The 288358-nt window shown below is 45.5% G+C and overlaps 4 protein-coding genes, 3 long non-coding RNA genes, 1 other non-coding gene and 3 pseudogenes across 23 annotated transcripts; 4 read left to right on the plus strand and 7 right to left on the minus strand.

The window, feature by feature from the left end:
• The first annotated feature begins 10647 nt into the window (after positions 1-10647).
• On the plus strand, positions 10648-10743 carry LOC129041783 (U6 spliceosomal RNA; annotated as a pseudogene).
• Positions 10744-14261: 3518 nt separating this feature from the next.
• LOC129040481 (uncharacterized) lies at positions 14262-28738 on the minus strand. 2 transcript variants are annotated; one of them, XR_010127064.1, is made up of 8 exons: positions 28357-28737; positions 26594-26681; positions 24518-24646; positions 23736-24231; positions 22279-22353; positions 16255-16721; positions 15671-15768; positions 14262-15143 (listed from the first exon to the last, which is right to left on the minus strand). It is a non-coding gene; the product is annotated as an uncharacterized LOC129040481 (long non-coding RNA). The 2 variants fall into 2 exon arrangements; XR_010127065.1 differs by lacking the exon at positions 15671-15768 and having other exon boundaries at positions 28357-28738.
• A 102-nt stretch (positions 28739-28840) lies between these two features.
• Positions 28841-36005, plus strand: LOC129040484 (uncharacterized). The gene is made up of 3 exons (XR_008503651.2): positions 28841-29155; positions 30188-30265; positions 35687-36005. It is a non-coding gene; the product is annotated as an uncharacterized LOC129040484 (long non-coding RNA).
• A 1793-nt stretch (positions 36006-37798) lies between these two features.
• On the minus strand, positions 37799-39039 carry LOC129041456 (S-phase kinase-associated protein 1-like; the record flags this gene model as incomplete). The annotated part of the gene is made up of 1 exon (XM_054497035.2): positions 37799-39039. A coding segment is annotated over one exon (540 nt), but the record flags the coding sequence as incomplete, so codon positions are not given.
• Positions 39040-70659: 31620 nt separating this feature from the next.
• LOC134739925 (uncharacterized) lies at positions 70660-71469 on the minus strand (annotated as a pseudogene).
• Positions 71470-78672: 7203 nt separating this feature from the next.
• Positions 78673-123354, minus strand: LOC129040483 (uncharacterized). Its single transcript, XR_010127066.1, has 13 exons — positions 122743-123354; positions 114437-115874; positions 113375-113433; positions 97529-98032; positions 95744-95818; positions 93511-93615; positions 92314-92417; positions 88216-88376; positions 85155-85219; positions 84588-84689; positions 80306-80403; positions 79397-79520; positions 78673-78901 (listed from the first exon to the last, which is right to left on the minus strand). It is a non-coding gene; the product is annotated as an uncharacterized LOC129040483 (long non-coding RNA).
• LOC129041769 (U6 spliceosomal RNA) lies at positions 87337-87440 on the minus strand. The gene has a single exon (XR_008503922.1). It is a non-coding gene; the product is annotated as a U6 spliceosomal RNA (small nuclear RNA).
• Positions 123355-126562: 3208 nt separating the features above from the next.
• On the plus strand, positions 126563-157448 carry LOC129040489 (general transcription factor II-I repeat domain-containing protein 1-like). 3 transcript variants are annotated; one of them, XM_054495094.2, is made up of 10 exons: positions 126563-126867; positions 131201-131266; positions 134940-134977; positions 135482-135562; positions 136677-136766; positions 142616-142681; positions 143905-143979; positions 151784-151833; positions 152005-152106; positions 156559-157448. In XM_054495094.2, exons 6-10 carry the CDS (start codon positions 142674-142676, stop codon positions 156567-156569), a joined length of 246 nt encoding a protein of 81 aa, XP_054351069.1. In that variant the 5' UTR covers positions 126563-126867; positions 131201-131266; positions 134940-134977; positions 135482-135562; positions 136677-136766; positions 142616-142673; the 3' UTR covers positions 156570-157448. The 3 variants fall into 3 exon arrangements, 2 of the variants coding, with proteins under 2 accessions (XP_054351069.1, XP_063524396.1); XR_010127067.1 differs by lacking the exons at positions 152005-152106; positions 156559-157448 and adding exons at positions 141426-142064; positions 153473-155532 and having other exon boundaries at positions 126603-126867; positions 143796-143979; XM_063668326.1 differs by lacking the exons at positions 151784-151833; positions 152005-152106; positions 156559-157448 and having other exon boundaries at positions 126603-126867; positions 143905-144568.
• Positions 156653-234138, minus strand: RABGEF1 (RAB guanine nucleotide exchange factor 1). 13 transcript variants are annotated; one of them, XM_054495078.2, is made up of 10 exons: positions 231453-234138; positions 203340-203534; positions 200309-200497; positions 196970-197136; positions 188534-188703; positions 172242-172323; positions 170324-170456; positions 168406-168497; positions 162739-162995; positions 156653-159224 (listed from the first exon to the last, which is right to left on the minus strand). In XM_054495078.2, the coding sequence occupies exons 3-10, from the start codon at positions 200485-200487 to the stop codon at positions 158826-158828; spliced, it is 1479 nt and encodes a 492-aa protein (XP_054351053.1). In that variant the 5' UTR covers positions 200488-200497; positions 203340-203534; positions 231453-234138; the 3' UTR covers positions 156653-158825. The 13 variants fall into 13 exon arrangements, with proteins under 13 accessions (XP_054351053.1, XP_063524390.1, XP_063524388.1 ...); XM_063668320.1 differs by lacking the exon at positions 203340-203534 and adding an exon at positions 227238-227352 and having other exon boundaries at positions 188534-188700; positions 200309-200494; XM_063668318.1 differs by lacking the exon at positions 203340-203534 and adding an exon at positions 227238-227352 and having other exon boundaries at positions 200309-200494.
• LOC129041861 (small nucleolar RNA U13) lies at positions 181951-182061 on the plus strand (annotated as a pseudogene).
• LOC134739926 (grpE protein homolog 1, mitochondrial-like) lies at positions 181962-184980 on the minus strand. The gene has a single exon (XM_063668325.1). The coding sequence runs from the start codon at positions 182583-182585 to the stop codon at positions 182085-182087; it is 501 nt and encodes a 166-aa protein (XP_063524395.1). The 5' UTR covers positions 182586-184980; the 3' UTR covers positions 181962-182084.
• Positions 234139-288358: the final 54220 nt, after the last annotated feature.

Raw genomic sequence — 288358 nt, forward strand, 5'->3', positions numbered from 1 at the left:
GCCACTTTTTTGTTGTTTTGAGACAGGGTCACTCTGTCACTCAGGCTGGAGTGCAGAGGCCTGATCATGACTCACTGCAGACTAAGCCTCCCTGGGCTCAAGTGATCCTCCCACCTCAGCCTCCCAAGTAGCTGGGACTACACGAACATGCCACCACACTAGGCTAATTCATGTATATTTCCGTAGGGATGGTGACTCCCTTGATTTCTGAGACCTGTCTCAAACTCTTGGCCTCGAGCCATCCTCCTGCTTCAACCTCCTAAAGTGTTGTGATTACCGGTGTGAGCCACCACACCTGGTCAGCTGCTACTTTTATATTATACCACTAAATTCAAAATTATTTGTCGTTAAAAATTATCATTTTCAAGGCTGTGGAACAATATGTGTCCTACACCATAACTGTAAAAACATATACGGTCGTCCCTCGGTATACAGAAAGGATTCGTTCCAGGCCCCCATCTCTGCATATACCAAAATCTATGCATACTCACGTTTCGCATTCAGCCCTTTGGAACCCATGTATAGGAAAAGTCCAGATATTAGTTGGGCATTGTGGCAAGCGCATACAGTCTCAGCCACCTGGGAGGCTGAGGTGGGAGGACTGCTTGAGCCTGAGAGGTCGATGATGCAGTCAGCTGTGATAGCACTACCGCACTCCAGCCTGGACAACAGAGCAAGACCCTGTCTCAGAAAAAAAAAAAAAAAAAAAAAGGTTAGAAATTGTAATGACATCTGTTGGGCAAAATTCCATATAAGCAAAGTATAAATTAATGGAGCAATTGGTGATAAATCACTACGATTGACTTTCTGGAGTTTCTGACAATAAAGGTAAGAAAAATGCAAAACAAAGAGACGGAGGGAAAAAAAACAAATTAGCGAAGGATTCTACGTGTTTAATAGGATGACACTGGCCATGTTCGTGCAGCAGCAGTATGTCACAATATGACATACCTTGGAGAGAAGTTAGCAGATGAGGAAGTTGACAAAAATGATGAGAGATGCAAAATACTGATGGCGATAGTCAAGTAAACCACGAAGAATTTCCATAACTGACATCAGCAAAGTGGGAATATTGTACAGTGTGTGTTGAAGTTCCTGTACAACATTGTTTATTTGCCTTCTGTTTGTAAGGAATGTAATTTACTAAAAGTTCTTCTTGCTGTCGAAAGAATATGTGTAAGTCATTAGAATTTATTCTTCTGTTTTTCTACTTTTATCTTCTGGCCATCGTCCCACAGCCTTAATTTGGAAATCTGTTTATTTTTAGAAAATCGAACAAGGGCTTGTTGTGGTGGCTCATACCCCTAGGATGGGAGGCAGGGGTGGAAGGGTCACTTGAGGCCAGGAGTTTGACACCAGCCTGGCCAACAAAGTGAGACCCCATGTCTACAAAACAATTTAAAGAATAGCCAGGTGTCATCATGTATAACTACAGTCCCAGCTACTCAGGAGGCTAAGGCAGGAGGAGCCTTAGCCTAGGAGTTCAAGGCTACGGTGAGCTGTGATTGAACCACTGTACTCCAGCCTGAGTTGCAGAGGAGACCCCATCTCCTAAAACAAAACAAAACAAAACAAAAAAAGAAGGAAAGAAAATAGGTAAAGTAGCAAGTTGTAAATGGCTAACTCTGAATATGTCTAAACTACATGTTCCCAATCTTTTTGGGTCTAGCATCCTTTTACATTTTTTAACTCTATTGAAGACGTCTCAAGCCTTTTTCTTTATATAAATAATTATATTAAAATTAGAAAATAAGACAAAAATTTTAAAATATTATTCGTTACATATTAATAGTAAAACCATTTCATGTTGATATAATACAGGACAAATTTTTAAAATATATATTCATTACACATGAATAATAAAACCATTACGAGTTGACGTAAGTAATACTTTTTTTGGGGGGGGGAACAAAGTCTGACTCACTCACTCACACTGGAGTGAAGTGGCACGATCTTGACTCACAGCAACCTCCGCCACCTGGGTTCAAGCAATTCTCCTGGCTCAGCTTCTCAAGTAGCTGGGATTACAGGCGCCCACCACCATGCCTGGCTAATTTGTATGTTTTTTCAGTAGAGATGTGGTTTAGCCATGCTGGCCAGGCTGGTCTCAAAATCCTGACCTCAGATGATCACCTCGGTCTCCCAAAGTGCTGGGATTACAGGCGTGAGCCATTGTGCCCACACTGATTAATATATATATTTATATGTAAATATACATTAATATATATTTACATATTTACATAGATTAATATATTTATATATTCACATATATATTAATGTTTACATACCAATATATATTTGCATATATATTTATATATTAATATACTTACATATATATTTTTATATATTAATATATATTTACATATATATTTGTGTATATATATGTTTTTTTCAGACAGAGTCTCGCTCTGTCCTCCAGGCTGGAGTGCAGTGGCACAATCTCGGCTCACTGCAAGCTCCATCTCCCAGGTTCATGCCATTCTCCTGCCTCAGCCTCCCCAGCAGCTGGGACTACAGGTGCCCACTGCCATGCCCGGCTAATTTTTTTGTATTTTTAGTACAGATAGGGTTTCACCGTGTTAGCCAGGATGGTCTAGATCTCCTGACCTCGTGATCCGCCCACCTCGGCCTCCCAACAGATTCATATATTTTTTAAAACACTGAGTAGTCAGGCAGCAATACTGGGCAGGGGTCTCCTCATTCCCAGCGATGCAAATCCCACTGCACGGCTCCGGGGTTGCAAGGGCTACAGAGCCTAAAGGCTCTAACTTATGATTTCATTACTTAATTTGTATTGTGACACAGGGTCCTGCTCTGTCGCCCAGGCTGGAGAGCACTTGTGCACTTATAGTTCACTGAAGCCTCGACCTTCTGAATTTAAGCCATCTTCCTGCCTCAGCTCCCCACTGGGTGGTACCACGGTTGAGTGCCACCATACCTGGCTATTTTTTAAATTTTTTTTGTAGAGTGAGGGGTCTTGCTATGTTGCCCAAGCTGGCCTCAAACACCTGACCTCAAGAGATCTGCCCACCTCAGCCTCCTGAGTAGCTGGGACTACAAGTACACGTCGCCATGCCTAGCTACATTTCATTTTACTAAATTTTGAAAAATATTTTTATTGAGAGGAAGTCTTGCTATGTTGCCCAGGCTGGTCTCGAACTACTGCCCTTAAAGGATACTCTCATCTCTGCCTCCCAAACAGCTGGTACTACAGGCATGAGCCACTGTACTGAGCCTGAAGAGATTTCTTTAATCTAGTATCCCATACTTAATAGGACTGGGAAAGGCAGTAGTGTTTTTAAAAATTACTTAATAATTCAGTTTGACCCCTGCCTTCTCTCACACCCCACATCCAGTCTGTCAGGAAATCCTGTTGACTGTCTTCAACGTGTACTGAAGATCCCCACCCAGCAACTCCCTGGCCTCCTCCCCTACTTCTCTCCTCTGACCATCTCTCAACACCACCAAGACCCTGGTCAGGACCACTATCATCTCTCGCCTGGATGTTGCCACAGCTTGGCCCCCATGCTTCTACCCAAATCTTCCCACAGCCTTTCTCAACTCAGCAGCCAGAGAATGCTTTTAAATCGGCAGACAGATCATGTCGCCTCCCTGCTCAGAACCCTCCTGAATTTCCTATCTAGCCCAGCAATAACCTCCCAGGGCTTACACGGTCTGTACTGATCCCTGCCCAGCAACTCCCTGGCCTCCTGCCCTAATTCTCTCCCTCTTTCCTTCTGCTCCACTGGCCTCCTTCCAGAGCCTCGGACACACCTCAGACAGTTTATTCCGTTGTTTCTGCCTACAATGCTCTTCCCTCAGCACCTTGGCCAACTCCTTCCCCTCCTTCAAGTCTTTGCTCGATTTTTACTTAGGAGGCCACCCCTGACTATTCTATTTAACATTGCCATCTGTCCCCATGCCGACCATGCTTATTTATTTATTTTGTGGAGACAAGATCTCACTCTGCCACCAAGGCTGGAGTGCAGTGGTGCAATCACAGCTCACTGCAACCTCCAAATTCCCGGCATCAAGCAATCCTCCCACCTCAGCTTCCCTAGTAGCTGGGACTTTAGGTGCATGTCATCATGCCTGGCTGATTTATTATTTTATTTTGTCTTATTTTAAGATGGAATTTCACTCTTCTCACCCAGGCTGGAGTGCAATGGTGTGATCCTGACTCACTATAACCTCCACTTCCCAGTTTCAAGGGTGTCTCCCGCCTCAGCCTTCCTAGTAGCTGGGATTACAGGTGCGTACCACCATACCCGGCTAACTTTTGTATTTTCAGTAGATATGGGGTTTTGCCATGTTGGCCAGGCTGTTCTCGAACTCCTGACCTCAGGTGATCTGCCTGCCTCAGCCTCCCAAAGTGCTGAAATTACAGGCGCAAGCCACTGCACGGAGCCATTTTTAAAATTTTTTGTAGAGACAGGGTCTCACTATGTTGCCCAGGCTAGTCTTGAACTCCTGGCCTCGAGTGATCCTCCTGCCTGGATTCCTAAAGTGCTGGGATTACCAGCATGAGCCACCATGCCTGGCTTCATGTTCATTTCTTCTTGTGGCTGCAACAAACTTTCCTACATTTAGTGGCTAAAAACATCACAAATCAACCATCTTCAAATTCTGGGGGCCAGAAGCCCAAACTAGGTCTATTAAAGCTAAAGTCAAGGTGTCAGCAGGGCTGCATTCCTTTGGAAGGCTCTAACATGTTCTCTTGGCTTTTCCAGCTTCTAGAAGCCACCCCCATTCCTTGGATCATGGCCCCTTACTCCATCTTCAAAGCCAGAAGTGAAGCATCTTCAAATCTCCCTCTCTGACCTCGGCTTCTATCACATCTCCTGCTCCAGTTCTGACTCTCCTACCCTCTTTCTTTTATAAAGATCATTGTGATTCACCTGAGCTCAAGAGTTTGAGACCAGCCTGACCAACAGGGAGAAACCCCATCTCTACTAAAAATACAAAAATTAGCCGGGTATAGTGGCGCATGCCTGTATTCCCAGCTACTCTGGAGGCTGAGGCAGGAGAATCGCTTGGACCCAGAAGGTGGAAGTTGTGGTAAGCCGAGATCGTGCCATTGCACTCCAGCCTGGGCAACAAGAGTGAAACTCCGTCTCAAAAAAAAAAATCCTTGTAATTGCTGGGCACGGTGGCTTCCACCCATAATCCCAACACTTTGGGAGGTCAAAGCAGGAGGAACACTTGAGGCCCAGAGTTTGAAACCAGCCAGGACAACATAGTGAGACCCCACCTCTACAAAAAAATAAAAATAAATATTAGCCAGACATGGTGGTATGTGCCTGTACTCCCAGCTACTTGAGAGGCTGAGGTGAGATGATCGCTTTAGCCCAGGAGTTTGAGATCAGCCTGGGCGACATAACTAAATTTCATCTCTACAAAAATGAGCTGGGCATGGGTAACATGCATGTGTAGTCCCAGCTACTTAAGAGGCTGAGGTGGGAGGATCACTTGAGCTCAGGAGGACAAAGCTATAGTGAGCTATGATCACATCACTGCACTCCAGCCTGGATGACATGGGGAGATTTTGTCTCAAAAAAAGAACATAAAAATATATTTGGTTTCTGTCCCTGGTTCCTGGCACAGAGCTTCTAAAGCTCTTATAAAGACCTCAGTGTTAGAGGTGATAGGAGCATCTTTTGTTTTAATATTTGGTCTTTGTCCCAGGTTTCTAACACAAGAGCCTTTAAGAACTTTGGGATCTCCAGCATGACAAGAATGCATTTGGGGATATTGTTGAGATGATGAGTGGCTGCAAGCTCCTAGATTTCTTTAGGAGGAGGGCTGATTGCCAGAAAAAGCAACCACATGATTAGAGGCTTGGAACTTTCAGCCTCACCCGCTTAACTACAGGAGGCAAGACGGGCTGGAGATTGACTTAATCACCAGTGGCCAAGGATTTTATCAATCGTGCTTGCATAATAAAGCCTCCATAAACACCCTGAACAACAGGGATTGCACAGCTTCTGGGTTGCTGAACATAGGAGATGCTGGGAGAGTAGCATGTTCAACAAAGTGCATGGGAGCTCTGTGCCCCTCCCCACTTACCTTGCCCTGGGCATCTTTTTTTTTTTTTTTTTTTTTTTTGAGAAAGTGTCTGGCTCTTTTATCCAGGATAGAGTGCAGTGGCACAATCTTACCTCACTGCAACCTAAGCCTCCCCAGTCCCCAGATCAAAACATCCTCCCACCTCAGCTTCCTTAGTAACTGGAACTACAGGTGCATGCCACCACACTCAGTTATTTATTTATCTATCTATCTATCTATTTATTTATTGAGACAGAGTCTAGTTATGTAGTAACTGGAACTACAGGTGCACACCACCGCACTCGGTTAATTTATTTATTGAGACAGAGTCTAGTTCTGTCGCCCAGGCTAAAGTGCAGTGGTGTGATCTCAGCTCACTGCAACCTCCACCTCCCAGGTTCAAGCGATTCTCCTGCCTCAGCCTCCTAAGTAGCTGGGATTATAGGTGCGCGCCACCACGCCTGGCTAATTTTTGCATTTTTAGTAGAGACGGGGTTTCACCATGTTGGTCAGACTGGTCTCGAACTCCTGACCTCGTGATTCGCCCACCTTGGCCTCCCAAAGTGCTGGGATTACAGGCTTGAGCCACTGTGCCCAGCTTTTTAAAAATTTTTTACAGAGACAGGGTTTCACCATGTTGCCCAGGCTGGTCTCAAACTCCTGAGTTTAAGCAATCCTCCTACCTCAGCCTCCCAAAGTGCTGGGATTACAGCGTGAGCCACTGCATCTGGCACGTACATCTCTTTCATTAGCTGTTTCTGCGATGTATCCTTTACAAGGAACCAGTAATAGGAAATGTGGTGGCTCACATCTGTAATCCCAGCACTTCAAAGAGGCTGCGGTGGGAGGATCGCTTGGGCCCAGGAATTTGTGGCCAACCTGTGCAACATAACAAGACCCATCTCTACAAAAAATAAATTAGCCAGAAATAGTGGTGCAAGCATGTAGTCTCAGCTACTAGGGAGGCTGAGGTGGTCAGGACCACTTGAGCCCAGGCAGTCGAGGATGCAGTGAGCTATGACTGCACCACTGCACACCAGCCTGAGCAACGAAATGAGACCCTGTCTCTCAGAAAAAAAGGAAACAAACTGTTTTTCTGAGCTCTGTAAGCTGCTCTAACAAATGATTAAACCCCAAGAGGGGGTCATGGGAACCCCTGATTTGTAACAGGTTGGTCAAAAGTGCAGGTGACAACCTAGGACTTGCCATTGCAATGTGAAGCAAGGGTGGTCTCGTGGGACTGAGCCCGTAACCTGTGGGGTCTACGCCAACTCCATGGAGTGTCAGAATAAAACTGTAGGATACCCAGTTAATATCCACAGCATTGGAGAACTTGGTGTAGAAATTCCACACATTCAGTCAGAAGTGTCTGAGTAGAGACAAACACGGGCTTTTCTTTCACCTGTCTACCTGCTTAACTGCATAGGAGAGGCAACACGTGGTGCTCACGAACAAAGCAAAGATTAAAGTCAGACCAGACCCGACATTTGACTCAGTCTTAATATCCAGGTGAGCTTGGGCAAATCACTCATTATTCCTAAGTCTTCATCACTTCATTCACAAAATGGGGATAAACTGTGGCACCTACCTGTGATTTTGTGAAAATTAATGAAATACTATGCTTGATGTTATTGTGATCATTATAACTATTCCAAACTATTTGACAAGGACAGTGATAGATGATAACATCAAAAGATTAGAAACTGTAATGAGGCCTCTCAGGCAAAATTCCATACAAGCAAATTACTATCTCTCCAAAGCATTCCTGCCACACTTAATTCACCATTCCCTGAATAAAACGTGCCGTCTTTATCGTCCAGGTCTTTACAGTGCTGGTCTCCCTGCTTGAGCAGCTCACGCCATCCCAGCCCATTCCCCATCCCTCCACCTCCCCCCTTCTCTGCCCACTCTCATACAATTCTTCCTCATCTTTCAGGACCCAGCTTCAATGTCACCTTAACTGGATGCTTCTCTCACCCTCCAGAAATGCTTCCCATTGCATTTGATGCATGAACTATTATTTGATCATTTTTGAGTCATAGTCCAAGTCTTTTTGTAACTGAATAACATGCTGCCCAGTCAGTCTCTCTTCCTGGACTCTGAAGTCTTTCATGGTAGATCCAGCTGGAAGTGACAAAAAGATATTCTTTAAAAAAAAAAAAAAGGATGACACAGACACAAGTTCTTAGACGTTTTAAATGGTATATGAAAAGCAAACAAAATTCAAAGGCTTATGGGGAACACTTAGGAAGCAAAGAATTACTGGGAACTTCATAAAGGGTTAATTTTTTTTTTTTTTTGAGACAGAGTCTTGCTCTGTTGCCCAGGCTGGAGTGCAGTTGCGCGATCTCGGCTCACTGCAAGCTCTGCCTCCCATGTTCACACCATTCTCCTGCCTTAGCCTCCCAAGTAGCTGGGACTACAGGCACCTGCCACCACACTTGGCTAATTTTTTGTACTTTTAGTACAGACGGGGTTTCACCATGTTAGCCAGGATGGTCTTGATCTCCTGACCTCGTGATCTGCCTGCCTCAGCTTCCCAAAGTGCTGGGATTACAGGCGTGAGCCACCATGCCCGGTCTAATTTTTATTTTATCTTATTTTTTGAGACTGAGTCTCATTCTGTTACCTACACTGGAATGCAGTGGTGCAATCAGGGCTCACTGCAGCCTCGATCTCCTGGGCTCAAGTAATCTCCCATAATTTTTATTTGGTTTAAGAAACTCAGTCTTGGTTGAGCGTGGTGGCTTACGCCTGTAATCTCAACACTTTGGGAGGCTGAGAGGGGTGGATGACTCGAGCCCAGCAGTTTGAGATCAGCCTGGGCAACATATTAAGACCCTGTCTCTACGCAAAAAACAGAGTGAATTTGTGAAAGGCAATTTTTTCCACACACTGGGGGTGGAGGGAATGACTTCAGGATGATTCAAGTGCGTTACATATATTGTGCACTTTATTTCTATTATTATTGCATTGTAATATACAATGAAATAATTCTACAACTCATGATAATGTACAATCAGTGGGATCTCTGAACTTATTTTCCTGCAACTAGACTGTCCATCTGGGCTGATGGGAGAAACAGGCATTAGATTCTCATAAGGAGCGCGCAACCTAGATCCCTTACATGCACACTTCACAACAGGGTTCGTACTCCTATGAGAATCCAATGCTGCCGCTGATCTGACAAGACATGGCACTCAGGTGGTCATGTGAGCGATGGAGAGGGGCTATAAATACAGATGAAGTTGCCCCTCACTCACCCACTGCTCATCTCCGGCTCTGTGGCCCTGTGGATGGAGACCCCTACTCCAGTGCATTCAAAAGTATCCATCCCATACCATTCTTCAGACTCATCTATACTACCGCAGTGGTCAAGTGTAGCACCCCTTAGCTTGAATGGCATATGCCTCAGCTGGCATTTCATCACAATCAACACTAAGTGGTAGCTTGAGTTATCGTGAGGTCACTTCCTAGAAATCACCAGCATCCCATGTCCCATTGGCAAGGAGCTCAGCTCTGCTCCTTGGATAACCAAACCTATGCCCAAATCCCATCTGTGTGGGTCTATCTCCTGGTACCCTTCCTAGCATCAATTCTGTATTTCTAGGAGTCCAATCAGGAGATATAAACCACTCAGAAGTTTAAACTAAAATGGGCATGGTGGCTCACACCTGTAATCCCAGCACTTTGGGAGGCCAAGGCAGGTGATCGCTTTGAGCTCAGGAGTTTGAGACCAGCCTGGGAAACATGGCAAAACACCATCTCTACAAAAAACACAAAAATTAGCCAGGCGTGGTGGCACGTATCTGTAATTCCAGCTACTCTGGAGGCTGAGGAAGGAGAACTGCTTGAGCCTGGGAAGTGGAGGTAGCCGTGAACAGAGATCGTGCCACTGCACTTTAGCCTAGGTGATCGAGTGAGACCAAGTACCAATAAAAAACAAAAAAAAGTAAAAAAATATATATATGTAAATTTAATATGAAAAGTATTAATTATAACAGAGGATTGGCGTAATGACTGACATACTAGCACAAATGAAAGACGACTCTAGAGAATACAGAACTAGCAGAGGCCAGGCATGGTGGCTCATGCCTGTAATCCCAGCAATTTGGGAAGCCCAGGCAGGAGGATCGCTTGAGGACAGGAGTTGGAGACCAGCCTGGACAACATAGTGAGACCCTGCTGTCTACCAAAAAATTTTAAAAAATTAGCCAGATGTGGTGGTGGTGCACACCTATAGTTCCGGCTACTTTGCAGTCTGGGGTGGGAAGATCCCTTGAACCTGAAAAGTCTAGGCTGCAGTGAGTATGGGTGGATTTTGGTATACACAGAAATGGGGGAGCTGGAACTAATCCCCCCCATATACCAAGGGACAAACTGTATCTGTTTTTACAATTATACTGTAGGATACATTATGTTCCATGACAATGGTAATTTTTAATGACAGTTTTTAGTTGAGTGGAATTACCATAAAAATAATAAAAGTAGCAGCTAATATTTACTGAGCCGTTACCAGGTGCCTATAAATACCATAAATTTTTAAATTCCCCATAACTCTTCCTTATTCCACTTAACCACTTTATCTCAAATCACTCATGTTTGCTTCAGTAGCACATATACTAAAGTTGGAACAATAGATTGGCATGGCCTCTGTGCAAGAACGACATGCAAATTTGTGAAGCATTCCATATCTTTTTTAAAAGGAGAAAAAAATTCACTGTGTGCATATGACCTTTTGTTTAGATTGAATTATATCCAAAGATGGTATTTCCCGAAGTGAGATTACTGTGAGTCACAGGGCATGAGCATTCTTATTACACTTGATGCAAATTGTCGAGTTTTCAGGCATGGTGGCTGGCTGCTTATAATTCCAGCACTTTGGGAGGCTGAGGCGGGAGGACTGCTTGAGCCCGGGAAGTTGTGGCTGCAGTGAGCCATAACTGCACCACTGCACTCCAGTCTGGGCAACAGAGTGAGATAGAAGGTTGACTTTTTAACAGAATTTTTCTGTTCACTTGAAGATATGGCCAGGACTATGCTATACGAAAATTTTCATAAAATAATTATCTCATCCAATTAATGTTGGAATTGGGAACAGAAAATGTTTTGGTGACTATTTCTTCCTTCATTTGCTGTTATAGAAACTATTGCCAGTGGGCACTTAACAACCAAGTGTCATCTCTGAGCTACTCACAATGAAACGTGATGTCTGGGGCCCAGTTGTGTTGAGGTCCCCATGTCTGGGCTATGGGTGCTGAGTGGGACTTACTTGTCCATCCATTTTCTGTATTCCAGCACTGGGAAACTTGGGTTTATCCATCTTGATAAGAGGTCATTTAAATTCCACCTGGCAAAAACCACAAATGGAAAAAAGGCCAAGAAACTACAGGCTAGCCCTTGTTCTCAAAAGAATATTTAGCTTAGGTGGTTCTGTAAAAGAGGAATCACATTGTTGAAAACTCATCGCAGGTCAGGTGAGGTGGCTCACACCTGTAATCCCAGCCCATTGGGAGACTAAGGCAGGAGGATATCCCGTGAGGCCAGAAGTTCAAGACCAGCCTGGGCAACACAGCGAAACCTCATCTCTACAAAAAATTAGAAAATGAGCTGGGTGTGGTTGCACATTCCTATAGTCCCAGTTACTTTTGAGGCTGAAGTGGGAGGATCAAAGTGGAAGCTGCAGAAGTAGAAGCTGCAGTGAGCTCTGATCTCACCACTGCACCCCAGCCTGGGTGACAAGAGTGAGACCCTGTCTCGACACACACACACACACACCCCCATCTCAACACACACACACACACCCCCCCATCTCAGTCTGCCCAGCCTTGACTAGCGAAAAGGGTCTTCTGGTTACAGAAGAGGTATGCTCTTTTTTTAGGACAGGGAGGGACCAGAAAGCTTGTTCACAGCCTTTCCCTCATTCTCTGCTTAGTTTTCCAAGAACCTTCAGGTGGAAAGGGAGTCCTTGGGGAAAAGACCTAACTCATCAGGTTACCAAAGGAGAAATATGCATCCTTTGTCAATTAATAAATGAACACCTGCCTTAAAAACCAGGGAGTTCTGCTAGGGTGAATCACTCCCTACGACCCTGACCTGTGTAGGGAACATAAAAACCTAGAGTTTGGGGACCTATAATATTGAAGGCCACATTGCAGATGTGGAGACCTTACCAAAGCACAGCCTTTCCACAAGGAACTACCAAACACCAGCTGGCTGTCTCCATGGGCCACCGCCGTATCTCTGGCTCTCGTTTCCCCCAGAGATGCTCTATTCCAGCCTTCTCTTATATTTTGTATCCCGCACAGTTCCTGGCATAAGGAGTTACAACATAGCAGGCTGCTATGTTAATGGTGATCTACTGCAGATCCAACCTGAAATTCCGGCAGGGTGCTTTGTGTTTGAGAAATTAAAGGGGAGAGAATGGACCCAGCCTGCTAGAATATAAAAAATTTAAAGAAGAAAAAAATATTAAAATAAAATTTTCTCCTAAAGAGCACTCAAAAGCACACTCCCACTAAGGCTGGATCTATTTATCTCTCTCTTGCTTTTTTCTTTCTGAGATAGGGTCTCACTCTGTCACTCAGAATGGAGTGCAGTGGCAAGATCACCGCTTACTGCAGCTTTCAACTCCTGGGCTCAAGCTATCCTCCCACTTCAGCCTCCCGAGTAGCTGCGATTGCAGGTGCATGCCACCAGGCCTGGCTAATTTTTAAATTTTTTGTAGAGACGGGGTCTCGCTATGTGGCCCAGACTGGTCTTGAACTCCTGGGTCAAACTAATCCTCCTGCCTTGGCCTCCCAAAGTGCTAGGATTATAGGCTTTAGCTACTGTGCCCAGTCTATTTATCTTTCTATAACTCATATATTAAATCTTCCTCCTTAAATCACCTCCTACCCACCCATCTGCAGGGATAGCAAACAAAGGTCTCAGAGGGTCAGGCAACCTACAGGAGGGAATGAGGCCAGAGTAATGTGGGAGACCTGGGGGAACTGTAGCAAATTGCAAGGTATTCACTTCGATAGTTCTTCAACGCTGTGATGGTCAAACCAAACACAGAAACAGGAAGCCCAGTTCAGTCGCCAGCAGCCAATGTGGGATATTTGATCCACGTGCTACGGAGCAAACTGCTTACGATGACCTGGTCTCCACCAACCTGCTCTTCAAGTCCAGCCGCTCCTGCCCAAGTCCCTACACTCTACTGACATGACCCACATTCACAGTACTCTCCTGAAACTTTGCTTGTTCACTCTTTTTTTTCTTTTCCCCACGAATTTTTTTTTTTCTTTTTTTTACTTTTTTTGAGACAGAGTCCCCTTCTGTCACACACGCTGAAGTACAGCAGGATGGTTGTGGCTCACTGCAGCTTCCATCACCTGGGCTCAAGTGATCCTCCAACCTTAACCTCCCAAGTAGCTGGGATTACAGCCATGTAACACCACACCCGGCTAAATTTATTATTTTTTCTTTTTATTTTGTTTTTCAGATGGAGTCTCGCTCTGTCGCCCAGACTGGAGTGCAGTGGCATGATCTCGGCTCACTGCAACCTCTGCCTCCTGGGTTCAAGCGATTCTCTTTCCTCAGCCTCCCGAGTAGCTGGGATTACAGGTGTGTGCCACTATGCCCAACTAATTTTTATATTTTTAGTAGAGACGGGGTTTCACCATGTTCGCCAGGCTGGTCTTGAACTCCTGACCTCAGATGATCTGCCCACCACGGCCTCCCAAAGTGCTGGGATTACAGATGTGAGCCACCGTGCCTGGCCAGTTTATTATTTTTTCTAGAGACAGGGTCTCACTATGTTGCCCAGACTGGCCTTGAACTCCTGGGCACAAGCAATCCTCTGGCTTCCACCTCCCAAAGAGCTGGGATTACAGGCTTCCACCAACACATCAGGCCCTAACAAACACTTCTTGAGCTCCTACTAAATACCAGGCACTATAATAGGTGCCCAGGAAACAGCAGTGAACAAGGTATAAGAGTTACTGCCCTTGGCCGGGCGTGGTGGCTCACGCCTGTAATCCCAGCACTTTGGGAAGCCGAGGCAGGTGAATCACCTGAAGTCAGGAGTTCGAGACCAGCCTGACAAACGGTGAAACCCTGTCTCTACTAAAAGTACAAAAATTAGTGGGGCATGGTTGTGCATGTCTGTAATCCCAGCTACAGCTACTCGGGAGGCTGAGGCAGGAGAATCGCTTCAACCCAGGAGGCGGAGGTTGCAATGAGCTGAGGTCGCGGCGCTGCACTCCAGCCTGGGCAACAAGAGTGAAACTCTGTATCAAAAAAAAAAAAAAAAAAAAAAAAAAAGTTTCTGCCCTCACAGAGCTTATAGGGTAGCAGGATCCCTCATGAATGGCTTGGTGCCCTCCCCAAGGTAATGAGTAAGTTCTCTCTCTACTAGTTCATGTGAGAGCTGATTGTTTAAAGAGCCTGGCACCTCCTCCCCTCTCCCTTGCTCTTCTCAACAAGTGACATGCCGGCTCCTCCTTCACCTTCCGCCATGAGAGGAAGCCTCCTGAGGTCCTCACCAGCAGATGCTGGTACTATGTGTTTTTTTTTTTTTTTTTCTGAGACAGGGTCTCACTCTGACACTCAGGCTAGAGAGCAGTGGTATAATTATGGCTCACTGCAACCCCGACATCCTCGGCTAAAGAGGTCTTTTTACCTTAGCCTCCCAAGTAGCTGAAACCACAGGCATGCATCAGTGCACCATCATACCTGGCTATTTTTTTTTTATTTTTAGCAGAGACAAGATCTCACCATGTTTCCCAGGCTGGTTTCAAACTTCTGGGCTCAAGCGATCCTCCTGCTTCAGCATCCCAAAGTGCCGAGATTACAGGTATGGGCCACTGCTCCCAGCCTGGCACCATGCTACTTGTATAGTCTGCAAGACCGTGAGCCAAATAATCTGTTTTTCTTTATAAACTACCCAGCCTGAGGTGTTTCCTTATGGCAATGCAAAATGGACTAATGTAGGAATCACAGGCCAACACTTACCAGACTGTGATGAGCACATGACAATAGTACAGAGTGGGACTGAAACGTTCCCCAGGGGCTTCTTGCATCATAGAGAGTAGGGTGAGACATCTTGGCTGAGGCTAAAGGTGAGCAAAGATGAGAGTGAGAGAGTGATGATGGAGGTAGGGAGAGGGTTTCCTAAAGGACCAATAAAGTTCCCCAAGGAAACTAACATTCCTTGTGGCTGGAAGGTAGGGATTTGGGGAGGGTGATGCAGGATAAAACTGGGAAGGTGAGCGGAGACCAGCTCTTACCAGGCCCTGTGGCCAAATTAGTTTGGACTTTGTCTTAAAGGCAATGGGCAGTCACCAGCAGGTTTTAATCAAGAACTATTTTGACCCAAATTTGCCTTTTAGGAGAATTCCTCTGGTTTCAGTGAACAGGCCGAAGTGAGCAAGCCTAATAGGAAGACAATTGGAGGCCCTCACAATAAACCGGTGTAAAAGAGAATAGGGCCACGCATGGTGGCTCCTGCCTGTAATCTCAAAACTTGAGAAGTCCAAGGTGGGTGGATGGCTTGAGCCCAGGAGTTTGAGACCAGCCAGAGCAATGTGATGAAACACATCTCTACAAAACACAAAAATTAGCTGGGCATGGTGGCTCGTACCTGTGGTCCCAGCTACACCAGAGGCTGAGGCGGAAGGATAGCTTGAGCCTGAGAGGTTGAGACTGCAGTGAGCCAAGATCAAACCACTGTGCTCCAGCCTGGGAAACACAGGGAGACTGTCTCAAAAAAAAAAAAGAAAACAAAAAGAAAAAGATCTCATTCTTCACTTATTAGTGCCCTAACATTATCATGAGAATCTTGGTGACACAGTGAATTCAACTGTCATGGTAATTCAGCAACCCACACGTTTAAGTTTGTGTTTGATTACCAATAATATCACCCCTGTGGATACAAGAAATAAGGAATTGTGTTTGGGCTATCATGGAAGCTCTCTGGATTTCAGACCATGACTTACGCTGAGAGGTAAAGACTTGAGCTTTTTGCTTTTCTCTCTGTAAGTGCTCAAGTGCAGCGGTCCCCAATCTTTGGGGGACCAGGGACCGGTTTTGTGGAAGACAGTTTTTCCATAGACTCGGGGCAGCAAAGGTCAGTTTTGGGCTATATCAAGCACATTACATTTATTGTGCACTTTATTTCTATTATTATCACATTGTAGCATATAAGAAAATAATTATATAACTCACCATAATGTAGAATGAGTGGGAGTCTTGACCTTCTTTTCCTGCAACTAGATGGTCCCATCTGGGGGTGATGGGAGACAGTGGCAGACCATCAGGCATTAGATTCTCCTAAGGACACAGCAAGACAGATCCCTTGCATGCACAGTTCACAACAGGGTTTGTGCTCACATGAGAATCTCATGCTGCCGCTGATCTCACAGGAGGCAGAGATCAGGTGGTAACGTGGGGAGCGGCTGTAAATACAGATGAAGCTTCGCTCGCACACCCTCTACTCACCTCCTGTTGTGTGGCCCAGTACAGGCCTGTGACCCAGGGATCGGGGCCCCTGCTGAAGTGCATCCAAAAGGATTCTTCCCACACCAGCCTTCATAGTGGTCAAGTGCAGCAGCCACTTACCTCCCAAAGCATGTGCCTCAGCTGGCATTTCATCACAATCAACAGTACATGGTAGCTTGAGTCATTGTGAGGTCCTGGAAATCAACAGCATTCCATGTCCCATTGGCAAGGAGCTCAGCACTGCCCCTTGGAAAACCAAACCTATGCCCAAATCCCAGTTGTCTGGGTCTATCTCCCGGGACCCTTCACAGCATCAATTCTGTATTTGTCAGAGTCCTAACAAGAGACATAAACCACTCAAAAGTTTAAAGTGTTCAATTTAAAATAAAAAATTATTAATTTAATTATAACAGGGCAACAGCATATAATGAGAGATTCGCTACCAAAAAGTAAAGAGAACGCTAGAGAATATAGGACTAGCAGAGGCCAGGCACGGTGGCACATGTTTATAATTTCAGCAATTTGGGAAGCCAAGGCAGGAAGATTCCTTGAGGCCAGGAGTTTGACACCAGCCTGGGAAACACAGTGAGACCCTGTCTCTACCCAAACAAACTAACTAACTAACAACAACAACAAAAAAAACCTGGGTGTGGTGGCACACACCTATAGTCCTAGGTACTTAGGAGACTGAGGTGGGAGGATTGCTCTAGCCCAGGCGGTCAAGGCTGCAGTGAACCATGATTTTGCCACTGCACTTTAGCTTGGGCAACAGAGGGAGACCCTGTCTCCAAAAAAACAAAGAGTATAGGACCAGCTGATATAACAAGCAGTAACTGTCCCTACTGTCCCAACGCTGAGATACTGCGATCAAGGAAAAGACTCCCCACTATGGGTGAGATCCAGCCCCCCCTTGGAGAGAGCACACTCATGGGTAATTCAATAGCAGAATTGCTGCATTACCACATGGTCGAACATGCTAGCAATTTGCCCTCTGGAATTTGCTGAAAATTCACCCTCTGCGGTGCTAGATTAAGCTATTAATGAACAGTTGTCTCACTACAAATCCACCCAGGCAGATGCAGAGAAACTGCTGGTCACTGGGTGCTGCTGAGCACCGTGCAGGGCAGGAGCCCGGTGATGGAGAAGCTCAGTGCCTGTGGAGATTCGCACACCACAACCAGAAAGAAAAGCCTCTTACAAAGTCCCTCTAGCACAATGTACTGACAACATTTAATCATGTACCAGCTGACAGAAGAAGCATTTAAGGAACCCACTTCTATGTCTGCAGATCAGGCAGTGAAGGGTGAATATGGAACTGATGGGCAGTCATTGGATGGACAGCTGGTACATGACATATTTCCCTCTACCAAGAAAGAAAGGGAAGAGAGAAAAGAGAGAGAGGACCAGGCATGGTGGTTCACACCTATAATCCCAGCAGTGTGGGAGGCCAAGGAAGGTGGATCACTTGGGTCCAGGAGTTAGAAACCAGCCTGGGCGACATAGTGAAATCCTGCCTCTACTAAAAATAAAAGAAATTAGCTGAGTGTGCTGGAGTTTGACTGTAGTCCCAACTTCTCAAGAGGCTGAAATAAAAGGATCACGAGTGTCTGGAGGTTCGAGACTGCACTGAGCCGTGTTCACACTCCTGCCTAAGTGACACAGCGAGATCATGTCTCAAAAAAAGAAATGTTGGTGAAAATGTGGAGAAACTGGAACCCACATACATTACTGGTGGGAACACAAAATGGTTTAACTACTTTGGGTGTTTCTTTTCTTGTCATTTTATTTATTTATTTATATTTTTACTTTTTTTGTGTGACAGAGTCTCACTCTTTTGCCCTGGCTGGAATGCAGTGGTGTGATCCTGGCTCACTGCAACCTCCACCTCCTGGGTTCAAAAAATTCTCCTTGCCTCAACCTCCCAAGTAGCTGGGATTACAGGCATCTGCCACCATACCCAGCCAGGCTGGTTTGAACTCCTGACCTCAAGTTATCCACCCGCCTCGGCCTTTCGAACGCTGGGATTACAGACATGAGCCACCGCACCTGTCTTCTTGTCATTTTAATTTGATTTTTCAAAAACCGAGACAGGGTCTTGCTATCTTGCCCAAGCTGGTCTCTCTTTACTCGTAGGCTCAAGTGATCCTCCCACCTCAGCCTCTCATGTAGCTGGGATTACATCAGTCACTGCACCTGACTGGTGTAACCACTTTGGAGAACAGTTTCTCAAAAGGCTAAATGTACAACATCATAGAATGCAACAATTTCTCTCCTAGGTATATATCCCAGAAAAATAAAAATGTACGTCCACCCAAAAACTTGTACATGAATCTTCATAGCAGCATTATTCATAACAGCCAATACATGCAAACAACCCAAATGTTCACCAACTGAAGAATAAACAAAATGTGGTGTGTCTCTACCATGGAATATTATTCAGCCATAGAAGGAACGAAATACTGACACATGCTATGACAGGAAGGAACTCTGAAAACACTGTGCTAAGAGGGAAAAAAAAGCCAGCCACAAACGATCACATACTGCACAATCCTATTTATATAGAAGGTCCAGATTAGGCAAATCTATGGTGACAAAAAATAGATCAGTGGTTGCCTATGGGGAACACAGAAGCGTGGGGGGAGTAAGCCACTAGCTTACTCCCCTCCATGTTCTTAGCCAGTGGCTAAGAACAGTGGATTTCTCTATAGGGTAATGAAAGCTTCTAAAATGGATTGTGGTGATAGATCACAGCTCCATGAATACTCTAAAAACCACTGAATTGCATACTTTGATAAATAAATTGCATGGTATGTGAACTACATTTCAATAAAGTTGTTATATAAAAAAAAGAAAATAGTGGGCTGGACACAGGTGGCCCATGGCTGCCTATAATCCCAGCACTTTGGGAGGCTGAGGCAGGAGGATCACTTGAGGACAGGAGTTTGAGATCATCCTGGGCAGCACAGCACGATCCCATCTCTACAACAAAAAAACAAAAAATTTAGCTTTGCATGGTGGTGTACGTCTGTAGTCCAAGCTACTTGGGGAGGCTGAGGTGGGAGTATTGCTTGAGCCCAGGAGTTTGAATCTACAGCGAGCCATGATCACACCACTGCATTGCAACCTGAGTCAGAGCAAGATCCTGTCTCCAAAAACGAAAGAAAAGAAATGCAAGTTTTTATCACTTTGTCAGAGTAACCAAGTTTGTAAAGAAACACATAAGAACAAGAGCACTGAATGGTGAGAGTGGGAGGCTGGTTAGGCTCATTGCTAGCTAAGGGACTTCTGGAAAATTCATTAGTAAAATCACAGCTCTGGGGGTCAGTCAGGCAGCCAAATGATGAATGTTAAATCCATTACAAATGCCCATCGTCTTTCTTTACATCCCTTCTAATGAAAAATTCCTAAGTGCCTAAATAGCAAGTGTTCTCAAATGATAGCAGCTGTTTATTAAAGAAATAACACCTCAAATTTTAAAAACCATGAGTCAAATATTATTCTCTTCCTCCCATTTTACATGTGTGCCACCTAAAGAACAGAGAATTTAAGTAATTTTTCTAAGTGGCAGAGCACAGATTTAAATCCTATCACTTTGGCCTCAGAGTTTGTGCTTTATTTTATTTTATTATTTTAAAATTCACCTTTTTTAAAACCAAGAGGCTTATGCAAAATTCTGCTAGGATTCAAAAAAAGCCTCTTGCTTTTCCTGACCGTGGGTCAAGACAGGGCTCGTGCTGCATTTTCTTTACTTATAATTGGATAGAGACATGATGACAGGAGCTCTCTTGGTCATTGTGCACCAGAAAGGAGAGTGAAGAGATGCACAGGGAAGCCAGTCTTACCATGTTTGAGCAACTGAACCAATGTCAGCCTCAGCCTACCTGCACAATTACTTTTATGTGAGAAAAACAGACATCTCCCTATTTTGATAATCACAGCTAGCTACAGTAGCAAACAATCCTAAAGTTATTCTTGGTAACATTATTCCTAGAGCCTCAATCCTTTTAACTCATTATATTAGCTGTTCATTTCTCTGTTTTTCCTGACATCTAATTGATAACCAAAAGCTTATGTTATTAAATAAGCTTTGGATTAACAGGATCAATGAATGAAGAGTTTCAAGATACCAAAAAAAAGTTCACAGAAGTACCTGCCAAATGTGCCAACTGACTACTATGAACTAATTTACTTTTGAGAAACAGGCTATTTCTTATATGCTACTGACAGTGCCTATAAAAATGGTGCACATTAACTGGCTGTTTTATTTTCTCCCCAATCTTAATATCTAATATCCACAGACTGAGATTAGGGCACCAGCGTATACAATGTAACTTCATACTAGACTTCGAAGGGGACACGAAGTGTAGAAATCATAATCTTCTCCATAAAGTTCCTGTCACCTTGGAATTAACCTCCCCTTTACATAGTCTCATTGTTCACCTTGTTCAAATCTTCATAGGTTCAGGCTCAGGTCTCTGTGCTCGCACAGTGTGTCTTTTTACCAAAAGGAACACCTCATGCACTTTTCCAAAAGGAGAAAAGTAAAGGTTTGAATGGATTTGTAGTTCTCGGCATTTTTGAACAGAAATAATCAGGTATTAAGTTGCTCAAAGATGCCCACAAGCTTTCATAAGAGAAACATCTAATTCATAACCAAGAGTTTCTGTTATTAAGTAAGCTTTCCTTTAACAGGATCAATGAATGAAGAGTTTAAATACTCGCTCTAATCCCCATTCAGTCATCTGGTATACTCTCTGTGAGGTATACTCTTAGTCATCTGGTATCCTCTCTCTGAGTATGCCAGCTGATTAAATCGAAATTATTGCACCACTAAACACCAGTACTGCAAACTCTTATTTAAAAAATCAACACCTAGGACATAAAAAAATGATCCTAGGCTGGGCACGGCAGCTCATGCCTGTAATCCTAGCACTTTGGGAGGCCGAGGCGGGCAGACTGCCTGAGCTTAGGAGTTTGAGACCAGCTTGGGCAACATGGTGAAACCCCATCTCTACTAAAATACAAAAAATTAGCCGGATGTGGCGGTGTGCGCCTGTAGTCCTAGCTACTCGGAAGGTTGAGGCAGGAGAATTGCTTGAACCTGGGAGGCTGAGGCTGCAGTGAGCAGAGATCATACCACTGCACTCCAGCCTGGATGACAGAGCGAGACTTTCATCTCCAAATAAAAAAAGAATGATCCTAACGCAGTTATTTCCTTTTGCATCTATGAGGAGATGGAAGAAATACCCATATTTGATGGTTGGTTGGGAACTGTCTTTGGTATTGTAGGAAGTATTTTAATACTGTGAACATGAAAAGATGAGAACCCTGCAGACCCCGTGGGCATGGAGAGAAGGAAGTACATTAGAGGGTGTCGTAGGAAATACTTTGATTCCAGGCACCGCTGTTTAAACCACCCCTTAACTTTCTTTCCTTAAAAGAATAAAAAAAACAAAGACAAAAGATGAAACATTCCATGTGACCCTCTGCACCCTTATTTGTTGTAATAAAGGAAAAGCATTTTAGGGATTTTCTTGAGTGCAGTTTATGATGTGATCCATGTTATTTACTTCCTGTTAATAATTTTCAAAATTTCAATTACAGACATTCAGAAATTTAGCTTTATCACAGGCAGCTGTTCACAGGTAAAACTAGTTTGGTTACCTTCATCTGTATAAACATGAAGCTAGTGAGCTGACATAACTATTAAACTGGAGAATCAAGAGAAACACGCCAAGGACTGGCCCTTACCTTCCACAGTGACCTCAATGTCAGGAAGCTTTTCATTACTCTCAGGGCTTCGTGGTCTTTTTAGAAACTGTGAAGCTGTAAAATAAAGCACAGAATTACTTTAGTATATTGTAGAAAAAAATACAGAAAGAGATGCTTTATAAGAGCAGAGTATTAAAATTCATTCAGTTTGGCTCTTTTCAAAGAAACCTGCAGAATTAAACTTGTAGTGTAATCCTCCACAGGCGGCTCAACAAAGCCATGGAAACATGAATGAAGTGGGATTGCAAATGTGACACTTCCAACAAAATTTCTTTTAAAGAAAAAGAGGCCCATTCAATAAAATACCTTAAAAAGCCAAGAAACTAACTGCAAGTCCCACAAAGACAGTGGCCAATGATTCTGTGTGATTTAAGAAATGCGGATAAAGAATGTCTTAATGCAGTGAAATATAATACGAAATACAGGTAATCTCTTACCTTTAGTGTTTATTTTATTAGCCACTCCAGGAGGCAAGTAGGAAATAACTAGTTCAGGTCTAGAAAGAAACTTACTTTTTACCAACAATGGTGGCCTCACAGCTAGTAAAACGGTTGTGATATGACCAGGGTTTTTTCCTAAAGCTGTTCACAGAGTCATCCTGTAATGTCACAATAATTCCTATCATTGTGGATGAAAACCCTGACTTTTCCTTCCTATGACTGGCAAGTAGTTATCTGAAGAGTAAATTACTTCTTTCATGAAAAAGAAAATTAACACTAGTGTGCTTTCTTCAGCCACTGAAGTTCTGCAGAAATGCAGATATAATAAGAAAAACTCAATCATCAGGCTGGGCACGGTGGCTCACACCTGAAGTCCCCATACTTTGGGAGGCTGAGGTGGGTGGGTCACCTGAGGTCAGGAGTTTGAGACCAGCCCGACCAACTTGGTGAAACATCATCTCTATGAAAAATACAAAAATTAGCCGGGCATGGTGGTGCATGCCTGTAATCCCAGCTACTTCGGAGGCTGAGGCAGGAGAATCACTTGAACCTGGGAGGCGGAGGTTGCAGTGAGTTGAGATCTCGCGCCATTGCACTGCAGCCTGGGCAACAAGAGTGAAACTCGGTCTCAGAAAAAGGAAAAGAAACTCAATCATCAATATTTACTTGCTAATAAGACTGACCCAGGAATAACAGAGCAGATAAAACCCAGCAGATTAAACTTCATTCAAGTACTAAGGCATAGTGCATGACACCACAGTGTGTCTGAACATCATGGAGGCAGTGGTCACTATTCTTGCACCGATGAAGATGACTGAGTACAGGATGGGGAATGGCAGGGGCAATGGAGAGTGCCAGGACTGCGGCTCAGAGCCAGGCTTTTCCATCAAGGACTTACAGCCACACCTGTCACCTCTAGCTAGAAAAACATTTTAGTAGAAATGTCATTTTATTGTTTTAATCCCAGAAATGACGACAGTGGCAAATAGAACTTACTTTTTATTGTTGTTGTTGTTGAGGCAGAGTCTCGCTCTGTCACCCAGGCTGGAGTGCAGTGTTGTGATCTTGGCTCACTGCAGCCTCTGCCTCCCAGGTTCAAGTGATTCTCCTGCTTCAGTCTCCCAAGTAGCTGGGATCACAGGTGCCCGCCACCATGCTTGGCTAATTCTTTGTATTTTTAGTGGATATGGGGTTTTCCCATGTCTGCCAGGCTGGTCTCGAACTCCGGACCTCAGGTGATCTGCCCGCCTCAGCCTCCCAAAGTGCTGGGATTACAAACATGAGCCACCACACCTGGCCTAAAACTTACTTTTTACCAACAAACTTGATTTTATTACTCCCACGGACGATCCTTTCAAGTCATGGAATTCCAAACCAGGAGGGCTTCAAAAGGGAATCCTGTCTGGCAAACCTTCTACACACACGAACTCGGGGTTTGATTCAAACACAGGATATGGTTCTTTTACTGCCTCAGTGAGTCCAAGAGCTTAAGCTGAAAGAGAACATAATTTGTGGAAAACAAAATTTGACAAAGACATTCTTTTACTTGTATCTGCATTCTCAAGTACATTATGGACAAATTCTCTACAATCAAGCAATATTCACTTCATATTGAAGGCATTTTGCTTAGGATATTGGGCAAATCTGAAGAACAAGCCTAAAAATTAAGTACTTTTGGGAGGAACATTTTAACCCTTTCCCTCAAAAGGAGAGTTATGTTAGTAGCCAAAATGACCTCTGTGTTCTAAGCAGAAATGACCGAAGGCCATTCCACATACCAGTGGCCCCTGGCAGCCTTTGCATTCCATCAAGAGTCAGGGTAGCTGTTCAAAGACAGGTGGTGTCTATGATGCAACTAAGCAGCACTCAGTAAGTTCATGTCATCAGACACACAGTAGACAGGATTCCTGATAAGAGACAGGAAACATCAGCATCAGGTATTGAGATAATGGACAGGAATGCCCCAGGAATGCTGTGAGTGCTCCCCAGTCCTTACTTCCTTCTCCATGACAGATACACCCAAAACTGAAACACACTTTCTTGCTGAGCCTGTTCAGAATCGTTCAAGACAGCACTCCAGGAAACCTCTGTCAACAAATCTAAGTATTTGCCGTACGTGTTAGCCAGATTTGAAGTACAGACAGTGGAATGACACTTATCCCAATGCCTCCCTTCCTCTCCCATCCTGACACATGAGAAAGCTGAATCCAAGAGAAATGAAGTCACCTGCTTGGTTTCAATAGCAAGTGTAGTAGTAGAAATAAACCAAAATCCAGTTTCTGGGACCTTCCTTTTTTAGGTCCTAAACTTCTATAATTCATTCAGACATAACCCTTCACTGATACGTTATTAAATTAAAGACCAACAATAGGGAAAGGACTATGAGTCCCTTCATGTTCATATAAAAGGGCAAGACTCGTCTCCAAAAAATAAAAAATAAAAAAATATTTCAATTAAAAAAAATAGTGTGATGGTCTTTGGCGATGTTTAAATAGAAAAGAAGAGTATCATTTTCAAATAAGCTGACAGTTTCTGAACATGTAATAACCAGGGTCACAGAATCAGAGGCCAGTGAGAAGATTCAAAAGTACCCCTGTGAGCCCCCGTGACACATACACCACCAGGAAAATTTCCTGTTCCTGTCCCTCCAACGAATCCACAGCAACATAATGTCGGCAAGTGACACGATCTGCCTCCCCTATCTCCAAGCAGCCACAGGGAAAGTGAAGAGCAAGGGGACCATTCCCTGTGTCACTGATAAGTGAGGCTCAATGGGAAACACGAAGCATGAGGGGCACCCAAAGTTAGCTGACAAGTTCAGTATCTCCCCTTTGTCTTCCTGCTTCAGGTATTATCTGCATCTTCTGCTCTTTTCATGATAAGGAAAGAAGCAGCAATAGCAATAGCGTGTCTAAATGTGGGACTACCCATCGAGCATCATGGAACTTAATATAGAAGTTTATACAACCCTCGGGGCTTTCAGAACCTGGTGTCCTAACACGTACATCCAAGTTTTCTAAAGCTCTTGACCAAGGTAGTAGACTGTGAGCCCCCAGGAGTTCACACAGGTTTTCTAGGATCTTCACACTGCTAACCACAGTCATGGCAACGCCTTCATTGCCTTTTTAAACAATTGTTTTCCCAATTGTCCCCTTAAAATTGGGCAGTATAGGCTGGGCACGGTGGCTCACGCCTGTAATCCCAGCACTTTGGGAGGCCAAGGTGGGCAGATCACATGAGGTAAGGAGTTTCAGCCTGGCCAGCATAGTAAAACCCTGTCTCTATTACGAAATACAAAAATTAGCTGAGCATGGTGATGGATGCCTGTAATCCCAGCTGCTCCGGAGGCTGATGTTTGAGGTATAAGAATCCCTCGAACCCAGAAGGCGGAGGTTACAGTGAGCCGAGATAGTACCAGTGCACTCCAGCCTGGGCAACAGGAGTGAAACTCCATTACAAAAAAAAAAAGGAAGCAAGCCCAAACCTTTTTTGTTTTTTGAGATGGAGTCTTGCTTTGTCGCCCAGGCTGGAGTGCAGTGGCGCGATCTCGGCTCACTGCAAGCTCTGCCTCCCGGGTTCACGCCATTTTCCTGCAACAGCCTCCAGAGTAGCTGGGACTACAGGCGCCCGCCACCACGCCCAGCTAATTTTTTGTATTTTTAGTAGAGACGGGGTTTCACCATGTTAGCCAGGATGGTCTCGATCTCCTGACCTCGTGATCCTCCCGCCTCAGCCTCCCAAAGTGCTGGGATTACAGGCATGAGCCATGGCACCCAGCCAGGCCCAAATCTTAAAGTAAAACTTTTAGCATAGAATATAAGAATTGGTGAGAATTCCATTCCCTGGTTACTTACCCCATAGGCTGAGGAGCTGCCTCTGCCTCTAAGGATCAGGGCATTCTGTTTTTGATAGCAGAACCTAAGTCAGAATGCAGCACAATCCCTGAAAAGTAGAACATCAGGGTGAGTTATCCTGACCTTGAGATTGCTTCTCTAGCTCTTTCATTAAAAAAAATATATATATATATATATATGTATATATATACATATATATATATACATATATATATATGTATATATATACATATATATATATGTGTATATATACATATATATACATGTATATATATACATGTATATATATACATATATATATGTATATATACACATACATATGTATATATATACATATATATATGTATATATATACATATATATATATGTATATATATATATATGTATGTATATATATGAACCAAGAAGCCGATCCCCTCTTGCCACCTCAGTTATTTGAACTCAGCTACTCAAAGTCTATTTTGTCGAGATCAAGGGCTCCCATGAGTGACGGTGAGGCAGATCTGATCACTCAGAGGGGGAAAGGTAACCTTATAAAACCTGAAGATGTGAAAGGAGAACGTAGCTGTTGCTCAGAAACTCCACTAGCCCATCTTGAAAAGAAATTATCTACAAACAGAGTAATTCCCAGTTTCCAATTCTAGGCCTTATAGTTTTGCCGAGTGTCCCTAAACTTTTCTTTTCCTTTTTTTTTTTTTTTTTTTTTTTGGAGACAGTCTTGCTCTATCCCCCAGGCTGGAGGGCAGTGGTGCAATCTCGGCTGACTGCAACCTCCGCCTACTGAGATCAAGCAGTTCTGATGCCTCAACCTCCCAAATAGTGGAGACTGCAGGTACATGCCACCATACCCGGCTGATTTTTGTATTTTCAGTAGAGATGGGGTTTCACCATGTTGGCCAGGCTGGTCTCGAACTCTTGAACTCAGGTGATCCGCCTGACTCAGAAGCCCAAAGTGCTGGGATAACAGACGTGAGCCACCACGCCTGGCCTTCTGCTCTCTCTTATTTTGCCCACCTAATGTAAGAAAACTAAGCTAAAATACATTTTTTAAGCAAACCAAAAGGAAGCTCTCTAGGTGGTATGGCTACTATACTCAGGAGACTTGAACTTTCCTTGACCCAAAAATGGCTGTCTGGAAGTCAGCATCCTCAGAGTACACTTCAGATGCAAACTAGAATACAACAGTGTAAACTAAGGAAGTCCACAGCCTTTGCTTGCGTAAAACTAGATGCAACAGGCCGGGGGCCGTGGCTCACGCCTGTAATCCCAGCACTTTGGGAGGCTGAGGCGGGCAGATCACGAGGTCAGAAAATCAAGACCATCCTGGCTACCACGGTGAAACTCCGACTCTACTAAAAATACAAAAAAATTATCCGGGCGTGGTGGCTGGCTCCTGTAGTCCCAGCTACTGGGGAGGCTGAGGCAGGAGAATCGCATGAACCCGGGAGGCGGAGCTTGCAATGAGCCGAGATCGCGCCACTGCACTCCAGCCTAGGCGAAAAAGCGAGACTCTGTCTCGGGTGGGGAAAAAAATACACCAAGCGTGCACCACGCCCGGTTAATTTTTGAAACTTTTCTACAGACGGGGTTGCGTCACGTTGCCCAGGCCAGTCTTGAACTCCTTAGACCAAGCCATCCTCCCCCTCGGCCTCCCAAAGTGCTGGGATTATAGGGTCCAGCCAGCCTCATGTTTTCTTTAAGCAGTCCCTCCCTGTTGCACACTTGGATAGTTTATTTATTTATTTTTTTTAAACAGTGTTTACCTCAGTCTCGCAGGATGGAGTGCTGTGATGGGATCATAGCTCATGGCAGCCTTGAACCCTGGGGTTCAAGGAGCTGGGAAGTTGAGGTGAAACTACTGAAATGGGGTCGCGCCCAGTTGCTCAGGCTGCTCTTTAACTCCTGGCCTGAAAGGATCCTTCCGCCTCGGCCGCATCCAGACATAGTTTTCTAGTTTTGACCCACATAAACACTGTGCTGGGTCGGAGTTTGTCAACTACCCATCTCCAGCCAGCAACACAAAGGACCTGGCAAGGAGGTCGCGGTTACCAGGCTCCACTCTAAGGAGAAAACAGCCTAGCTCCAGGCACTGTACCGTCACTGTAACGTCGCGGACCGCCCGGTGCTGTGACGTCACCGAAGACACGCGCCTGTGACGTCGACGAAGGCCCACCCCCGCGACGCCGCCAGAGGCCCGCCCCAATCGGAACTCGAGGCGGGGCTGCGAGGGGGTGGGCGGGGTCCTCCAGAAGCGCGCATGCGCAGGCGGGTGGCCACAAGCAGCTGGTAAGCTTCTGCAGGCTCAGACCCGGCGGCAGGCACCAATAAACTACAAGGGGAGCTTTACCACTGCCTGGATTACTACTACCTGCGCGACTTCCCGGCCTGCGCGTTGGGCGCAGCAAGGGCTTGAGGCTACTGGAGCACGCGCTGCGCACCAACCTGCTGGCGCCTGGCGGGCACAAGGACAAGGTGGCGCAGAAGCTCCTCAATGGACAGCACAAGCCCGCTAGAGCCAGCTGCAGCCCTTGCTACGCACTCGCCTCACCTGAGGCTGTGTAGGTGCGGCCCCCAACACCTAACCCAGCCAGGTACCGGGGACCACAGCAGCGTCCCCTGCCGCCCAGCGCCGCTCATACTCGGCAGGGTTGGCCCCCTCTGCGGCTGCCCCGCATTAGGGAGCTGCAACCCCTAGCTTGACCTCTGATGGCTGTTGCAGCAACATTAAAATCTTTGGAAATTTGTAGGGTGGTAGAAGGGGCTAGGAAACAAAGAAAACATCTCATTAAAAATAAAAGCGCTCGGGCCAGGTGTGGTGGTTCACGTCTGTAATCCCAGCACTTTGGGAGGCCAAGGGAGGTGGATCGCGAGGTCAGGAGTATAAGATCATCCTGGCCAGGATGGTGAAACCCCGTCTCTACTAAAAATGCAAAAATTAGCCAGGCGTGGTGGCGGGCACCGATAATCCAAGCTACTAGGGAGGCTGAGGCAGAGAATTGCTTGAACCCGGGAGACGGAGGTTGCAGTGAGCCGAGATCGCTCCACTGCACTCCAGCCTGGGCGACAGAGCGAGACTCCGTCTCAGAAAGAAAAAAAAGAATTGCTTGAACCCGGGAGGTTAAGGTTACGGTAAGCCGACATTACGCCACTGCACACCAGCCTGGGTGACAGGACAGAGTGAGATCATGTCTTTAAAAAAATATATATGCAAGTGAGAGCTTTCCTTCCAGTGCTCATGCTCAAACTGAGTAAAGTAATTGGGCCGGCCCGGTGGCTCAGGGGCCCTTAATTCCAGCACTTTGGGAGGCTGAGGTGGGCGGATCACTTGAGCTGAAGCGTTCCAGACTAGCTTGGGCAACATGGTGAAACCCTGTCTCTACAAAAATACAAAAAATTAGCTGGGCATGGTGGCGCAGGCTTGTAGTCCGCACTGCTTGCAGGGCTGAGGCAGTAGGATCGCTTGAGCCCGGGAGGTGGAGGCTGCAGTGAGCGGTGATCTCGCCACTGCACTCCAGCCTGGGCGACAGAGCGAGACACTGTGTCAAAAAAGAAAAAGAAACTAACTGATCTATGTTTTTGTCTGATTTCCTACAGGATACCAAAGGACCTGTTCAAAGTATTTTCTGTAACTCCAACTGTAACCTGGTTCTAGAAGGAGAGAATCCATGTTTGGTAAACAGAACTTTTCACCCTGACTTCAGTTTACTGCTTCGATATCTTTTCCTTACTAATTGATTGTTAATTAAGTCCTGCCTAGCAAGTATAAAAACCTCTGCCTCCTGGGTTCAAGCAATTCTTCAACCTCAGCCTCCCCAGTAGCTGGAATTACAGGTGCCCACTACCACGCCCAGCTAATTTCTGTGTGTGTGTTTTTTTGTTTTTTGTTTTTTTTTTTTTTGAGACGGAGTCTCGCTCTGTTGCCCAGGCTGGAACGCAGTGGCGCGATCTCGGCTCACTGCTAGCTCCGCCTCCCGGGTTCACGCCATTCTCCTGCCTCAGCCTCCGAAGTAGCTGGGACTACAGGCGCCTGCCACCACGCCCGGCTAATGTTTTGTATTTTTAGTAGAGACAGGGTTTCACCGTGTTAGCCAGGATGGTCTCGACCTCCTGACCTCGTGATCCCCCTGCCTCGGCCTCCCAGAGTGCTGGGATTACAAGAATGAGCCACCGTGCCCAGCCCACATTTTAGAAAATGAATTCTAAGGCACAGAGAGTTCAAGTACCTTTCCAAAGATGACACAGCTAATTAGACAGCAGACCAGGTGGCCTGACCCCAGGACTTTTGCCCTTGACCTCTACACTACCATGTCGAGCACAGCAGTAAATATTTCATACAGTTTCATCCAGATTTTTCCTGTTGGTTGTGGTAAACCACATATTGTTGTTTTGAGACAAGGTCTTGCTCTGTTCCCCAGGCTGCTAGTGTGAAGTGACACAAACATGGCTCACTGCAGCCTCAACCTCTGGGGCTCAGGCAATCCATTTCAGCTTCCCAAAGTGCTGGGATTACAGGAATGAGCCATCATGCCTGGCCTCACACTATATTTTAATGTTTTTTTTGAAAATGGAAACTTTTACCAATGACTCACTTCATTCAAACTAATGATAAGGAAATGATGTTACTCTCTTTTGTTTTGTTTTTGCATTTTTTTTTCTTTTTTGAGACAGGGTCTTGCTCTGTTGCCCAGGCTAGAGTAGGTAGTGCAATCATGGCAGCCTCGACCTCCCAGACTCAAGCAATCCTGCCCCTGCTTCCCAAGTAGCTGAGACTACAGGTGCATGCTACCACGTTTGGCTAATTTTTGTTGTAGAGACAGAGTTTCACCATGTTGCCCAGGCTGGTCTCAAACTCCTGGTCTCAGCTATCCTCCACCCTCAGCCTCCCAAAGTGTTAGGATTACAGGCATAAGCCACTGTACCTGGTTGATGCTGTTCTTTTTAAATGCATTTTTACTTTTTTTTTTTTTGAGACGGAGTCTCCCTCTTTCTCCCAGGCTAGAGTGCAGTGGTGCAGTCTCGGCTCCCTGCAGCCTGGTCTTGAACTCCTGACCTCAGAAGATCCACCCGCCTTGGCTGCACACAGTGATTTTGCTCATTTTAGATACTAGAACTTTTTAATTAAAAAAAAAAAAAATTCTTTTTTTGAGCTGCAGTGCAGTGGCATTATCTCGGCTCACTGCAACCTCTGCCTCTCAGGTTCAAGCGATTCTCCTGCCTCAGCCTCTTGAGTAGCTGGGACTACAGGCGCATGCCACCATGCCCAGCTAATTTTTGCATTTTTAGTAAAGACAGGGTTTCACCATGTTGGCCAGGATGGTCTCGAACTCTTGACCTCATGATCCACCTGCCTCAGCCTCCCAAAGTGCTGGATTACAAGCATGAGCCACTGCGCCTAGCCAAAACGAAACAAAAAAAATTTTGAGACAAAGTCTGTCATGCAGGCTGGAGTACAGTGGCAGAGTCACAGCTCACTGCAGCCTGAGTCCGGGAGCTGAGGCTGCCTTGAGCCATGATTTTGCCATTGCACTCCAGCCTGGGTGACAGAGAGGCCTTGTCTCAAAAAATCCATCCATCAATCAATCAATTGTTCCACTATAGGTAATCTGTCATTTGCTGTTTAACTACTTTCAAGGTTTTATCTTTAATTCTGAGAGGTTTGTGACATATCCTTGCATAATTCATCTAATTTATCCTGTTTGTGGTTCATTCTCCTTAAATCTGTAGCTTTCTGCCTTTGAAAATTTGGGGGAGATTTTCAGCTGCTATTTAATATTTTTTTAGCCATATGCATTTTTCCCCTCTCCTTCTAGGACTCCAGTGACAAGAATGACAGATTTTTTTTTTCTTTTACCGTCCCACAGGTCCCTAAGCCTACACTTTAAAGGTTCAGTTTTCTCTCTGTTGTTCACATTGGGAATTTCTATTGATCTATATCCCAGTTAATAGATCCATTCTTCAGTCACTGCAATTCTAATATGAATTCTTTTTTTTTTTTTTTTTTGAGATGGAGTCTCTCTTTGTCGCCTAAGCTGGAGTGCAGTGGCACCATTTTGGCTCATTGCAACCTCTGCTTCCCAGTTCAAGTAGTCATTCTTGTGCCTCAGCCTCCTGAGTAGCTGGGATTACAGGCATGCACCGCCATGCCCAGCTAATTTTTGTATTTTTAGTAGAGACGGGTTTCACCACATTGGCCAGGTTGGCCTCAAACTCCTGAGCTCAGGTGATCCACCCACCTCAGCCTCCCAAAGTGCTGAGATTACAGGTGTGAGCCACTGTGCCCGGCCCTCTAATATGAAATTTAAGAACTTCCAGTTATTATCCTTTGCAATTCTAAAATTTCCATTTGGTTCACGTCTCCAGTGGTTTTGCTGGGGCTTTTTCATTTGTTTGAAGCATGTTTCTCTTTACTCATTGGTGAATTTTTATGATGTTTTCTTTAAAATCTTTGTCAGATAATTCCAACATATGTGTCATTTGGTTCAGATATGATGTTTTTTGTTTTTTTTTTTGACACAGAATCTCGCTCTTGTCAGGCAGTCTGGAGTGCAGTGGTGCAATCTCGGCTCACTGCAACCTCCACCTCCTGGGTTCAACCTATTCTCCTGCCTCAGCCTCCTGAGTAGCTGGGATTACAGGCTCCCAACACCATGCCTACCTAACTTTTATACTTTTAGTAGAGATAGGGTTTCGCCATGCTGGCCAGGCTGGTCTCAAACTCCTGACCTCAGGTGATCTGCCCCCATCGGCCTCCCAACATGCTGGGATTACAGGCTTGAGCCACTGCACCCGGCCATTTTTTTTTTCTTTTTTCTTTTTTTTTTTTTTTTTTTGAGATAGAGTCTAGCTCTGTCTCGCAGTCTGGAGTGCAGGGCGCAATCCTGGCTCACTGCAACCTTCGCCTCCGGGGTTCAAGCAATTCTCCTGCCTCAGCCTCCCGAGTAGCTGGGATTACAGGCGCCCACCAACACGCCTGGCTAATTTTTATATTTTTAGTAGAGACCGGGTTTTGCCGTGTTGGCCAGGCTGGTCTCAAACTCCTGACCTCAGGTGATCTGCCTGCCTTGGCCTCCCAAGGTGCTGGGATTACAGGCAGGAGCCACTGCGCCCAGCTGGTGAGTGATTTTTTTATTGTGTCTTGAAAGTGTGGGGTGTTATATTAGGAGGCTCTCAGTCTGATTTAAATATTCTTTAGCCAACATCACAGTGGTGGGAAAAGGGAGTTGCGACCTCATTACCATGGGTAGAGGCAGAAATCCAGGCTCCCCTCTCAGCCCCCACCAATACCACAGAGAGGGTGGAGAGGACAGGAACAAACAATTCATTCTCACCTGGCAGGGCTGGAAGTTCAGTCTCCACCCAACCTTTACTGACACTGTGGAGAAAGGGAAGTGCCCTACACTTCCAAGAGCAGGGGGAGGAGTTTCAGTTTCCCCATTCAACCTTTTTTAACACAGAGAGGAACCTGGGGAAAAACTAAGTACAAATTTCTTTTTTCGCTGGGGTGGGGCATAGAGGCTCATGCCTGTAATCCCAGCACATTAGGAAGCCAAGGTGGGAGGACTGCTTGAGCCCAAGAGTTTAAAACAAGCCTGGACAGCTGGGCGCGGTGGCTCACGCCTGTAATCCCAACACTTTGGGAGGCTGAGGCGGGTGGATCACAAGGTCAGGAGATCGAGACCATCCTGGCTAACACGGTGAAACCCCGTCTCTACTAAAAATACAAAAACTTAGCCAGGTATGGTGGCACGCACCTGTAGTCCCAGCTACTTGGGAGGCTGAGGCAGGAAAATTGCTTGAACCCAGGAGGTGGAGGTTGCAGTGAGCTGAGATCACGCCACTGCACTCCAGCCTGGGCGACAGAGCAAGACTCCATCTAAAAAAAAAAAAAAAAAAAAATAGTGAGATGCTGTCTCTATAAAAAATTTTAAAATTACCTGGGTGCAGTGGCACACATGTGTAGTCTCAGCTACTCAGGTGGCTGAGAAGGGAGGCTAGCTTGAGCCCAGGAGGTCCAGGCTGCAATGAGTAATGTTTGCAACACTGCACTCCAGCCTGGGTGACAGAGCAAGACCTTATCTCATAAAGAAAAAGAAAAAAAAGAATTTCACGACGGCAGCTACAGAGCCCTAAAGTCCAAGCACAGGGCCCTATGCAGTCACACCTTTGTGCTTCTCACTCAATTTTCTGTTTTTCATAACGATCCTGAAAGCTCTTGTTCTCTATAGGTGATTTATATTTGTTTCTATTGTAAATTAATTATTTCTCCATAATATTTGCTAAGTAGTTAGTAATAATATATAGGAAAGTCATTTTGTACAGTTAGTTTTTATGGTTATTTTAGAATTTCATCTCTAAGATGGAGATGAAATTCTATAGTTTCAATATAAATTCCTTTGGGTTTTTTTTCCTTTTTTTTTTTTTTTTTTCCTGTGAAAAAGTCTCACTCAAGCCAGCATGCAGTGTTGAGATCACAGCTCACTGCAAGCTGAAATTCCTGGGCTTAGGTGATCTTCCCACCTTAGCCTCCCCAGTAGCTGGGACTACAGGTACACACTACCATGCCCAGCTAGTGTTTTATTTTTTGTAGAGATGGGGGTCTCGCTATGTTTCCGATGTTGCTCTCGAACTCCTGGCCTCAAGCAGTCCTGCTGCCTTGCCTCCAAAAGCGATTACAGGCGTGAGCCACAACACCCAGCCTTCTCTTGGGTTTTCTACATAAAATAACCATCTACAAATAATAGCTATTATTTGTTCTAAGTTCAGACAACAACCCCATGAAGCAGTAATATTATTAACTCCATTTCACAACTGAGGGATCTGAAACATGAGATTTGTTCAGGGCCAATGAGCTAATAAGTAGCAGAATAAAATTCAAAACCAAATCCAAGCCTTCCAGCTCCAGAGTTCATGTCCTCACCACCAGACAATAATAGCTCTATACTGATTACGTTAACTCCTTTTTTCTCTACTTTTATTTCTGTTAGAAGACTGAGTACCTTGGTAGAACTGCCAGAACAATGTTAATTGTGGTGACAGCAAATATTCTTGTCTTCTAATTTTAACTGACAAATGTCTCCAATGTTTCGTTTTTAGGAATGATGATGGCTGCAGCTTAACCAGAAAACCTCTGTAGCATGAGAGTATTAATAATAATGTATATTTTCCTAAGAAAGAATCAAATCAATTTTTGGAAGAGGGATGGATTGCAAAACTTTAGTAATAAAGACTTCTGTTCCAAAGGTTTATTCTAGTCACATTTACCCTACATAAAATACCAACACCTTCTTGTTGCAAACACAGAAACTCCAGCCGTTGTATTGACACTGACTTAAGAGAAACAGAAACCTCTATATAAGGCAAGAGTCCACACCAGAATAATTCGACCAATATGAGAAACCTCCAAAAAAATCAATTCAATGACCTACTTTAAAGATATGTGAGAGTCCCCAAAAAGTCAGTTTTTGTGGGAAGTTGGTATGCAGTTGATATGGTGCAATCTTGGCTCACTGCAACCTCAACCTCCCGTTTCAAGCGACTCTCCTGCCTCAGCCTCCTGAGGAGCTAGGATTACAGGCACCTGCTACAATGCTCAGCTAATTTTTGTACCTGTTTTGAGATCTTTTAGGCAATTTATCAGAAATGCTCCCTATACATCCTGGCTTCCGCACCCCCCCCTTTACTTCCCAGGGTCTTAGCACAGAAAACCAAGTCAATAAGCTGCACCACTCCAAATTGATTAGCTTCACAGTACATTTAGTCGAAAGCAAATAAGCAGAGTTTAGTAGGAAGAAAAAGGAAGAATTCAGGTCAGGAGTGGTGGCTCATGCCTGCAATTCCAGCTCTTAGGGAGGTCGAGGTTGGATGATTGCTTGAGCCCAGGAGTATGAGACGAGCCTGGGCAACATAGTGAGACACCATCTCTCAAAAAAAAAAAAAAAAAAAAAATTAGCCCAGTGTGATGGTGCATGCCTGTGGTACCAACTACACAGCAGGCTGAGGTAAGAGGATTGCTTGAGCCTGGGTGGTCAAGGCTGCAGTGAGCTACGATTGTACCACTGCATTCCAGCCTGGGTGACAGAGTGAGGCCCTGTAGCAAAAAAAGAAAAAAAAAAGTGGGGGAAGTATTCAGCCTTATTAACTTACAACTACTCAAAACACTGAGGCAGAAGGATGGCTTGAGCCCGAGGGATTGAGGCTGCAGTGAGCTACGATCACACCACAGCACTCCAGCCTGGGCAACAGAGCAAAATCCTGTAAAAAAAAAAAAAAAAAAAAAAAATCCAGCTACTAGAATCCAACACACTTAGGTCTACAGTGGCCAACTCTACAGCACGTGGATTTTCACCAGCTACAGAAATCACAACATTCACACCTGCTAATTGGCAGAGGGGATCAAGTAAGGGAATAAATTTAATCTCAAAATAACATTTTAATTCTCCCAGAGAAAAATTTCACTACCCACGACTACCACTAAGTCCAAGCAGTGGGCTCTCATGAATGCCCACCCTTTTCCGACAAGCCTGGGGGACAGCGAAGGGTGCTGAACCACGTGGTGACAGCATCGCTGGAGAGGCAGTGTGCCTCTATGGGTGCACATCTGCCAGCTACTTGGAACATCATAAAAGAGCCAAGGCAGCTTAATTTTACACCAAATTCTTGCCACTAGCAGGAATAAAACTTTCAGACTCTGGCCAGGCGGTGGGGTATACCAAAGGGTTCTTTCAGCTCTTAGATCATCCCTGAGGTCGGCTTCCTGGGGAACCCTCCTAGGCCCATCTGCCATGAAAGACAACGTGTGGGGGACAGACACATTGGGCAGTGCACAGGCCTTATCTTAACTTTTGAGTGCTTTTATTCCCTTACTTATGAGGCTACTGTGTGAATTATATAACTTTTGCTTATTTTATTGTTTGGTTCCTTTAATCTTTTAATTCTAGGTTATAATTACTGTTACTATGTCTTGATCTATTTCTTTTTCTTTTCTACTTATATGGGACTTATCACAAATAAGAATTGGGTAAGATTGGGTAAGATTTTTTTTTTTAAAACTTACTTTTTATTGAAAGTATCTTGCATTCATGATGGATGCTTTCTGGGTTTTACCACATATTTTAACGTAAAAAGTTAAATTATTTTTTACATGCAAGTAGTGTGAATAATTTTCTCCACATGGGAACACTGATTATAAAAAGATGACATCCCACATGGGTTAAGTGTCTTTTTAATTGAAAAGCTAACAAACTGTCCAGTTACATTTCTCCCAAAAAACCACAAACTGGGTAGTAACTGAGTCTCTAGGCAATATATTTAAAACTAAGAGGGTTAAAAATAAAATTAAAGAAAAAGAAAACAAGTCCTCAGATGCAATGAAGGGAGCCCTGCTACATACAGGCTAATCATTACTGTGGTACTCCTTGACTGCAGGAGGCTGGAAGACATCCTAGTAACTCCACTCAGAACATTTACTTCAAGAAGCCTTTTTCCAGTTTCCAACTCATGAATAAAGATAATATTTTGTTAATTCTATTCCAGAAAACTTTTTTGCAAGTTGTTTTATTTACAACGCCAACTTTTAAAAGGTCACTAAAGTTAACTGGACAATAAACTAGGCAGACATTACTTTACAAAAAAGAGGGAAAGCCCAAAATGCCACTTATAGAGAACCCACAGTTCAGTTTTATTCAGAGCAAAGAAAAAAGAAACTTTTGATCATACTAGAAGAAACTCAGCCATAGGTTTGGAATCTGTACTCAAACTGCACATGCAATGAGGACAATATTCTGCTAATACAATTGACTTGCCACTGCATTTGTCTACTGTTTGTCTAATATTAACAATTATAAACAGAGCAGTGCAACTAGTATTTGGAACAATCCTTACAGTGTTGCAGTGTCAGGCACAACATTTCACTTCTCTTCACACCACTGGTTCTCTTTGCGCACCTGGGCTTCCTCCTCTTCAGTAAAGTCATTTTTGGTATTGAAGGTCCTGCGAATCTCCTCAGGAGTTCTCCCCTTGATCATATTGGCAATAGTCTTGCATGTAACATCAAGCAAACCTTTGATGTCTAAGTAGTTTGCAGCCAGAATGAGTTCAAAAAGTGTTCCTTGGGCAACTTTCAGGAATTCTTGGTCCCAAACAGGGATATCGTCTGTTTGCTTTTCTTTGTTCTCATCATCTTCAGGGGGAGGAGGGTCATCCTTGTGGTGGGTGTACCACTGAATGACCTTTTTTACTACTGCTGCATTCACATTTGGTAGAGGAACTGGGTCATCTCCTTCATCATCCATTCCCAAATCTTCCAACATGGTCTTGATAGTCACAGATTGTTTGGCAATCTCCACATCAACTTCAAATATCTCTCCATCAGAACTCTGCAACTTAATTGAAGGCACAGTGTTTGGTGTTAAGGAGACGGCCAGCGGGAGGCTGATGAGAGCTGGGAGGCATCAGCGGAGGAAGAGAAAAGTGGAGGACAAAGCCACTACCGACTTATTTTTTTTTTTTTTGAGACACAGTTTTCTTCTTATTGCCCAGGCTAGAGTGCAGTGGTGCAATCTCGGCTCACTGCAACCTCCGCCTTCCAGTTTCAAGAGATTCTCCTGCCTCAGCCTCCCAAGTCGCTGGGATTACAGGTGCCCGCCACCATGCCCAGCTAATTTTTTTGTATTTTTAGTAGAGACAGGGTTTCACCATGTTGGTCAGGCTGGTCTCGAACTGCTAACCTCGTGATCCACACACCTCGGCCTCCCAAAGTGCTGGGATTACAGGTGTAAGCCACAGCGCTCGGCCCAAGATTGGGTAAGATTTTTAAAGCCATTTTTAATACCTTCATTTATCTTTGGACTTCTGCCTTTTATTGGTGATTTTTATTCTCTCTTTTAAAGTTTAAACCACTTTCTTGTTAATCTTTATTTTTCAATGTTCTTTCATCTGGCATCCTGTTCATCTTTACTGCTGACATTTTGAAAGCGAGTAAAAAGTGAATTATGTTTTATCTGGATGTGTGTGTGGCTGCTATTGCCATAAGGCACGGCTGGGGTGGAAAAAGGGAGAGAAAGGAAGGAAAAGGAGAATAAAGGAAGACAAACACCCCCAGGGATCTCTTCCACATGCTTCATCCTGCAGAGACCCCTTCCTAGCATCCTCTGGCCTGAAGGAAGTCTTCGTGGAACTCTTTGGATTCCCATCCTGGTGTGTGATTCCATGATTTGCACTGCTTCAAAGTCTCAACTAGGAGACATGCGAGGAGAAAGCAACACACAGGAAACTCACTGCTGTCTAATAATTTCCCTCCCCAGCCTGCCTGCTATGATTTACTTTTCAGAGCCCTGCATAATTGCTCTATGTCTTCTCCCAGGGCTCTGCCTTCTCATGAATAGGAAGCACAGAGCTGAGTGCGCGCTCCATCTCTGCTGGATCCAGGTGTCCAGGCTTATCTTTAATGGAGTTGTGAAAACAAAGGCTATACCTCCAGGTCATGGCTTCTCAACATGGACACTCCTGACATTTGGGGCTGAATAATTCTTTGTTGTAGGGAACCATCTTCTGCACTGTAGAATGTTTAGTAGCATCCTTGGCCGCTACCCACTAGATGTTAGTAGCACCCCCACAGCTGTGACATTTTAAAATGTCTCCAGGCCCGGCTCAGTGGCTCACACCTGTAATCCTAGTACTTTGGAAGGTAAAGGTGGGAAGACCAATTGAGTCTAGGAGGTTGAGAACAGTCAAGGCAACATGATGAAACTCTGTTTCTACAGAATGTAAACAACAATTAGCTAGGCATGGTGGCCTGTGGTCCCAGCTACTTGGGAGGTTGAGGCGGAAAGATCGCTTAAGCCCGTGAGGTCAAGGCTGCAGTGAGCCATGATCGTGCCACTGCACTCCAGCCTGGGTGACAGAGAGATCCTGTCTCAAAAATAAATAAATAAAAATGTCTCCAGATGTTGTCAAATGAACCCAGGACCACTAGTGCCTGGCTGAGAACCACTGGCCCCCATAGCCACACAAAAGTCATGCAGGCGGAGCCAAATAGGAAAGCGTGTCTGTCAACAGATGAATGGATAAAGAAAACGTGGCACACAGACACAGTGGAGTACTATTCAGCCATACCAAAGAATGGGATCCAGTCATTTGCAACAACATGGATGAAACAGGAGGATATTATGTTAAGTGAAGTAAGCCAGGCACAGAAAGACAACCATCGCATGTTCTCACTCACTGGTGAGAGCTAAAAAATTAAAACAACTGAAGGATGTTGTACCAGAAGGATGGTTACCAGAGGCTGGGAAAGGTAGTGGGGGGCATGGGGGATAGTGGGGATGGCCAAGGGGCACCAGAGAAGTTAGAAAGAATGAATAAGACCTAGTATTGCTAGCACAGAAGGGGAACTGTAGTCAAAAGTAATGTAATTGTATATTTAAGAGTAATTAAGAGAATATAACTGGATTGTCTGTAACATAAAAGCTAAATGCTTCAGAGGATGAACCCCTAAGGTGATTATGACTCACTACCTGCCTTGATCACAATAGCTCATGGAACTGATAAATATATACACCTGTTATGTACACACAAAAATTAAAAATTAAAAAAACAAAACAGAGAGAAAGGGAAATTTCCACCATCAGACACAGGCCCTGACACTCTCCTTGTCCTAAACTCTTGGAGCTAAGAGGAGCTGATGATGGACTCTCTGGTCCCCTTCCTGGGGTGACACACACTTCCTTTCAGAAGTCCTGAAGAGTGTTCGACCTCAGGGCAGAGGACTTGATGACTCTCAAAATTTTATGCAGTTCTCTTCAACAGACCTCGTATTTGTTACTTGTCAGCCCAGAACATGAGTTCTCAGCCCTAGAAGAATGTGACCCACACTGCGTAACTTGACAGGCAGCCTCTCCTATCGAGTCTCAATATTTTTGGAACACAGCTACACTTCCCTGATCTCTCGGGCCACCCACCTCTACTTTCACCACTGATGGGTCACACAAACACTTGCCACCAGTTGACGCCCCGATGAACCATGCCCTACCTGGGTGAAAGAAGCCAGGAAGGCCGGGACTTCCCTATTAGCAACAGGTCATAAAGGCTACGTCGGCTTGGACAAAACTCCCATGGAACACTCTAAATGTAAACCAGCTGATCTTGAACTTTCTAGTAAGAGTCAGGAAAAACACAAGTCCCAGGTCCATATTCAGGCTTTTAGAAGGCCTCCAGCTTCAACCTCTTTTTTTTTTTTTTTTCACCTTCAACCTCTTATGAGGTTCCCTGAGCAGAAGGTGTGGGGGGTGGAGTAGTCATGACCTATACCATAGCCTAGCACAAAAGCTTGCAAGAAAAAAACAAACACATAGTATTGACCTGGGCCACTTGGATTCTACCTCCAGAACTTGCACAGGAAATTACAGAAACCAGTAATTTACTTAACAACAGGAGTTGACACGGGAAGATACACAAAGAGAAGCAGAACCCGAGAAAGTGGAAGAATCACATCAGCAGAGAATGCCTGGAGCAGACCCTCTTGTGTGTAGAGGCAGTAAGATAGCCCACTCCCTGGAGGACCGTTGGGGCTAAGGTCCTGAAAGACTCCACCAGATTCTTTATAAACCTGATAATACCTTAAGCAAACCTCCATTTCTTCTGTAGCTTGAGTGAATCTCTGGTTCCTATAACAAAAGGAGCCTACCCGATGGCCAGCCTCCAACACTACTATTATCAGTTAACCCACTTCCTTTCCAGTAGAATTTCATTAACAATGTCTACATGAGCAAGCCTTTCCAAGGCCTCTTTCTAATAAAGGAGACACTGGCCAAAGATGAACATCTCTCCGTTAAGATTTTTTTTTTTTAATTGAAATGTTTGTGTTGCACTCTTGCTGGGTCATTCCCATGAATGAGAAACAAACCTTATTAGGAGGATGGACCTGTCTAGAACGGCAGCACCACATCAACCTGGGGAACTTCATTTATTTCCTGATTAAACCAGAAAAATAACTCACAGCACTTCTCTAACAACCAGTCAGAAGCATCATTTTATTATGTTACTCCAGCGTGGGGATTACCTTATCAGTTCCCTTCCTCTCTCCAAAATTATTTTGAATATATAAATGCAACTGAATCTTAAGAAATTTGTTCTATCATGGAAACAGTCAGCTGAATAAAAAAAAAAACATAAAAAAAGAACAAAAAAAATTACTCTATCTGTATTTGACCTTAGTTTAGATCAATGTCCAAGAAACGAGACCATAATCCCTGAAAATAAAGGGGGAAAAGAGTTAACCTGCTCTTCTGAATGCCATCAAATTCATAAAACTAACAATCTTACAAATCACTTTTACTACATTCCAATGTACCTTCAACAATCTGCATTTTACAAAGTTATAGACTAATATTACATTAAAATGTTAACTTTAAGGGGAAAACATTCCAATAAAAAGGCTCTTGGTTTCACTGACCTGTGATCGCCTTCACCACCGTATCAGACACTTCTGGGATGTCTTCATTAACAGGGACACACAGCATCTGAGGCGTAACCCAGTGCAGGGCTCTAAAGGGAGATAGACAGTAAACAAGAGCTCCAAGGACAAACCATGACCATTCGTCTTGTCACCTCCTTCAGTTTAGAGAAAGCCTGAGGCATCATTGACCACTCAGACAATCCCAGGCCCACACACATCACCCTTCCATGTACTAGGAGGTCAAATGACATGACAAAGCAGCTAGGATCCTAAAATGAGACTTCTCTTCTATACTTATCACAAGAATGGAAGGAGAAATACTTATCACAAGAATGGAAAATAGGTGGCTTAGTGGCTCTTCAAACAGGAGAAATCTGAGGCCATATCCAGGTCTCTGATATGAACTAGTGATGCCTTACAAATAAACATGGTGATATTTGTACCAGTTAATTACCTTTACTTTAGTACACTAATTTAGAAGTCTACTAAATTATTATAGAACAAGAACACATCACACTTCTGAGCAAAAGAAAAACATCAAATCCAAGTTGAGCAATTTTCTAAAACATATTATTATACAGCATATATGCTTAAGTACTACAGTATACACATTCTAAGTTAGTATAGCTATCCCATCAACATTTCAGGTGGGCTCAAGAATGAATACAAAACCTCAGTTTTTAGTTCTGATAAAAATGAAAGATGTATGTCACATGAACTCTGAATTTTTCCATATTAAGATATCTATCATGGTTCCTAACTTAAAGAAAAAAAATCAATAACAGCTCACTTGTTTTAACTCCAAATGTTTTACTCTAGAGAGAAAAAATATCGAGAGAAAGACAGCTACTTACTTACACAGTCTAACTACATTTCTGAAGGGCAAGAAAGCAGGCTTTTCTCCTTTACAAACTGAATTCAATATCTAAAAATTATTTCAACACAAGTCCACTGCTTATTAGACTAGTGATTGCTGACCCCAGCTAGAATATAGCTAAACAGTTAAACACCCTGCTGCTTTTCTACTTTCCTTTTTCTTTCTAAGACTTCCTTGCTGCATAGAAGGAACTTTTGGAGCTAATTCTGAGTTTAATGGTTATAGAATGTTACAACAGAATTAATCCCTATTTACAAAATGAATTCCTTTACACGGAGTCTCATGAATTATTACCACTGAAATTATGGATCAGAAATTATGCATAAAAGAAACAGGTGTGGAAGTCACAACTACTTGACATTGGCAAAATCTAGCTGTGTAACCTGGACAAGTCACTTATCCTCTTTGGCTCCCAACTTCCTCATCTATAAAATAAAGGGACTGAAACTCCACAGCTGCTAAATCCCTTTCATTGTCTAAATTCTATCTGTCCTTTCTCTAACTGAATGAAAAAATTCAAAACCAAATACAAAAAACAAAACAGAATTCAACAACAACCACCCTTAAAATTACTGCCACTGGACCTAACAATGGTTGCACAGAGTTAAAGGTCTACTATGGCAGTTTATACTATTTACAAGGTCACAAGTCAAAAAGGCCTGTTACTAAAGCACATAATTCAAGTGGCTCAAGGTCAGAATTTCCACACAAAGATGATCCAAACACCACTGAGTTGCAGTGGAAAAGTACTAGCCTAAGAGTTGGGTTTTAGCTTGATTCAGAGGCTTTTCTTAGGTAAATAATTTAACATCTCTTGGTCTGGATTTTCTCAGGTATAAAATGACAAGGTTGCACTATATTATCTCTAAGACCTTTCCTCAAATCAAAACTCTATGTTTCTATGTGATTATTCTCAACCTACCCCTTTGTAATGCATCCCTTCCAAAAACAGCTTGGTCTGTTTATAGATTTCTTGGCCTGTCTTGTGGAAGGTCTTGAGAAATTCTATGAACTCCTTAGACACTCTTAACCCATTTCAATGCTGGTTTGCCGGTTTATGGAAGGACTGGGAGCTTTTGCTTCCTGAATTTCTGCTGGGAAAATTAAACATAGTAAGTCTCATGACATAAAAGATCCATGCATGGAATTACTTTAAGTATCTTACCTAAGGTTATTTAAATTATGTTTCATCAAAGTTAAACTTGAATTTAAATCATTTTACGTTTGAATGGTTGGACAACTTTCCTTAAAGTAAACTAAATCTGCTTTACAAGTAGAAAGTATGGGTAGACAAAACTACATTATCTAAAAGATATTCCTACTGAAATAAAAGTTGTTCTATTAGTATTTTCTTTGCCAAAATCTATCATGCTTTGATCTATATATTCAATCATGAACACTGAAATGGCACCACTAGGCTTCTCAAAGACTGCTGGAGTTTATAAAACTAGTCAACAAATAGAATCACAATCAATAGAAGCACTGAAATGTTAGATGACTTATAAATGTTAGACAACCTTTCCAAATCCCATTTTACTTGACAAAAAGGCAAAGGTTAATGTGTTTATGTGGAGACTCACAGTTATTTACTCACCATTTCGTTGGTGAGTCATACTGATCAAAGTGAAAGAACGCATCCAAAGTATTAATAGCATGATGAACATGACAAAGCACACAATGAAGAGACAAGGGAAACATGCACTACACTATCCCACCGGCTGGGCAGACAATTCTTTCCCCTCTTCAAATAAACACACTGAAAGGAAAATGGGACATTTACACAAGAGAGATAAGGATGTTGTAACAGGCAGTAAGTGCTTTCAGAAAGTATGAACTACCACGTGGTCTTTGACCACATTCTAAGCCTCCTGATTTTGAACTATGCTCGCTAATCTTTATAAGGAATTTAAGTTCCCCATATCCCAATGATTTCCTAAAAATAATTTTTTAAAAAGGTATGTTTTATTTAATTTGATTTTTTTTTTTTTTGAGACAGAGTACTGCTCTGTCACTCAGGCCGGAGTGCAGTGGCAAGACCTCAGCTCACTGCAACCTCTCCCTCCTAGGTTCAAGCGATTCTCCTGGCTCAGTCTCCAACTAGCTGCAATTACATGCGAGTGTCACCACACCCAGCTAATTTTTGTTTTTTGTTTTTTTTTTTTTTTTGAGACGGAGTCTCGCTCTGTCGCCAGGCTAGAGTGCAGTGGTGTGATGTCGGCTCACTGCGACCTCCACCTCCTGGGTTCAAGCAATTCTCCTGCCTCAGCCTCCCAAGTAGCTGGGACTACAGGCGTGTGCCATCATGCCCAGCTCTTTTTTCTATTTTTAGTAGAGATGGGGTTTCGCCATGTTGGTCAGGCTAGTCTCGAACGCCTGACCTCAGGTGATCCGCCCGCCTCGGCCTCCCAAAATGCTGGGATTACAGGCGTGAGCCACCGTATCTGGCCAGAAACAGTATGTTTTAAAGATATTAGCCTACCTATTCTACAGTTTCTTAATTTTTTTTTTTTTGAGACGGAGTCTCACTCTGTCGCACACGCTGGAGCGCAGTGGATCTCAGCTCACTGCAACATCTGCCTCCCAGGTTCAAATGATTCTCCTGCCTCAGTCTCTCAAGTAGCTAGGATTACAGGCATGACCCCCCACGCCCAGCTAATTTTGTATTTTAGTAGAGACAGGGTTTCACCATGTTGACCAGGCTGGTCTCAAACTCCTAACCTCAGATGATCCTCCTATCTCAGCCTCCCAAAGTGCTGGAATTACAGGTACAAAACACTGCGTCTCGCTCTCAGAGTAATTCCTTATAATCTTTGATCTTCAGGACTTTCTTTTTTTTTCTTTTGAGACGGGGTTTCACTCTTGTTGCCTATGCTGGAGTGCAATGGCGCGATCTCGGTTAACAACCTCCACCTCCCGGGATCAAGCGATTCTCCTGCCTCAGCCTCCCGAGTAGGTGGGACTACAGGCATGTGCCACCACGCCTGGCTAATTGTGTATATTTAATAGAGAAGGGGTTTCTCCATGTTGGTCAGGCTGGTCTTGAACTCCCGACCTCCGGTGATCTGCCCGCCTTGGCCTCCTAAAGTGCTGGGATTACAGGTGTGAGTTACTGTGCTTGGCCTAACATTTCTATTTCTCCAAAATTTTCTATTAATAAAATCTTACATGTACCAAATGAAATATGTACATTTTAGCATTACTGGTAATAGCAAAAGACTGGAAATAACTGGCCATCACTGAGGGACTAAATAAATTATCCTTTAATCCATAAAATAAAATGCCATAGGGTTTTAAAATTAAAAAGTATGCTTCTTGTGTACTGATATGGAAAGAGCTCATAAATGTATTAGAAGCAAAAACATAAATTAGCAACATAGTGATATGCTCTCTCTACAAAAAGTAAAAACATTAGCCAGGCATGGTAGTGTGTACCTATAGTGCCAGCTATTTGGACGGGCTGAGGCAGAAGGATCCCTTGAGCCCAGGATTTTGACCGCACTCCAGCCTGGGTGACAGAGTGAGACCTGGTCTCAAAAAAAAAAAAAGTAAGGTATGTACACTGTGCTATGTTTTATATAAAACAGGGGGTAGTGGGGTAAGAACACACGTGTTTCTAAATTAGAACAAAAGCACAGAAAGAGGATACACAAGAAACTAATAACAAAAGTTCTGTGAAAGTAGGGGAACAACAGGCTGGGCGCAGTGGCTCACGCCTGTAATTCCAGCACTCTGGGAGGCCGAGGTGGGCGGACCACAAGGTCAGGAGATCAAGACCATCCTGGCTAACACGGTGAAACCCCGTCTCTACTAAACATACAAAAAATTAGCTGGGTGTGGTGGCGGGCGCCTGTGGTCCCAGCTGCTCGGGAGGCTGAGGCAGAAGAATGGCATGAACCCGGGAGGCGGAGCTTGCAGTGAGCCGAGATCGCGCCACTGCACTCCAGCCTGGGTGACAGAGACAGACTCCGTCTCGAAAAAAAAGAAAGTAGGGGAACAATAGCAGTGGTACTTAGGAACTAGAGGGGCGAGAGACAAAGTAAAAAGGAAACTTCTCACCATACCTGTTACGTTTGGGTCATTTGGATATACTACCTATTTTTTTAAGCACATAAATAAATCAGGTACAATCTAATTCAAAACAAAAAGGGCAACATCTTTTCTAAAATATTTTTTATGTAAATAAAAAACCAAAGACTGTGCTGACATCTGTATGATTAGGAAAAAAATCTTTATCAAAAATCCTTCTCTGTCTCATAATTCCGCTTCTAGTCATGACGGAATACTCTGATGGCATCAGGTTTACCCTACTATCTTAACAATTGCAACGTCAAATATATGAACGAAAGGTTTTCAGACACTGGACGGCAGGTAAACAGCAGATTAACTCCTGAAAGACGGGAAACAAACACAATCTGTCCTACAGTGTCCCAGCTCACTGCTGGGAGAGTTTTAAAGTCTTGGCACAAGGAGAGGCCACTCAAACAGAGCCTAGCTGACTTGCTGAATTGAGCAGATAGCATTTGGAGTTCAGGGAGGCCAATGTGACCAGAATTTGCACGGCAAAATATCATGCAAACGCTACGGAGGGGAGAGGGCTACACAGAAAAAGCTCCAGGTATCTGCAGAGGGTTCCCTTGAGTGTGGCTGAGTACTACACATGCGTATGAGGAAACTACCCAAGATGAGAGAAAGAACCACCAAGTAACATGTAGAACCACAGCACAAAGGACGGGAGGAAGAAATATAAGAATCCTGTTTTAAGATTCTTATATGTAAAGTCGTATAATACTATAGTTAAAAAAATATTTTTCTGTAAAGTGGTATAAATATTATTTGAAGGTAAGTAAGTTAAAGATGTATTCTGTAAAGCCCAGAACAACCAGTAAGAAAAACCAAACAAAACCAAACAAAACAAAACAGAACAAAGAGGGGTGGCTAACAAGCTGATAGTGGAGATAAAGGTGTGGTCATAAAGAAAGCAAGAAAAGAGGAGAAAAGGAACTAAGACGAGATGAGATAAACACAAAGGGCAAGATGACAGGGGTAAAACTTCCCTTATCAAAAATCACATTAAATGTAAGTGCTATAAACAGTCTGATTAAATGTCAGAGATTATCAGATTAGATTAAAAAACAAGACCTCGCTTCATGTTGTCCGTAAGAAATTTACTTTAAATATAAAGATACAAATATGTTAAAAACTAATGAAAGGAAGAGGATACTCTGAAACAATGAAATAGAGCTTAAGTGGTTATACCAATGTTAGACAAAGTAAACTTAAGAACATGGACCATATTATCAAGAACACAGAGAGGTATCTCATCATAAAAAAGGGGTTAATTCTTCAAGAAAACACAGCAATCCTAAATTTGTATATACTAATAACACTGTTTCCAAACACATAAAACAAAATTTGATAGAACTGAAAGGAGAAACAAATTCACAATGATATTTGGAGATTTCAATACTCCTCGCTTAGTAATTGACACAGAGGTATTTTTAAAAAGTCAGTAAAGACAGAAAACTTGAATGCTGTTCTCAACCAACCTGACCTACCTGACACTGATAGAACACTCAACCCAATAAAAACATAATACATATTCCATCTGACAAAATAATAATGGTAGTATAAACTTACATACAGGTAATGTCTATTATGTACTAGGTACTTTTACAATGCTATTTTGTATAATCCTCACAAGTCCATCAGGTAATACACTTATGATATTTACAAATGAGGAAGCTGAGGCTTGAATATGTTGAGTAACTTGAATAATGTTGCAGTCACTTATAAAGACTGGAATTTGAACCCAGGTCTGTGCGCTTAAATCCAAAGCCTGAGCTGTTGACTATGCTACAACTACCTCAGTAAGCCAAAGAGAGGACTGAAGACTCTTTAGAATAACACCAATCCCTCTTACTTTGGAGGTCTGTACACCAGTCAGAGACAGGAAAACCCTACTCATTTCCTTTAATGCTTTGCTTACAACATGCTTCCCTCCCACACATACTTTTCCAAAGAGACACTTTTGCTTAAAAAAGAAAAAAAAATCTCCTTTTAAAATGTAAATGAAGATTAATTCTATTAACTAGTTATGATCATACAAGTTACTAAAATCAACACTTTGCTGTTTTTCTCTAAGCTTCCTAAAAGTCAACCCCTACTAAGAGGCCAGAAGTTTGGATTAGAGAGGAGAAAGTGAGAGACAGTTGAGGTGTTCGGTACGCAGGGAGGAGGTGAGTTATGTCTGAACAGCCAATAGGGATTCAGTGTGTAAGGTGAAAGAAGTGAAGAAGAAGGAAATATGGAAAAGAACAACCTCACGCACATTACTGTTTATAGTTTTGGCTAGGGCTCAAATGGCAAGTGCTTGCTCTTCAACTTAGTCACCTTGCGTTGTTTTTTTCTTCTTCTTTTTTTTTTAATCAGGGTCTCGCTCTGTCATCCAGGCTGGAGTACAGTGGCACGATCACAGCTCACTGCAGCCTCAACCTCCCAGGCTCAAATGATCCTCCGACCTCAGCCTCCAGAGTAGATGTGGCTACAGGCACTAGCCCGGCTAATTATTATTATTATTTTTAAGAGATGGGATCTCACTATGTTACCCAGGCTGGTCTTGAACTCTTGGGATCAAGCAATCCTCCTGCCTCAGTCTCCAAAATGCTGGGATTACAAGCATGAGCCACTGGACCAAGCTGCACCTTATGTTTTTAATACAGAAACAAAGCTTGTATTTCAGGAATAGCAAGTAGACCATGATTATCAAGCCTTCCATTGCCCGATCTTTTTTTTTTTTTTTTTTTTTTTTGAGGCGTCTCACACTCTGCAGCCCAGGCAGGAGTACACTGGCGCATTCTCGGCTCACTGCAACCTCTGCCTTCCAGGTTCAAGTGATACTCCTGCCTCAGCCTCCCGAGTAGTTGGGATTACAGGCATGGGCCATCATGCTCGGCCAATTTTTGTATTTTCAATAGAGACAGGGTTTTGCCATGTTGGCCAGGCTGGTCTCCAACTCCTGGACTCAAGTGATCTGCCCGTCTCGGCCTCCCAAAGTGTTGGGATTACGGGCGTGAGCCTCTGCACCTGGCCTGTCTCCATGCTTCTTCCACAGCCTGCAGAACCGTGAGCCAAATGAACTTCTTTCCTTTATAAGTGACCCAGCCTCAGGTATTCTCCTGTAGCAATGCAAAGGGATTAAGCCATTGTTTTATGTACCTTACAGGATAGTTACCAAATTCAGGAAAATTTACATTGATACAATACTTTTACTCAATTGAAAATCCATATTCCAAGTTTCTCAATTGTTCACAATGAGCAGTTCACAATTTTCCCAGCCTTTGTTTCTCTCGGCATGACACTTCTGAAGAACACAGGCCAGGTATCTTGTTGAATGCCATTTAGATTGGGTGTCCTCATGACTGGATTCAGGTTGTTACAAATTTTCGGCTTAAATATTTCATAAATGATGTTGTGTTCTCAAAGTGTCATGTCTGGAAGCACACATGACATCTATCCTTGCCTCCTACATCCCCATTTTATAGTTACCATTTCTCCATTTATAATTAATAAATAATCTGGCTGGGCATGGTGGCTCACACCTGTAATCCCAGCACTTTGAGGCTGCAGTGGTGGGATCACTTGAGGCCAGGAGTTCAAGACCAGTCTGGGCAACATAGCGAGACCCACCTCCCGTCTCCACAAAAAAAGGAAAACAAGAAAAAGAAATAAATACATAAATAATTCATAGGCAGTGAATTTGAGATCATGCTCATAACTTGTTTCCTGGGAAACTCCCTCCCCCCTCATCCCAGATTTAGCACCCAGATAAACTTTACCTGAATCAATTTTTACTACTAACATGACTGTAACCTCTCATTTATGTATTTCTCTATTTTATTTTTTTATTTTTTTTTATTTTTGAGACGGAGTCTTGCTCATTACCCCGGCTGGAGTGCAATGGCATGATCTTGGCTCACCACAACCTCCGCCTCCCGGGTTGAAACGAGTCTCCTGCCTCAGACTCCCAGTAGCTGGGATTGCAGGCATCTGCCACCACGCCTGGCTAATTTTGTATTTTTTTTTAGTAGAGACAGGTTTCTCCATGTTGGTCAGGCTGGTCTCGAACTCCCAACCTAAGGTGATCCGGCCACCTCGGCCTCCCAAAGTACTGGGATTACAGCGTGAGCCCCTGTGCCAGCCGTATTTCTCTATTTTACTAGTTAAATTAACACACGGATTATGATTTTGTTCAGTTATACTTCATTTATCGTCCTTATTTATTGATTTATTCACTTTATTTTTTTTTTAAGACGGAGTCTCGCTTGTTGCCCAGGCTGGAGTGCAGTGGCACGATCTCAGCTCACTGCAATCTCCACCCCCTGGGTTCAAGCGATTCTCCCGACTCTGCTTCCCAAGTAGCTGGGATTACAGGCACATACCTCCACACCTAATTGGTATTTTTAGTAGAGATGGGGTTGCGCCATGTTGGCCGGGCTGGTCTCGAACTCCCGACCTTAGGTGATCTGCCCACCTCGGCTTCCCAAAGTGCTGGGATGACAGGTGTGAGCCACCATGCCCAGCCTTATTGTCCTTGTTTATTTTGACACTCAAATTATCCCAGACTTAGCCAGTGGAAACCCCTCCAAGCTGGCTTCTAGATCTTCTGAAATGTAACCAAAATATTGAAGGGGCCTTTTTTTCCCTGCCCCAGCCCCAGAATCAGTCATTTCTCTAAGAAGCCCTGGCTCACTTTAATGAATAATACTATTTAGAATCTAAGGTCTGGGAGGTATCGGCATTTTAACTCTAAAAAAGAAAAGATATGCTTTGGAGGATCACTGTCTTCAGATCCGTTTGTGAAAGAGGTACACAAGATTCTACGTGGGATGACAAGATTACAGGAGTTCTGAAAGAAAAGGGCACTTTGGAATGTATAAGCAAGTATCTCAGCTTGGCCAACCACTATGACTTCCTCTATACAGATCACTCACCCTGACTGTGGAGATTAAAACACTTTAACTGAGTCTTTACAGTCAAGACATTCCATCTACTTTCTCTGAAAGTGAATCCAACTCTAAAAAAATGTGAAAATATTCTTAAAATTCCTTAGAAGGTTATTTGTATTTTGTCTGCTACCAAGCTGCTATGTATGGCGTAAAAGCTTTCCTTTATGCTACTAACAGAAACAAGTAAAATACCAAGAGCAAGGGCATCACGGACTAAAGAAGATCAAGATTACAGAATCCAAAAAGTCTGTTTCTAGTCTAGACCCAATACATTAAAACTGCACTTAGGCTAACCTTATCCAAACACAATGGCCAAACAAGTAATCAGTGTGAAATGCAAAATTTACCTGGCTAAGTTATATTAAGTGATCTGTGAAACAAAGACATAATGGAATCTTCTCTTCTAACATGAATTTTCAAATACTTTAAGGTCTTTATCCCCAAAGCTTTCTACTGACAAAAAGCAACTAAAGAACAAAAAATAGAAAGTACAAATCTACCATTCAAAAAGATGGGGGGTGGGGGGAAACAAGAACAAAGGTAAAAACCATTCTGCATACATATTTTTAAAATAAAAGTCACTTCGATTGTTTCTTTTTTTAATTAATTAATTTTTTAGAGATGGTATCTCATTCTGCTGCCCAGGCTGGAATACAGCGGCACAATCACAGCTCACTGCAGCCACTAACTCCTGGGCTCATGTAATCCTCCTACCTTAGACTTCCAAGTAGTTGGGATTATAGGTAGGTACAAGCCACTGCACCCAACTCCAGAATTGTTTCTTTTTAAAGTACAGACTCTGCACTAAACCGTAAATTTTCTTTCCATAGTATCATGCACACTCTACAGAGGCTTTTTGGACGCAGGTTTTTAAAACCACCAAGGAGAGTCAGCAAATATAAATGACAATTATGTACTTAAGTAACAGAAACTTAATTATATATATATATATTTACTATTTATTATACACATTAAATAACCTGGGTTTCTGAAGTATACACATTGAATAAAGGAATATAATGGAAAAATATTGACCCAGGAGTTAGGAAACCTGAGTTCTCATGCACAAACTCATTGTGCAACCTTGGGTAAATTAGTTAACCTTTATGGACTTTCATATTGTCATCTGCAAAATGAGGCTATTAGAGCTGATAATTTGATAATTTTTTTTACTATTTCATCTGTTATCATAAATACTTACCATTTCACTACATATCATCAAGAAACAGACTTTAAGCTAAATAGGAATGAAGGATCTTAATAATAAATGGCCTTGAGCTCCCTGCAAGATTATTCTATCAGAAGAATAACTTGAATTTTAAAAAAGCTAACTCTTACTGGAGATCTACTGTGTGTGTCGGGCACTGTGCTAAGCTCTTTATATATGTCAACTAATTGAATACTCATCAAATTTCTCTGATAGATATTACTGTCCCTCAGTGTGGGCAAGACTTGGAGTGGTTAGTCCGCCCAGGGTCACAAAGCTGGTAAATGACAAAGCTAGGACTCAAATCAAGAGTGACTCCAAAGTCACCTTACTAACCACCTGAAAATTTCACCTCCTGGCAAAATCATGAGCTGAATACATTCTTATTTAATCTCTGGCAGGTGCTAATTTTTTCCCCCTTTTTAGTAGAGACAAAATAGCTAAAACTGGCAGCCAACCAAGAAACAGCTTCAAATTAATCACGTAATCATGCCACTGTGCCCGGATAATTTTTGTATTTTTTTGTAGACATGGGATTTCACCATGTTGCCCAGGCTGGTCTCAAACTCCCGAGCTCAGGTGATCCATCCATCCTGGCCTCCCAAAGTGCTGAGATTATAGGCATGAGCCACTGCACCTGGTATCCATGTCTTAAAGAGAACTGTGTTTTTGGTAAGCAATATTTCCTTTTATTTCCTTATAATAAAACAAAAGGAAACAGCAAAAGTCACAAAACCTAGAAGACTGGCAAGGGTCTTAAGGGGTAACACTGTCTTATTATTCATTCCCCTGCCTCCAGGGGAGACCTCATTACAATTACCCCAGGGTAGGAACTGGGGAGCAAGAGAGGGGGCTCCCAGAGAACAGGTCTTCTGACAGCATCAGTGTTGGTTCCCAGTCTCCCTCATTATTTCACATTAACTGTATAACTCTGAGTAACATCATAAATTTTCAGACACCGAGGCCTAACAACAGAGATTCTTTCTTTCTTTATGTTGGGCCATTTCAACTGGCTTGTCTCTCAATTGTAGAACAACTGTGACTTACGTGACAATCTTCTTGCTGGTCATATGGCATTTTAAGAAGCCGGATGAATATGATCACCTACATACAAATCCATGCACTGGAAAATAGCTACTATGGCTCACTTTCATCCCTCCGGGAGCCCAATGTGGGCCTTTTCCTATATGTTCTCAAGACACAAGCTGTCTCTCAAATAAGCTCTCGGGCAGAAAATCTCTCTCTCAGATGACTTTCAAGCTTAGAAATCACCATTTCTGACAAGCTATGAACAGTGAGGGTATTATACCACAGAACAAACCAGGATCCACAAAAAAAGGCACAAAAAACAAAACACCCCAAGAGACAGTCATTTGCATAGGGATGAATTTCATAAACAAAACTATCTATTTCAATTCTCTTTATTCCTCCTATAGAGTAAACAAATTTCTCTAAAACACAATGTCTTTCAACTAAAGAGAGTATTGGTTTCATATATTGTCTGACCCTCAAACCCAATTTCAGTCTCAAATCTGAGCTGATGTTCTCAAAAAGTTGACAGAAATTACAAAGCTGAGCCTATGAGCACTGGGGATCTACTCTGTGTCTCACTCAGGCAGAGAAGAAAAAAAAGAGTATCAGAACATTACCCTTCTTTGATCCGACCCTAGAAGACGCACTGAAGATTTCTTCACTTTGGTAACCTTGCGGGTCTTCTCGTTGGTTTTTCTTCAAACTTGGAGAATGTGAGGGATTGGGCCCCTTGGCTGCTCTGACTGCTGGCAAAGGCCTCTTCTTCTTCCCGCTGGAGTCTGTAATTCAAGAGAGGATCAGAATGATCTAGATATTCTCCAAGATTTCTCTGTATCTGAAGGTTATTACTCCATTAATTCAGGAGGATCTAAAGATTTTAGAACTAGAGACTAAATACGCCAAATCAGTCTGAGGTCTCACATAGCTACAGGATGGACGGCTCTTCATGCACTGCGGATTTCAAATGGCATCTTCTCATGCTCATTCAGCAACTGCTCTAGGGTTACATGAAAGAAATCAAGTCTAGTCCTTTTCCCCAACAAGCTCAGTGAAATAAATAAAGTCTAGTCCTTTTCCCTAACAAGCTCAAGGTTGGAACAAACAAAAAGCTAAGTAAACAACTGCTATATAATGGGACAGCTGCTACATCAGAGAGTAAAAATTGCGTGCTGTGAGAACACAGGAAAGAACAACGCAATCTGCTGGAGGAGTCTGATGAGGCTTTACAACGGTGATGTTTGGGGTGAGTCTTAAAGGACAAATAGGATCCTTTTTTTGTTTCTGTTTTTTTGTTTGTTTGTTTTTTGAGACAGAGTGTCACTCCATCACCCAGCCTGGAGTGTAATGGCACGATCGCAGCTCACTACAACCTCTGCCTCCCAAGTTCAAGCAATTCTCATCCCTCAGCCTCCCAAGTTATTGAGACTACAGGCACAAACCACCACGCCTGACCGATAAGGACGATTAGGATTCTAAGTGAAAGGATATTCCAGGAAGAAGGAACTACAAATGTGCAAGCCTGTGGTTTGCTTCACAACAAGCTGAATGTAGCCAGAGCACTGGGGGTGTGATGAACTGTGATGCTGGCTACACAGGAAGGCACCAGAGGGTAAGGAATCTTGATTGCTAAGCCCACTGCTAAGCCTATTCTGGATTTCATCATGTGGTGGGGAAGCAAGAAAGACTGCAAATCCAAGAAGTTATCGTTGTCAGATCTGTGCTTTAGAAAGATCATGCAGGTAGCTATGTGAACAACTTGAAGGATAGAGAAACTAGAGACACGGACAGGAATTACACGTATATTATAAAGGTTTAAGTAAAAGAAAATAAATACCTGGAAAAGAAGAGGAGCAAAGATAAAATGCAAAAGACTTTTCTGAGTTGCAACAAACAGAACTTGGTCAAATTGTAGGTGCCAAGGGAGGTTAAAGAGAAATCAAGAGTGAAACCAAGGCTTTTTAGCTAACTTGGTAAACAATGATGCCATTAATTGACTCAGGAGAAGGGTTAGGAGGAAAACGTTCAGAATGGGGAGAATAGTGAATAAAAGCAATAAATTTGGCTTTGGATTAGCTGCATGTGAACCATCTGTAATAAATCCCAAACACAGGCCGGGTGCGGTGGCTCACGCCTGTAATCCCAGCACACTGGGAGGCCAAGGCGGCCAAATCACTTGAACTCAGGACTTTGAGACCCGCCTGGGCAACACGGTGAAACCCTGTCTCTACATAAAATACAAAATTTAGCTGGGCGTGGTGGCATGCTCCTGTAGTCCTAGCTACTTGGGAGGCTGAAGCAGGAGGATCACTTGAGCCCAGGATGCAGAGGATGCAGTGAGTTGAGATTGCACCACTGTACTCCAGCCGGGGTGACAGAGCAAGACCCTGTCTCAAAACAAAACAAAAAACTCAAGCACTATCTATAAGACAGTGGTTCTCCAAGCGTGATTCCCCAGACAGCAGCAGCACCATCACCAGGCAACTTGTTACAAATGCAAATTCTCTAGTCTTACTCCCAAACTACTAAAATCAGAGACTCTGAGGGTAAGGTCCAGCAATCACTGCTTTTACAAGCTTTCCGAGAGATTTAGCAGGGTCACAATTAAAAGCAGTAAGAAATAGAAACAAAAATCACAGGTGGAGGTGCTAAGTCTGAGGATGGAATCGGGACACTTCTTTCTCTGGGACGGACAACAAGTTAATATAAAGGTATTAGTACATTTTTATGTGGCGAGGGGAGGAAGCTGAGACAGTTCGTGCCTAGCGGCCTCTACTCTGTTTTTGAAACAGGATCCGCTACTGACAACGTCAGGCATGCAGTGGAAACCCTGAGGAGATCATTCATGTTCTCGGCTAAAATTTTCTCTCTTTGATTGACCACAGTCGCTGAAAGCAATGTGTAATTTCTAATTCTCTGAGCTCACCACAGGTGCCAGCAAAGGAGTCACTCAACAAATATTGGCTGACTGGATGAAAAAATAAAAAACTAGCAAGAAGAGTTGGCAGAATTCCACTTGCCTTTCTTCTGTTGAAGCAGTTTTAGAATTTCTAAAATGCTCTGGCAAAGAATTAACATTATTCATGGCATTTTATTAGTTCCTATGCTCACTAGCCATCCCACCATTTAATTTTTTTTTTTTTTTTTTTTTTTTTTGAGACAGAGTCTCACCCTGTCTCCCAGGCTGGAGGGCAGTGGCACAATCTCAGCTCACTGCAATCTCCGATACCTGGGTTCAAGCAATTCTCCTGCCTCAGCCTCCCAAGTAGCTGAGATAACAAGTGCACACCACCACGCCTGGCTAACTTTTTAAATATTTTTAGTAGAGATGGGGTTTCACCATATTGCTCAGGCTGGTCTCAAACTCCTGACCTCAGATGATCCTCCCGCCTCAGCCTCCCAAAGTGCTAGGATTACAGGCGTGAGCCACTGTGCCTGGCCCATTATTTAATTTTTAACATCACTGTATTTCCAGATAATAAAAACTGCCTTTGACTAACCTAATTTTTAAGGAAAAGTTAAATTTCTATAATGCAAGGACTATGTATACAAGTCAACAGATTTCTACTACTGTGTTTTATCACTGAGCTAGACGCCACGCTGAATATATTAAAAGAATGAGGGAAATAATGCTTGATCAGCGCCATTTGCAAGCCCTGCACTAGGTACATCATATTTATTAGCTCATTTAATCTTCACCAGGAAATATGCCTATCTCCATTCTTCCACTCCAAGGAGCTTATTGTCTACATTTGAGAACTAAGACTAACACAACCCAAAGAATATAATCAGAAGTTAAGACATACACAAAATGAAGAAACAACTCAAAGCTGTTCATTAAAGGTTGACTGAGAAGAAGAGGGAAAAACATCCTTTTCCTTAATTTTAAACTGACTTGCTGATAGGTCAAAGCAGAAATTTTAAAAAATGTATTTGGATGGTGACAGAAGTATGTATCCAGTCACGTCACTGTTCAACCGCCCCTAATTAAGTCCTTCTACCGCTCCGCCAGCTCCCAGTCCTCCTGAATCTCCTTCTGCCTAGCTTTGTGGTACTCTTCCCCCCAGCACTTGGAGCAGAAACCCTGCCAGGCAGGGTTGCCGTAGTAACCACATCCTTTCTTGCACAGGAGGTCCGACTGATGCACATGAATTCCTCAGCGTTCAGACTTAAGACTCATCTTCTTCCTGCTAACCAATGAACAAACAACAAAGTGCTGTTGAAAAGGAATTATCATTCTACTAACTAAAATATTACCAATTATGAAGAAACAGGGAGTGATTCCATTATCTTCAAGCTGTAAGAGAGGGAAGAAGGGAATGAAGGAGGGAGGGAATGAGGGAGGGAAAGAGGGGAGGAAGGAATAAAGAAAAAGGAAAAGTTAACTATGGTAAATTCCTGAAACAGTCATATTAAAGACTTATTCCCTGCCAAAAATACACAGAACCCATGAAGAAAGGGCTAACATTGGATTAAATACCTAAATGTAAAGGCTGGAAACTAGAAAACTTAGGGGAAAAGCTTCCCGACACTGGATTTTGCAATGACTTCTAGGATATGACACCAAAAGCACAGGCAACAAAAGCAAAATCAGACAAATATATTAATTACAACAAAATTTAAAATGTCTGCACAACACAGGAACCAACTGACAGAGTAAAAACGAACAACACACAGAATGAGAGAACATATCTGCAAACCACATATATAATAAGGGGTTAATATCCAGAATATAAAGGAACTCCTACAAGCCAATAACAAAAAAAATAATAATAATAATCTGGTTAACAAATGGGAAAAGGACTTCAATAGACAATTCTCCAAAGCTATAGCAACAGCCAACAAACATGTGAAAAAATCCTCAACATCACTAATCATCACGGAAATGCAAATCAAAACCACAATGAGATATCACTTCATATCCAATAGGATGGCTACTGTAAAAGAAAACAAACCCAGGATGGGCACAGTGGCTCATGTCACTTTGGGAGGCCAAGGTGGGAGGATCACTTGAGGCTAGGAGTTCAGGACCAGCCTGGGCAACAGAGCAAGACCCCATCTTTACAAAAAAATACAAAAACTAGTGGGGTGTGATGGTGTGTGCCTGTAGTCCCAGCTACTCGGGAGGCTGAGACAGGAGGATCGCCTCTCCAGGAGATGGAGGCTGCAGTGAGCTATGGATCACATCACTGCACTCCAGCCTGGGTGACAGAGCGAGGCCTTGTCCAGAAAGAAGAGAAGAGAAAAAAATTGAAATAATATCATACTTTCCAAAGTCAGTTTTCTTTTCTACTGTATAATATTTAAACTCATTTGTTCATAGTCTCACAGCTGTATGGTAAATCGCTATGTAACAATTTCCTTTCAAACTAAAACCACATGGTCCTCATTCTTCTCCACAATAACAAACTGCCAAACAAGCACAGTAAAAAACCAGCACTCTACAGCATTCATTCAAGAGATTCGCATGTGCAGATAAAATTAGGCCCTATATCTTGGAGGTCTCATTAATTTAACTCAAACATTTACTAAGTGCCAACTGTGTGCAGAGAATTAAGCTAGATGGCACTGGTGATGCAATGGATAGAACACGTCCTTGCCCTCACGAAGCTCATAACCAAAAGTACAGGCAGACTGAAAAACGCGGAAAAAGAGAAAGTGTTAGGAAACTGTTGAGGAGTAACACACATACAAATTCTGACCTAGGGAGTATAGAGAGACCACTTGGGGATGCTGGTGATAGCCCTTAAAGAGCCTTGTGTTGAAAGGGTCTTGGAAACATGACAGAAAGGGGAAGGATATTCTGGACAGGAAGAATGCCTTTCACAAAAAGCTCAGAAGGAGGGAGGCAAATGTAAAATATGAATGATATAGTATAGACAGAAGGTAAACTAAAGAAGTTAGGTGGCAAGTCAAATCATGATGGCTTTTTAAAACTCTAAGCTACAGAGTCTGGATTGAAAGTCACCACTGAAAGCTCCTGAAAAGGGGAAAGCATGATAAGATCTGTATCTGAAGACACAAAACTTGAGATGTAGAGTTCTGTCTTCCAGAAAGACCAGGTGAGAAGGAAAATAAATCCTCTCCTACAAAAGCAACTGTAAAGATGGAAAAAACTTCCACTTTCTGCAATGCATCTATGTCCAGGCCAAGGAATTAACTCAAATTTCAAGCCCTCCCCTCTAACCTCACTCTTATTTTTACAAGGTTCTCCTGTGTCTCCTCTGTGTATGCACAGGCTCTGCTGATCAGAGTGGAAGCCTAACTAAAGACTGAGATGTCTGAGCACAATCTCAATCTTTGTCTGAACAAACAACAATCTTTGGCTGAACATTAAGGTGTGCAGACACACGGGTGACAGCTAGAAGGAAGTCAGGCATAAATGAAAACATGGAAGAAAAACTGAGCACAGCGACTGCAGTTGCTGAGGTGAGAGGCCTCACAGATTTCATCCAGCTATCAAACCTGGACAGTATGCACTGTGCACTATTTTTGAGGATTCTGAAAGGCAAAATGGAGAAGTGGGGAAGACCAGAATTGGAAGTTATCACCCAGCCGTCTAAGAGATTACCACTTTCTCCCATCCAATACCACCAGCCAATGGGCCCCACAGCACAGAGAAAGCTCCTCTAGTTTGGGCTCCAGGCATGTGAAAGGGAACTCCTAACAGCCAGAAAGAATATGGGGATCCCCCCACTTACCATCTCCCCCTTCTCTTGAGCCACAGTGTCCAGCAATCGTGTGCTCTCTCTGCAGCTATGGCTGAAATGAGAGTGCAGGAGCCAAACTCTGAGGCAGGAGAACTATCAATTTTTCCCAATCTCTATCCTTGGTCTCAAATGTGCAGGCAGTGGTGGAAAGACATGGCAGAGTGGGGTAACTAAATCCACAGTTTTCTGGACAAAAGAAAGAAAATATGAGCCCTTTGAGAACACAAAGTGTGGAAAAAATTGCTGAGGAGAACTCCAGAAAGCAATTTCTAGGCTTACCCCTAAGCTGCATATGCATGGATCTGACGCTATTCAGTACCAAAGGTTTCCAAATTGGAACTAACGGAGAGACCACTATGCAGGTCTCAGATCAGCACATACACGAGACAGATGGAAACAGCACTACGAAACTCTAAACAATATACTGACATTAAAGCCACAACCCACAGAACCTGTATACCAAACTTGGCAACACAACAAAACACTTTTGCTCTGGGAATAACTGTTTAGAAAATGAAAAGACAAGCTACGGAATGGGAGAAAATAATTGCAAATCACCTATTTGGCAAAGAACTTACATACCCAGAATATATAAAGAACTCTCAAAACTCAGTTGTCAGAAAACAAACCACCCAATTTAAAAATGAGCAAAAAGTCTCAACAGACACTTTACCAAAGAAGTTATACACACCGGTGTCCCACATTTCCGTGAGAAGCCTTTGCTACATACTGCCCAGTCAAAGATGTTTGCATATTGAACATCCTTACAAGAGAAAGATGATAGCTCCTTCCACAGCAGAAGACAATTTGTTAACTGTCCAGTACAGTAAATATAATGTCTCCCTTCATATCAAAGGTTTGAAACATCTGTTTGCCACCTCTTATGAGAGCTGAGTTCCCTGAGCTTGGATTTCCTACTCGTGTCATTGCCCACAGGGAACTTACAGGGCAAAGGGTACTCCACGTGGACATGAGGCTGGTTCTACTGATGTCCTGTGACCTGTGTCCTCCTCTTTTGCCTCTAACCCAGGAGTTTCATGTCTTGGGCCAATATCCATGAAACCGTGGAGACTAACTTGCTACGTTTAAGTAGGGAGAACTCAAAATTCAGGTCCCTTGCAGTTATTGACATGGTGGCAAATAAGCATATGAATAGTTGTTCAACATTGTTCAGTCATTAGAGAAATGCAAATTAAAACCACCATGAACTATCACTCAAATCTATTAGAATGGCTAAAATAGAAAATACTGACACAGCCTTGGCAACGTGGCAAAACCCTGTTTCTACCAAAAAAAAAATACAAAAAAAATTAGGGAGGGATGGTGGTGCATGGTTGTGGTCGCAGCTACTCAGTAGGCTGAGGTGGGAGCATCACTTGAGCCTGGGAGGTGGAAGTTGCAGCAAGCCAAGATCACACCACTGCCCTCCAGCCTGGGTGACAGAGTGAGACTCCACCTCAGAAAAAAAAATAAATACTGACAATACCAAGCGGTAGCAGGGATGCAGAGCAACTAAAACCCTCATACCTTCCTAGTGGAATGCAAAATAGTACAGACACTAGAGAAAACACTTTTATGGTTTCATAAAAATGTATACATACAATGACCATCCAACCATGCAATCCCTCTCCTGGGTATTTCCTCTAGAGAAATAAAAACTGCTATTTACTCAAAATTCTGTACATAAACAGTTATAGTAGCAATATTTGTGATGACAAAAAAATGACAACTAAAATATCCTTCAATGGATGAATGAATAAACAAACTATGGTGCATCCATACAACAGAATGCTACTCAGGAAAACAAGAACAACAACAGGTATTAGTACACCCAATAACTTCGATGAAATCTCAGAGGCTTTCTGCTGATAGAAGCCAGCATCTTAGTTCCTTCTGGCTGCAGTAACAAAATACCATAAACTGGGTAGGTTATAAAAAACAGAAATTTATTTCTCACAGTTCAGGAAGCTGGAAAGTTCAAGATCAAAAAGTCAACAGATGTTGGTGTCTGGTGGTTCACTGAAGGTACCTTCTCCCTGTGTCCTCACATGGCTAGGCTCTCTGCGGTCTCTTATAGGTGCACTAATCCCAATCATGAGGGCTCCACTTTCATGAACTAATCACCTCCCAAAGGCTCCGCCTCCTAGTACCATCGCCTTGTGGATTAGAATTTCAACATATGAATTTGGAGGACACACAAAGATTCAGACCATAGCAGTCATCTTAAAAGTTTACATTCTGTATGATTCCATTTAAGAACTAGGGGTAGGAAAGGATGTGACTATAAAGGATTAACACAAGAAAGTTTTTTGGGGTGATGAAACTGTTCTGTATTCTGATTGTGGAGGTGTTTACATAAATCTAATAAAATTTTAAAATTCACAGAACATTATACTCCTTCTGAATCAATTTGACTCTACGATAAAAAAAAAAACAAAAAAACAAAAAACAACAACCTCAGCCGGGCATAGTGGCTCACGCCTATAATCCCAGCACTTTGGGAGGCCGAGGTGGGTGGCTCACCTGAGCCTCGAGGTGCAGGAGTTCGAGACCAGCCTGGCCAACATGGCAAAACCCCGTCTCTGTTAAACATACAAAAATTAGCTGGGCATGGTGGCAGACATCTGTAATCTCAGCTACTCGGGACGCTGAGACACAAGAATCGCATGAACCTGGGAGATGGAGGTTGCAGTGAGCCAAGATCATGCCATTGCACTCCAGCCTGGGCAACGGAGGGAGACGCCGTCTCAAAGAAAAAACAAAAAAAACAAAAAAAAACTTGAGAGGCAATTTCTAGGTTGGATTAGGGAGAAGTACAGAACAGGAGACACAGATGCTGACCAAGAGACAACTACAATTAGAGGACTTGAGGTAACACAGTGGGTAGCCAGGCGTGGTGGCGCTTGCCTGTAATCCCAGGTACTCAAGAGACTGAGGCACGAGAATCACTTGGACCTGGGAGGCAGAGGCAGAGGCTGCGGTAAGCCGAGATCGCACCACTGCACTCCAGCCTGGGCAACAGAGTGAAATCCTGTCTCAAAAATAAATAAATAAATAAGAGGTAACACACTGGGAAGGGAAAGACGACGGATGGTAATCTACCTTAGAGGTCAGATCTATAAGAGTTATTTAATGAGACTTCGCAGGGAGAGGGAAATGTAATTAGAAAGAACTCTCAACTTTACTGTTTACTTCCTCTACAAGGTTAAAGCCTCCCAAAGTCAGGATTTCGATCTTCTAAGACACCAGCCATTTATAAATAGTAGATGAGGATTAGGTAGAAACAAAGAAAATAAGTAGAAAAAAAAGAAGAAGAAAAATAGTCCTAAGATGTTAACCTGCAGAAACTTTAAAGACCATCTACTACGTCCTATTGTAAGAGATGAAGATACTAACATTAAGAAATCATAACTTATTCCATCAAAAAGATATTAAGTGGCAGAGACATCACTAAGCTTCCTTTTCTTTTTTTTGGAACACAGGGTGTGCCATTCAAGCTGGAAAAGCTGGAGTGCAGTGGCGTGATCACAGCTCACTGCAGCCTTCACTTCCTGAACTCAAGCAATACTCCCACCACTCAGCCACCATGCCTGGCTAATTGTTGTATTTTTTTGTAGAGGCGGTGTTTTGCCATGTTATCCAGGCTGGTCTTGAACTCCTGGGCTCAAGTAAGCCTACACTTAGAATACCAAGTCCTGGGATTCAAATTATTTTGAAAGTCTAAGCTAATCTTCTCGCCATTATCATCCTGATGTCCCTTATCTTCCCTTCCAAGAGAAATGGGCAAAAGGAAATACCTATTTTTTCCATAGATCAATTAAGTTATTAAAATTTGTACTATAAGTATGATAATACTAGTTGATGTTACTAAAATGAACATAGTTTGGGGAGTCTGCCTAGCACATGTGCAAATACCTCCTGTGTATCAGGAAACTGTCCTCCGAATCCAAAAAGATAAGCTGGCAGAAGCTATGTTTGTATAATTTGAATGGTCCCCCAATTCAGGGTCACAGCTGATTGCCCCAAACTGTGTCAGAGTCTTTTGCTTCGAATTTTGGAAATGGGACTAAGTCGGGGCTGTTCTCTTAAATGATGGAGCTGTGTGACATGACCATCTTCCACCAAGTGGTCCAAGTATCAGGACAGTCTACAGAATGAAATAGACATACGCCAAGAAGCAGAGAAAGGTAGAAGGTCCTGTACGTCCTGAGTGATTTTAATCTCCCAGTTCCAATCCCTGACTAAGGTTTAGCTGCACGCCCACCCTCAGATTCTGAGTCATACCCCCAGTCCCCTAACTGCTTTTTTCTTTTTTTAATCAAGCTAGTTCCAGTACAGCCTATTATCTATGCCAAAAGACTGGTACAGATGCTCTTTAAGAGCTAGAAAAAAAATAAAGGAGTGCTCTGTGGATTACTTGGCACACATTAAAAGCTCAGCATGTATTAGACAGAAACAATAACAATAGCTTCGAGTCTAAGAAGACTGATTTGGTGTGGACCATAAAATCACAGAGATCAGTCAAATCTGCACTCAAACCCCAGCTCTGCCACATACTAGAAATGTGACTTTAGGCAAACTATGTAATATTTCTGAAACTCCCTTTCCTATCTCCCTCTCCAGCCTCTCTGCTCCTCTCATTCTCTATCTTTTCACCAAACTCAGCCTCATAGGACCTGTGCACCCATGACCTTCACTCTCTGGTGCTACAACTGTGATTATGTCACCTTACACTGCAAAAAAAGACTTGGCAGATATAATTAAGTTGACTGATAATGGAAATAAGGAGATTATCCTAGATTATCTAGATGGGCCCAACAAAAGCACATGAACCCTAAAATGCTGAAGAGAACAAGGACCCAGAATGGCCAAAACAGTCTTCAAAAAGAATGTAAGAAAACTGACATTTCCTGATTTGAAGTTACTACAAGGCCATAGGAATTACTACAGCGTGGTACTGGTACAAGGACAGTCACAGAAATCAATGGAATAGAACTGAGATTCCAGAAATAAACCCACACGTCTTCTGTCAACTGATTTTCCACAAAAGTACCAAGACCATTCAATGGAGAAAAAAGAGTCTTTTCAACAAATAGTGCTTGGAAAATTGGATAGCCACGTACAAAAGAACGATGTTAGATGTTAGATGCTTACTTCATACCGTGTACAAAAATTAACTCAGAATCAATCAAAGACCTAAATGTAGAAGCTCTCAGAAGAAAATATAGAGGTAAAATTTTCATACTGGATTTGACAAAGGATTCTTAGATATGACACCAAAAGCAGGAGCAACAAAAGACAGATAAATTGTACTCCAACAAGATTTTAATCTTTGTGCTTCAAAGGACCTTATCAAGTGAAAATAGAACCCACAGAATGAGGGAAAATATTTGCAAGTCATTTATGTAATAAAGAACTCATAACCAGAACATATAAAGAGTTCTTATAACTCAATAATAAAAAGTAAGTAACAATTGTTTCAGCGGGTAAAAGATCTGAATGGACATTTCTCCAGAAAGAAAGGCAAACAGTCATGAGTATGTGAAAAGATGTTTCACATCATCAGTCATCAAGGAAACGCAAAACGAAACCATAATGAGATGCCACTTCACATCCAGTAGGGTGACTAGAACCAAAAAGTCAGAAATAACAAGTGTTGGCAAGGATGTGGGGAAACTGGAACCCTCATACATTGCTTGTAGAAATGTAAAATGGTACAGCCATTGTGGAGAAGTCTGGTCATTTCTCAAATGATTAAACAATATTATCATAGAAACCAGCAATTTCACTCCTAGACTAAGAGAAATAAAAACATGTGTCCACAGAGAAACTTGTACATGAATGTTTGTATCAGCATTATCCGTAATAGTCCAAGAGCAGAAACAACACAAATGTACATCAGATGATGAATTAATAAACAAAATGTGGGATGAAGTACTGATATATGCTACAACATGGTGAACCCTGAAAATATGCCAAGTGAGAGATGCCAGTTATAAAAGACCACCCGTTATATGATTCCATTCATCTGAACATCCATACCACGGAAATCTAGAGAAAACAGAAAACAGACTGGTGGTCACTGAGCACTAAGAGGGGAGAGGATGGGAATAAAGGGGATAGAGAAAGGGCATGGGTTCCTTTTTGAGATAATGAAAATGTTCTAAAGTTGGCTGTGGTAATGGTTGTCACTTAATTGTGCACTTTTAAAACGGAGAATTGTATAGTATGTGAATTATACCTCAATAAAGCTGTCTTTTTAAAAAACAGAAGAGAAAGAATGTGAAGTTAGAGAGAGTCAAAGCACTATTGATGGTTTTGAAGCTGGAGGAGACTAAAAGCCAAGAAATTTGACTGGCTTCTAGAAGCTGAGAATGACTTCTGGCTGACAGCCAGCAAAGAAATGAGGACCTCAGACCTTCACCACATGAAAATGAATTCTGCCAACATGAGTGCGTCTGGAAGGAGACTCTCCCTATCACCTCCAAATAAAAACCCAGGCTGGCCGATGCTTAATTCTGACCTCCTGAGGTCCTCAGCAGAATACCCAGCGGAGCCTGCTTGGACCTCTAATCTACACAACTTAAGAGATAATAAATGAGTGCTATGGACTAGGGGCGATGGCTCACGCCTGTATTCCCAGTACTTAGGAAGGCTGAAGTAGGACGACTGATCGAGGCTGGGAATTTGAGGTTGCAGCGAGCTATGACTGCACCACTGAACTCCAGCATGGGCAACAGAGACCCTGTCTTTTAAAAAAATAAAAATAAAAAATAAATGAATGTTGTTTTAAACTGCTATCCTTTCCACTTCCCCCTTTGTTGGGAGAGGCTTTGCACATGCTGTTCCAATGTGAGGAATGCTATGCTCCTTGCTGTCCAGGTGGTGGTTTCTTTCTCATTGTTTAGATCTAAGCTTTCACGTCAAACTGTGAGAGGCCTTCCCTAGCCTCTGTGAAACACTACCTACCCCAACCTACCCAACCCTCTCCTCTGTCCTGGGCCAAATGCCACTTCTCCATGTCCAATTATTATTCTTTGGGAGGGGTAGAGACGGGTTCTTACCACGTAGCCCAGGCTGGCCTTGAACTTCTTACAGATGTGAGCCACCATGCCCAGCCTTCATGTCCTATTTCTTTTTTTTTCTTTCTTTTCTTTTCTTGAGACAGGGTCTCACACCCTGTCACCTAGACTAGAGTGCAGTGGTGCCATCATGGCTCACAACACTCGACCTCCCCAGGCTCAAGTGATCCTCTCACCTTAACCTCTTGAGTAGCTGGGACTATAGCATGTGGCGCCACACCTGGCTAAGTTTTATATTTTTTGTAGAGACAGGGTTTCGCCATATTGACCAGGCTGATCTCGAATTCCTGGCCTCAAGTGATCCACCCACCCTGGCCTCCCAAAGTGCTGGAATTATAGGCATGAGCCACTGCACCCAGCCTCCATGTCCTATTTCTAATAAATATTTTTTATTTACTTATTTACCTGTTGGTCTGTCTCCCTCACTGCCAGAATGCAATTTGCTGAGGACAGAGACCTTATTTTCCTTCTCCACTGTTACATTTCTAGTGACTCAAATAGAACCAGTGTGGTGTTATAATATATATTGACTTCTGTCCACGGTTCCTGGCTAGTAACTACCATAGTGCTCATACTAGATTTTTTTTTTTTTTTTTTGGAACAGGATCTCACTCTGTTGCCCAAGCTGGAGTACAATGGTAAGATCTCGGCTCTCTGCAACCTCTGCCTCCCGGGTTCAAGCGATTCTCCTGCCTCAGCCTCCCGAGCAGCTGGGAATACAGGCGCCCGCCATTAAGCCCGGCTAATTTTTTGTATTTTTAGTAGAGACGGGTTTTCACTATGTTGGCCAGGCTGGTCTCCAACTCCTGACCTCGTGATTCGCCCGCTTCCGCCTCCCAAAGTGCTGAGATTACAGGCATGAGCCACCGTGCCGGGCCCTCTCTCTTCTATTTAAAAGGACAGGCACAGCCTTTGGAACTGAATGTCTTTCCTCAGGCCTCACAATAGAAAATGAGGAAAGTTCATTCTAACAACTGGCTGCCTTAAGAAACAGAATTTGGGATTCTTTCCCTTCCAGCTCCTGTTGAATCAAAGGCAAAGGCAATAACCCAATAAATGTGGTGAGACAGTAAATGGAAACTGACATAAACACAGCAATAAAAGCCTACTTCCTTCTTGACAATCAATACATAATGGAACGGGTATGATTTTACACCATAAAAGATCAGAGAATAACAGAATTCGGGCTGAAGAAAGCTTAGAAAGAAGCCACAACATTTTCCATACCTTTTGATTTTCAAAACGATTCTTAAGATTTGTCGAGAGTATTTGTTTTCAATTGTTTCAGTGAGGCTCAGTTTGACCACATGTAACCAAAACAGAGAATTTCATGGAGGATGGTCACAGGATTGGCTTAGAAATGTAATCCTATGAGCTGCCCCGTTTTATAAAGGATAAGGTTCCGATGGCTGCAACAAATGTTCCTCCTTTCAATGAGGCTGGGGCGAGTTGGGCTCCCAGCGGCTAGGGCATTTTTAGTCCATCTTGGTCTCTCACCTCTGCCTCCTGCTTAGCTGTCAGAATGCCAGGCGGCTGTGCAGCCCAAAGCAGCCCATTCCGTTTTAAACTTGCTCAGTTTGCAATCAGGTAACCCGCTACTGACAACAGAACCCTCAAGGCCTGTTTATATGCGGTTCTCAGGTTTAGGTCTAGGGAAGTTTCCAGGAAGCTTAGTGTTCGGGGAGGAATTCGTTTTGCTTTTGCTAATCAAAGAGACACAAAAGCACAGCCGAGTCCCGAAGCTGGCACACGGGAAATCGAGTACCACTGTCCCCTCACCACAGCATGCAACAATCATTTGGGGAGCGGGGAAAATGTCCCCACCTTCCCCGAGCCAGGGGCACCCTTCATCCCACGGCCCCAGCTAGTAGTGGTCTCGACACCACGCTCGATGCAGGCTCACATGCCAAAGCTGGAAAGGGGAGGTCCAGCCCCAAGTAAAGCGACAGAGGAAGGACACAGTGGCGGCCAAGGGCTGTCCCCTAACCCCAGTTCCGAAAGACAGTGTGGAAGAGCGTCAGCGCGGCAGCCCTTGAAGCACTCTGCTGGTCCGGCCGCGGCCCCTCCCCTGTGCACCCCCACCTGCTGTGAAGCTCCCCAAGCTCCTTCTTGCCCAAATGCTTTGGAAACTGCCAAAGGACACTCAGAGGCCAGGGAATGTGACAGGCAAGCATAAACATGCAGAAGAGATGGCACCAACATAGCAGGCACGCAGGGCCGGCGCTCGCAGGGGTCGAGGATCTGGAGCCAGGCCCCCGCCGCGGCAGCTGCGCCAGTGGTGCCAAGACCAAGCAGGCGGCGTCGACGCACACCGGGCACCGAGTCTGCAAAAGGGGCCCTGAGCGGACTGCCGGACATCTCGCAGACTGCGGGCAGCGATCGTGGCGGCCGCCTCCCCGGGGCTCCACGGCCGACCTGCCGCCTGCCGCGGCCATCCCCGGCCTGCTCCTGTCAGGCCCCCCACCAGAGCCCCAGAGGCGCCCGCTCTGCGCGGCCGCGCAGCCCAGCTGCATGGAGCCCAGCGCAGTGCCCCGGCCGGCCAAGCCAGCCACGGCGCGGGAAACCGCCGCCCACCAAGGCAAGGGCAGGAAGGAGATGGCGGCGGCCTCAGCTCAATATTTTTTTCTCAAAGGCATATCATAGTTTTAGCTTTGCTGCAGCCATTTCATCCATAATCACTTCCTGTGGCTGGGTAAAGTGATACACACATACACACACATGCGCACACTGGTTTAGAGAAATACAAAACGCAATGCCTAGACCTGAAATGTATTTATTTAGATTTGTTAAGATGGTGCAATCAAGTAAATACTTGTATTATGCTTTAAGCTTTTAAGAAATCTCTTGTATCTAAAATATAAGACACCTATGTAAATGACATCCAACTGAGCCGGATCAGGCCAATGTACTGAAAAAGGGCCACCACATGTTGCTACAGGGCCTCACCCTGTTGGCCAGGCTGGTCTCCAACTCCTGGGCTCATGTGATCCACCCACCATGGCCTTCCAAATTGCTGGGATTACAGGTGTTAGCCACCACGCCCGGTCTAAATTCTCAACATAAATAATAAAAGCCAGAAGATAATTTGACAGTGCTGAAAGATTCTAAAGTATGATGGCTTTAAAAAAAAAAAAAAAAAAAAAGCTGAAAGAAAAAACCTGCCCACCTAGCATCCAGTGCTCAGTATCTGTTTCCTTTAAAAACTGATGGCAAAGGTCTGGTGCAGTGGCTCACGCCTGTAAGCCCATCACTTTGGGAGCCCCAGGTGAACAGATCACGAGGTCAGGAGATTGAGACCATCCTGGCTAACATGGTGAAATCCTGTGTCTACTAAAAATACAAAAAATTAGCCGGGCATGGTGGCGCGTGCATGTAATCCCAGCTACACGGGAGGCTGAGGCAGGAGAACCGCTTGAACCCAGGAGGCGGAGGTTGCAGTGAGCTGAGCTCCTTCCACTGCACTCCAGCCTGGGAAACAGAGTGAGACTCCATCTCAAAAAAAACAAAACAAAACAAAACAAAAAAACATAGCCCAGCGCAGTGGCTCATGCCTGCAATCCCAGCACTTTGGGAGGCAGAAGAGGGAGGAAATGAGGTCAGGAGTCCAAGACCAACCTGGCCAACATAGTAAAATCCCAACTCTACTAAAAAGACAAAAATTAGATGGGCATGGTGGCGCGCACCTGTAGTCTCAGCTACTCAGGAGGCTAAGGCAGGAGAATCACTTGAACCCAGGAGGTAGGGGTTGCAGCGAGCCAAGATTGCGCCACTGCATACCAGCCCAGGCGACAGCAGGTGACTCCATCTCAAAAAAAAAAAAAAAAGATGGCAAAATAGACATTTTCAGATGAGGAAAAAAACATTGTTATGGGAAGACATCCACTGGAAGAAATACCAGGGGGAGCTCTTCAAACTGAACGGAAAATTACCCTACCCCAACTGAAACACAGAGATGCAGAGGAAACCTGGCCCAAAATACAACTTTTATATCCACTGGGTAACACAAAAATTTGTGTGACTCACTTTATTGCAGTGATGTGGAACCAATCCCGTAATATCTCCAAAGTATGCCTGTAATATTTTACAGCAGCCCTAGGGAAAAAAAATATACCTTCCAATAAGAATTGTTAAAAACTCTACAAATAATTAGAAGAAATGAGTTTTCCACAAATTCACATCGAACTGTGGGTTCACAGCATCATTCATTCTTTACAAATAGGGCAATCATACACTCCAGTTAGCAAGCAACAGTCCTGGCCTAAAAGCACCCCCTTTGATTCTCAAAAGTGACCTCCTTTGGATAATAAATTGCATGCTCATTCTATGTATGAACCTACTTAGAATACCCTTCTGTCTGTTCACCTTCAAATCCTACTCTGTTCAAGGATCAAGTGACATCTGACTCCATCTTCCCCACTAACAGGATAATTTTCCCTCCAGTTCCTGTAGCTTTTCATAAATACAGCCATTATAATACTCATGTCCTATTACAATTACTTGCTTACATATCCACCCCATGCTCTCAGCCACTTAGCACAGTGCCAGGAACTGAGCAGTCAACAGTGCCTGGAGAGGCCGCCGGAAGGGGAAAGCTGGGCCTCAGGAGGCCGCCGCGAGGCACGAGATGAGCCTCTTTAAGAGGCCCTCAGCAGGCGGGAGCCGGGTCTGCCGGGGCTGCCGCGAGGCAGGCGCAAACGTGGCCTGGGGAGGCTGACGTGAGGCCACCGCTGGGCCGGGAGAGGCCGTTGTCAGCCAGGAGCCGGGTCTCTCCCAGCCGTCGGGAAGCCGAAGGTGGGCCTGGAAGGCCTGACGTAGGGAAGCCTGGGGCCTACAAAGGCTGCCAGGAGCTGGGCAGGAGCTGGGCCGAACGTGCTTGTCGTGAGGCAGAACTTGGGCCGGTGGACGCGGCCGGGAGGGAGAGCCGGGCCTGGAGAGGCCGACTGGAAACAGTTCTGGGCCTGCAGAGGATGCCGAGAGGCAAGAGCCGGGCCTGGAGAGAGGCTGCCCACGGGCAGGAGCTGGGCCTGAGGCGGCCAGGCCGAGGCATGAGCTGGGCCCGGAGGGACCAGTGTGGGGCAGAGGCCGTGCCCCTAGGGGCCTACGCCAGGCAGGAGCTGGGCCTGGCGAGGCCGACTTCGGGACGCCTCGGGTGGGCCCGCACGGGCCATCAGCAGGAGGCAGGAGCTGGGCCCAGAGGGGCCGACATTGAGGAAGGGAGCCTTGGGCCGGGAGACGCCATTGGGCTGGGCGGGAGCCAGGCCTGGAGAGGCCGCCGCGAGGCACGAGCTGGGCCTGGAGGGGCCCGCGTGAGGCAGGAGCTGGGCTTGTGGAGGCTGCCGGGAGGCCGGCATGAGCGTGGCCGGGGAAGGCCGCCGAGAGGCGAGAGCTGGGCCCGGAAAGGCCGCCGCGAGGCAAGAAGCGGGCCTGGAGAGCTGGACCGGAGGAGGCTTCGGGACTACGAAGGCCGCCGGGAGCTGGCCAGGAGCCGAGTCACAGAAGGCTGGCTGTTCGGAGGCAGGAGCTGAGCCTGCGGGCGCGGCCGCGAGCAAAGAGCTGGGCCTGGAGAGGAGGCCGGGAGGTGGCCACTGGGCCGGGGGAGGCCGACTTGAGGAAGTTCTGGGCCTGGAGAGGCCGCCGGAAGGGAAAAGCTGGGCCTAAGGAGGCCGCGGCGAGGCACGAGCCAGGCCTAAACAGGCCATGGGGATGCAGGAGCCGGGCCTGCAGAGGCTGCCGCAAAGCAGGAGCGGGGCCTGGGGAGGCCGTGGCGAGGCACGAGATCAGGCTAAGCTGGCCATCGGGAGGCACGAGCTGGGCCTGTCATGGCTGCCGTGACGCAAGCGGAAACGTGGCCCGGGGAGGCCGACACAAGGCAAGAGCTGGGCCCGGAGAGGTTGCTGTCAGGCAGTAGCTGTGCCTCTGCAGGCCGCTGGGGAGCCAAAGGCGGAGCCTGGAAGGCCTGACTTAGAGGAACCTGGGGCCTACAAAGGCTTCCAGGAGCTGGGCAGGATGTGCCGAACGTGGCTGTTGCGAAGCAGGAGCTGGGGTGGCAGGGACAGCCGGGAGGGAGAGCTTGGCCTGGAGAAGCCGACTGGAAACAGTTCTGGGCCTGGAGAGGATGGAGAGTGGGAACAGTTGGGCCCGTGGAGCCTGCCAACAGCCAGGGCAGGAGCTAGGCCTGAGGCGGCCACGCTGAGGCAAGCGCTGGGCCTGGTGGGGGTCCACTGTGAAGAGGCAGAGGCCGTGCCTCTAGGGTCCTACGACATGGAGGAGCTGGGCCTACCGAGTCCCACTTCAGGACAGTTCGGGCCCGCAGAGGCCATCAGTGGGGGGCAGTAGTTGGGCCCTGGAGGAGCCGACTTGAGAAAGCCTTGGACCGGGAGATGCCAACGGTGTGGGCGGGAGCTGGTTCTGGAGATGCCACCGTGAGGCGTGAGCTAGGCCTCGAGACCCCAGTGAGAGTCAAGGCACTGGGCTCGTTGATGCCGCCGCCAGGAGGCCGGCAGGAACACAGCCGCAGAAGGCCGCCGTGAGGTAAGAGCTGGGCCTGGGAAGGCCGCTGCAAGGCCAGAGGTGGGCCTGGAGAGCTGGCCTGGAGGAGGTTTCGCGCCTAAGAAGGCTGCCAGGAGCTGGGCACGAGACGAGTCAAAAGCGGCTGCCTGCATGCAGGGGCTGGGCCTGGAAAAGAGGCCGAGAGGCAGCCCCCAGGCCAGGGGAGGCTTGCAGACTTGGGCCTGGAGAGGCCGCCACGAGGGAAAAGCTGTGCCTTTGAAAAAGGCCATGGAGAGGGACGAGCTGCGCCTAAAGAGGCCATTGGGACGCAGGAGCCGGGCCTGTGGAGGCCGCCGAAAGGCAAGAGCCTGGCCTGGTGGAGGCCGCGGTGAGGCATGAGATGAGCCTAAAGAGGCCATCGGGAGGCAGGAGCCGGGCTTGTCGGGGCTGCCGTGAGGCAGGCGGAAACGTGGCCCGGGGAGGCCGACGCAAGGCAAGAGCTGGGCCCGGAGAGGCCACTGTCAGGCAGGAGCTGGGCCTCTCCAGGCCGCCGGGCAGCCGAAGGCGGGGCCTGGAAGGCCCGACTTAGAGGAGCCTGGGGCTTACAAAGGCTGCCAGGAGCTGGGCAGGAGCTGGGCCGAACGTGGCTGTTGCGAGGTAGGAGCTGGGCTGGCAGGTGCAGCTGGGAGGGAGAGCTGGGCCTGGAGAGGCCAGCTGGAAACAGTTCTGGACCTGGAGAGGATGGCGAGAGGCAAGAGCTGGGCCTGTGGAGGCTGCCAACAGGCAAGGCAGGAGCTTGGCCTGAGGTGGCCATGCTGAAGCAAGAGCTGGGCCCGGAGGGGTCCACTGTGAGGAGGCAGAGGCCGTGCCTCTAGGCCCCTACGACAGACAGGAGCTGGGCCTGGCGAGGCCGACTTCAGGACGCTTTGGGCCCGCACGGGCCATCGGCGGGAGGCAGGAACTTGGCCTGGAAGGGCCGACTTGAGAAAGCCTTGAGCCGGGAGATGCCGTCGGGGTGGGCGGGAGCTGGGCCTGGAGACGCCACTGTGACGCCTGAGCTGGGCCTAGAGAGGCCAGTGTGAGGCAGTAGCTGGGCTTGTTGAGGCTGCCGCGAGGCCGGCTAGAAAATGGCCGGGGAAGGCCACCGTGAGGCAAAAGCTGGGCCTGGGAAGGCCGCTGTGACGGGAGAGTGGGGATGGAGTGCTGGACTGGAAGAGATTTCAGGCCTACGAAGGCCTCCAGGAGCTGGGTAGGAGCAGAGTCAAAAGAGGCTCTTTGGAGGCAGGAGCTGGGCCTGTAGGCACAGCTGCAAGAGAGGGCTGGGACTGGAGAGGAGGCCGGGAGGCAGCAACCGCGGTGGGGGAGGCCGACTTGAGGAATTTCTCGGCCTGGAGAGGCCACCAAAAGGGAAAAGCTGGGCCTAAGGTGGCCGTTCTGAGAAATGAGCTGGGCCTGAAGAGGCCATCAGGATGATCAGGACGTAGAGCTCGGCCTCTGCTGCAGAGGCTGCTGAAACGCAGCAGCTTGGTTTGGCGAGGCCACGGTGAAGCATGAGATGAGCCTAAAGAGGTCACTGGAAGGCAGTAGCTGGACCTGTCAGGACATGGCGTTCAGGTGGTTATGCGAGCGATGGGGAGGGGCTATAAATACAAACGAATTTTCCCCTCACTTGTCTGCTGCTCACCACCAGCTCTGTGGCCCTGTGGTGGAGACCCCTGCTCAGGTGCATTTGAAAGGTTCCGTCCCATGCCATTCTTCAGAGTCATCTTTATTGCCACAGTGGTGAAGCATAGCATCCGTTAGCTTGCATGGCATATGCCTCGGCTAGCGTTTCATCACAATAAACAGTAAGTGGTAGCTTCACTCATTGTGAGGTCACTTCCTGGAAATCACCAGCATCCCATGTCCCATTGGCAAGACACTCAGCACTGCTCCTTGGATAACCAAACCAAGGCTGAAATCCCATGTATATGTGTCTATCTCCTGGTACGCTTCCTAGCATCAATTCTGTATTTCTAGGAGTCCCATCAAAACATATAAACCGCTCAAAAGTTTAAACTGGAATGTGCACGGTGGCTCACACCTGTAATCCCAGCATTTTGGGAGGCCAAGGCGGGTGGATTACTTTGAGCTCAGGAGTTGAGACCAGCCTGGGAAACACGGCAAAACCCTGTCTCTACAAAAAGCACCAAAAAAAGCACAAAAATTAGCCAGGCGTGCTGGCACATACCTGTAATCCCAGTTACTTGGGAGGCTGAGGATGGAGAATTGCTTGAGCCTTCGAAGTGGAGGTTGCAGTGAGCAGAGATCGCGCCTCTGCACTCCAGCCTTGGTGGCAGACTGAGACCCAATACCAAAAAAAAAAAAAAAAAAAAAAGTAACTTTAATATAAAAAATATTAATTATAACAGAGGATCAGCAAAATGAGTGACACACTAGCACAAACTACAGACAACTCTAGAGAATACAAAACTAGCAGAGGCCAGGCATGGTGGCTCATGCCTGTAATCCCAGCAATTTGGGAAGCCTAGGTAGGAGGACTGCTTGAGGCCAAAAGTTGGAGACCAGGCTGGGCAACTTAGTGAGACACTGTGTCTACCAAAAAAAAATAAAAAAATTAGCCAGGTATGGTGGTGGTGCACACCTGTAGTTCCACCTACTTGGGAGTCTCGGGTCGGAAGATCCCTTGAACCTGGGAAGTCTAGGCTGTAGTGAACCAAGATCATGCCAGTACACTCTAGCCTGGGCAGCAGAGTGAGACCCTGTCTTAGGGAAGGGGAGGGGAAGGGAGGAGAGGGGAGGGGAAGGGAAAGGAGGGGAGAGGAATGCTAATCCCCCTATAAGAATCTTCAATTCTCCTGCCCTCTCTGGAACCTCACTTGTCAGTTCTTCCTCCCACTTCCCTGTATGTTTAACCTGTCCCCTGCTTTTAGCTCCTTCCCACCAGCATTTAAATTACTCAAACTTCTTCTATTTTAAAAAACTCTCCCTAAACTCAGTGTGTTCCCTGCTTTAGGTCTCCAGCACACCCACTGAGCCATCTGCTCCCCCTGGTGCCTTCTCCACACAGCAGCCTGAGCCATGTCTCTAATACGTGAATCTCATCACGTTACTCCCCGGTTTACATCACTTCTCTTTGCCTTTGGGATTAAGTCCAAACTCCTTAACAGGCCCTGCTCTGCCCTGCCTTGCAAGGCAGCCTCCCTGCTTGCCCCTCTCCATTTTACCTGCTGTGGAGTCCAACTGAGCCTCATCTGCCCCTTGAATGCCCACTCTCTCTCTCCTCTGGGAGCCTGCGAAGTGGGTGATGCCCTCTGCTTAGAATACGCTTCCCCTTATCTACTCTCTTCCTGGCTAGCTTCAGCTCCTCTGTCACTTGTCCGCGTTAGCACCACCTCCTCCTGGAAGTCTTCCTTGACTCCCCAGATTCTCAGAAGCATGGGAAGCGAGGTGCTCCTCCCATAAATGAATGGAGATTAGGGAGTGTGTGTTATTCATGTTTAATTCACCAGTGCTTACCTCAGTACCTGGCGCAAAATAGTCACGGTGGTGGCCAAAGTATCATGGTGGTGGCCAAAGTAAGGACCCCCCACCAACTGCTCATGTCCTATGTTACACCGCACAATTACATAGGAAGGGGGAATTAAGAGTACAGATGGAATTAATGTTGCTAATCAGCTGACCTTAAAACAAGATTATCCTGCAGTATCTGGGTGAGCCTATGTAATTACAAGGGTTCCTTAAATGTGGAAGAGGGAGGCAGAAGGTTAAGAACCAGAGACATTGGGCATAATGGCTCATGCCTGCATTACCAGTACTTTGGGAGGCCAACACAGGAAAATCCCTTGAGTGCAGGAGTTCAAGGCCGGCCTTGGCAACATAGCAAGGCCCATCTCTACAAACAAACAAACAAACAAAAAGTCAAAATTCACCGAGTGTCATGGCACTAACCTGTAGTCCCAGCTACTGGGAAGGATGAGGTGGGAGGATCGCTTGAGCCTGGGAGTCTGAGGTTACCATGAGCTGTGATTGGACTACTGAACTCCATCCTGGGTGACAGAGCAAGGTCCTGCTTCTAAAGAAAAAAACAAAAGGACATTGGAATCAGGGTCCCCTCCATCCTAAGGTGCCTACAAGACATCTCTCTCCGCAAATGAGTGAACATCATCCTCCAGCTCCTCACAGAGTGGAGCAGCAGGAAAACTCCCTCACCTCATTTCTGTGCTGCTTGGGAGGCCTGGACAGCTCAATGACCAGCTCCTTGTGGAAGAACCAATTGGGAAATGGCTCGAGTTGAGCTAAGGAGAATTTGGTTCTTTCTTATGGTTCTCAATAGGCAAGGTAGGGGCCAGGCATGGTGACTCATACCTGTAATCCTTGCACTACGGGAGGCCAAAGTGAGAGGATTGCTTGAGGCCAGGAGCTCAAAACCAGCCTGGGCAACATAGCAAGACCCCGGTGGCATGCACTTGTGGTCCCCACTACTTGGTAGGATGAGGTGGGAGGACTGATCACTTGATCCCAGGAGTTTCAGTCTGCAGTGAGCCATGATGATACCACTGCACCCCAGCCTGGCTGACAGAGCCGGACCGTGTCTCAAAAAGTGAAAGAGACTATACGCAGGCAACCACACATCTGGCTAATTTTTAAATATTCTGTTGAGATGATGTCTTGCTAGGTTGGTCTAAAACTCCTGGCATCAGGCCAGACATAGTGGCTCATGCCTGTAATCCCAGCATTTTGGGCGGCTGAGGCGGGGGGATCACCTGAAGTCAGGAGTTTGAGACCAGCCTGACCAACATGGCAAAACTCCGTCTCTACTAAAAATACAAAAATTAGTCGGGCAGTAGTGGCATGTACCTGTAATCCCAGCTATTCAAGAGGCTGAGGCAGGAGAATCGCTTGAACCTGGGAGGTGAAGGCTGCAGGCAGCTGAGATCGCACCACTGCACTCCACCCTGGGCGAGAGTGAGATTCTGTTTCAAAACAAAACAAAACAAAACCTCCTGGCATGGAGAGAGCTTCCTGTCTCAGCATCCAAATGCCCTGGGATTATATTTTTTGTTTACCATAATTGAAAACACTTGTTCTTATACTGCTTTAAGGTATAAAGAAAAAAAAAATGGACAATAACAAATGTTGGTGAAGGCCAGGCATGATGGCTCAGCCTGTAATTCCAGAACTTTGGGAGGCTGAGGTGGGCAGATCACTTGAGGCCAGGAGTAAGAGACCAGCCTGGGCAACATGGTAAAACCCCATCACTACACAAAAATATAAAAATTAGCCAGGCATGATGGCGTGTACCTGTAATTCCCAGCTACTCAGGAGGCTGAGATGAGAAGATCATTTGTGCCTGGGAGGTCAAGGCTGCAGTGAACTGTGATGGCATCACTGTACTGCAGCCTGAGAGACAGAGCAAGCCCCTGTCTAGAAAAAAAAAATAATGTCAGTGAAGATGTGGAGGAACTGGAACCCACATACATCACTGGTGGGAATATAAAATGGTGTAACCACTTTGGGTATTTCTTTTCTTGTCATTTTAATTGGATTTTTTTAAGAAAAATCAAGACAGGGTCTCACTGTCTTGCCCAGGCTGGTCTTGAACTTGTGTGCTCAAACCATCCTCTCAAATGAGCCTCCCGAGTAGCAGGGATTACATGTGTGAGCCATTGCACCCAACCGGTGTAGCCACTTCAGAAAACTGTCTGGCAGTTTCTCAAAAGGTTAAATGTAAAATATAATGTAACAATTTCACTCCTAGGCATATATCCCAGAGAAATCAAAATATATGTCCACACAAAAACTTGTACTGCAATCTTCATAGCAGCATTATTCATAATAGCCAATACGTGGAAACAACCCAAATGTCCACCAACTGATAAATGGATCAACAAAATGCAGTGTGTCTCTACCATGGAATATCATTCAGCCATAGAAAAAATGAAACACTGATACACCCTACAACATAAAGGAACTTTGAAAACATTGTGCTAAGAGGGAAAAATGCCACAAAAGATCACCTATTGTACAATTCTATTTGTCCAGATTAGGTAGTGACAGAAAATGAATCCATGGTTGCCTGAGGCTGGGGGCAAAGGCAGGTTGGGAGAGTGGAGGTAATGGCTAAGGGTGCAGATTTCTCTACAGAGTAATGAATGGTTCTAAAAGTGACTGTGGTGATCGATGCACACCTCTGTGAATATTCTAAAACATTCTGAACTGCAGATTTCAATAAATTGAATGGTATGTGAATCACATTTTAATAAAGCTATTATTTAAAAACATAATAATAAGGGGCTGGGCACAGGTGCTCATGCCTGCCTGTAATCCCAGCACTTTGGAAGGCTGAGGCAGGAGGATCACTCGAGGTCAGGAGTCTGAGACCAGTCTGAGCAACCTAGCAAGATCCCATCTCTATGAAAAAATAAATAAATAAATAAATAAATAAATAAATAATTAGCTGGGCATGGCGGCACATGTCCGTAGTTTCAGCTACTCGGGAGACTGAGGTGGGAGGATGGCTTGAGCCCAGGAGTTTGAGGCTGTAGTGAACCATGATCATGTCACTGTACTGCAGCCTGGGCCACAGATCAAGATCTTGTCTCTAAAAAGGAAAGAAAAGAAATGCAACTTTTTATCACTTTGTGAGTGTAGCCAAGTTTGAGGAGAAATAGATAAGAATAAAAGAGCACTTGAATAATGAGGGTTAGCGGCTGGTTAGGCTCAGTTGCCAGCTAAGTGGCTTCTGAAAAATTCATTAGTGAAGTTACAGCTCTGGGGACAGTCACGCAGTCAAACAATGAAGCCAAATTCATTATAAATGCCCATGGTCTTCCTTTACATGCCTTCTAGTGAAAAATTCCTAAGTGCCTGAACAGCAAGTCTGCAATGATAGCAGCTGTTTATTAAAGACTACAAAAAAGAAATGGCATCTTCTTCAAGAATGACAAAGTGTTTCATGAGAAAGAAGCTCTAATTTTGCATTTGTTCAAGTACTGATTAGATTTAGCCAATATGAAACCAATCTTGGATAAAGTGCAAACAACACAATTTCATTTTCTCATTAATCAAAACTGATTAGGTAGTCTAATGTCAATTCTGATCTTATTAAAAACTGATCAGATAAAAAAAATTACGGAATGATGAAACCAATAAGATGTTACAACCTGTTGCAAGGAGAATTCCAAAACCCACACATACCTGAGACCATCAAGTATGAGGAAATATATCTGATTACTAAAATTAAACTGATTATATAGCCAACAACAATTAGGCAGGGGTCTCCTCATCCACAGCCACACAAACTCAATCATGCAGCTATGTGGTTGCAAGGCCTCCACAGCCTAGAAGGGACTGGTCTGACTTGAAATTTCATTTTATTTGTATTTGTATTTTGAGACAGGGTCCCGCTCTGTCACCCAGGCTGGAGTGCAGTGATATAATCATAGCTCACTGCAGCCTCGTCCAACTGGACTCAAGAGATTATCCTGCCTCAGCCTACCCCTAACTGGGAATACAAGCAAGTGCCACCATGTCAGGCTATTCTTTTTTTTAATTTTTGTAAAGAGAGGAGTCTTGCTGTTGCCCAAGCTGGCCTCAAACTCCTAGCCTCAAGAGATCTGCCCACCTCGGCCTCCTGAGTAACTGGGGCCATAGGTACACAGCACCATGCTCAGCTGTATTTAATTTACCGTATTAAATTTCTCTATTTCGTTTTTGTAGAGAGGATGTCTTGCTATGTTGCCCAGGCTGCTCTCCAACTCCTGGGCCTTAAAACATACTCCCGTCTCTGCCTCTCAAACTGTCAGAAGTATAGGTGTGAGCCACTGCACCTGGCCCGACTTGAGATTTCTTTCATCTAGCATCCTTTACTTGGTAGGACTGGGAAAGGCAGCAGTGGTTTTTAAAATTACTTAATAATTCAATTAGAATCAAGCTCAACCTTGACCCCTGCCTTATGTCACAGCCCACACCCAGTCTGTCAGGAAATCCTATTGGCTGATTTCAACATCTATCCAGGTTCTGACCATCTCTCACCACGGCCATGACCCGGGTCAGGACCACTACCATCTCCCACCCGGATGCTGCCACAGCTTGGCCCCCATGCTTCTACCCCAATCTTTCCACAGTCTTTCTCAACTCAGCAGCCAGGGGGTGCTTTTAAATCAGGCGACAGATCATGTCGCCTCTCTACTCAGAACCCTCCTGCGGTTCCCATTTCAGTCAGAATAAAAGTCAAAGCCTCAGCAATAACCTCCCAGGGCTTACACCATCTATACTGATCACCGCCCAGCAACTCCCTGGCCTGCTCCCTTACTTCTCTGCCTCTCTCTCTCTGCTCCACTGGCCTCCTTCCAGAGCCTCAGACTCACCAGGGAGTTTCCTAATGCCTTTATCCTGTTGATTCAGCCTACAACGCTCTTCCCTCAGCACCTTGGCCAGCTCCATCACCTGCTTCAAGCTTTTGCTCAATTTTCACTTGTGAGGCCAACCCTCACCACTCTATTTAACATTTCCATCTGTTGTCCGTCCTTCCTTTTTTCCTTCCTTCCTTCCTTTTCTTCCTTCCTCCCTCCCTCTCTTCCCTCCTTCCCTCCCTCTTTCTTTCTCTCTTTTCTCTTTCTCTCTCTCTTTCTTTTCTTTCTTGAAAGAGGGTATTGCTCTATTGCCCAGGCTGGAGTATAGTGGCTCAGTCACAGCTCACAACAACCTCAACCTCCCAGACTTAAACAATCCTCCCACCTCAGCCTCCCTAGGAGCTGAGACTACAAGTGCATGCCACAACATCTGGCTAATTTAACAAAAATTTTTTTCAATAAGAAGTCTCACCATGTTGCCCAGGCTTGTCTTACATTCCTGGGCTCAAGTGATGCTCCCATCTCAGCCACCCAAAGTGCTGAGATTACAGGTGTGAGCAACTGCCCCTGGCTCATGTTCATTTCTTCTTGCTGCTGCAACAAACTACCCTACATTTAGTGCCTTAAAACACCAAAGATCTGCCATATTACAGTTCTGGGAACCAGAAGCCCAAACTAGGCCTATTAAGGCTAAAGTCAAGGTGTAAGAGGGGCTGCATTCCTTCTGGAGGCTCTAGAGAGAATGTGCTTCCAGCTTCTAGAAGCCACCCCATTCCTTGACTCACCCTGAAGGTAGCCCCTGACTTCATCTTGAAGGCCAGAACTGCAACATCTTCAAATCTCCCTCTCTGACCTCTTCTTCCATCATCACATCATCTTCTCTAATTCTGAAAATTAATGAAATATTATGCTTGATGTTATTGTGATCATCATACCTATTCCAAACTATTTGACAAGGACAGTGATGGATGATAACACCAAAAGATTAGAAATTGTAATGAGGTCTCTTGGGCAAAATTCCATAAAAGCAAATTGCTGTCTCTCCAAAGCATTCCTGCCACTCTTACTTCACCATTCCCTGAACAAAATGTGCCATCTTCATTATCCAGGTCTTTACAGTGCTGGTTTCCCTGCCTGGACAGCTCACTCCATCCCACCCCAGCCCATTCCCCATCCCTCCACCTCCCCCTTCCCTCCTCACTCTCATACAACTCTTCCTCATCTTTCAGGACCCAGATTCAATGTCAACTTAACTGGAAGCTTCTCTCACCCTCCAGAAGTGCTTTCCATTGTTCTTGATGTATGCACTATTATTTGATCATTTTTTAGTTATAGTCCAAGTCTTTTTGTACCTGAATAACATGTTGCCCAGTCAGTCTCTCTTCCTGGACTCTGAAGTCTTTCATGGTAGATCCAGCTAGAAGCGACAAAAAGACATTCTTTAAAAAGAAAAAAAAAAAAAAGGAGGGATGGAACAGACAGACATCAGTACTTAAAAGTTTTAAATGGTATGTGAAAAGCAAACAAAATTCAAGGGCTTCTAGGAAAAACGTAGGACGGAAGGTGTTAGTGGGAAATATGATAAAGGGTTAATTTTTATTTTATTTTATTCTTTGAGAAAGGGTCTTGCTCTATTGCGTGGGCAGGACTGCAGTGGTATAATCACAGCTCACGGCAGCCTCTACCTCCGGGGGCTACAGCAATCTTCCCACCTGATTTTTATTTTATTTAAGAAACACAGTCTTACTCTCTTACCAAAGCTGGAGTGCAGTGGTGTGATCACAGCTTACTACAGCCTCAACCTCCTAGGCTCAAGTGATCCTCCAGTCTCAGCGTCCCATGTAGCTGGGACTACAGCTGTGCACTGCAATGTCCAGCTCATTTTTAAAAAATTTTTAATAGAAACAAAGTGTCACTATGTTGACCAGGCTGGTGATGATCTCCTACCCTCAAGCAGTTCTCCCACCTCAGCCTTCCAAAGTGCTGGGATTACAGGTTGAGCTGCCACATCTGGCTGAGGGGATTAATTTTTAATTATATAAAGAGCTCGAAGCAAATATTACAAGGAGCCTAAATGCCTACAGTGGCTGACTGGTAAATTGTGATACATCTATATAATAAAATATTACGCAACCATGAAAAGGATTAAGATAGATCAATAGGTATTGGCACAGATGTCCACAAAATATGAAAATGTGAAGTGATGTCCAATTAGCCTATATATATCTTGAAGAATATGGCCCATTTTTGCAAGAACAATTATTTCCTGAGATAAAATTGCGGGTCTAAAGAGTGAAGGAAAATTTTCACTTCTTTATTTAAAAGTATTTACTATTTTTATAATTTCATAAAAAATAGATAATCAAATTAGTAAAAGACACATTAACTCTATAAATAAAGGGAAAAGACACAGACAGCCCAGGCATGGTGGCTCACACTTATAATACCAGTACTTTGGGAGGGGGTGGTGGGAGGATCGCTTGAGGCCAGGAATTCCAGAACAGCCTGGGAAACATAGCAAGACCTCGTCTCTACTAAAAATCAAAAAAATTAGCCAGGTATGGTTCCATGTGCCTATAGTCTCAGCAACTGAGGTGGAAGGATCACCTGAGCCCAGGAGGTCAAGGCTGCAGTGAGTCAAGACTGTACCACTACACTCAAGCCTCGGCGACAAATATAAAAAAAATAAAATAAAAATAAAATAAAAAAATAAAAAAAGACAATGAAGAAATAAAGGTGATAAGCTAACACAAGGAAAGATATTAAAATATGACAAATAAAAACGAAGTAATACTAGGTCTTTTACTTATTAAAAATAGTCAAACAAAAAAATAACTTGTTAAATTATAATACCCTGTGCCGGCAAAGGTGCAATGAAATGTGCATTTTCTTTTTTTTTTTTTTTTTTGAGACAGAGTCTCACTCTATCGCCAGGCTGGAGTGCAGTGGCGTGCTCACTGCAACTTCCACCTCCTGTGTTCAAGTGATGCTCCTGCCTCAGCATCTCAAGTAGCTGAGATTACAGGCACAGGCCAGCACGCCCAGCCAATTTTTGTATTTTTAGTAGAGACGGGGTTTCACCATGTCGGCCAGGGAGGTCTCGATTTCTATCTCGTGACCCACCCACCTCAGCCTCCCAAAGTACAGGGATTACAGGCATGAGCCACTGCGCCTGGCCTGAAATGGGCAATTTTTTTACACTATTAGTGGTGTTTAAATTGTATATAAGCCTTCCAGGGTAAAGCTTGGCAGTCTTTTTAAAATAATACAGACAGTGACTCCCTATACTGCCTCCTCTAACTCCTGGCTTCAAGCAATCCTCCCTCCCACCTCAGCCTCCCAAAGTGCTGGAATTAAAGGCAGACAGCCACCATGCCTGAAAGCTCGACAATTTACATCAGGTGTAATAAGAATGCTCATGCCCTGTGACTCACAGTAATCTCACTTCTGGAAATATCATGTTTGGATATAATTCAAACAAAAGGTCACAGGTACCCAGTGAAAATCTGGGAGTAATTTTTTTCTCTTTTTTTAAAATATATGGAATGCTTCACAAATTTGCATGACATTCTTGCACAGAGGCCATGCCAATCTCTCTATTGTTCCAACTTTAGTATATGTGCTACCGAAGCAAGCATGAGTAATTTAAGATAGTGTGGTTAAGTGGAATAAGGAAGAGTTATGGGAAATTTAAAAATCTATCGTAGTTATAGGTACCTAGTAACAGCTCAGTAAATATTAGCTGCTACTTTTATTATTTTTATGGTAATTCCACTCAATTAAAAACTGTCATTAAAAATTACCATTGTCATGGAACATAATGTATCCTACAGTATAATTGTAGAAACAGACACAATTTGTCCCTTGGTATATGGGGGGATTGGTTCCAGCTCCTCCATTTCTATGTATACCAAAATCCACACATACTCAAGTTTTCGAGTCAGTCCTGTGGAATCCACATATAGGAAAAATGGGAAAATTAGTGAAGTGTAGTGACAAGCACCTGTAGTCCCAGCTACTTGTGAAGCTGAGACAGGAGGACTGCTTGAGCCCAGGAAGTTGTGGCTGCAGTGAGCCATAATTGCACCACTGCGCTCCAGTCTGGGCAACAGAGTGAGATAGAAGGTTGACTTTTTAATAGAATTTTTCTGTTCACTTGAACATATGGCCAGGACTGTGCCATATGAAAATTCTTCATAAAATAATTATCTCACCCAATTAATGTTGGAATTGGGAACAGAATATGTTTTGGTGACTATTTATTCCTTCACTTGCTGTTATAGAAACTATTGCCAGTGGGCACTTAACAACCAAAAGTGTCATGTCTGAGCTACCCACAATGAAAGGTGATGTCTGGGGCCCAGGTGTGTTGAGGTCCCCATGTGTGGGCTATGGGTGCTGAGTGGGACTTACTTGTCCATCCATTTTCTATATTCCAGCACTGGGAAACTTGGGTTTATCCATCTTGATAAGAGGTCATTTAAATTCCACTTGGCAAGAACCACAAATGGAAGAAAAGCCATGAAACCACAGGCTAGCTCTTGTTCTCAAAAGAATCTTTAGCTTAGGTGATTCTGTAAAAGAGGAATCACATTGTTGAAAACTCATCACAGGTCAGGTGAGGTGGCTCATACCTATAATCCCAGCCTATTGGGAGACTAAGGCAGGAGGATCCTGTAAGGCCAGAAGTTCAAGACCAGCCTGGGCAACACAGTGAAACCTCATCTCTACGAAAAATTAGAAAATGAGCTGGGTGTGGTGGCACAGTCCTATAGTCCCAGCTACTCTGCAGGCTGAAGTGGGAGGACGAAAGTGGAAGCTACAAAAGTGGAAGCTGCAGTGAGCTCTGATCTCACCACTGCACCCCAGCCTGGGTGACAGAGTGAGACCCTGTAGAGACACACACACACACACACACACACACACACACACACACACACACACACACACACACACACACACACACACACACACACACACACACACACACACACACACACACACACACACACACACACACACACACACACACACACACACACACACACACACACACACACACACACACACACACACACACACACACACACACTTTCATCTGAGTCTGCCCAGCCTTGACTAGTGAAAAGGGTTTTCTGGTTACAGAAGAGGTATGCTCTTTTTTAGGACAGGGAGGGACCAGCAAGCTTGTTCACAGCCTTTTCCTCATACTCTGCTTAGTTTTCCAAGAACCTTTATGTGGAAAGGGTGTCCCTGAAGAAAGCACCTAAATCATCAGGTTACTAAAGGAGAAATATGCCTCCTTTGTCAATTAATAAATGGAACGCCTGCCTTAAAAACCAGAGAGTTCTGCTAGGATGAATCACTCCCTACGACCCTGACCTATGCAGGGAATGTAAAAACCTGGAGTTTGGGGACCTACAATATTGAAGGCCACATTGCAGATGTGGAGACCTTACCAAAGTACAGCCGTTCCACAAAGCACTACCAAACACCAGCTGGCTGTCTCCATGGGGCACCGCTGTATCACTGGCTCTCATTTCCCCGGGAGATGCTCTATTCCAGCCTTCTCTTACATTTTGTATCCCGCACAGTTCCTGGCATAAGGACTCACAACATAGCAAGCTGCTGAGTTAATAGTGATCTACTGCAGATCCAACTTGAGATTCCAGCAGGGTGATTTGTGTTTGACAAATTAAAGGGACCCAGCCTGGCACTGGCCAGCTTAGCAGTCTGAAGACATAAGCTGCTCAAACTGACTACAGTGCCTCTGATTTTTCTGAGTCTGCCCTTGCTCCTAGGGCTCTTTGGACGAAATCAATTTCTCCTTGTTGAAGAAATGGCTTGCTAGAATATAAAAAATTTAAAGAAGAAAATAAAATTTTCTCCTAAAGAACACTCAAAAGCACACTCCCACTAATGCTGGATCTATTTATCTCTCTTGCTTTTTTTTTTTTTCCCTGAGATAGGGTCTCACTCTGTCACTCAGACTGGAGTGCAGTGGCGAGATCACCGCTTACTGCAGCTTTCAACTCCTGGGCTCGAGCTATCCTCCCACTTCAGCCTCCCGAGTAGCTGGGATTACAGGTGCATGCCACCATGCCTCGCTAATTTTTAAATTTTTTGTAGAGAGGGGGTCTCGCTATGTGGCTCAGACTGGTCTTGAACTCCTGGGTCAAACTAATCCTTCCGCCTTGGCCTCCCAAAGTGCTGGGATTACAGGCTTTAGCCACTGCGCCCAGTCTATTTATCTTTCTACAACTCATATATTAAATCTTCCTCCTTAAATCACCTCATACCCACCCATCTGCAGGAATAGCAAACACAGGTCTCAGAGGGTCAGGCAACCTACAGGAGGTAAGGAGGCCGGAGTAATGTGGGAGACCGGGGGAAACTGTAGCAAACTGCAAGGTATTCACTTCAACAGTTCTTCAACACTGTGATGGTCAAACCAAACACAGAAACAGGAAGCCCAGTTCAGTTGCCAGCAGCCAACGTGCGATATTTGATCTACATGCTACAGGGCAAACTGCTTAGGATAAATGACCTGGTCTCCACCAACCTGCTCTTCAAGTCCAGCCGCTCCTGCCCAAGTCCCTACGCTCTACTGACATGACCCACATTCACAGTACTCTCCTGAAACTTTGCTTGCTCACTCTTTTTTTCCCTAACGAATATTTCTCTTTTCTTTTTCTTTTTTTTACTTTTTTTGAGACAGAGTCCCCCTCAGTCACACAGGCTGAGGTACGGCGAGGTGATTATGGCTCACTACAGCTTCCATCAACTGGGCTCAAGTGATTCTCCCACCTCAGCCTCCCAAGTAGTTGGGATTACAGCCATGTAACACCACACCTGGCTACGTTTATTAGTTTTTTCTTTGTTTTTTTTTTTCAGACGGAGTCTTGCTCTGTCACCCAGGCTGAATGGAGTGCAGTGGCATGATCCTGGCTCACTGCAACCTCTGCCTCCTGAGTTCAAGCGATTCTCTTTCCTCAGCCTCCCGAGTAGCTTGAATTACAGGTGTGTGCCACCATGCCCGACTAATTTTTGTATTTTCAGTAGAGATGGGGTTTCACCATGTTGGCCAGGCTGGTCTTGAACTCCTGACCTCAGGTGATCTGCACACCTTGGCCTCCCAAAGTGCTGGGATTACAGGCGTGAGCCACCACGCCTGGCCAGCTTATTATTTTTTTCTAGAGACAGGGTCTCACTATGTTTCCCAGGCTGGCCTTGAATTCCCGGGCACAAGCAATCCTCTGGCCCCCATCTCCCAAAGCGATGGGATTACAGGCTTGAACCAACACATCAGACCCTAACAAATACATATTGAGCACCTACTATATACCAGGCACTATAATAGGTGCCCAGGAAACAGCAGTGAACAAGGTATAAGAGTTTCTGCCCTTGGCCAGGAGCAGTGGCTCACACCTGTAATCCCAGCACTTTGGAAAACCGAGGCAGGTGAATCACCTGAGGTCAGGAGTTTGTGACCAGCCTTACTAACAGAGTGAAACCCCGTCTCTACTAAAAGTACAGAAATTAGTGGGGCATGGTTGTGCATGCCTGTAATCCCAGTTACTTAGGAGGCTGAGTCAGGAGAATCGCTTGAACCTGAGAGGCGGAGGTTGCAGCGAGCTGAGGTCGCGGTACTGCACTCCAGCCTGGGCAACAAGAGTGAAACTCCGTCTCAAAAAAAAAAAGAAAAAAGAAAAGAAAAAGAGTTTCTGCCCTCATGTAGCTTATAGGGTGGCAGGAAATTGATACAGTTTGAATGTTTGTCTCCTCCAAATCTCATACTGAAATTGAATCCCTAATGTTGGAGGTGGTGCCTGGTGGGAGGTGTGTGGGTCATGGGGGCAGATCCCTCATGAATGGCTTGGTGCCCTCCCCAAGGTAATGAGTGAGTTCTCTCTCTACTAGTTCACATGAGAGCTGGTTGTTTAAAGAGCCTGGCACCTCCTCCTCTCTCCGTTGCTCCTTCTTCTCAACAAGTGACATGTCGGCTCCTCCTTCACCTTCCGCCATGGGTGGAAGCCTCCTGAGGTCCTCACCAGCAGATGCTGGTACTATGCTTTTGTTTTTCTGAGACAGGGTCTCACTCTGACACTCAGGCTAGAGAGCAGTGGTGTAATTATGGCTCACTGCAACCCTGACATCCTGGGATAAAGAGATCTTTTTACCTTAGCCTCCCAAGTAGCTGGGACCACAGGCATGCGTCAATGCACTACCACGCCTGGCTATTTTTTTTTATTTTTACTAGAGACAAGATCTCACCATGTTTCCCAGGCTGGTTTCAAACTTCTGGGCTCAAGCAATCCTCCTGCCTCAGCACCCCAAAGTACCAGGATTACAGGTGTGGACCACTGCGCCCAGCCTGGCACCATGCTACTTGTATAGTCGGCAGGACTGTGAGCCAAATAAACCTTTTTTCTTTATAAACTACCCAGTCTGAGGTATTTCCTTATAGCAATGCAAAATGGACTAATCTAGGAATCACAGGCCAACACTTACCAGACTGTGATGAGCACATGACAGAAGTATAGAGTGGGACTGAAATGCTCCCCAGGGGCTTCTTGTTGCATCACAGAGAGTGGGGTGAGACATCTCGGCTGAGGCTAAAGATGAGCAAAGATGAAAGTGAAAGAGTGATGATGGAGGTAGGGAGAGGGTTTCCTGAAGAAGGACCAGTAAAGTCCCCCAAGGAAACTGACATTCCGTGTGGCTGGAGGGGAGGGTGGTGCAGGATAAAACTGGGAAGGTGAGTGGAGGCCAGCTCTTACCAGGCCCTGTGGCCAAATTAGTTTGGACTTTGTCTTAAAGACAATGGGCAGTCACCATCAGGTTTTAATCGAGGACAATTCTGACCCAAATTTGCCTTTTAGGAGAATTCTTCTGGCTTCAGTGAACAGGCTGAAGTAAGCAAGCCTATACAAGTCAGGAAGACAATTGGAGGTCCTCACAATAAACTAGTGTAAAAGAGAACAGGGCCGGGCATGGTGGCTCCTGCCTATAATCTCAAAAATTGGGAAGTCCAAGGTGGGTGGATGGCTTGAGCCCAGGAGTTTGAGACCAGCCTGAGCAATGCGGTGAAACCACATCTCTAAAAAAAACACAAAAATTAGCCGGCCATGGTGGCTCATCCCTGTGGTCCCAGCTCCCCTGGAGGCTGAGGCAGAAGGATAGCTTGAGCCTGGGAGGTTGAGACTGCAGTGAGCTAAGATCACACCACTGTGCTCCAGCCTGGGCAACACAGGGAGACTGTCTCAAAAGAAAAAAAAAAAAAAGATCCCATTCTTCATTTATTAGTGCCCTAACATTCTCTTGAGAACCTTGGTGACACAGTGAATTCAACTGATTCAACTGTCATTGTAATTCGGCAACCCGCACATTTAAGTTTGTGTTTGACTTCCAATGATATCAGCCCCGTGGATACAAGAAATAAGAAATTCTGTTTGGGCTATCGTGGATCTTAGACCATGACTTATGCTGAGAGGTGAAGACTTCAGCTTTTTGTTTTTCTCTCTGTAAGTGCTCAAGTGCAGTGGTCCTCAGTTTTTGAGGCACGAGGGACTAGTTTTGTGTAAGACAGTTTTTCCATAGACTCGGGGCAGCAAAGGTCAGTTTTGGGATATATCAAGAACATTACATTTATTGTGCACTTTATTATTATTTCATTGTAGCATATAACAAAATAATTATATAACTCACCATAATGTAGAATGAGTGAGAGGCCTCAGCTTGTTTTTCGGCAACTAGATGGTCCCATCTGGGGGTGATGGGAGACAGTGGCAGACCATCAGGCATTAGATTCTCCTAAGGACACAGCAAGACAGATCCCTTGCATGCACAGTTCACAACAGGGTTTGTGCTCACATGAGAATCTGATGTTGCCGCTGATCTCACAGGAGGCAGAGATCAGGTGGTAACGTGGGGAGCGGCTGTAAATACAGATGAAGCTTCGCTCGCCCACCCTCTGCTCACCTCCTGCTGTGTGGCCCAGTACAGGCCTGTGACCCAGGGATTAGGGGCCCCTGCTCAAGTGAGCAGATCACACCACTGTGCTCCAGCCTGGGCAACACAGGCTGGAGAATCCAAAAGGATTCTTCCCACACCAGTCTTCGTAGTGGTCAAGTACAGCAGCCACTTAGCTCCCAAGGCATGTGCCTCAGCTGGCATTTCATCACAATCAACAGTAAGTGGTAGCTTGAGTCATTATGAGGCCACTTCCTGGAAATCACCAGCATCCCATTTCCCACTGGCAAGGAGCTCAGCGCTGCCCCTTGGATAACCAAATCTACGCCCAAATCCCAGTTGTGTGGGTCTATTTCCCAGGACCCTTCCTAGCATCAATTCTGTATTTGTCAGAATCCAAACAGGAGACATAAACCACTCAAATGTGTAAAGTGTCAAATTTAAAATAAAAAAAAATACTAATTATGACAGGGCAAAGGCATAATGACAAACTGGCTACCAAAAAAAGAACTCTAGACAATATAGGACTAGCAGAGGCCAGGCATGGTGGCACGTGTTTTACATAGTGTCACTGTTCACCTTGTTCAAATCTTTATAGGTTCAGGCTCAGGTCTCTGTGGTTGCGCAGTGTGTCTTTTTACCAAAAGGAACACCTCATGCACTTTACAAGGAGCTCCTTCAGGAAAGGATGGCACCTCGTGTAGAGGAGAGATCTCTGATCCTCTCATCTTTTTCAAAAGGAGAAAAGTACAGGTTTGAATGTATTTTTAATTCTTCGCAGTTCTGAACAGAAATAATCTGGTATTAAGTTGCTAAAAGATGCCTACAAGCTTTCATAGGAGAAACATCTAATTCATAACCAAGAGTTTATGTTATTAAGTAAACTTTCCCTTAACAGCATCAATGAATGAAGCATTTAAATACTCGCTCTCATCCCCATTTAGTCATCTGGTATACTCTTTGTGAGGTATACTCTTAGTCATCTGGTATCTTCTCTCTGAGTATGCCAGATGATTAAATGGAAATTACCGCACCACTAAACACCAGTACTGCAAACTCTTTATTTAAAAAACTGACACCTAGGACATAAAGAATGATCCTAGGCCAGGTGCGGTGGCTCATGCCTGTAATCATAGCACTTCGGGAGGCCGAGGCGGCAGATTGCCTGAGCTCAGGAGTTCGAGACCAGCTTGGGCAACATGGTGAATTCCCGTCTCTACTAAAATACAAAAAATTAGCTGGACGTGGCAGAGTGCACCTGTAGTCCCAGCTACTCAGGAGAAAGAGGTGGGAGAATTGCTTCAACCTGGGAGGCAGAGGCTGCAGCGAGCTGAGATCACGCCACTACACTCCAGCCTGGGGGACAGAGCGAGACCTCCATCTCCAAAAAAAAAAAAAAAAAGAATGATCCTAACACAGTTATTTCCTTTTGCATTTATGAGGAGATGGAAGAAATACACATATTTGAGGGTTGGTTGGGAACTGTCTTTGGTATTGTATGAGGTATTTCAATACTGTGAACATGAAAAGATGAGAACCCTGCAGACCCCGTGGGGCATGGAGAGAACGAAGTACGTTAGGGGGTGTCGTAGGAAACACTTTCATTTCAGGCACTGCTGTTTAAACTACCCCTCAACTTTCTTTCCTTAAAAGAAGAGAAAAAACAAAGAGGACAAAAGACGAAGAAACATTCCACATGACCTTCTGCACCCTTATTTGTTGTAATAGAGGAAAAGCATTTTAGGGATTTTCTTGAGTGCAGTTTATGATGTGATCCATTTTATTTATTTTTTGTTAATCATTTTCAAAATTTCAATTAAAAACATTCAGAAATTTAGCTTTATCAAAGGAAGCTGTTCATATGTACAACTAGTTTGGTTACCTTCATCTGTATAAACACATAGCTAGTGAACTGACATAACTATTACAATGGAGAATCAACAGAAACATGCCAAGGACTGGCCCTTACCTTCCACAGTGACCTCAATGTCAGGAAGCTTTTCATTACTCTCAGGGCTTCATGGTCTTTTTGGGCACTGCAAAGCTATAAAATAAGCACAGAATTACTTTAGTCTATTGTAGGAAAAAAATACAGAAGGAGATGCTTTATAAGGGCAGAGTGTTAAAATTCATTCAGTTTGGCTCTTTTCAAAGAAACCTGTGGCTGGGCGTGGTGGCTCATGACTGTAATCCCAGCACTTTGGGAGGCCGAGGCGGGTGGATCACAAGGTTAGGAGTTTTGAGACCAGCCTGGCGAAAATGGTGAAACCTCATCTCTACTAAAAAAAAAAAAAAAAAAAAAAAAATACAAAAAATTGACTGGGCATGGTGGCACACACCTGTAGCCCCCAGCTACTCGGGAGACTGATGCAGGAGAATTGCTTGAACCCGGGAGGCGGAGGCTGCGGTCAGCCAACATTGCGCCACTGCACTCCAGCCTGGTCGACAGAGCGAGACTCTTGTCTCAAGAAAAAAAAAAAAAAAAAGAAACCTGCAGAATTAAACTTGTAGTGTAATCCTCCACAGGGGGCTCAACAAAGCCATGGAAACATGAATGAAGTGGGATTGCAAATGTGACACTTCCAATAAAATGGTTTTTTAAAGAAAAAGAGGTCCATTAAATAAAACACCTTCAAAAGCCAAGAAACTAACTGCAAGTCCCACAAAGATAGTGGCCAATGATTCTGTGTGATTTAAGGAATGCTGATAAAGAATGTCTTAATGCAGTGAAATATAATACGAAGTACAGGTAATCTTCTACCTTTAGTGTTTATTTTATTAGCCATTCCAGGAGGCAAGTAGAAAATAACTAGTTCGGGTCTAGAAAACCAAGAAATGTTACAGTAGCCAGTACAATGGTGGTCTCACAGCAAGTAAAATGGTTGTGATATGACCAGGGTTTTTCCCTAAAGGTGTTCACAGAGTCATCCTGTAATGTCACAATAATTCCTATCATTGTGGATGAAAACCTTGACTTTTCCTTCCCATGACTGGCAAGTAATTGAATGAAGAGTAAATCACTTCTTTCATGAAAAAGAAAATTAACACTAGTGTACTTTCTTCAGCCACTAAAATTCTGCAGAAACACAGATATAATAAAAAAATCATCAGGCCGGGCACAGTGACTCACACCTGTAGTCCCAACACTTTGGGAGGCTGAGGCGGGTGGGTCGCCTGAGGTCAGAAGTTTGAGACCAGCCTGACCAACTTGGTAAAACCCCGTCTCTACAAAAAATACAAAAACTAGCAGGGCATGGTGGCGCATACCCGTAATCCCAGCTACTCGGGAGGCTGAGGCAGAAGAATCACTTGAACCTGGGAGGCGGAAGTTGCACTGAGTAAAGATCGCGCCATTGCACTCCAGCTAGGACAACAAGAGTGAAGCTTTGTCTCAAAAAAAAAAAAGGAAGGAAACTCAATCGTCAATATTTAGTCGCCAACAAGACTGACCCAGGAATGACAAAGCAAATAAAACCTAGCAGATTAAACGTCATTCAAGTACTTAGGCATAGTGCAAGCCACCACAGTCTGTCTGAACATCGTGGAGGCAGGGGTCACTATTCTTGTACTGATGAAGATGACTGAGTATGGGATGTGGGGTCAATGGAGAGTGCCAGGACTGCAGCTCAGAGCCAGACTTTTCATCAAGGACTCACAGCCACACTTGTCACCTCTAGCTAGAAAAACATTTTAGTAGAAATATCATTTTATTGTTTTAATTCCAGAAATGACTACAGTGGCAAATAGAAATTACTTTTTTATTGTTGTTGTTGTTGTTGTTGAGGCAGAGTCTCACTCTGTCACCCAGGCTGGAGTGCTGTGGTGTGATCTCGGCTCACTGCAGCCTCTGCCTCCCAGGTTCAAGTGATTCTCCTGCTTCAGCCTCCCAAGTAGCTGGGTTTCCAGGCACCTGCCACCACGCCCAGCTAATTCTTTGTATTTTTAATAGATATGGGGTTTCGCCATGTTTGCCAGGCTGGTCTCAAACTCCTGACTTCAGGTGATCTGCCCGCCTCAGCCTCCCAAAGTGCTGGGATTACAGATGTGAGCCACCATGTCCCGCCCAGAATTTACTTTTTAACAACAAACTTCATTTTATTACTCCCACAAAGGATCCTTTCAAGTCATGGAATTCCAAACCAGGTAGGGCTTCGGAAGGGAATCCTGTCTGGCAAGCCTTCTATATACAGGAAATTGGAGTTTGATTCAAACACAGGATATGGTACTTTTACTGCCTCGGCGAGTCCAACAGCTTGAGCTGAAAGTGCAAGAGAACATAATTTGTAGAAGATGAAATTTGACACTGACATTCTTTTACTTGTACCTGCATTCTCAAGTACATTATGGACAAGTTCCCTACAATCAAGCAATATCCACTTCATATTGAAGGCATTTTACTTAGGATATTGGGCAAATCTGAAGAACAAGCCTAAAAAATAAGTACTTTTAGGAGGAACATTTTAACACTTTCAATCAAAAGGAGAGTTATGTTATTAGTCAAAATGACCTCTGTGCTCTAAGCAGAAATGACCGAAGTCCATTCCATACAGCAGTGGTCCCTGGCAGCCTTTGCATTCTCATCAAGAGGCAGGGTAGCTGTTCAAAGACAGGTGGTGTCTATGATGCAACTAAGCAGCACTCAGTAAGTTCCAGTCATCAGACACAGAGTAGTCAGGATTCCCGATAAGGGACAGGAAACATCAGCACCAGGTATTGAGATAATAAACAGGAATGCCCCAGGAATGCTGCGAGCACTCCCCATTCATTACTTCCTTCTCCATGACAGATACGCCCAATCAACTCAAACACACTTTCTTGCTGAGCCTGCTCAGAATCGTTCAAGACACCACTCCAGGAAACCACTGTCAACAAATCTAAGTATTTGCCACACGTGTGTTAGCCAGATTTGAAGTACAGACAGCGGAATGACACTTATCCCAACGCCTCCCTTCCTCTCCCATCCTGACACATGAGAAAGCTGAATCCAAGAGAAATGAAGTCACCTGCTTGGTTTCAATAGCAAGTGTAGTAGTAGAAATAAACCAAAGCCCGGTTTCTGGGACCTTCCTTTTTTAGGTCCTAAACTTCTACAATTCATTCAGACATGACCCTTCATTGATATGTTATTAAATTAAAGACATACTGCAGGAGAAAGACGATGAGTCCCTTCATGTTCATATGAAAGAGCAAGACTATCTCCAAAAAATAAAAAATACCAAAATGTTTCAATTAAAAAAAAAAAAAGCGTGATGGTCTTTGGCGATGTTTAAATAGAAAATACAAGTATCACTTTCAAATAAGCTGACACTTTCTGAACATGTAATAACCAGGGTCACAGAATCAGAGGCCAGTGAGAAGATTCAAAAGTACCCCTGTGAGCCCCCGTGACACATACACCACCAGGAAAATTTCCTGTTCCTGTCCCTCCAACGAATCCACAGCAACACAATGTTGGCAAGTGACACGATCTGCCTCCCCTATCTCCAGGCAGCCACAGGGAAAGTGGACAGCAAAGGGATCATTCCCTGTGTCACTGATAAGTGAGGCTCAATGGGAAACACGCAGCATGAGGGACACCCAAAGGTAGGTGACAAGTTCAGTGTCTTCCCTTTGTCTTCCTGCTTCATGTATTATCTGCATCTTCTGCTCTTTTCATGATAAGGAAGGAAGCAGCAATAGCAATAGCGTGTCCAAATGTGGGACTACCCATCGGGCATCACGGAACTTAATATAGAAGTTTATACAACCCTGGGAGCTTTCAGACCTGGTCTCCTAACACATACATCTAAGTTTTCTAAGGTTCTTGACCAGGCAGTAAGACTGTGAGCCCCCAGGAGTTTACATAGGTTTTCTAGGGTCTTCACACAGCTAACCACAGTCGTGGCAACTCCTTCACTTCCTTTTTAAGCAAGTGTTTTCCCAACTGTTCCCTTAAAATTGGGCAGTTTAGGTTGCGTGCGGTGGCTCACGCCTGTAATCTCAGCATTTTGGGAGGCGGAGGTGGGCAGATTACTCGAGGTCATGAGTTTGAGACCAGACTGGCTAACATGGTAAAACCCCGTCTCTACTAAAAAATACAAAAATTAGCTGGGCGTGATGGTGGATGCCTGCAATCCCAGCTGCTCGGGAGGCTGAGGCACAAGAATCCCTTGAACCCAGAAGGCAGATGTTGCAGTGAGCCAAGATTGTGCCACTGTACTGTAGCCTGGGCGACAGAACAAGACTCCATCTTAAAAAAAAAAAAAAAAAAAAAAAAAAAATTGGGCAGTTTAGAGCCTCTGATATAGGAAGTGAGTGTGCACAATGATTAGTGGCGATGAGCTAATAAGCATCATTAACTAGGCTATGGTGGTTTTTTAAAATTGTGACTGGCCGGGCGAGGTGGCTCACGCCTGTAATCTTAGCACTTTGGGAGGCCAAGGCGGGCAGGTCACCTGAGGTCGGGAGTTTGAGAACAGCCTGACCAACATGGAGAAAGCCCATCTCTAGTAAAAATACAAAATTAGTCAGGTGTGGTGGTGCATGCCTGTAATTCCAGCTACTCGGAAGGCTGAGGCAGGAGAATCCTTTGAACCCAGGAGGTGGAGGTTGCAGTGAGCCAAGACTGCACCATTTCACCCCAGCCAGGGCAACAAGAGTGAAACTCCATCTCTAAAGAAAAAAAAAAATTGATACCCAGCAGATGGTGAGGCATCCATAATGTGACCAGGTGCCAAGGATATCCCTAAGGGTGGAACTACAGTGAAGTCTCCCGAATTTCCTACCTTGGGCCCCTTCCCTGGGCCCACCCCCTACCCATATAACCACATACTCATTCTTCTTTCCTAAACACAAACGGTTGAGGGACACTCAAAGCAAAAGCAAGCGCTGTACTCACTTCTTAACCGACCCAGCCCCTCCTCCAACCCCAACACATAGGAAGAACTTATGTTAGCCTTGAAAATAAGAAACACTTACAATCCCACAGTTACTTTTCCAGGCTGCCTTTTTAAACCACTCACATGGCAGAAACTGTTATTCTCCAGGCCAGCAGCTATTTGTAAAACTGGTCTGCCTCCCTATTTTCACACCAAAAACACTAATTATTTAGTAGAAAAGGGAGTATTCTAAATCAGACAATTAGCAAATCACCTAGAATTTCCAACCCCTCCACAGAGACACACAAACAAGGGAACCCAATTTGTTGTCTATAATAAACAGGATGTTCTACCCACCGCTGAGCCCCAGAGGTTGCTACTAGATGACTAATCCCTAGCAGTAATGGCTACAATGGCCCAGTTCCCTATTTTATTGCTGTGTGCAGAAATTTCAAAGGCACTCCTCTCCCACCTTCATCTTCCCTTACATACTTTTGCACATCAATCCATTAAGAATCTGAAGTGTAATTTATCTTATTCACTATTATCCTGTTAAATTGCTCTACGGCTGCCATGGGAGTAATTGCAGTGATCAGTGATTCAGATATCTTGAGCAAAGGGCCTTAAGTAGGTTTCACTATTAAAATTTCCAAAGGTTTTATTATTGAAATAAACCTGAGAGAGAGCAGTATGCCTCCATGGGGCAGTCATACTAATGACTCTTGAGTTATGAAAAGATGTCAGACTCATCATCAATGTTGTGCTTGTGAGTACGAGTAACTGGGAATTTATCAACCAATAAAACCAACTGGGATTCTAAGAATGAAGAATAATAATCTCATTTTAAGTAGCATATGCAGTGCTGTGCAACCCTTTAAAAAGCTGCCTTTGGCTGGGTGCGGTGGCTCACACCTATAATCCCAATAGTTTGGGAGACCAAGGCGGGCGGATCACCTGAGGTCAGGAGATCGAGACTATCTTGGCTAACACGGTGAAACCCCGTCTCTACTAAAAATACAAAAAATTATCCGGCTGTGATGGCACATGACTGTAATCCCAGCTACTCAGGAGGCCGAGGCAGAAGAATCACTTGAACCCAGGAGGCAGAGGTTGCGGTGAGCCGAGATCACGCCACTGCACTCCAGCCTGGGCAGCAAGAGCCAAACTTTCTCTCAAAAAAAAATAAAAATAAAAAAGCTGCCTTTGACCGGGCACAGTGGCTCAGGCCTGTAATCCCCAGCATTTTGGGAGGCCAAGGAGGGTGGATCACCTGAGGTCAGAAGTTCGAGACCATCCTGACCAACATGGCGAAACCTTATCTCTACTAAAAATACAAAAATTAGCTGGGCATGCTGGTGCACGTCTGTAATCCCAGCTACTCAGGAGGCTGAGGTGGGAGAATTGCTTGAACCCAGGAAGCAGAGGTTGCAGTGAGCCGAGATCGTGCCACTGTACTCCAGCATGGGCGACAGAGCAAGACTCCGTCTCAAAAAAACAAAGAGCTGCCTTTGCTTACTGAAGTATTGCTTGTAAGAGCAAACACTGGAAATGACTGAAGTGCACATGTATAAGGAACTGATTCAATAAAGTAGGAGGCAGCCATTCACACAATGGAATACTATGCAGCTCTGATTTAAGAATGAGAAAGCTTTCTCTGTACCAACAAGGAAAGATCCCCAGGACATACTGTTAAGGGCAAAACAGTACAGAACAGGTTACATGAGCTACCTTTCGTGTAAAAGAGTATGAGGGGGTAAGAACATACGTTCATATTGCTTTTATTTACATAAACACTGGACGGATACACAAGGAACTATTAAGAGTGACATATGATAAGGTGGAGGAGTTCTACACGGTGCACCAGACAGGGCTGGAAATAATATTAAACATCTCAACATATGCCTTTCAAAATAACTTCATATTTTTAATTTACCTTTACTACCTATTTGTTTGGGTCAGGGCTCCATTTCCTCCACTTTGGGACCAGGTAATCAGGCTTCAGACTACCTACCTCTGCCTGTCAGAAGTCACTAACCTCGTGAAAGGAATAATTTAGGTTAAAGGAGGAGCAAAGCTATTACTCAACTGTTTCCTTAGAACGGGAAAAACTGGCCCGGACATGGTGGTTCACACCTGTAATTCCAGAACTTTGGGAGGCCGAGGCAGGCAGATCACGAGGTCAGGAGATCGAGACCAGCCTGGGCAACATAACGAAACCACGTCTGTACTAGAAATACAAAATTAGGGCCAGGCATGGTGGCTAATGCCTGTAATCCCAGCACTTTGGGAGGCTCAGGGGGAGGGAACATGAGGTCAGAAGATCGAGACCATCCTAGCTAACACGCTGAAACTCTGTCTCTATTAAAAATACAAAAAAATTAGTCAGACATTGTGACAGGGACCTGTAGTCCCAGCTACTCAGGAGGCTGAGGCAGGAGAATGGCGTGAACCTAGGAGACGGAGCTTGCAGTGAGCCAAGGTAGTGCCACTGCACTCCAGCCTGAGTGACAGAGCGAGACTCCGTCTCAAAAAACAAAACAAAACAAAACAAAAACAAAAAACAAAGAAAAACTGATAAAACATGTGGGCCCCTAAAATTTGAACATTTAAATGCAAGACTGGATTAAAATATCTTTAAAACATATAAAAAATGTACAAAGAGCAGAGGTGTGAGTATATGCTAAAAAATATATAAGGGGAGTGAAAGAGCAAGATAGTGGTCCTCCTTCCCTGCTCTCTTTACAGTTTGATTTCATCCCTGGCTTTTCATAATGGAAAGAGGGTAGATATGCATCTAGGTCTAGGATTACAACTATAAGTGTTTGTTTGTTTCTTTGTTGAGATAGAGTCTCACTCTGTCACCCAGGCTGGAATGCAGTGGTACAGTCTCGGCTCACTGCAACCTCTGCCTCCCGGGCTTAAGTGATTCTCCTGCCACAGCCTCCCCAGTATTACAGGCACCTGCCACCACGCCTAGCTAATTTTTGTATTTTTTGTGGAGACAAGATTTCACCATGTTGGCCAGGCTAGTCACCCCTAACCTCAAGTGATCTGCCTGCCTCAGCCTCCCAAAGCACTGGGATTACAAGCATGAGCCACTGTGCCCGGCCTGGATTGCAACTATTTTAAGACCATATTCAGCACAAGTGCTTTTTTTTTTTTAATTTTTGAGATGGAGTCTCACTCTGTCACGCAGGCTGAGTGCAATGGCATGATCTCGGCTCAATGCAACCTCCACCTCCCGGTTCAAGCGATTCTCCTGCCTCAGCCTCCCAAGTAGTTGGAACTACAGGATCCGCCACAACGCCTGGCTAATCTTTTGTATTTTTAGTAGAGATGGGGTTTCACCATGTTGGCCAGGCTGGTCTCCAACTCCTGACCTCAGGTGATCCGCCCACCTCAGCCTCCCAAAGTGCTGGGATTATAGGTGCGAGCCACCGCACTTGGCCACAAGTGCTATTTCATTAAATACTTCTGTGGTCCCCCTTCCCCAGACAAAAAGAAAAAAGGAAAAAAGAAAGGGGAAGCCATTATTCAGGGCCGGTAAAGGGTTTATCTAGCTTTGTGGTGTAAAAGAACCTGTAATAATTAATTAATAATACTTAATATTTAATAAATTTAATAAATATATTAATATTTAACAATCTTTACTGGATTTAATAAATTTATTAATATTTAGCAATATTTAATAAAATTAATCCACTGTCTAGCCCTTACATCAAAACACCAAGGACAACTAGGCCCTCCTACCTCCTCGCAGCTTCAACTAGATAAATGCAAACATGTTGGCTCATGCCTGTAATCCCAGCACTTTGTTTTTTCTTTTTTTTTTTTGAGTCGGAGTCTCATTCTGTCACCCAGGCTGGAGTGCAGTGGTGTAATCCCAGTTCACTGCAACCTCCGCCTCCAGGTTCAAGCAATTCTCCTGCCTCAATCTCCTGAGTAGCTGGGACTGCAGGCACATGCCAACACACCCGGCTAATTTTTTGTATTTTTAGTAGAGATAGGGTTTCACCATGTTGCCCAGGCTGGTGTCGAACTCTGAGCTCAAGTGATCCACCTGCCTTGGCCTCCCAAAGTGCTGGGATTATAGGCATGAGCCACCGTATTTGGCAATCCCAGGCTTTACTTTGGAAAGCCAAGGTAAGAAGATCACTTGAGTCCGGGAGTTCGAGACCAGCCTGGACAACATGGGGGAGATGCTGTCTCTACAAAAAAAATAAAAAATTAGCTGGGCTTGGTGGCATATACTTGTGATCCCACACTTACTTGGGAGGCTGAGGTGGGAGGATCACTTGAGCCTAGAGGGTTGAGGCTGCAGTGAGCTACAATTCTGCCACTCGACTCCAGCCCAGAAAACAGGATGAGACCTTGTCTCTTAAAAAGATAGGCCAGGCATGGTGGCTCACGCCTGTAATCCCAGCACTTTGGGAGGCCGAGGCGGGCGGATCACGACCATCCTGGCTAACACAGTGAAACCCCATCTCTACTAAAAATACAAAAAATTAGCCGGGCGTGGTGGCGGGCACCTATAGTCCCAGCTACTCGGGAGGCTGAGGCAGGAGAATGGCATGAACCTGGGAGGTGGAGCTTGCGGTGAGCTGAGATCGCAACACTGCACTCCAGTCTGGGTGACAGAGCAAGACTCCATCTCAAAAAAAATAAATAAATAAAATAAAATAAAATAAAAAGATAAATGCAAATTTGAATCACCTACAGAGTTAAAAGGCCACAAATGTTCCAATGTTAGCAGGGAGTCTAGGAGGGAGGAAGCCTCCACGTCTGTCCCAGTCAACCTAACTAAGAGAAAGAGGTTGGCAGCCAGAGGAACAGGTAAGGCAAGCCTTCATTTGAGACCATCAGCTTCTGCAGAAAAAATATTCCATGGTCATGGGATGACCTGACTGAGATGCAAACTGTCCATACAGCTAGTTTATCTTTGCCTCCTCTCTAGAGCCAAAATGTATTGGAAGTGAATGCCATATGAGACCTATCCCTGCCCTCCTCATCATACACGCTTTTTAGGAGAGCCCACACTAGCTGATGACTCTGGAATTCTGGCTACCATGAGTCTGGATATGACGCCGCTGAGCTCTGTCTTTCCAACTACCTTTTAGACATCTCTGCCTGGATGTCCTGAGCATCGTGTGTCCAAAGGTGAATTCCTTCTCCCTGGCAATGTGTGTCCTCTGTATCTCCACTTTCCCTGTCTCAATAAATGGCACTGCCATGCACCAAGATACCTGAACCAGAAACCTGAAGGGCATCCTACAGTCCTCCTTCTGCCCTACTACTATTTCTATTCACCGTGTCAACAATAAGCTGTCCTGATATTTTATCTCCTAAATATCTCTCAAAACCTCACTTCCCTTTCATATTCACTGGCACCCCTTTTTCAGCATCTCATCACTCATTCAACAATATTTAATGAGTATAAAGCATTTATTCTGTTTCTAAACAGAACAAAAACAGTGTGATCTTTGTTTTCTGGTGGCTCAACAATTACTTATTTTTTTCTTTCTTTCTTTCTTTCTTTCTTTTTTCCCTGAGATGGAGTGTTGCTCTGTCGCCCAGGCTGGAGTACAGTGGCGCGATCTCAGCTCACTGCAACTTCCGCCTCCCAGATTCAAGCAATTCTCCTGCCTCAGCCTCCCAAGTAGCTGGGATTACAGCTACGCACCACCACACCTGGTTAATTTTTGTATTTTTAGTAAAGATGGGATTTCACCATGGTGGCCAGGCTGGTCTCGAACTGCTGACCTCGTGATCCACCCACCTCACCCTCCCAAAGTGTTAGGATTACAGGCGTGAGCCATGTCTCTTATCATTCATTCCCTGAACCATACCTCCTCAAAATTTAAATTAGATCATTTAATTCAGGGGTCAGTACACTTTTTCTATACAAACCAGATAGTAAATATTTTAGGCTTCTGGGCCATATGTGCTCTGTTGAAACTACTCAAGTCTGCTCTTGTAACATTAAAAACAGCCATGGACATTTGTCATATGTACATCCATGGGTGATACTGTGTTCCAATATGGTTTATTCATAAAAATAGGCACCAGGCCACACTTGACCCATGGGCTGCAGTTTGCCAACACCTGATTTAATCGCAATGCTTCTTACTCCATTGGAATTAATCCAGAATCGTTCCATGGCCTAGAAGGTGCTCCATCCTCATCTGAGTATTACTTGCTCCTCCAGGCTCCACTATGCTCCAGCCACCCTGACCATCTTTATGGTGCTTAAACACCGTGCCAAGTCCGTTCACATCTCAGGTCTCTGCACCTGATGTCCTACCCATCACAAACCACTCTTGCCCAGATCTTCTTTGAGCTGCCTCATCTCAAATGTCACCTCCTCAGAGAGGTCTTCACTGCCCACCCCAATAGGTCAGTGCCCATCCCAAAGCCCAAACATTCCAACTCCCATAGCTCTATTTATTTTCTTCAAATTACTTATCACCATCTGAAAAAATATCATTTGTGGCATGTATATAGTCTGCTTCCCCACCAGCACACCACCACTAGAACAGAAGCTCCCCGAGAACACAGACTGTCTTACTCATTCTCCCCTAAGTTCCCAGCACCTAGATCTGTGCCTGGCACTTAGCAGGGGCTCAAAAAATATCTGTTATCTAAACTGTTATTGCCTCTAGTCTCACTCCCTCCAACTCACTGGTATCCTCACTACCACTAGTGATCTTTCAAAAATACAAATGGGGCCAAATACGTTGGCTCATGCCTGTAATCACAGCACCTTGGGAGACTGAAGTGAGAGGATCACATGAACCCAGGAGGCTGCAGTGAGCCATGATCACGCCACTGCACCCCAGCCTGGGATACAGAGGGAGACCCTGTCTAAAAAAAAAAAAAAAAAAAATTGTACTGTATGGTGGTGCACACCTGTAGACCCTACTACTTGAGTGGCTGAGGCAAGAGGATCACTGAGCCCAGGAGTCTGAGGTTACAATGAGCTATGACTGCACCACTGCATTCAAGCCTGGGCAACAGAACAAGACTCTGTCTCAAAAACTAGAAAAAGTGGGCTAGTAACAGTGACTCATGCCTATAATCCCAACACTTTGGGAGGCCGAGGTGGATGGATCACCTGACATCAGGAGTTCAAGACCAGCCTGGTCAACGTGGTGAATCCTCATCTCTACCAAAAATACAAAAATTAGCTAGGTGTGGTGGTGCATGCCTGTAATCCCAGATACTCAGGAGGCTGAGACAGGAGAATCACTTGAACTCAGGAGGCAGAGTTTGCAGTAAGCTGAGATCCTGTCACTGCACTCCAGCCTGGAAGCCTGGGTGACACAGCGAGACTCCATCTCAAAAGAAAAAATAAAATACAAATGAATCATTGAATCATGTCACTCTCCTGCTTAAAGTATTTCCATGGCTCCCCACTGGCTTTAAGATACAAATGCAAATTATGTGGCAAGATCACTACAGCTCTTATCACACCTTCCCACACTCTCCCAGTAGTAGACTGTGAGCTCTAAGTGGCAAGGACCAACTCCTGTTTATCTTTTTATCTCAACCGGTCAGCACAGTACCAGGAACACTGTTGGTGTTCCATAAATGGAGAATGAAATCAATCAACATTAGTACAACAACTAGCACAATGCACAAATCTAATGCAGTAACTCAGTTAAGTACCCAATTTAAAAGCAATGAAGCAAGATTTTGCACAACTCTTTCCTTTTTTTTCCCCCACCGAGGCACAGTCTTGCTCTGTTGCCCAGGCTGGAGTACAGTGGCATGATTTCCACTCACTGAAACCTCCATCTCCTGGATTCAAGCAATTCTCCTGCCTCAGCCTCCCGAGTAGCTGGGATTACAGGGAAGCACCACCACACCTGGCTAATTTTTGTATTTTTAGTACAGATGGGGTTTCACCATGTTGGCAAGGCTGGTCTCGAACTCCCGACCTCGTGATCCGCCTGCCTCAGCCTCGCAAAGTGCTGGGATTACAGGTGTGAGCCACCACACCCGGCCTCTTTCTTTTCTTTGGAAGTTATTTGGGTGGGGGCTATGTTTATAACTCTGAATCTGACTTTGGATTTTGTCACCAAGATTTTACCTGGCACGCAGTCACTCACTACTTTCCATAAGAATGGAGGGGCCGGGCGCGGTGGCTCACGCCTGTAATCCCAGCACTTTGGGAGGCCCAGGCGGGTGGATCACGAGGTCAGGAGATCGAGACCATCCTGGCTAACACAGTGAAACACCGTCTCTACTAAAAATGTAAAAAATTAGCCGGGCGTGGTGGCAGGCGCCTGTAGTCCCAGCTACTGGGGAGGCTGAGCCAGAAGAATGGCGTGAACCCGGGAGTCAGGGGTTGCAGTGAGCCGAGACCGCGTCATGCACTCCAGCCTGGGCGACAGAGCGAGACTCCGTCTCAAAAAAAAAAAAAAAAAAAAAAAAAAAAAGAATGGAGGGAGGAGGCAGGGAGAGAAGTCACGCAAATCTATCATGCTGTTTCACACTGAGCGACTTGTAAAAGGGTTAGGAAAGGAGACCTAACATGCAGCCTAAAATGCAACTTAGGGATTCTCCATAGATTCCAAGTGTCTACATTCTCCTTGTCATCTATTAGCAAAGAGAACGCAATGCTGGCTGTTTTGCTGTATAAAATAATCTAAGAGATTCAGGAAATTTCTTCAGAATGGTCTCACCAATAGAATGGGAATTGTTACTTCTGGAAGAATTTCCATTAGCCCTTTGAAATCCTTCAACATTCATTAAGGCCAAAGAGTTCTCACCTAATTTAATCTGATGGGTATGTGAACAGAGTCTTTCTAGGGAATACAGACTCCCAAATTGTTCAGCTGGGAAGTAAGGAGGGAAGTTATTACTCAAAATCAAAGGGAAATGAAAAGAGGCCAACCTAGAATGTCATTATTCTTTCTTGGGTTGGGGAAATGGGTTCCAGAGTCACTCTGTGACCTTTATTACATGACCTCCTTATTAGCATCTAAAAGCTACCAGTGTTGAATGCAGCCAGCTAGGTTCTCTTCTAATGTAATAAAATCTGCTTCAGCAAAGCTTATGTGGAGCCATCTCCAGACTCCAGAAATAATAGGCTATAAATTACTGGATCTCCCGTTTGATACAATGAAGTATAAGCACAGTCCTGCATGACCCCTCTACATACTACTCTGAGTGGCTGGAAGTGAATTTGACACAAGAACTGCAGCGAGCGCAAAGCGGAGCTAGATCCAGGATTAATGCACTTGAGCCTACTCCTCACTACTCAACTATAAGTTCAGTTCCAGAACCCAAGAAGTGGGTGGGAAACAAGGCTCCTGGCTTTTTCCCTAGTGTCTGCATCTCTTTCACATTTCTTATCTCCTTGCAAAGAAACTAAACAGGTTCAACTAGAATAATTAAATGATTAAACCCTATACAGAGAATCTCCAGAGATTCACAAAACTTCACTCAAGATTGTTACACAGACAACCCTGACGATGACTTGATGCACCAGTGATCTACAATATTTGGGATCATTCCAAATTCCCACCAAGGATCCGCCTATATCAACATGGGAGCCAAGGACCAACCATTCAAATGGGCCCTGCTGCCAAGCCTTTTTTATAATGCCATCTCTTCATATTGTTCCATTTAACAAATCTGCTGCCCATCATCTATCCTTAAGTCCCTTTGTCAATGGTACACAGCCAGAGTATGCTACTCCCTAGCAGGAAATCAACAGGATGACCTGCTAAACAGCATTCAGAAAATGCTGAGACCCATGAATTGCAATAGGAAAGAAAAGACAGAGAATTAGTCAGCCAGGTACATGCTGTGCCAAAAATGCACTACAACCCCCACCCAATTCTGCCTAATCCTAGCTGGGATGATAGCAACCCGACGGACAGGCCTATAAGATCTCAAACTAAAACAGAAACTTCTGAACTGGGTTCTTTAGAACCCAGGAAGCAGCAGTAAATCATTAAAGAACAGATAAGATATTGATGAGGTGAGGGAGGGTTTCAGATAAATGGAATGCTGGTAGAACACAGGGCCCAAAGGAGCAAAAGTTAACTAAACCCAGGTAGAACCTTGTTTACTAAAGTATTAGGCAACTAATACTCTACAAGGTAACTTGTTTATTAGAGTATTAGAATAGGGGCAACTGTTCTAACCGGAGAAATTGGCTCCAGTGAGGGTGGGTTGGCAATCCAAGGTATGACATGCATAGGGCTGGCAAAATTCAGGGTGACTAGAGCAAAAGCTTCAGAACCAGAAAGACCACATCTGGGGTAGAGCAAAAAACTCTCAAGAGACGAGTCTTTGTAAGAGTGAGGCAGAACTACATGGCACTTTTAGGAGATCTGCTGATGCCCAGCAAGAGCATACCGGCTATAAGCAGGGATACAGGCGAGGAGGTTCACAAAAGTGATTCAGTCCAAGAGCCCAAACTGTGTTCTCTACTAAAAGGAATCAAGGCCCCCTAGAGAAATGGTTGACTCCACACATAGTGCAGTATATAGATCCTGGAACATCTTTTTTGTCAGAAAGCAAGGAAGCCATTAAAGTCCAACAGGATCATATCAAGAAGACATGAGAGTCAACTTGAAGAGATAATTATTAACCTAGATGAGACAATGTAAGCATCCAAAACAATTAATAAATAATGACTGCAATGGCCTGAAATACATCAAATGCAAACAATAATCTATGAGTTCATGACGATATTTAGAAAAAAAAAAAAACTATTGGTCACTGAAGTGTATAAGTTACTAGGTCACTGACTCATTATTCTGAAAAGTGACTTAAAATGGGAGGTGGGGTGGAGAATCATGTATTTATCCAGTTTTTCCTGTACAAACATAAATGTTTACGGAGACTGAAACAGATAAAACAAGTCTGGCAAAATGGAGACAACTGCTTAACCTGGGGGTTGGGTACATGGAGGTTCATTTATTTCTTTTGGGTATATGTGAACCCCCTCCAAAAAAGCACAAGACAATGTAAGCTAAGCAGCTTAGGGTTCAGGCAAGGTTTCTGCCTACAAGAGACACTAGGATATGAGGAAATCACACCTCAGCGTAACTCCTGGGCATCTGGCAGACCCTGAGAGGAGCTCCTGAAAAGGGGAATGGAGACTCTGCCTGGGACACATGAAGTCTGAGGAGGACTCAAACAGGTAGGCAAATACAAAGGTCTAGTATGAGGGGCATCTTCAGGGCCAGAAATGAGGGTCTCAATGACACAGACAATATAATATTTTTAAGAAGTGGGCAGGGTGGGATTGTCTGTAAAGAAGACACAGTAAGAAAAAACAAAGAGGGCTCAGGGTGAAGCTGCTGGCTGGCACTCCCCAGTGTAGAGAGGATACGGGCAGGGGACTCAAGAGACTGAAAATGAGACAGGGAGGAGCCAAGCAAGAGCCCACAAGGTTTGAAAATTTCCATAAAAATAGTTTTTAAAAGAGTATTGGGGAGCAGGTGACAACCACCTAGAATTCTGCTGAGAAGCAGAATAAAAGTGGGGCAGAGAGCGACTTTGGGAGGCAAAAGATGTTGTAGGAAAGATCAAAACTAAGTATTTGAGGTGTTGATGAAGTGTCTAAGGAGCAAGATAGAAAAGAGAGCTTCGCTGAGGCTTCATCTTCAAATGCTGCGGTGGCTGCTGTCAAAGCTCTCTCTGTTACCGCAGAGCGGCACCCAGGCACAAGTACAGCCCAATAAAAAGGATTCCCAACAGTGTCACTCCTCCTGCATAAAATCCTTGACTGTACAGAAAAATGTACTCAGTAAAAAGCATATGGGTTTCCATTACCTGACTCTCTCTCCTCTTACGTAGGATTAAAACTTTAATAATCTGTGCATATTAAAAATGGTAAGACGGCTGGGCATGGCAGCTCACGACTATAATCCCAGCACTTCGATGGGCCGAGGCAGGCGGATCACCTGAGATCACGAGTTCGAGACCAGCCTGACCAACATGGTGAAACCTCATCTCTACTAAAAATACAAAAATTAGGCAGGCCTGGTGGCAGCCGCCTGTAATCCCAGCTACTCGGGAGGCTGAGCCAGGGAGAATTGCTCGAACCCGGGAGGAGGAGGTTGCAGTGAGCTGAGATGATGCCAGTGCACTCCAGTGTGGGTGACAGAGCAAGACTCCATCTCAAAAAAAAACAGCTAGCAGGTACCATTGGCTATGGGGAGACTAGGGATACGATCTTGCGGCAATCCTTCCATTTTAGTAAATCTAAACAGTGTGATTCCATTCTGTTTTGTCCCCACTCCACTCCAGAGCCAAAACTAGTAAGAAAATCAATTCTATTTCTATTTCTTTCAAAACACATCTAACAATAAGAGATGATATGCACAGCTCCATACTGTAAAAGAAAAACTTCTTATGTCCTGGGTATCACAGACATTTGATGAATGCTTGTTCAGGTGACTGGTGTAGACTTCAATAATAACCCATTCAATGCATTATGCCAGATAAATCTTGCATCTCAAAAGTAGGACAAACATTGTTCTTTTAGTTCTGTCTACCCATAAATGCAATATTTACATGTATTTATAATGGGTTAATAAACATAAAATGAGTTTACTGTTCTAGAGAGTATTAGAATTTTGAAAACATGAATTCTCCTGTCCTAGCACATAATTAATAGTTACAGGCATATTATTTAATATGGAAGGTATCATTAAAAAATGTTAAGCATTAGGTAATTATTGCACATAATCTTCTAATCCGACTTAAGACTGAATGCCTACCTCCTGAAGCTGGTTTGTCAAGCTGTAAATCTTCATGTGTTGAGTTCATAAGTTCATGTCTGAAAGGTAAGAATAAACACTTAATATTCACTAGGCAATATTCAGCAAAGTAATATCCACTAGTATATATTTCACATTTAATCACCAAGGGTGGTTTTGAAAGACAAGGCAGGCTGGGCACGGTGGCTTACGCCTGTAATCCCAACACTTTGGAAGGCAGAGGCAGGCAGATCACGAGGTCAGCAGTTTGAGACAAGCCTGGCCAACATGGTGGCACCCCATCTCTACTAAAATTACAAAACTCAGCCGGGCATGGTGGCAGGTGCCTGTAATCCCAGTTACTCGGGAGGCTGAGGCAGGATAATTGCCTGAACCCAGGGGGTGGAAGCTGCAGTGAGTCGAAATCATGCCACTGCACTCCAGCCTGGGTAATAGAAAGAGACTCCATCTTGGAAAAAAAAAAAATTAAGAAAAGACAATCCAGATGATTGAGCACAACTAAATCTTCATCTGAGGTTTCTATAGAGTAACAAAACAAAATAATATTGTAAATTGTCTCATAAGCTGCTTCATGGAGCATGTGTCCTCACAAGTAAAGTGGTAACTTTGCAACCCACAGGTCTTTGAAGCATATTACAAAAATCTTAAATGGGATCCTTTAATATCACATTGCATTCAAGACTATCTTCCTCCACACAACTAGAAAAACAATCATATATTCCCACATATGCCACAAAAATCTCAGGCCTAAAAACAAGACACGGATACTATTTTCTTTAGCAAAAGTAGCAGAAAACTGTGAAAGAAAATGTCAGTTGCATGCTAGTCAGGTGCGGGCAGTGTTCATGTTTCAAAAGCTAACACTGGCATGACTGACTCAATGTTGGACCCAGATATATTAAAAAGTCGAAGATAAAAATACTTAAAATAGGCCAGGTGCAGTGGCTCACATCTGTAATCCCAGCACATTGGGAGGCTGAGGTAGGTGGATCACCTGAGGTCAGGAGTTTGAGACCTGACCAACATGGAGAAACCCTGTCTCTAGTAAAAATACAAAATTACCTGGGCTTGGTGGGACATGCCTGTAATCCCAGCTACTCAGGAGGCTGAGGCAGGAGAATCACTTGAACCTGGGAGGCAGAGGTTGCAGTGAGCCGAGATCACACCATTGCACTTTAGCCTGGGCAACCAGAGAGAAACTCCATCCAAAAAAAAAAAAAAAAAAAACCCATAATATAAGTCAAACTTCAGTAAATATAACCGTAGTGGTAAATATTTGTCAACAATAAAAAAGATGTATTACTCACAAGAGAGATAAGAGTCAAATAAGAATCCAGGAGTCTTACTTTTTAATCACAAAACAAATCCTTTCCATTGCAAGTAATATCCTCTCAAGGCCAGGAATTCTGTAAGTAGATAGCCTTCCTAAAAAAAATTTCTGGTGGGGCAAAGTGGCTCACATCTGTAATCCCAGCAATTTGGGAGGCCAAGGCGGGTGGATGATGAAGTCAGGATTACCAGACAAGCCTGGCCAACATAGTGAAACCCTGTCTTGGCCAGGCACGGTGGCTCACACCTGTAATCCCAGCACTTTGGGAGGCCGAGGCGGGTGGATCACGAGGTCAAGAGATCGAGACCATGCTGGCTAACACGGTGAAACCCCATGTCTACTAAACGTACAAAAAATTAGCCGGGCGTGGTGGCGGGCGCCTATTGTCCCAGCTACTTGGGAGGCTGAGGCAGGAGAATGGCATGAACCCGGGAAGCGGAGCTTGCAGTGAGCCGAGATCGTGCCACTGCACTCCAGCCTGGGCGACAGAGCGAGACTCCGTCTCAAAAAAAAAAAAAAAAAAGAAACCCCATCTTTACTAAAACTACAAAAAAATTAACCGGGCATGGTGACTTGCACCTGTAGTCCCAGCTACTCAGGAGACTGAGGCAAGTGAATCACTTGAACCCAAGAGGCGGAGGTTGCGGTGAGCCGAGATTGCTCCACTGCACTCCAGTCTGGGCACAGAGCAAGACTGTGTCTCAAAAACAAAAACAAAAACAACAACAACAACAACAATTCCTGGCCTGGCGTAGTGGTCCATGCCTGTAATCCCAGCACTCTGGGAGGCTGAGGCAGGAGGATCACCTGAGTTCAGCAGTTCCAGACCAGCCTGGCCAACATGGTGAAACCCCATCTCTATTAAAAATACAAAATTAGCCTGGTGTAGTGGCGGGCGCCTGTAATCCCAGGTACTCAGGAGACTGAGGCAGGAGAATCGCTTGAACCCAGGAGGCAGAGGCTGCAGTGAGCTGAGATCACAGCATTGTACTCCAGCCTAGATCATGCCACTGCACTCCAGCCTGGGCAACAAGAGTAAAAACTCCATCACAAAAAAAAAAAATAAATAAATAAATAAATAAAAAATTCCTGTGGGGAAGGCCTTCTACATAAAGATCTTCAGCTTGAGACTGGAAAAAACGGGTGGACCTTTGGCTTTTACAGCTTGAGCTATAAAGACCGAAAGAAAAAAGGGTATCATTTAAACACAACATGTAGAAAAGAATAATTATTGAATCTGTATTGCTCTTTAATTTTTATAACTTGATCTTTACTTCTGTTACTGTAACTGAGTCCAAAGAAAAATATTATGAGTAAAATAAAAACACCACCAAAAATGCTAATGTTCTGTTCATCAAAGTCTGCAGTGAAATATCCCATTACGGATAGGTGCAGTGACTCACACCTGTAATCCCAGCACTTTAGGAGGCCAAGAAAGGTGAATCAACTGAGGTCAGGAGTTCCAGACCAGCCTGGCAAACATGGTGAATCCACGTCTCTACTAAAAATAAAAATGTAGCCAGGCAAGGTGGCAGGCACCTGTAATCCCAGCTACTCGGGAGGCTGAGGCAGGAGAATCGCTTGAACCCAGGAGGCAGAGGCTGCAGTGAGCTGAGATCACAGCATTGTACTCCAGCCTAGGCAACAAAAGCAAAACTCTATCTCAAAAAAAAAAAAAAAAAACAGTAAGAGAATTGTGGAGCAGATGGAGCTGAGTCCTACTCATTGTATTTACTTTCCTAAAATAAAACAACATTATAAAAAACATATGACCGGGCGCAGTGGCTCACGCCTGTACTCCCAACACTTTGGGAGGCCAACGTGGGAGGCTCACCTGAGGTCAGGAGTTTGAGACCAGCCTGGCCAACATGGTGAAACCCCAACTCTACTACAAATGCAAAAATTAGGCAGACCTGGTGGCAGGTGCCTGTGATGCCAGCTACTTGGGAGGCTGAGCCAGGGAGAATTGCCTGAACCTGGGAGATGGATGTTGCAGTGAGCTGAGAGATCACGCCACTGCACTCCAGCGTGGGCGACAGAGCAAGACTCCATCTCAAAAAAAAAAAAAGAAAAGAAAAGAAAAGCTAGCAGGTGCCATTTGCTATGGGGAGACTAGGGATATGATCTTGCGGCAATCCTTCCATTTTAGTAAATCTTAACAGTGTGATTCCATTCTGTTTTGTCCCCACTTCACTCCAGGGGCAAAACAAGTAAGAAAACCAACTCTATTTCTATTTCTTTCAAAACACATCTAAACAATTAAGAGATGATATGCATGGCTCTATACTCTAAAAGGAAACATTCCTGTGTCCTGGGTATCACGGACATTTCATGAATGCTTGTTCAGGTGACTGATGTAGACTTCAGTAATAACCTGTTCAATGCACTATGCCAGATAAATCTTGCATCTCAAAAGTAGGCCAAATTTTGTTCTTTTAGTTCTGTCTACCCATAAGTGCAACATTTACATGTATTTATAATGGATTAAAAAAAGAAAATGAGTTCACTGTTTTAGAGAGTATTAGAATTTTGACAAATGAGGCCGGGCGGGGTAGCTCTGGCCTGTAATCCCAGCACTTGCGGAGGCCGACATGGGTGGATCATCTGAGGTTGGGAGTTTGAGACTAGCCTGACAAACATGGAGAAACCTTTCCACCTCTATTAAAAATACAAAATTATCCGGGTGTGGTAGCGCATGCCTGTAATCTCAGCTACTCAGTAAGCTGAGGCAGCAGAATTGCTTGAACCCAGGAGGCAGAGGTTGCGGTGAGCCTAGATTGTGCCATTGCACTCTAGCCTGGGCAACAAGAGCAAAACTCCGTCTCAAAGATTAAAAAAAAAAATTAAAAAAAAAATTTTTGACAACATCAATTCTCCTGTCCTGGAACATAATTAATAGTTACAAGCATATTATTTCATGTGGAAGGTACCATTTTAAAAAAAACAATGTCAAGCATTAAATAATTATTGCACATAATCTTTTTTTTTTTTTTTTTTGAGATGGAGTCTCACTCTGTCGCCCAGGCTGGAGTGCAGTGGCGGGATCTCGGCTCACTGTAAGCTCCGCCTCCCAGGCTCATGCCATTCTCCTGCCTTAGCCTCCCGAGTAGCTGGGACTACAGGCGCCCACCACCATGCCCGTCTAAGTTTTTGTACTTTTAGTAGAGATGGGGTTTCATCCAGTTAGTCAGGATTGTCTCGATCTCCTGACCTCATGATCCACCCACCTCGGCTTCCCAGAGTGCTGGGATTACAGGTGTGAGCCACCATGGCCGGCCTGCACATAATCTTCTAATCTGACTTAAGACTGAAGACCTACCTCCTGAAGCTGGTTTATCAAGCTGTAAATCTTCATGTCTTAAATTCATAAGTTCATGTCTGAAAGGTGAGACTACTTAATATTCACTAGGCAATATTCAGCAAAGTAACATCCACTAGTACATACTTAACATTGAATCACCAAGGGTGGTTTTGAAAAGACAAGACAGGCTGGGCACGATCGCTCACACCTGTAATCCCAGCACTTCGGGAGGCCGAGACTGGCAGATCACAAGGTCAGGAGTCCTAGACCAGCCTGGCCAACATGGTGAAACATTGTCTCTACTAAAACTACAAAAATTAGCCGTGCGTGGTGGCAGGTGCCTGTAATCCCAACTACTCAGGAGGCTGAAGCAAGAGAAGTGCTCGAACCCAGGAGGTGGAGGCTGCAGTGAGCCAAGGTCATGCATGCCACTGCACTCCAACCTGGGTGACAGAGCAAGACTCCATCTCAGGGGAAAAAAAAATTAAGAAAAGAAAAGACAATCTGGATGCTTGAGCACCACTAAACCTTCATTTGAGGTTTCTACAGAGTAACAAAACAAAATAATAATTGTAAACTGTCTCACAAGGTGCTTCATGGAGCATGTGTTCTCACAAGTGACCTACTTTACAACCTACAGGTCTTTGAAGCATATTACAAAAATCTTAAATGGGATCCTTTAATATCACATTGCATTCAACACTATCTTCCTCTACACATCTAGAAAAACAATCATATATTCCCATATATGCTATAAAAATCTCAGGTCTAAAAGCAAGACATGGATACTATTATTTTTAGCAATAAGTAGCAGAAAATTGTGAAAGAAAATGTCAGTTGCATGCCAGTCAGGTGCGGGCAGTGTTCATGTTTCAAAAGCTAACACTGGCATGACTGACTCAATGTTGGACCCAAACAAATTAAAAAATGGTAGATAAAAATACATACAATACGCCGGGCGCGGTGGCTCAAGTCTGTAATCCCAGCACTTTGGGAGGCTGAGGCGCGTGGATCACAAGCTCAGGAGGTCAAGACCAGCCTAGCCAATAATGGTAAAACCCCGTCTCTGCTAAAAATACAAAAATCAGCTGGGCATGTTGGTAGGCACCTGTACTCCCAGCTACTTGGGAGGTTGAGGCAGGAGAATTGCTTAAAGCTGGGAGGTGGAGGTTGCAGTGAGCCGAGATTGCGCCACTGCCCTCCAGCCTGGGCTACAGAGCAACACTCTGTCTCAAAACAACAACAAAAAAACATAAAATAACTCAAACAATTAAATATAACCCTAGTGGTGAATGAACATTTGTCAACAATAACAAAGATATATTACTAAGAACAGAGATAGAGTCCAACAAGAACCCAAGAGTCTTACTTTTTAATCACAAAATGAATCCTTTCCTTTGCAAGGAATTCCATAAGTAGATAGCCTTCTTAAAAAAGATTCCTGGCGGGGCGAGGTGGTTCATGCCTGTAATCTCAGCACTTTGGGACGCTGAAGAGGGAGGATCACCTGAGGTCAGGAGTTTGAGACCCGCCTGGCCAACATGGTGAAACCCCAACTCTACTAAAAATACAAAAATTAGGCGGGCGTGGTGGTGGGTGCCTCTAATCACAGCTACTCAGGAGGCTGAGGGAGGAGAATTGCTTGAACCTGGGAGGCAGATGTTCAGTAAGCCGAGATCATACCATTGCACTCCACCATGGGCAATAAGAGTGAAACTCTAGCTCAAAAAAGAAAGAAATATCCCATTGCTTTAAGGCAATGTAGACACAGCCAGACTTTCTACAAAAATCTGAACCACATTATAAAGCCAAAAAAAATCACCATCTAATTTTATTTAATACATACAGTACTAAATGGAAGAGGTAATATTTTCAAAACATAAACATTAGTGTAACCTTATTGGACTTTTACAAATAATTTTTTACATAACAGAAGCTGAAGATTCTTGTGAACTGCAACATTTCAGCAAGCATTTATTTACTCAAAATTAAAATAATAACAACAGCTATAAAAAGTCAAGAGCTGGCCAGGCGTGGTAGCTCACGCCTGTAACCCCAGCACTTTGTGAGGCTGAGGAAGGTCGATCACCTGAGGTCAGGAGTTCCAGACCAGCATGACCAACATGGTGAAACCCCGTATCTACTAAAAATACAAAAACTAGCAGGGCGAGGTGGCACTCGCCTGTATTTCCAGCTACTGGGGAGGCTGAGGCGAGAGGATTGCTTGAACCTGAGAGGTGGAGGTTGCAGTGAGCTGAGATGGTGCCACTGCACTCCAGCCTGGGTGACAGAGCAAGACTCTCTCTCAAAGAAAAAAAAAGTCAAGAGCATGGGAAGTATTAAAATCAAACATAATCAACGGTCTCCCATCAGAACAGCTCCATTTTTTGGCTATCATTGTGTTAATGTCTATTTGCTAAACATTGATATTTGTACTAACGTTTCAAGTGTACCATGTAACACATTAGTGCTGACTTAGGTTTAATATCCTTTGCTGTACACTAAACTTCAGTATTATATATCACAACAAAACTATCTTTCCCTAAGGTAATTACCACTAATATTGCATTAAAATTATGAAATGTGAAGTTTGTTTTTATAACTTCACAACAGCTGAACATTATTGTCTTTAAACAAAATAATCTAATCAATCACCATCACAATAAAAGCCCCACAACATAATCTGTTTCACCTTATAAAAAGCACTGACATTTATAAAATGGTCATAGTCAATTTATAAAACTGTAATAGCAAATTATTTTTACTCAGAATAGTACTAACTATAAGAAAAACATAGGCCAGGTGTGGTGGCTCACGCCTGTAATCCCAGCACTTTGGGAGGCAGGTGGATCACTTGAGGTCAGGAGTTCGAGACCAGCCTGGCCTACAAGACAAAAAACTCTGTCTCTACTAAAAATACAAAAATTAGCTGGGCGTGGTGGTGCACGCCTGTAATCCCAGCTACTTTGGAGGCTGAAGCAGCAAAATTTCTTGAACCTGGGAAGCAGAGGTTGCAGTGAGCCGAGATAGTACCACTGCACTCCAGCCTGGGTGACAGAGCGAGATTCTGTCTCAATCAATCAACCAATAAAAACATAAGAAGGAAACATTTACTATGTATTTATATGCCTGGTATTATGTGAAGCACTTTACTATCTTATCAAATCTTCGGGATGGATCTTCAGTTCTCATGAACACAAAAGAGGATATTAAGGCTCAGAAAGGAGAAGAGATGTGGCCAGGCTGTGTCCCCAGAGCCTAAGACGTTACCACTACGTTACGGTGCTTCCAAATAGCACATGTTATGAGGTTTTTGCTTTAAAATGAACCAATAAAAAACAAAGGCAAAAAAGGCGTACGCTATTAAAAAGTGGAAAAAACACTGAAAGAACCTTAAGCTCATAACTAAAAATATTATGGAAAAGTTATTTAATTCATTAGTAAATTTACTCTAATTCTAGACTTTCATTGAGGGGTAGGTTATATTACTCACGATGAAGAAAAAATGTTCAAGTATATTAACATAAACATCATCAATATGGTTTATCACGTTTAAATATTCACTTAAATCACTTCAGTTAAAATTCTGCATGTCATACAATTCTATAGCTTGCTAGTAGATTGCAAAATAAATAGTCATCCAAATAAAAACGGCAAAACACATGATGTTTTTCACTGGTTGTTGCTATTTTTAGGTGAGCATTTACTATATACCATCAGAGAGACGATAATAACAAATTGCTAATTTCTTTCATCATTATATAAAGGTGGCTTTAGGATAGAATAGGATAAGGGAAAAGAAGAATTTGAAATCTAACGTCAACTCAGCGATGCATCAAAACAAAGGCAGAAACAATAGGGGCATCTTGGTGAATACCGAATTTTTTCTTCAGACAGAATTTTGCTCTTGTTGCCCAGGCTAGAATGCAGTGGCACCATCTTGCCTCACTGCAACCTCCGCCTCCCAGGTTCAAGCAGTGCTCCCACCTCAGCCTCCCAAGAAGCTGGGACTAAAGGCATGTGCCACCACGCCCGGATAATTTCGCATTTTTAGTAGGTCAGGCTGGTCTCGAACTCCCACCTCAGGTGATCTGCCTGCCTCGGCCTCCCAGAGTGCTGGGATTACAGGTGTGAGCCACTGCGCCCGGCCGAATAACGAATTTAACATAGCAGATTGAGAGAAACAATTAGTTTAAAAAAATATTATTTGGCCGGGCACGGTGGCTCACGCCTATAATCCCAGCACTTTGGGAGGCCGAGGTGGGTGGATCACAATGTCTAGAGTTTAAGACCAGCCTGGCCAAGATCGTGAAACCTTGGCTCACCTAAAAATACAAAAATTAGTGGGGCATGGTGGCGGGCACCTGTAATCCCACCTGCTCGGTAGGCTGAGGCAGAGAATTGCTTGAACCTGGCAGACAGAGGTTGCAGTGAACTGAGATCATGCCACTGCACTTCAGCCGCAGTGACAGGGCGAGACTCCATCTCAAAAAAAAACATATATATATATATATATTTTTTTAATCAAATCCCTAAGATCCAGGGCTTTGCAATAAATATATAAAGAAATCCCAAATAGCCACACTGAAAGTATAAAAGAAATGCTAATTGATAATTAGAGAAATACAACTTTTCCTTAGCTTTCTAGTAATCTAGAAACAAAGAAAGTTTCTAATATTTAGACAGACACTACAAAGTGCCTTACATGGAAAGACGTGTAAGGATGGCATGACTCACCAGCAACCCTGGGCTTGTCCACAGTACCCCCATGATGAAACAGCAACTCCATTGTGTAAATGCTCATGAACAAACTATTACAGGACTTTTCCAGTTTAGACACACCATATTTTCTTTCAGACAATTCTTCAACCTGTTTACGTAGATCAGTGATACGACTATTCCATTTCTCTGAAAACTGACCAGAAGTTGATTCTCAATAATACATCCCTATATCACAGCAGCAATAACATATAATGACTTATTTCCTGTATTTTACATTCTAACAGACCATATCATTTTACTGCTTTCAAAAAAAATTTTCCCCCTTTTTGGTGGTTCTTAGAATTAGTTTAATGGGAGACTATAAGAGAAGTTTTAAAGTTTAGTACCTCTTTTTAGCCTTTTAATTTATGAAAAGCAGGAGGGCAGAAAAGATCAATCAAATTAAACATGACAACAGGGAGGCCACAATGAGGAGGTCTCCAGGGGTCTTTTAGCAAACTTCCTAAAACATGTCTCAGCTGTATGGAAATAAGATTTTACAGTGGCGGTGGTACAGGCCTATAATCCTAGCACTTCGGGAGCAGAGGCTGGGCAGATCGCTTTGAGCTAAGCGCAACATAGTGGAAAACCCCCTCCCCTCCCCCACCCCCCAGTCCCGCCCCCGTCTCTACCAAAAATACAAAACTTAGCCAGGCGTAGTGGCAGGCGCCCGTAGTCTCAGCTACTTGGGAGGCTGAGGCAGGAGAATTCCTTGAACCCAGGAGGCGGATGTTGCAGTGGGCTGAGACTGCACCACTGCCAGCCTGGATGACAGAACAAGACTCTGTCTCAAAAAAGAAAAAACAAAAACACAAGGTTAAGAGGAACCCCAGACCTTACAGATACAAGTTTCACAGGGACCCCAAAGCAAAAATCCCAACCCTTTTTCTCCCAATCATTGAAACACCAGGAGGGTGTAATAGTTTTGCAGCCTAGCTGTAGCAGGCTGATGCCCCCAAGATGCCCACATCATAATCCGATGAACATGACCTTATATGGCAAAAGGGGCTTTGCACGTATAATGAAGTTGAGAGTCTTTGGCCAGCTTGTCCCCACAGGGTTTATGTACTCACCTGGATCCTTATAAGAGCAGAGCAGGTGATGGAGAGTGGTGGGAGGTGTAGTGATGAAAGCAGGAAACTCGAGTCATTCGAGAAGGGCAGCACAAGCTGAGGAGTACAGGCCGCCTCCAGGGCCAGGAAACGGATTCTCCCGCAGAGCCTGGGAAGGCACTGAGCCTGCTCCCACCTTGACTCAGTGGGACTGACTTTAGAATTCTGGCCTTCAGAACTGGAAGGGAATATCTCTGTGCTGTTTTAAGCCACTAAGGGTGTGGTAATTTGTTGCAGCAGCAACGGGGAACTAGTATTGTAGTGAAGCCTCAAAACCCACCTGAAGGGGCCAGGCGCAGTGGCTTACGCCTGTCATCCCAGCACTTTGGGAAGCCGAGGTGGGCAGATCACTTCAGGTCAGGAGTTCCAGACCAGCCTGGCCAACATGGTGAAACCCCGTCTCTACAAAAAATACAAAAATTAGCCAGCTGTGGTGGCGCATGCCTGTAATCTCAGCTACTCAGGAGGCTGAGACATGGGAATTGCTTGAACCCGGTGGGGGCAGGCAAAGGTTGCAGTGAGCAGAGATTGCACCACTGCCCTCCAGCCTGGGTGACAGAGTGAGACTGCGTGTAAAAAAAAAAAATAACCCCCACCTGAAGGAGGTTTCCAGTTCTGCCAGCAGTCTCCCACCCAACCCCCAAAAAGCAGACATTCCTTTGCTGTGGGCCATGGAGAGGCAGAAGGAAGCGCCTCCTCATGGCAGAGGCCTACCCAGGAGAAACCCAGGGGAAGGCACTGCCGGGCCAGCCCCTCTGCCAAAGCCATTTTCTTTTTTCTTTTTTTTTTTTTTTGAGACACAGTTTCACTCTGTCTCCCAGGCTGGAGTACAGTAGCACGATCTTGGCTCACTTCAACCTCTACCTCTCCAGTTCAAACGATTCTCCTGCCTCAGCCTCCCAAATAGCAGGGATTATAGTGGCGTAGCACATCTAGCTAATTTTTTTATTTTTAGTAGAGATACGGTTTTGCCATGTTGCCCAGGCTGGACTCGAACTCCTGGCCTCAAGTGATCCACCTGTCTCAGCCTCCCAAAGTGCTGGGATTACAGGCATGAGCCACCGCACCTAGCACTCGTCAAGGCCTTTGATGGCAGGTTTTTCCAGGTGATCAGTCCTTGTCTGGTCTGGCTCTGTCACACTCTCCCTCTCACCAAGTCCAAACCCCTAGCTAGTTTTCAGAGGAGGAGAGTGTGTACCCACCAAGTTCGAACCCCTAGCTAGTTTTCAGAGGAGGAGAGTGTGTACCCCAATCCCAGCTTGGTATGGTTCAGATCTGTATTTAACTCATGAAGCCTGGCTGCTCCCCAGGCCCTGGAGAAAAAAAGGGTCTCGATGCAGGTATGATACAGGACGGGCCTGTCCCCAGGACCGTGTAAGAGGGAAGCCCAATGTGCCACCAGGTTGGCAGGACTGGGGAAGGGAAAGTGTTATGGTAGCCCCAAGTCTAAAAAGAGGCAGCAGAGGGAGCAGGACAGTGCTCCCATGGAACTCAAGCCGCTGCCTGAGTGAGGTGAGGGAAGAGTGCACCCACTGACATCAGGGGGCAGAGAGGCGCGGTTCCAGCGCGGCTTTTCCCGCTTCTTGCCATGTTACTCTGATCCCCTTCAGGTGAGCCCGCCCATTTTGGGCCCAGGGTTGCCGCTGGGGCCTGTAACCAAATGCAGCCCCCCATGGCCATGGCCCCAGGAGTGGGGCAGAGCAGGGAGGAGTCCTGGACTGAGGAGACCCAGGGGCAGGAAGGAATGGGCCTCAAACTCCAGGAGGGGGTCCTTCTCATGGGTCCTGCTTTCTGGCCTCTCCTCGCTTACCCCTGGGCTGATCACCCTGGGAAGAACTGAGCCAAGGTTTCTCACCCTCAAGTCCGAGGGGTTCAATTACCGGGCCCTTAGGGAGGTGTCAGCCCCCTGAAACGATGCAAGGTGCCTGGCCTAATTTTTATATTTTTAGTAGAGATGGGGTTGCACATGTTGGCCAGGCTGGTCTCGAGTTCCTGACTTCAAGTGATGGCCTGCCTAGGGCACCCAAAATGTTGGCATTACAGGCGTGAGCAAACGCGCTGGGCCAGCCCTATTTATTTCAGCCTATACATTTTGCACTTGTTAAAAGTATTTGAACATACAATTCTGTTTTCTTTAAGCAGTCCCTCCCTGTTGCACACTTGGATAGTTTTTTTACTTTTTTAGACAGGGTTTACCTCAGTCTCGCAGGCTGGAGTGCTGTGATGGGATCATAGGTCATTGCAGCCTTGAACTTTGGGGTTCAAGTATCTGGGAAGCTGAAGTGGGACTACAGAGACGGGGTCGCGCCATGTTGCCTAGGCTGCTCTTTAACTCCTGGCCTGAAAGGATCCTTCCACCTCAGCGCCCGGATATAGTTTTCTAGTTTTCACCCACAGAAACACCGTGCTGGGTCAGAGTTTGTCAACTACCCTTCTCCAGCCAGCAACACACACAACATGGAGGGGAAGTCGCGGTTACCAGGCACCACTCTGAAGACAGAACAGCCCAGCTCCAGGCACTGTAGCGTCACTGTGACGTCGCAGAAGGCCTGGCGCTATTACGCCGCCGAGGGCACGCGCCTGTGACGTCAGCGAAGGCGCGCCCCAGTGACGACACAGACACCCGCCCCTCATGTGGAACCAATCGGAACTCGAGGTGCGGCTGCCCGGGTGTCCAGAAGCGCGCATGCGCAGACGCGCGGCCACAACCGGCCGCTCAGTGTTCGCAGGCTCCGACCAGGCCGCCAACACCAGTAAGCTACAGGGGGGCGCTTTACCACTGCCTGTGCTACTACTACCGGCGCGACTTCCCAGCCTGCAACGTAGGGCGCAGCAAGGGCCTGACGCTGAGCGAGCAGGCGCTGCACACCAAGCGGTTGTCGCCGGGCGGGCACAAACAGATGGTCAGGCAAAAGCTCCTCAATGGCCACTGCAAGCCAGCTAGCTCCGGCTGCAGCCGTTGCCGCACACTCGCCTCACCTCAGCCTGGGTACGTGCGCCCCCCAACACCTCCTCCAGCCAGGTCCCGGGGAGCCCGCAGCGTCCCCCGCCGCCCGGCGCCGCTCATCCTGGGCAGGCTTGGCTCCCTCTGAGGCTGCCCTGCTTTAGGGAGCTGAACCCCCCCATCTTGACAGCTGATGGCCGTTGCAACAACATTAAAGCCTTTGGAACTTTGTAGCGGGGCTACAAGGGGCTAGGAAACGAAGAAAACATCTTTTTAAAAATATAAGCTACCGGGCCGAGCGCAGTGGTTCACGCCTGTTATCCCAGCACTTTGGGAGGCCGAGGCGGGTGGATCACGAGGTCAGGAATTCAAGACCGTCCTGGCTAGCATAGTGAAACCCCGTCTCCACCAAAAATACAAAAATTAGCCGGGCGTGGTAGCGGGCACCTGTAATACCAGCGACTCGGGAGGCTGAGGCAGAGGCAGAGAATTGCTTGAACCCGGGAGGCGGAGGTTGCAGTGAGGCGAGATCGCGCCACTGCACTCCAGCCTGGGCGACAGAGCGAGACTCCGTCTAAAAAAAAAAAAAAATTGGTATTCTGATGTATATTGCACAGTGTGTCAACCTCAAATAATAAACAGGGTCAGAATCTAAAGGGAGTTTATTCATGCACAGAGTTTAAGGAGGGCCACCTGGGAAGCACGGATACCCAAGAGTGGAAGACAGTGTTCCAAGGCTTAGAAGTTTGGGATCACTTGCATAGAGAAAGTTTAGGGAAGCTTAGCAGAATTTCAGCATCTCTCCGTTTAAGGCTTAATATGTAGTTAAAACAATCTGATTGGTCCAGGTGGTCTTTCTTTCACTCTGTCACCCAGGCTGGAGTGCAGTGGTGCAATCGTAACTCATTACAGCCTCAGCCTCCCTGGCTCAAGCGATCCTCCCACCTGGGCATCCCTAGTAGCTGGGACTACAGGCATGCACTAACACACCTGACTAATTTTTGTATTTTTTGTAGAGACAGGGTTTCACCACATTGCCCAGGCCAGTCTCAAATTCCTGGGCATAAGCAGTCCTTTCACCTCGGCCTCCCAAAGTACTGGGATTACAGGCATGAGCGACTGCACCCAGACGAGGTGGTCTTTTTTCCGGGAAAGTGTATTTTACCTTCTACACTGAAGATGTAAGTCATGGGGTCTTTTGTGCCATCTGGTGTGAGTTAGGTACAGAACAATAAAGGAGGCAGTTAATCTGTAACAAAGATAAGTGATTGTAAGGAGAGGAGGACTAGTCTCTGGTCTCTCATAGTCATTTGCAGAATGAAAATAATAAGGAAGGAATAAATTATAATTTAAGAAGCAGAAGTTATAAACATGCTATGTGACTCGGTCAGGGTGTAACTTCCCTCTTGGCATGATAAATTTATAGAGGGTCCTGATACTTTTTTTTTTCTTTTATACTTGCTAGATTCTCTGCACTGTTGATCCCACAACAATTCTTCCAGGTAGATGCTGCTATCCACTTTTTTGTTGTTTGTTTTTGAGACAGAGTCTTGCTCTGTCATCCAGGCTGGAGTGCAGTGGCGTGATCATGGCTCACTGCAACCTCTGCCTCCTGGGTTCAAGCAATTCTCCAACCTCAGCCTCCCCAGTAGCTGGGATTACAGGTGCCCACTACCACACCCAGCTAATTTTTGTGTTTTTAATAGAGACCAGGTTTCACTTTGTTGACCAGGCTGGTCTTGAATTCCTGACCTCAGATGATCCACCCGACTCGGCCTCCCAAAGTGCTGGGATTACAGGCATGAGCCACCGTGCCCCGCCCACATTTTAGAAAACGGATTCTAAGGCACAGAGAGTTCAAGTACCTTTCCAAAGATGACACAGCTCCTAAAGTGCTAGGATTACAGGCATGAGCCACTGCTCCCAGCCTTTTAAACTCAATTTAAATTATAAGTGTGATCACTATAGAAAATATGTGTGTTATTTATCTGCTGCTATGTAACAAATTACTCCAGACCTAGTGGCTTAAAATAAATACTTAGGGCCAGGCACAGTGGCTCATACCTATAATCCCAACACTTTGGGAGGCCGAGGTGGGCAGATCACTTGAGTCCAGCAGTTTAAGATCAGCCTGGGCGACATAGTGAGACTCCATCTCTACAGAAAATACAAACATTAGAGGATTTTGCATGTGTGTGTTTTTCTATTTACACATGTCTGATATGAAACAGTTAAATGATAGACAACTGTGTAACACATGGAGCAGGTGCAGTGGCTCATGTCTGTAATCCTAGCACTTTGGGAGGCCAATGTGGGAGGATCGCTTGAGCCCAGGAGTTCGAGACCAGCTTGGGCAACATGACGAAACCCTTTCTCTACAAAAAATTTTAAAAAGTAGCCAGCCGTGGTGGTGCACGCCTCTAGTTCCAGCTACTGAGGAGACTGAGGCAGGTGGATCGCTTGATCCCAGGAGTTTACAACCAGCCTGGGCAGCAAAGCAAGACCCCATCTCTACAAAAAATAAAACAATTAACTGGATGTGGTGGTACATACCTGTAGTCCCAGCTATTCGGGAGGCTGAGGTGGGAGAATCGCTTGAGCCCAAGAGGTTGAGGCTGCAGTGGGCTGCGATTGCACCACTGCACTCCAGCCTGGGCAGCAGAGCAAGACCCTGTCTCTTGAAACAAAACAAAAAACTATGTAACACGTGAAGGAAAAAGCTCCAATCACATCCTCCTAAGGCAACCACTAGTATTCCTAGTACCTACCCTTTGTATGTTTTTCTCTATGTGCTAACTCATGTGATGACTATTTTCAACAAATTGTCCTGTGTTCTCACCTGGATTTTTTTTTTTTTTTTTTTTTTTGAGACGGAATCTCACCCTGTTGCCCAGGCTGGACTGCAGTGGCTTGACCTCGCTCCCAGGTTCACGAGATTCTCCTGTTTCGGCCTCCCGAGTAGCTGGGATTACAGGCACTCACCACCATGCCTGGCCAATTTATATTTCTAATAGACACGGGGTTTCCCCATGTTGGCCAGGCTGGTCTCGAACTCCTGGCCTCAAGTGATCCACCCACCTCGGCCTCCCAAAGTGCTGGGATGACAAGCATGAGCCACCGTGCCTGGCCGAGGACTTTGTCTTGTTCCCATGTGTCCTCGGTGTCTACAACAGACTAGCTTGGGAGGTACATGCAAAATGATCTCAGCCTGCTTCTGTGTGAAGGCCAGGGTGGGCACCTGTATGGAATCAGGATCCCTGATCCCATTGGAGTGGGTGCCGTGCTTCAGAGTTGGGGTCCCCTAGCCCTCCATTCCCCAGCTATCTGGTCTGACGTCAGCAGTGCAAGGCTTAGGAGATGATGAACATGGCTTCCCGGCATCCTCTTTTCTCTTTTAGACAAAGGCTTGAGTGAGGACCCACGGCCTGAGGAGAGGCCCGTGGAGGGTGAGGCACTGTCTACCCCCAACGTTTTACGCCCACCGCCACCCCATGTCTCCTCCCCTGCCCTCCATCTACCCTTGGCCTCTGGGTCTCTTCCTTCTCTCCATCCCATCTTTCTCCAGCACCCTGGTTTGGGGGTGGGAGTCCTGTGGGCTGCCTGAGATGGGAGGAGATTTAAGGATATGTCTTCTAGAACCAGGAGGTACCTGGTCAGAGCTGCAAGCAGTTCCCACTGCTAAGGGAAATTACAAGACTTTGCTGCTTTCCACAAAGGTTTCAAGACTGGGAACTGAGCCTCCTCTATCTGAACAAGTAGAATAGAGGCCTGAAAGCACAAAATTGGCTTTGTGTCCAGCAGACACACCCATTTTCAGAAAGGTGAGAATTCCCTCCCTGCTGAGAATGGAAGTAGGACAGAGAGAGAGGGAGGCCAGCGTGAGGGTGGGTCTGTTTCACCTCTGGAGTATCCTGGAATGGAATGAGGGAGTGTCAGAGGAGAGAATTGTCACTTCCCCAAACCTAGCCTGGCAGGAGGAAGCATGAAGTCTTCCACTGCCACCTGGTGGCGGCGTGCTCAATTTGCAGGCTTAGTGTGTACCCGCTAGTTCTGTCACATACTATACTCAGTCACATACCTAGAAAGACCCATGGTCACTCCTAGTCCACAGAACCTTCCAAATCTTCATTCAGGCTGGTGGTGCCCTAGATTTGATTTCACAAACAGGAAAGTGAGCCCTGTCTGGCTCACAGGAATTGTGGATCTGTCTGCGTGTGCCATTTCTGAGGAAATAAGTTGCCCACCGCCACCGCCCCAGCCCCAGCCTTCCCCCATTCCAAGATCTCACCACAGGGCCAATCTTGGTACCAGCAGAGCAGGAACATCAGCCGAGAAGCTGCCACCAAAGAGCCTTAACAGACTGCCTTTTGCCTTCCAGACAGTCAAGGTGATGTGATCCGGCCCCTGTGGAAGCAGGTGGAGTTGCTCTTCAACACAAGATACGGTGAGCAAGAAGTGGGACAGGGTTGGGGGCATCCCAGCCCCCTCCAGTGGCCCTGTTTGCAGAAGGGCTTTGGACCCATCCCCTTGCCAGCTCCCATCCCAGCTGCTCTCTGGGCAGGGACAAGGGAGGGAGGGAAGGGAGGAGCTGGGACCCTCCTTTAAAAAAAGAGAATAAGATAAGATAACCTTAGTGGTGTGCCAGGCATGAGGCTAGGTGCTTCCCCATGTTTTTTTGTTTTGTTTTGTTTTGTTTTGTTTAGACAGAGTCTGACTCTGTGGCCCAGACTGGAGTGCAGTAGCACAATGTCGGTTCACTGCAACCTCCGCCTCCCAGGTTCAAGTGATTCTCCTGCCTCACCCTCCCGAGTAGCTGGGATTGCAGGCGCTTGCCACCACACCCAGCTAATTTTTGTATTTTTAATAGAGACAGGGCTTCACCATGTCGGCCAGGCTGGTCTTGAACTCCTGACCTTAAGCGATCCTCCCACCTCTGCCTCCCAAAGTGCAGGGATGACAGGCATGAGCCACTGTGCCCAGCCCCCCGTGTTCTTCTATCCCACCTCACAAAATCCCCATGTCCTAAGACCCACTTTACAGGTGAGGAGCACTGAGGCCTCGTAAAGGAGTGTGACTCATCCAAGGCCCCACACCACTCAGTGGCAGAGATCAGGCTCATTCCGAGGCGTGGGTGTTGGTGTTGTAGAGATGAGGTCTTGCTATATTGCCCAGGCTGGTCTTGAACTCCTGAGCTCAAGTGTTCCTCCTGCCTCAGCCTCCCAAAGTGCTGGGATTACAGGCAGGAGCCACCACTGCTCCCAGCCTAAAAAGGTTTTTAAGGCTCATGACACACTGTACTGAGTTGCTCTCTGGAAATGTTACAATTTTTGCTTCTCAGGGAGGTACATTTTTCTGTACGCTCATAGGCATGAAATGCAAAAATGCAATCCTAAATTTTTATCTTGGCCCCATGTGCTGGCTCACATCTATAATCCCAGCACTTTGGGAGGCCAAGGTGGGAGGATTGTTTGAGCTCAGGAGTTTGAGACCAGCCTGGGCAACATAGTGAGACCTGACTCCCAAAAACAACCCCAAAACTAAATTTTTCATTTTTGACAAATTTCAAATGACGTTTATTACTAATGAAGATGAATATTTGTCATCCCTTGTTGGCCCTTTGTATGTCTAAATGGTGAATTGTTCATTCATGTCCTTGGTGCATTATTTAATGTTTTAAATGTTTCTTCTTCTTTTTTTTTTTTCTGAGATGGAGTCATGCTCTGTCGCCCAGGCTATAGTGCAGTGGTGCCGTCTTGGCTCACCACAAGCTCTGCCTCCTGGGTTCACGCCATTCTCTTGCCTCAGTTTCCTGAGTAGCTGGGACTACAGGTGTCCGCCACCATGCCTGGCTAATTTTTTGTATTTTTAGTAGAGACAGGGTTTCACCGTGTTAGCCAGGACGGTCTTGATATCCCGCCCTCATGATCCGCTCACCTCGGCCTCCCAAAGTGCTGGGATTACAGGCATGAGCCTCCGCGCCCAGCCTAAATGTTTTTTTCTTTACTTATTTGAAGAAGTTCTTTAACCTTTTATCTGCCACATGGAGTTTGTCATTGGTCTTCTTGTTTTTGATTTAAAAAAACTATTCATTCCTAGATGGGCATTACCCTTATTAAACAAATAATAAAATGTGTGATATAATGATACATTTAAAACAAGACAACCAATATCTTGATGTACATAAAGATAAACTTCAGAAGACAAACATTAAATGTTTCAACACACATTTGAATGAACTTTACTTACAAATTGTTTAGTTGGAAAAGAAATTGGTGTTCAAAAAATGTTTTCACTGGTGGAAAAATAAATCTAACAAAAACAGTATATGAAAACACTGATTTACAAAGCCAAAATATATCTTAGTTTCATTTCCTGTGTGCCCTCAATGTGATTGTCTCTATTTTTTTTTTTTTTTTAACAGAGACCGAGGTCTCACTGTATTGTCCAGGTTGGTCTTGAACTCGTGGCCTCAAGTGATCCTCCTGCCTCGGCCTCCCAAAAGGCTGGGATAACAGGACTGAGCCACTGCGCCTGGCTGAGGTTCTCATTAAATGAAAATAAAGGCCAGGCACGGTGGCTTATACCTGTAATGCCAGCCCTTTGGGAGTTTGAGGTGGGTGGATCACCTGAGTTCAGGAGTTTGAGACCAGCCTGACCAACATGGTGAAACCCCATCTCTACTAAAAATATAAAAAATTAGCTGGGCATGGTGGCAGGCACCTGTAATCCCAGCTTCTCGGGTGGCTGAAGCAGGAGAATCGCTTGAACCCAAGAGGCAGAGGTTGCAGTGAGCTGAGATTGTGCCACTGCACTCCAGCCTGGGTGACAGAGCAAGACTCTGTCTCAAAATAAATACACGCCCACACCAGGCTGGGCTTGGTGGCTCATTCCTATAATCCCAGCACTTTGGGAGGCCAAGGTGGGTAGATCTCTTGACCCGTGGAGTTTGAGACCAGCCTAGGCAACACAGTGAGACCCTTGTCTCTACAAAACATAAAAAGTTAGCTGGGCGTGGTGGCTGCTACCTGTGATCCCAGCTACTTGGGAGGCTGAGGTGGGAGGATTGCTTGAGCCTGGGAGCTCAAGGCTACAGTGAGCTACGATCGCACTACTGCACTCCAGCCTGGACAACAGAGTGAGACCTTGTCTCAAAAATACAAACATGTGGCCGGGCACGATGGCTCACGCCTGTAATCCCAGCATTTTGGGAGGCTGAGGCAGGCAGATCACCTGAGGTCAGGAGTTCGAAACCAACCTAGCCAACATGACGAAACCCCGTCTCTACTAAAAATACAAAAATAATTAGCTGGGTATGATGGCGTATGCCTCTAGTCCCAGCCACTCGGGAGGTTGAGGCAGGAGAATCTCTTGATTCCCAGAAGCAGAGATTGCAGTGAGCCAAGATTGTGCCACTGCACTCCTGCCTGGGCAACAGAGCAAGACTCTGTCCCAAAAAAAAAAAAAAAATACATGGATGCATATATACATACATACATACATACCAACACCAGGTTCGATGCCTGACTTGAGTGCCCACCAGACCCCGCCCCCAGCAGTCAGCTTGGCTACCATCCACCAACACCCCCCAAGCAGATTCTGACCTCTTAAGGCAGAGGTGGGCTGTTCATCCCAGAATCCCCACATCATATCAGGCCTCTCCCTGCAGTTCTCTGGGAGGGAGGGAATTAACCAAATCATCCGTCTCAGGGTTCCTGCCACCTTCATTCCCCAGCCCCCTCTCCAGATTCTTAACACTTTCCAGGCCCTGCAGGTCTCAGTCCCCCACAAGCAGTGATCAAACCCCTACTGTGCCAAGCCTAGGAGCCCAGGGCTCCCAGATGGTGAGGAAGGGGGATACCCAGATGCTCACCCCAGGACAGTGAGCAGATGCCTGGCTTGGCCACCCCTGGAGATTGTGGTCCCTGGAGACAGGGCACGAGGAATCTCTCTCCCTGGTGGAGGTGGGGAGCACCATCCTGGAGGGCCAGGGGTGATGGGGGCAGGGATGCCTTCCGCAGTGGCAACCGCAGTGGGCCCCAACCGCCTGGAGGGGCAAGGCTGGGGCAGGGTGGCCATGGACTTGGCTGACAGATGTCATTTCCTGCTTCCCTTCACAGGTCAGACAAGGGCGGCATGTCTGAAGACTGTGGGCCAGGTGAGAAGTACCAGGGCCCACTGTGTGTGTCATGGGCTGGGAGGGCAACCACCAGCCCTACCCGCAGCTTTGGGGAGAAGCTCAACTCAGCCCATGAGCCTGGAGTGCTAACGAGCCTCCTCTGCCCACCTGCGTCTCCCAGGCCTCGCAGCGCCAAGGTGCAAGGCATACTGGGAGCTTACTGGGGTGGGGACGTGGAGAGCTAGGTGCTGGCATCACCACTGCCTCCTGTCAATGCCCAGACCCAGGCTGCAGGTTCTTGAACCAGCAGCCTCCCCTCTGGGGGGCCTCAGTTACCGGGTCTGTAAATTGGAGCCCCTAAGCCTGGCCTGAGGGGCCCCCAACCTCCAGTTCCGGTCTGGGCAGAAGCCAGGGGAGTGACATGACTTGTCCTAGGTAGGGCCTCACTAACAAGTTACAGACACCAGAATGTTCTGGAAAGACTCACTCTGCCTGGTCAGGCTCCTGCCAGACTTGACCAGATCCTTCTTTTCCTCCTTGCAGGAACCTCCGGGGAGCTGGGTTGGCTGAGGCCGATCAAAATTGAGCCAGAGGATCTGGACATCATTGCAGTCACTGTCCCAGGTAAGCGACGGGCATCTGACCACCCCCTGCAGAAATCAGGGCCGTACCATTAGCCTCCTGAGGGTCTGCCCTGGTGAAGAAGAGGCCTCCAGGCCACTCTTTCTCTCCATGGATTCTGAGAGCCACCTGGGTATTGTGAATTCTTTCTCTGGCCACATCTGCCCCCTGCATTGTGAACCAGTGTTCTTAGCTCTGACGTTCCAGAAGATCCCCTCAAACATCACCCCCCTGGCTTGGCTTCCCTGGGATTTGTGAGGCTGGAGAGAAGAAAAAGGCATGAGCCTGAGAGGCTCCAAGTTGGACCCTACCCCCTGCCAAGCCTCATTTTCCACATCTTCAGAGGAGAGGGTAGATTTGGGCACTGGAGCCTCAGTATGGGGTGACTGTCAGAAGCCAAGAGGATGCCGGATGCAGTGGCTCATGCTTATAATCCCGGCATTTTGGGTGGCTGACATGGGAGGATTGCTTGAGGCCAGGAGTTCAAGACCAGACTGGGCAACATAACAAGACCCCCCATCTCTACGAAAAATACAAAACATTAGCCAAATGTGGTGGTGTGTGACTGTCAGTGCAGCTTCTCAGGAGGCTGAGGCAGGAGGATCACTTGAGCCCAGGAGTTGGAGGCTGCAGTGAGCTGTGATCACACCACTGCACTCCAGCCTGGGCAACCAGAGCAAGAACCTGTCTCAAAAAAAAGAAATGGCCGGGTGCAGTGGCTCACGCCTATAATCCCAGCACTTTTGGAGGCCGAGGTGGGTGGATCACCTGAGGTCAAGAGTTCGAGACCAGCCTGGCCAACATGGTGAAACCCCATCTCTACTAAAAATACAAAAATTAGCCAGGTATGGTGGCTCACGCCTGTAATCCCAGCTACTCAGGAGGCTGAGGCAGGCGAATCGCTTGAACCCGGGAGGCGGAGGTTACAGTGAACCGAGATGGCGCCACTGCACTCCAGCCTGGGCGACAGAGCGAGACTTCATCTCGAACAAAAATAAAAAAAGAGAAAGAAAAGGACCCTTGTCTCTGGGGAGACTGGGCTGAGTGGTCTCTGAGGGAGTATGACAGGAGTATGACAGGCAGAAGACACCCGTGTCATTTGGAGTTTTGTCTTCAGACCCCTCACCAACATCTGGGGAAATGACAGACTCGATGCCTGGGCACCTGCCACCGGAGGATTCTGGTTATGGGATGGAGATGCTGACAGGTAAGAAATGGAGCTGGGCTGGTGGTTATTGGGACTCATCTCCCCGGGGAGCAAAGGGAAAGGGGTGGGCCAGGCAGACCCCAGGCTTTTCTTGGTATTGACCGCCTCTAGTAGAGGAAACCCAATATAGGCCTGACCCCAATCCAAGGCTGGGTTCCTTTTGGAAACCTCAAGTAGGCTCTATTTATTTATTTAGAGACCTTGGGCATTTCACTTCATCTTTGTGTGTTTCCCTATTTTTTTTTTTTTGGAGATGGAGTTTCACTCTTGTTGCCCAGGCTGGAGTGCAGTGGCACGATCTCGGCTTAACGCACCTTCCGCCTCCTGGGTTCAAGTGATTCTCCTGCCTCAGCCTCCTGAGTAGCTGGGATTACAGGCACATGCCACCACGCATGGCTAATTTTGTATTTTTAGCAGAGACGGGCTTTCGCCATGTCGGTCAGGCTGGTCTCGACCTCCTGACCTCAGGTGATCCACCTGCCTCAGCCTCCCAAAGTGCTGGGATTGCAGGCCCGAGCCACCACGCCCGACCATAGGCTCCATTTATAACAAGGCCCAGCATCCTTCCCAGGAGCCACCTATTGGGAATAATTTGTCCATTTATCCAACAACTAGTTATTGAGCATCTATTGTGTACCTGGTCCCATGTAAGGGGCTGGAGACAAAGCAGTGAAGCAAGCAGAAGTCCCCACCTCCTGGAGTTCACATCCTCATGGGAAGAGATAGATGGATAGTAAGCAAATAAGTAAAATAGGCAGGCTAAGGTGGCTCATGCTTGTAATCCCAACACTTTGAGAAGCCAAGGCGAGGGGATTACTTGAGGCCGGGAGTTCAAGATCAGCCTGGGCAACATAGAGAGACCCATCTCTTAAATTTTTTGACATGGATCCTCACTCTGTCGCCCAGGCTGGAGTGCAGTGGCGCGATCTCAGCTCACTGCAACCTCCGCCTCCTGGGTTCAAGCAGTTCTCCTGCCTCAACCTCCTGAGTAGCTAGGATTACAGGTGCCCGCCACCACGCCTGGCTAATTTTTTTGTATTTTTAGTAGACACGGGGTTTCACCATCATGACCAGGCAGGTCTCGAAATCCTGACCTCAAATGATCCTCCTGCCTCAGCCTCCCAAAGTGCTGGGATTACAGGCGTGAGCCACTGTGCCCTGCCTCAACAAATATTTATTGAGCACCTGCTGTGTACTAGGTCCTATGTAAGGGGCTGGGGAAAAAGCAGTAGACCAAACAGATGTCCCCACCTCCTGGGGTACACATCCTCGTGTGGAGAGATAAGCAGTAAACAAATAAGTAAAATAGGCAGGGCAAGGTGGCTCACACTTGTAATTCCAGCACTTTGGGAGGCCAAGGCGAGGGGACTGCTTGAGGCCAGGAGTTCAAGACCGGTCAGCAACATAGCAAGTCCCCATCTCTACTGAAGAATTTTTTTTAATTGACTGATGCAGTGGCTCGCACCTATAATCTCAACACTTTGGGAGGCCAAAGCAGGAGGATCACTTCAGCCCAGGAGCTTGAGGCTAGCCTGAGCAACATGGTGAAACCCCATCTCTACAAAAAGTACAAAAATTAATTGGGCATGATGGTGCATATCTGTAGTCCCAGCTACTTGGGAGGCTGAGGTGGGAGGATTGATTGAGCCCAGGAGGTTGAGGCTGTGGTGAGCTGTGATGGTGCCACTGAGCAAGACCCTGTCTTAAAATAAATAAATAAATAGGTCAGACGCATTGGCTCACACCTGGAATTCACCACTTTGGAAGGCTGAGGCAGGCAGATCGCTTGAGGTCAGGAGTTGAAAACCAGCCTGGCCAGCATGGTGAAACCCCGTCTCTACTAAAAATACAAAAATCAGCTGGGCGTGGTGGCACATGCCTGTAATCCCAGCTACTCAGGAGGCTGAGGCAGGAAAATCACTTGAACCCAGGAAGCAGAGGTTGTAGTGAGCCAAGATTTTGCCATTGCACTACAGCCTAGATGACAGAGTGAAACTCTGCCTCAAAATAAATAGATAGATAGATAATACTAGATACATAGATAGATAAAAATTAGACAGGCACGGTGGGACCTATGTTTAGTCCCATCTACTCGGGAGGCTGAGGCAGGAGGATCCATTGAGCCCAGGAGCTGGAGCCTGCAGTCAGCTATGATGGTGCCACTGCACTCCAGTCTGGGAGCCACAGCAAGACACCATCTCAAAAAAACAAAAATAGACTGGGCATGAAGACTGAAGACTGCGTAATTCCAGCACTTTGGGAAGCCAAGGCGGGCAGATCACCTGAGGCCAGGAGTTCAAGATCAGCCTGGCCAACCTAGTGGAACCCCATCTCTGCTAAAAAGACCAAAAACATTAGCTGGGCATGGTGGCAGACACCTGCAGTCCCAGCTACTTGGGACGCTGAGGCAGGAAAACCTCTTGAACCTTGGGAGGCAGAGTTTGCAGCTGAGATCGCGCCACTGCACTCCAGCCAGGTCAACAGAGTGAAACTCTATTTCAAAAACAAAGAAAGAAACAAAAATAGGCAACAAGGTAGGATGCTTAGGATGTAACACTAAGAAAAAGAAGAAAAATTGATTGTGCTTTGCTTACAACTGTGTTGCAAACATAATCACTGGGGAAAAATGAGGGTATACCAAAACAGTAGCAGTGTTAGGCAAAATGATTTGCGTTTTTTATTTTCTAAATCAGTTAGGATGCACTTCTAATACTTTGGTAATGAAGAAAAAACCATGCTTTGTCCAGCACAAACTGGGCATGACTAGACTTGACAGCAGTCTGTGGTGTAGCTATCCAGAGAGTTTGGTTGACGCCAGCCTCAGGCTGAGATGACAGCATGATGTGGTGGCTAAGGAATTGACATGGCACCCAGATGGGTTTCACAGTGGTGTTAGAAAACACCATGGAAGCCAGGCACGGTGGCTCACGCCTGTAATCCCAGCACTTTGGGAGGACGAGGCGGGCGGATCATGAGGTCAGGAAATCGAGACCATCTTGGCTAACACGGTGAAACCCTGTCTCTACTAAAAATACAAAAACTTTGCCGGCCATGGAGGCGGGTGCCTGTAGTCCCAGGTACTCGGGAGGCTGAGGCAGGAGAATGGCGTGAACCTAGGAGGAGGAGCTTGCAGTGAGCCGAGATCGCGCCACTGCACTTCAGCCTGGGCAACAGAGCGAGACTCCGTCTCAAAAAAAAAAAAAAAAAAGAAAGAAAAAGAAAACACCGTGAAAGCCTCCATGCAGCACTCACAGCCAGAGGCTGAGTGGCACTGCAGGAGCTGGGGGCCTTGGATGAGCATAGCACCACTGCTGTTTGTTTCACAGAGCAGAACACAGACTTAGCCAGGTTCGGGCTCAGCCACCTCCCCAAGGTCACACAGCCCTGGGCTGGAACACATGTTTCCCATGCAGGGCTCCTTCCCAGACACCCCAGTCAAACCTGATGAATTAAGAAAATTCTGGCTGGGCGTGGTAGCTCATGCCTATAATCCCAGCACTTTGGGAGGCCGACGCGGGTGGATTACCTGAGGTCAAGAGTTCGAGACCAGCCTTGCCATCATGGCAAAACCCCATCTCTACTAAAAATACAAAATTAACCGGGCATGGTGGTGCACACCTGTAATCCCAGCTGTTTAGGAGGCTGAGGCAGGAGAATCATTTGAACGCAGGAGGCGGAGGTTGCAGTGAGCCAAGATCGCACCATTGCACTCCAGCCTGGGTGACAAGAGTGAAACTCCATCTAGAAAAAAGAAAAAGAAAATTCTAATGGTGGTGCACGCCTGTAATCCCAAGTAATCGAGAAGCTGAGGCAGGAGAATCGCTTGAACCCAGGAGGCAGAGGGAGCAGTGAGATCAGACTGCACCAATGCACTCCAGCCTGGGTGACAGAGTGGGACTCTGTCTCAAAAAGAACAAAAAAACAAAAAGGAAAATTCTGAGATGTCCAGGACCACCGTGGACTAAAGATTTTGCATGTGTATGCTTTTTCTGTTTACACATGTATGATATGAAACAGTTAAATGATAGACAACTGTGTAACACATTGAGCAGGTGCAGTGGCTCATGTCTGTAATCCTAGCACTTTGGGAGACCAACATGGGATGATCTCTTGAGCCCAGGAGTTCGAGACCAGCTTGGGCAACATGGCAAAACCCTTTCTCTACAAAAAATTTTAAAAAGTAGCCAACCGTGGTAATGCATGCCTCTAGTTCCAGCTACTGAGGAGACTGAGGTGGGTGGATCGCTTGATCCCAGGAGTTTACAATCAGCCTGGGCAGCATAGCAAGACCCCATCTCTACAAAAAATAAAACAATTAACTGGATGTGGTGGTACGTACCTGTAGTCCCAGCTGTTCGGGAGGTTGAGATGGGAGAATCGCTTGAGCCCAAGAGGTTGCGGCTGCATGGGCTGTGATTGCACCACTGCACTCCAGCCTGGGCAGCAGAGCAAGACCCTGTCTCTTGAAACAAAACAAAACCAAAAACTATGTAACATATGGAGGAAAGCTCCAATCACATCCTCCTAAGGCAACCACTAGTATCCCTAGTACCTATCCTTTGTATGTTTTTTTCTATGTGCTAACTCATGTGATGACTATTTTAAACAAATTGTCCCGTGTTCTCAACTGTGTTTTTTTTTGTTGTTTTTTTTTTTCAGACGGAATCTCACCCTGTTGCCCAGGCTGGAGTGCAGTGGCATGACCTCACTGCAACCTCCACCTCCTGGGTTCTGGCGATTCTCTTGTCTCAGCTTCCCGAGTAGCTGGGATTACAGGCGCCTGCTACCACGCCTGGCTAATTTTTATATGTCTAATACAGACAGGGCTTCACCGTGTTGGCCAGGCTGGTCTTGAACTCCTGACCTTAAGCGATCCGCCCACCTCGGCCTCCCAAAGAACAGGGATTATAGGCATGAGCCACTGTGCCCAGCCCCCCATGTTCTTGTATCCCATGTCACAAAATCCCCATGTCCTAAGACCTACTTTACAGATGAGGAGTACTGAGGCCTGATAAAGGGGTGTGACTCATCCAAGGCCCCACACCACTCAGTGGCAGAGATCAGGCTCATTCCAGGGCATGAGTGTTGGTGTTGTATACATGAGGTACCTGGTCAGAGCTAGGAGCAGTTCCCACTGCTAAGGGAAATTACAAGGCTTTGTTTTTATTACACACCCTGCTGCTTTCCACAAAGGTTTTAAGACTGGGAACTGAGCCTCCTCTATCTGAACAAGTAGAATAGAGGCCTGAAAGCACAAAATTGGCTTTGTGTCCAGCAGACACACCCATTTTCAGAAAGGTGAGAATTCCCTCCCTGCTGAGAATGGAAGTAGGACAGAGAGAGAGGGAGGCCAGCGTGAGGGTGGGTCTGTTTCACCTCTGGAGTATCCTGAAATGGAATGAGTGAGTGTCAGAGGAGAGAATTGTCACTTCCCCAAACCCAGCCTGGCAGGAGGAAGCATGAAGTCTTAACACAGTTCCACTGCCACCTGGTGGCGGCGTGCTCAATTTGCAGGCTTAGAGTGTACCCAGTAGTTCTCAGTCACATACTATACTCAGTCACATACCTAGAAAGACCCATGGTCACTCCTAGTCCACAGAACCTTCCAAATCTTCATTCAGGCTGGTGGTGCCCTAGATTTGATTTCACAAACAAGGTTGTGAGCCCAGGAATTGTGGACCTGTCTGCATGTGCCATTTCTGAGGAAATAAGTTACACCACCGCCACCGCCCCAGCCTTCCTCCATTCCAAGATCCCACCACAGGGCCAGTCTTGGTACCAGCAGAGCAGGAACATCAGCTGAGAAGCTGCCACCAAAGAGCCTCAACAGACTGCCTTTTGCCTTCCAGACAGTCAAGATGACGTGATCTGGCCCCTGCGGAAGCAAGTGGAGCTGCTCTTCAACACATGATATGGTGAGCAAGAGGTGGGACAGGGTCTGGGGGCATCCCAGCCCCCTCCAGTGGCCCTGTTTGCAGAAGGGCTTTGGACCCATCCCCTTGCCAGCTCTCATCCCAGCTGCTCTCTGGGCAGGGACAAGGGAGGGAGGGAAGGGAGGAGCTGGGACCCTCCTTAAAAAAAAAAAAGAATAAGATAAGATAACCTCAGTGTGTGCTGCTGGGCATGAGGCTAGGTGCTTCCCCACTTTTTTTTTTTTTTTTTTTTTTTTTGACACCGAGTCTCACTCTTACCCAGGCTGGAGTGCAGTGGCGCAATGTCGGCTCACTACAACCTCTGCCTCCCAGGTTCAAGCAATTATCCTGCCTCACCCTCCCGAGTAGCTGGGATTACAGGTGCCCACCACCACACCTGGCTAATTTTTGTATTTTTAGTAGAGACAGGGCTTCACTGTGTTGGCCAGGCTGGTCTTGAACTCCTGACCTCAAGCGATCCACCCACCTCGGCCTCCCAGAGTGCAGGGATGACAGGCATGAGCCACCGTGTCCAGCCCCCGTGTTCTTGTATCCCATCTCACAAAATCCCCATGTCCTAAGACCCACTTTACAGCTGAGGAGAACTGAGGCCTGGTAAAGGGGTGTGACTCGTCCAAGGCCCCACACTACTCAGTGGCAGAGATTAGGCTCATTCCAAGGTTTGGTGTTGGGCCACACCAGCATGTGGGATTGCTTATGGTGGCAGGAGGGACACTCGGGGGGCCTTACTGGAAGGGTGAGGCTGAGTGGACTCGGGGGGAAGCAATGCCGAATCTCAGCAGCCATTAGTGGTGGCTTCTGTGCTGCCTGGGCATGAGGGCATGGACCCAGTGTGGGCCTTGGGGTAACCCTGGGTTGAGTTCTCATCCCCTGGCTCTGCCGTTCAGTGGCTCTGTGACCTCAGAGAAGTCATGTCCCCTCTGATCTCCAGGTTCCTTTCCTGCAGGCTGGGGAGCCACTCTTTCCACCTCCCAGGAAGGCTGGCAGGCCCTCAAAAGGGCTCTGGCAGCTTTGCCCCCTACACAGGCACGGGACACGGGTTGAGGCTCCTGGCCCCATGGCACCAGGTGGCGTTACAGCAGCCATGTCTCTGCAGCCAAGGCCATTGGCATCTCGGAGCCCGTCAAGGTGCTGTACTCCAAGTTTCTGATGCACCTGGAGGAGCTGTTTGTGGTGGGGTTGTCTGAAGGCATCTCCCTCCGCAGGCCCAGCTGCTTCGGGATCGCCAAGCTCTGGAAGATTCTGGAGGCCAGCAACAGCATCCAGTTTGTGATCAAGAGGTAAGGCCCGACCAGGTCCCTGGGAGACAGCACCAGGCCTGCTCAGCACCCGGGGCAGGAGCAGCACCAAATCACCATCAAGCGATTCTTGTGCCTCAGCCACCCGAGTAGCTGGGACCACAGGTGTGTGCCAGCATGCCCAGCTAATTTTTTTATTAATTGATTGATTGATTTTATTTTTTTAGAGATAGGGTCTGGCCACATTGCCCAGACTGTTCTCAAACTCCTGGACTCAAGCCATCTCCTGCCTGGGCCTCCCAAAGTGATTACAGGCATGAGCCACCGCGCCTGGCCACTATTTCTTGTTTCCTTTAGACAGAGTCTCACTCTGTCTCCCAGGCTGGAGTGCAGTGGTGCAATCTTGGCTCACTGCAACCACAGCCTCCTGGGTTCAAATGATTCTCCTGACTCAGCCTCTCGAGTAGCTGAGACTACAGGTGCCCGCCACCACGCCCGGCTAATTTTTGTATTTTTAGCTGAGATGGGGTTTCACCATGTTGGCCAGGCTGGTCTTGAACTACTGACCTCAAGTGATCCGACCACCTCAGCCTCCCAAATTGCTGGGATTATAGGCATGAGCCACCGCACCAGGCCTTTCTTTTCTCTCTCTTTTTTTTTTTCTTTCACAGCAAGGTGTTAGATGGGTTTGGCTGCAGTTGGCAGATATGAGGCTACCCAGGGCTGCCAGACCCAAAGCCACCGAGCTGACCCCTCTCGCAGTCTCAGGAGAGCAGTGTTCAGTTTGCCCAGATGCAGAATGGGAACGTCCCATCAGCTCACGGGTTCTCCAGGCTGGCGTGTTGGTGTCCTGGGCCAGGGGCTGGAGGCAATGCCCCATTGTCCCAGGATGAGAAAGTCCGGCAGTGGCTTCTCCAGGCTCTTTCTGTTTCCTTGAGCATGTCGTGTTTTTGCCACTGAGGTCCCGGGGCAGCACCCATGGATACACCCTGTGTGCCCAGCTAGGATAAAAAGTCCCTTTGGAGAAGGTGGTAGCAGTTATTGAGTAAAAATGTGGTCGGGGGATTTCAGGAACAGTGGTTCATGCCTGTAATCCCAGCGCTTTGGGAAGCTGAGGTGGGAGGATTGCTTGAGCCCAGGAGTTCAAGACCAGCCTGGGCAACATAGCAAGACTGTGTCACTACAAAAAAATTTTTTTAAGCTCTAGTGTAGCAGCACATGCCTGTAGTCTCAGCTACTCAGGAGGCTGAAGCAGAAGGATCACTTGAGGCCAGGAGTTCAAGACGAGCATGGGCAACATAACAAGACCCCATCTCTACAAAAAAATTTTAAATTAGCTGGGCATGGTGGTGCACACCTGTAATCTCAGCTACTCAGGAGGCTGAGGTGGGAGGATCACTTAAGCCCAGGAGGGGTTTGGAGGCTCCAGTCTATGATTGCACCACTGCACTCCAGCCTGGGTAACAGAGCAAGACCCCTACTCAAAAAAATAAAAAAACAAAACAGGGAATGGGAGAATCGTATTTCCATTTTGTGTTTGTTACTTCTGTGTTACTGTAATAGCATACATTTAGGCTTGGTTTATGGTGGGGCACGATGGCTCACGCCTGTAATCCCAGCACTTTGGGAGGCCAAGGCGGGCAGATCACTTGAGGTCAGGAGTTCGAGACCAGCCTGGCCAACATGGCAAGATCCCATCTCTACTAAAAATACACAAATTAGCCAGGCGTGGTGGCTCATGCCTGTAACCCCAGCTGTAATCTCCCTGTCATCAGGAGACTGAGGCAGAAGAATCACTTGAACCCGGGAGGCGGAGGTTGCATTGAGCTGAGATGGTGCCACAACACTCCAGCCTGGGCAACAGAGTGAGACTCTGTCTCAAAAAAAAAAAAAAAAAAAATAGGCTTGGTTTGGTTGAAAGCAGCAAGAAAGAAGAGACTCTTAAGGGTTTGTTCCTCCAGGGGAGTAGATGGTTCTCAAACTGGGAGACTCACAGTGTCATTTCTGCATAAAGTGGTGAGGAGATCTGCTGGGACAGGGAGCTCTTCTGCAGGGCCTGCTCTATGCCAGGAGGGAGGCTGCTGCTCCACGACACAAAAAGAGCAGAGAGCAAAAAGCTACACAAAAGGGCTGGAGAGCAAGAGTTGTGACCGTGCAGTAGAATCAAAGGCTTCAGCAGGCCAGGATGAAATGCAGCCACATGCCCAGTGTGTCTGGGCATATTAAAAGGAAGATTGAGCTGGGCACAGTGGCTCATGCCTGTAATCCCAGCACGTTGGGAGGCTGAGGTGGGCAGATCACTTGAGATCAGGACTACTAAAAATACAAAAATTAAGTCCAGGCACGGTGGCTCACACCTGTAATCCCAGCACTTTGAAAGGCTAAGGTGGGCGGGTCACCTGAGGTCAGGAGTTCGAGACCACCCTGACCAATATGGAGAAACCCCATCTCTACTAAAAAATACAAAATTAGCCGGGTGTGGTGGTGGGTGCCTGTAATCCCAGCTACTCGGGAAGCTGAGGCAGGAGAATTGCTTGAACCCAGGAGGCAGAAGTTGCAGTGAGCTCAGATCATGCCATTGCACTCCAGCCTGGGCAACAAGAGCAAAACTCCGTCTCCAGAAAAAAAAAAAAAAAATTAGCCAGGCTTGGTGGTGTGCACCTGAAGTCCCAGCTACTTGGGAGGCTGAGGTGGGAGGATTGCTTGAGCCAGGAGTTCGAGGCTGCAGTGAGCCATGATTGCATTACCACACTCCAGTCTGTGTGACAGAGTAAGGCCCCGTATGAAAAAAAAAAAATGTAAATACATTCTGGCCAGGCATGATGGCTCACGCCTGTAATCCCAACACCTTGGGAGGCCCAGAAAGGAGAATCGCTTGAGCCCAGGAATTTGAGACCAGCCTGGGCACTGTATCGAGACCCCATCTCTACAAAAAATTTTAAAAATTCGCACACCTGTAATCCCAGCACTTTGGGAGGACAAAATGGGAGGGTCGCTTGAGGCCAGGAGTTCGAGACCAGCCTGGTCAACATAGCGACCCCGTCTCTATTTGATTTTTAGAATTAAAAAATTAGCCAGGTGCAGTGGTATGTGCCAGTAGTCCCAGATACTTGGGAGGCTGAGGCGGAAGGCAGAAGAATTGCGTAAGCACAGAAGGTCCAGGCTGCAGTGAGCTATGATGGCATCACTGCGCTCCAGCCTGGGTGACAGAGCAAGACCTCGTCCCTTTAAAAATACAAAGAGGCCGGGCGTGGTGGCTCACGCCTGTAATCCCAGCACTTTGGGAGGCCGAGGCAGATGCATCACTTGAGGTCGAGAGTTTGAAACCAGCCTGGCCAACATGGTGAAACCCCATCTCTACTAAAAATACCAAAAATTAGCTGGGCGTGGTGGTGCTCACCTGTAGTCCCAGCTCCTCAGGAGGCTGAGGCTCAAGAATCACTTGAACCTGGGAGGTGGAGGTCACAGTGAGCTGAGATCGCATTACTGCACTCCAGCCTGGGCGACAGAGCGAGACTCCTTCTCAAAATAAATAAATAAATATATAAATAAATAAAACACAAAGAGACAAACTAAAAAACCATCCTGGGTGCCTGCCAGGTCCTGGGCTTGCAGCCCAGCGGTAAATGCCACCAAGTTGCCCTGGAGTTGCCTATGTAACCCAGACAAAATCACAATATTATTTCAGGTAGAGCTAACTGCTGTGACAGGATATAACTCAGGGGGAGAGAGGGACAGGAGGAACCTGGAAAAGGAGGTGACGTTGGAGCAGCGACCCAATGAAGTGAGAGGGCCAGCCAGGTGCATAAAGAGTGTGGGAGCAGGCCAGGTGCGGTGGCTCACGCCTGTAATCCCAGCACTTTGGGAGGCCGAGGCAGGCAGATCACAAGGTGAGGAGTTCGAGACCAGCCTGACCAACACGGTGAAACCCTGTCTCTACTAAAAATATAAAAATTAGCCAGATGTGGTGGCACGTGCCTGTAATCCCAGCTACTCAGGAGGCTGAGGCAGGAGAATCACTTGAACCCAGGAGGTGGAGGTTGCAGTGAGCCGAGATCATGCCATTACACTCCAGCCTGGATGACAAAGGGAGACTGTCTCAAAAAAAAAAAAAAAAAAAAGACTGTTGGGACAGAGAAAAAGTCATGCAAAGTCCCAGAGGCAAGAACGTGCTTCTGTGTTTGAAGGCTCGCAAGGTGCCCTTGTAGCTGGTGTAGGGTGAATGAGGGAAGGATGGTGAGGTTGAGGCCGAAGAGGTAGCAGGGTACCAGGCACAGTGGCCCACACCTGTAATCCTAGCACTTTGGAAGACTGAGGTGGGAGGATTTCTTGAGCTCAGGAGTTTGAGACCAGCCTAGGCAACATAGTTAGACCCTATCTCTATTAAAAAAAAGAAAAATAGGTCAGGAGCGGTGGCTCACGCCTGTAATCTCAGCACTTTGGGAGGTCGAGGAGGGTGGATCACCTGAGGTCGGAAGTCCAAGACCAGCCTGGCCAACATGGTGCAAACCCCTCTCTAAAAATACTGTCGTGGGGTGAGGGGAGTGGGGAGGGATAGCATTAGGAGATATACCTAATGTCAATGACGAGTTAATGGGTAAAGCACACCAACATGGCACATGTATACCTATGTAACAAATCTGCATGTTGTGCACATGTACCCTAGAACTTAAAATATAATTTTAAAAAAAAAAGAAACAGGAAAAAAAATACTAAAATTAGCCAGGTGTGGTGGTCGGGGTCAGGGGCCTGTAATCTGTAATCCCAGCCCCTCGGGAGACTGAGGCAGGAGAACTGCTTGAACCTGGGAGGCAGAGGTTGCAGAGAGCTGAGATAGTGCCACTGCACTCCAGCCTGGGCAACAAGAGCAAAACTCTGTCTCAAAATAAAAAAAGAAAAGGAAAAGGTAGCAGGGGCCAGATCACATGGGTTTGGGGCCAGCTTAAATAGTTTGAATTTTATTTTTAAAAAATTCTTAGAGACAGGGTCTCATTCTGGTTTGTTTTTGTTTTTGTTTTTGCTTTCAACGACACTCCCTCAAACCATAAGCCAGGGGCCCCCGGGCAGCTTGAGGTTAGGTGCCAATTCAACAGCAAGTCCTCATGAATGACATTTTTTATGGTTTTGTGCAGAGACACCTTGTGCTCATGAGCATTGGTTTTGTTTTGTTTTGTTTTGTTTTTTTGTTTGAGATGGAGTCTCGCTCTGTCGCCCAGGCTGGAGTACAGTGGCGCGATCTGGGCTCACTGCAAGCTCCGCCTCCCAGGTTCATGCCATTCTCCTGCCTCAGCCTCCCGAGTAGCTGGGACTACAGGCGCCCGCCACCACGCCCGGCTAATTTTTTTGTATTTTTAGTAGAGACGGGGTTTCACTGTGTTAGCCAGGATGGTCTCGATCTCCTGACCTCGTGACCCACCCGCCTCGGCCTCCCAAAGTGCTGGGATTATAGGCGTGAGCCACCGCGTCGGGCCGAGCATTGGTTTTTTGTTTTTTGTGGGTTTTTTCTTGTTGTTGTTGTTTTTTTTTTGTTCTATTTTTTGAGACAGTCTCACTCTGTTGCCCAGGCTGGAGTGCAGTGGTGCGATCTCGACTTACTACAACATCTGCCTCCCGGGTTCAAGCAATCCCCCTGCCTCAGCCTCCTGAGTAGCTGGAATAACAGGCACATGTCACTACGCCTGGCTAAATTTTGTATTTTTAGTAGAGACGGGGTTTCACCATGTTGGCCAGGCTGGCCTCAAGTGATCCGTTTGCCTTGGCCTCCCAAAGTGCTGAGATTAGAGGCGTGAGCCACCATGCCCGAACTTTTGCGGGTTTTTTTGAGACAGTGTCTCGCTCTGTCACCCAGGCTGGAGTACAGTGGTTCCATCTCAGCTCACTGCAGCCTCCACCTTCCAAGTTTAAGCAACTCTCCTGCCTAAGCCTCCTGAGTAGCTGGGATTACAAGCATGAGCCACCATGCCTGGCCATGAGCATTTGTTTCAAGAAACAGGTCTTTCTGTAGCCCAGCCTGGAGTTTAGTGGCACAATCATAACTCACTGCAGCCTTAAACTCCTAGGCTCACGCAATCCTGCCTCAGCCTCCTGAGCAGCTGGGACTGCAGGGGCACGCCACCACACCTGGCTAATTTTTACATTTTTTGTAGAGAAGGGGTCTCGCTATGTTGCCCAAGCTGGTCTCAAACTCCTGGGCTCAAAGCGATCCCCCTGCCTCAGCCTCCCAAAGTGCTGGGGTTACAGGTTGAGCCACTGCGCCCAGCCTTGAGCATTTTTTAAAGTCACGATGACTTTCTCCACCTGTCATTTGGAAAGGGAGGCAGATTAGCGCAGTGGCCAATGGGAGAGGCCATCTGGTGGGTTTGATGCCAGCTCCTCCTGTTACTCCCTGTGGCCTTGGCAGCCGGCTGTGCTATTTAAGGGGAAGCACTGTCGCTACTCCTGCCTGGGACTCAGGGGCTCTGCCCAGCTTCTGCCTCTCTAAGGTTACTGCTGCGAAGTCACTTCCCCTTTCAGAACCTGAGTTCTCCCATAAAGAGGAGGGGCCTAAATGCAGTCCAAAGCCTTTTCTAGCTCCTGAGACTGTGGTTCAAGGCAGGGCTATGCTTCCCCCTCCCAGCCCTGGCCCTGTGACTCCAGCTCTGTGCCTGGCACTGTACAGAAGCCTAAGAGATGACCACTGCCAGAGCGGGCACCAAATCCTCATCTACTGGGGACCCAGGGAGTACCCTCCCTGAGAGTTTGGCCTTTGGGCTCACTCCCGGGCAGAGACTCCTCGGTGCTGCTGCTTGATTACCCCTGTGACAGAGAGCTCATTACCTCTCCAGGCCCATTACCTCTCCAGAGAGCTAATTACCTCTCCACTCCATGGCCTACCCTGCCATCCCCCGACAGCCCCTCTCTGGCCAGCATGATTTTCCCAGTGTCCTCTGCCCACCACAAACCCCAGCCCCCCAACAGGCTTGCTCTAACAGGACAAGTTGTGCTGAAGATGGAGACTTTAGAAGCAGTGCGGTATGATAAAGAAGGTTGATTCATGTCTGGGAAGGGCTTTCTGGAGTCTGTGGAGCTAAAGACATTAGTATAATACAAAGCTGGGCTTGGTCACTGGCGTTTCCGACTGCAGTGACACAGCAGCTCTCAGACGTGAGCCGTAGATCTCAGACCTTTCCAGAAGCTTGGAGTTCTTGCTGTGTAGTGGGCCCCGACTGTTTCTACACTTTATTTATTTATTTAGAGATGGAGTCTTGCTCTGTCATCCAGGTTGGAGTGCAGTGGCGCTCTCAGCTCACTGCAACCTTCGCCTCCTGGGTTCAAGCGATTCCCCTCCCTCAGCCTCCCGAGTAGCTGGGATTATAGGAGCCTGCCACCACACCCAGCTAATTTTTGTATTTTTAGTAGAGATGGGTTTCACCATGTTGGCCAGGCTGGTCTCAGACTCCTGACCTCAAGTGATCCGCCCTCCTCGGCCTCCCAAAGTGCTGGGATTACAGGTGTGAGCTACTGCACGACACCTTGTTTCTACACTTTAAACCAGCTCCACGGGAGGCCCCCTGAGGCCGCCTGCTCCAATCCCAGGCAGTGACAATTGTGCAATGTCCCTGGAGCAGGAGTGAGATATCAGACAGACCTGTTCAGGACTGGGCGGGTCTCACTCCCAGCTGGATCCTTCAAGCCCAGTGCAGCCCCCCAGATTCCACATGTGGGGTGGCAGGGACTCCAGGCCTAACTGTGCGGAGCCAGGAGGGTCCATTGCAGGGATGTGCAGACTGAGGCCCAGAGGGGAGGGCTGTGCAGTCCCAGAGATGCTTGGAGGGACCTCTGTGATAGCCCCGCTTGTGTTTTCCAGGCCTGAGCTGCTCACTGAGGGAGTCAAAGAGCCCATCGCTGACAGTCAAGGTACCCAGCGTGGGGTCGCGGGCCATGGTGCGGGCGGGCAAGGGAGGGCCCCAGGGGCCTCTGTCACCAGCCCCTCCTCCTGCTGCCTCTGTCCTGCTCCCATCCTGGCCCTGGCATTCTCCCCACACCCCCGCATTGGGTTTCCCCTAATGATGCCATCTTGGGTCCCAGGAACTGCCTCCTCACTTGGCTTGTCTCCCCCTGCCCTGCCCCCAGAGAGGGATCCCAGGGACCCTCTGGTGGGCGAGAGCCTGAAGAGACAGGGCTTTCAAGGTAAGGTTGAGTTGAGGGGGGAGGTCTGTTGTCCCAGCACCAGGACCTTGACCTGGTTTGGGTTTGGAGGGCCAGGCTGGAAGTGGGGAAGAGCTGGCCCCCAACTTCAGGGCCTAAGGGACCAGGCCAGCCAGGTTGGCAGCCCAGTCCTGGCTGTACCCTGTCAGCTCTGTGTTAGAGATTCCAGGGAAGAGGGGTGCCTACAGGTGGACGGTGGGGGAAATTGGGGGTGGGAGGGTACAGGGCGCAGGAGCCTGCCTGCCTCCCTCCAGGAAGGTAGCTGACATGCCCACTCCTTATTCAGCAATCAGCTGTGGACTTAGTGCTTTGAAATCAGAATAGGAGCCAGGCGTGGCACCTCACGCCTGTAATCCCAGCATTTGGGGAGGTCAAGGAGGGAGGATGGCTTGAGGCCAGGAGTTCGAGACCAGCCTGGGCAACATAGAACCCATCTCTATGTCTATTTTTAAGGAAAGAAATCAGAGGCCAAGTGCAGTGTCTCACACCTGTAATCCCAGCACTTTGGGAGTCTGAGGCAGGTGGATCACTTGAGGCCAGGAGTTTAAATCCAGCCTGGCCAACATGGCGAAACCCCACATCTACCAGAAACATGCAAGAATTAGTCGGGTGAGGTGGCGTGCACCTGTGATCCCGGCTACTCGGGAGGCTGAGGCGGGAGAATTGCTTGAACCTGGGAGGCAGAGGTTGCAGTGAGCCAAGATCATGCCACCGCACTCCAGCCTGGGTGACAGAGCAAGACCCTGTCTCAAAAAAAAAAGAGAAGAGAGAGAGATGGTGGTCTGGGATGCCTTTGGCACATGCTAGCACTTGTCTTCTTTGTTTGTTTGTTTTGAGATGGAGTTTTATTCTTGTTGCCCAGGCTGGAATGCAATGGCGTGATCTCAGCCCACTGCAACCTCCACCTCCCGGGTTCAAGTGATTCTCCTGCCTCAGCCTCCTGAGTAGCTGAGTTACAGGCGCATGTAACTCTGGCTAATTTTTGTATTTTTTAGTAGAGATGGGGTTTCACCATGTTGACCAGGCTGGTCTCCAACTCCTGCCCTCAGGTGATCCTCCTGCCTCGGCCTCCCAAATTGCTGGGATTACAGGCATGAAAATTTTGAGGAGATTTTCAGTTGCTATTTAATATTTTTTAGCCATATGCATTTTTCTCCTCTCCTTCTGGGACTCCAATGACAATGATAGATCTATTTTTTTTTAACCATCCCACAGGTCCCTGAGCCTACATTTTAAAAGTTCAGTTTTTGCTGTTGTTCACATTGGGAATTTCTATTGACCTATATCCCCGTTAATAGATCCATTCTTCGATCACTGCAATTCTAATATGAAATTTTTTTTTTTTCAGATGGAGTGTCGCTTTGTCGCCTAGGCTGGAGTACAGTGGCATGATCTTGGCTCACTGCAACCTCCACTTCCCAGTTCAAGTAGTAATTCTCATGCCTCAGCCTCCTGAGTAGCTGGGATTACAGGCATGCACCGCCATGCCCGGCTAATTTTTGTGTTTTTAGTAGAGACAGGGTTTTACCATGTTGGCCAGGCTGGTCTCGAACTCCCAACCTCAGGTGATCCACTCACCTCAGCCTCCCAAAGTGCTGAGATTACAGGTGTGAGCCACCATGCCCAGCCCTCTAATATGAAATTTAAAAACTTTCAGTTATTGTCATTTTAAATTCAAAAATTTCCATTTGCTTCATGTCTTCAGTGGTTTTGCTGGGGTTTTTCATTTGTTTCAAGCATGTTTGTCTTTGGTTATTGAATTTTTATGATGCCTTCTTTAAAATCTTTGTCAGATAATTCCAACACATGTTTCATTTGGTTCAGATATGATAAGTGATTTTTTTTTTTTTTTTTTGAGACACAATCTCGCTCTTGTCGCCCAGGCTGGAGTGCAGTGTTATGATCTCGGTTCACTGCAACCTTCGCCTCCCGGGTTCAAGCTATTCTCTTGCCTCAGCTTCCTGAGTAGCTAGGACTACAGGCTCCCACCACCACACCTGGCTAAATTTTGTACTTTTAGTAAAGACGGGGTTTTGTCATGTTGGCCAGGCTGGTCTGGAACTCCTGACCTCAGGTGATCCACCCGCCTCAGCCTCCCAAAGTGCTAGGATTACAGGCGTGAGGTATTGTGCCCGGCCTTTTTTTCTTTTTTTTTGGCAGAGTCTCACTCTGTCTCCCAGACTGGAGTGCAGTGGCATGATCTCGACTCACTGCAACCTCCACCTCCCGGGTTCAAGTGATTCTCCTGCCTTAGCCTCCTGAGTAGCTGGGATTACAGGCATCCAACACCACGCCCAGCTAATTTTTGTATTTTTAGTAGAGATGAGGTTCAGCTATGTTGGTCACGATCTCCTGACCTCAGGTGATCCGCTTACCTTGGCCTCCCAAGGTGCTGGGATTACAGGCAGGAGCCACTGCCCACAGATGGTGAGTGATTTTTTTTATTGTGTCTTGAAGGTTTAGGGTGTTATGTTAGGAGGCTCTCAATCTAATTTAAATATTCTTTACCCAATGTCACAGTGGTGGGAAAAGGGAGTTGCGACCTCATTACCATGGGTGGAGGCAGAAATCCAGGCTCCCCTCTCAGCCCCCACCAATACCACAGAGAGGGTGGAGAGGACAGGAACAAACAATTCATTCTCACCTGGCAGGGCTGGAAGTTCAGTCTCCACCCAACCTCTACTGACACTGTGGAGAAAGGGAAGTGCCCTACACTTCCAAGAGCAGGGGGAGGAGTTTCAGTTTCCCCATTCAACCTTTTTTAACACAGAGAGGAACCTGGGGAAAAACTAAGTACAAATTTCTTTTTTCGCTGGGGTGGGGCATAGAGGCTCATGCCTGTAATCCCAGCACATTAGGAAGCCAAGGTGGGAGGACTGCTTGAGCCCAAGAGTTTAAAACAAGCCTGGACAGCTGGGCGCGGTGGCTCACGCCTGTAATCCCAACACTTTGGGAGGCTGAGGCGGGTGGATCACAAGGTCAGGAGATCGAGACCATCCTGGCTAACACGGTGAAACCCCGTCTCTACTAAAAATACAAAAAAATCAGCTGGGCATGGTGGCACGCACCTTTAGTCCCAGCTACTTGGGAGGCTGAGGCAGGAAAATCACTTGAACCCAGGAGGCGGAGGTTGCAGTGAGCCAAGATCACACCACTGCACTCCAGCCTGGGTGACAGAGCAAGACTCCATCTCAAAAAAAAAAAAAAAAGACCAGCCAGGACAACATAGTGAGATTCTGTCTCTATAAAAAATTTAAAACTTAGCTGGGTACAGTGGCACACACATGTAGTCCCAGCTACTCAGGTGGCTGAGACAGGAGGCTAGCTTGAGCCCAGGAGGTCCAGGCTGCAGTAACTCATGTTCCCACCACTGCACTCCACAGCCTGGGTTACGGAGCCAGACCCTATTCCCCTGCCCAAAAAGAAAACAAAAAAGAAGAATTTCATGATGGCAGCTACAGAGCCCTAAAGTCCAAGCACAGGGCCCTGTGCAGTCACACCTTTGTGTTTCTCACTCGATTTTCTGTTTTTCATATCGATCCTGAAAGCTCTTGTTCTCTGTAGGTGATTTATATTTGTTTCTATTGTAAATTGATTTTTTCTCCATAATGTTTGCTAAGTGGTTAGTAATGGTATATAGGAAAGTCATTTTGTACAGTTAGCTTTTATGGCTATTTTAGAATTTTCATCTCTCACTAATATAGAGATGAAATTCTATAGTTTCAATATAAATTCTCTTGGGTTTTCTTTTTTTACATTTCTTTTTTTCAAGACAGGGTCTCACTCAGGCTAGCGTGCAATGGTGAGATCACAGCTCACTGTCACCTCAAATTCCTGGGCTTAGGTGATCTTCCCACCTTAGCCTCCCCAGTAGCTGGGACTACAGGTACATACCACCATGCCCAGCTAGTGTTTTATTTTTTGTAGAGATGTGGGTCTCACTATGTTGCTGATGTTGCTCTCAAACTCCTGGCCTCAAGCAGTCCTCCTGCCTTGCCTCCAAAAGCGATCACAGGCGTGAGCCACAACACCCAGCCTTCTCTTGGGTTTTCTACATAAAATAATCATCTACAAATAATAGCTATCATTTGTTCTAAGTTCAGACAACAACCCCATGAAGCACTAATATTATTAACCCCATTTCACAGCTGAGGGATCTGAAACAAGAGATTTGTTTAGGGCCAATGAGCTAATAAGTAGCAGAATAAAATTCAAAACCAAATCCAAGGCTTCCAGCTCCAGAGTTCATGTCCTCACCACCAGATAATAATAGCTCTATATTGATTACGTTAACTCCTTTTTTCTCTACTTTTATGTCTGTTTGAAGACTGAGTACCTTGGTAGAACTGCTAGAACAAGGTTGATTGTGGTGACAGCAAATATTCTTGTCTTCTTAATTTTAACTGACAAATGTCTCTAATGTTTCATTTTTAGGTATAGCTTAACCAGAAAACCTCTGTAGCATGAGACTGTTAATAATAATGTATATTTTCCTAAGAAAGAACAAAATCAATTTTTGGAAGAGGGATGGATTGTGAAACTTTATTGATAAAGAATTCTGTTCCAAAGGTGTATTCCAGTCACATTTACCTTACATAAAATACCAACACCTTCTTATTGCAAAAACAGAAACTCCAGCCGTTGTATTGATGCTGACTTAAGAGAAATAGAAGCCTCTATATAAGGCAAGAGTCCACACCAGAAGAATAATTCGACCAATATGAGATACCTCCAAAAAAATCAATTCAATGACCTACTTTATATGTAAGAGACCCAAAAAAGTCAGCTTTTGTGGGAAGTTGATACGCAGTTTATTGAACAAACAGAGTGTACAGTAACTAAAAGAACTGTGTATTTCCAAAGGAATTAAGACTGCATATCTGGATTCACACCTAAAAGCACATAGAAAATTAAACCAAAGAAGGGCAAGTTCTCTACTAAAATCACTTGGGCCCAGGTTATTCTATAAGAAGATTCTCACTGGCATTTGATAGTAACTCATCACCTTCTGTGCGAGCTTGGGAACCAGCTGACTCAGTGAACTGCTTCCTGTCTTCAGTGCGTGATGACACAGATGTGTCAAGCTTGATAGATCTTATATGTAAATTTAAGAATAAGAAGTTTTATACCCACCCTGGTTTTATTCCAAAATTACTGCTCTGCAATTTTGAGCTCCATCCTTAGGAAGATACTGGAAAAGCAAGAGAACCTTTCTCAGCTGCCTGTGTGAAGTGACGTTGTTCTAGAACGGTGCCCTGGGGCCTCATGCACGATTTCACAAGTATAGCTGCATAATCTGTGGAAGTCACTGAATAGAAGAAGAATCATCAATGGTATATTTAGGTTATAGAAGATTCCACTGAGATAAGAAAAGGTTCTACAATGCAGGTAGCTGTCAAGCCTGCTAAATATTTTACTCATTTAGTTAACATCACACTGTGCATTGAGTGCAAGATTCTTTGGTTACACCATATTAACCACCAAGAGGATAACTCCTGGTTTGTAAAAGAGATTAGTGGTTCTTAACGGAGGGGTGATAGGGCCCCAGGAGACATCTGACTATGTCTGGAGAGAATTTTTCACAGCTCTGGGGGGTGCTACTGGCGCCTAATGGATATGGATGGCAGGAATGCTGCTGAACCTTCTACCATGCACAGGGTGGCCCCACAACAAACACCTCTCAGGCCACTAATGTGAACAGTCCCGAGGTTGAAATGTCCTGAAAGAGGTTCAGAAAACATGTCTGGATGGTTGTAAAGTCAAATGTATATTATGGAGGCTGCAAGGCGCCCCCTGCATCTGACAGCTAAGGGACCCCGTCACCTCTCACCATCAGAGGCCCGTTCATTCCCGCCTTCCATTCCAGGCCCAGTGCCTGCTCCTTCTCACTGAAGAACTCAATAGAGATTTGCTGAATGAATGAGGGAAAAATAAGCTAGAAGCATGGTTTAAAGTCTTCCATCAACTACATTAAACAGCAATTTTATGTGGCCTAAAATTTATTCTGAACCTTAGTGGTGTCATAGTCTCTGACTATATAGAACCTCAAAGTTAAGGCTAACACCTTCTTAAAGATGGAGTGCACATCTTAAGGGGAGTTTGTCTAAACACTTCTCGAGTCATTTTAGTGGGACAAACCAAATAAAATGGTGCTAAAGGCAAACATTCAATATACTTCATTTTAAACTAAAAACTTAACATATAAAATGCCATGCACAGCAGACACCATTCTTTTTTTTTTTTTTTACATATTTACAATTTTACATATTTACTTATCAATATAATTTCTATCTTTACAATTATAAAATTATTCCAAACTGTTGAAGAGTGGTACCATTTAATTTCCTTGAACATACACTTTGTAGCATTCATTTGTTTTATCCTTTAAAAGGCAATTATTTACCAAAACCACAGTGAATGCCAGAGGAAGCACATAGGAAAATCATGGAGGGAAAAAAGATTGAGACAAAATTTGCACACAAGCCTTAAATGAATCTGTTATCAGTAACTCAAATAAATAGTATTTTATTATTAACTAAGGTTCCCCTGCTAGGAAAAACAGACAATCCCCATATACTGTACCTTTAAAAATGCTCTGACATTTATAAGCAATTTAGTTACATTCTAGATCCCAATCAGTTGAGTGTAGTAAAGGCTACCTACAATTTAGGCTCAAATAAATACTCTCCACTAAATTGTGATCATCCTGCATAAACTTGAGGTTGCAGTGGTGGAGGAAGTTTATCATTTTCAATGTTTTCAGAGTCAATAGCTGCTAACGGTTGATTCGGAGGCTTAATTTCCAGTGGGTATTTCTCAACAATGTCTTGAACTTCTCTTGCAATTCCATCTGTCCAATCTATGAGGTCTTTTTCCAGTTTCTTGGCTTCATTCATGATCCTTTCTTGTCGTTCATTCAACTGAGACAGGAGATCCAAGTTCTTATACATTTGCTTGACACCTAAGCAAGCATCAGGAGACCAACTCTCAGCTTCTTGCTTCCTGGGAGAGGTCTGGCCAGACATGTAGCGATCAAAATCCTCCTGACTTAAATTCAAAGACTGGGCGTCTAGCTTCTCAATGAAAGCCACAGCACAGCACTACAACAAGAGGACGTTAATACAGTCATATTAGGAAAGCTATGCATACTCGAGTCAATTTGTAAAAATCTTTTGATCACAGAGAATTTAAAATAGAAGCTAAAGTAAACAAAACAAACTCATGAACTTCTGTGTATTTCAGCCTCAAAAATTACCTACTCCTATCCCTGGTCGTGCTTCCTATACACTCCCAGGAGCTCCAGGGCCAATGTCTGGGTGCAGCCTCCCCGGGTGCACCATGAAGCCATTCTGTCTGAGTCTTCCCAGACCTGCTATCCCCCCAGGATACAGTCCCCAAGTAGGTGTGGCACACAGACCTCTGATCCTCAAATGAATATTTTAACATCAAGTGGTTAAAAGAACAGCTCCAGACCGGGCCCAGTGGCTCAAGCCTGTAATCCCAGCACTTTGGGAGGCTGGGACATGTGGATCATGAGGTCAGGAGTTTGAGACCAGCCTGGCCAACATGGTGAAACCCCATCTCTACTAAAAATACAAAAATTAGCTGGGTGCAGTTGTGGGCGCCTGTAATCCCAGATACCTGGGAGGCTGAGGCAGGAGAATTGCTAGAACCTGGGAGGTGGAGGTTGCAGTGAGCCAAGATCACGCCACTGCACTCCAGCCTGGGTGACAAGAGCAAGACTCTGTCTCAGGGAAAAAAAAAAAAAAAAAAAGGAACAACTCTGAAGTGACAGAACCTGAATTCACTGTCACCTCTTTCACTTAACAACAGTGAGTGACCTTGGGAAAGTTACTTAAGCTCTATGAGGTTTCTGTACCTGTAAATGGGGGGAAATACCACCTAGATTTATTGTGAAAATTAAACAACATAACACCATAACACATGTCACGTGCTTCCGAGAGGCCTGCAGTGAGCAATGAATACACGGTAGCGATTATTAGTACAGAAATGCCACTGCAAATGCCCAATTCAATAGACATCTGAGCCAGGCGTGTTGGCTCGTGCTTGTAATCCTAGCACTTTGGGAGGCCGAGGTGGGAGGATCGCTTCAGACCAGGAGTTCAGACCAGCCTGGGAAACAGTCGGGGTAGAAACCTCATCTCTAGAAAAAAGGAATAAAGAAAAAGGAATAAAGAATAAAGGAATAAAGAAAAAAGGAATAAAGAAACGGAACACCATCTGGCTCATGGTGTGTGTGGAGTTGCTGTGGCCCCTCTGTGACCTGGAAAGAGGAGGTGATTCTAACCCCTCACTTAGGTGAATGGAGACATGGCATTGCCACTAAAAGGAATAGAGAATACTGGAAAAGCAACAAACATCTGAAGGGGAAGTAGCTCTGAACAAATTATATTTGAGGTGCAATACAAGTGTGAGGTCAAGACAGGTGACACAGAGCTGCAGGTCATCACTGCACAGTGAGTGACAGCTCTGTGACAGAGAAGATGGTGCAGGAAGAGAGACGCAGAGACAATGGAGTCCCATGGAATGACACGATTCAAGGTGGAAGCAGAAGACACAGACTTTACAAAGAGACAAGGAAGTAGTGGAATTGTGGAAGCCAAGGAACAACAGAAGTTGCAGAACAAAGGACTCATGGAGAGTGCTACGAGAAGCGAAGGAAGATGAAGACTGTGAGTGCCCGTGGGGTTCGTCAGCTGGAAACTTTTTACTTTTGCCAGAGCAGTTTCATTGAAGCAGTGGGTGTAGGAGACAGACTCTGAGTCAGGCAAGAAGAGGACGAAGAGAGAAGGCAAAAATGTACTTAAGGCTGCAGGCCAAGGGCACTAGAAGCTGCTGAGTGTGTGCGAGCCAGCCACCTCTACTGTCAGTGACCGTAGCTACGCTTGAACACGTCCTGGTCATCCTCCACTTCTCTCAATACCTGCCATGTCTCCACCTTTACACTTCTCAGGGACTTCCAGGTTGTCTGACCCGCTTTGGATAAAGAGCTGAATCGAAAAGGCTCTTCCCTCGTAGGCAAGTGTATGTTTCATTCATAAGAAATATGAGGCCAGGTGCGGTGGCTCATGCCTGTAATCCCAACACTGTGGGAAACTGAGGTGGGTGGATTGCTTGAGGCCAGGAGTTCGAGACCATCCTGGCCAACAAGGTGAAACCCCGTCTTCACTAAAAATATAAACATTAGCTGGGCGTGGTGACACACATCTGTAATCCCAGCTACTTGGGAGGCTGAGGCATGAGAATCACTTGAACCCAGGAGACGGAGGTTGCAGTGAGCTGAGATCACACCACTGCATTCCAGCCTGGGTGACAGAGGGAGACTCCATCTCAAAAAAAAAAAAGATATGTGAGTACTTCTAATCTCATTCTATATGGGCCACTTAAACTTTTTTCAGTACTACAGATTAAACCACCATGTGCCTGGGAGGACGGAAAACAGTGAGAATAAAGGTAAAAGCATCATTCTGATCAAGAGCATTCCCAAGTCCCTCCACCTGTAAATCACATTCCCGAGATGCTGGTGACTACAGTAACATGTAGCTGAACACAATGGTGGAGGGTGATGAGTGATGGGGGCAGGTCCAAGTTTGGAGGAACCTGAAGCTTATACAATTTTGGGAACCTACTTACAGGAAAAGGAAAAAAAGTGACAAATACAAAAGTAGGTATAAATGTGAATACATACTTAGAACCTAGAAATAAATCATGACATATTTTCAGTCTCAGAGATTCACGTACCTGTTTTGAGACTTTTTTGGCAATTTATCAGAAATACTCTCAATGCATCCTGGCTTCCCCTCCCCACCTCTTAGTTCCCAGGCTCTCAACACAGAAAACCAAGTCCATAAGCTGCCCCAAGGCTCCAAATTCATTAGCTTCACAGTACATTCTCTCTAAAGCAAATAAGCAGAGTTTAGTAGGAAGAAAAAGGAAGAATTCAGGTCAGGAGTGGTGGCTCATGCCTGCAGTTCCAACTCTTAGGGAGGTCGAGGTGGGAGGACTGCTTGAGTCCAGGAGTATGAGACCAGCCTGGGCAACATAGCAAGACCCCATCTCTCAAAAAAAAAAAAAAATTGGCCTGGTGTGATGGTGCATGCCTGTGGTACCAGCTTCACAGCAGGCTGAGGTGAGAGGATTGCTTGAGCCCAGGAGGTCAAGGCTGCAGTGAGCTACGATTGTACCACTGCACTCCAGCCTGGGTGACAGAGTGAGACCCTGTAGTAGAATGAATGAATGAATGAGTGAATGAGGGGGCAATATTCAGCCTTATTAACTTATATATAATTTGCGTTATTCATGGTTGAAAAAAAGCCCAGCCAAGTGAAGGACTCTTCTACCCAGGACCGTGGGGAGTGATGCCCAACACATGTCATCTGTTTCCGTAGGATGAACACAATCTCTGATCAAGTGCTGGGAGGCGGAGTGTCTGTATGGCCTGGTCCTTGTGCTCCCTGATGCAAAGTGAGCTTCCTCAGCCATGCTGCCTTCTGACACAGGAGCATTCACCTGTCATGGGCCTGAGTGACCCGTCACATCCCCAAAACCACCACCTTCCTAGTCCTCCACAACGCCAAGAACTCACTTACTCACCAGATTGGTGAAATAGTAGCCATCCTCTCCAGTCATCAGTCGGCTTGGATTGCAGAAGCGCGTGATATACTGGATATTAGACTGAAGGCGTGGGGGGTTGCCCTTCAAAACAATGTAGATGAGAGTCGGGAGGAAGTCATCCGCTGACGCCGGCTCATTCTTGGTGATCTTGATGGCATTGAAGATGTGCTTGCTGCACTTGGTGATACAGGCCAGCTTGTCTCGAGGCACACGCTTGGAATCCATTTCAATGATATCTACAAAGCAGGAAAGACAATATTTCCCAGGAGAAAAGAATCACAAAAAAGAAGCAATAGGAAAATCATGTTTTATCTCTAAAGTTATGAAGGAATCCTTATTAACCCCTTTTCCAGCAGTTAGTGTATAAATGACTTAGTAAATATGATCTCATACTCACAGAAAAGAGAACCAAGAGCCAGGTAATACACAGTGTGCCCTACAAGCACATTTCTCTAATCCTCAGATTATGCAATGGATACTCTTATTAATATTATCCATTTTAGGGATGAGGGGGCTGAAGTTCAGAGAGATTAAATGATTTGCCCAAGACCATACAGACAGTATGTAGCAGGGTGGGAATTTGAAACCATGTCTACCTGACTGTAAAGCCCACACTTCTTTTTTTTTTTTTTTTTTTTTTTTGAGACTGAGTTTCACTCTTTGTTACCCAGGCTGGAGTGCAGTGGTGTGATCTCTGCTCACTGCAACCTCCGCCTCCTGGGTTGAAGCAATTCTCCTGCCTCAGCCTTTAAAGTAGCTGAGATTACAGATGCCTGCCACCACACCCAGCTACTTTTTGTATTTTTAGAGATGGGGTTTCACCATGTTGGCCAGGCTGGTCTTGAACTCTTGACCTCAGGTGATCCGCCCACCTTGGCCTCCCAAAGTGCTGGGATTACAGGCGTGAGCCACCGTGTCTGGCCAAGCCCACACTTCTAATCACAATGTAAGCTGCCTCTGAGCTCCATGGAGAAGGAAGAAGTTGTCTGATGAAGAGTCTTTTTACTGCTTCTGTGCCTCTGTTACATTTTAGAATGTTTTAGACAGTCCCAATTTGCATACTGCTTTTTAGAAATGTGGCTACTACACAAAGCATCTTTGTATTGAATGTGAGAATACAAAAATTAGCCGGGTATGGTGGTGTGTGCCTATAGCCCCAACTACTGGAAAGGCTGAGGCAGAAGGATGGCTTGAGCCCAAGAGGTTGAGGCTGCAGTGAGCTACGATCATACCACAGCACTCCAGCCTGGGCAACAGAGCAAAATCTTGTTAAAAAAAAAAAATCCAGCTACTGGAATCCAACACACTTAGGTCTACAGTGGCCAAACTCTCCAGCATGTGGATCTCCACTAGCTACAGAAACCACAACATTCACACCTGCTGATTGGCAGAGGGGATCAAGCAAGGGAATAAATTTAATCTCAAAATAACATTTTACGTCTCCCAGGGAAAAATTTCACTACCCACGACTACCACTAAGTCCAAGCAGTGGGCTCTCATGAATGCCCACCCTTTTCCAACAAGCCTGGGGGACAGTGAAGGGTGCTGAACCACATGGGACAGCACCGCTGGAGAGGCAGCGTACCTCTGGGGTTGCACATCGGACGGCAACTTGGGACATCACAAAAGAAAAGAGCCAAGGCAGCTTAATTTTACACCAAATTCTTGCCACTAGCAGGAATAAACGTTTCAGACTCGGGCCAGGCGGTGGGGTATACCAAAGGGTTCTTTCAGCTTTTAGATCATCCCTGAGGTCAGCTTCCTGGGGAACCCTCCTAGGCCCATCTGCCATGAAAGACAATGGGTGGGGGACAGATGTGCTAGGCAGTGCACAGGCATTATTTTAACTTTTGAGTGCTTTTATTCCCTTACTTATGAGGCTACTGTGTGAATTACATAATTGTTGCTGTTTTGTTTGTTTCCTTGAATCCTTTAATTCTGGGTTATAATTATTGATACATTGATCTATTTATTTTTCTTTTTCTACTTATATGGAACTTATTCTAAATAAGAATTGGGTAAGATTGGGTAAGATTTTTTAAAGCCATTTTTAATACCTTCATTTATCTTTAGCCTTCTACCTTTTATTGGTGATTTTTTTTCTCTCTTTTATTTAAACTACTTTCTTGTTAATCTTTATTTTTCAATGTTCTTTCATTTTGCATCCTGTTCATCTTTACTGCTGACATTTTGAAAGCGAGTAAAAAGTGAATTATGTTTTATCTGGATGTGTGTGTGGCTGCTATTGCCATAAGGCACGGCTGGGGTGGAAAAAGGGAGAGAAAGGAAGGAAAAGGAGAATAAAGGAAGACAAACACCCCCAGGGATCTCTTCCACATGCTTCATCCTGCAGAGACCCCTTCCTAGCATCCTCTGGCCTGAAGGAAGTCTTCGTGGAACTCTTTGGATTCCCATCCTGGTGTGTGATTCCATGATTTGCACTGCTTCAAAGTCTCAACTAGGAGACATGCGAGGAGAAAGCAACACACAGGAAACTCACTGCTGTCTAATAATTTCCCTCCCCAGCCTGCCTGCTATGATTTACTTTTCAGAGCCCTGCATAATTGCTCTATGTCTTCTCCCAGGGCTCTGCCTTCTCATGAATAGGAAGCACAGAGCTGAGTGCGCGCTCCATCTCTGCTGGATCCAGGTGTCCAGGCTTATCTTTAATGGAGTTGTGAAAACAAAGGCTATACCTCCAGGTCATGGCTTCTCAACATGGACACTCCTGACATTTGGGGCTGAATAATTCTTTGTTTAGGGAACCATCTTCTGCACTGTAGAATGTTTAGTAGCATCCTTGGCCGCTACCCACTAGATGTTAGTAGCACCCCCACAGCTGTGACATTTTAAAATGTCTCCAGGCCCGGCTCAGTGGCTCACACCTGTAATCCTAGTAACTTAGGGAGGTGAGTCTAGGAGTTCAAGAACAGCCAAGGCAACATGATGAAACTCTGTCTCTTCAGAATGTGAACAAAAATTAGCTGGGTGTGGTGGCACGTGCCTGTGGTCTCAGCTACTCAGTAGGCTGAGGCGGAAAGATCGCTTGAGCCTGTGAGGTCAAGGCTGCAGTGAGCCATGATCGTGCCACTGCACTCCAGCCTGGGTGACAGAGAGATCCTGTCTCAAAAATAACTAACTAACTAACTAACTAAATAAATAAATAAGTCTCCAGATGTTGTCCAATGTCTCGGGGGGACCACTGGTGCCTGGCTAAGAAGAACCACTGCCCCCGTGGCCACACAGAAGTCATGCAGGTGGAGCCAAATGGGAAAGCGTGTCTGTCAACAGATGAATGGATAAAGAAAACGTGGCACACATACAGAGTGGAGTACTATTCAGCCATATCAAAGAATGGGATCCAGTCATTTGCAACAACATGGATGAAACAGGAGGATATTATGTTAAATGAAATAAGCCAGGTACAGAAAGATAACCATCACATGTTCTCACTCATTGGCGGGAGCTAAACACTTAAAACAATTGAAGGATGTTTTACCAGAAGGATGGTTACCAGAGGCTGGGAAGGGTAATGCAGGGCATGGGGGATAGTGGGGATGGCCAAGGGGTACCAGAAAAGTTAGAAAGAATGAATAAGACCTAGTATTTGCTAGCATGACAGGTGAACTATAGTCAAAAGTAATTTAATTGCACATTAAAAAGTAATTAAGAGAATATAACAGGATTGTCTGTAATACAAAAGCTAAATGCTTCAGAGGATGGACCCCATTTCCCCTAAGGTAATTACCACTCATTATCTGCCTGGATCAAAATAGCTCATGGAACTCATAAATATATACACCTATTATGTACACATAAAAATTAAAACAGAAAGAAAGGGAAATGTCCACCATCAGCCACAGGCCCTGACACTCTCCTTGTCCTAAACTCTTGGAGCTAAGAGGAGCTGATGATGGACTCTCTGGTCCCCTTCCTGGGGTGACACACTTCCTTTCAGAAGTTCTGAAGAGTGTTCGACCTCAGGGCAGAGGACTTGATGACTCTCAAAATTTTATGCAGTTCTCTTCAACAGACCTCGTATTTGTTACTTGTCAGCCCAGAACATGAGCCTCCTGCCCTAGAAGAACGTGACCCACACTGTAACTTAACCGGCAGCCTCTCCTATCGAGTCCCACTATTCGTGGAACACAGCTATGCTTCCCTGATCCCTTGGGCCACCCACCTCTACTTTCACCACTGATGGGTCACACAAACACTTGCCACCAGCTGATGCCCCGGTGAACCATGCCCTACCTGGGTGAAAGGCCAGGAAGGCCGGGGACTTCCCTATTAGCAACAGGTCGTAAAGGCTACGTTGGCTTGGACAAAACTCCCATGGAACACTCTAAATGTAAACCAGCTGATCTTGAACTTTCTAGTAAGAGTCAGGAAAAACACAAGTCCCAGGTCCATATTCAGGCTTTTAGAAGGCCTCCACCTTCAACCTCTTATGGGGTTCCCCGAGCAAAAGGTGCGGGGGGCAGAGTAGTCATGACCTATGCCATAGCCTAGCAGAAAAGCTTGCAAGAAAAAAAAACAATAGTATTGACCTGGGCCACTTGGATTCTACCTTCGGAACTTAGGAAATTACAGAAACCAGTAATTTACTTAACAACAGGAGTTGACACGGGAAGATACACAAAGAGAAGCAGAACCCGACAGTGGAAGAATCACATCAGCAGAGAATGCCTGGAGCAGACCCTCTTGTGCGTAGAGGCAGTAAGATAGCCCACTCCCTGAAGGACCGTTGGGGCTAAGGTCCTGAAAGACTCCACCAGATTCTTTATAAACCTGATAAAACCTTAAGCAAACCTCCATTTCTTCTGTAGCCTGAGTGAATCTCTGGTTCCTATAACAAAAGGAGCCTACTCGATGGCCAGCCTCCAACACTACTATTATCAGTTAACCTACTTCCTTTCCAGTAGAATTTCATTAACAATGTCTACATGAGCAAGCCTTTCCAAGGCCTCTTTCTAATAAAGGAGACACTGGCCAAAGTTGAATATCCCTTCGTTAAGATTTTTTTTTTAATTTAAACGTTTGTGTTGCACTCTTGCTGGGTCATTCCCATGAATGAGAAACAACCCTTATTAGGAGGCTGGACCTGTCTAGAACGGCAGTGCCACATCAATTTGGGGCACTTCATTTATTTCCTGATCAAACCAGAAAAATAACTCACAGCACTTCTCTAACAACCAGTCAGAGGCATCATTTTACTATGTTACTCCAGCGTGGGGATTACCTTGCCTTACCAGTTCCCTTCCTTTATCTAAAATTATTTTGAATATATAAATGCAACTGAAAAGAAATTTATTCTATCATGGGAACAGTCAGCTGAATAAAAACTATATAAAAAAAGAAGTACAGAAAAAAGAAAAAAAAATTATTCTATCTGCCTTTGACCTTAGTTTAGTTTAATGCCCATGAAACGAGACCATAATCCCTGAAAATAAAGGGGTAAAAGAGTTAACCCGCTCTTCTGACTGCCATCAAATTCATAAAACTAACAATCTTACAAATCACTTTTACTACGTTCCAATGTACCTTCGACAATCTGCATTTTACAAATGTATAGATTAATATTACAGCAAAATGTTAACCTTAAGGGGAAAACATCCCAATAAAAAAGCTCTTGGTTTCACTGACCTGTGATCGCCTTCACCACCATATCAGACACTTCTGGGATGTCTTCATTAACAGGGACACACAGCATCTGAGGCGTAACCCAGCGCAGGGCTCTAAAGAGAGAGAGACAGTAAACAAGAGCTCCAAGGATGAACTGTGGCCATTCGTCTTGTCACCTCCTTCAGTTTAGGGAAAGCCTGAGGCATCATTGACCACTCAATCCCAGGCCCACACACATCACCCCTGCAAGTACTAGGAGCTCTAATGACGTAATGAAGCAGCTAGGATCCTAAAATGAGACTTCTGCATTTATCAAAAGAATGGAAGGCCATCTTGCTGACTGAAATGACATTACGCAGTACCACCAAGACTGAAATGCACTCGGTATCTGAAAGTGACCATTTGAGAATTGGCTGCTGCCTGTCCTCACTGCCTACTGTGTTAATGTCCTTTTACACTCAGTCCTCAACTTCTTTCTTTTTTGAGATGGAGTCTCACTCTTGCCCAGGCTGGAGTGCCAATCCTGGCTCACTGCAGCCTCTGTATCCTGGGTTCAAGCAATTCTCCTGCCTCAGCCTCCCAAGCAGCCGGGACTAAAGGCGCCCACCTCCATGCCCAGCTAATTTCTGTACTTTTACGAGAGACAGGGTTTCACCCTGTTGTCCAGGCTGGTCTCAAACTCCTGACCTCAGGTGATCTGCCTGCCTTGGCCTCCCAAAGTGCTGGGATTACAGGCGTGAGCCACCACACCCGGCCTCAACCCTCAACTTCTGAGGCACACTGGAGCTTGTATAGGAGGCCACGGGCAGGACCACCATGCCTGAATCACTGTGTGTTTCCTGGTCCCACCCTAACTTCACTCCAAGTACCCTGCTGCAGGCCTCCCCTCTTGCTTGGTTACTGCTTCCGTTCTGCATCTTGGTCCAGGGCCCCTCTGGTTACTTCTGGCTCCTGACCTTGGGCTCCACGTCTTCAGCCTGCCCAGTATCAACGCCTCACTTCAGCTGTGAAACTTCCAATACAGATCTAGCAAGTACCAGCCCCTTGTCTGGAACCTGGGACTCCGAGTCCCCTCTCCCCTTAAAACACCTCATCAGCTCAGCCTTGGCCGTGTTCCCACACTTGGGTGGTCTTTTCCTCAATGTCCACCGCAACTGGAGTACAGAGCGCTGGGGCTCACCCCAGTGAGCCTGGAAGACTGGGTGCTATGGGAAATGTCATCAATCCAACGCTAGTGAAAGATGTGACTGGGGAATGGTGAAAAATGTGCACCCCTGAGAGGAATGAGGAAAGAGGACATCTACTGACTTGTTATTTTTTTGAGAAGGAGTCTTGCTCTGTTGCCCAGGCTGGAGTGTGGTGGCATGATCTCAGCTCACTGCAACCTCTGCCACCTGGATTCAAGCCATTCTCGTGCCTTAGCCTCCCAAGTAGCTAGGATCACAGGCGTGTGCCACCATGCCTGGCTAATTTTTGTATTTTTAGTAGAGACGGGGTTTTACCATGTTGCCCAGGCTGGTCTTGAACTCCTGGCCTCAAGTGATCCACCCACCTCAGCCTCCCAAAGTGCTGGGATTACAGGTATGAGCCACCGGGCCCAACCGACATCCCCTGCTTTGATACGGATATTCACAGCTTCCTGCTTGAGGAGATGGTAATGGACCAAGAACACAGTCCCCCTATTCCTTGGAGATTTCAGGGATTGAAAACAATCTCAAACACCAAACACAACTCTTACCAAAAGCTGCCTTGAGGGAGATGGATAGGTGAGGTCACCATGTTCGTCTTTCTGACACAACAGAGCTGCTTCCACTCTAAGGAAGCAGGAACATGAGCTATTGCTTTCCCTTAAGGTTTGAAACACAGGTGCATTATTTTCCCCCAGTGTGTTCTTCCATTAGAAGGTATAACTATGAAGCAAAACAAAGTAAGCAACTACCTGATTCTCTTTTGAATGGCAAGATCTTTCTTCTCATCATCAGTAGTTTCTGGACAGAACACATATTTATAGAGACGAGTCATGATGTACTTTTCAATCTGATCCATTATCTTCTCGACTCTTTCTGGAGGCACTGAAATAACCAGACAGAGAAAAGATCAAGATATATATTTTTTTTCTTTTTTTTTTTTTTTTCCCAGACAGAGTCTGGCTCTGTCACCCAGGCTGGAGTGCAACAGCATGACCCTGGCTCACTGAAACCTCCACCTCCTGGGCTCGAGCCATTCTCCTACCTCAGCCTCCCAAGTAGCTGGGACCACAGGCACACGCCACCATGCCTGAATAATTTTTGTAGGTTTTTTTTGTGGAGATGGGGTTTTACCATGTTGCCCAGGCTGGTCTCGAACTCCTGGGCTCAAGCAATCTACCTGCCTCAGCCTCCCAAAGTACTAGGTTTATAGGTGTGAGCCAGAATGCCTGGTCAAGAGTATATTTTCATAGCACTTTCTACACAGCAAAAAACTAATTTACTAGAAATAAATTAAACGCACTCAGAACAAAAGTATAAGAATGTTATATTTAAAAATATGCTTAAAAAAAAAACTTACCAGCTGGGCGCGGTGGCTCTACTCCTGTAATCCCAGCACTTTGGGAGGCTAAGGCAGGTGGATCACCTGAGGTCAGGAGTTCAAGACCAGCCTGGCCAACATGGTGAAATCTCCTCTCTACTAAAAACACAAAAATTAGCTGGGTGTGGTGGCACGCACCTGTAATCCCAGCCACTCGGGGGCTGAGACACGAGAATCACTTGAACCTGGGAAGCAGAGTTGCAGTGAGCCGAGGTCACACCACTGTACTCCAGCTTGGGCGACAGGGTGATATTCTGTCTTGACAAAAACAAACAAACAAACAAACAAACACAAAAAATCTCCTTCCAACTGTTGGGCTGCCTTCCACAGCAACCTCAGTTCTAACTGAAGTTGTCTGGCAGGACCTCACAGTGTACACCCTGCCAAATGGGGAGACTTCAGCAAGGTCACTCCCTGTCCTACATTACAAAGGCATTTGCAACTCCCAAGACTGATGAATGCTGATGAAACTTATCCTTTCATTTTTCTGAGGTTTACCATAACACCTTAGAGCTCTCTTAGGTATACAAATGGAGATTTCTCTGATACACACATGTGCTAAGTACATTCTAAAGTCTAGTATCAGTGGAGGTTGAATCCATAAAGAATCCCTAAAAACTTGAAGCTCTTTTTTTTTTTTTTGAAACTATTAATACAATAACTCACCAAAATGGTGATTCCAAGATGGCAAAGCCTTCCAAGAAGTTTTTTTCTTTCTCTCTCTCTCTCTCTCTTTCTTTTTTGGAGACAGAGTCTCGATTTGTCGCCCAGGCTGGAGTGCAGTGGCACAATCTCAGCTCACTGCAACCTCCGCCTTCCAGATTCAAGCAATTCTTGTGCCTCGGCCTCCTGAGTAGCTGGGATTAGAGGTGCACCACGACACCCGGCTACTTTTTGTATTTTTAATAGAGGCGGGGTTTCACCATGTTGGCCAGGCTGGTCTCGAACTCCTGGCCTAACGTGATCCGCCTGCTTTAGCCTCCCAAAGTGCTGGGATTACAGGCATGAGCTACTGAGCCAGGCCCTAAGATGTTTTCGTCTGCTCCACCCCTGCCCCTAATGGAGTTATTAAATGTTACTCAACAAATTATCCAATTGCTCCTGGAAAGATACACATGGTACAGTTCAAAGGCACTGCTAAGTATAAGACCAGTTCCCAGAATGTCCGTGAGGTTACAGGATGAAGTCTACATACCAGCCAGACCATCAGAGAAAGAAAGAAATTGCTAAGAGACTGAGCAGTCATCCCTGTGCAATACCGGCAATCTCTCAATGGCTAACAGTGTTACCTTTCCCACGAGTTTGCATCCTTTCGGCCACATTGTGGTAGAAATCCTGAGCACACTCTGACTGTTCTTCAATGCTTAGATCCTGAAACAGAGAGACAAAGAGGCTGCTTGTAGCTGGACAAAGTGCAGAAGCACAGCTCTACCTTCTAAGAACTTTCCAAAAGCCACTCCTTGTACTGGTAGTAAGCCTAAAAGTACTCACAGGTTATATTAATCCTGCAGGAGAGTAAAACCTATCCGTTAATATTATTTCCAATATCCATTTTTGCCGGACTTTTCCTTAGTTCAGCCAAAGATGGGATCCTTGTCCGTCTCATGGCCACAAAAATTTAGGCTGGCAAACGGTTTGAATGGTGAGTAAGACAGGGTTTTATTAGGTGAAAAGGAAGAAAAGGGGGAATCAGAGACTCTCACAAGGCCAGAGTCCCTGCTAGAGTGCTTCCTGCCAGCAGCTAGAATCCTGGGCTCCACACAGAAAGAAGAGGGGCCAGGCTCCTCCCTGCTACAAATGGTGCAAACTTCCCAAAGCTCCACCCCGGTGGGCAGGCCGGCTGGAGTTTTTCCGGGGACCCCTTCCCACCTAGCGGTCTAACCATGACCATCTCATTCTTTTTGCTATATCTACATATTCTTAAATAGATTTAATGCATGTTTTGATAATTTACATGTTTTATGGACATTTCTATTTATCTAATCCACTGAAACATTTTTGGTGGCTTTATGACATTGCATTCTGTTAACTGACTTATTTGACTCTCCTCTACCACTGTGCATTTGAGTTGTTCCCCCTCTTTCACTGTTGTGCACTGTAGCTATAATTTTGTAAGGACTATCTTCTTTTTGGTTCTCTGTGATACATTTCCAAAAGTGGCATTAACCACTTAATATGAATAAACAACATTATAGCGCAAAGTATCTATTGCTAGCCACACTCCTCAGAAACTCAGTGCACACTGTCATTAACCACGTGTATGCGCTTATTTCCCTATGGCCCTTACAACATAGGGCTTGATAATTTTTATTTGGTTTTACTGATTTTATAGGTGTAATATATGTATTTGTTTCTCACTTTCTGCCAAAGAATATTTAAAGTCTATTTAAAAGATAAATGCAGTTCAGCACAAGAGACTAGAAAATAAAAAGAATAACAACTGTAATCCCAGTGCTCTGGGAGGTTGAGGCTAGAGGATCGACTGAGCCTAGGAGTTTGAGGCCAGCCTGGGCAACATAGTGAGACCCCATCTCAAGAAAGAAAAGAGAAGAGAAGAGGAAAGAAAGAAACGGGAAAGAAAGGAGAGAAAGGAAAGAAAGAAATTTAAAAATTTTTTTAACAATAATAAGTAAAATAAATAAATAAATAAATAAACAAACAAACAAACATGGAGAGAGACCTAAAGCAGAGCCACAGATGACAAGACAGAAATGTTTTCCTGGAAGATGTCTAAATTAGTCAAGAGTCAGCCCATACATCTGTCTCTAACTAAACTTTTTAGCAACCATCACTAAGATGAAAACAGTTACATAATTCAGGGTTCAAAAGTTGAAAGCAAACCAATCCTTCAGGTGAAATTCTGACACCGAAATCAAAAATTTCTCCCAAGGGTTCTCACAAGGATGTCACAGTAGAAGAGCATGAATAAGGCCGAGAACAAACCCCCAGGACTGGCTGTCACAGACCTCATCTACACAGGCCAATGACATCACACGCCAAGGGCCGATACATCCTGTGGAAGCCCGCAGCAGTCTGACCGTCTGGCTTAACTCTAAAAGGATGGCATGACTCTCAGGGTCAGGAGCAGTCACCTCATTCCCTCAGTAAAAATGGCCAAGCACTCATGGCACTTTGTGATCACCTTGACTGCAGCCCTTGTTACTGTCAACTAGTTACCCATATACATGCAATTTGGTTGAATTAAAATTGATCCCTCATCTATAAAAGCCTAGGTACTACCTTTAGTAAAGTTCAGATATTTCACTATATTAAGCTTTTATATTCATGACTTCCCACTGTTTTATTTTTTATCGCACAGATTTTTAAAAAGTTAATACTATTAAGCCTTTTATCTGGTCATTAAAAACAATTCTTTTGGCCAGGCACAGTGGCTCATGCCTGTAATTCCAGCACTTTGGGAGGCCGAGGCGGGTGGATCACCTGAGGTCAGGAGTTCAAGACCAGCCTGGCCAAAATGGCAAAACCCCGTCTCTACTAATAATACAAAAATTACCTGGGCATGCTAGTGCACACCTGTAATCCCAGCTACTTGGGAGGCTGAGGCAGGGAATCGCTTGAACCCTGGAAGCAGAGGCTGCAGTGAGCCGAGATCACACCATTGCACTCCAGCCTGGGTGACAGAGTGAGTGAGACTCCTACTTCAAGACAAACAAATTCCTTTTTTTTTTTTTTTTTTTTTTTAGGTTTTAGATTTCATTTCTCTTTTTATTTAATTTGTTAAAATATATAGAGACAAGGTCTCACTGTGTTGCCCAGGCTGGTCTTAAACTCCTGGGTTCAAGTGATCCTTCTGCCTTGACCTCCCAAAGTGCTGGGATTACAGGTGTGAGCAACTGCACCTGGACAAAACAATTTTTTGATAGTTCAGTTTTAGCTCCCCTCTACAGCTGAAATATATATCCTCATCTACTTTCTATTTTTTTTTTTTTCCCTGAGATAAGAGTCTCGCTCTCTTGCCCAGGCTGGAGTGCAGTAGTGTGATCTCACTGCAACCTCTGCCTCCTGGGTTCAAGCGATTCTCCTGCCTCAGCCTCCCAAGTAGCTGGGATTACAGGCCTGCACCACCACACTCAGCTAATTTTTTTTTTTTTTTTTTTGAGGCCTTGGGGAAGAGGTTCCAGGTTCCTGGGATGACAGAGTCCCACCTGGTCTGGCCCCAGCCAGACGGTCTACTTTCCTTTCTGGAAGTGACGTGTGTGGCCCTGCCCTGCCCCACTGCCCGAAGTACAGGTGCTGAAATAATCCATTTGCCAAAACTGCTGGATAAAGAGCTTAAATCAGGCTGCTGGCCATTTTGCTGCAGTCTTTATGCAAAGAGCTACTTGGTTGTTTCTCTTTTCTTCACCTTTTTCTTTCTTTCCTTTTTTTTTTTTTTCTGAGACGGAGTCTCGCTCCGTCACCCAGGCTGGAGTGCAATGGCGGGATCTTGGCTCACTGCAATCCCCGCCTCCCAGTTCAAGCGATTCTCCTGCCTCAGCCTCCCGAGTAGCTAGGAGTACTGGCACTGGCCACCACGCCCGGCTAATTTTTGTATTTTCAGTAGAGACAGAGTTTCACCATGTTGGCCAGGCTGGTCTTGAACTCCCGGCCTCAAGTGATCCGGCTGCCTCGGCCTCCCAAAGTGCTGGTATTAAAGGCATGAGCCACCATACCAAGCTCATATTCTAATCTACTTTCTTCTCAATATTTTCATGTTTAGCTCTTTGATTTGGCTGAAATGTAAGGTGCGTGGTATGAAACACATAACTAAAATAAACTTTATACAAGCCTATCTGTCATCATCAGCAGTTAATAAAGCACGACCCTATTCCCTCTCACCCTCCCAGTTGTCATATAACTTGCTCCTGAGAAATGAAATCTATTTCTGAAATCTCTGGTTTATTTCACTGTTCTATATTTTCATTTTCTACCCAAATCTCATCTAGGTGTGAAGACTTTCATTTTAGAATATATTTAAAAGTCTGCTGGATTTAGAAGCCTCCCTGCTTCACAAATTCTTGCTTTTTACCCCCTCACAAAAATTCATATGGTATATGTGTTTTCTTGTTTTTCTAGAATAAATAATGAAACACTGTAATTTAAATGATATTTTAAGTGTTTATACTGACCTGCAAAGTTTGTTTGTTTGTTTTGAGACGGAGTCCCAATCTGTCGCCCAGGCTGGAGTGCAGTGGCACGATCTTGGCCCACTGAAACCTCTGCCTCCCAGGAGAATCAAGCGATTCTCCTGCCTCAGCCTCCTGAGTAGCTGGGAATACATGTGTGCGCCACCACACCGGGCTAATTTTTGTATTTTTAGTAGACACGGGGTTTCGCCATGTTGTCTAGGCTGGTCTCGAACTCCTGACCTCAAGTGATCCGCCCGCCTTGGCTTCCCAAAGTGCTGGGATCACAGGCATAAGCCACCACACCTGGCCACCATCAAACTGTCTTTTAATTCTTTGAATGAACTTCTAATTTGCCACATTAAATTCTCAATATTTAACATTCTTTATTGCTGTTGTCTTTAAAAATTACCTTTTTTTTTTTTTTTTGCGACGGAGTCTCACTCTGTCACCCGGGCTGGAGTGCAGTGGCACCATCTTGGTTCCCTGCAACCTCCACCTCCCAGGTTCAAGCAATTCTCCTGCCTCAGCTTCCCGAGTGGCTGGGATTACAGCTGCCCATCACTACGCCCAGCTAATTTTTTGTATTTTTCATAGTAGAGATGGGGTTTCACCATGTTGGACAGGCTGGTCTCGAACTCCTGACCTCGTGATTCGCCCGCCCTGGAGTCTCAAAGTGCTGGGATTACTGACGTAAGAGACAGCACCCGGCCTAAAATTAATATTTTTTTAAAAATGCTAGGCTGTTTAATTTTTTTATCACTAGTATGTACACTGTAAGTAAATTCTGTGGACTTATCTTGCCATGTTGCTATATCTGTACTTCTATTACTGTTCTGTTTTCCCTTGGATTTTCTTGATAAGATTTTTTCCTGAATTTCCTAAAAATTACATTTGCATTCATTCTAAAAGCACTCATTACTCATTACATGATTAGCAGAACTCAAGCCACTATACAAGTTCTATAAAAAGGTCAAGAACATGCTCAGATGGCTTTCTATTTAAATGGGAAGACTGAATGCAGTCATTATAATATTCTATAATTACAAACAAGAAAGACAAAGTACCGTGGGGCATACCGTCAGTCTCACTTTTTCTTACTGGAGCTGTCTCCTTCTCTAGATAGGTACGGTGGCAGCAGCAGTAAATGTGCTTATTTTATACTAACGCCTGTGGTGAGATGGTGGTGACCACATCTTTCTAGCAATGCTCGCCAGAAAGGTTATCATCTTCCTGTTCTGCGGTGTGAACCCAAGTAGATCCAGAATTACTCTATGAGAAAAATCCTAAAGCTACCCACCCTACTCATTCCCAGCTGACTGTGAAAGCAGGATGAGCCTCGATCTGAGCATGCTCTGTAGGTCAAATGCGTGGGTTTTCATTACCACCACCCCAAACCTCTATTTCCAGTTCTCCAAGGAGACTTCCATCTAGCCCTCATCTATGAATTGATGAAATATATTTACACTATACATTCTCCAAGTTATATCTCTGTACTAAATTAGATCACCAGACAAATACATCCATGGACTACACTTTAGGTCTGCTGGAGATATTTCTTCAGAGAACTAGTTTTAGTTTTAAGCCTGGACTTTTTGTTTTTTTAAATCTTTTTAGAGTCTTGCTGTCTTGCCCAGGCTGGTGTGCAGAGGTGCCATCTCGGCTCACTGCAACCTCTGCTTCCCAGGTTCAAGTGCCTCAGCCTCCCTTGTAGCTGGGATTACAAGCAAGCGCCATCGCACCAGCTAATTTTTGTAGAGACAGGGTTTTGTCATGTTGAACAGGCTGGTCTCAAACTCCTGGACTCAAGTGATCTGCCTGCCTCCCAAAGTGCTGGGATTATAGGCATGAGCCACTGCACCCAGCCTATGCCTGGACTTCTATGTAGGTAATCACAGTAGTAGCTACGTGAAGAACATGTCCATAAGAACATGTTTATAAACTCCAAGTACCATCAAATTATGACTCTGTTCTCTCACTCTTATTTTAAATTAATTTTGTAAACCTCAAATCCTTTTAATAAGCAGAATGGGTCTAGATAACAAAATGACTACCATTATGGAGTGTGAAATGAGATTTTTTTTTTCTGGAGATGGAGTTTCACTCTTGTCACCCAGGTGTGATCACCCATCTTGTCACCCATCAGGCAATGGCGCGATCTTGGTTCACCGCAATCCCTACCTCCTGGGTTCAAGCAATTCTCCTGCCTTGGCCTCCCAAGTAGCTGGGATTACAGGCACCCGCCACCATGCCCAGCTTATTTTTGTATTTTTGGTAGAGACGGGATTTCACCACGTTGGCCAGGCTGGTCTCGAACTCCTGACCTCAGGTGATCCGCCCGCCTCGGCCTCCCAAAGTGCTGAGACTATAAGCATGAGCCACCACGACTGGCCAAGATGAGTATTTTTTTTAACTATTAAACTCTCAAGTCTAACTTTATTATGGTTAACATTTTAACTGATATTTGAATTTTCCTTTATGGTGCTATAATTTAACTTGTTACTGTTTTATTTATTATTATTTTTTCAGAAATGGCATTTCACTACATTGCCCAGGATGGAGTGTAGTAGCTATTGACAGATGTAATTGTAGCTCACTGCAGCCTCACATTCCTGGGCTCAAGCAATCTTCCTGCCTCAGCCTCCTCCTGGGTAGGGGGGACAGCAGGTACACACTGCAGTGCCCAAATCTATCCTTCTAGTTCAAGTACTTTCTGCAAAAGCTTATCCACTCAGTCTTTTTAGGTAGTTTACACATGGTTTTACACCTTTCATTGGCACCAAATTTTAGCACTTAAGTTAGAAGAAACTATATTCATTCTTGTGATTATTATTACAGGTTTGAGCATTCCTAACCCAAAAATAAAAAATCTGAAATGCTCAAAAATCCCAAATTTGTCAATGTCGACATGACACCACAAGTGGGAAATTCCACACCTGGCCTCATGTGATGATGGGCTGGAGTCAAAAAGCAGCCAAAACTGTTACATGTCCAAAACTGCTTAAAATATGGTATAAAATTACCTTCAGGCTATGTATGTAACACATATATACAACAAATGAATTCTGTGTTTGGACTTGGGTCCCAGTCCCAAGTTATCTTATATATGTGTAAATATTCCAAAATCTGGGAAAACCCCAAAATCTGAAACACTTCTGGTCCCAAGGCTTTCGGATAAGGGATACTTAACCTGTAGTGCTCGCTTCCAACTAGAAACTCTCTGAGCTCCTTTTAGAGACCGGAGAGGCCTGTCTTATTGGTATCAAGGATCATGTTCTCCTCCCCCAGCTCCGCACAACCCCTGTAATTTTACAATACAATGCAGAAAACTCCTTTTCTATTTCTACTGCAGTTTATGCTCCAGTACAGTATTGCTTTCATAATGTAAAAGAACTCCCCTGCCACTCTGTCTCTCATCCTGCTTTCCATTCTTGTAGGACTTAACACTATGTAACAGATCTGCTTATTGTCCATTTCCCCAACTAAAATGTTAGCTCCACAAGGGCACTGTTCACCACCATATCCTCATGCCTAGAACAGGGCCAGGCACATGGTTAGTGCTCAGTATGGGTTGAATGAATAAATGTGGCCATTTATTACCATTCCTCCCTTTATAAGATGCTGAAGACAATTCTCCATAGATCTCTTTCTACCTATCTGTGAGCAGAGGCAATGACTGACTTTGTTTTGCAACATCTTTTCAAGGATTTCTGTATAGAAAACAGCTTTAGGAGACAGAGATAGTGCCTCCTTCAAGAGAAAAGGGTAGAATGCTTACTGTCTAATAAGGATCCCTAAGTCCAGGGTTCCTCTCCTCTAATACAACTCACTGCATGCACAGGCTTTCCCTGGTCTTGTGTGCCTTATCCCATAGGAACAGATACTCGGGGATAAGCACAAATGCAAATGCTCTGGCTACTACTACTGCTGAAAGAAACTGGCTTTTGTCTCTGACCCAGGAGACTCGTGTCTTTGGCCAGTATCTGTGAAACCATGGCAGGTTAATTTGTTAGCCTGCAAATAAGGTAACTCTCAGGCCCCTCACAGTGTTTGCCAAAGGGGCAAAATGAGAGCAGGTTTGTGTTGGTAAGTTCTTTTAGGCTCTACAAAACTCCAAAAGGTTTGTCATAGTTTTCCAAGAAAAAAAGATAGTAGAGCAGTGAGTAAATCCTTTTCCTCAAGTACTCTCTAATCATTGTATGGGATCATCTTTTCTATAATCTTTTTTTTTTTTGAGATGAAGTCTTGCTCTGTCGCCAGGCTGCAGCGCAGTGGCGTGATCTCAGTTCACTGCAACCTACACCTCCCAGGTTCAAGCAATTCTCCTGCCTCAGCCTCCCGAGTAGCTGGGACTACAGGCATGTGCCACCACGCCCAGCTAATTTTTTATTTCTAGTAGAGACAGGGTTTCACCATCTTGGCCAGGCTGGTCTTGACCTCCTGACCTCGTGATCCATCTTCTTCGGCCTCCTAAAGTGCTGGGATTACAGGCGTGAGCCACCGCGCCCGGCATCTTTTCTATAACATCTGAGTAAAGTTGTCATTTTATTTTTCTAAAATAAATTTTTACTCTGTGATTAAGACATTGACAAGTGGGTGTCTATCTTTGAATATTATGCTGAGAGGCACTCTATACACTTCTTAACAGTCTGGCTGAGATCTTTGTTTCCACTTCCAGTTCTGAAAACCTTTGACTATTTTCCTTGACTATGTTTTCTGTGTATTTCATCCAGAACTTCCATCATTTCAATGTGAATCGCCACAATCTATTTTCTGGGTTCATTAAGTTTTGTCTGTACTGATGTTTGCTTAATCTATTTAGGTTTTAGCCTTCATGTCCATATTTTTTTGTATTACCAATTTGTGCTGCCTTCAATAATTTTTTAAAGGAAAAGAACCATATGAGGGCTTTAATCCTCTTTAAAAATGAAACACACATTTAGTGTGCCAAGCATGCAGTCCTCATATTCTGAGAAAGTCCATCTCACCAGGGAGTATATCTTGAGGTCATTAGTAACTAGTAGAATACAGACTTAAACATTTCCACATTTAGATGAAGAAAACAGGGCAAAACTAACTGATTTTCTCAAATTCAATTACTGGCAAAATAAAGGTGGTGGGAACCGTTAAGGTACATATGCTCATTTTGCATCTCCAAAAACAAACAAAAAAGCCAGAAATCCGTCATTTTTAGCAGCTAGACAGTGTCTAAGGAACACACATGTTCTTCATAAAGGTCATCATAAAATTATTTTTAGCATAAGAAATGTTTCAACCCTTGCTTTCCCTTTATTGAATGAAATGTGTAGTGGGCTAAGAAATCCAGTAACTCCCATGTTACAAGCTGCACAAGAGACACACAGTGCAGACAGAAGTGTCCAGATTGCCAAAAAGCAGAATTCCCAAAGACATTTTGTTCATTTAAAAGACTTTGATGTCACTAGAGTCTGAGCAGATACAGCGTGATTCATGAACTCTAGAGGACCTGTAGTGTCCTATTGGCCTTTTTTACTAAGTAAGTGGAATTATTACACATGTGGTACTAAAAATCAGAGAACACACTCCTGAATAGGAGTTCATTAATGTAACTGCGAGATCAGCTTACTTTTCTGTTTACCTACTGGTTACTTCTGCTTTCCAACAGCCTTAGGGAAAGTCAAAAGTATTTAGATGACATGAACCAGCTTTTCATGAATTATGGCAAGTGATTTAAAGAAAAAAAAATCTTGTAAGAGGCAGCTAACCTTCCTTCACCACATCAACAAGGGTGGGGCTAAGGGGCTGCCCATGCTTGAACCTCACTTTTGTAACTAGAACCATTGGGGTCAGCTCTTTCCCCTAAACCAGCATGTGGAACAAGACCTCATGCTAGATCTTCCTGTGGTTCATAAGTGAGATGACTGGGTTTTCACGCTGGGTTTTCATGTGTGAGATATGCCTCCCTCAAACCTTGTTACAACACTGGCACATTGCCTGTCGGATGTGAAGAAAGACGAAAAAAAGACCTCACGTGCATAAGGGTGGAACTTGGCTCTGACAGGGTTCAGCTTGGCGGTGCTTGCTGAACACTTCCTGAATCTGGACTTCACTCATTGTGAGAGTCTCACAGAGGTTCTTCAGGTGAGGGTTATTGTCTTTAAGTCCTTCGTCTGGAACACACTGTGTTGCCTTCTCTAAAACATCTGCAACCTCTAACGAGTACTTGCAGAAGCCCTGAATGCTATACATATTTGCCTCCTCCACCAATTTTTGGCTGCTCTCCAGCAAGTCCTCAGTATCTGCCAATGCTTGCTTATCTTCTTCCACAGCCTCCTTCAGCTGCTCTTCTAACTTGACTTCTTCCATGAGTATCTTGTCCGTAAAGGGAGTATCTGTCCTCCATTTGGTTTGGATCCACGTCCTCTTCCAACTGGCAACTGTTCTTTCGTTTTGTAGCCGTGTGCAGAACTGAGAAGGCCGGGAAACAATGCCAACACCGGGAGACCGCATGGCACCAGCCTCAACCATGGAGCCACCACGGCTGCCCCAGGATGATGATTTAAGTTTCCCCTCACCTATCACTATGTGCTTTTATGAAACATTTTTAATTATTTTTATTCATTCAACATAATTATCAAATACTTTTTTTTTTTTTTTTTTGAGATGGAGTCTCGCTCTGATGCCCAGGCTGGAGTGCAGTGGCGCAATCTAGGCTCACTGCAAGCTCCGCCTCCCGGGTTCACGCCATTCTCCTGCCTCCCAAGCAGCTGGGACTACAGGTGCTTGCCACCACGCCTGGCTAATTTTTTGTATTTTTTAGTAGAAACGGGGTTTCACCGTGTTAGCCAGGATGGTCTCGATCTCCTGACCTTGTGATCCACCCATCTCAGCCTCCCAAACTGCTGGGATTACAGGCGTGAGCCACCGCGCCCGGCCTCAAATACATCTTTTATCTACTTTTTTTCCTTATGACTTATAGATGCTGAGAGCTCAGAGCTATTTCCACTGCCTCACTTCTCATCCTCAGTGCTTCTAGTTTTAAAATTAGGTCCTGAGTTGCTACCCCTGCTGAAGTTCTCACAATAATTAAAGCCTATTTGCTAGTCAAAGGTTCTTTGTTTTGGGTAAATACTTCTGTTATTCTGACAGTAATTACGCGGCAGGGCAAACTACTGCTTGATTAAATATGTAGTTTACAATAGTAGAGTCATTTTAAGGTATAGGAGGACACTTATCTTTCTGCTTATCCTGAGAAAGAACACGGGAATGAAGATATAGCCATGTCTTAAACTGTATATTTTTTTGTCCTCATTCAGGTACAAAACTTTAAGTCCATATAATATAATCAGTATCAGATTATTTTTTTTTTTTGAGACAGAGTTTTTTTGCTCCTGTTGCCCAGGCTGGAGTACAATGGCGTGACCTTGGCTAACTGCAACCTTGGCCTCCCAGGTTCAAGTGATTCTCCTACCTCAGCCTCCCTCGTAGCTGGGATTACAGGCACCCGCCACCACGCCCAGCTAATTTTTTGTATTTTTAGTAGAGATGGGGTTTCACCATGTTGGCCAAGCGATCCACCCACCTTGGCCTCCCAAAGTGCTAGGATTACAGGCATAAGCCACCGTGCCCAGCTCAGTATCAGATTTTTACAGGACTGGCTAGAAAAATAACAATGAAACAAGCAAAAGGTGTTATGTTGTGCTTAACTGCTTCCTTAGAAAGAAGAGCTTATCAGAATGACTATTAAGAAGTCTTTTAGAAACTGAATTGATTGCCATGAATGGAGTATTAAGGGATTAATACAAATTAAAAAAATAAAAATAACTGAATTGAGAAACCCAAAAAATGAGGGGAGTTTTTTTTGTTTTGTTTTGTTTTGTTTTGTTTTGTTTTGTTTTTGAGATGGACTCTTGCTCTGTTGCCCAGGCTGGAGTGCAGTGGCCTGATCTCAGCTCACTGCAACCCCACCTTTCGGGTTCAAGTGATTCTTCTGCCTCAGCCTCCCGAGTAGCTGGGACTACAGGCGAGCACCACCATGCCCAGCTAGTTTTTGTATTTTTAGTAGAGACACGGTTTCACCATATTGGCCAGGGTGGTCTCGAAATCCTGACCTCGTGATCCACCCACCTCAGCCTCCCAAAGTGCTGGGATTACAGGTGTGAGCAACTGCGCCCAGCCCCAAGTTTATTAAAAAGCATTAATGCAATATCCAACAAATTAAAGGGTAGGTACTTTGAGGAAGTAGAGCCTGCCCCCTTTAAAAGCAGGACAAGCTACACTTTCAGAATAGGGAAAAAATGCATCTGAGGGATTTATTAACACTTAGCAAGGGCAGGATTTAAATAGTTTGAGCAGCAAAAAAGTTTTTCCAAAAGTTTTATTTACTTTTATTTAATTGCAGTCTAAACATGTGTCTTAAAGTGAGCGTTTTCATATAAATAATTCACAGAAAAAAGTTATTTACAAAGCCACAGATCTCATTCAGTTAGGTAATATGGTTTTCTAGTTATTATGGGAAAGGTTAACACTTCATTGGGTCTATATAGTGCTTTAAAATTGCCCTCACCACATGAAGCTCTGTCCAGATGACAAAGAGAATGTATACCTCTTCATAAGTGACTATATATACTCCTGAATCCATAATCACTCTCAGACCTGTGTGAAGCTTGGTTAAGGTGAGATTCTTAAATTCAAGTTAGGCCAGGCATTGTGGCTCAATCCTGTAATCCCAGCACATCATGTGAGGCTAGGAGTTCATGACCAGCCTGGACAACAGAGTAACACCCCATCTCTACTAAACATACAAAAAACAAGCTCAGCATGGTGGCACACACCTGTAACCCCAGCTATTCAGGAGGCTGGGGCATAAAAATTGCTTGAACATGGGAGGCAGAGGTTGCAGTGAGCCGAAATCATGCTACTGCACTACAGCCTGGGCAACAGAGCAAGATGCTATCTTAAAAAAAAAAAAAAAAAAAAAAAATCAGGCCAGGCATGGTGGCTCACTTCTGTAACCCCAGGATTTTGGGAGGCCAAGGCAGGCAGACCACTTGAGGTCAGGAGTTCAAGACTAGCTTGGCCAACACAATGAAATCCTGTCTCTACACAAAAAAAAAAAAAAAAAAAGTAATTATCTGGGCATGGTGGCACATGCATGTAATCCCAGCTACTCAGGAGGCTGAGGGAGGATGATGACTGGAACCTAGAAGGTAAAGGTTGCAGTGAGTGGAGATCACACCACTGCACTCCAGCCTGGCCAACAGAGCAAGACTCCTATCTCAAAAAGAAATAATAATAATTCAAGTTATGTTGTACAGATTGGGTTTTAAAAATTAAGCTTTATTAATTTGGCTCAGCAATTTAAATTCTTGCCATGATGATTTGTAAGAACAGAAAAGTAGCTGATGACAACTATTTTCAACATAAAAGGATTTTGTGTTAATGACATAGCTGCCCGTCTCATTTGCAATGGAAATACCTTGTTTTAAAGAATGTATAGAGGTACTGTAAGAGTATACATGTTTTAACATTAAGTAGCTAGTAAGACTAGCAAGAAAGAAAAAAGAGCAAAATAAACAAGCTTCAGAAAAGTATTAGCAAACAACAATATTTGCTGAATAGCACTGGGCGCGGTGGCTCATACCTGTAATCCCAGCTCTTTGGGAGGCCAAGTTGGGAGGATCACCTGAGGTCAGGAATTCAAGACCAGCCTGGGCAACATAGGGAAACCCCGTCTCTACAAAAAATAAAAAACTCAGCCAGACATGGTGGTGTGTGCCACTAGTCTCAGCTACTCAGGAGACTAAGGCAGGAGGATCACTTGAATCTGGGAGGTCAAGTCTGCAGTGAGCAGTGACTGTGCTATCGTGCTCCAGTCTAGGAGATAGAGCAACACAAAAAACGAAAGAAAAGGAAAGGAAAGAAAGAGAAATGTGTTGCATAGTAAAGCATTATACTGCAATACTGCAGTGGGTATGAAAATTACGTAGGTGCTGAAATTTAAATTCTAAAAACAAAAAACATCTAAGTGTAGACAACGTGTTTCTTGATAAAGATAAAATGGCTTAAAAATTTTAATGCAGTTCAGAAAAGATTTAATTTTCTAGACTTGACCCATATGCTGAAAAGGCTGCTCACCACCAGCATATACAGGGCTTGGAGAAAACAGAAATGATGTGGGAAAGATGTGGGCAAGAGCAGATCACTCTTCTGGATCTCAGAAATTTTAGAAAGAATAATACTGTGGGATGCAGTAGGAACAATTATCCATTTATGGCAAGGCTGACTGGGCAGTTTTTAAACAGGTAAGAATGAATTTTCATATTGCATAGGCCCTTAGGACACCATCTAGAAAGTTTAGTTGGTGGTAATAACATTAATTTAAAGGTTTTGAGCAGTTTTCATAAACTGAGTACAAAGACTTTTTTTTTTTTTTTTTTTTCCAGATGGAGTCTTGCTGTCATCCAGGCTAGAGTGCAGTGGTGCAATCTCCGTCTGCTCACTGCAAGCTCCGCCTCCCGGGTTCACGCCATTCTCCTGCCTCAGCCTCCTGAGTAGCTGGGACTACAGGCGCCTGCCACCACGCCCAGCTAATTTTTTGTATTTTTAGTAGAGACAAGGTTTCATCGTGTTAGCCAGGATGGTCTCGATCTCCTGACCTTGTGATCTGCCCACCTCGGCCTCCCAAAGTGTTGGAATTACAGGCGTGAGCCACCGCACCCGGCCACAAAGGCTATTTTATACTACCACATTCTTCACAACTTCAGAGGAACTGCCCCAAGAAATTTATATGATTAGTGATCTGAAGCTAGTTAGGTTAGTTCAGGTGTAAAGAGTGTTTATTTATTTATTTGAAATGACATTAACTTGCAGCCGAAGGCCAAAAGGGCTTCTCTAGGGACATTCACTTTAAAAAACATCTCTTTCATATACGGTATGTGCAGACTTCACACTAAAGATACCTGAGATACATGCATAGTACTTGGCCACCTAACCATGAAACACATAGTGCAGAAATGGAAAATAGGTGGCTTAGTGAAACAGGAGGAATCTGAGGCCATATGCAGGTCTCTGATATAAATTAGTGATGCCTTACAAATAGGCATGGTGATATTTGTACCAGTTAATTACCTCTTTACTTTAGTATACTCATTTAGAAGTCTACTAAATTATTACAGAATAAGAACACATCACACTTCTGAGCAAAAGAAAAACACCAGATCTGAGTTGAGCAATTTTCTAAAACATATTAATTATACAGCATACATGCTATACCTACTACAGTATACATACACTAATTTAATATAGCTATCCCGTGAACATTTCATGTGGGCTCAAGAAAAAAATAAATACAAAACCTCAGTTTTTAGTTCTGATAAAAATGAAAGATGGTGTCACATGAACTCTGAATTGTTCCATATTAAGGATACCTATCATGTTTCCTAACTTTAAAAAAAAAAAAAAACAGGTCACTTGTTTTAACTCTAAATGTTTTACTCTAGAGAGAAAAAATATCGAGCGAAAGACAGCTACTTACTTACACAGTCTAATTACATTTCTGAAGGGCAAGAAAGCAAGCTTTTCTCCTTTACAAACTGAATTCAATATCTAAAAATTATTTCAACACAAGTCCCACTGCTTATTAGCCTAGTGATTGCTGACCCCAGCTAGAATATAGCTAAACAGTTAAACACCCTGCTGCTTTTCTAATTTCCTTTTTCTTTCTAAGACTTCCTTACTTCATAGAAGCAACTTTTGGAGCTAATCCTGAGTTTAATGGTTATAGAATGTTACAACAGAATTAATCCCTATTTACAAAATGAATTCCTTTACAGGCAGTCTTATGAATTATTGCCACTGAAATTATGGGTAAAAGAAACAGGTGTGGAAATCACAAGTTCTAGTTGACATTGGCAAAATCTAGCTGTGTAACCTTAGACAAGTCACTTATCCTCTTTGGCTCTCAACTTCCTCATCTATAAAATAAAGGGACTGAAATTCCATAGTTGCTAAAGTCCCTTTCATTGTCTAAATTCTATCTGTCCTTTCTCTAACTGAATGAAAAAATTCAAAATCAAAATACGAAGAACAAAACAGAATTCAACAACAACAACCCTTAAAATTACTGCCACTGGACCTAACAATGGTTGCACAGAGTTAAAGGTCTACTATGGCAGTTTATACTATTTACAAGATCACAAGTCAAAAAGGCCTGTTACTAAAGCACATAATTCAAGTGGCTTCAAGGTCAGAATTTCCACACAAAGATGATCCAAACACCACTGAGTTGCAGTGGAAAAGTACTAGCCTGAGAGTTGGGTTTTAGCTTGATTCAGAGGCTTTTCTTAGGTAACTAATTTAACATACCTTGGTCTGGATTTTTCTCAGGCATGAAATGACAAGGTTGCACTATATTATCTCTAAGACCTTTCCTCAAATCAAAACTCTATGTTTCTATGTGGTTATTCTCAACCTACCCTTTTGTAATGCATTCCTTCCAAAAACAGCTTGGTCTGTTTATAGATTTCTTGGCCTGTCTTGTGGAAGGTCTTGAGAAATTCTATGAACTCCTTAGACACTCTATCCGTTTCAATGCTGGTTTGCCGGTTTATGGAAGGACTGGGAGCTTTTGCTTCCTGAATTTCTGCTGGGAAAATTAAACATAGTAAGTTTCATGACATAAAAGATCCATGCATGGAATTACTTTAAGTATCTTACCTAAGGTTATTTAAATTATGTTTCATCAAAGTTAAACTTGAATTTAAATCATTTTATGTTTGAATGGTTGGACAACTTTCCTTAAAGTAAACTAAATCTGCTTTACAAGTAGAAAGTATGGGTAGACAAAACTACATTATCTAAAAGATACTCCTACTGAAATAAAAGTTGTTCTATTAGTATTTTCTTTGCCAAAATCTATCATGCTTTGATCTATATATTCAATCATGAACATTGAAATGGCACCACTAGGCTTCTCAAAGACTGCTGGAGTTTATAAAACTAGTCAACAAATAGAATCACAATCAATAGAAGCACTGAAACGTTAGATGACTTATAAATGTTAGACAACCTTTCCAAATCCCATTTTACTTGACAAAAAGGCAAAGGTTAATGTGTTTATGTGGAGACTCACAATTATTTACCCACCATTTCCTTGGTGAGTCATACTGATCAAAGTGAAAGAACGCATCCAAAGTATTAATAGCATGATGAACACGACAAAGCATACAATGAAGAGACAAGGGAAACATGCACTACACTATCCCACAGGCTGGGCAGACAATTCTTTCCCCTCTTCAAATAAACACACTGAAAGGAAAATGGGACATTTACACAAGAGAGATAAGGATGTTGTAATAGGCAGTAAGTGCTTTCAGAAAGTATAAACTACCACGTGGTCTTTGACCACATTCTAAGCCTCCTGATTTTGAACTATGCTCTCTAATGTTTATAAGGAATTTAAGTTCCCCATATCTCAATGATTTCCAAAAAGAAAAGTAATTTTTTAAAAAGTATGTTTTATTTTTTTTTTTTGAGACGAAGTCTTGCTCTGTCGCCCAGGCTGGAGTGCAGGGGCATGATCTCAGCTCACTGCAACCTCCACCTCCCAGGTTTAAGCGATTCTCCTACTGGGCTACTCAACTCTCCGAGTAGCTGCTTTCTCTACAAAAAGCAAGAACATGAGCCAGGCATGGTAGTGCATACCTATAGTGCCAGCTATTTGGGGGGGCTAAAGCAGGAGGATCGCTTGAGCCCAGGAGTTTGACACTGCAGTGAGCTACAAGATCATCCCACTGCACTCCAGCCTGGGCGAAAGAATGAGACCTTGTCTCTTCAAAAAAAAAAAAAAAAAAAAAAAAAACAGTAAGGTATGTACACTGTGCTGTTTTATGTAAAATAGGGGGTAGTGGGATAAGAATATATGTGTTTATAACTCAGAATAAAAGCACAAAAGGACACACAAGAAACTAGTAACAAAAGTTGTCTGAAAGTGGGAGAAACAAAGCAGTGGTGCTTAGGAACTAGATGGGCAAGAGACAAACTAGAAAGGAAATTTCTGACCATACCTGATATGTTAGAACCATTTGGATATACTATTTTTTAAGTACATAAATAAATCAGGTACAATCTAATTCAAAACAAAAAATGCAACATCTTTTCTACAATATTTTTTATCTCAATGGAAAACCAAAGATTGTGTTGACATCAGTATGATTAGAAAAAAATTCTTTAGTGTTTGAAAGTGAAACCTTCTCTGATAATTCTTCTAGTCATGATGGAATACTCTGATGACATTCAGGTTTACCCTACTATCTTAACAATTGGAAGGTCAGACAAATATATGAACAAAAGGTTTTCAGACACTGGATGACAGACAAACAGCAGATTAACTCCTGAAAGAAGGGAAACAAACACAGTCTGTCCTAGAGTGTCCCAGCTCACTGCTGGGAGAGTTTTAAAGTCTTGGCACAGAGAGAGACCACTCAAACAGAGCCTAGCTGACTTGCTGAATTGAGGAGACAGCATTTGGAGTTCAGGGAGGCCAATGTGACCAGAATTTGCATGGCAAAATATCATGCAAACGCTACGGAGGGGAGAGGGCTACATAGAAAAAGCTCCAGGTATCTGCAGAGGGTTCCCTTGAGTGTGGCTGACCACTGCACATGCGTATGAGGAAACTACCCAAGATGAGAGAAAGAACCACCAAGTAACATGTAGAACCACAGCACAAAGGACAGGAGGAAGAAACATAAGAATCCTGTTTAGGAAGGGGAACATCACACACCGGGGCCTGTTGGGTGGTGGGGGACAAGGGGAGGGATAACCTAATTAGGAGAAATACCTAATGTAGGTGATGGGTTGATGGGTGCAGCAAACCACCAAGGCATGTATATACCTATGTAACAAAGCTGCATTCTGCACGTGTAACCCAGAACTTAAAGTATAATAAAAATAAATAAATAATAATAAATTACATTTAAAAATGCCCATCTAAGATTATTTTATGTAAAGTGGTATAATACTATTGTTTTAAATTTTTTTCCTTTTTTCTATAAAGTGGTATAATACTACTTGAAGGTAGGTAAGTTAAAGATGTATTCTATAAACCCCAGAACAACCAGTAACAAAAACAAAACAGAACAAAGAGGTATAGCTAACAAGCTGATAGTGGAGATAAAGATGTGGTCATAAAGAAGGCAAGAAAAGAAGAGAAAAGGAACTAAGACAAGTTGGGATAAATACAAAGAGCAAGATGGCAGGGGTAAACCTTCCCTTATCAAAAATCACATTAAATATACGTGCTATAAACAGTCTGATAAAATGTCACAGATTATCAAATTAGATTAAAAAACAAGACCCCACTTCATGCTGTCTGTAAGAAATTAACTTTAAATATAAAGATACAAATATGTTAAATACTAATGAAAGGAAAAGGATACTCTGGAACAATGAAAAAGAGCTTAAGTGGTTATACCAACGTTAGACAAAGTAAACTTAAGAACATGGACCATATTACCAAGAACAAAAAGGGGCAACTCATCATAAAAAAGGAGTTAATTCTTCAAGAAGTCACAGCAGCCCTAAATATGTATATACTAATAACTGCTTCAAAACACATAAAATCTGACAAAGCTGAAAGGAGAAACAAATTCACAGTATTTGGAGGTTTCAATATTCCTCACTTAGTAATTGACAGGTGATTTTTAAAAAGTCAGTAAAGACAGAAGACTTGAACAATGCTATCAACCAACTTGACCTATCTGACTCTGATAGAACACTCAACCCAATAAAAACATAATACATACTCCATTTGACAAAATAATAATGGTAGTAACTTACATATAGATAATGCCTATTATGCACTAAGTACTTTTACAATGCTATTTTGTATAATCCTCACAAGTCTATCAGGGTATACACTTATGATATTTACAAATGAAGAAGCTGAGGCTTGAATATGTTAAGTAACTTGAATAACGTTGCAGTCACTTACAAAGAATGGAATTTGAACCCAGGTCTGTGTGCTTAAATCCAAAGCCTGAGCTGTTGACTATGTAACAACTGACTATGAGGTAGTACAACTACCTCAGTAAGCCAAAGAGAGGACTGAAGACTCTTCAGAAGAACACCAATTCCTCTGACTTTGGAGGTCTGTACATCAGTCAAAACACAGGAAAACCCTACTCATTTCCTTGATTGCTTTGCTTACAACATGCCACCCTCCCACACATACTTTTCCAAAGAGACACTTTTGCTTTAAAAAAAAAAAAAAATCCCCTTTTAAAATGTAAATGAGGATTAACTCTATTAGCTAGTTATGATCATACAAGTTACTAAAATCAACACTTGGTTGTTTTTCTCTAAGCTTCCTAAAAATCAATCCCTACTAAGAGGCCAGAAGTTTGGATTAAAGAGTGGAAAGTGAGAGACAGCTCAGGTGTTCGGTACGAAGGGAGGAGGCGAGTTATGTTTGAACAGCCAATAGGGATTCCGTGTGTAAGATGAAAGAAGCGAAGAAGTAGGAGAATATGGAAAAGAACAACCTCACCCACATTACAGTTCATAGTTTTGGCTAAGGCTCAAATGGCAAGAGCTTGCTCTTCAACTTAAAGTCATCTTGTGTTTTTGGTTCTTTTTTTTTTTTGAATCAGGGTCTCGCTCTGTCACCCAGGCTGGAGTACGGTTGCATGATCACAGCACACTGCAGCCTCAACCTCCCAGGCACAAATGATCCTCCCATCTCAGCCTCCCAAGTAGTTGGGGCTACAGGCACTAGCCCAGCTAATTTTTTAATTTTTTTTTTTTTTTTTAAAGATGGGGGTCTCACATTGTTGCCCAGGCTGGAGTGCAATGGCGTGATCTTGGCTCACTGAAATCTCCACCTCCCGGGTTCAAACAATTCTCCTGCCTCAGCCTCACAAGTAGCTGGGATTGCAGGCACGTGCCACCACCCCCAGCTAATTTTTGTATTTTTAGTACAGACAGGGTTTCACCATGTTGCCCAGTCTGGTCTCGAACTCCCGACCGCAGGTGATCCACCTGCCTCGGCCTCCCAAAGTGCTGGGATTACAGGCGTGAGCCCCTGTGCCAGCCGTATTTCTCTATTTTACTAAATTAAAGCACGGATTATGATTTTTTGTTCAATCAGTTATACTTCATTTATTGTCCTTATTTATAGATTTCTTCATTTTACTTTATTTATTTTTTAAGACAGAGTCTCGCTTTGTTGCCCAGGCTGGAGTGGCACGATCTCAGCTCACTGCAACCTCCACTCCCCGGGTTCAAGCGATTCTCCTGACTCCGACTCCCAAGTAGCTGGGACTACAGGTGCACACTTCCACACCTGACTAATTTGGTATTCTTAGTAGAGACGGGGTTGTGCCATGTTGGTCGGGCTGGTCTTGAACTCCCGACCTTAGGTGATCTGCCCGCCTCGGCCTACCAAAGTGCTGGGATTATAGGCCTGAGCCACCGTGCCCGGCCTTATTGTCCTCATTTATTTTGACATTCAAATTATCCCAGACTTGGCCAGTGGAAACCCCTCCAAGCTGGCTTCTGAATCTTCTGAAATGTCCCCAAAATACTGAAGGGGCCCTTTTTTCCCTACTCCAGCCCCAGAATCAGTCACTTCTCCAAGAAGCCCTGATTCACTTTAATGAATAATAGGTTTACATTCTAAGGTCTGGGTGTATTGGTATTTTAACTCTAAAAATGAAAAGATATGCTTTGGAGGATCACCGTCTTCAGATCCGTTCATGAAAGAGGTACACAAGATTCTATGTGGGATGACAAGATTATAGGCATTCTGAAAGAAAAGGGCACTTTGGAATGTATAAGCAAGTATCTCAGCTTGGCCAACCACTATGACTTCCTCTATACAGATCACTCACCCTGACTGTGGAGACTAAAACACTTTAACTGAGTCTTTACAGTCAAGATATTCCATTTACTTTCTCTGAAAGCGTATCCAACTCTAAAAGAATGTGAAAATATTCTTCAAATTCCTTACAAGGTTATTTGTATTTTGTCTGCTACCAAGCTGCTATGTATGGCATAAAAACTTTCCTTTATGCTACTAACAGAAGCAAGTAAAACACCAACAGCAAGGGCATCATGGACTAAAGAAGATCAAGAATACAGAATCCAAAAAGTCTGTTTCTAGTCTAGACCCAATACATTAAAACTGCACTTAGGCTAATCTTATCCAAACACAATGGCCAAACAAAAGTAATCAGTGTGAAATGCAAAATTTACCTGGCTAAGTTATATTAAGTGATCTGTGAAACAAAGATACAATGGAATCTTCTTTTCTAACATGAAATTTTAAAATACTTTGAGGTCTTTATCCCCAAAGCTTTCTACAGACAAAAAGCAACTAAAGAACAAACAATCTAAAGTACAAATCTAACATTCAAAAAGATGGGGGATGGGAGGAGACAAGAACAAAGGTAAAAATCATTCTGCATACATATTTTTAGAACAAAATTCACTTGGATTCTTTTTTAATTAATTAATTAATTTTTTGAATGGTGTCTCACTCTGCTCCCTAGGCTGGAGTGCAGTGGCACAATCACAGCTCACTGCAGCCACTAACTCCTGGGCTCATATAATCCTCCTACCTTAGTCTTCCAAGTAGCTGGGATTATAGGTAGGTAAAAGTCACTGCACCCAGCTCCAGAAATGTTTCTTTTTAAAGTACAGACTCTGCATTAAATTGTAAATTTTCTTTCCACAGTATAATGCACACTGTAAAGAGGCTTTTGGGACACAGGTTTTTAAAACCACCAAGGAGAGTTAGCAAATATAAATGACTATTATGTATTTAAGTAACAGAAACTTAATTTCATATATATATATTTACTATTATACACATTAAATAACCTGGGTTTCTGAAGTATACACACTGGATAAAGGAATATAATGGAAAAATATTGACCCAGGATTTAGGAGACATGAGTTCTCATGCACAAACTCATTGTGCAACCTCGGGTAAATTAGTTAACCTTTATGGACTTTCATACTGTCATGTGCAAAATGAGGCTATTGGAGCTGATAATTTTATACTTGTTTCACTATTTCATCTGTTATCATAAATACTTATCATTTCACTACATATCATCAAGAAACAGACCTTAAGCTAAATAGGAATGAGTATTCTTCATAGTAAATGCCCTTGTGCTCCCTGCAAGATTATTCTATCAGAAAAATAACTTGCATTTTAAAACAGCTAACACTTACTGGAGATCTAGTGTGTGTGTCAGGCACTGTGCTAAGCTCTTTACATGCATTAACTCATTGAATCCTCGTCACATGCCTCTGGTAGGTATTACTGTCCCTCAGTGTGGACAGGACTCGGAGAGGTTAGTCTGTCCAAGGTCACAAAGCTGGTAAACACAAAGCTAGGGCTCAAACCAGGAGTGACTCCAAAGTCACCTTACTACCTGGCTATTCCACCTCCTAATAAATAAATCATAAGCCCAATACATTCTTATTTAATCTCTGGCAGGTACTAATTTTTCTCCTTTAGTAGAGACAAAATTGCTACAACTGGCAGCCAATCAAGAAACAACTTCAAATTAATCATGTAATCAATCTTTTTTCTTTTCTTTCCTTTTTTTAGACAGGGTCTTGCTCTGTCACCCAGGCTGGAGTGCAATGGCACGATTTCGGCTCACTGCAACCTCCTCCTCCTGGATTCAAATGATTCTCCTGCCTCAGCCTCCTGGCCTCAGCTGGAACTACAGGCACATGCCACTGTGCCTGGATGATTTTTCTATTTTTTGTAGAGACGGGGTTTCACCATGTTGCCCAGACTGGTCTCAAACTCCTGAGCTCAGGTGATCCATCTGTCTTGGCCTCCCAAAGCACTGAGATTACAGGCTTGAGCTACCGCACCAGGTCTGGTATCCATGTCTTAAAGAGAAGTGTGTTTTTGGTTATGAGCAACATTTCCTTTTAATAAAACAAAAGGAAACAGCAAAAGTCACAAAACCTAGAAGACCAGCAAGTATCTTAAGAAGTAACACTGTCTTATTATTCCCCCGGCCTTCAGGGGAGACCTCATTACAATTACCCCACGGTAAGAACTGGGGAGCAAGTGAGGGGGCTCCCAGAGAACAGGTCTTCTGACAGCATCAGTGTTGGTTCCCAGTCTCCCTCATTATTTCGCTTTGACTGCATAACTCTGAGTACCAACATAAATTTTCAGAGACCGAGGCCTAACAACACAGATTCTTTCTTGCTTCATGTTGGGCCACTTCAACTAGCTAGTCTGCTCAATGGTAGAACAACTGTGACTTAAGTGACAATCCTCTTGCTGGTTATATGGCATTTTAAAAAGCAGGGTGAATATGATCACCTACATACAAATCCATGCACTGGAAAATAGCTACTATGGCTCACTTTCATCCCCGCAAGAGCCCAGCGTGGGCCTTTTCCTATATGTTCTCAATACACTTCCTCAAGACACAAGCTGTCTCTCAAATAAGCTCTCGGGCAGAAAATCTCTCTCCTAGATGATTTTCAAGCCTAGAAATCACCATTTCTGACAAGCTATGAACAATGAGGGTATTATGCCACATAACAAACCAGGATCCACAAATAAAGGCACAAAAACCAAAATATCCAAAGAGATAGTCATTTGGATAGCGATGAATTTCATAAACAAAACTACCTATTTCAATTCTTTTGATTCCTCCTATAAACAAATTTCTCTAAAACACAATGTCTTTCAACCAAAGAGAGTATTGATTTCATATATTGTCTGACCCTCAAACCCAATTTCAGTCTCAAATCTAAGCTGATGTTCTCAAAAAGTTGACAGAAATTACAAAGCTGAGCCTATGAGCATTGGGGACCTCCTCTGTGTCTCACTCAGGCAGAGAAGAAAAAAAAGAGTATCAGAACATTACCCTTCTTTGATCCGACCCTGGAAGACGCACTGAAGAATTTCTTCACTGTGGTAACTTTGCGGGTCTTCTCGTTGGTTTTCTTTTCTTCAAACTTGGAGAATGTGAGGGATTGGGCCCCTTGGCTGCTCTGACTGCTGGCAAAGGCCTCTTCTTCCTCCCGCTGGAGTCTGCAATTCAAGAGAGGATTAGAATGATCTAGATATTCTCCAAGGTTTCTCTGTATCTGAAGGTTATTACTCCATTAATTCAGGAGGATCTAAAGATTTTAGACCTAGAGACTAAATATACCAAATCAGTTTGAGGTCTCACATAGCTACAGGATAGACTGCTCTTCATGCACTACAGATTTCAAATCGGGTCTTCTCATACTCATTCAGCAACCACTCTAGGGTTACATGAAAGAAATCAAGTCTAGTCCTTTTCCCTAACAAGCTCAAGGCTGGAACAGACAAAAAGGTTAAGTAAACAACTGCTACATAATGGGACAGCTGCTACATCTGAGAGTAAAAATTGAGTGCTGTGAGAACACAGGAAAGAACAACTCAATCTGCTGGGGGAGTCTGACGAGGCTTTACAACAGTGATGTTTGGGTGGGGTCTTAAAGGATAAATAGGATCCTTTTTTTGGTTGTTTTTGAGACAGAGTGTCACTCCATCACCCAGGCTGGAGTGTAATAGCACGGTATCAGCTCATTACAACCTCTGCCTCCTGAGTTCAAGCGATTCTCATGCCTCAGCCTCCCAAGTTATTGGGACTACAGGCACACACCACCACACCTGACTAATAAGGCTGACTAGGATTCTAAGTGAAAGGGCATTCCAGAAAGAAGGAACTACAAATGTGCAAGCCTGTGGTTTGCTTCACAACAAGCTGAATGTAGCCAGAGCACTGGGGGTGTGATGAACTGTGATACTGGATACACAGGAAGGCACCAGAGGGTAGGGAATCTTGATTGCTAAGCCCACTATTCTGGATTTCATCATGTGGTGGGGAAGCAAGAAAGACTGTAAATCCAAGAAGTTATCGTTGTCAGATCTGTGCTTTAGAAGGATCATGCAGGTAGCTGTGTGAACAACTTGAAGGGTAGAGAAACTAGAGACAGGGACAAGAAGTAACAGTATATTATAAAGGTTTAACTAAAAGGAAATAAGCACCTGGAAAATAGAAGTAGAAAAGGTAAAATTCCAAAGACTTTTCTGAGTTGGAAGAAACAGAACTTGGTCAAGTTGTAGGTAGCATGGGAGATGAAAGAGAAATCAAGAATGAAACCAAGGATTTTTAGCTAACTTGGTAAATAGTGATGCCATTAATTGACTCAGGAGAAGCGTTAGGAGGAAAATGTTAAGAATGGGGAGAATAATAAATAAAAGCAATAAATTTGGCTTTGGATTAGCTACATGTGAAACACCTGTATTAATTCCCAAACACAGGCCAGGTGGGGTGGCTCACGCCTGTAATCCCAGCACGCTGGGAGGCCAAGGCAGCCGGATCACTTGAGCTCAGGAATTTGAGACCAGCCTGGGCAACATGGTGAAACCCTGTCTCTACATAAAATACAAAAATTAGCTGGGTGTGGTGGCAAACTTCTGTAGTCCTAGCTACTTGGGAGGCTGAAGCAGGAGGATCACTTGAGCCTAGGAAGCAGAGGATGCAGTGAGTTGAAACTGCACCACTGCACTCCAGCCAGGGTAACAGAGCAAGACCCTGTCTCAAAAACAAACAAACAAACAAAAAGCACAAACACTATCTAAAAGACAATGATTTTCCAAGTATGATTCCCCAGACAGCAGCAGCAGCATCACCAGGCAACTTGTCAGAAACACAAATTCTCTAGCCTTACTCCCAAGCCACTAAAATCAGAGACTCTGAGGGTAAGGTCCAGCAATCACTGCTTTTACAAGCTTTCCGAGAGATTTAGCAGGGTCACAATTAAAAGCAGTAAGAAATAGAAACAAAAATCACAGGTGGAGGTGCTAAGTCTGAGGATGGAATCGGGACCCCTCTTTCTCTGGGATAGACAAGAAGTTAATATAAAGGTATTAGGACATTTTTATGTGGCGAGGGGAGGAAGCTGAGACAGTTCGTGCCTAGCGGCCTCTACTCTGTTTTTGAAACAGGATCCGCTACTGACAACGTCAGGCATGCAGTGGAAACCCTGAGGAGATCATTCATGTTCTGGGTTAAAATTTTCTCTTTGATTGACCACAGTCACTGAAAGCAATGTGTGATTTCTAATTCTCTGGGTTTACCACAGATGACAGCAAAGGAGTCACTCAACAAATATTGGCTGACTGGATGAAGAAAAAAAAAAAAAACTAGCTAGAGGAGTTGGCAGAATTCCATTTGACTTTCTTCTGTTGAAGCAGTTTTAGAATTTCTAGAATGCTCTGGCAAAGAATTAACATTATTCATGGCATTTTATTAGTTACTATGCTCACTAGCCATCCCATCATTTATTTATTTATTTATTTATTTATTTATTTATTTATTTATTTTTTGAGACAGAGTCTCACTCTGTCTCCCAGGCTGGAGTGCAGTGGCACGATCTCAGCTCACTGCAACCTCCGATACCTGGGTTCAAGCAACTCTCCTGCCTCAGCCTCCCGAGTAGCTGGGATAACAAATGCATACCACCACGCCCAGCTAACTTTTTTTAATATTTTTAGTAGAGACGGGGTTTCACCATGTTGGTCAGGCTGGTCTCGAACTCCTGACCTCAGATGATCCTCCTGCCTCATCCTCCCAAAGTGCTAGGATTACAGGCGTAAGCCACTGCACCCGGCCCATCGTTTAATTTTTAACATCATTATATTTCCAGATAATACCAAATGCCTTTAACTAACCTAATTTTTAAATAAAAGTTAAATTTCTACAATGCAATGACTATGTATACAAGTCAACAGATTTCTACTACTGTGTTTTATCACTGAGCTAGATGCCATGCTAAATATATATTAAAAGAATGAGGGAAATAATGCTTGATGAGTGCCATTTCCAAGCCCTGCACTGGGTACGTCAAATTTATTAGCTCATTTAATCTTCACCAGGAAATATGCCTATCTCCATTCTTCCACTCCAAGGAGCTTATTGTCTACATTTGAGAACTAAAACTAACACAACCCAAAGAAAATAATCAGAAGACAAACACAAAATGAAGAAACTACTGAAAGCTGTTCATTAAAAGTTGACTGAGAAGAAGAGAGGAAAACATCCTTTTCCTTAATATTAAGCTGACTTGCTGATAGCTCAAAGCAGAAGTGAAAAAATGTATTTAGACGGTGACAGAACTATGTATCCAGTCATGTCACTGTTCAACCGCCCCTAGTTAAGTCCTTTTACCGCTCCGCCAGCTCCCAGTCCTCCTGAATCTGCTTCTGCCTGGCTTTGTGGTACTCTTCCCTCCAGCACTTGGAGCAGAAACCCTGCCAGGCAGGGTTGCCGTAGTAACCACATCCTTTCTTGCACAGGAGATCCGATTGATCCACATGAATTCCTCGGCGTTCAGACTTAAGGCTCATCTTCTTCCTGCTAACCAATGAACAAACAAGAAAGTGCTGTTGAAAATGAATTATCATTCTACTAACTAAAATCTTACCAATTATGAACAAAAAGTGAGTGATTCCATTATCTTCAAGCTGTTAAGAGAGGGAAGGAGGGAATGAAGGAGGGAGGGAGAAAGGGGAGGAAGGAAGGAAAAAGAATGTTAAATATAGTAAATTCCTGACACAGCCAGATTAAAGAAAGACTTATTCCCTGCCAAAAATACAAAAAAAAAAAAAAAATTAAGAAACGACTAACATTAGATTAAAGACCTAAATGTAAAGGCTGGAAACTAGAAAACTCCTAGAAAAAAATTTAGGGGAAAAGCTTCCCGACACTGGATTTTGCAATGACTTCTAGGACATGACACCAAAAGCACAGGCAACAAAAGCAAAATCAGACAAATACATTATATCAAACTTGAAAATGTCTGCACAGGCCGGGCGTGGTGGCTCACACCTGTAATCCCAGCCCTTTGGGAGGCTGAGGAGGGCGGACAACAAAATCAGGAGATCGAGAGTATCCTGGCTAACACAGTGAAACCCTGTCTCTACTAAAAATACAAAAAAATTAGCCGGGCATGGTGGTGGGCGCCTGTAGTCCCAGCTATTCAGGAGGCTGAGGCAGAGCTTGCAGTGAGCCAAGATCACGCCACTGCACTCCAGGCTGGGTGACAGAGCAAGACTCCGTCTCAAAAGAAATAAAAAATTTTTAAAAATTAAATGTCCACACAACACAGGAACCAACTGACAAGAGTAAAAAGGAAAAACACACAGAATGGGAGAACTTATCTGCAAACCATATATCTAATAAGGGGTTAATATCTAAAATATAAAGGAACTCCTACAACTCAATAACAACAACAACAAAAAACCCAAATAATCCGATTAACAAATGGGAAAAGGACTTCAATAAACAATTCTCCAAAGACATACCAACAGCCAACAAACATGAAAAAATGCTCAACATCACTAATCATCAGGGAAATGCAAATCAAAATCACAATGAGATATCACCTCACACCCATTAGGATGGCTACTGTAAAAAAAACAAACCCAGGCTGGGCATAGTGGCTCATGCCTGTAATCCCAGCACTTTGGGAGGCCAAGGTAGGAGGATCACTTGACGCTAGGAGTTCAGGACCAGCCTGGGCAACACAGCAAGACCCCATCTCTACAAAAAACACAACTAGCTGGGAATGATGGTGTATGCCTGTAGTCCCAGCTACTTGGGAGGCTGAGACAGAAGGATCGCCTGAGCCCAGGAGTTGGAGGCTGCAGTGAGGTATGATCACACCACTGCACTCCAGCCTGGGTGACAGAGCAAGGCCTTGTCTAGAGAGAAGAGAAGAGAAAAAAATTGAAATAACACCTTAAGTTCCAACGTCAGTTCTCTTTCCTACTGTATAATACTTAAACTCATTTGTTCATAGTCTCACAGTTGTAAGGTAAATCAGGTAAATCGCTATGCAACAATTTCCCTTCAAACCGAAACCACATGATGGTCTTCATTCTTCTCCACATAAATAAACTGCCAAACAAGCACAGAAAAAAGCGGCACTCCACACCATTCATTCAAGAAGACTCACATGTGCAGAAAAAATTAACCCCTATATCTTGGGGATCTTATTAATTTAACTCAAACATTTACTAAGTGCCAACTGTGTGCAGAGAATTGAGCTAGATGGCACTGGTGATGCAATGGATAGAACACGTCCTTGCCCTCATGAAGCTCATAACCAAAAGTACAGGCAGACTGAAAAACGTGGAAAAAGAGAAAGTGTTAGGAAACTGTTAGGGAGCAACAGACATAGGAATTCTGACTTAGGGAGTATAGAGAGACCACTTGGGGATGCTGGCGATAGACCTTAAAGAGCCTTGCGTTGAAAGGGTCTTGGAAGGATGACAGAAAGAGGGAGGACATTCTGGACAGGAAGAATGCCTTTCACAAAAAGCTCAGAAGCAAGAAGGCAAATGTAAAATATGAATGATGTAGTATAGTCAGAAGGTAAACTAAACAACTTAGGTGGGAAGTCAAATCATGATGGCTTTTTAAAACTCTAAGCTACAGAGTCTGGATTGAAAGTCACCACTGAAAGCTCCTGAAAAGGGGAAAGCATGATAAGATCTGTATCTGAAGACACAAAACTTGAGATGTAGAGTTCTGTCTTCCAGAAAGACCAGGTGAGAAGGAAAATAAATCCTCTCCTGCAAAAGCAACTGTAAAGATGGACAAAACTTCCACTTTCTGCAATGCATCTACGTCCAGGCCAAGGAATTAACTCAAATTTCAAGCCCTCCCCTCTAACCTCACTCTTATTTTTACAAGGTTCTCCTGTGTCTCCTCTGTGTATGCACAGGCTCTGCTGATCAGAGTGGAAGCCTAACTAAAGACTGAGATGTCTGAGCACCATCTCAATCTTTGTCTGAACAAACAACAATCTTTGGCTGAACATTAAGGTGTGCAGACACACGGGTGACAGCTACAAGGAAGTCAGGCATAAATGAAAACATGGAAGAAAAACTGAGCACAGCGACTGCAGTTGCTGAGGTGAGAGGCCTCACAGATTTCATCCAGCTATCAAACCTGGACAGTATGCACTGTGCACTATTTTTGAGGATTCTGAAAGGCAAAATGGAGAAGTGGGGAAGACCAGAATTGGAAGTTATCATCCAGCCGTCTAAGAGATTACCACTTTCTCCCATCCAATACCACCAGCCAAACTGGAAATGGGCCCCACAGCACAGAGAAAGCTCCTCTAGTTTGGGCTCCAGGCATGTGAAAGGGAACTCCTAACAGCCAGAAAGAATATGGGGATCCCCCCACTTACCATCTCCCCCTTCTCTTGAGCCACAGTGCCCAGCAATCGTGTGCTTTGTCTGCAGCTATGGCTGAAATAAGAGTGCAGGAGCCAAACCCTGAAGCAGGAGAACTATCAATTTTTCCCAATCTCCATCCTTGGCCTCAAATATGCCGGCAGTGGTGGAAAGACATGGCAGAGTGGGGTAACTGAATCCACAGTTTTCTGGACAAAAGAAAGAAAATATGAGCTTCTGGGGAACAAAAAGTGTGGGAAAAATTGCTGAGGAGAACTCAAGAAAGCAATTTCTAGGCATACTCTTAAGCTGCACATGCATGGATCTGATGCAATTGAGTACCAAAGGTTTCTAATTGGGACTAACAGAGACCACTATGCAGGTCTCAGATCAGCACATACATGAAACAGATGGAAACAGCACTACAAAACTCTGAACAACGAACTGACATTAAAGCCACAGCCCACAGAACCTGCATCCCAAATCTGGCAACAAAACAAAACATTTTGCTCTGGGAAAAACTGTTTAGAAAACAAAAAGACAAGCTACATACAGAATGGGAGAAACTACTTGCAGCAAATCACATATTTGGCAAAGAACTTACATACCCAGAATGTATAAAGAACTCTCAAAACTCAGTTGTCAGAAAACAAACCACCCAATTTAAAAATGAGCAAACAACCTCAAGAGACACTTTAACAAAGAAGATATATACACTGGTGTCCCACATTTCCTTAAGAGGCCTTTGCTACATACTGTCCAGTCAAGGATGTTTGTATACTGAACATCCTTACAAGAGAAAGATGACAGCTCCTTCCACAGCAGAAGACAATTTGTTAAGTGTCCAGTACAGTAAATATAATGTCTCCCTTCACATCAAAGGTTTGAAACGTTTGTTTGCAATCCCTCTCCTGGGTATTTCCTCTAGAGAAATAAAAACTGCTATTTACAAAATTCTATACACAAACAATTATAGTAGCATTATTTGTGATGACAAAAAATGACAACCAAAATATCCTTCGATGGGTGAATGAATAAACAAACTATGGTACATCCATACAACAGAATGCTACTCAGGAAAACAACAACAACAACAGGTATCAGTACACCCAACAACTTCGACGAATCTCAGAGACTTTATGCTGATAGAAACCAGCACCTTAGTACCTTCTGGCTGCAGTAACAAAATACCATAAACTGGGTAGGTTATAAAAAACAGAAATTTATTTCTCACAGTTCAGGAAGCTGGCAAGTTCAAGATCAAGAAGTCAACAGATGTTGGTGTCTGGTGGTTCAATGAAGGTACCTTCTCCCTGTGTCCTCACATGGTGGGAGGGGAGACGGGCTAGGCTCTCTGCGGTCTCTTATAAGGGCACTTACAAGCCCCAGTCATGAGGGCTCCACTTTCATGAACTAATCACCTCCCAAAGGCTCCACCTCCTAGTAGCATCACCTTGTGGTTTAGAATTTCAACATATGAATTTGGGGGACACACAAAGATTCAGACCATAGCAGTCATCTTAAAAGTTTACATACTGTATGATTTCATTTAGGAACTAGGGGTAGGGTAGGAAAGGATGTGACTATAAAGGACTAGCACAAGAAAGTTTTTTGGGGTGATGAAACTGTTCTGTATTCCGATTGTGGAAGTGTTTACATAAACCTAATAAAATTTAAAAATTCGCAGAACATTATACTCCTCCCAAATCAATTTTACTCTACGATTTAAAAAAAAAAACGAAAACAAAAAACCTCGGCCGGGCACAGTGGCTCACGCCTATAATCCCAGCACTTTGGGAGGCCGAGGCAGGTGGATCACCTGAGGGCAGGAGTTCGAGACCAGCCTGGCCAACATGGCAAAACCCCGTCTCTATTAAACACACAAAAATTAGCTGGGCATGGTGGCAGACGTCTGTAATCCCAGTTACTCAGGAGGCTAAGACACGAGAATCGCATGAACCTGGGAGATGGAGGCTGCAGTGAGCCAAGATCACGCCATTGCACTCCAGCCTGGGCAACAGGGGGAGACGCCGTCTCAAAAAAAAGAAACTTGAGAGGCAATTTCTAGGTTGGATTAGGGAGAAGTACAGAACAGGAGACCCAGATACTGACCAAGAGACAACTACAATTAGAAGACTTGAGGTAACACAGTGGGTAGCCAGGTGTGGTGGCACTTGCCTGTAACCCCAGGTACTCAGGAGGCTGAGGCACAAGAATCGCTTGGACCTTGGACCTGGGAGGCAGAGGCAGAGGCTGCAGTAAGCCGAGATCGCACCACTGCACTCCAGCCTGGGCAACAGAGTGAAACCCTGTCTCAAAAATAAATAAATAAGTAAATAAATAAGAGGTAACAGTGGGAATTGAAAGAGAGGTCAGATCTTTAAGAGTTATTTAATGAGAGTTGACAGGGAGAGGGAAATCTAATTAGAAAGAACTCTCAAGTTTACTGTTTACTTCCTCTACAAAGTTAAAGCCCTCCAAGGTCAGGGTTTAGATCTAAGACACCAGCCATTTATAAATAGTAGATAAGGCTGAGGTAGAAAGGAAGAAAATAAGAAGTAGAAAAAAAGAAAAGAAGAATAGAGTCCTAGAATGTTTTTAAAGACCATCTACTAAGTCCTATGGTAAGAGATAAAGATACTAACATTAAGAAATCATGACTTATTCCATCAAAAAGGTAGTAAGTGGCAGAGACATCAATAAGCACTAAGCTTCCTTTTTTTTTTTTTGGAAGACAGGGTCTGTCATTCAGGCTAGAGTGCAGTGGCATGATCACAGCTCACTGCAGCCTTGACTTCCTGAGCTCAAGCAATACTCTCACCACTCAGCCACCATGCCTGGCTAATTGTTGTTATTTTTTTGTAGAGGCGGTGTTTCCCCACGTTACCCAGGTGGTCTTGAACTCCTGAGCTCAAGTAAGCCTATACTTAGTATGCCAAGTCCTGGGTTTCAAATTATTTTGAAAGTCTGAGCTAATCTTGCCATTATCACCCTGATGTCCCTTTTCTTCCCTTCCAAGAGAAATGGGCAAAAGGAAATACCTACTTTTTCGCATAGATCAATTAAGTTTTTTAAATTTTGTACTATAAGTATGATAGTACTAGTCAATGTTACTAAAATGAACATAGTTTGGGAAGTCTGCCTAGCACATAACCTCCCGTGTTATCAGGAAACCGTCCTCTCAATCCACAAAGATAAGCTGGCAGCAGCTATATTTGTATAAGGTGAATGGTCCCCCAATTCAGGATCACAGCTGATTGCCTCCAACTGCGTTAGAGTCTTTTGCTTCGAGTTTTGGAAATGGGACGAAGTCGGGGCTGTTCTCTTGAATGATGGAGCTGTGTGACATGATCTTCTACCAAGTGATCCGAGTATCAGGACAGTCTACAGAGTGAAATAGACATACCCCAAGAAGCAGAGAAAAGTAGAAGGTCCTGTACGCCCTGAGTGATTTCAATCTCCCAGTTCCAATCCCTGGCTAAGGTTTAGCTGCACGCCCACCCTCAGATTCTGAGTCATACACCCTGGCCCCCTAACTGCTTTTTTCTTTTTTTCTTAAGCTGGTTCCAGTAGAGCCTATTATCTATGCCAAAAGACTTGTACAGATGCTCTTTAAGAGCTAGAAAAACATAAACGAGTGCTCTGTGGATTACTTGGCATACAATAAAAGCTTACTATGTATTAGACAGAAACAATAACAATAGCTCTGAGTCTAAGAAGACTGATTTGGTGTGGACCATGAAATCACAGAGATCAGTCCTATCTGCACTCGAACCCCAGCTCTGCCACGTACTGGAAATGTAACTTTAGGCAAACTATGTAATATTTCTGAAACTCCCTTTCCTATCTCCCTCTCCAGCCTCTCTGCTCCTATCATTCTCCACCTTTTCACCAAACTAAGCCTCATAGGACCTGTGCGCCCATGACCTTCACTCTCTGGTGCTACACCTGTGATTATGTTACCTTACACTGCAAAAAAGACTTTGCAGATATAATTAAGTTGACTAATCATTAAAATAAGGAGATTATCCTAGATATCTAGATGGGCCAATGAAAGCACATGAACCCTAAAATGCAGAAGAGAACAAGGACCCAGAATGGCCAAAACAATCTTCAAAAAGAATGTAAGAAAACTGACATTTCCTGATTTCAAAACTTACTACAAAGCCATGGTAATTACTACAGCGTGGTACTGGCACAAGGAGAGTCATAGAAATCAACAGAATAGAATTGAGACTCCAGAAATAAACCCACACGTCTTCTGTCAACTGATTTTCCACAAAAGTACCAAGACTATTCAATGGAGAAAAAAAGTCTTTTCACCAAATAGTGCTGGGAAAATTGGACAGCCACGTACAAAAGAACGATGTTAGATGTTAGATGCTTACTTCATACCGCGTACAAAAATTAACTCAGAATCAATCAAAGACCTAAATGTAAAAGCTAAAACTAAAGCTCTCAGAAGAAAATATAGAGGTAAAATTTTCATGATATTGGATTTGACAAAGGATGTTTACATATGGCACCAAAAGCAGTAGCAACAAAAGACAGACAAATTGTATTCCAACAAAATTTTAATGTTTGCGCTTCAGATGACCTTATCAAATGAAAACAGACCCCACAGAATGAGAGAAAACATTTGCAAGTCATTTATGTAATAAGGAACTTGTATCCAGAATATATAAAAAATTCTTACAACTCGATAATAAAAATTAACAATTTTTTCAGCAGGTAAAAGATCTGAATGGACATTTCTCCAGAAAGATATGCAAACAGTCGTGAGTATATGAAAAGATGTTCCACGTCATCAGTCATCAAGGAAGTGCAAAACGAAACCACAATGAGATGCCACTTCACATCCAGTAGGATGACTAGAACCAAAAAGTCAGAAATAACAAGTGTTGGCAAGAATGTGGGGAAACTGGAACCCTCATACACTGTTTGTAGGAATGTAAAATGGTACAGCCATTGTGGAGAAGTCTGGCAGTTTCTCAAATGATTAAACAATATTACCATAGAAACCAGCAATTTCACTCCTAGACTAAGAGAAATAAAAACATATGTCCACAGAGAAACTTGTACATGAATGTTTATATCAGCATTATCCATAATAGTCCAAGAGCAGAAACAACCCAAATGTACATCAACTGATGAATTAATAAACAAAATGTGGTATATCCATAAAATGGAATATTACTTGTCATAAAAAGGAATGAAGTACTGATATATGCTACAACATGCTGAACCCTGAAAACATGCTAAGTGAGAGATGCCAGTTATAAAAGACCACACATTATATGATTCCATTCATCTGAACATCCATACCAGGGAAATCTAGAGACAGAAAATAGACTGGTGGTCACTGAGCACTAAGAGGGATAGAGAAAGGGCATGGGTTTCTTTTTGAGATAATGAAAATGTTCTAAAGTTTGGCTGTGGTAATGGCTGTCACTTAAGTGTGCACTTCAAAAGGGAGAATTCTATGGTACGTGAATTATACCTCAATAAAGCTGTCTTTTAAAAAAACAGAAGAGACAGAATGTGAAGTTAGAGTCAAAGCACTATTGATGGTTTTGAAGCTGGAGGAGACTAAAAGCCAAGAAATTTGACTGGCTTCTAGAAGCTGAGAATGACTTCTGGCTGACAGCCAGCAAAGAAATGAGGACCTCAGACTTCACCACATGAAAATGAATTTTGCCAACATGAGTGCGTCTGGAAGGAGACTCTCCCTATCACCTCCAAATAAAAACCCAGGCTGGCCGATGCTTAATTCTGACCTCCTGAGGTCCTCAGCAGAATACCCAGCGGAGCCTGCTTGGACCTCTAATCTACAGAACTTAAGAGATAATAAATGAGTGCTGTGGACTAGGGGCGATGGCTCACGCCTGTATTCCCGGTACTTAGGAAGGCTGAAGTAGGACGACTGATTGAGGCTGGGAATTTGAGGTTGCAGCAAGCTATGACTGCACCACTGAACTCCAGCATGGGCAACAGAGACCTTGTCTTTTAAAAAAAATAAAATAAAAAATAAATGAATGTTGTTTTAAACTGCTATCCTTCCCACTTCCCCCTTTGTTGGGAGAGCCTTTGTACATGCTGTTCCAATGTGAGGAATGCTATGCTCCTTGCTGTCCAGGTGGTGGTTTCTTTCTCATTGTTTAGATCTAAGCTTTCACGTCAGACTGTGAGAGGCCTTCCCTAGCCTCTGTGAAATACTACCTACCCCAACCTACCCAACCCTTTCCTCTGTCCTGGGCCAAATGCCGCTTCTCCATGTCCTACTATTATTCTTTGGGAGGGGTAGAGGCGGGTTCTTACCACGTAGCCCAGGCTGGCCTTGAACTTCTTACAGATGTGAGCCACCATGCCCAGCCTTCATGTCCTATTTCTTTATTTTCTTTTTTTCTTTTCTTGAGACAGGGTCTCACCCTGTCACCTACACTAGAGTGCAGTGGTGCCATCATGGCTCACAACACTCGACCTCCCAGGCTCAAGCAATCCTCTCACCTCAGCCTCTTGAGTAGCTGGGACTATAGCATGTGGCACCACGCCTGGCTAAGTTTTATATTTTTTGTAGAGACAGGGTTTCGCCATATTGACCAGGCTGATCTCGAATTCCTAGCCTCAAGTGATCCACCCACCTTGGCCTCCCAAAGTGCTGGAATTATAGGCATGAGCCACTGCACCCAGCCTCCATGTCCTATTTCTAATAAATATTTTTTATTTACTTATTTACCTGTTGGTCTGTCTCCCTCACTGCCAGAATGCAATTTGCTGAGGACAGAGACCTTATTTTCCTTCTCCACTGTTACATTTCTAGTGACTCAAATAGTACCAGTGTGGTGTTATAATATATATTGGTTTTCGTTCACAGTCCCTGGCTGGTAACTACCATAGCCCTCATCCTAGGTTTTTGTTTTTTTTTTTTTTTGAGACACGGTCTCGCTCTGTTGCCCAAGCTGGAGTGCAGTGGTGAGGTCTCAGCTCACTGCAACCTCTGCTGCCTCCCGGGTTCAAGTGATTCTCCTGCCTCAGCTTCCCGAGTAACTGGTACTATAGGTGCCTGCCACCATGCTCAGCTAATTTTTGTATTTTAGGTAGAGATGGGGTTTCACCATGTTGGCCAGGCTGCTCTCGAACTCCTGATGTCAAGTGATCTGCCTACCTCAGGCTCCCAAAGTGCTGGGATTACAGGCATGAGACACCACGCCCAGCCCCAGGCTTTTGTTATAAGGCTGGATGTGTTAGGCCTCATGGGCAGCCTCTCTGACTTTCTCCTACCCTCCTTTTACCTGCCCCAAGGCAGGACTCTATTCTGGATTCGTCTTAAACCCTCCCCAAAGAGGATCCAGCTCTATACTCTGAGGGACGAATGCTGATGTCAGGAAGCCTCCATAAAAACCCAAGAGAACTGGGCCCAGGGAGCTTTCAGATAGCTGCACAGTGGAGGTTCCTGGAGGGTGTGCACCCAGGGAAGGCATGGAAGTTCTGCACCTTCCCCCATTCCTCGCCCCCAGCATCTCCTTCACCTGGATCCTTTGCAATATCCATTATAATAAACCGGTAAACAGAAGCATCTCCCTGAGTTCTGTAAACCACCTCAGCAAATTCATCGAACCTAAAAGGGGAGCCATGGGAACCCCAACTTGAAGTTGGTCAGTTAGAACTTTTGGAGGCCCAGAGTGGCAACTGATGGGGGTTAGGAGGGGCAGTCATGGGGACTGAGTCCTCACCCTGTGCGATCTGACACTATCTCCTGGTAGATAGTGCAGGAAGTGAACTAGAAGACACCCAGCTGGTGTGGTGTGTAGGGGAAGAATCCCCACACATATGGTCATGGAAGTCTTCTGTGTTAATGATTGCTGTGGCGTGAGCAGAGGAAAAACACAGTTTGAGGGGTTTTTTCCCTGCACAACTGGGCGTATCACAGGTTCTCAATTCTTTGTTGAAAGAACAAAAACTGAATGAATAAGGTTATTGTAGAGACCATAGAATAACATGGCTATAAAGCAATGATACACACTAAAGGCTTAATAAATACAAAACTCCCTTCCCCAGGGCCAGGTGCAATGGTTCACGCCTATAATCCTAGCACTTTGGGGGGCGAAGATGGGAGGATGGCTCGAAGTCAAGCATTCAAGACCAGCCTGGGCAACATAGCAAGACTCTGTCTGTCTCTATTATTTAAAAATGTTCAAAAATCTCTTCCCCTCATGAGTGATTAGCCATTATGTTAAAATTATAAACGCTGGCTGGGTGCAGTGGTTCACGCCTGTAATCCCAGCACTTTGGGAGGCTGAGACAGGCAGATCACATGGTCAGGAGTTTGAGACCAGGCTGGCCAACACGGTGAAACTCCGTCTCTATTAAAAATACAAAAATTAGCCGGGCATGGTGGCATGTGCCTGTAGTCCCAGTTACTCAGGAGGCTGAGGCAGGAGAATCACTTGAACCCGGGAGGCAGAGGTTGTGGTGAGCTGAGGCCGTGCCACTGCACTCCAGCCTAGGCAACAGAGCGAGACTCTGTCTCAAAAAAAAAAAAAAAAAAAAAAAAATATATATATATATATATATATACATGCTAACCAACTTTACAAGGGAAAATAAAAATCTATGGGATGGTTAAACAAACTGGGGCATGACCACACAAGAGAATAACTAACACTAAAAAGAACAAACTATTAACACAAGAGCAACATGCTGAGTTTTCTAAAAAGTGCATCTTAAAAGGTCACATACTCTAGGATTCATACTACCTTTCCAAATGACAAAACTACAGATATGGAGGACAAATTAGTGCTTTTTCCAGGTTAAGAGTGGTGAAGGCAAGGGAGAGGAGGGGAAGGAAAATGGTGTAAGCAGTTAACCCAGCAGGCCTGAGTTGCTCAAATGATACACATTCTCAGACGGGCCTGCTTGGTCAGCTGGGTTAGACTGGCCCTTGGTCAGCTCCTAGAAACTGAGGTCTTGTACTAGCCCTACGCCCTAAATGATAAGTGTGTTTTGTATGGTTACGGTACTGAACCACACTGTACCAGCTTGTCTAGATATTTTGTGCAAACTGTATGATTTATGGTAAACATCTGCTTCCCTTCTGGAGTTGCTCTAACAGTGATAGTCACAAAGGGACTATATGCCTATGTGATATGGTTTGGAACTGTGTCCCCACCCAAATGTCATGTTGAACTGTAATCCCCAATGTTGGAAGTGGGGCCTGTGAAAGGTGATCTGATCATGGGGCAGTTACTCATGAATGGTTTGGCACCATCCCCTGTGGTTCTGTGCTTATGAGATCTGGTTGTTTAAAAGTGTGTAGCACCTTCTCTCTTGCTCCTGCTCCCACCAGGGGAGACACTTTGCTCCCCCTTTGCTTTCCACTATGATTAGAAGCTTCCTGAGGCCTCCCTAGAAGCAGAAGCTGCAATGCTTCCTGTACAGCCTGTAGAACTGTGAGCCAATAAACCTCCTTTCTTTATAAATTACTCAGTCTCAGGTATTTCTTTATAGCTATGTGAGAATGAACGAACTAATATACTATGTGACCAGCCTCCAATAAAAGCCCTGGATTCTGAGGTGTACATGAGCTTTCACAATAAAAAGCACTTCACACCTGTTGCTAGAGTTTACGGCTGGGGAAGTAAGCACATCCTGGGCAACTCTGCTGGGAGAAGACTCTTCGAATCTTAACAATGCTGGTGTCCTGTAGAATCTGCTCAATGCACAACTACCCTTTATTAACACTGTTTTGTAGCCCCTCACTGTAACAAACCATAGCAAAGAATGTCCTGTGAGAGCCTTGAGCGAATTACGAAACCTGGGGGCAGCCCTGGGGACTGCTGACACAGGATGTGACTAAAAGGGCATGAGGGAAGTCTTTGGGGTAATGGAATAGTTCTGTATCTTGACTATGGTGGTGGCTACAGGAATCTACATATGAGATGAAATGTGCATGACACTATACACATACATCGAACAAATATCAATGTCCTGGTTTTGACATTACATTATAGTTATGTAACATGTAACCATTAAGCAAACTAGAAGAGTACACACGACCTGTCTGTACTATCTTTACAGCTTCCTATGGATTTGAAGTCATTAATTGTTCCAAATTTTGAAGTTTAGTTAAAAATCACACATGAATGTTTTTTTAAAAAATTAACACCCATCATAGGACTAATGTGTATCAGTTAAACACACCACTCAGATCATTCTGCTGCTTCTAAGTATAAAAAGAGAGCAAGGGTACCACCAAAAGACAGTGCCATCATTTGAAAGGCTATGTAGTGGTGGTGACAGCTGTAATGGTAGAAGGTAGGAGAGTCAGCACACCCAGATTGGACATCAGAGCTACAGACAGCACATCCTGTAAACACAGGAAGAAACATGGGGGATCAACTGCATGAGACTCAACTCCTCCTCTCCTGGGCAGACAGACCTGTCCCTAGACAGCTAACGACCACCAGCACTGCTTCCAGGAGGGAGCTCCGAGGGGCCACAGGCAGCTCCTGTTGGAGCACTGCACTCCAATAAATAGGAGCTTGATTGAGCAACCTGGGCATAAAGAATGCACAATTCAATTGGTCCCACTTACGTCAGGGAAGACAGAGTAAAAATGATCTCTGCTGCTGGGACAGTTAGGATTCTGTAAATTGTGCCCCGGGGCTAGGATTTATTCTAGGTCCAGGTAACCTAAAAAGGACAGAGAGGTACAAAGCTTACTTACAAAGCTCACAGAACTATTAGTGTTCTTTCTTAAGGCTTTGGATGCAAACCAGTTTCGTCTCAGAAAAGCAAAACGAAAACACTTTGCAGATGTGAGTAGTTTCCCTCTATCCTTCTTGAGGGTTCACTTCCTATTCCTGGGTTCAATGTCATGCCCTCAGAGGTCATTCCTCCCTCCAGGCAACTCATCTGGGACTTACAGGAAACATCCAATCAATTCTAATAAAACGATAAGGTATCCTTTGACCTCAGTTAAGAAATAAAACTTATGGGTGATTTTTTGCCCTTAAATTTTTTTTTTCCAGTTAGAAAAGTAAAGAATACTCATTATTTACAAAACCTGATATATACAGACAAGCAAAAAAAAAATGTTTTAGTCAGCCGGGCACAGTGGCTCACGCCTGTAATCCCAGCACTTTGGGAGGTCGAGGCAGGCGGATCACGAGGTCAGGAGATGGAGACCATCTGGCTAACACGGTGAAACCACGTCTCTACTAAAAATACAAAAAGTTAGCCGGGCATGGTGGCAGGCACCTGTAGTCCCAGCTACTCGGGAGGCTGAGGCAGGAGAATGGCGTGAACCTGGCAGGTGGAGTCTGCAGTGAGCCGAGATCATGCCACTGCACTCCAGCCTGGGCGGCAGAGCGAGACTTCGTCTCAAAAAAAAAAAAAAAAAAAAAAAGTTTTAAGTCATCATCCAGAGGCAGTTACTGTATATGGTACATATTCCTATAGTGTTCCCTCTGCACTCATTCAAATATTTATATACTGATTGATTACTGTACAAAAGGCACTTGGGATACAAATGTAAGTAAAAATAAATCATTTCAGTCATTGCGGAGCTTACTGTGTAATATGAGAGATATAACTATGTATCTGGAAGGCCTAAAGGAAGAAAATAAAACACTATTAATGCTGAGAAATTAACTTTAAAATGGCTAACTTTCAAAAAGAATTCACATTTATGTGAAATAAGCTAAATAGGTACATGAAATCTGTGGAACTCTTGTAACACAAACAATAACAAGTTAGAAAGTATAAAAAAGATATCAGTCATAATAGCATCAATATGTAAACACTTGTAGAAAAACATTTTAATGAGAAAATATAATCCACATAAAAATATGGAAATATACTTAACATAATGTGCGAAAATAAATGTTATAACGGTGTCAAACATTCCAAAATGTGTAAGTTTACTACAAATGGCCATAAAAATCCCACAAGACTTTTTGGAACTCAACAAAATGATTCTGTCAGCAAAAATAAACAGACTCAATTATTTTTTGATTTTCTAAATTAATTTTCTGAATTTTTATTTGCAAACTAGTTAGAAGACTGTGAACACAAGAACAGACCTGTCAAACCACTACAGGACACGCTGACTCAAAAATGAACCGAATGTAATATATAAGGTAATTTAATGTTAGAAGAAGGAGGGGAAGGGGAAATTTTCAATAAATACTGTTGCAATAAGTGGTCAGCAATCTGATAACCCCTACATTAATTACAGGTATCTTTAAAAAGTTAGTTTTTAGAGACAAACAGAAAATGGAAAGAACTAAAATGAAGTATTCATGAAAGTTCTAAAGAGGTGAGGGTTATCTAAGGTTACAAACTGCAGGGAAAGTCAAAAAGGAAACAAAACTTAAAATACATAAACTGAAACATCTAGCTAGTTTTTAAGAGGCTATCTGTAGCCAAAACATAAAAGCAAATAAGGGACTAGAAAAAAAAATCTGAAGTAAACAGGACAATGAAGTATTTTATTAAATTCAGAAATAGTACTAACAAAATTTATAAATCTTTGATAGCCAAGCAGGACAAGGTTATGAATAGACCATGACCTTGAGCAGACCGCAAAATGTGAGCAGTTTGCTAGAAACAGAAACGGAATGCCAAAGGGTAAGTGCATTTAAAATTCTGACATATACCAAACTGGTCTGACAAAAAGGCTATACTATTTATATTCCCACCTACGGTGTATGAGAGAATCTGGTCTCCCATAACCTCATAAGCATAGCATTATTGAACTTTAATTTTTTGTCAATCTGACAGGCAAACAAAAAAAAAAAATCATTTAACGTGCATTTCCCTAAGGTTAGCCATCTTTAGAGATATTTATTAGCACTAGTATATTTTATTTGATTAACTGATTTTGCTCATTTTTCTATGTCATTACTATTTTCTTTTGATTTATAGATACTCTTCTTATATATCTTTCAGTCCTCACCTTCATGGTATGAAGACGCCATCATTCTAATAAAAGACTTACTAGCATTTGCAATCTGTAATCCAAGGTTCACCAACTTTCATATGATTAAACATAATGCCTCCAAAATGAATGTGAATGTCGATGTCAGAGTTTTAATGTTAAATATAACAAAATATTATTTGTCCAAACATTAGCTTGGACAAATAATTCCAAATGACAATCAACTCCCTGGAATATAATGTAAAGTTGATTGCTGCTGGAATGAGCAGAGCAAGCAGGGGAGCACTCTTAAGGAATGAGTTTTAGACAACAGTCTTCTATTGTACTAGATCACACCCTCCCTGGTTAAGCAAAATTGTAACTCTAATCTGAGCATGCCATTCTCCGGACTAACAGCTCAAAATTACATACAAGATAATCTGGCTACCGTAGCCTACTTTGTACTATTCTCTACGCCCTCGCCCAGGGAAGCAGCACAAATGGTCAATTTATTCACTAAGTTACTGACCAAAAATTATTTCTCCTAACTCCACCTAAAGTAACAGCAACTTGCAACATATTAGGTGGTCTCTGCTAAAGGTATTTCTTTTCTTTACACTTTTTCTTCTTTTCTTTTCTTTATTTGACACAGGATCTGGCTCTATAACCCAGGCTACAGTGCAGTGGCATGATCACAGCTCACTGTAGCCATGACTGCCCAGGCTCAAGTGATCCTCTCCACTTTAGCTTCCCAAGTAGCTGGGACTACAGGTGTGCACCACCATCCCTGGCTAAATTTTTTTTTTTTTTTTTTTTGAGACAGAGTCTCACTCTGTTCCCCAGGCTGGAGTGCAGTGACGCAATCTCAGCTCACTGCAAGCTCCGCCTCCCAGGTTCACGCCATTCTCCTGCCTCAGCCTCCAGAGGAGCTGAGATTACAGGCACCCGCCACCATGCCCAGCTAATTTTTTGTATTTTTAGTAGAGACCGGGTTTTACTGTGTTAGCCAGGATGGTCTCAATATCCTGACCTCGTGATCCGCCTGCCTTGGCCTCCCAAAATGCTGGGATTACAGGTGTGAGCCACCGCACCCAGCCAACAGAGACAGGATCTAGCTATATTTCCCAGGCTGGTCTCGAACTCCTGGCCTCAAGCAGTCCTCCCATCTTGGCCACTCAAAGTGCTGGGATTACAGGCATAAGCCAGTGCACTCAGCTCAGAATTTTTTTCTCAAAGGCATATCATAGTTTTAGCTTTGCTGCAGCCATTTCATCCATAATCACTTGCTGTGGCTGGGTAAACTGATACACACATACACACACACGTGCACACTAGTTTAGAGAAATACCAAATGCCATGCCTAGACCTGAAATGTATTTATTCAGATTTGTTAGATGGCGCAATCAAATAAATGTTTGTGTTATGCTCTAGCTTTTAAGAAGTCTTTTGTATCTAAAATATAAGACACATATGTAAATGACATCCAACTGAGCTGGACTGGCCAATGTACTGAAAAAGGGCTACCACATATTGCTACAGGGCCTCACCCTGTTGGCCAGGCTGGTCTCCAACTCCTGGGCTCATGTGATCTGCCCACTGTGGCCTTCCAAAGTGCTGGGATTACAGGTATAAGCCCCCATGCCTGGGCTAAATTCTCAACAGAAATAACAGAAGCCAGAAGATAACCTGACAGTGCTGAAAGATATTAAAGTATGATGGCTTTAAAAAAAAAAAAAAGCTGAAAGAAAAAACCTGCCCACCTAGCATCCAGTGCTCGGTGACTATTTCCTTTAAAAACTGATGGCAAAGGTCTGCCACAGCGGCTCACACCTGTAATCCCAGCACTTTGGGAGGCCGAGGTGGGCAGATCATGAGGTCAGGAGATCGAGACTGTCCTGGCTAACATAGTGAAACCCCGTCTCTACTAAAAATACAAAAAATTAGCCGGGCATGTTGGCGGGCACCTGTAGTCCCAGCTACGTGGGAGGTGAGGCAAGAGAATCGTTTGAACCCAGGAGGCAGCCGTTGCAGTAAGCCAAGATTGCACCACAGCACTCCAGCCTGGGAAACAGAGCAAGACTCTGTCTCAAAAATAAAAAATAAATGGCCTAGTACATTGGCTCACGCCTGTAATCCCAGCACTTTGGGAGGCAGAGGCAGGTGGATCACAAGGTCAGGAGTTCAAGACCAGCCTGGCCAACACAGTAAAACCCCATCTCTACTAAAAATACAAAAATTAGCCAGGCGTGGTGGCGCATGCCTGTAGTCCCAGCTACACAGGAGACTGAGGTAGGAGAATTGCTTCAACCCGGAGGCAGAGGTTGCAGCGAGCCAAGATCGTGCCACTGCACACCAGCCCAGGTGACAGTGTGAGACTCTGTCTCAAAAAAAAAAAAGATGGCAAAATAGACATTTTCAGATGAGAAAAAAAAAAAATGTTATGCGAAGACATCCACTGGAAGAAATACCAGGCAGAGCTCTTCAAACTGAAAGGGAAATTACCCTACCCCAACTGAAACACAGAGATGCAGAGGGAGCCTGGCCCAAAATACAACTTTTATATCCACTGGGTAACACAAAAATTTGTGTGAATCACTTTATTACAGTGGTGCAGAACCAAACCCGTAATATCTCCAAAGTATGCCTGCAATATTTTACAGCAGCCCTGGGGGAAAAAAATATACCATCCAATAAGAATTGTTGTAAACTCTACAAATAATTAGAAGAAATGAGTTTTCCACAAATTTACATCTAACTCTGGGTTCACAGCAACACTTGTTCTTTAAATAGGACAATCATATACCCCAGTTAGCAAGCAACAGTCCTGGCCTAAAAGCACCCCCTTTGATTCTCAAAAGTGACCTCCTATGGATAATAAGTTACATGGTCATCCTATTTATGAACCCACTTAGAATACTCTTCTGTCTGTTCAGCTTCAAATCCTACCCTCTTCAAGGATCAAGGCACATCTGACTCCATCTTCCCCACTGACAGAATAATTCTCTCTCCAGTTCCTGTAGCTTTTTATAAATACAGCCATTATAATACTCATGTCCTATTACAATTACTTGCTTACAAGTCCACCCCATGCTCTTAGCCACTTAGTACAGTGCCAGGAACTGAGCAGGTGCTCAATAGATGTTTTCTAAGTTTCTCAAACAATTCATCAGAAGACTGGCAAAGTACCTGCAGAGACAGTGTTCTCTCACTTTTGTCTCTTCCACACTCTCCAGGGCCCAGTGAAGGTGGGAGTAAAAAATTAAACAGCAAACAACTAACCTGAGAAGCAGTGTTTCTCAGACTTGAATGCACATCAATATCACTTGGAAGACTAGTTAGTACACAGAGTACTGGGTCCCACCCCAGAGTTTCTGATTCAGCTGGCCTGGGATAGGGCCTGAGAATTTGAATTCAGCAAGTTTCCAGGTGACACTGCTAGGAACTACCTTTGAGAACCACTGCTATAAAGAAAACACCACAATTACGAAAATGTCCATTTATTCTCATGACTTAATTCCCAATGGGAGACTCCCTTTTCTGAATATGAGGAACCATGAGAGAGCTTTTGGAAGAGACAAAAATCAAGACTTTTTTTTTTTTTTTTTTTTTAGACAGAGTTTCACTCTTGTTCCCCAGGCTGGAGTGCAGTGGCGTGACCTCGGCTCACTGCAACCTCCACCTCCTGGTTTCAAGTGATTCTCCTGCCTCAGCCTCCCAGTAGCTGGGATTACAGGTGCCCGCCACCACACCTGGCTAATTTTTGTATTTTTAGTAGAGACAGGGTTTCACCATGTTGGCCAGGTTGGGCTCAAACTCCTGACCTTGTTGTGATCCGTCCCCCTCGGACTCCCAAAGCACTGGGATTACAGGCGTGAGCCACCTCGCCCAGCCAAGACTTTTTTTTTTTTTAATTGGGACAGAGTCTCACTGTCACTCAGGCTGGAATGCAGTGGCACAATCATGGCTCACTGTAGCCTCGAACGCCTGGGCTCAAGCAATCTTGAGCCTCAGCCTCCTGGTAGCTGAGTTCAAGCCACCACACCTGGCTAGTGTTTTTTTTGTTTTTTTTTTGTTTGTTTGTTTATATAGATGGGGTCTTTGTTGCCCAGGCAAATAGGAGTCAAAGATCTGGGGAGGAGGCTGGTTTTCCCCTGAAGACACAATCCAAATTCTATAGCCATACACGGAAGGCTTCAAAACAAAACTAAAAGCCTCTGAAAATCAAGAGTGAAAGTTTCAGCAATCTCATTGTTCTCAAGAGACAAATATGACAGTATAAAACCTCTGTCGAGGAGGGACTCCTATAAACTCCCAGACTATCAGCTGAAAGTCTTAGGTGGGTACCTGCTAGGAGTAAGGGCAAATCAGAGCAAAATGCGGCCTTATCCAACCTGCAACACAACCTCAACCCACAGCTCAGTCTCTAGCAGTATTAGGTGATCAGCCCCACTCTACCTGCCTAGCAAAAGGAAGAGTGATTTCTTCTCTGAAAAATAGCATCATCCAGACCCTTACTGTATTCACAATGTCTCACATTCAGATAACTAAAACCAACAGGAAAAGCAGATAATATAAACAGATGCTCAGATGATTTATACTTGATTTTACCAGAAAGACTGATTTAATGGTATGTTTTTAAAAACAGAAAAAAAGAGCGAAGGCCAGGCACGGTGGCTCACGCCTGTAATCCCAACACTTTGGGAGGCCGAGGCAGGCAGATCACCTGAGGTCAGGAGATCGAGACCAGCCTGGCCAACATGGTGAAACCCCATCTCTACTAAAAATACAAAAATTAGCCAGGTGCGGTGGCGCACGTCTGTAATTCCAGCTAATCAGGAGGCTGAGGCAGGAGAATTGCTTGAACCTAGGAGGTGGAGGTTGCAGTGAGCCAAGATCACACCACTGCACTCCCGCCTAGGCGACAATGTGAGAGACTTCGTCTCAAAAAACAGAAAAAGAAAAAAAGAGGGAAAACATATAAAAATATTAAGAATTTCAACTGCGAATTGGAATTTGTGTCAAACTGAAATTCTAGATCTGAAAAGTATTTCTAAAATTAAGAATTCAAACCGTGTATTTAACAGCAGAACGAACACAGGAGAGGAGTATTTTCTAGTACTCAGATTCTTCTCCAAATACACGTAAAGCATTTGCTGAAGGATGAAACTGAAATCTTTGCATTTCACTGACGTAAATGGCAGAATCACTACCATAATCACTATTGCTCATGTTTGGGGCTGGAACTGGTTGGACCTGTAGTCCAACTGGCTGATCAGTTTTTCTGTCAGAATCTAAGAACCTCAACCTTAAAATAATCTCAACTTATTTCTCAAGCACCATTATATGTGCGTATATTATATTTAAATGTACCAATATATTTATAGCACTAGAAAAATATGTATCTTTTAATGCATTGAGTTACTAGACAGAAGTATTAAAAAGGCAAAAATTCCTCTTTAAGGAAATAGCTTACATCCTATAAGTGCTCTTACAGGTAATGAAAAAACTGTGTCTGCAATTTGTTCCCTAATATGTCACAAACCAAAAATAGGCTCTTGGGAGAAAGTAGTGTCTACTCAATATAGCTGGTATTTAAAGAACTTAAATACTGAATTTCAGTACTGTCTCTGTCATAAAACATTGTATTTCCTGGGGCAAGTAACACCTTAACAATGTTTTATAAAAGCATCAGCAGTTAGCATATGGGTATGAAAACACTTTGCTATTGAATTTCTCATAAATGGTATCAAAAAGTGTCCATTCATGACTATACAACTTTTAAAACCCTAGACAAATAAAATCCACATGCACTCACTACAAATAAAATCTACACTCTCATTAGACAAAATCTACATTTTCAATACAACCCCGACTGCAATGGCCAATACATTTACACAAATAAAAATATAATCCAACTTGCTAAACAGGACCCAAGCATATTATCTCATGAGACACCAGTTATGATAAATTTTGGACATTCTATTTCATTAGTCTATAGTTTTGTTTGTTTTTGAGACGGAGTCTCACTCTGTCGCCCACGCTGGAGTGCAGTGGCGAGATCTCAGCTCACTGAAAGCTCCACCTCCCAGGTTCCAGCGATTCTCCTGCTTCAGCCCCCCGAGTAGCTGGGACTACAGGCGCCCACCATCACACCCAGCTTTTTTTCTGTATTTTTAGTAGAGACGGGGTTTCATCGTGTTAGCCAGGATGGTCTCGATCTCCTGACCTCGTGATCTGCCCGCCTTGGCCTCCCAAAGTGCTGGGATTACAGGCGTGAGCCACCGCGCCTGGCCTGTTTGTATGTTTTTAGAGATGGAGTCTTACTTTGTTGCCCAGGCTAGAGTGTAGTGGCTATTTACAGACACAATCATAGCGCACTGCAGCCCCTAATACCTGACCTCCAGCAATCCTCCTGCCTCAGCCTCCCAAGTAGCTGGGACTACAGGTGAACAACACTTTGCCAGGCTCTGTTTTTTGTTTTTACACTTTGTATTTGCTTCCTTACAATATTCTGTTCAAAACTTTGGTCACCAGCCCAACTCCTTTTTAAGGAACACATTTAGAAAACAATGTCAAAAGCTTTATGGATATACGATTAAGGAAACACAGCATTACATAACTATATTTAGGCAAGGGCAGTTTCACCCACTGTTTACTGAGTAGGAGTGAATAAGGATGGTCTCTCTCCATTAGCACAATGCCTGGCTCCTGCTAGCATTTGATAAATTTGAACTATTATTACTTGAAAGTGCAACTGTTCAGCTGGAGCAAAATAGAGACAACACAACTTACTGGACATTTCATCTAAGACGAGTGGATATGCATCTTCTCCCATCTTCAGAAATGAATCTTCAGTCTATTTGGTATTCCCTCAGCCCATCTCTGTATGGAGGTGAGGTGGCTTTCATTCAAATATGTGCCCCTGTCAGACATACGCTGGGTTCTGCCACCACCGGGGGCTTCAGTGGAGGAAGTCATGGTGAGCCTCAAGGCCTGATATCACCTACCAAGAGCCTCAGGGAACCCAGCCAGCACAGCAGCAGTGGCCTTGCTCTTATGACATAAAACAGTTTTTAGAGAGTGCCCAGAACCAGGGTAACAGAAAACTCTGTGACGGTTTCAACAAGGTGCTGAAACAGTGCAGACCTGCAAACAGATTGGTCTAATCAGAAAGTTCAAATTGGAGAAATGGAAAATCAGCTCTCATAACCAAGTGATTTAGCATAAAAATACAATTGATAGTGAAGGTATAAAGTGTAATCATCAGGTAAACCTCTCCTCTCTCATAGCGTCCCTGCTTCAGGACTGCAATGGAAAAGGGTGTTCTTACTGTGCAGAATTTCATTAAGATGGGTGGGTAGATGTTTGTGTGGCACCCTTGAACTAGCTGTTATGATTTTATTCTTTGTTAATTAGAATAAAGTGATTTTCTTCAAAAAACAAACAAACAAATATGTGCCCTTGTCAGACTGTTCCATCGTGATACCCCCATGATAAACCATGCCTGTTAAAACATATGGCTCCGTGATTCACCAACAACAGAAAACAGATGCACTCAAGGAACTTGTCAGTAAGCACAAACTCAAACCCCACTGCTGATAAATTCATTACAAAAGATCCAATGAGAAAGTATGGAAGGTAGCTGAAGAATGTGCATCCACCTACTCATCTAGATAATCTAAAACAGATCCTTAAATCAGTCTAGAGATCTAAGTACTCGGATCACATTATTTTGCAGGCAAGAGAAATGCTTTTACGAAATGTTTTGATGTTATGTCATGTCTTACACAAACAGCCAATAAGGAGTTTTACTATCATCACACAAAGTAAAACTCGACACCCAGTCCTTTGAAACGCATGCTGGAAAGTCTTTGGGAATCCAAAGCAGAAATGATCTCTTTTGTGTTATGGTCACTGACCCATGTAACTGATTATATTTCTCTCTGAATTGGCTACTCAAAAGCAAAGCCAAATTTGTGGCCCTCTACACTTAAGACTTCAGTCCAAGTGCTCTGTATACAGCTCATTCCTGTTTCCATCTTAATTTCCCCTCAGTCCTGAAATCCTCACCCACTTATCTCTGTTATGTTACCAACAGTATGTTGCATGTATCTTTGTAAGTCATCACAAACCCTTTCTGGAACAAGAAGTGGAATAAGTAAATGATATGTTCCACTGAAAAAAATTGTAGCACAATAAGAAAACATTTTCTTCGATTAATAAACATTTTCTATGTTCAATTTCTAATGGCATTTTCTTTTATGTGCTCCATAGTACCTTCTAAAGGAAAAATGAAAGTGCTTAAAATTAGAAAATTCTAATTTTAAGAATTTAAATTTCCTCTGTAGAACAGAGGAACTACAAAAATAAAACACTTTCATTATGTATTTTTAACTGCAAAGCACACAGAAAATTATAAATATACCCCTATGTGAAAATCCCCCAAAAGAGATTTTTAATTTTAGCATACAGACCAAATCACCATAAATTCAATTACAGTTGTGTATTTATTTTGAATGGGAACTGAACAGACTAGCTTCAAATGTGGTTCATAAGGTCTGTACAATTCCTCCTGAGTTGTTCTGTGCCTAGCATAGAGGATGCTGCCAAACCATTCCTTAGAGTGAAACAGCAGAGAATTTAGAGCCCTCAAAACTCTTGTTACATTCCTGCTTCAGAGATTTCAGCAATCTCCTCACTGTTACTGGGGGAAGATTAAAAAGCTTAATACTTTCTCAGTGTGTAATATTTTATACATTCATGAACACATACTTATTCTAACTTCTGACTTTTAACCACATTTAATTAACTGATCATAATAATGGTTTTTGGCCCTCTTAGTGACCATTGCCAAGAGAGCTATGCTACCAGAAACAAATTAAAATGTTCCACTAGGGCCGGGCACAGTAGCTCACACCTGTAATCCCAGCACTTTGGGAGGCCAAGGCAGGTGGATCACCTGCGGTCAGAAATTCGAGACCAGCCTGGCCAACATGGTGAAACCCCGTCTCTACTAAAAATAAAAAAATTAGCTCGGCATGGTGGCGCATGCCTGTTAACACCAGCTACTTGGGAAGCTGAGGCGGGAGAATCACTTGAACCCAGGAGGCAGAGGTTGTAGTAAGCCAAGATCGCACTATTGTACTCCAGCCTGGGCAACAAGGCTGAAACTCAGTCTCACCCCGGCAAAAAAAAAATTAGCCAGACGTGGTGGCAGGAGCCCATATTCCCAGCTACTCAGGTGGCTAAGGCACAAGAATCGCTTGAACCGGGGAGACAGAAGTTGCAGTGAGTAGAGATCGTGCCACCACACTCCAGCCTGGGTGACAGAGCAAGACTCCATTCTCAAAAAAAGAAAAAAAAAGTTATATTATAAATAAAAATTACACTTCCTGCTTGGCGCAGTGGCTCACGCCTGTAATCCCAGCACTTTGGGAGGCCGAGGCGGGTGGATCACGAGGTCAGGAGTTCGAGACCAGCCTAGCCAATATGGTGAAACCCCGTCTCTACTAAAAATACAAAAAAAAATTAGCTGGGTGTGGTGGTGCGTGCCTGTAATCCCAGCTACTCGGGAGGCTGAGGCAGAAAAATCCTTGAACCCAGGAGGCAGAGGTTGCAGTAAGCCGAGCTCACGCCACTGCACTCCAGCCTGGGCAACAGAGCAAGACTCCGTCTCAAAACGAAAAAAAAAAAATGGTAAAAAAAAAAATTACACTTCCTATCCCACTGACAGTAACTTCATTGAAAACAGGAATTTCATAGGAAACTTCAAAACAGCACCATAAAAGTATAATGTTTTCCTAAAGCATTTTAGGAGCTTTATCCAAACATCAAAGAGATAAACATAAGTTAAATAATATTAAGTAGGATAACTGTTATTTCACATGTTTACATATTGTAACAATAGTCCAGATCATTTAAACTCACTTCAGCCATGTGAAATAACACGCATGATGTTTCTATAGTGCTCTATGATGGAAGTGTACATTTAATAAGACTTTCAAGATGTTTGGCCTGTACTATGAAACTTCTTTTTATAGAGACAGGGTATCACTCTGTCACGCAGGCTGTAGTGCAGTGGCTTGATCACAGCTCACTGCAGCCTGGAACTCCTAGGCTCAAGCAATCCTCCCACTTTGGCCTCCCAAAGCACTGGTATTATAGGCATGAGCCACCGCAACAGCCTGAAACTTTTGGTTTTAGTGTGATCACTTTTTTTTTTTTTTTTTTGAGACAGAGTCTCACTCTGTTGCCCAGGCTGGAGTGCAGTGGCACGATCTCGGCTCACTGCAATTTCTGCCTCCCGGGATCAAGAGATTCTTGTGCCTCAGACTCCCGAGTAGCTGAGATCACAGGCGCACACCACCATGCCTGGCTAAGTTTCCTGTATTTTAGTAGAGACGGAGTTTTGCCATCTTGATCCAGACTGGTCTCAAACTCCTGGCCTTAAGTGATCTGCCCACCTCAGCCTCCCAAAGTGTTGGGATTACAGGTGTGAGCCACCGCACCCAGCCTATGGTGTGATAACTTTACTGATGGGCTAAGAAGCCACTCACTTGGTACCATGTCTATTCTGAGTCACAGGTGTTAGGTATACACAAGTATTTCCTACATTTGAGGGATAGGTCATCTCTGCTAGAGATGTTTCCTCTGCAGCCAATAAAACCCCACATGCCAGAAATTAAGCTCACACAGTCAAGACTGAAATTCTATGTCTCTAGCCAAAGACTCACATAAGTAAACAGAATCTTAGTTCTACATGTAGACATCACAATGAGTAAGTACTGATAACTTTTTTTTTTTTTTTGAGATGGAGTCTCGCTCTGTCGCTCAGGCTGGATGGAGCGCAGTGGCGCCATCTCGGCTCACTGCAAACTCCGCCTCCCAGGTTCACGCCATTCTCCTGCCTCAGCCTCCCGAGTAGCTGAGACTACAGGCGCCCGCCACCACGCCCAGCTAATTTTTTGTATTTTTATTAGAGATGGGGTTTTACCGTGTTAGCCAGGATGGTCTGGATCTCCTGACCTCATGATCCGCCCGCCTCGGCCTCCCAAAGTGCGGGGATTACAGGCGTGAGCCACTGTGCCCGGCTGATAACATTTTTTTCACTGAAAGCCAGCAATAAAAAATCAAAGAAATCAATGAATTATTCTTATCAAATCAGTTAAGTACTCATTAAACACTTGTGTGCTCAATTGGGGTTGAGAAAGCAAAGAGAGAAATGAATGCAGAATTCCTGTTTACAAATTAGCCATGTCAGACATCCTTACAGAAAGAAACAACTAGGAAATGAGTATACATTTACTTCAAGCATCTTTTTTTTTTTTTTTTTGAGACGGAGTCTCGCTCTGTCGCCCAGGCTGGAGTGCAGTGGCGCAATCTCGGCTCACTGCAAGCTCCGCCTCCCAGGTTCACGCCATTCTCCTGCCTCAGCCTCCCGAGTAGCTGGGACTACAGGTGCCTGCCACCACACCCGGATAATTTTTTGTATTTTTAGTAGAGACAGGGTTTCATCGTGTTAGCCAGGATGGTCTTGATCTCCTGACCTCGTGATCCGCCTGCCTCAGCCTCCCAAAGTGCTGGGATTACAGGCGTGAGCCACCGCACCCGGCTATCTTTTTTCTTTTTTTTTTTTGTAGAGATGCAGTCTTGCTATTTTGCCCAGGCTGGTCTCCAACTCCTGGCCTCAAGCAATCCTCCCACCTTGGCCTCCCAAAGTGCTAGGATTACAGGCGTGAGCCACCATGCCTGGCATCATTTAAAACATCTAATAAGCAGAGAAAATTAAAATACAAGACAGCAGTAATTAGCTGGCCATGGTGGCGCATGCCTATAGTCAGTCCCAGCTACTCAGAAGGCTGAGACACGCAAATCGCTTGAACCCAGGAGGCAGACGTTGCAGTGGCCAAGATCACGCCACTGCACTCCAGCCCGGTCACAGAGCAAGACTCCGTCTTAAAAAAAAAAATAAAGAAAAGAAAAGAAAAAAGCAAATAATCAAGCACTACACTGAAAACATTTATCCTTATCAGCTACATAGCTGCCTGTGTGTAAGAGCTACATAAAATTCCATTTTAGGGCCGGGTGCAGTGGCTCATGTTTGTAATCCCAACACTTTGGGAGGCCGAGGCTAGAGAATCACTTGAGGCAAGGGGTTGGAGAGCACCCTGGGAAACATATAAGGATTCCATCTCTACAAAAAAAATTAGGCCAGGTGTGGTGGCTCACACCTGTAATTCCAGCACTTTGGAATGCCAAGGAGGGTGGATCACGAGGTCAGGAGATTGAGACCATCCTGGCTAACACGGTGAAACCCCGTCTCTACTAAAAATACAAAAAATTAGCCAGGCATGGTGGTGGGCACCTGTAGTCCCAGCTATTCAGGAGGCTGAGGCAAGAGAATGGCGTGAACCCGGGAGGCGGAGCTTGCAGTGAGCCGAGATGGCGCCACTGCACTCCAGCCTGGGCGACAGAGCCAGATTCCGTATCAAAAAAAGAAAAAAAACATTTAGCCAGGCAAGCTAAATTAGTAGGTGGCAGGCCTGTGGTCCCAGCTACTTGGGAGGCTGAGACAAGAGGATAGCTTAAGCATGCGTGGTGGAGGCCGCAGTGAGCTGTGTTCCTGCCAGTGCATTCCAGCCTGGGAGAAAGGGAGAGAGAGAGCCCTTTTTCTTTTTTTTTTAATTTTTTTCTTTTTTTTTTTTTGAGACGAAGTCTCGCTTTGTCGCCCAGGCTGGAGTGCACTGGTGCAATCTTGGCTCACCACAAACTCAGCCTCCTAGGTTCAAGCAATTCTCCTACCTCAGCCTCCTGAGTAGCTAGCATTACAGGCAGGCTCCATCACACTCAGCTAATTTTAGTGTTTTTAGTAGAGACGGGGTTTCACCATGTTGCTCAGGCTGGTCTTGAACTCCTGACCTCGTGATCCGCCCGCCTCAGCCTCCCAAAGTGCTGGGATTACAGGCGTGAGCCACCATGCCCGGCCAGAGAGACCCATTTTAACCACACAAGGACCCAGCTAAAAAACTTTCCCTGGTTCTGTCACCATCAGATGAAGCCTGAGATCCTACATCTCTGTCCTGTACTTTTTCACTTTAATAACCACCCTCCAGGCTCGGTAGCTGATGCCTGTAATTTCAGCACTTGGCACGCTTGAGGCAGGAGGATTGTTTGAGTCCAGGAGTTTGAGACCAGGCTGGGCAACACAGCAAGACAACATCTTTACAAAATCTTTAAAAATCAGCTGAGTGTGGTGGCACGCATCTGCAGTCTTAGCTACTCGGGAGGCTGAGGTGGGAGGATCACTTGAGCGCAGGCAGTTGAGACTTCAGTGACTCGTCGTGTCACTGTACTCCAGCCTCGGTGACAAAGTGAGACCCTCTAAATAAATAAATTAATAAATAGGCACCTCCTTGTAGTTACTGGCCTCCTCTCCTTTGATTCCCCCCTCTCCCTCACTCCACCCTGTTAGTCTGAATGCTACTCATTCTTCAAGACACATGCAGAAAGTATTCCCTGATCCCTTCCAGGCTCCACACCCAACAGCATGGCCTAAATGCCCGGCTCCTTCCTCGGTGCTCCATCTTAGCTCACACTCCTTACCACACTGTATTGAAAGTATCTTGACTGTCCCTTCTCCTCAACTGGCTAACTTCTAGAGAGCAGAAACATGACTGCTCGGAAGGTCATTAAAAATTCAAATCCTGAACATTCCTTAATCCTGCGGATATGAATCAGTAACTCTTAAAAGCAAAATGTTATTTATCATTAAATATTAACAATATAATCACATTTTCTTGCATCTCTGGCAAGTTTCTTGGTACAACAATTTTAAGGAACAGACTCTTTTTTTTTTTTTGAGATGGAGTCTAGCTCTGTCGCCCAGGCTGGAGTGCAATGGCATGATTTCGGCTCACTGCAACCTCCGCCTCCCGGGTTCATGCCATTCTCCTGCCTCAGCCTCCACAGTAGCTGGGACTACAGGTGCCCGCCGCCACGCCCGGCAAAATTTTTTTTTTTTTTTTGTAGTAGAGATGGGGTTTCACCGTGTTAGGCAGGATGGTCTCAATCTCCTGACCTCATGATCCGCCCGTCTCGGTCTTCCAAATGCTGGGATTACAGAGGTGAGCCACCGCACCCGGCCGGAACAGACTCTTTAACAGCAGTTAAAGCCGCGCAATGGCTCACGCCTGTAATCTCAACACTCTGGGAGGCCGAGGCAGGAGGATCGCTTAAGGCCAGGAGTTTCACACCTGCTGGGCAACATTGTGAGATCCCATCTCGAAAAAAAATAATAAAGAAAAACAAAGCAGTTCTAGGTTTAGAGGGGGGAAAGCAGCTCTCCAAGCCAAAAACCAACTCCCAAGGTGCTCCGGTAAACTCGTCCTGGGAAAATTTCCTATCTAATATCAAAGGCAAAACGAGCCCACGGGCGCCCACGACACATTTCCCAACCGCAAGGATTGGTCACCCGCGCTGAGACACCGCCAGCTGCCTATGACCTAGCCTCCAAAGCGGCAGAGTCCCTCCCTCTCTCTCCCTAAACTGCCGTGATGGGCATCCCTCGGTTCTCCTCCCAGACGGTTCGGAAGTAGGGACTTCTGCTCCTAACCCCAGCCCCGCAGCCTCGCCCTCAGCCACGGGGTGGAAGTTAGGACCACAGGCTTCAAATCCCCTCCCAACTCCGGGACACTTCTGCCCCCCAGGGTGACGTGGGATCAAGTCCCGGCGCCCCTGCCGCGGCCGGGAGCTGTGGTCTGGGTCCAAGCGTCCCATACCAGCGCGTTCCGGGGAGGTCGTGGGAGGTGCCCGGTGCGACCACAGACGCTGCTTCGGAGCCAGCGGCCTGGACGGAAGGTGGGAGCCAGGCCGAGGGGAGCCGCCGGAGAGGGAGGCGGCCAGGAAATGCTCCGCGTCAGGCCGTCGGGGCTCGGCCGGCGCTGGAGATCCCAGCAACTAGTGTCTGGGACGGAGAAGCGGCGCACTGTGAGGATTAAGGGAGCCGAGGGCGGCCTGGAACAGGGAAGGCGGCGCTGACGGAGACGGAATGTGGGACGAAGGACAGCGGTAGACACCGACGCGCAACTGCCCTGGCCGCGCGGACTGCACGGACTGACCGCCCTGCCACCCCCAGCCCGAGATGCCCCGCCGCCCCGCTCCTGTAGCTGAGAGCGGAGCAGCTCTTAGCCCCAGCCCGTCCGCTCCGTACCTCGCCCGCGTCTCCGCCGGCGTCCAAACCGCCGCTCGCCCACTTCGCTCGGGTAGGTCTGGGCTCCGCGGCCAGCTCCCGCCTCACACCCACCCTCCTGGTCGCCCCGCCCCCGGCACCGCCAGCGAACGCACGTTACGCACGGCGCGTAAACGTCACTTCCGGGGCCTTTGACGCTGGACAGGAGGAAGTGCTAGCGGATCCAAAGTGTCTAGCGGAGTGGGGTACCGCCCTGACGCCCAAGAGCAAATGGAAGAGGGCGGCCTCCAGGCTAAAGATGGGGCGCTGGGGAGCCCCGGAGAAACCGGCGTTTCCTCGTCTGTGGCTCAGTCCCTGCTTCCGGCTTCCGACGCGCAGCACCTGGAGGGCGACGCTGGCCCCGCGGCGACTCCTGGGGCTGCGGCCGCAGTGGTAGCGCGAATGGGAGGTGGAGCGGAGCCACTGCGCCGAGGGACGCTTCAAAAACTCTGACTTTCAGCCCTTCGCGGATCCTAGGATGTGACAGGTGTTCGAGTTAAAAGGTCTTAAGGCGATCGGTTGATCCAAAAGCAGCTGAATCTTTAGGAGGCCCAGGCAGGAGGATCGCTTGAGTCCAGGAGTTCGAGACCAGCCTGGGCCACAGAGCAAGATCACCGTCTCTGCAAAAGAAATTTTACAAATCAGCCGAGCATGATGGCGGGCACCTGTGGTCCCAACTACCGGGGAGGCTGAGGTGGGAGGATCGCTTGATAGCCCAGAAAGTTGAGGGTGCAGAGATCCCTCCACTGAACTCCAGCCCGGGTGACAGCAGAGCGAGATCCTGTCTCAAAAAAAACATAACCGACATCCAGAAGTTAAATAAATTAGCCAGTGTCACAAAGTATTAATGGTTGAGTCACAAATTGAATCGTGTTTACCTGATTGTTTACGTGATTCCCATGTAAGGAATGTTAAATACTAATTGCTATGCGTCCTGGATGCCATGTATGGCGTAACGTGCAGTCACAACAAGAACAAAAAGAAAATACTATGCTGTGGCTGTGAGATAGTCCTGGGTTGAAATCCCAGCTTTGCTAATTGTCACTGTAGTGTTCTTGGACAGGTTGCCTAATTTTTCAGTCTTTTTTTTTTTTTTTTTTGAGAGTCTCACTCTGTCGCCCACACTGGAGTTCAGTCGTGCGATCTCGGCTCCCTGCAACCTCCGCCTCCTAGGTTCAAGCGATTCTCCCACCTCAGCCTCCCGAGTAGCTGGAATTACAGGCGCCCGCCACCATGCCCAGCTCATATTTTTTTTTGTATTTTTAGTCGAGACAGGTTTTCACCATGTTGGCCAGGCTGGTTTTGAATTCTGACCTCAAGTGATCCACCCACCTTGGCCTCCCAGCGTGCTAGGATTATAGGTGTGAGCCACGGCGCCCCGCCGAGTTTCTCAGTCTTTATTCATTATTGGTAAAGTAGGGATTAACTGATTCGTTTCTCAGATTCTTCCTAAGTGCCTAAGGTGTGCTATGCTGAGGGTACAACAGAGTATAAAACAAAAGTAAGGCCAGGCGCAGTGGCTCACGCCTGTAATCCTAGCACTTTGGGAAGCCGAGGCAGGCAGATCACCTGAGGTCGGGAGTTCAAGACCAGCCTGACCAACATGGAGAAACCCCGTCTCTACTAAAAATACAAAATTAGCCAGACATGGTGGCACATGCCTGCAATCCCAGCAACTTGGGAGGCTGAGGCAGGAGAATCACTTGAGCCCGGGAAGCGAAGGTTGCAGTGAGCTGAGATTGTGCCATTGCACTCCAGCTCGGGCAACAAGAGTGAAACTCCGCCTCAAAAAAAAAACACAAAACAAAAAAACACAAAGTACCTGTGTTGAGGAGGTGGAGGAGGGAATAAACAATAATTATTTACAGTAGTACATTAGATGGTGGTAATTGCTATTACTGAAAAACAGAATAACATTTACTTTAAAGCTCTTAACTGACATTTATGATTACAGAATCAGGCAACACACCATTCTATAAACCATTCTGTGAAACAGAATGAGTGTATCTTCTTTTTTTTTTTTTTGAGGTAGAGTCTCACTCTCTTGCCCAGGCTGGAGCACAGTGGTGCAATCTCGGCGCACTCCAGCCTCCAACTCCCTGGCTCAAGTGATCCTTCTGCCTCCACCTCCCTAGTAGCTGGGATGATAGGTGTGTGCCACCACACCCAGCTAGTTTTGGGGGGTTTTTTGTAGAGACAAGGTTTTGCCATGTCGCCCTGGCTGGTCTCGAACTCCTGGACTCAAGCAATCTGCCCACCCCGGCCTCCCAAAGTGCTGGGATTACAGGCATGAGCCTAGGCCCCTGGGCCCAGAATGAGTGTTCAATGGGCTGAGCAGAAGAGGTTGGTGTTAAAGACAGAAAAGGCCTGAGGAAAGCAGTAACAAAAACTGAATATCATTTCAAAGTTTCTTTGTGAAGGTTAAGATAGAGAGGACTGGCCGGGCATGGTGGCTCACGCCTGTAATCCCAGCACTTTGGGAGGCCGAGGCAGGCTGATCACCTGAGGTCAGGAGTTTGAGACCAGCCTGGCCAACATGGTGAAACGCCACCTCTACTAAAAATACAAAAATTAGCCAGGTGTGGTGGCCTGTACCTGTAGTCCCAGCTACTCTGGAGGCCGAGGTGATAGGATCACATGAGCCTGGCAGGTTGAGGCTGCAGTGAGCAGTGATCATGCCACTGCACTCCAGCCTGGTTGACAGAGCAATAAATAAATACTGTATTACCAGCATTTTGGGAGGCCAAGGTGGGAGGATTGCCTAAAGCCAGGAGCTTGAGACCAGTCTGGGCAACACAGCAAGATCCCATCTCTCTCTCTCTCTCTCTCTCTCTGTCGCCCCCCCATATATATATATAATGATGATAGTATCACCCACATTAAGTAAGAGCAGTGGAAGCCCCAGTGCATCAGAGCACATATATATATTTGTATGTGTGTGTGTACGTGTGTATGTCTGTATACGTAGGTGTCTGTGTATGTGTGTATAATTAGATAAATAAAAATAAAATTTTGTTTTGTTTTGTTTTTTGAGACGGAGTCTCGCTCTGCCGCCCAGGCTGGAGTGCAGTGGCACAAACTTGGCTCACTGCAACTTCTGCCTCCCGGGTTCAACCGATTCTCCTACCTCAGCTTCCTGAGTAGCTGGGATTACAGGCGCAAGCCACCACACCCGGCTAATTTTTGTATTTTTAGTAGAGATGGGGTTTCACCATGTTGTAGTGAGCTGGTCTCGAACTCCTGGCCTCAAGTGATCCACCTACCTCACCCTCATCACCTGCCAAGTCCTACCCATTCTAACCCTGATAGCTCTTAAATCAGGTCTCTCCACCTCAACCTCATTATCACTGCTCTAGAGCTCAAGCCTTCAGTGTCCTTTCACTTACTGAATTTACTATCTTAGTGCTCTTGCTCACATTGTGTTATTTGCCCAAAATGCTCTTACCACTCCCCTTCTTCTGTCTATAGGGCAAGTTAAATGGCCCCATAGTGGTGGTATAGGTTGTTCACTGCACTGAGACCATCCATCACCACCTCTACCTCATATGTGAAAGAACTTTTGCTAAAGGAACATTCCTGTCCTTGCTTTCCATCCTTGTTTCTCCTTTCTCAGTATTTTCTGCTGTACTCCATAGTAATTTTCTGGGGATAGGGTTTATCTGAGAAAGTGTGTGCATGGGTGAAGACCTAGGGGGTCTGGTATTACCTATGACTAGGGGTCTTGAGTCTATCTAAGGCAGGAGTGAATGTCAGGATGCCCACTGAGGCTTTGTTTTTTGTCTTTGTTTCTTTTTTTTTTTTTAAGTATTTATTGATGATTCTTGGGTGTTTCTTGGAGAGGGGGATATGGCAGGGTCATAGGATAATAGTGGAGAGAAGGTCAGGAGATAAACACATGAACAAAGGTCTCTGGTTTTCCTAGGCAGAGGTCCCTGCGGCCTTCTGCAGTGTTTGTGTCCGTGGGTACTTGAGATTAGGGAGTGGTGATGACTCTTAAAGAGCATGCTGCCTTCAAGCATCTGTTTAACAAAGCACATCTTGCACCGCCCTTAATTCATTTAACCCTGAGTTGACACAGCACATGTTTCAGAGAGCACAGGGCTGGGGGAAAGGCCATAGATCAACAGCATCCCAAGGCAGAAGAATTTCTCCTAGTCAGAACAAAATGGAGTCTCCTATGCCCACCTCTTTCTACACAGACACAGCAACAATCTGATCTCTCCTTCCTTTCCCCACACTTCCCCCCCTTCTTTTCAACAAAACCGCCATCGTCCTCATGGCCCACTCCCGATGGTCGCTGTCTCTTCGGAGCTGTTGGGTACACCTCCCAGACAGGGCGGCCGGGCAGAGGCGCTCCTCACCTCCCAGACAGGGCGGCTGGGCAGAGGCGCTCCTCACTTCCCAGACGGGGAGGCCGGGCAGAGGCGCTCCTCACATCCCAGACGATGTGTGGCCGGGTAGAGGCGCTCCTCACATCCCAGACAGGGCGGCCGGGCAGAGGCGCTCCTCACGTCCCAGACGATGGGTGGCCGAGTAGAGGCTCTCCTCACCTCCCAGACGGGGTGGCCAGGCAGAGGTGCTACTCACTTCCCAGACGGGGCGGCCGGGCAGAGGCGCTCCTCACTTCCTCCCAGACGGGGTGGCAGCCAGGCAGAGGCGCTCCTCACTTCCCAGACGGGGCGGCCGGGCAGAGGCGCTCCTCACTTCCTTCCAGACGGGGTGGCAGCCAGGCAGAGGCGCTCCTCACATCCCAGACGGGGCGGCTGGGCAGAGGCGCTCCTCACCTCCCAGACGGGGCGGCCGGGCAGAGGCACTCCTCACTTCCTCCCAGACGGGGTGGCAGCCAGGCAGAGGTGCTCCTCACATCCCAGATGGGGTGGCCGGGCAGAGACGCTCCTCACCTCCCAGATGGGGCGGCCGGGCAGAGGCACTCCTCACTTCCTCCCATATGGGGCGGCCAGGCAGAGGCGCTCCTCACCTCCCAGACGATGGGCTGCCGGGCAGAGGCGCTCCTCACTTCCCAGACGGGGCGGCCGGGCAGAGGCGCCCCTCACTTCCTCCCAGACGGGGTGGCAGCCAGGCAGAGGCACTCCTCACTTCCCAGACGGGGCGGCCGGGCAGAGATGCTCCTCACCTCCCAGATGGGGCGGCTGGGCAGAGGCGCTCCTCACTTCCTCCCAGACGGGGTGGCAGCCAGGCAGAGGCACTCCTCACCTCCCAGACGGGGCGGCCAGGCAGAGGCGCTCCTCAATTCCCAGACGGGGCGGCAGGGCAGAGGCGCTCCTCACCTCCCAGATGGGGCTGCCGGGCAGAGGCGCTCCTCTCTTCCTCCCAGACGGGGTGGCTTCCTGGCAGAGGCGCTCCTTACCTCCCAGACAGGGTTGTCTTGTTTTTTTCCATCATCATCCCTTTCATTTCCTTTTCCTGTCTTACTGCATTGGCTAGGAACTCCAGTGCAATGCTAAATACAAGTTTTGACAGTGGACAGCAACCACCTCTACTCAATAATAAGGCTTATGTTTTATCAGCCTTATTATCAGCCATCTGAACAATCATGGCAGAAGGATGAAGGGAAAGCAGGCATGTCTTCACATGGCCATAGCAAAGGGAAGAGAGAGAGAGGGAGGTGCTACACATTTTAAACCACCAGATCTCACAATAACTCACTCACCATCACGAGAACAGCACCAAAGGGGAAATCCCCCCCACAATGATCCAGTCACCTCTCACCAGGCCTCACCTCCAACTTTAGGGATTACAATTTGACATGAGATTTGGGCGGGGGCACAAAACCAAACCATTTCAATCTCCCAGAAGTCCATTTTACAGATGAGGAACTGTGAGGTAACTCGCCCAAGGTCACACATTTATGAAGTGGCAAAGGTCTTATGTGGATCTCTGCCAGTTTGACTTCAAAGCCCATAATCTAAACTACTATGCTATAAAGTCTTCCATAAAACATGGTCTAAGGGAACAATCATTTAATAGCGTGATGCTGGAGTGAGATCAGGGATACACACAGTTGGAATAGGCTACAAAGGAGCAATTATGTATAAGAACCAATCCTACCTAAAAATGCAATCCATGATAACACAAGCACTACACAACAATGGGAAATGGGGCAGGCATTCGAGGGGGGAGGAAATTAGCTAACACTTTATATCTAACACTAAAATGACCTCCAGACAGATTATAAAGTTAAAACTTACATAAATAAGTAATACAATTCTAGACTAGCTAGTAGGAAATAAATTCTTTTTAGCCTCTGGAAAAGCATTCATAAATTTTCCTTAACGTTCCGGAAACTTCCTAAGGAGTTTTATAAATGTTCTAGCAAAAGAAGAAATCACACGGAAAAAGACGAACCTGTTTGGCCATGTGGTGAGCAGTGTTGTGGGGTGGCAAGGGGGTCCCGAGGAGCACCACTACTGCAGACATGTGCAGGAGTGACCAACTGAGCAGGAGGAAGCCACAGCGACCAGCAGTGTCTGTCATTTTTGAAGACCGAGAAATGACACCAATATCATGCACCCATTGGTCTCCCACAGAAGTGCTCCTTTGGGGCCAGGCACGGTGGCTCACACCTGTAATCCCAGCAGTTTGGGAGGCCAAGGTGGATGGATCACTTGAGGTCAGGAGTTCGAGATCAGCCTGGCCAACATGGCTCATCTCTACTAAAAAAAAAAAAAAAAAAAAATTAGCCAGGCATGGTGGCTCACGCCTGTAATCTCAGCACGTTGGGAGGCCAACATGGGCGGATCACTTGAGGTCAGGCATTCAAGACCAGCCTGGCCAACATAGCAAAACCTCATCTCTACTAAAAAAAAAAATACAAAAATAAGCCAGGCATGGTGGGACAAGCCTGTAGTCCTAGCTACTTGGGGGACTGAGGCAGGAAAATCGCTTGAACCCGGGGGGCAGAGGTTGGAGTGAGCTGGGGTCACATCACTGCACTCCAGTCTGGGCGACAGAGCTATTAAAAAAAAAAGTCATTGATTGTAAGGTGCGTCAATTGCAAGGTTTCCCATGCCCTCTGCAGAGGGCCACACTGCAGCCACGCCAAGTGCCTGCCCTTCTCCCTTGGCCCTTGCTTCTCTTTGCCTGTCCTGTAACCTGCACATGACGTCCTGTCCAGCCGCACACCCACAACAGGGCAGAGACCTCTGAAGAGCGGCCAGTGTTGGGAGACGATTCTACCTGACCCTGGTGCCTCTGATACCCGACTGGGCTGCGTGTCCCCAAACCAGATCACTAGCGTGCTCCTTCACCCAGGGTGCCCTGTGACCAGGGACAAAGCTTCAAGCCAGGTTCAGGTCTTTTCTGGGCTTCAAATGCACTGGCCCTTCCAGGGACTTCCCCTGCAAGACTCTGATTTCATGGGCCCTTGCCCCAACCGGGACTGAACAAGGAGCCAGCCCTCAGGCACCGGTCTCATTGCCACCCACATTGAAGTCTTCGTAGAGGGCAGAACATATTTTTAAAACCCAAAAAACCCATCCTGTCTGAACCAAACATGTTTCCCTGCTTGTTGAACAACCCCATTTATATTCCTGGGCTGGTCATTGGCCAAGATATTTATAGCCCCGCCCTGACACGCCATTTTGCCTAATTGGCGTGGCCTGATAGGGCCCCTATTCGTCATGGTAAGTGGGCCTCTCACCAGCCTCCAGCGGGCCCTCTGCCAGCCTGGACGTTCCCAGGCCTGGGTGGTGGAAGCGGCCCTCACTCCATCAGTGGCCCAGGCCTCTCTCCAGGGGGCTTGGTCATGCCAGGGGAGCACCCAAGAGCAAACAACTGGCCCAGGTGACCTGGACTGTCCAGCCCAAGGGCGGCCGGGGATCACTGACAGCATCTGCCCAGACAATAAAGGCATCCATGATGCCCTGAGCCTCCCTGTCACCCTCACTCCATCCCCCTGGCTTACAGAGGAAGCCCTGTCACTCTGCTGCCTGATGACCTCACAGTCCCCTGTCCTGCAGGATGGAGCCTCAGCTCCTTTGTGGGTGCTGGAAGGACCATCATTGTTTGTCCAGTGACAGCTCTGCCACTTCTCGCTCTCTGTCCCAGCCACAAGGGAGGGACATGACGTTTCCCAGCAAGGGAAGATGGGCTCCAGGCTTTTTTTTTTTTTTTTTTTTGAGACAGAGTCTCACTCTGTGGCCCATGCTGGAGTGCAGTGGCGTGATCTCGACTCACCGCAATCTCTGCCTCCCGGGTTCAAGAGATTCTCCTGTCTCAGCCTCCTGAGTAGCTGGGATTACAGGTGCGTGCCACTACGCTGGGCTAATTTTTGTACTTTTAGTAGAGATGAGGTTTCACCATGTTGGCCAGGCTGGTCTCGAACTCCTGACCTCAGGTGATCCCCTCCTCCCCTGCCTTGGCCTCCCAAAGTGCTGGGATTACAGGTGTGAGCCACCACAGCCGGCTAGCCAATCCAACTTCTGAGGCTGAGTTTCCACATCTGAAAACTGGGAAGCACCGATACTCCCTGCCTCATAGGGTGGTTGAGTTAGATCTAGTAGGAGAAGCACTACATAAGTGCTAGCTGCTTGAAAAAATGTTTTTCATTTAGAGACAGGGTGTAATGCTGTTATTATTATATTACATCAACACGCTTTCACGCTGTTATTTCAGTGGCAAATTCATTCAGCGGATATGAGTGCCTCCCGGGGGCACAGCAGTGGTGAGACGCATAAGGCTCCTGCCCTCATGGGTCTTAAAGTTTGATGGCAGACAAAAGGTGAACATGACATTATAAATTAAGGTAAGTTCTCATGAAAAAGACACACAAGGGGCTGTTAGGGAAAAGACTGGGGGAAATTTACTTTGGGTTGCTGAAGAAAGTAAGCTCTGGCTAGGTGTGGTGGCTCATGCCTGTAATCCCAGCACTTTGGGAGGCCAAGGTGGGCAGATCACTTGAGGTCAGGAGTTCGAGACCAGCCTGACCAACATGGTGAAACCCCGCCTCTACTAAAACTACAAAAATTAGCCTGACGTAGTGGCGGGTGACTGTAATCCCAGCTACTCAGGAGGCTGAGGCAGGAGAATCGCTTGAACCCGGGAGGCAGAGGTTGCAGTGAGCCAAGGTCGTGCCACTGCACTCCAGCCTGGGTGACAAAGCAAGACTCCGTCTCAAAAAAAAAAGTAAGCTCCCAGCTGAGACCTAAAGTATGAGAAGGGACCAGTGGGGAAAGAAATGCAGGGAAGAGCATCCAGGCAGAGGGAACAGCTTATGCAAACACACAAATTCCAGGGACAGTGAAACTGGGGGAGGTGAGGCAGCACCAGGTCATGGTGAACCTCAGAGCTATTTGGGGGGTGTCGATTTTGGTGCAAATGCAATAGGAAGCCCTTGGGGAAAGGGGCGGTTTAAGAAGGAGAATGAGATGTGGCCTGATTTACATTTTCTACAGGTTATTCTGGCTGGTGGGGGTAGAGAGGAGGCAGGGAGGCGAGAAGGAGGCTGTGCTGGCCTCCAGGGCCGAGCTGGTGCTGGCTTGACACAGGAGTGGCAACAAGAACAGAGGGAAGTGGGGTCGGGATTTATTTTGGAGGTAGAATTGACGAGTCTTGGCGGTGGCCGGGGTGTGGGTGGTGAGGGTGAGACGATCCAAAGGTGCCTCCCTGTTTTCTGGCCGGAGCCACCAGGCAGATGATGATGGTGCCATTTCCCGAGACGGGGAAGTCACAGGAGGGGCAGGCTGGGGAAGGAACCAAGAGTTGATTTTTGGATGCATTATGTTCAAGCTGTTATTTGTCCTGCCTGACTAATGACTGACAGAGCTCCATGGGCCTCAGAGTTACAGAAGTCGCCCCGTTCCACTGTGGTCCTGCTCATGTGTGGCCCCATGAGGTGTTTCAAGGCACTGAAATTATTCGAGCATCCCCTAGCCCCACTTCTTGGGGCCAGCACCACCTTCCCAGTGGCAGAAGAACTAACTTGCCCCAACCTCTTCATTTTTTGTTTTGTTTTGTTTTGTTTTTTGAGACAGAGTTTCGCTCTTGTTGCTCAGGCTGGAGTGCAGTGATGTGATCTTGGCTCACCACAACTTCTGCCTCCCGGGTTTAAGTGATTCTCCTGCTGCAGCCTCCTGAGTAGCTGGAATTACAGGAATGCGCCACCACCACACCTGGCTAATTTTGTATTTTTATTAGACACAGGGTTTCTCCATGCTGGTCAGGCTAGTCTCGAACTCCCAACCTCAGGTGATCTGCCTGCCTCGGACTCCCAAAGTGCTGGGATTACAGGTAAGAGCCACTGCGCCTGGCCCCAATCACTTCATTCTGAAGCAATGAAGGACCTCAGCCTTGTCCACAGGCTCAGTGGGAAGGTGTCCATGTCTCTGTTGGGATCCCTTGACTGCTGTCAGCTCCAGGCCTTGGGCCTGCCCCTTTCCCTGTCCCCTTAGTTCAGCCCCCACCCCCTGGTTCTGCTCTGCAGAACTCTTTATTAGTTTTTTAGAGACAGGGTCTCTGTCACCGGGACTGGAGTGCAGTGGTGGGATCACAGCTCCCTGCATCCTTGAACTTCGGGGCTCAAGCCATCCTCCAACCTCAGCTTCCTAAGTAGCTGGGATCACAGGCATACACCACCACACCTGACTATTAAATTTTTATAGACACGGGGTCTTGCTATGTTGCCCAGGCTGGACTTGAACTGGCCTCAAGCAGTCCTCCCACCTCAGCCTCCCAAAGTGCTGGGATTACAGGCACATGCCACCATGCCCAGCTAAGTTTTAAATTTTTATAGAGATGGGTCTTGCTATATTGCCTAGGCTGGTCTCCAACTCCTGGCCTCCAGCGATCCTCCAGCCCCAGCCTCCCAAAGTGCTGGGATTACAGGCGTGAGCCACCACACCTAGCCCTGCAGAACTCTTTAGAACCACATAGACTCCAGTTTGAACCCCGCCTCTGCCATCCATATCTACTAGTTATGTGAGTGTTCTGTGTCTGTGGAATGGGGTATCGAACAACGTTCCCTTAGGGGTGTGGTGAGCATTCATTGAGATAATGCTTATAAAGTTTTCATGCCAAAGCTACTAAAAAGGAAGTGTGAAATTTGTTGTTTTTATTATTTAGTATTGCCTGATCTCCCACCCAAGCCCACCATAAAGGTCTGATTATGAAATCCACAAGCTAGAGGTCCCCACCTCCTTCTTGTCTTTTGCTGCCTCCCCACTCCACCCATCCCATAGCAACCTTACAAAGCTCTGATGGTGGGATTCCAGGCATCGTCAACCCATGAGAAGAGAGGGGACACTGAGTTACCCCATATTGGCATATGGCAGCCTCTAGGGGCCATGAACAGGGCTGGCCTCCTCTAGTGACTGGGGAGGGAGCTGGCAGAAGGCCGGGGAAGGGGGACAATGGGCCTTTGACTTTGCCGAGTTTTCTCCATCCAAGATGCTGTAGCCCCTAGACAAACATGACCTCATTCCTCCTCCAGGCTCCAGGACCCAGGGCAGAGACAGGCTTGGAGTTGGACGCACCCACCCCATTTCACAGACTGGAAAACCAAGTCGCACAAGGAAAGAAGACAAGAGGACACCGAGGCTCCAGCCCTAGGACCCAGCCAGAAGTCATGCCCTCCTGGGTTGCTGAGCCCAGGGAGGGGACTCTAGGCAGCAAAGGTCTAGCTAGCCCGCAAGCTCCTGGGACAGACAGGTTGCGCTTGGATCTGCTACTCACAGCTATGTGGCTCTAAGCAACTTACTCACCTTCTCTGGGCCCTGGTTTCTGCATCTGATGCAGGACTGGCATTCTTTTCCTTGCAAGGTTATGGTGCCCTTGGAGATCGCTGCTAAGAATTCAGACAGGCCTGCTTTAAGCCATGGCACCTGCGCCCACTGCTCTGCCTTTAAAGGAGTGATCTTCCAGGGAAGACAGTGGGGATTAAGGCCCATCCCACACAAGCCTCCAGAGTGCACAAATGTCCCTCTCTTGCCAGGGGCTCTGCAGTGACAAGGCCTGGTAGGAGTCTGGCATATCTTTCTGGTAGCTTCCTAAGTGACGTTCTCCCATACTGGCCCTGCTGGGCTTTCACCCCCTGCCCACAGCAGCCCTCACTTCCTATGCCAATCCCCCCCTCTCCAGAGGGTCTTCTCCAACCTGGTCTCCATCTCCACAACCATCTGGGGACACCCCTGCACCTGAAACCTCAGCAATTCAAGTTGCAAGATGCCAGCTGGAGGGACTCGCAGCCATTCTCTCAGTCTCATCTCTAAAATGGGATAGTGGGGCTGGGCATGGTGGATCATGGCTGTCATCCCAATGCTTTGGGAGGCTGAGGGAGGATGGCTGGAGGCCAGGAGCTCGAGATCAGCCTGGGCAATATAGCCAGACCCCATCTCTACAAAAAAAATTTAAAAATTAGCCGGACATGGTGGTGTATGGTCCCAGCTACTCGGTAGGATGAGGCAGGAGGATTGCTTAAGTCCAGGAGTTCAAGGCTGCAGTGAGTTATGCTTGCACCACTGCACTCCAGCCTGGGTGACAGAGCAAGAGCCTGTCTTTAAAAGTAAATAAGTAAAATGGGACCGGGTGTGGTGGCTCACGCCTGTAATCCCAGCACTTTAGGAGGCCGAGGCGGGTGGATCATCTGAGGTCAAAAGTTCGAGACCAGCCTGCCCAACGTGGCAAAACGCCGTCTCTACTAAAAATACAAAAATTAGCCAGGTGTGGTGGTGTGTGCCTGTAATTCCAGCTACTAGGGAGGCTGAGGCAGGAGATCGTTTGAATCTCACTCTGTTGCCCAGGGTGGAGTGCAGTGGCACAATCATGGCTCACTGCAGCCTCAACCTCCTGGGCTCAAGGAGTTTGAGGCTAATCCTCCTACCTCAGCCTCCTGAGTAGCTGGGACTACAGGTGTACTCCACTACCCCTGACTAATTAAAAAAAAAAAAAACTTTTATAGAGATGAGGTCCTGCTATATTGCCCAGGCTGGTCTTGAACTCCTGACCTCAAGTAATCTGCCCACCTCGGCCTCCCAAAGTGCTGGGATTACAGGTGTGAGTCACTGCGCCTGGTCCAAAGTAATTTTAAGAGTTGCCTGTGTTCACTGTTTACACATTTCACTTACTACTTTCCTCCTTCATGTCCTCCAACCTGGTTTCTGTCACCCCTATTCCACCAAAACTCTTCGAGTTCACCAATGACCTTTCTGTGGATCAATCTTGCAAACTCTTTTCACTCCTTATTTTACTCAAAATTGCTGCAGCATTTCATGTTAGCTTTTTTTTTTTTTCTTTTTGAGACGAAGTCTCACTCTGTCGCCCAGGCTCAAGTGCAATAGCACAATCTCGGCTCACTGCAACTTCTACCTCCCAGGTTCAAGCGATTCTCCCACCTCAGCCTCCTGAGTAGCTGGGACTACAGGTGTGCGCCACCACGCCTGGCTAATTTTTGTAGTTTTAATAGAGATGGGGTTTCACCATGTTGCCCAGGCTGGTTTTGAACTACTGCCCTTAGGTGACCCAATCGCCCTGGCCTCACAAAGTGCTGGGATTACAGGCATAAGCCACCATGCCTGGCCATTCACACTAGTTTTATTTTTTTTGTGAGATGGAGTTTTGCTCTGTTGCCAGGCTGGAGTGCAGTGGCATGATCTTGGCTCAATGCAACCTCCACCTCCCAGGTTCAAGTGATTCTCTTGCCTCAGCCTCCCGAGTGGCTGGGATTACAGGCGCCTGCCACCACGCCCAGCTAATTTTTGTATTTTTAATAGAGACGGGGTTTCACGGTGTTGGCCAGGCTGGTCTTGATCTCTTGACCATACATTCACACTAGTTTTAACTTCTCCCTTCATGAATCCATTTTCTCTTTTCCTCTGTGACCTGCATTCTGATTTTCCGCCCCTCTTTTTCGGCTACTCCTTCCCCAGCTACTCCCATGTCTCACTACTCTCCCTTTTCTAGCCCTTAAAGTTGGAGCTCTTCAAGGCTCAGTCCTGGGTTCTCCTCTCTTCTCACTCCCCACACTGTTCTCTGGGGTGCGGTTCACCTTGTTCCCTTTCTTCAATTACCAGCTGTGGTCAGTATCAATTGGGCTCCAGGCTGGAATTGCCTGGGGAGCATTGGAAAAATTCCAGTGCCAAGCAGAATCCTTGCCATTCTATTGGTCTAGGGATGGGACCCAGGCATCATTCTTTTTAAAACCTTTCCAGCTCTCATTATAATCTCCAGCCAAAGTTGAGAACCACGAGAACAGATGCTGCTAACTCCCAAATCCTTCACACCTATCCCCAAAGGACCCCTGATGTGCTTTGCTGGCACTACAGACTAGCTTGCAATTTCCAGAATCTTACATACTTTTTTATTGCCTGGCTTTTTTCATTCATGATGATTTTGAGATGCATCCATGTTGCGGCATGTATCAATAGTTTCATTCTTTTTTTTATTGCTGTCACATTTCATTATATGCTCACAGCTGGATTTGTTTATCCTTTTACCCATTGATGGATATTTGGGTTGTATTTAGTTTTCGGCTTTTGCAAATAACGCTGCTATGAATATTCAAGTATGATGTGTGCATAGACGTCTTCATGTCGCTTGGGAAATACCTACGGGTGGAGTGGATGGGTCTTATGGTAGGTGTATTATTAGCATTTTAAGAAACTGCCAAAATGTTTTCAAAAGTGGCTGTGTTTTCTCCCACACCCTTCCTTTGTTCCTCCCTCCCTCCCTCAATCTTCCTTCCTTTTCTTCCTTCCTTCACTCCCTCCTTCCCTCCCTCCTTTGTTCCTTCCTCCTTTTTTTGCTCTCTCTTTCTTTCTCTCTCTCTCTTTCACCTAGCCTGGAGTGCAGTGGTGCAATCACAGCTCACCACAGCCTCGAACTCCTGGTCTCGAGGTATCCTCCTGCCTCAGCCTCCCAAGTAGTTGGGACTACAGACGCATGCCACTGTGCCTGGCTAATTTAAAAATTTTTTTCTCTAGAGACAGGGTCTCACTAAGTTACCCAGGCTGGTCTGAAACTCCTGGCCTCAAGTGATCCTCTCACCTTGGCCTCCCAAAGTGCTGGGATTCCAGGTGTGAGTCACGGCACCTGGCTTTATCATTTTCTTAATAGTGTCTTTGAAGAGCTAAAGTTTTTCGTTTGAGAGAAGTTCAATTTATTATTTGTTTTCTTGTATTCTTTGTGCTTTTTGTATTGTATTTCCGAAGTATTTACCAAGTCCAAGGTAACTAAAATTCTTTTTCCCCTCAGTTTTCCTCCAGAAATTTTTTTTATCATTTTAGCTTTTACAAATAGTTATGTGACCTATTTAGAATTAATTTTGGTGTATGGTGTGTGGTAGGGGAAAGCTTCTTCCCCAGTCGGCTTTCCTCATTGAAGAATGGTTTTGCTATGACTCGAATTTTTTTTTTTTTTCCTGAGACAGGGTCTGTCTCTGTGGCCCAGGCTGGAGTGCAGTGGTGCGATCTCGGCTCACTGAAACCTCCACATCCTGGGTTCAAGCAATTCTCATGCCTCAGCCTCCCAAGTAGCTGGGATTACAGGCATGAGCCACCATGCCTGGCTAATTTTTGTATTTTTAGTAGAGATGGGGTTTCACCATGTTGGACAGGCTAGTCTCAAACTCCTGACCTCAAGTGATCCACCCGCTTTGGCTTCCCAAAGTGCTGGGATTACAGGCTGAGCCACCACGCCCAGCCTACAACTTGAATCATGTCACTCCTCTGCTTACACTTTTGTCCCCAGGCAAACCTGAGGCCCTCTAGTCCAGCTTTGTAGATGACAACTGGCCGAAGTCCATGTCTCCAGCTTTCATCTCCCTGTTCTGTGGACGCTAAAACCCATTTGCCAAACATATCAAATGTCTCTCTCTTGCCTGTGGGCTTGCTTATGCTGCTGGTTCTGTCTGGAAGTACCACTCATCATCCATCTCCTCTGTCACTACAACTTTTTTTTTTTTTTTTTTTTTTTTTTTGGAGACAGTGTCTTGCTCTATAGCCCAGGCTGGAGTGCAGTGGTGCAATATCTCGGCTCACTGCAACCTCCACCTCCCCGGCTCAAGCGATCCTCCTGTCTCAGCCTCCTGTGTAGCTGGGATTACAGGCAGTCACCACCACACCCGGCTATTTTTTGTATTTTTAGTAGAGACAAGGTTTCATCATGTTGGCCAGGCTGGTCTCTAATTCCTGACTCAAGTGATCTGCCCGCCTCGGCCTCCCAAAGTCCTGGGATTAGTACAGGCGAGCCACCACGCCCACCATACAGCCTTTTGGGGTGTGTTATAGGTCCTTCAGGGGTTAACTTAGCAGCTGTACCCTCATCCCACTCCAGGAGCCTTGGATAGGGCCAATGACTCCTCCAATCCCCCAAGTCCTGCTGAACACTACTGAACACTGGATTGATTTATTTATTCATTTATTTAATTTGGAGGCAAAGTCTTGCTCTGTCGCCCAGGCTTGAATGCAGTGGCACGATCCTGGCTCACTGCAACCTCTGCCTCCTAGGTTTAAGAGATTCTCCTGCCTCAGGCTCCCGAGTAGCTGGGACTATAGGCAAGCACTATCACGCCCAGCTAATTTTTTGTATTTTGAGTAGAGATGAGGTCTCACCATGTTGCCCAGGCTGGTCTCAAACTCCTGAGCTCAGGCAATCCACCTGCCTCAGCCGCCCAAAGAGCTGAGATTACAGGCACGCGCCATGATGCCCCTGAACCCTGGACTTAGAATGCTTTAGTATTGTCTGCCTGCTTCTGCCTCTTGACTGTGGGCTCCCTCCAGGCAAAAGCAGGTGTTCCTTCATTCTGAATGTCAATCAACATACTTAACCACCTGTACCACCCTTCCAGGCCATACCAGCTAATAACCAGCCCCGCCACTTGGTAACAGCATTCGGCATGACACAGATGAGGTCGGGGCCTGGCAGTGGAGTGAACGACCCTGGGCATAACACCTTGGCACACCTTGCCCTGCATCAACTGCATGGCTGTTTCCCTTGGGAGCTCTTAGTGGGAGGAGGAGCTAAGGCTGGGAAAAGAAGCAGAAGCTGAGGTTTTGGTAATACAGATTCAGGAAGTTGGGGAAAAATAAGCCCAGAAGTTCAGGATGGGTGGGGTGCAAGGCCTGAGTTGGGACACAAAGGGGCAGCCCCAGGTCAGGGTTTGTGACCCCCTAAGGAGCTCCCACATGAGGTCCTGGGGCCTCTCAGCAGCTGCAGGTCTTTTGCACCATCTTCCCACCGCTGTCCAGCCAAGGGGTGAACCTGAGGTCACCCAAAGCCTCCAGTCGCTCTCTCAAACAGCCGCCTACCACGGGGGACCCAGGAGGCCAAGTCAATAACCCGAAATCATAAAATCTCGAAGGCATTGAGCATTTGGATGGAGGAGCAGATGCAGCAAATGCGGTCTTTTCCCAGGCAGCTTGTGTGGAACAAGAGAAACAGATTCACAAGCGTCTGGTTGAAGCCAGGTTGTGGGGCGGGATGGGGTGGGGGGTTTGGTTGAGATGCAGACGTTTTCGTGCACAGGAAGGATGATAAATGGAAATGAGCTGCATGGGCTCCATGGCTGTAATTTAAGATGCGTGAAATGCGGGCTGTCTCTTTCGTGTGCTTTGTTACAGATTTGGAAGAACACGAATGTATCTATCAGTGTTTTATGGACTCTCCCAAGACCTGCAAACTCCGGTCCTCCTTCCTCTGAAAGGCAGGCAATCTGAGAGCGATGTTGGACATGGGTGTGTACCGGGGAGCACGGGCTGGATGCCCATCCTTGGCTCTGAACTTGGGACTCCCAGATGTAGCCACACAGCCCAGACCTCCCCTGACCCCGTGGCACAGCAGCTTGAGAAAGGCCTGCCTCTGAGTGACAGGCAAGGCTCTAATGCAGTCTGTGGACTCTGGACTGAGATCCATGGGGCTTCAAGACGAAAGGGCACCCAGTTAACAGTCATGTTTATGCACATGCTCACCTGGATATGCATGCCTGCACACACACACTTGAACATGCATGCCTGCACACACATGCCTGCACATGCACACTTGCGCACACACACTTGCACACACATGCCTGCACACACGATTGCAAACGCGCACCTGCACAATCTGCACACAAACGCCTGCATACACATGCCTGCACACACACACCTGCCTGCAAATGCACACCTGCACACACACGCCTGCACACACATGCCTGCAGACACCTGCACATGCACACCTGCACACACAGGCCTGCACACACGTCTATACATGCACACCTGCACACGCACACCTGCATATGCACACCTGCACACACATGCCTGCACACACACGCCTGCACACTCAAACTCTTCCTGGCGCCAGATTTTGCTACAGGGAGGAACAAGGAGCAGGGTTCTCTAGAACCATCCCTCCCTCCAGCCTGTCTCTTGAGGATCAGTTGATTTGTGGGGTCAGGGTCTCCTGACCCATTGGGAAGCCTCCCTGCCTGTCTCTACCTTACAGCATAGTCCAGGAGATCCGTGGGATTGATGTCAGCTCCTCAGACACCCTCAGCTGGTATGGGACAGGTGGAAGTTTCTCAGGGTCTGGAGCAGCCAAATGAGGGGAACAGAAAGAGAGGATTATCCAGCCTGATAACCACAGGCTCTGAAGGTCTCTCGGGGGAGCGCCCTACCAGCTCAGGTCTGTGGAAATGGGTTACAAAGGGTCAGAAAGCCCCAGAAATGGGTGCCCCATGTCCATATCCTGGGTGCCATGTCCTTAGGGCAACAATTCTCCCTTTTCAGCCACTACTGTCCCACCTGTCATTTCTTCAGCCAGCTCCAGAGGGCTCCAGCCTGTTCTCCAGTGTGCAGATGCAACAGTATGCACTGTTCTCCAGTGTGCAGATGCCTGGTGCAACGGGAGACACCCTGGGGGGGCCACAGAGGCACAGAGGCTGCAGCTCTCAGCAGGGCTGGGGGAACCCTGGGAATTCAGCCCCCGCCTGCACAGGGAGGAGTCCTGGGCAGGTGGCCCTGTGAATCAGTGTCTTCCAGGAGTTTGCAAACCTTCTGGCCCTGCTTTCAGGAGCCCCAGGAGGTAGTCATCTGACCGCCATGGCCAGCCTTTAGAACTCCAGTCCCAAGGGACAGAGATGGGCTTAGAAAGTGTTCTGCAGCTCTGCCTGGCTGTCAGCACACCATAAAGAATGAGGAAGCGCCACAGAGCCCTGCCATCTTGCACACACACTGCGGGGGTGGAGGCGTCCTCCTGCACAGAGTCCCCGCGCTCCCTCCCCTCGGCCCTAGAGTTAGAATCCCTTCCAACTGTGGTCTCTTGTCTATACCTCAACCAGGGGACCAGTGCGGGTGCCTCAGCCCAGGACCACTCAGCAGCAACATGACCGTTCCAATCCCAAATTTCTAGAGCTCGGAAGGACTACCCTCCTTTTCCATCAAACCATCCAGGGTCAACGTGCGACCTCAGATCACCCTCCCTGGCTAGGACTACCTAGCCCCTCCGTGGCCTCAGGCTGAGAACTGCCTGTGACTTTGTTTCCTGGAGATGGTCCTGAGGGGCAGCCCTGGGTCTCTTGTTCGTTTCTGGGAACATCAGGGTGAGGTGCCACCCCCTCTGCATTTGCTATATAAAGTTCTGGGCCTCCCGAGGACTTTTCTGTCCAGCTCCATAAAGAAGGGTTTTGTTTTTGTTTTCTTGAGACAGGGTCTTGCTCTGTCACCCAGGCTGGAATGCAGCAGTGCAATCTCAGCTCACTGCAGCCTCCACCTCCCAGGTTCAAGCGATTCTCCTGCCTCAGCCTCCCCAGTAGCTGGGATTACAGTCATGTGCCACTACGCCTGGCTAAGTTTTGTGTTTTTAGTAGAAACAGGGTTTCACTATGTTGGCCAGGTTGGTCTCGAACTCCTGAGCTCAGGTGATCTGCCCGCCTCGACCTCCCAAAGTGCTGGGACTACAGGCGTGAGTCACTGCGCCTGTCCCATAAAGCAGGTTTTTAACTAGAAGATTCATGGAGAGACTTTGGGGAACTTACTGAATTTTGCATGTAACTGGACAGGTGCGTTGTTGTTGTTGTTTTTTCCTGGGAAGACCCTGAAGATCAGCAACTATAGCCGAAGGAAAGAGGGACAGACGGGCCCTAGAACTGCAGCCAGGCCCTGGCACAGCCGTTCCATATCCAAAGCTGTGTTGTAAGGTCCGGTTCAATGCAGCTTCCCTTTCACCCCAGGGGAATGAGACCCAGCGAGATGAGGACTTGGCTCAGGGCATACACCTGTGCAGGGAAGAGCTGGCCTGGAAGTCCCGCCTGGGCTGCAGTTCTCAGGAGGGCTGGGGGTACCCTGAGAATTCAGCCCCTTCCTGCACAGGACTGCAGAACACTTCCCACCTGTGTCCTTAGTTGTCCTGGGAATGTCTCATTGGCAGGTTCTGGGGTGGAACGAGCCTCCTATAAATCCTAATATGCACAGGTACACACACACACATGCACACGTGCATATAGACGTATACACACATGCACACTTATGCTCATATGCGCACGTCCATATAGACATATACATGCACACACACAGACGTGCATATAGACATATACACACGTACATGTATACACACATGCATACATATACAGGCATGCACACATATACACATATGCACACATGCATGCACACATATACACATATGCACACATGCATGCACACACATGCACACACTCCCTTAGCGTGCAGCAGAAAGAGTGCAGTTTCCCCAGCCAGCTCGCCCACTGAGCCCTCGCTCGCTCCTCTGTGGGTGTCTGGCCTCCCACCCCCGCCGCAGCCAGGCTCCATGAAATGATGGATGAAAAGCCCGGAGCAGGGAGAGAGGCTGCAGCAGGATTGCATGGAGGCCGCCTCCAGACTGGGGCGTCACCCAGAAAAAAAATCATGAGGCTGTAAACATGAGGCAAACAATAGAGGAGACGGGCCCTGGGGCTTCATAAAGAGCGTGTGGCCGTGATAGAGCTCAGGGCCCGCTTGGCTTGGGGCGGCCAAGGGGATGGCAGACCGGGGGCTCCTCCAGGCTTGGCTAGGATGGACGTCTCAGGCCACAGCTGGCCTGTCCAGCTCAGAGTTAGCTGGGAGGCCAGGCCTCCACACAATAAACAACACAGAAAGATACATCGAAAATGTGTTTGGAACTGGTGGGGAGCAGAAAGAGGTGGGCAGGGGTCACCAGGAAGCCTTCCCTGGCCACTGCCCCCTCTGGGAGGAGGGCCCAGAGTTCTGGTGGGGGAGCTCAATCTTGGAGCCCACAGGCCTGCTGGGGGTTGGAGGTGGTGGGCCCAGAGACAAGATGTCTTGAACATGTAGAATCAGAGAGGGCCTTTGAGGACAATTTCCACTTGGAAAATTCCAAGGGTGTGTGAGGGCTCTGTGTGGAGTTGAAGTCCTGGAGGGCAGAGAGGTGGGGCCTCAGACCAGGGCAGGTGGGCCTGGGGGAGCCCACAGACCCTTCTGAGCACGCCTCTGGGCCTGGGGACACATTCTTAGATGGGACAGCCATGTCCCAAACCACAGGGTCGGGGGGCAGCAAGAAAATAAAATTCCATACTTTTTTTTTTTGTTTTTGAGACAGAGTCTCACTCTGTCGCCCAGGCTGGAGTGCCGTGGCACGATCTCTGCACACTGCCACCACCGCCTCTCAGGTTCAAGCTATTCTCCCACCTCAGCCTCCGGAGTAGTTGCTCTCCTCTTTATTTCACCTCTGGGTCGCCCTGACTAAGTCTCAGAATGTCCCCCCTCCCCAGGCAGCCTCACACATGCAATGCTATCTGCATTGCCCCAACTTCTCGGCCTCTACCCCTGGTGCACGCTTGCTCTCGCACCAGCACGCTGGACTTCTCGCCTTGCAGGTACAGGCCCTGAATAGTCCCCATCATCTCTCCCGCCAATGTGTCCTCCCAAGAACCCCTTTGGTTGCCTGGGCCAGAAGCCAGGGAGCTGAACTTGACTCCCACATCCTCATGCCCTCTACTGCACCCAAGAAATTCTTCCTCCCCACCTGTTCCCCCAGCAGTCCAGCACCCCGCACAGTACAGGCCTTAAAGCAGTCACCTCCTCACAGGACCCCGGCCTGTCCACAGGCCACTGAAGCCAGGAGGATCTGTGGGAAACACTGGGTTGCCCCCATCAGACACCAATAACCCACGCCTCTCTTTGCCTCCCAGGTCCACTCAACTGCCCCCAGACCCTGTGGTTTCGGACATGGCTGTCCCGCCTAAGGATGTGTTTAATCTTTAAGGAATGCCTCAAAAGTATGGAATTTGGGCCAGGTGCAGTGGCTCACACCTATAATCCCAACACTGGGAGACCAAGGTGGCGGGTCACCTGAGGTCAGGAGTTCGAGACCAGCTTGGCCAACATAGTGAAAACCCGTCTCTACTAAAAATACAAAAGTTAGCCAGGTGTAGTGGTGTGCTACTGTAGTCCCAGCTACTCGGGAGGCTGAGGCAGGAGAATCGCTTGAACCTGGGAGGCAGAGGTGGTAGTGAGCCAAGATCGCGCCACTGCATTCCAGCCCGGGTGACAAAGCAAGACTCTGTCTCAAAAACAAACAAAGTATGGAATTTTACTTTCTTGCTCCTTCCTCGTCTTCTGTAATCTTAAGGACCAAGGCTCAGTCTCCCGTTGTCACAGGCCCACCTGGCCTCTAGCTCCTCCTCCGTCATTTTCTCTCCTCCATCCCTGGACTTCCCACCCATAGAGCACCCAGTGGGGCCTTGAATTCACCATGTTTCCCCCACCACCGGGAGCTTCTCATGCTAGTTCTTTCCAGAATGTTCTTGCACTCCCTTCTCTAGTCTGAGCAGGAGACATGGACTGGCCCCAAAAAGTTAGTCATTCAAGCCTGGGCAACATAGCAACACTCTATCTCTATAAAAAAAACAAAAAAAGAGAGAAAAAAATTGTTCAGGTGTGGTGGTGTGTGCCTATAATCCCGGCACTTTGGGAGACTGAGGTGAAAGGATTGCTTCAGGCCAGGCATTTGAGACCAGCCTGGGCAACATAGCGAGACCCTGTCTCTACAAAAAATATTGTAAAAATTAGCCAGGCATGGTGGTGGTGGGTACCTATAGTGCCAACTATTTAGGCAGCTGAGGCAGGACAATTGCTTGAGCCCAGGAGTTGGATGCAGTGAGCTATGATTGCGCCACTGCACTCCAGGCTGGGAGACAGAGCCAGATCCTGTCTTTAAAAAAAAAAAAAAAAAAAATAGTGGCCTGGCACAGTGGCTCACACCTGTAATCCCAGCACTTTGGGAGGCCAAGGAGGGTGGATCACGAGGTCAAGAGATTGAGACCATCCTGGCCAACATGGTGAAACCCCATCTCTATTAAAAATACAAAAATTAGCTGGGCATGGTGGCACATGCCTGTAATCCCAGCTACTCGGGAGGCTGAGGTATGAGAATCACTTGAACCCAGGAGGCAGAGGTTGCAGTGAGCTGAGATCGCGCTATTGCACTCCAGCCTGGGCGACAAGAGCAAAACTCCGTCTCAAAAAAAAAAAAAAAAAAGTAAGTCAAAATGGGAAAGACACCCTCATGCTCTGGGAAGGGGTCTGAGTGAGGACGCACAGCTCTGACCTGGAAAGTCCAGTCTAGCGGGGAGGTGGTGGTGTGGGACACAAGGCCCTTCCCTAAAAAGCCCTAGTCAAAGGTGGCAGTTGGGGACAGGGACCCTCAGAGCTTGGGGAGAGATGTGGTCCCACTCCTCAGGCCTCACTATCAGGCCTCCCTGGGAGGGTCAGCGGGTGTGGGTCTGGCTCCAGGCACCTTCAGCTCCTGGAGTGCCGGCTGGCACAGGCACGAGCCTGCATCCACCTGAGGGAAGCTGGTGCCTGGGCAGTGCCAGAGGGATGCCAGACACAGGGCCAGGACCAAGGACAGGGTTGGCCCTGCCAGTGGCTTCAGGGCCAGGGCTGGGTGCGCCCGGTTCTGGGTCCTGCAGGGCTGCCAAGGAGGGCAGAGGGCAAGGGCCTACGGTAGCTTGTGGGCAGGAGGGCACCCCCTGTTCCTCCAACTCAGGCAGCCACCTTGCTCAGGACAGGGACCGCCAGGACCACCTACTGCCCTTGCATTCCCACAGGGGCACATCAGGGGAGCTTCTACACGCTGAAAGTTCCCCAATCCCTGCTTCTTTGAGGATGGGCCCCAAGTGTTCCACGTTGAACCAGCTCTAGAAGAAGAATGCGATGGAGAGTGACCCACTGTGTGCCTTCTCAGCCCAAATCATTGCTTATGCTACCCTGGCAGGGAATGGTGTCCAGCTTCATAGACGAGGAAACAGAGGCTCAAAGAGGGTGAGCATCTTACCCAGAATACACAGCTGGGAGGTGGTAGAGCTTAAATTCCAGCCCACACCATCCTATGCTCTAGACTGCCCCAGAGCAGGCTTCCCTGGAGGCAGGAGCCGGGTTGCCTCCATCAGACACCGATAACCTGTGCCTCTCCTTGCCTCCCAGGTCCCATCAGCTGCCCTTGGACTCTCTGGTTTGGGGCATGGCTGTCCTGCCTGACAATGCATCTAATCTTCAAAAAATACCTCAAAAGTATGGAGTGGAGAAATGAATGAATGTGTCCCCAGGGCCCCGTTAAACCAGTGTTGGACAATGGGGCCACAGAAAAAAGGAAACCAGGCTGATGACTGCCTCTAGGAGGTTTTTTTTGTTTTTTGTTTTTGAGATGGAGTCTCGCTGTGTCGCCCAGGCTGGAGTGCAATGGCACAATCTCAGCTCACTGCAACCTCCACCTCCCAGGTTGAAGTGATTCTCCTGCCGCAGCCTCCTGAGGAACTGGGATTACAAGGGTGTGCCACCACACCTGGCTAATTTTTTTATATTTTTGGTAGAGACGGGGTTTTACCATGTTGGCTAGGCTGGTCTCGAACTCCTGACCTCAAATGATCTGCCCATCTCAGCCTCCCAAAGTGCTGGGATTATAGGCATACCTGGCCTAGGAGGGTTTTTTTGTTTTGTTTTGTTTTGTTTGAGATGGAGCCTCGCTCTGTAGCCCAGTCTGGAGTGCAGTGGCACCATCTTGGCTCACTCCCGGGTTCAAGCAATTCTCCTGCCTCAGCCTCCCAAGTAGCTGGGATTACAGGAACGCACCACAATGCCCAGCTAATTTTTGTATTTGTAGTAGAAATGGGGTTTCACCATGTTGGCCAGGCTGGTCTTGAACTCCTGACCTCCTGATCTGCCTACTTCAGCCTCCCAAAGTGCTGGGATTACAGGTGTGAACCACTGAGCCTGGCCTAGGAGGTTTTATATTGGTGGAGAAGACAGGCTAAGACCCAAATCGGTGCCCCCAGTGTAACAGTCAATGTCACACCGGTGTCACATGGGTGCACGGCAGCCTAAGTGGAGCAGCCTCGAGGGGGTGGTCAACTCCCCCAGGCTGGGAGAAAGTGGGGAGGCAGTGTGGACACTTCATGGAGATGGGGATGTTTTGGCCAAATCTTGAGAGAAGGCTATTCAGGCCTGGGCTGCAGGGGCACTGCCAAACGGCCAAGACTTTCCAGGAATCACCTCACCTGGAAGGCAGGTGAGGTGCACGGGGAGAGGGAACCAGAGAGCACCAATGCCTTAGGGGCCAGGACTCCAGGAACCTTGACTACGCGGCTAAGGAGCTGGAACTTTCTCTGCAGTATATAGGGAGCTGGGGAAGGGCGTCAGGCTAAAGGGACACAGTCATACGGTTGGACTTGCCACTTTTGCAAGCTCACCCTGACTGCCGAGAAGTTTAGAGAAGCAGGGCGAGCCTGGGGGCAGGGAATTCTGGCAGAGGCTGGTGCAATGATCCCAGTAAGGGATGGAGAGGTCTGTGATTAAACACTGTCATGTGGCTACAGAGTGAGAGTGAGAGCAACAGCGAGAGTGAGAGTGAGAGAGACAGCGAGAGAGAGACAGAGAGAGAGAGACAGCGAGAGAGCGAGAGACAGCGAGAGAGAGAGACAGCGAGAGAGACAGCAAGAGAGCGACAGAGACAGCGAGAGAGACAGAGAGAGACAGAGAGACAGTGAGAGAGAGAGACAGCGAGAGAGCGAGAGACAGCGAGAGAGACAGCGAGAGAGCGAGAGACAGCAAGACAGCAAGAGAGCAAGAGAGAGAGAGAGCGAGAGAGAGCGAGTGAGAGAGCGAGCGAGAGAGAGAGAGAGAGAGCACAAGAGCGCAGCTTGTCAAGAAAATTGTGAACCAGATTTCACGATGGAGTGGAACTGAAAGTCAAGGGGGTGGTTATAGAGGGCTGCCTGGACTCTGGGGAAACTGTTGGTTTCACCTGCTGAGATGAGACACCCAGAGGATCGGGGGAGGCTTGCAGAGGGTGTGACTGGGGACACCCAGTGGGAGATACTTGGGTATATGGACCTCCACTTGCCTCCTCTCACCTGGAAAGTCTCCCCTAAAACACCCACTTACTGCCAGCTCCCAGCTCCCATCTCCTACCTCAGGTCTCATCTGCTTCTCCTCACCTCTTGGTGGGTGGTGGGCAGCAGGGGAGCCAAGCCCAGATGCCAGGCCTGAGCCCAACCGTGGCCCCAGAGGCAGCCCCAGAGGCCTCGCACCCCCTGCTCAATGAGGCTCCGTGTCCAGACGCCAGCTGCCTGCTCAGCCCCGTGGCTAGCTGCGGCTGGCATGGACCCAGGGCTCGCTTATGGACGGTGCTCCAGGCACCCAGGCCCACTGGTGTGGGAGTTGTGCCTGGACCATGGGAAGAGAGGGCAGTGGCCTAGTGAGCTGGGCGTTCTGGCCACCCTTGGTACAGCAGGCACCAGGCCCTGGTAGAAGCAGGCTGGGCTGGGGGTGGCAGGCAGCCCTGGCCCGCAGGCAGCTGACTGGCTGAGCAGCTGCTCATCTTGTTTTCCATCTCCTCCCCAGATCATCGTCCAGCCTTCCCCCATGGGCCCTGGGGGGAGTGGATGGGGACAGGGGGCTTCTGTGCACGTCTCAGGGGCGTCGGATGAACCTTGAATCCTCCTAGCTCTGCTTTCACTGTGCACCTTGGGCAGTTGCCAAACCTGAGCCTCAGTTTCTCCACTATGACATAAAGTGTCTGGGGCAGCTCTAGATGAAGGTGAGGCAGGCATGACTGTGGCACAGGAGGGTGGCTCTCCTGGCAGACCTGATGCCAAGAATCCTGATGTTAGACGAGGTCTCGCTCTCTGTCGCCCAGGCTGGAGTGCAGTGGCACAATCATAGCTCACTGCAGTCTCGAACTCCTGGGCTCAAGCCATCTTCTCACCTCAGCCTCCTGAGTAGTAGGAACTACAGGCGTGTGCCACCATACCCAGCTAATTTTTTTTTTTTTTTTTTTTTTTTTTCTGGAGAGACAGGGTTTCACCATGTTGCCCAGGCTGGTCTCAACTCCTAGTGCTTAAGTGATCCACCTGCGTTGGCCTCCCAAACTGCTGAGATTACAGGTGTGAGCCATCATGCACAGCCTCCAAGATCCTTATTTACCGGCCAGGCATTCATGCTCTTAGAGCCTCCACCCCACACGGTGACTTCTCAGGTCTCCAACACTCGCCTGATCAGATAGCCTCTCCTGCGACCCCCTTCTTCCTCTTCTCTGGTTTTCCAAGGCCTCCTGGTTCCCTGACACCCACCTCAGCCCAGCCCTTCCCGGCATTCTTGCCCTTGAACTCCTCAAGGACATTCTGCCAAGTCCTGTTGCCAGGCCTGGAATTGCTTCCTCCCTCCCAGCCCCAATTTGCTGCCATGAGCCTAACCTCGCCCTTACCTGGCCCAGCCATGGGCTCCAGGGCAGGGGCTGGGCCTCAGTGTCCCTGTGTGCCCCCTTGAAATCTAGCACACAGTCCCAAAGCAGCAGGAGGTTAAAAAAGGAACCAGGAGGCCTGCAGCCTGGCCCCGAATCCCTGCGCTGTCATTTCAGACTGGATGACCTCAGGCAATTCTCCCCGACTCCACCCCACCCCTGCCAGTTCTGTGCCTCCCTCTGAAAAGTGGGGCTATACCACCCCTGCCTGCCTGCTCACAAGTGAGAATTGAAACCAAGTGCTGGGCCTGGCATGGTGGCTCACACCTGTAATCCCAGCACTTTGGGAGGCTAAGCAGGAGGATCACTTGAGGTCAGGAGTTCGAGGCCAGCCTGGCCAACATGGTGAAATCCCATCTCTACCAAAAATACAAAAATCAGCCAGGTGTGGTGGCGGATGCCTGTAATCCCAGTTACTCGGGAGGCTGAGGCAGGAGAACTGCTTGAACTGGGAGGCGGACATTGCAGTGAGCCAAGACTGTACCATTGCACTCCAGCCTGAGTGACACAGTGAGACCCTGCACCCCCCCAAAAAAAACAAAACAAAAAAAAACAAAAAGAAACCAAGTGCTATACGTGAATGAACTCAGGTAATCTGCATAGACTCCACCCCTTAACTTAAGCCCAGGAGGTTGACGCCGCAGTGAGCTATGATTGCAACACTGCACTCCAGCCTGGGCAACAGAGCAAGACTCTGTCTAAAAATAATAATAATAACCTACCGTTTAAGATGCCTTTATGTGGTAGATTAAGTGGTGGAGCCTATTGTTTATCCCGTCGATAGATGAGGAAGCTGGCGCTCAGCAGAAACAGTGAGTGACTTCCTCAGGGTCTCTGGGCTGCTGAGAGGTGGGGGCTGGAAATGCTTCCAGGCGGTCTGAGATGGAAGCTCTGCTGGGAAGTCCTCCCTCAGGGGACAGGAGCCTGTGGACATGCCTTGCACCCTGTTGCACTCTCCGTGGACGTGAGGAAGTGCTGCTCTTTTCATCTTAGAGATGAGAAAGGGAGGCCTGAAGAGGAGGCAGTGACTTTTGGAGGCCACCCTGAGTCTACGGTACAGCTGAAGCACTTTCAGCTCTTCCCTCCTACTGGAATTTCCTGATTTCTTTGAGATCTGAAGTAAGGGGGACAAGGCTCCTGGGCCTCCATGAGCCAGGTGGCCCAGATGATGAGCCACCCACAGATCCGTAGGCATTGGCTGCAGGTGCCAAGCCAGTCAGCACAGACCTCTGCCATCTGCTATCATTGCCATGCAAGGAAAGAGTCCCAGCTCACAGGCAGACATGCTCCACAAGGCAGCCAGGACCTGCAACCTGGCCACATCCATCCATCACCTAGGGTCACCTCTCTGTACAGAACCATGCCTGGTTATTAATAAGTATTTAGTGATGGCAGGAGACCCACCTGGAGACTGGGTGGGTGATGGTGGCAGTGATGATGGTGGAGTTAGTGAAGACAGTGGAAGTGAGAATGGAGGTAAGGACAGGTGTGAAGGTGAAGGTAAAGGTGGAAGTAAGGATGGAAGTGAAGGTAGAAGTAAGGATGAAGGTGAGGATAAAGGTGAGGTTGAAAGTGAGGATGGAGGTGAGGATGGAGAGGAGGAGGAAGGGGAGGACAAAAGTGAGGTTGGAGAGGAGAATAGAGGGGAGGACAGAGATGAGGATGGAGGTCAAAGGGACAGTGAGTGAGAATAGAGTGAGAATAGAAGGGAAGATTGAAGTGAGGAAGGGAGAACGGAGGGGAGGATGGAGATGAGGAAGGGAGAATGGAGGGGAGGATGGAGGGGAGGATGGAGGTGAGGATGAAGGTGAGGATGGTGGTAATGGTGGAGGTCAGGGCTGGGTGTGGTGGCTCACACCTGTAATCCCAGCACTTTGGGAGGCTGAGATGGGTGGATCCTGAGGTCAGGAGATCGAGACAATCCTGGCTAACACAGTGAAACCCCATCTCTAATACAAAAAATTAGCCAGGCGTGGTCGCATGCACCTGTAGTCCCAGCTACTCGGGAGGCTGAGGCAGGAGAATCGGTTGAACCCACGAGGCAGAGGTTGCAGTGAGTCGAGATCGCGCCACTGCACTCCAGCCTGGGTGACAGAGCAAGACTCTGCTTCAAAAAAAAAAAAAAAAAAAAGTGGAGGTGAAGATGCAGGTGAGCATGGAGGTGAGTTTGGAGATGAGAGTGGAGTTGAGGATAGAGGTGTAGGTGTAGGTGAAGGTGAAGGTGGTCTTGAGGATGGAAGTGAAGGTGGACGTGAGGATGGAGGTGAAGGTGAGGGTGGAGGTGAGGATGGAGGTGAAGGTGAGGGTGAAGGTGAGGGTGGAGGTGAGGATGGCGGTGAGGGTGGAGGTGAGGGTGGAGGTGAAGGTGGAGGTGAGGATGGAGGTGAGGATGGAAGTGAGGGTGGAGGTGAGGGTGGAGGTGAGGATGGCGGTGAGGGTGGAGGTGAGGATGGGGGTGAGGGTGGAGGTGAGGATGGGGGTGAAGGTGGAGGTGAGGACAGAGCTGAAAGTCGAGGTGAGCATGATGAGGATGGAGGTGAAAATGAAGTTGGGGATAGAGGTGGAGGTGGAGATAAGGATGGAGATGAGGATGGAGGTAATGGTGGAAGAAATGGTAACAATGGTGAAGACACTGGTGATGGCAGTGGTGAAATAGGGATGCCATTGTGGGTCATGAAATCAAAGGTCATGGTAATGGTGGGAACAGGAACAAGCAGAGGCAAATTCCTGAGAAGAGTTCTTGACCCAGGTCCCTCCATGAACCTCGAAGCTCACCCAGCCATAGGGTGGATACCTTCACTTCAGTCCCAGCAGCCTCCCCCAACCAGTCAGGGTCCCTGAAGAGCATCTGGCTCTCCACAAGACAACAGACAGGCAGGGGACCCAGTGGCGCCCCCCAAGCTTAGCTAATGTGAGTGAAGAACCAGGCAGAACCCAGGCAGCAGATGGGATAGGAGTTTCCAAGCCAGTGCTTGGAGACAGGCCCTCTCAATTCAGAAACAAAGCAAGGCCTTGGCCACAGCCAGGAAGGATTGCAAGGGCCTTCCTGAGCAGACACAAAGGAGCCCTGAGCCGCTGGGGGTGATGAGGAGCGGAGGCAGGGCCGGGCAGAGGGCTGCAAATAATTACACTGGAAAGCTGGAAGGGGGACATTGGGTCTGGTGGTTTGGCCTGCGGAGAGCTGTCAGGAGAGGGGAGGATGAGGTTGGTGGAGACACCTGAGGCAAGGGTGTCTGGGGGTCTTGTTGGCAGCAGGGTGGCAAAAGGCTCCAGAGGCAGCCACACGTGTGTTCCAAGGCAGCCGCTGGGAATCCCACCACCTCTGGCTCACAAATGCCTCTTCTATTGTTAACATGAACACGGACCTGTCAGGCCCTCCATGATCGATGCTTGGACTTTTCCATTATCCACGGGCAGCCTGCCACTCACAGTTCCCCAGGTGTGCCCACTTCTGGCCACCGCCAGGACCCCTGCAAGGGGATGGCCTGGAGAAGCCTGGCTGGGAGCATGGGCCGGCCTTCCCGACTCGCTGCACAGGCTGTGGGCCTTGCCAGGTGTCAGACTCAATTTCCTGACCCTTCCTGCTCAGAGAACCAAACATCTCATCTCTCCACCCAAGCTAGGTCCACCCAGGTCACTGGCTTGGCAGGAGGAAGATCCCTGGGGGTCCAGACCAACTGACCAGGCAGGGCAGGGTAGGGGGGGAATGCTGAAAGGTCATGAATCCAATTTGTCACCCATGGGACAAACTTTCAAACGGAACGCAACACCATGGGATGGGGTGGCCAGGGAGGCCGTGGAAGGTATTGGAGGAAGCCCCAGGCCCAGAGTCCAGAGAACCCCCCATTCAATCCCCTGACTCACCCTGTCCCACGGGCAAGAACCAGGGCCAGCTCCACTGGCAAATCAGGTAGTTGAGTAACTGGATTTTTGAGGTCCACCCCACCTTCCATTAGTCAGCAAAGATCCAGATCCTAGAGCCAACCCCATATCCTTACACAATTTTGCATGTATTGCTTTTATTAAAAGAATAGCTTTATTGTAATAAAATTCACACACCATACAATTCACCCATTTACAGTGTACCATTCAGTGATTTTTAGTATATTCACAGAGTTGTGCAATCATTTCCACAGTCCATATTATATTTTATTTTATTATTTTTTGAGATGGAGTCTTGCTGCGACACCCAGGCTGGAGTGCAATGGCGCAATCTCGGCTCACTGCAATCTCCGCTTCCTGGGTTCAGGCGATTCTCCTGCCTCGGTCTCCCAAGTAGCTGGGACTACAGGCACATGCCACCACACCCAGCTAATTTTTGTATTTTTAGTAAAGACAGGGTTTCACCATATTGGCCAGGCTGGTCTTGAACTCCTGACCTCAAGTGATCGGCCCACCTCGGCCTCCCAAAGGGTTGGGATTACAGGCGTGAGCCACTGCACCTAACCTCACAGTCCATTTTAGACCATTTCATTATCCTGAAAACAAAACCTCTGCTTTTTGGGCTGGGTGCAGTGGCTCATGCCTGTAATCTCAGCACTTTGGGAGGCTGAGGTCGGGGGATTACTTGAGCCCAATAGGAGTTTCAGACCAGCCTGGGCAACATAGCAAGACCCCATCTCTTTAATAAATTTAAAAATTAGCCAGAAGTGGTGGTGCACACCTGTAGTCTCAGCTACTTGGAGGCTGAGGTGGGAGGATCGCTTGAACCCAGGAGTTGGAGGCTGCAGTGAACTATGATGGCACCACTGCACTCCAGCCTGCACAACAGAGCAAGACCCTGTCCCTCTTAAAAAAAATGCTTAAATCCCTCCTAATCTCTGGGCGGCCTCCTCGTCTTTGAGCCTAGAGTGAAGCTGAACCCACAGGTGAGAGAACAAGAGGCCCCAGCTACAGGAAGAGAGGACTACAGAACTGGAGGCACTACCACCCAGCAGGTATGAATAAGCACCCACTGACTAGACACTGTCATAGTCATTGGATAGCTCTGGGTCCCAGCTGTGGGCAAAGCCGAGGCTGGGTGCTTTGGGATTCTGGCTCTGTGCCTGGCATCCCTTCTGGCCCTGTCTGAGTAGCAGCTTCCTGCAGACAGATGTGGCCTTGTGCCCTGTGCTGGCAGGTCCTCCCGAAAGCTGAAGGTGCCTTAGGACCCAGGCCCATGTCTGCTGACCTCCACTGATCAAGGGAGGCCTGATGAATGGGGGCTTTTCTAAGTGGGACCACATCTCTCCTCAGGTCACAGTGCCCAAGAAAGGGTCACAGCTTCCCCCTCTGATTGGGGCTTCTCAGGGAAGGGTCCATGCCCTGCTCAGATCAGAGTTTCCAAAGCATGGTTGTACCTCCCTCATCAGACTTACTTTTCGGGGGAGCTCCCTGTGTCTTCCCTCAGACCTTTTGCAAAGCATGCCTATGTTTCTCCCCTTAGGGTAAGGCCATGTCCTCTCTGTCATACCAGCTTCCTAGGAGTTCCACCCACAGTGTGGCCTTCTATCCGAGCTGCACTTTCCTCATCCATAAAGTCGGGGGAGTCATATCTGCCTCATAAAATTGCCATGGATGGAACAAAAACAGCATAACATCACAATATTCACGATCTAATCAAAACTCACTATAGCCATACTATGTAATGTTATTGGCAATAAAAAGAAACAAGAACTGATACATGCCACAACATGGATGGACTCTGAACACAGGATGCTAAGTCACAAAGAATCACAGATTGTATTATTCCAGTTATATGAATAGACAAATCTATAAAGACAAAAAGTAGATTGGTGGTTGCCTAGGGCTGAGGGTGGGGCAGAATGGAGGGACTGTGGGACAAGGGCTAAGGGGAGTGAAGCTTCCTTTAGGGATAAGGAAAATATTGTAAAATTGATTATGATGATGGATGTACAATTCTCTGAATATACTAAAAGTCATTAAAGTGTACATGTTAAGTTAGTGAATTGTATGGTAAAGTAAAGTGTATCTTGATAAAGCTGTAAAAGGATGTACAGACATGTAAGGAAGTGGGAAAATATGACCTGTAATTAAAAAAATAATAATCGAAACAGACCCAGAAGTGACAAAGATGATCAAATTAGTTTCCAAGACTTTAAATCAGCTACAGAAATATATTCAAGATTTTAAAGGGAAAACAAATATAATGAGAGAAATAGAAGATTTAAAAGAGAACCAATGGAACTTCTAGAGCTGAAAACATAATGTCTAAGATAAAAAACTTATGGGATGAGCTTAACAGCAGATTTGGCACTACAAAGACAAGATCAATGAACCTGAATCTATCTAAACTAAAGCGCCGAGGGAAAAAAGCAAGCCAAAAAAAATTTTAACAGAGCCTTGGTGACCTGTAGGACAATATTAATCCATCCAACACACATATAATTGGAGTACCAGAGGCAGAAGAAATAATTGCTGAATTTTTTTCAAACTATAAATTTGATGAAAACCATGAACCCAAAGATCCAAGAAACTCAAAGAGCTCCAAGAAGAATAAATATTGATTCAGGCCAGGCGCGGTGGCTCACGCCTGTAATCCCAGCACTTTGGGAGGCTGAAGTGGGTGGATCACAAGGTCACGAGATCAAGACCGGCCTGACCAACATGGTGAAACCCTGTCTCTACTAAAAATACAAAAATTAGCTGGGCGCGGTGGCATGTGCCTGTAATCCCAGCTACTCGGGAGGCTGAGGCAGGAGAATTGCTTGAACCTGGGAAGCGGAGGTTGCAGTGAGCTGAGATCACGCCACTGCACGCCAGCCTGGTGACAGAGCGAGACTCCGTCTCAAAAAAATAAATAAATAAAAATAAATAAATACTGATTCAAAGAAAACCACACCAAAACATATCACAATCAAGTTGCTGAATACCAAAAATAAAGAGAAAAATCTTAAAAGCAGCCAGAGAAGGAACTAACACATTATGTAGAAGGAACAAAGATAAGAATTACTGCTGACTTATTATCAGAAACAATGAAAGCTAGAGGACAATAACATGACATCTTTAGAGTGCTGGGGGGAAAAAGCTGTTAACCTATAATTCTTTATTCAATTAAAATAGCCTCTCTCAAACGAAGACAAAAAAAAATATTTCTTAAGAAACAAATGGTGAGAAAATTTATTGCCCAACAGAAATTGTAATACAAAAAATTATAAAATTAAAATTTCAGGCTAAAGGAAAAAGATAAACATAAACATGAAATACAAGACAATGAAAAGCACTAGAAATGACAAATATGTGGATTAATGTAACAGATATTTTCTCTTATTTTCATTTCTTTAAAAGATAATTGGCCAGGCATGGGGGCTCACACCTGTAATCCCAGCACTTTGGGAGGCTAAGGTGGGCAGATCACCTGAGGTCAGGAGTTTGAGACCAGCCTGACCAACATGGTGAAACCCCGTCTCTACTAAAAATACAAAAGTGGCCAGGCGTGGTGTCGCAGCCCTGTAATCCCAGCTACTCAGGAGGCTGAGGCAGGAAAATCACTTGAACCCAGGAGGCAGAGGTTGTGGTGAGCCAAGATCACACCACTACACTCCAGCCTGGGCAACAAGAGTGAGACTCCGTCTCAAAAAAACAAAAACAAAAACAAAAAAAACAGTAATTGTTTAAAGAAAAAATAGCAGTGTATTGTGGGGTTTATAACTTCATAGGTGTAAAATGCATGACTCCAATAGCATAAAAAATGGAAGAGTGAAATGCAAGTATGGTGTTGTAAGGTTCTTATATTATTCATGAAGTGTTAAATGCAACTTAAGGGTAGATTGTGAAATGTTAAAGATTCACATTATAAACTCTAGGTTAATCGCACACACAAATAGCTAATAGGTCAAACGTGACAAAATGGCAAACAAAAACCAAAACAAACAAGAAACTTCAATCTAAAGGAAGGTAGGAGACCCAGCGTGGTGGCTCATGCCTGTAATCCCAGCACTTTGGGAGGCTGAGGCAGGCAGATAACATAAGGTCCAAGAATTGGAGACCAGACTGGCCAACAAAACGTCTCTACTAAAAATACAAAAACTAGCCAGGCGTGGCGGCACTTGCCTCTAATCCCAGCTACCAGGGAGGCTGAGGTAGGAGAATCGATTGAACTCAGGAGGTGGAGGTTGCAGTGAGCCAAGATCACGCCATTGCACACCAGCCTGGGTGACAGAGTGAAACTCCATCTCAAAAAAAAAGAAAAAAAGAAAAGAAACAGTAATTAAAGAAGACCTAAATAAATGGAAAGACATGCTGTGTTTATGGACTGGAAGACTTAATTAATATTGTTAAAATGCCAATAATCCCTAAAATGATGTACAGACTCAATGTAATCCTTATCAAAATCTCAGCTGCCTCTGTTGTAGAAAGTGACACGCTGATTCTAAAATTCATATGGAAATGCAGAATTACAAAACAATCTCGAAAAAGAAAAAAATTGGAAGACTCACACTTCTTGACTTTAAAACTTACTACAAACCTGTAATAACGAAAACATCATAGTAGTCATGTTTTATAGACCCAAATATAAAAGCTAAGGCGACAAAACTCTTAGAAGAAAAGATAAGTATAAATCTTTGTGACCTTGAATTAGGCAATGGTTTTCTTAGATACAACACCTAAAGCACAAGTAATAAAAGAAAAACTTCATAAATTGGAGTTCATCAAAATTTAAACCTTTGTATTTCTTTTTTCCTTTGTTCTTTCTTTGTAAGGACAGGGTTTTTTGTCTTTTTGTTTTTGACACGGAGTTTCGCTCTGTCATCCAGGCTGGGGTGCAATGGCACAATCTCGGCTCACTGCAACCTCCGTCTCCTAGGTTCAAGTGATTCTCCTGCCTCAGCCTCCTGAGTAGCTGGGATTACAGGCAGGCACCACCACGCCTGGCTAATTTTTGTATTTTTAGTAAAGGTGGGGTTTCACCATGTTGGCCAGGCTGGTCTCAAACTCTTGACCTCATGACCCACCCACCACAGCCCCCCAAAGTGCTGGGATTACAGGCGTGAGCCACCGTGCCCAGCCCCTGAGACAGGGTCGTATTCTGTTGCCCAGGATGAAGTGCAGTGAAACAATCATGGCTCCCTGAAACCTTGAACTCCTGGGCTCAAGTGATCTTCCTGCCTAGCTGGGACATCATCAGGTATATTGGCATGTGCTACCATGCCCAGCTAATTTTTTTGATTTTTTGAAAAGACAGGGGCGGGGGGGTCTCACTATATTGTCCAGGCTGGTCTTGAACTACTGACCTCAAAGTGATCCTCCCACCTCAGTCTACCAAAGCACTGGGATTACAGGCATAAGCCACCCCACTTGGCCAAAAACTTTCTGTTTCAAAGCACCAAGAAAGTAAAAAGACAAACCACCTAATTTTGTGTTTTGAGTAGAGACGGGGTTCTACCATGTTGGCCAAGCTGGTCTCAAACTGCCAAGCTCAAGAGATCCGCCATCCTCGGCCCCCCAAAGTGCTGGGATTACAGTCGTGAGCCACTGGACCCAGCCTAAATTAAGGATCTTGAGGTGGAGAAATTATCCTGGATTATCTGGATAGGTCCCATTGCAAAGTTTCTCATAAGGGGGGAGGCAGGAGGGTCAGAGTCAGAAAAAGAGATGTGATAATGGAAGCAGAGATAACTGCCAGAGCAAAGGGGGTGGAATTTGAAGATGCTGCACTGTTGCATTTGATGATGGAGGAAGAGGCCATGAGCCAAGGAACTCAGGCAGCACCAAGAAGTGGAAAAAGGCAAGCGTCTCCCCCAAGAGCCTCCAGAAGGCGAACCTGTGACATCTTGATTTCAGACAGACTGACTTTGGACTTCTGACTTCCAGGACTGTATGGCAATAAATTTGCATTACGTCACTATATGGCATATGTTAGAGTAGCAGTAAGACACTAATATACATGTCTCTTATTAAATTTATTCCTAGGTATTTTGATTTTTAAACACTATTATTAATGGCTTTCTTTTGGCTGGGCGCAGTGGCTCATGCCTGTAATCCCAGCTCTTTGGGAGGCCGAGGCCGGCAGATCACTTGAGCTCGGGAGTTCCAGAGCAGCCTGGCCAACCTGGTGAAACCCCATCCCTACTAAATATACAAAAATTAGCTGGGCGTAGTGACATGCGCCTGTAATCCTAGCTACTCTGGAGGCTTCAGGCAGGAGAATCACTTGAACCTGGGAAGTGGAGGTTGCAGTGAGCTAAGATTGTGCCACTGCACTCAAGCTTGGGCGACAGAGTGAGACTCTGTCTCAAATAACAACAACAATAATAATAATGGCTTTGTTTTTAAAATTTCAGTTCCCATTGTTTGAGCTAGCATATGGAAACTCAATTGACACCGGTTCTGCTAACTTATTAGTTCTAGTAGCTTATTTCATATCTCCTGGGACTTTCTATACAGATGATCATGTTGTCTGCAATAAGAACAGTGTTACTTCCTCCTTTCCAGTTGGTATGCCTTTTACTTTTTCTTCTTTTATTATTGCACAAGCTTGAACCTCTAGTACCATGCTAAATGCAAGCAGCAAAAGTGGACATGCTTGCCTTGTTTCTAATCTTAGGGAGAAATAATTCATACTTTATCCATTAAGATATTAGCTTTAAGTTTTTGTAGCTGTACTTTTTCTGGTTGAGACAGTTCCCTTTTATATTTGGTTTGCTGATTTTTTTTTTTTTTTTAATTATCAATGGGGTGGGCACAGTAGCTCATGCCTGTAATCCTAGCACTTTGGGAGGCTGAGGTGAGTGGACCGCTTGAGGCCAGGAGTTCGAGACCAGCCTGGCCAACATGGCGAAACCCCGTCTCTACTAAAAATACAAAAATTAGTTGGGCGTGGTGGTGCATGCCTGTAATCCTAGCTACTGGGGTGGCTGAGGCACGAGAATTTCTTGAGCCTGGGAGGCAGAGGTTACAGTGAGCCAAGATCGCGCCACACACTCCAACCTGGGCAATGGAACAAGACTCACCCTCTCAAAAAAAAAGATAATAATAATAATAATAATAATAATGAATGGATGTTGAATGTTGTCAAATGCTTCTTTTCTGCAAGTATTGAGATGATCCTGCCATTTTAAACCTTTCTTCTGTTAATATATTGCATTACATTGACTTATTTTTGTTTTTGTTGTTAAAGCAACATTGTATTTCTGGGATGCACTTCACTTGATCTTGATATTTATCTCTTTTATTTATTGGGTTTGATTTGCTAATCTTTCTAAAGCATTTTTGCATATTTTTCCATGAAGACTGCTGGTCCACATCAGGGACCAGCAAACCTTGTTCTGTAAAGTCAGTAAATATTTGAGGCTTTGCAGGCCATATAACTTCTGCTATAACTACTCAACCCTACTACTGTAACAGGAAAACAGGAAAAGACAGTATGTACTTTAATAAAAGTGGCTATGTTTCAATAAAACTTTATTTACAGAAACAAATCATAGTCTGGTTTGGCCCCACAAGCCATGGTTTGCTGACTCCTGGTCTATTTGTTAGGTGTTTGGTTTTGGTATCAGAGTTAACACTGGCCTCATAAAATTACTTGGGAAGTATTGTCTTCTATGTTTTCTAAAAGTTTTTGTGGGATTCATATTACTCCCTCCTTAATTATTTGATAGGATTTACCAGTCAAGCCATCTGGATCTGAAATTTTTATCAGAAATATTTACATGAAAAAAAATTTTGGCCAGGCATGGTGGCTCATGCCTGTAATCCCAGCACATTGAGGGGCCAAGGTGCTTGAGGCCAGGAGTTTGAAACCAGCCTAGGCAACATAGCAAGACCCCATCTCTACAAAATATATATAAAAATTAGCTGGGCTTGGTGGCGTGCACCTACGGTTCCCAACTACTCAGGAGGCTAAGATGGTAAACCAGGTACAGACAGAAAGAGCTCTAAGAGAAGCTCTCCATTTGTGGTTCAGACTGCGAAAGGGGGCCCCTACAGGTCAGGAAGAATGGAGACAGCCCCAGTTTGTTTTTTGTGAAGTTGTTTTTGTTGGTTGGTTGGTTTTTGGTGTTAATTGCCGTTCCCTACTGTCCCAGCTTCTAGGCAATCACATGACACGGTGAGACAGGCAAAAGCAGTTGGGTAACCACCAAATGCTCTGCGAGGGAACACTTGTCTCAAGAGTCTGTGGCCCCAAGAGTGCTGGAGGGATTCCTGTTGCTGTCTTTCTCTCTATGCTCTTGCCACTTGGCACTGAAGAAAGATGCAGTCGTTAAGAAGTATGTGGCAGAGCAGAGAAACTGAAGCCCTGGCTTTACAGTTAAAGGACTAGGGAGGGGCCCTTGGGAGCTGAAAAGTGTCAGTGAAATTGATGAGAAGAGGGAGCTTGAGATGACAATTTGATAAACAATTTATATAAACTCTTCAGCTCACCCCTGAGCTGCGTGTGTGTGCATTTGACCCTAAACAGCACAGGCTTTGAGAAAGAAACTACAGGATGGACCACTCCCCAGGTTCCAGGCTGGCCACTGCGTGGTACATACTCAGGACATATCTGAATACTGCAAAGTATTTGGGAACTAAACTGACATTGTAACCACAGCTCACAGAGTACAGGTAGGAAGTTGCAGCTTGAACCTAACCAAATCCATTGCCTATTTTTTTTTTATAAATTAAACTTCTCCATAGAATTTAACCACGTAACACTATGTTCGAGATATCCAAAACACAATTCAAAATCATCCAATATATAAAAAACTAGGGAAATCTAAACATCTTACATGGAAAAAGATAATTAACAGATGCCAACCCCAAGATGGCACAGATGTTGGAATTACCAAACCAGGATTTTAAAGCAGCTATTTAACTATTTTTCTTCTTCTTTTTAGACAGAGTCTTGCTCTGTCACCCAGGCTGGAGTGTGCAGTGGCATGTTCTCAGCTCACTGCAACCTCTGCCTCCCGGGTTCAAGCAATCCTCCCACCTCAGCCTCCTGAGTAGCTGGGATTACAGATGTGCACCACCACGCCTGGCTAATTTTTTTTGTATTTTTTTTGTATTTTTTGTAGAGAGACAGGGCTTCACCATGTTGGCCAGGCTGGTCTCGAACTCCTGGCCTCAGGTGACCTGCCCGCCTCAGCCTCCCAAAGTGCTGGGCCACCATGCCTGGCCTACCTATTTAACTAGTTTTCTAAGGGAGAATATTTTTTAAATGAATGGAATGATAGAAACCCTCAGCAGGAAAATAGAAGATACAAAAAAGAACCAAATAGATATTTTAGAACTGATAATATACAATTACTGAGTTTTAAAATTAACTCAATGAGTTCAGTAACAGAATGTGTATGACTGAAGAAAGAGCTAGTAGACTTGGAAACAGGTTTTAAAACGTTATCTGGTGGCTCATGCCTGTAATCCCAGCACTTTGGGAGGCCAAGGCGAGTGGATCACTTAAGCCCAGGAATTTGAGACCAGCCTGGCCAACATGGCAAAACCCTATTTCTGAAAAATACAAAAAAATTAGATGGGCATGGTGGTGCGCACCTGTAGTCTCAGCTACTTGGGAGGCTGAGATGGGAAGATCTCTTGAGCCTGGGGAGGTCGAGGCTGCAGTGAGCTGTGATTGTACTACTGCACTCCAGAGCCTGGGTGACACGATGAGATCCTGTCTCAAAAAAGGAAAAAAAACTATCCAACATGAACTACAGAAAGGAAACAGATTGGGGAAAAAAAAAAATGAACAGTCTCAGTAGAGTAAAAGAATGTGGTGTAAAAGATATTTGGAGAAATAATGGTTTAAAACTTCTGAAACCTGGAAAAATAAAAAAGCTTACAGATTCAAGAAGCTTAGCAAACTCCAGTTAAGATCATCTCAAAGAAATCCATACCCAGACACATCATAATCACACTGCTGAAAACTAAAGACAAAGAAACTATCTTGAACACAGTCCGAAAAATGACATTAAGTAGACAGTAACAGTTACTTCAGCGACTAAGGATTTATCATCTGAAACCACGAAGACGAGAAGGAAATAACACACCCCGTGGAAGTGCTGAAGGAAAAGAAAGGTCAACCAAGAATATTATATATCTAGTAAAAACATCCTCAGGAATGAATGTAAAATAAAGACATTTTGAGATTAAGAAAAACTAAGAGAATTCACTGACAGCAAAACTATACTAAAAGAAATGATAAAGAAAGTTCTTTATTCAAGAGAGGAATAATACCAGAGGAAGTCTTAAAACCTCAGGAAAAGCAACAGAAATGATAAATATCTGGGCACATAAAATGAACTATTTTCCCACTTAAGTTCTTTGAAATATGTATGACTATTTTTTTTTTCTTTTTTTTTGAGACGGAGTCTCACTCTGTCACCCAGGCTGGAGTGCAGTGGTGTGATCTCGGCTCACTGCAGCCTCTGCCTCCCAGGTTCAAGCCATTCTCTTGCCCCAGCCTCCCAAATAGCTGGGATTGCAGGCACACACCACCATGCCCAGCTAATTTTTCTATTTTTAGTAGACATGGGGTTTCACCATGCTGGCCAGGCTGGTCTTGAACTCCTGTCCTCAGGTGATCCACTGCCTCGGCCTCCCAAAGTGCTGGGATTACAGGTGTGAGCCACCGCGCCCTGGCCTAAAATACATATGATTATTGAAAGCAAAAGGTGTAATATTGTCTAATAAGTATTTTAAAAATAAGCTTTATTTTTTAGAACAGTTTCAGATTCTAAAGGAATTTCAATGTTTATAGATGTAATACATATGGTAACTACAACATAGTTAAGGACAGGGGAAAGCAACCTACATGATAGCCAGGTTCCTACATTTTACAAGTGGTAAAATATTAATTCTAAGCAGAAAGTAAAAAGTGTGGTGTACATACTGTAATTCTTAGAGCCACCACTAAAGAACACCATACAAAGAGATATAGTGAAATAATCAATTGATAAATTAAAATTGAATACTAAGCAATAGTCAAATAACCCAAAAGAATGCAGGAAAGGAAACAGTGAGGCATAAAAAACAGAGAGCAGCCGCATGCAGTGGCTCACACCTGTAATCCCAGCACTTTGGGAGGCCGAGGCGGGCGGATCACCTGAGGCCAGGAGTTTGAGACTAGCCTGGCCAACATGGTGAAACCCCGTCTCTACTAAAAATACAAAACTTAGTGGGGTGTGGCAGTGGTCGCCTGTAGTCCCAGCTACTCAGGAGGCTGGGGCACAAGGATCGCTTGAGCCTGGGAGACAGAGCTTGTGGTGAACCGAGATTGCACCACTGCACTCCAGCCTAGGCAACAGAGCAAGACCTTGTCTCCTGTCTCAAACAAACAAACAAAAGAGAGCAAACAGAAAATAACAAAATGATAGACCTAAATCCAAGTACATCAACAATAACAATGAATGTAAATGGTCTAATCACACCAACTAAAAGACAATGACAGAAGAGATTTTTTTTAAAAAAAGACATGACTATACATTTTGTTGCTGCTGTTGTTTTATTTATTTATTTATTCTGAGACACAGTCTTGCTGTTTCACCCAGCCTGGAGTGCAGTGGTACCATCTTGGCTCACTGCAACCTCTGCCTCCCAGGTTCAAGCAATCCTCATGCCTCAGCCTCCTGAGTAGCTAGGACTACAGGCGCATGCTGCCACACTTGGCTAATTTTTTGCATTTTTGGTAGAGACAGGTTTTCGTCACGTTGCCCAGGCTGGTCTGAAACTCCTGGCCTCAAGTGATCCGCTGGCCTCAGCCTCCCAAAGTGCTGGGATTACACTCATGAGCCACTGCACCTGGCCTGACTATGCATTTTAATATAGGTAGATTATAAGTTTAAAAATGGAAAAAGATATGTTATGTAAATGCTGGTCAAAGGAAAACTGAACTGGTTATATTTACATAAGACAAACTATACCTCAAAGCAAGGAAATTTACTATAGATTAAGAGGGACATTACATAATGGTAAAGACCCAAGGCAACACCATTTAAAATGTATACACATCTAAAAACAGACCTCAAATATATACAGCAAAACTGACAGAACTTGAGGAGAAATAGACAAACTCAAAATTATAATTGGAAACACCAATGCTCCTCTTCAAGAATGGACAGAACAGATAGAAAATCAGCTAGGATATAGAACTAAACACAATCATAAACCAACTAATATTGATAAAACACTCCATCCACAACTGTAGTCTTTTTAAAGGCACATAGCTAGGCATGATGGCACATGCCTGCAATCTCAGCTATTCAGGAGGCGGAGGCACAAGGATCACCCGAACCCAGGAGTTGGAGACTGTAGTGCACTATGATTGTGCTGGGAATAGCCACTGCACTCCAGCTCAGGTAACATAGCCGAGACGCATCTCTTAAAAAAAAAAAAGCACATAGAATATTCACTAAGACCATGTCCTTGGTCATAAAATAAACCCCTAACAAGTGTTTGTAATTTAAAATTATATAAATGATGCTTTCTGGTCATACAATTTAAGTAGAAGTCAATAATAGAACACTAAAAAATATTCAAATGCCTAGAAATTAACTACATACTTCTACATAATCCTGGGTGAAAGAGGAAGTCTCCAGGGAAGTAGAAAATATTTTAATTTGAGTGAAAATGAAAATAGAACATGTCAAAACTTACAGGATGCAGCCAAATTAAAGGGGAATTTATGTAATTAAATGATTATATTAGAAAAGAAGAGGCCGGGCACAGAGGCCCACACCTGTAATCCCAACATGTTGGGAGGCCAAGGTGAAAGGATTGCTTGAGGCTAGGAGTTCAAGATTAGCCTAGGTAACATAACGAGACACTGTATCTACCAAAATTTTTTTAAAAATTAGCCTGGTATGGTGGCACATACCTGTAGTCCCAGCTACTCGGGAGGCTAAAGCAGGAGAATCACTTGAGCCCATGAGTTTGAGGATGCAGTGAGCTAGGATCCTCTCATGGTACTCCAGCCTAGGTGATAGAGCGAGACCCTGTCTCAGGAGAAGAAGAAAGAAGAAAGGAAGAGGAGGAGTTGGGGGAGGAGGAGAGGAGAAGGAGGAGAAAGAAAAAGAGAAAGAGAAGGAGAAGAAGTAGTGAAGAAGAAAGAGGAGGAAGAAGAGGAGGAGGAAGAGGAGGATGAAAGTTTTCTAATCAATAACCTAAATTTCTGTTTTTTGTTTTGTTTTGTTTTTTTGAGACGGAGTCTCGCTCTGTCCCCAGGATGGAGTGCAGTGGCACGATCTTGGCTCACTACAAGCTCCGCCTCCCAGGTTCACACTATCCTCCTGCCTCAGCCTCTTGAGTAGCTGGAACTACAGGCGCCAGCCACCATGCCTGGCTAATTTTTTGTATTTTTAGTAGAGACGGGGTTTCACCATGTTAGCCAGGATGGTCATGATCTCCTGACCTCGTGATCCGCCCGCCTTAGCCTCCCAAAGTGCTGGGATTACAGGCATAAGCCACTGCACCCGGCCCTAAATTTCTGTTTTAAGAAACTATAAAAAGAGTAAAATCAACTCAAGGTAAGCACAAAGAAGGAAGTAACAAAGGTAAGAGCAGCAACCAATGAAACTGAAAACAATAGAGAAATCAATTAAATCAAAAGCTGATTCTTTGAAAAGATGTGTAAAATTCCCAAACCTCTAGCCAAATAACAAAAAAAGAGAGAAAAGAAAGGAAACGAGACATAAATTATCAATATTGGGAATGAAATACATGATATCACTACAAATTTTACAAATGTTAGAAGGATAATAAGGGGATATTATGAACAAGTCTGTACTCATAAATTTAACAATGTAGATGAAATTAACCAATTTCTGAAAAACCACAAACTACCAAAACTCACACAAGGTAAAATAGAGAATTGGAATAGTCCCATACTATTAACGAAATTGAATTTGTTGTTAAAAAACCTTTCAAGAGGAAATCTCAAGGCCCAGATAATTTCTCCAGATATTTCTTACCAAAGATTTGAAACAGAAAAAACACCAATTCTACACAATTGTTTCCAGAAAATAGGGAAATGAATACTTCCAAAATTGTTGTATAAAGCCAACATTACCTTTACATCAAAACTAGACTACGGTAGTACAAAAACAGAAGTCTACACAGACCAATAGTCTCTATGAACATAGACAAAAAAAAAACTCAAAAAAAGTAGCAAACAGAATGCATCAATATATAAAACAGTAATAAATCACAACCAAGGCAGTTTTATATCAGCAATGCAAGGCTGGTTCAATATCTGAAATCAATCAATGCAGTGTATGTTATTAACAGAAGAAAAACATACTAACACATTGATCAATGTATCCATTTCTTAAAATAATCAATATATCAATATGATCATATCAACGTATCAATATATCATATGCAGAAAAAGCATTTGAGAAGATTCAACATCCATGCTAAATAAAAACTCTTTTCAAAGTAGGAATAAAAGGGAACTTCCTCAACCTGATAAAGGACATCTCCAAAAATCCAGAGCTAAAGTCATACTTCAAGACTGAATGTTTTCACCCAAGTTAAGGTACAAGATAAGGATGTTCATTCTCATTGCTCCTGTTCAACATTGTACTGGAAGACCAAAGTAGGGCAATAAGGCAAGAAAAGAAATAAAGAGCATACAGATAGGAGAGGAAGAATTAAAATTGTCCCTACTCAAAACTCCTGATTGTCTCCATAGAAAATCCCACAGGTTGGGCCAGACGCAGTGGCTCATGCCTATAATCCCAGCACTTTGGAGGGCCAAGGCGGGCCGATCATGAGGTCAGGAGATTGAGACCACAGTGAAACCCATCTCTACTAAAAATACAAAAAATTAGCTGGGCACGGTGGCGGGCACCTGTAGTCCCACCTACTCGGGAGGCTGAGGCAGAAGAATGGCATGAACCTGGGAGGCACAGCTTGCGGTGAGCCGAGATCACACCACTGCACTCCAGCCTGGGCGACAGAGGGAGACTACGTCTCAAAAAAAAAAAAAAAGAAAGAAAAAAAGAAAATCCCAACTGCTGGGTGTGGTGATTCATGCCTATAATCCCAGCACTTTGGGAAGGTGAGGCAGGAGGATCGCTTGAGCCCAGGAGTTCGAGACCAACCCTATCAACAAAGCAAGACCCCATCTCTACCAAATATAAAATAAAATTAGCCAAGTGTAGTGGCACACCTGTAGTCCCAGCTACTCAGGAGGCTGAGGCAGGAGAATGGCGTGAACCCGGGAGGCGGAGCTTGCAGTGAGCCGAGATAGAGCCACTGCACTCCAGCCTGGGTGACAGAGGGAGACTCTACCTCAAAAAAAAAAAAAAAAAAAAAAGACAGTATAGATGTATTTTTTGTTTGTAAATCCTGTTTTCCTATCTGGTTCCAAAGACAACGGTACAAAGCAATAATTATAAATCTATGTTGAGGGGCTCACAATGTATAAGGATGTAATTTGAGCAGGAACACCACAGGAGGATAATGAAGCTACATAGCAGCAAAATTTTATATACTATTGAAATTAAGTTGGTATTAATCAAAACTACTATTAGCCCGACACAGTGGTGCGTGCCTGCCTTTACTCCCAGCTGCTTAGGAGGCTGAGGTAGGAGGACTGCTTAACCCTGAGAGGTAGAGGCTGCAATGAGCCAAGATCACGCCACTGCACTCCAACTTGGGCAAACTGGAGTGAGACCCTGTCTCAAAAGAAAAAATTAGGAAAAAAAAAAAAACAAACTACATTGCTATAAACAAAGATGTTAATTGTTATCCCACGGCAAACATAAAGAACTAAAAAATATATAGTAAAAGTAACAACAAAGAATTAAAATGGTGTACTAGAGAGTATCTACAGAACATAAAAGGAGGGCTATGATGGAAGAACCAAGGAATAAAAAGGCAAATGACATATAGACTGGGAGAAGTAAATCCTTATGATTAATTACATTAAATTAAATGGGTTAAACTCTCCAACTAAAAGGCACAGATTGGCAGAATGGATTAAAAAACACAAATACGTTGAAAGTAAAAGGATGCAAAAATATTCCACGCAGAAAGTAACCAAAAGAGAGCTAGAGTGGCTATACTAATGTCAGAAAAAAATTGGCTTTAAGACAAAAAAAAGTTACTGTAGACAAAGAAGGACATTATAGAATGATAAAAGGGTCAATCCTTCAAGAAGATATAACATTTGTAAGCCTATATGCACCGAAAAACAGAGCCTCAAAGTACATGAAGCAAAAACTGCAGTAATTGGAGGGAAGATAAACAATACAACAATAATATTTAGCCACTTCAATACTCTTTTTGTTGTTGTTGTTGAGATGGAGTCTTGCTCTTTTGCCCAGTCTGGAGTGCAGTGGTGCAGTCTCGGCTCACTGCAACTTCCACCTCTCAGGTTCAAGCAATTTTCCTGCCTCAGCCTCCCAAGTAGCTGGGATTACAGGTGTGTGCCACCACGACTGGCTGATTTTTGCATTTTTAGTAGAGACAGGGTTTCCCCATATTGGCCAGGCTGGTCTCAAACTCCTGAGGTGATCCGCCTGCCTTGGCCTCCCAAAGTGCTGGGATTACAGGTGTGAGCCATCGCGCCTGGCCTTCATTTTTAATAATAAAGAGAACAACTAGATATCAGATCAGAAAAAAAACAGAATGTATGCCAACCAGACCTAACGAACATCTATAGAACATCCTACCCAACAACAATATGATACACATTCTTCCGAAGTACACATGAAACATTCTCCACTATAAATTATATGCTAGGCCATAAAATACGTCTTAATAAATTGTTAAAAACTGAAGCAATTCAAAATACATTTTCTGACCACAATGGAATAAAATCAGAAATTAATAACAGAAAGATATTTGGAAAACTCACAAATAAGTGGAAACTAATCAACATACTTCAAAAATAACCAGTACGGGCCGGGCTCGGTGGCTCACGCCTACAATCCCAGCACTTTGGGAGGCTGAGGTGGGTGGATCACGAGGCCAGGAGATCGAGACCATCCTGGCTAACATTGTGAAACCTCGTCTCTACTAAAAATACCAAAAAAAATTAGCCGGGCGTGGTGGTGGGCGCCTGTAGTCCCACCTACTCGGGAAGCTGAGGCAGGAGAATGGCGTGAATCTGGGAGGCGGAGCTTGCAGTGAGCTGAGATTGTGCCACTGCAGTTCAGCCTGGGCGACAGAGCAAGACTCCCTCTCAAAAAAAAAAAAAAAAAAAAAAAAACAAACCAGTACGTCAAAGAAGAAAGTAAATTAGAAAAATCATAAGGTAAATTAGAAAATATTTTGAGTCGGCCAGGCACGGTGGCTCACGCCTGTAATCCTAGCACTTTGGGAGGCCGAGGTGGGCGGATCACGAGGTCAGGAGATCGAGACCATCCTGGCTAACACGGTGAAATCCCATCTCTACTAAAAATACAAAAAATTAGCCGGGCGTGGTGGCACACACCTGTAGACCCAGCTACTCAGAAGGCTGAGGCAGGAGAATCGCTTGAACCCGGGAGGCAAAGGTTGCAGTAAGCAGAGATCACACCACTGCACTCCAGCCTGGGGACAGAGCGAGACTCTGTCTAAAAACAAAATAGTACAGCCACTTTGGAAAACAGTTTGGCGGGTTTTTAAAAACTAAAATACATACCTACCGTACGACCTAGTTACTTCACTCCTAGGTATTGCACAAGAGAAATGAAAGTATATGTTCATACTAAGACATGTATAAAAATGTTCATATCAGTTTTATTTATAATATCCAAAGATGGAAACAATCCAAGCATCCATCAAAAGAATGAATGGATAAACAGGCCGGGTATGGTGGCTCATGTCTATAATCCCAGCACTCTGCGAGGCAGAGGCAGGCAGATCACCTGAGGTCAGGAGTTTGAGACCAGCCTGGCTACTGGGAAAATGTGGAAAACCCGTCTCTACTAAAAATACAAAAATTAGCTGGCTGTGGTGGTGTGTGCCCATAATCTCAGTTACTCAGGAGGCTGAGGCAGGAGAATTATTTGAACCCGGGAGGTAGAGGTTGCAGTGAGCTGAGATCACACCACTGCACTCCAGCCTGGGCAACAGAGCAAGACTCCGTCTCAAAAACAAACAAACAAACAAAAAACACTTGTATCTATCAAACTGAAAGTGCTTGAAGTAACATAAAAAAGGTAGATATAATTTTTTTTCTTAATTTTGATGGCTCTAAAAGATAACTGAAGCAATTATAGAAATGTTGCAGGACATAAAGCTATATATAGAAGTCTACTGCTTTTCTCCATTTTTCTTCCTCCTCTTCTTCCTCCTCCTCCTCTTCTTCCTCCCCCTCCCCCCTCCTCTCTCTCTCTCTCTCTCTCTCTTTCTGTCTTTCTTTCGAGATGGAGTTTCGCTGTGTTGCCCAGGCTGGAGTGCAGTGGCGCAATCTCAGCTCACTGCAACCTTTGCCTCCTGGGTTCAAGTGATTCTCCTGCCTCAGCCTCCCTAGTAGGTGGGATTTCATTTTTGGGAGAGCTAAAGTGTCCATTTTGGGGACAGGCACGCGCTGCCACACCCGGCTAATTTTTTGCATTTTTAGTAGAGACGGGGTTTCACCATGTTGGCCAAGCTTGTTTCGAACTCCTGACCTCAAATGATCCGCCTGCCTCGGCCTCCCAAAGTGTTGGGTTTACAGGCATGAGTCACCGCGCCTGGCCATCTATTGCTTTTCCATATATCAGCAAGGAACAAATAGAATTTGAAGTGAAAAATACATTCCCATTTACATCAGCTATCCCAAAAATGAAATACTTAGGTATACATGTAACAAAACATGTACAAGAACCCTCATCTATTGCTGGTGGGAATGCAAATTGGTACATCCATTTTGGAAGACAGTTTGGTGGTTTCTTAAAAAACTAAATACAGGCCAGCGGCAAGGCCTGGTGAAAAGTTTTCTCTGCACATGAAGTAGCATATTACTTGAAGATACACGTTGGTTAAACATTTTTTTTTGAGACGGAGTCTCGCTTTGTCACCCAGGCTGGAGTGCAGTGGCACAATCTCGGCTCACTGCAAACTCCGCCTCCTGGGTTCACACCATTCTCCTGCCTCAGCCTCCCGAGTAGCTGGGACTACAGGCACCCACCACCATGCCTGGCTAATTTTTTTGTATTTTTAGTAGAGACGGGGTTTCACTGTGTTAGCCAGGATGATCTCGATCTCCTGCCCTCGTGATCCACCCGCCTTGGCCTCCCAAAGTGCTGGGATTACAGGCGTGAGCCACCGCACCTGGCCGATTATTTAAACATTTTAATTGTAACCCCTCATATGTAGCTAGTGGGAATGTAAAATGGTACAATCACTGGGGAAAACAGATAGGCAGTTTTAAAATAAGGCATACAGAGTGATGTCACTGAAAATAGCAGAGTAAGGACCTCCAGAAATCTATCAGTCCATTAAAGCAATAATTAAGCTGGCAAAAAGCGTCAGATTCAAGTTTTCTGGAACTCTGAAATTTTTTTAAAAACTTGCAACAACTAAAAGAGTGGTTAATTAAGAAATAACCTGTTAAATTTTGGTTAGGAGAATATTGCAACTTTTCACTTAGTGCCTACAGTCTCCCACTGTCAACCTTAGAGGTGGCTGTGGTGGTGACAGTTTGTGCCCCTGGCGTGGCTTGCTAGTGCCAGATGGGGAGAATAAAGAACTCTGTTCTATACACTTGCAATAACAATTCAAAAATAAAATTAAGAAAGCCATTCTATGTGCAATAGCTTCAAAAGCAATAAAACACTTAGGAATAAATTGAACAAAGGAGGTGCAAGACTTGTGTGCTGAAAAGTACACAACATTGTTGAAAGAGATTAAAGAAAGCCTAAATAAATGGGAAAGCATCCCATGTTCATAGACTGGAAAACAGTACTGTCAAGATGGCAATACCCACCAAAATGATCTACAGATTCAATGCAATCCCTATCAAAATTCCTACTGCCATTTTTCACAGAAATGGACAAGTTTATCCTAAAGTTCAAATGCGAATGCAATGAATCTCAGCCAAAAACAATCTTGAAAAAGAACAAAGTTGGAGGACTCAAATTTCCCAATTTCAAAACTTACTTACAAAGCTACAGTAATTAAGACCTCATGATACTGCCGTAAGGATAGACATATAGACCAATGAAATAGAGTTCAGAATCCAGAAAAAAAAAAGCCAATACATCTATTGTCAATTATTTCCAAAAAAGGTGTCAAGATCATTCAATGGGGGAAAGAATAGTCTCTTCAACAAATGGTGCTGAGACAACTGGATGTCCACACGCCAAAAAATAAAGTTAGACCTTTACCCCACCTCATGTATCTTTACCTGACATCATAATTCAAAATGGATAAAAGACCTAACTGTGAGAGCTAGAATTATAGAACTCTTAGAAGAAAACACAGGTAAATCTCCAAGACCTGGGATTTGGCAATGATTTTCTAGATATGACACCAAAAGTACAAGCAACAAAAGAAAAAATAGATAGATTGAACTTCATCCAAATAAAAAACTTACACACAGGCCAGGCGCAGTAGCTCATACCTGTAATCCCAGCACTTTGGGAGGCCAAGGCGGGCGGGCACGAGGTCAGGAGATGGAGACCATTCTGGCTAACACGGTGAAACCCCATCTCTACTAAAAACTACAAAAAAAATTAGCCAGGCATGGTAGCGGGCGCCTATAGTCCCAACTACTTGGGAGGCTGAGGCAGGAGAATGGAGTGAACCCAGGAGGCAGAGCTTGCAGTAAGCTGAGATAGCACCACTGCCCTCCAGCCTGGGCGGCGACAGAGCGAGACTCCGTCTCAAAAACAAACAAACAAAAAAACTTAAGATACATTAAAAGACACTATCAAGAAAGTGAAAATAAACCCTACAGAATGACAGAAAATATTTGCAAGTCATATTGCTAATAAGGATCTAGTTTCCAGAATATATAAAAAACTCTCAAAACTGAACAACAAAAAGACAAACAACCCAATGAAACTATTAACAAAAGACTTGAATAGACATTTCTATAAGGAAAAAATACAAATTGGCAAAAAGCACATGAAAATCTTTTCAACATCACTAATCATTAGTGAAACGTAAGTGAAAACCACAATAAGACACACTTCCTACCCATGAAGATGACTATAATCAAAAAATGAAAGATAAATTTTGTTGAGGGTCTGGAGAAATCGGAGTTCTCATATGTTGCTGGTGGGAATCTAAAATGGTGCAGCCTCCGTGAAAAATAGTGTGGCAGTTCCTCAAAAAGCACAGAATTGCCCTGTGACCCAGTATTTCCACTCCTAGATATATATCCAAGAGAACTGAAAACATGAATTCACACAAAAACTTGTAGATGAAGGTTCACAGCGGTACTATTCAAAATACCCAAAAGTCAGACCCTAAAGGAGCTGACAAACACATACACACACACACACACACACACACAAACAAAACAATAGCCAGAAGGTGGAAGCAACCTAAATATCCACCAATGGATGAATGGATAAACAAATTGTGGTCTATCCATACAATGAAATATTATCCAACCCGAAAGAGGAATGAAATTTTGATACATTCTGCAAAGTACATGAACCTTGAAAACATTATGCCAAGTGAAAAAAGCTAAACATAAAAAGCGACCTACTGTTGATTCTATTAATATGAATATCCAAATAGGCAAATCCATATAGACAGAAAGTAGATTAGTGATTGTCAGGGCTGGGAAAATGGGAGATTGGGGAGTGACAGCTTAATGGGTATTGGATGCCCTGCCCTTTTTGAGTTGATGGTAGTGATGATAGTTGCACAATATTGTGGATGTACTTAATGCCACTGAATTTTACATTTTAAAATGGTTAAGATGATCCGTTTTATGTCATGTATACTTAACCACAATTTTTAAAAACAGTCATCAATAAAAAAATTAATAGACAAACCACAGACTTATAAGAAAATAGTCACAAACCATATACCTGATAAAGAACTTGTATCCGGAATATGTAAATAGCTCCTACAAATCAATACAAATGAGGCTGAGGCGGATGGATCCCTGAGGTCGCGAGTTCAAGACCAGCCTGGCCAACATGGTGAAACCTTGTATTTACTAAAAATACAAAAATTAGCTGGGGGTGGTGGCAGGCACCTGTAATCCCAGCTACTTGGGTGGCTGAAGCAGGAGAATTGCTTGAACCCAGGAGGTGGAGGTTACAGTGAGCTGAGACTACACCATTGCACTCCAGCCTGGGCAACAAGGGCGAAACTCTGTCTCAAAAAATTTAAAAAAAAAAGAGTCAGAGTCTTGCTCTGTCTTCCAGACTGGAGTGTGCTGGTACAATCACAGCTCCCTGCAGCCTCAACCTCCTGGGCTCAGATCCTCCCACCTCAGCCTCCCTAGTAGCTGGGGCTACTGGTGTGTGCCACCATGCCCAGCTAATTTTTTAAATTTTTTAGCAGAGATGGAGGTCTCGCTATGTTGCCTAGGCTAGTCTCAAGCTCCTGGGCTCAAGCCATCTTCTCGCCTCAGCCTCTGAAAGCGTGGAGATTACAGGCCTGAGCTACTGTGCCCAGCCTCCCTGTTACTTCTTGGATGAAGTCCTGCCCTGTTAGTGACACTTTCCAGGCTATGGATGGCAGTGCCTGTCTACCCCTCCAGTCCTTCTTCCTATCATACCTGCCACACGGCTGCTCACAGAGAGTCCCCACCCCTGCCCCACTGCCAGGCCTCTATCTAGCCTCTTCCTCATTCAAGCCCAGCTGGAGGGTCAGGCTCCCTCCTCCAGGAAGGCTTCCTTGAGCTGCAAGAGAGCGCTGCCCATCACCCTGAACTGACTCACAATGGCTCTCTGCCACCCCAGAGCAAACCCAGGGAGGGGCCCCTGCAACCCTGCCCCACAGTATGAGAGTCTGGACAGGGCCAGCAGCCTGCATCCCACTGGCCTGGGCCGCTGGGGCCTTTGCAGAGATATCCTCAGAGAGCGTCCAGGACTCGGGCCATTCTGTCTTGGAGTTCCCAAGGCCCTGGATGGAAAGAGACAAGGGAGAGTGGTCAGCCCCAGAAAGGTGGGAGGTCGGAGGGCACGGCTTAGGGTGGGTGGTGTGAAGAGAGCTGAGTGGCAGGAGAAGTGTGACCAGGGAGGGAAAGCCTGGGCCCCCTGTTACACACGAACCCCCCCCTTTTTCTCCATTGAGCTCCCTTCCACACCCCTAAGCCCCTTTACTACTCCTCCTCACTGTCCCAGCTAATTGAGCCGCACCATCTTACTAAGTCCCCTCCCCTACCTCCCCCTCCCCCCAACTACCCTCCTCCCCCTCCAGGGCCCGCTTGGCCCTCAGTCCCTTGGCTCCAGGTCCTAGGGCTGTGGCCTTTTCCCAGGATCTGACCTGGAGTCAAACACTTCCCGGGGAGACCTCCAGTCGCTCCATCCATGGCATGCCGGGAACGCAGCCCTACACAGGCAGGACCCCTTCAAGGCGGAAGAGGAGCTCAGGCCGATGGACTTTTAAGGACTGAGCAGAGAGCAAGCTCCGGCCCGGTAGGGAGAGATCTCAGTGCTTGGATCCAGAATGAACCAGGGCTGGAATGTGCAGGGTCTAGCTGGGCCTCTGTCCCTCCCTTCACCCAAGCCTCAGTGATGCTCAGAGCTGAGGACTCCTGTCCCTCTCCAGCAGGGGCTCTGGGCCAGAAACTTGGGGGTCCCTGGTTTGCACTGCCTCCCCTGAGTTGGGGTCTCTGGGTGCTCCTCAGAGGAGCCTGGAGAGGATGAAGATAACTGTGCCCACATTTGCCATCCCCATCTGACAGGGACAGGCTCTTTCCTGCCTTAGCCCATGTCATTCTCCAATGGCCCTGGGTTTGCTATCATTCCCATTTTATTTTTATTTTATTTTATTTTTGAGACAGGGTCTCTCTGTCACCCAGGTTGAAGTGGAGTGGCATGACTTTGGCTCACTGCAGCCTCAACCTCCTGGGTTCAAGTGATCCTCCTGCCTCAGCCTCCCGAGTAGCTGGGACTACAAGTGCACACTACCACACCAGTTTTGTTTTGTTTTTTGAGATGGAATTTTGCTCTGTCACCAAGGTTGGAGTGCAGTGGCACGATCCCAGCTCACCGAAACCTCCTCTTCCCAGGTTCAAGTGATTCTTCTGCCTCAGCCTCCCGAGTAGCTAAGATTACGGGCGCCTGCCACGACGCTCGGCTAATTTTTTGTATTTTTAGTAGAGATGGGGTTTCACCACGTTGGCCAGGCTGGTCTCGAACTCCTGATCTCAGGTGGTCCATCCGCCTCGGCCTCCCAAAGTGCTGGGATTACAGGTGTGAGCCACTGCACCCAGCCACTCCCATTTTACAGATGAGAAAACTGAGGCTTGGAGAGATTCAATAACTTGCCCAATGCCTTATATCTGGTGAATGGCAAAGAGAATTCAAATCCAGTCCTTTGTCTCCCAGTCTAGGGGAACAGAGAATGAGGCAGAAAAAGAAGAATGTATGCCCTGTGCCCCCCATTCCTCCTGGGCTGCTCATGGGTCTCTAGCTCTCTCTGGAGAGGGGCTCTAGCCAGGTGCTCAAGCCAGAGCTCGGGGGAGAGAATGGACCCACGAGGAAACCCAGAGGGGCCTGGAATTCGCCTCCCTACAGGTTACCAAGGCCAACCCTCCCAAGGCCAGCCAGATATCTCCCCACTCCTCCATGTGGCTCTGTCTCAGTGACTTCCCGGAGGTCCCGGCGCTGCATGTGGGACTGAAGGACGGGCTGGACTCAGCTTTGTTGCTTCCTGCACCTTGGCCCTGCGGTCACCGGAGTTACTTGTGGCCAGCCAAGGGGAAAGAGCACACCATGGAACCCCCTGCTGTAGATGTCCCTGTCCCCATTTTCCAGATGAGGAAAACCGAGGTTAGAAAGGTGGAGGAGTACCAGGGTGGAGTCAGGAGTGAAATTCCCGTGGGTTTGACACAAAGCTGGAGCCCTGGGTGGCAGAGTCAGACCCACCCACACTGAGACTCAGAGACCCAGGTCTGGGGTGATGACTGCTTGGGGACAGCAACTTGGAGCTCTGGAGGAGGGGGACAATGCATTTTCACAGGGGATCACCGCAGCCTTGCAGGGAGTGGGGAGAGCTGCCACCAGCAGAGGCTAAACTGCTACCTCTGCCCTGAGTAAACCTGGCCCCTCCCTGCCCAGAGACCCTGCTCCAAAATCACCTCCCCTCACCCATGGTCCAGACCCGGGCTCCTGCTCCAAACC

Source organism: Pongo pygmaeus, chromosome 6, assembly GCF_028885625.2.
Source record: "Pongo pygmaeus isolate AG05252 chromosome 6, NHGRI_mPonPyg2-v2.0_pri, whole genome shotgun sequence".
Lineage (NCBI taxonomy): Eukaryota > Metazoa > Chordata > Mammalia > Primates > Hominidae > Pongo > Pongo pygmaeus.

Excerpts from the sequence above, each read along its gene's own strand:
- LOC134739926 (XM_063668325.1), bottom strand. The coding sequence starts at position 182,585 with ATGGTTGAGGCTGGTGCCATGCGGTCTCCCGGTGTTGGCATTGTTTCC.
- RABGEF1 (XM_054495086.2), bottom strand. The coding sequence starts at position 200,422 with ATGTGGTTACTACGGCAACCCTGCCTGGCAGGGTTTCTGCTCCAAGTG. Across the intron at positions 188,701-196,969 it reads CAGGGTCGGATCAAAGAAGG|AAATTCAGGAAGCAAAAGCT; the intron begins GTAATGTTCTGA and ends TTTTCCCAGCAG. Across the intron at positions 168,498-170,323 it reads GCCATTCAAAAGAGAATCAG|AGCCCTGCGCTGGGTTACGC; the intron begins GTAGTTGCTTAC and ends CTCTCTCTTTAG.
- LOC129040489 (XM_063668326.1), top strand. The coding sequence starts at position 134,956 with ATGTCTGAAGACTGTGGGCCAG. Across the intron at positions 134,978-135,481 it reads GTCTGAAGACTGTGGGCCAG|GAACCTCCGGGGAGCTGGGT; the intron begins GTGAGAAGTACC and ends TCCTCCTTGCAG. Across the intron at positions 135,563-136,676 it reads CATTGCAGTCACTGTCCCAG|ACCCCTCACCAACATCTGGG; the intron begins GTAAGCGACGGG and ends TTTTGTCTTCAG.